The sequence below is a fragment of the Pongo abelii genome, chromosome 4 (assembly GCF_028885655.2).
Source record: "Pongo abelii isolate AG06213 chromosome 4, NHGRI_mPonAbe1-v2.0_pri, whole genome shotgun sequence".
NCBI classification, from domain to species: domain Eukaryota; kingdom Metazoa; phylum Chordata; class Mammalia; order Primates; family Hominidae; genus Pongo; species Pongo abelii.
The window spans coordinates 123,820,177-124,096,945 of record NC_071989.2 but is presented as its reverse complement, the minus strand read 5'-3'; the positions used below and the strand labels follow the sequence as shown (position 1 = coordinate 124,096,945).

The 276,769-nt window shown below is 38.6% G+C and overlaps 3 protein-coding genes, 1 long non-coding RNA gene and 1 other non-coding gene across 8 annotated transcripts; 3 read left to right on the top strand and 2 right to left on the bottom strand.

Moving 5' to 3' along the window:
- Positions 1–33,366: 33,366 nt before the first annotated feature.
- LOC129059503 (uncharacterized) lies at positions 33,367–50,503 on the bottom strand. The gene is made up of 3 exons (XR_008525448.2): positions 47,721–50,503; positions 39,457–39,553; positions 33,367–34,759 (listed from the first exon to the last, which is right to left on the bottom strand). It is a non-coding gene; the product is annotated as an uncharacterized LOC129059503 (long non-coding RNA).
- Positions 50,504–66,235: 15,732 nt separating this feature from the next.
- AP3S1 (adaptor related protein complex 3 subunit sigma 1) lies at positions 66,236–138,658 on the bottom strand. 2 transcript variants are annotated; one of them, XM_054555841.2, is made up of 7 exons: positions 138,435–138,639; positions 113,443–113,534; positions 110,081–110,192; positions 85,111–85,182; positions 77,268–77,375; positions 73,406–73,446; positions 67,048–68,236 (listed from the first exon to the last, which is right to left on the bottom strand). In XM_054555841.2, the coding sequence occupies exons 1-6, from the start codon at positions 138,501–138,503 to the stop codon at positions 73,411–73,413; spliced, it is 489 nt and encodes a 162-aa protein (XP_054411816.1). In that variant the 5' UTR covers positions 138,504–138,639; the 3' UTR covers positions 67,048–68,236; positions 73,406–73,410. The 2 variants fall into 2 exon arrangements, with proteins under 2 accessions (XP_002815844.3, XP_054411816.1); XM_002815798.6 differs by lacking the exons at positions 67,048–68,236; positions 73,406–73,446 and adding an exon at positions 66,236–66,955 and having other exon boundaries at positions 138,435–138,658.
- Positions 138,659–138,706: 48 nt separating this feature from the next.
- Positions 138,707–153,042, top strand: ATG12 (autophagy related 12). Of its 3 annotated transcripts, NM_001132786.1 has the most exon segments (4): positions 138,982–139,151; positions 143,557–143,693; positions 148,611–148,673; positions 149,400–153,042. In NM_001132786.1, coding segments are annotated over 4 exon segments (423 nt in total). In that variant the 5' UTR covers positions 138,982–138,988; the 3' UTR covers positions 149,460–153,042.
- An 11,469-nt stretch (positions 153,043–164,511) lies between these two features.
- CDO1 (cysteine dioxygenase type 1) lies at positions 164,512–176,400 on the top strand. Its single transcript, NM_001133864.1, is given in 5 exon segments — positions 164,512–164,941; positions 167,943–168,020; positions 169,860–170,014; positions 174,611–174,780; positions 175,668–176,400. Coding segments are annotated over 5 exon segments (603 nt in total). The 5' UTR covers positions 164,512–164,771; the 3' UTR covers positions 175,698–176,400.
- A 35,678-nt stretch (positions 176,401–212,078) lies between these two features.
- LOC112133670 (U2 spliceosomal RNA) lies at positions 212,079–212,262 on the top strand. The gene has a single exon (XR_002915294.2). It is a non-coding gene; the product is annotated as a U2 spliceosomal RNA (small nuclear RNA).
- Positions 212,263–276,769: the final 64,507 nt, after the last annotated feature.

The window sequence follows — 276,769 nt, the reverse complement described above, 5'->3', positions numbered from 1 at the left end:
TTGTGCCCTTGCCACTACCAGCACCTCATTTGAGAATGTTTGGAGATATTTTTGGTTGTCACAACACAAGGAAGGAAGTGCTACTGGTATTAAGTGGGTAGAGGTGAGCTGTCCTCTAACAATGCACTGGACAGCCTGCCACAACAAAGAAGTATCCTGCCCAAAATGTCATTAGTGCTGCTGTTCAGAAATCCTAAACTAAAGCAATAATCCCAGTTTTTTACAGACTACCCAGGTAGAACTTCAGCTTTGTATCTTGTGCTGCTATTTATTTTTGTTGTTTATGTTTATACTTTGGCATGTCTATTTTTTTTCCATCTTTATTTCTTGGTACTTATTATGAAACCCTATAATATTTTATTATATCTCTTAGACCACATAACTTGATTTTTCTTTCCTTTTTTGTTTACTCTGAAATTTTAGTTTTTTGAGTGGGTAATATAAGTTTCAAAAATCAAAACAATATGATTTTTTTTACTTTTTAGTTATTATTTTTCCATAAATTATTGGGGGTACAGGTGGTATTTGGTTACATAAGTAGTTCTTTAGTGGTGATTTGTGAGATCCTGGTGCACCTATCACCCAAGCGGTATACACTGCACCATATTTGTTTTATCCCTTGCTCCCTCCCACTCTTTTATCCCTCACTCCCTCCCACTCTTCCCCCCAAGTTCCCAGAGTCCATTACATCGTTCTTATGCCTTTGCATCCTCACAGCCTAGCTCCCACATATCAGTGGGAACATACGATATTTGGTTTTCCATTCCTGAGTTCCTTCACTTAGAATAATAGCCTCCAATCTCATCCAGGTCATTCCAAATGCTGTTAGTTCGTTCCTCTTTATGGCTGAGTAGTATTCCATTGTATATATACACCACAGTTTCTTTCTCCACTCGTTGATTAATTGGCATTTGGGTTGCTTCCATGATTTTGCAACTGTGAATTGTGCTGCTATAAACATGTGTGTGCAAGTGTCTTCAATATGAAAATTTGTATGTTAAGATATCTTGCTTCCATCACTTCCATAGTTAATCATTTTTAATAGTTTTTTTGTGTGTAACCTTCCAGTGTTTCCTCATGCAAATCAAACGAATATGATTATATGCCCTTGTATTTCTCTCTTTCTTACAAGAAAAACAGTATACTATATTGCAGTTCCTCACCTGTATTTTCATTTAACAATATATTCAAGATATCTTTTCATATCAGTCCACAGATACATTTCACATACTTTTCTGCAGCTGTATAGTATTATATTGTATAGATTTCCCCAGTTTGGTTATTTGAATGGATTCACCAGATTCCACAGAGTATTTTCATATAGACATTTATTTAAAGGCAAAGGATATGGTATAGCAAGAGAAAGAGAGTACAGGCAAGCACTGGAGGTCAGAGAGACATCCAATGTGCAAAGAAAGAAGGGCCATTATTTGCACAAATGGCCATGCTCTGTCACCAGCTTGAGCTACCAATGTCTGTGAGAGAAATCTTTTCTAGAAAGATATTATAGTGAAATGGCCCAACGGGTTCTCCTTGCCCGCTGCCCAGATAGAGCTAATGTATCAAGACAGGAGAGTTGACGTAGAGAAAGAATTTAATTCACAGACAGCCAGCTAAATGGGAGACTAGAGTTTTATTACTCAAATCAGTCACCTTGAACATTTGGAGACCAGGGCTTTTAAGGAGAATTTGGTGGGTAGGGATCAGGGAGTAGGGAGTGCTGAATGATTGGATCAAAGATGAAATCATAGGGGCTGAAAGTGGCTTCTTCTTGCTGTCTTCTTTTCCTGGGTGGGACTGCAAAACTGGTTAGGCCAAATTATCAGTGTGAGTGGCACCAGCTGGTATATCAGAACTCAGGGTCCAAAAAACATCTCAAGCACCAATTTTAGGTTTTACAATAGTGATGTTATGCCTAGGAGCCACTGGGGAGGTTCAGAATCTTATGGCCTCTAGCTGCATGACTCCCTAAACCATAATTTCTTATATTATGGCTAATTTATTAGTCTTACAAAGACAGTGTGGTTTCTAGGTAAGAAGGAGGTTTATTTCATGAGGGAGTTATTATTATCCTTGTTTCAAAGTTCACCTATAAACTAAGTTTCTCTCAAAGCTAGTTTGGCCTATGCTCTGGAATAAACAAGGACAGATTGGAGGTTAGAAGCAAGATAGAGTTGGTTAGGTCAGATCTCTTTCACTGTCATAATTTTCCCACTGTTATAATTTTTGCAAAGGCAGTATCAAAAGGTGAAATTACTAGTCCTTTAAATAATCAAGCCAAGTTTTTCAAACCCATAAGTCTAGTTGCAAACCATCAATTTAAAAAAAACAATCTAGGAGGCTCCAGGGAGAATTTCAGAACTTCATCACCACATCAAAAAGTGGCAGCTACTGGCAAGAGCAGAAAGGTGTCTGAGCCCCTTTAAAGCCTCACAGAATTGTCATTATTTGAACTGTTTGGTAATTTCCTGGAAGACTTCATTTACAAAGCTGTCTTTATTTGATATACTCAGAGTTCACGCAGCGTGAACAGCCTTTCCTCAGGGTCATTGGTTGAAAACAAGAGGCAGTTGTTTAGCATTGCGACTACCTGAGAAGGACAACCAATTGGGGCAAATAATAAGCTCATTAAAAAGCTTAAAAAGAAAAGCTCAGGAATGAGATATCTGTACGGGGCTTTGAAAAGCTCCAAAGTAATTCTGAAAATCTGTAAGGCCATATACATATATAGAATTATACGTATGACCAGGACTGCATATGTGCTCAGGAAATACCTGAAAAGTCCCTAAGCTCTCACTTCTAGCTAACCTTGAAGCACTGCTAGAGCTGGATATGAAGGCTAAGGTAGAGTTGTCAATTGCCTGCTAACTGTTGATGGGATGCCTTAGCACACATACAGAGCCCCTTCTCAAAGACTAGGAGATGACTTATTGGTCCTAGGCATTTAAGGAAATCTCTGTTTAATTATTAGTTGACTACTAACCAAACTGAGCAAGGACATCAGTGGCCATCACAAGAAACCCTGGAGAAAGATAATCTGATTTTCAGAGTTGTCACATTATTTAAAATGTCATGTTTCCAACAAAGAAATTATGAGACATGCAAAGAAGCAAGAAGGTCTGCCCATAAACAGGAAAAAAGCAGTCAGTAAATGTCCCTAAGGAAAGTCAGACACTAGAAAAAGACTAGACAAAGGCTTTAAATTAGCTTTTTTTTTTTTTTTTATTATACTTTAAGTTCTAGGGTACATGTGCCCAACGTGCAGGTTTGATACATAGGCATACATGTGCCATGTTGGTTTGCTGCACCCATCAACTCATCATTTACATTAGGTATTCTCCTAAAGCTATCCCTCCCCTAGCCCCCCACCCCCCAACAGAGCCCGGTGTGTGATGTTCCCTGCCCTGTGTCCACGTGTTCTCTTTGTTCAATTCCCACCTATGAGTGAGAACATGTGGTGTTTGGTTTTCTGTCCTTGTAATAGTTTGCTGAGAATGATGGTTTCCAGCTTCATCCATGTCCCTAAAAAGGACATGAACTCATCCTTTTTATGGCTGCATAGTATTCCATAGTATATATGTGCCACATTTTCTTAATCCAGTCTACCATTAATGGACATTTGGTTTGGTTCCAAGTCTTTGCTATAGTGAATAGTGCCGCAATAAACACACATGTGCATGTGTCTTTATAGTAGCATGATTTATAATCCTTTGGGTATATACCCAGTAATGGAATTGCTGGGTCAAATGGTATTTCTAGTTTTAGATCCTTGAGGAATCACCACACTGTCTTCCATAATGGTTGAACTAGTTTACAGTCCCACCAACAGTGTAAAAGTGTTCCTATTTCTCCATATCCTCTCCAGCACCTGTTGTTTCCTGACTTTTTAATGATCGCCATTCTAACTGGCCTGAGATGGTATCTCATTGTGGTTTTGATTTGCATTTCTCTGATGACCAGTGATGATGAGCATTTTTTCATGTGTCTGTTGCCTGCATAAAGGTCTTCTTTTGAAAAATGTCTTTTCATATCCTTTGCCCAATTTCTGATAGGGTTGTTTGATTTTTTCTTGTAAATTTGTTTAAGTTCTTTGTAGATAAATATATAACCAAGTAGATAGGGAGTGGAATAAAGAGTCCTGAACCCCTGGGGACTGTGAGAATGGGTCTAATACAACTTTCTGTCATCTACTGCAGCTTCATGAGGCTGAAATGAAGTCTCTATCTCCTGTCCCCACTACTGCTAACACCACTGTCTGACTCTCTCACACTGAATTGATGGAAAATAAAGAAAACTATAATGCTCAAAGGCTTTGCTGACTCCTGTCTCTGTGGGGATATCACCTTAGATGTATATCACTCCATGGATACCTCTCCTCAGCTTCCTAGGAGTTGTAATTATTTACTGAATGTAGTAAAAGAGGGAAAGAGAAGGCTGAAGGGATAGAGGACTGGGAGGCAATGGCACTATGGCTGCTCCCAAAAGCCACCCTTGTAACGCAGGTGACACCTGTCAGTCTCTAGTTAGAATAGTTCTGTTTCTGATCTATGGAGTGGTTAGTTGGGCTGGAGGGCTTCCTTCTTACTTCCAGGTAGGGAGATCTGCCCTGTTTCTGAGTGCATGGATCCAGCAGCAACTAGAAACTTTTTCAAATCCTATCAATAGTTGATTGTTACTCCTAATTTTTAATAGGGCACTTTTATCCTTTTCTAAGCTGATTAGGTATTTCAGTGACAAGCTGGGAGAGGTTACAATCAGGAGGTCTTGTGAGATGCTGTCTTAAAGACATCTCCACTGGATCACTCATAGTTTTATACAGGCACATGCAAATAGCTTCTCCTCCCTTCCGTACATTAAAGGCATTTGTCATAGAAATCATGGCTTAAGTATTAATGAAGCACTGTGCATACCTCCCTCACAGCATAATAGTTTCAGTAAATGTTTGTGGAATGAATAATAGGATTCAAATGATTAGATTCCCAGGATTTTGTTTCTCCTACTCTGTCATACCACATATAACATTTTAGTCACTCCCACTAAACTAATGTGTTTTAAATAAAGATCAACTGTGTGTAAGTCACCCCTCTTTCCTAAACTTAAAAAAAAAAAACAGTGCCTGACTGGCGATTGACATATGATTGAGAATAAACCATAAAGAGGAGGCGTATAAAATCATGGGTGTTTTCTTCTCTGTAGTATCGAGCACACAATCTGGTGTAGAACCATGAATGTGAAAAACACTCACCAAAAAGGTAAGGGAAAAAATACATGAAATAGCAAGGCATCCTAGATAATAATACTAGAAACACATATTAAAATATGTGTTCTTTTTTTAGCTATCCATTTAGTTATATTAAATCACATTAAAATTTGATTTTCAATAAAATATTTTGTTTGGTCACCTATGTAGACAAGGAATTAAGGATTACTGGAGAACTTCTCTGACAAATTTGCATGAAACAATCAGTTGCAAAATGTTACTGCCAAATGAGTCCTGATGTGTTAGTTAAGGTTTAGGCTAAGCTGCTGTAACAAAAAGACCCCCAAAAGCAGTGGCTCAGGCAAAACAAGAGTTCATTTTTTTCACACTATAGTTCAGAGGTAAGTGAAGGATGCAGGATGAGCAGGTGGCTCTCTTCCACGACATCATTCACCCCTCATGGGGGTGGTCCTTGCCTGGCTCACCAACACCATGTCTGCAAGTTGGCCCCATAACGGGAAAAGAGAGAAAGTGGAAGGCAAGTGTTTTAGAGAAATGATGCCTATGTTGCTGCACATCAGTTTTTTGTTCACATTCCAATGGTAAGGAAAGTATATGGCCATATCTAGCTCTAAGTAAGGCTAGCTATGCCTGTAAATTCTATGGGGAATTTCTGTTACTAAAAGGAGGAAGTGCCATAACAAAGTACTATAGAAAAAAAAATACATAAAAATAAAAATTAAAAGGAGGAAGGAAAGAATGGACATTGGGGAGCAATAAGCATTCTTTGCCATACTTGACAAAAGCAGTTTAATACAGTCATTCTTTACTGAGGAGTTAAAGAATATACTTATAAAGAGGAAGATCCCACAAAGCTAAACCTAAGGGAAAATGTTGTGTAGTGAAAAGCATTATTTTTACCTAAGGATGCTCAGAAAGTACTCTGTGCTGCTATCATTCGTTACACAGTTTATGAGCCATAGACCCCAAAATATGAAGTCAGACCTGCCAACTGCACCTTCAGTTCTCCAGTGTTCATGCTGAAATTACTACTTGACCCCATTTCCCATGCTTTGAAGGGGCAGGAGTTTTACTGGGCACTGCTCTGTGATTGGCATATTACAGAGCTTACTCAGAGGCCAAAGATCCTTAGTGAGCATCAAGTGAAGCTCCAGCATTTGGGTAAGTCAGGGTTACTATACAAAAGCAAAATAGGGAAAGTTCTGGAATTCAGGTAGAGAACTGAAAAGCAAGAGTTGGATAATTTAATTTCCCATCCTGGTTTTATTACATCACTAAGGACCCTTTCCATGTACTGATAGTAGCAAAATAAGATCAAGAATAATAAAAAGGTGTTTTTAAGATGCGCATATGCTGAGTGCCATCAGTGATATACTCAGGTATCAAAAACTAAAATCAATAGAGATTTCATAAAGGTCTGTTTTGCCAACTGCTGCAGCTTTTTGGAAGAGATTGGTATTTTGAAGTCATTATTCTCAGTTCCTCACCGCCGAATCCAATCTTTGCCTTGTTTTCCATTCTGGGAGGTATAGCTCTACTAACTGCATCAACCAGGTTCCTTTGACCTCTGACATCAGTCGGATTTGGCTAATAGGAGGCAGAATTGGGAGATCAAAGGGCAGGAAAAAGAGAAAGGCCAAAGCATTTCTTCTCCCTGGCTTCTTCTGTGCCTTAGCCCTATGATTCTGGCAAGGGATGACCTGGTTTGTGGCCACTGCTCCTGCTGAGTTGTTCTCGTCTACAGTTCCAGCTTTTTTTTGGGGGGGGCGGGGGACGGAGTTTCACTCTTGTCACCCAGGCTAGAGTGCAATGGTGCAATCTCGGCTCACTGCAACTTCCACCTCCCAGGTTCAAGCAATTCTCCTGTCTCAGCCTCCCGAGTATCTGGGATTACAGGCGTCCGCCACCATGCCCAGCTAATTTTTGTGTTTTTTTAATAGAGATGGGATTTCACCATGTTGGCCAGGCTGGTCCTGAACTCCTGACCTCAGGTAATCCGCCTGCCTCAGCCTCCCAAAGTGCTGGGATTACAACAGGTGTGAACCACCGTGCACGGCCACAGTTTCAGCTTTCTTCAGGCTCTAGTAATAACATTTCCTCTCGCCCATTCAGGACTAAGGGTGGTAATGATTTCTCATTGTTGCTAAACCCTGGATGTGTAATAATTCTTTATTCATACCCTTAATTTTGTTTTCTGTTGGGTCCTGACACGATAATTTTATCAGGAATTGTTCCAGAAAATAGAACTCAAAACATGACTATGGGACTGGGCAGCTCACATATTTGAAGGGCACGTGAATATCCTCCTTGCTGAGACAGGGCTTACTCAGATTCTCACCAATGCTGATAGAGGATAGATTACAGTGAGAAAGGAAGGGATTGGGAGATTGAGTAGCTATAGAATTTAGCTATTATGATGACAATGGTGATTGTGAGGATTGTAGATTATTATGGTTTCTTCTGACTGCCCTGGCCAAAAGAAAAAAATAAAAAGAAACTTAATGGCTTTAAACTTCCATCTCACGGTACAAGTGGACAGTCACATCTCTATGGTCACCTTAAAGAAGTGCTTTATCTATCTCATCTAGCTGCAAGACCAGCATAGTTGTGATTAGGCCCACAGTTGTAATGCCAGTTAAATGTGCAACCCACCAGGTCTTTAATGCTAAGGTAAGGGCATGGTTTGGGAAGGGGTAAGATGCTGAGACTTGGGCTGGGGATATTTGGAGAGATACAGACATAGCTGAGAACTTGGAACCATCCATTTCCTCTGAACGGTCCTTACCAATGAAAGCAGCTCTCTTTTCCATTGAGGAAACAGCCCTCCCTTGCAGAAAAATCTTTCTTCCTCATCTGGAGTAGTCACCTCGAAATGGGATATTTATTTTCAGACCTAACCCACACTACTCCTCATTGCCTCCCAGCTCAAAATGAGATCCTAAAATAGCCCAAAGAAGTGTAAGGTTTTCTCCACTTACAGAGCCTACATATCTAGGATGTTACAATTTTGAATCAGGAGAAGTCTGGGGAGCAGATTTGTATATATTTGTTTTATGGCCCAGAATGTGAATTTCTACAAATCAAACACCTGAAGTTGGTGGAATTTTCAAATGCATTTGAAAAGAATGTATATTCTGCTCTTGTTAGATATAGTATCATATAAACGTCAACTTAGTCAATTTAGTTAACAGTGTTTTTCAGTTCATCTATATTCTTATTGATTTTCTTTTTTTTTTCTAACAATTATTCAGAGGAGTATTGAAGTCTCCAAATGACAATGCAAATCTACTTTTTAAAGTTATATCTGGATTTATAAAATGCATTTTGAAGCTCTACTCTTTTGCTGTATACACATTTTGGAGTGTTATGCTCTCTTGATGAAATGATCCCTTTATCACTATATTATATATCTTTTATTCCTTGTAATATTTCTTGTTCTGAAGTCAGCTTTGTCCAGTATTTGTATAGCTACTCCAACATTTGATCAGTGTTTTAGAAATATATCTTTTCCTTTCTTTTACTTTAAACCTATGAAGGTTGAGCATCCCTAACCTGAACATCTGAAATCTGAAATGTTCCCAAATCCAAAACGTTTTAGGACCAATATGATGGTCACAGGAAATGTTCATTGGAGCATTTCAGATTTCAGATTTTTGGATTAGGGATGGTCAACCAGTATGTATTCTGTAAATATTCCAAAATCTGAAAACATCTGAAATCAAAAACATTTTGGTCCCAAGCATTTCAGATAAGGTATACTCACCTGTGTATATATCTTTATATTGAAAATAGTAATATTGATTCTTCCTATCCATGAGCATGGAATGTTTTTCCATTGTACCATCGACAATTTCTTTAATCAGTGTTTTGTAGTTCTCCTTGTAGAGGTCTTTCACCTCCTTGGTTAAATGTATATTCCTAGGTAATTTTTTGTGTGTGGCTATTATAAATGGGAATGAGTTCTTGATTTGGTTCTCAGCTTGAGCATTGTTGGTGTGTAGAATGCAACTGATTTCTGCATGTTAATTTTGTATCCTGAAACTTTACGGAAGTTTTTAATAAAGTCTAGGATTCTTGTGGAGGAATCTTTAGGATTTTCCAGGTATAACATCATGCCATCAGTCAACAGAGATAATGTGCCTTCCTCTTTTCAATGTGGATGCTTTTTATTTCTTTCTCTTGCCTTAATGCTCTGGCTAAGACTTCCAGTACTATGTTGAATACTAGTGATGAAAGTGGACATCCTGCCTTATTCCAGTTCTTAGAGAGAATGCATTCAATTTTTCCCCACTAAGTGTCATATTGACTGTGGATTTGTCATATATGGCTCTTATAATTTTGAGGTATGTTCCTTCAATGCCTAGTTTGTTGAAAATTTTTATCATAAAGAGATGTTGAATTTTATCAAATGCCTTTTCTGTATCTATTGAGATGATGGGTTTTGTTTTTAATTCTGTTTAGGTGGTGAATCACACCTATTGGTTTGCCTTTGTTCAACCATCCTTGCATCCCTGGAATAAAAACTACTTGATTGTTGTGAGTTATCTTTTTGATGTGCTGTTACATTTGATTCGCTAGTATTTTTTTTAAGATTTTTGTGTTTATGTTCATCAAGGCCTATAGTTTTCTTTTTTTGTTGTGTCCTTGCCAGATTTTGGTATCAGAATGATACTAGTCTCATAGAATGAGTTAGAGATGAGTCCCTCCTTGATTTCTTGGAATACTTTCAGTAAGATTGGTTCTTGCTCTTCTTTGTAGATCTGGTAAAGTTTGGCTATGAATCTGTCTGGTCCTGGGCTATTTCAGCTGATAGACTTTTTAAATAGTGATTCAATTTCCTTACTTGTTATTGGTCTGTTCAGGATTTCTATTTCTTCCTGGTTCAATCTTGGGAGCTTGCATTTTTCTAGGAATTTATCCAATTCCTTTAGGTTTTATAGTTTGCATGCACGGAGATATTCATAGTAGTCTCTGATGAGCTTTTATATTTCTGTGGTGTCAGTTGTAATGTCACCTTTATCATTTGTGATTGGGCTTATTTGAATCTTCTCTCTTTTCTCTGATAGTTTAGCTCATGGTCTATCAATTTTATCTTTTCAAAGGACCAGCTTTTCATTCTGTCGATCCTTTGTATGATATTTTGTCTTAATTTCATTTAGTCCTGCTCTGATCTTTTTTCTTTTCTTCTTCCAGCTTTGGGTTTGTTTCATTCTTGTTTTTCTAGTTCTTTAAGGTGCAACATCATTTTGTTAATTTGAGATTCTTTTTGATGTAGCCATTTACTGCTATAAACTTTCCTCTTACCACTGCTTTTGCTGTACCCCACAGGTTTTCCGGTATATTGTGTCTCTATTTTCATTTGTTTTGACATTTTTTGAATTCTTCCTTAATTTTGTTGTTTGTCCAAAAGTCATTAAGGAGCAAATTGTTTAGTTTCCATGTACTTGTGTGGTTTCGAGAGTTGCTTTTGATATTGATTTCTAATTTTATTCCCTTGTGATCTGAGAAGATGCTAAATGTGATTTCTATTACTATTTTTTGAATTTATTGAGACTTCCTCCATGGCCAAGCATATGGTCTACTTTAGAAAATGTTCCAGCTGGGTGCGTTGGCTCACGCCTGTAATCCCAACACTTTGGGAGGCCGAGGTGGATGGATTACCTGAGGTCAGGAGTTCGAGACCAGCCTGACCAACATGGTGAAACCCAGTCTCTACTAAAAATACGAAAATTAGCTGGGTATGGTAGCACACACCTGTAATCCCAACTACTCAGGAGGCTGAGGCAGGAGAATTGCTTGAACCCGGGAGGTGGAGGTTGCAGTGAGCCAAGATTGTGCCACTGCACTCCAGCCTAGGCAACACAGCAAAATTCCATCTCAAAAAAAAAAAAAAAAAAAGAAAAGAAAAAGAAAATATGTTCCATGCACAGATGAGAAAAATGTATATTCTGCAGTTGTTGGGTGGAATGTTCTGCAGATGTCTATTAGATCCATTTGGTCAAGAGTCTAGTTGAAGCCCAGAGTTTTTTTTATTACTTTTCTGTCTTGATGATCTGTCTAGTGCAGTCAGGGGGTGTTGAAGTGTCCCACTATTACAGTATGGCTGTCTAACTCTTTTCTTAGGTCTGATAGCATTTGTTTTATAAATATTGCTTCAGTGTTGGATCTGTATATATTCAGGATAATTAAATCTTCTTGTTAAATTGAATTCTTTATCATAATATAATGCCCTTGCCTTTTTTTTTTTTTTTACTGTTGTTGGTTAAAGTCTGTTTTATCTGATAAAAGAATAACAATTACTGCTCATTTTTGTTTTCCATTTGTGTGATATATCTTTTTCTACTCCTTTACTTTAAATCTGTGGATGTGTTTACACGTTAAGTGGATCTCTGGTAAGCAACAGATGGTTGAGTCTCATTTTTAAATCTAATTTGTCAATTTATATCTTTTAAGCAGCACGTTTATATTCAAGGTTAATATTGATATGTAAGGTTTTGTTCCTGTCATAGTGTTCTTAGGTGCTTTTGAGTCTCAAATGTGTAATTACTTTATAGGATCTGTGAACTTTGTACTTACGTGTGCTTTTACGGTAGCAATTATTATCCTTTTGTTTCCTTGATTAGAACTCCTTTGAGTATTTCTTTTAAAGAAAAATTATTTCATATACTATAAATTTCACTATCTCTGCTGCTTTTCATTTTTAAAGGTAGATCCAAATTATCCTCTAGTATTATTTTCCATTTTCCTATAGAACTTCCTTTAATATATCTTATGGTGCAAATCTGCTCGCAATAAATTCTCTCAGCTTGATCGTGATCATGCCACTGCACTCCAGCCTGGGCGACAGAGTGAGACCCCATCTCGAAAAAAAAAAAAAAAAAAAAAAAAAAAAAAAAAAAAAAAAACAGAAAAGAAAAAAAGAAAAGAAAAGAAGGGCCAGGCGCGGTGGCCCATGCCTGTAATCCCAGCACTTTGGGAGGCTGAGGCGGGTGGATCACGAGGTCAGGAGATCGAGACCATCCTGGCTAATGCGGTGAAACTCCGTCTCTACTGAAAATACAAAAAATTAGCCAGACATGGTGGCGGGCGCCTGTAGTCCCAGCTACTTGGGAGGCTGAGGCAGGAGAATGGCATGAACCCGAGAGGCGGAGCTTGCAGTGAGCTGAGAGTGTGCCACGCACTCCAGCCTGGGCAACAGAGCGAGACTCCGTCTCAAAAAAAAAGAAAGAAAAGAATAAAAGAAAAGAAAAGAAAAAACAAATTCTCTCAGCTCTTGTTCATCTGAGAATGTCTTCAGCTTTCATTTTTTAAAGATATTTTTGTAGACATAGAAGTCTGATTTTTCAGGTATTTTGCAGCACTTTAAGTATGTCATTCTTATTGGACTTTAGCTTGCATGGTTTCTAATGGAAAATCCGCCAAAATTCTTATCTTTGTTCCTCTCTATACGTTTCATAAGAAGTTCTAAGAAACTGAGACACACACAGATATGTCCTTAATATAAGAAGCAAACAAAGTAAAATAGAAAGAGACTAAATTAAGATTAACAAAACCCAGCTGTAAGCATTCCAAGAGTCTAATCCCTTTTAGAATTCCACTTTTCTTCTCTCCCTGTTTTAGGTCTTTTAACACCCATTTTGGGCCCTTCATGCCCAGTGATGTTGAGCATTTTTCATATACCTGTTGCCCATTTGGATGTCTTCTTTTGAGATATGTCTACTCAGATTGTTTTCCCATTTTTTAATCAAATTGTTTGTTTTTTTCACTATGGAATTGTTAGAGCTCCTTATATATTTTTATCATTAATCCTTTGTCAAATGGGTAGTTTGCAAATATTTCCTCCAATTCTGTTAATCATGTCTTCACTTTATTGATTTGTGTCCTTTGCTATATCAGTAGCATTTCTATATGCCAATAGTGAACAATCTGAAAAATAAGCCAAGAAAGTAATCTCATTTATTATAACTACAAATAAAATAATATTTCCAGGAATAAACTTAACCAAAGAAGTGAAGATCTCTACAATGAAACCTAAAAAACACTGATGAAAGAAACTGAAGTGAACACACACACACACACACACACACACACACACACACACACAAAAGGAATAGTCCATATTCATGGATTGGAAGATTTAATATGGTTAAAATGTGCATTCTTCAGATTCAATGCAATCACTATCAAAACACCAGTGACATTCTTCATAGAAATAGAAAAAATAGGCCAGATATGGTGGCTCACACCTGTAATCCCAGCACATTGGGAAGCTGAGGTGGGTGGATTGCTTGAGTCCAGGAGTTTGAGACCAGCCAAGGCAACATGGCAAAACCCCATTTCTACCAAAAAAGTGCAAAAGATCAGCCAGGCATGGTGGTGTGCACCTCTAGTCCCAGCTACTTGGGAGCTGAGGTGGGAGAATCACCTGAGCCTAGGAGGTGGAGGCTACAGCAAGCCAAGATTGCACCACTGCACTCTAGCCAGGAACACTGAAGTCAGACCCTGCCTCAAAAAAAAAAGAAAAAAAAAGAAAAAAAATCTAAAATGTACATGGAACCACAAAAGACCCAAATAGCCAAAGCCATCCTGAGCAGAAAGAATTAAACTGGAGAAATCATATGCCTGACTTCAAATTATACTACAATTCTATATAACAAAAATAGCATGGTATTGGCATAAAAACAAACATAAAGATCAATGAATTAGAACAGAGAACCCAGAAATAAGTCCATGCATTTACAGTCAACTGATTTTCAACAAAGTTGCCAGGAACATACATTGGAGAAAGGACAGTCTGTTCAATAAATGGTGCTGGGAAAACTGGATATCCATATGCAAAAGATTGAAAATAGACCCTTATCTCTCACCGTACACAAAAATAAAATCAAAATAGATTAAAGCCTTAAATCTATCACCTGAAACTATGAAACTACTAGAAGAAAACATTTGGGAAATACCCCAGGACATTTGTCTGGGCAAAGATTTCTTGAATAAGGCCTCAAAAGCACAGGCAACCAAAGCAAGAATTGATAAATATGATCACTTCAAGCTAAAAAGCACCTCATCTTTCTTACTCACTACTATTTTAAGTTAAATAAAAAAAAGTTTTTTTAATACCCATTGGATTCTTTTGGACCTTAGGTCTTCATTCCATTCCTTTGCACATTCTGTTGATAAAAGTCCTAATGCTTTATTTATATATCAGAGAGGCCATATTCCACAGTAGTTAAGAAAGCAGGCTCTGAAATTAGGCAAAAAGGGGTTTCTATCCTCAAATGATGGATTTCTAGCTAAGTGACTGTATTAGTCCTTTTTCTCTCTGCCAATAAGGACATACCCAAGACTATGAAGAAGAAGAGGTTTAACTGGACTTACAGTTCCACATGGCTGGGGAGGCCTCAGAATTATGGTAGGAGGAGAAAGGTACTTCTTACCTGGTGGCAGCAAGAGAAAATGAGGAAGAAGCAAAAGTAGAAACCTCTCGTAAACCCATTAGATCTCGTGAGACTTATTCACTATCATGAGAATAGCATGGGAAAGGCTGGCCCCCATGATTCAATTACCTCCCCACCCCTGGGTCACTTCCACGACACATGGGAATTCTGGGAGATACAATTCAAGTTGAGACTTGGGTGGGGACACAGACAAACCATATCATTCTCACCTATGGCCCCTCCAAATCTCATGTCCTCATATTTCAAAACCAATCATGCCTTCCCAACAGTCCCCCAAAGTCTTAACTCATTTCGGCATTAACCCAAAAGTCCACAGTCCAAAGTCTCATCTGAGACAAGGGAAGACCCTTCCACCTATGAGCCTGTAAAGTCAAAAGCAAGCTAGCTACTTTCTATATATAATGGAGGTACAGGTATTCAGTAAATACACCCATTCTAAATGGGAGAAAGTGGCCAAAACAAAAGGGTTACAGGGCCCATGCAAGTCTGAAATCCAGCAAGGCAGTCACATTTTAAAGCTGCAAAATAATCTTGTTTGACTCCAGGTCTCACATCCAGGTCATGCTGATGCAAGAGGTGGGTTCCTATGGCCTTGGGCAGCTGTGACCCAGTGGCCTTCCAGGGTACAGCCTCCCTCTTGGCTGCTTTCACAGGCTGGCATTGAATATCTGAGGCTTTTTCAGGTGCATGGTGCAAGCTGTCGGTGCATCTACCATTCTGGGGTCTAGAGGACCTTGGCCCTCTTCTCACAGTTCCACTAGGCAGTGCCCCAGTAGGGACTCAGTGCAGGGGCTCTGACCCCATATTTCCCTTCCGCACTATCCTAGCAGAGGTTATCCATGAGGGCCCAACCCCTGCAGCAAACTTCTGCCTTGGCATCCAGGCATTTCCATGTATCCTCTGAAATCTAGGTGGAGGTTCCCAAATCTCAATTCTTGACTTCTGTGCACCCACAGGCTCAACACCATGTGGAAGCTTCCAAGGCTTGGAGCTTCCACCCTCTGAAACCACAGCCCAAACTGTACATTAGCCCATTTCAGCCATGGCTGACTTGGCTGGGACACAGGACACCAAGTCCCTAGGCTACACATAGCATGGGGACCCTGGGCCCAGCCCATGAAACCACTATTTCCTCCTGGGCCTCCAGGCCTGTGATGGGAGGGGCTGCCATGAAGGTCTCTGACATGGCCTGGAGACATTTTCCCCATAGTCTTGGGGATTAACATTAGGCTTCTTGCTACTTATGCAAATTTCTGTAGCCAGCTTGAATTTCTCCCCCAGAAAATGTGTTTTTCTTTTCTATCATATTGTTAGGCTGCAAATTTTCCAAACTTTTATGCTCTGCTTCCCTTATAAAACTGAAAGCCTTTAACAGCACCCAAGTCACCTCTTGAATGCTTGGCTGCTTAGAAATTCTTCCACCAGATACCCTAAATTATCTCTCTCGAGTTCAAAGTTCCACAAATCTCTAGGGAAGGAACAAAACGCTGCCAGTCTCTTTGCTAAAACACAGCAGGAGTCACCTTTGCTCCAGTTCCCAACAAGTTCTTCATCTCCATCTGAGACCACCTCAGCCTGGACCTTATTCTTCATATTCCTATCGGCAATTTGGGCAAAGCCATTCAACAAGTCTCTAGGAGATTTCAAACTTTCCCACATTTTCCTGTCTTCTTCCAAGCCCTCCAAACTGTTCCAACCTCTGCCTGTTACTCAGTTCCAAAGTTGCTTCCACATTTTCAGGTGTCTTGTCAGCCTTGCCCCACTCTACTGGTACCAATTTACTGTATTAGTCCACTTTCATGCTGCTGATAAAGACATACCCGAGACTAGGAAGAAAAAGAGGTTTAATTAGACTTACATTTCCACATGGCTGGAGAGGCCTCAGAATCATGGCAGGAGGTGAAAGGTACTTCTTACATGGCAGTGGTGAGAAAATGGGGAAGAAGCAAAAGTGGAAACCTTTGATAAACCCATCAGATCTCATAAGACTTATTCACTATCACAGGAATAGCACAGGAAAACTAGCCCCCATGATACAATTACCTACCCCTGGGTCCCTCCCACAACATGTGGGAATTCTGGGAGATACAATTCAAGTTGAGATTTGGGCGGGGACACAGCCAAACCACATCAGTGACATTGGGCATGTTACCTCACTTCTTTGCCTCTCAGAGTCTTCACATATAAAATGGGGTTGTTAACAGTACATAGCTCAAAGGGGTTTTAAAGAGGATTAAGATAATCCTGTAAAAGCTTAAAACAGTGGCTAGCTAATAATAGATGTTAGCTATAATTCTCCATTTGCATGAACTCTAGGTATTTAAAGAGTGTGAACGTTCAGAAGTAAAAACAAAATCCTAAGTCCCAGAATTTCTCTAAACAGAGCCCCTTCTGACCAAGAGGACCCCTGAGAAACCTTGAAAACTCAGTTCCTGGCCATAATGGGAAGAGAAGTTGGACATGCCTCAGTATGTCCCTTTCTTATTAACCTTTCACCAGAATTATTTCCTAAGGAGTAAGTAGATGCTAATTCTGAAAAACAAGAAGCAAACAACTTTATCATCTTTAGCCAGTCATCTGAGGCAGCAACCAGATTCCTTCTCCCTCTTTACAGTTTTAACATAACAGCTCACCAGTTTCACAACACACCCCTTCCTAAAAACTGACCACCATCTTTAGACCAGTTTTGGCTAACTCATAGAGAATGCATAGTGAGGGTTTTTTTTTTTTTTTTTGTCCTCTGCTTCACCTTTTGACATCAGAGGGATGAAAATTCTACCCTCATATCACGCTAAGAATGCTATTTTTCGAACATGCAACCCACGAAGAGGCATGAAGCTCAATTGTGCATGTGCATGCTTCTCCTTTCATAAATACTTATGACTCTTCCTATAGCTTATTAAATATGTATAGTTGGCCACCTTGCTCAGCATCAATTCCTATTCCTTCTACACTTCCCTGAAAGTGCTTGCTCTTGGCTTCTGCCAGAGGCTACACTTTCCAGCCTGCAGGATGGCCAGCCTGAAACCCTTTATGAAAAATAAAGCTCTCCTTTCCAAATTTATCAACCTTGTGATTCTTCAGTTTGCAATGCTAAATAAATTCGTTCTTTCCAGAATAAACATAGTAGGAGAAAAGCTGAAGGTTCGACATGGTGGAATTGGTTGATAGGCCAACATAGAGGTATTCACATCAAAGAGAAGTTAACAACTCTTCTGTTTGTTTTGCCTTACCCTCACTTTGTCCCACCTCCATTCCCCCACCCCATAAAATCTCAGGCTGCAAATTTACTGAAAAGAGTGGATAGGAAACAAAGGTTCTTTCTTCCTTTCATACTGTCTTGTCACTTAGGCACATTTGTCTTAAGCAAGAAGGAGACTGAAGGATATTTCTCTGGAGAATCTGAATAGCTGCAGAGAACACATCTCCAGAAACCGACTCTGGGAGACCCTGTCTTCAAAAACGGCAGCTTAGCTCCTCATGTCACTGGACAATGAAAACCGTCTAGCACCAAGCACAGGCTAAGGGCCACCAGACATTTGAGAAAAATCTTTACTATGAAGGAGAGAGATCAATTTTTTACTTCTTGGTATTAAAACAGAGTATACAAACATAATCCTAATAAGCAAGTGTGTCTCACTATCAGATGCTTTCAAAATATAAACAAAAATTTTAAAAACATCCTAAATCCAAATGTTTCTCAACTTATCAATTAACTATAATAAATTAATATAATCCATTTACTCTATGTGGATCAACAATGCTTTTACTTGAATATAAGTTCTTATGATAAGCTTTTCTTCCACTGAGGAAATATTAAAATAAACCTTGCACTTTTTCCTGCAAAATAGAAGTTCATTGTCAGATGAAGTTACAACTGTTCCTTTTGGAAGATTAAATTATTCTAGCAAAACTAGAGATTGTGTTTACTTTGGCAAACTGGGGTAAAACAAGCAATCTTCAAAGGTGCTCAGAATAAATATTTTGTGGACGGAACTGAGAGATGTTTGTATCAATCGATTAGAGAGGTCAAGTACTAGATACTAAGGTGAAAAACAGAAAAGTTACAAGCATCTGCACAGATGTCTTTTCATAATAATTTAATTCATGAAGAACTAAAGTTGAAAAATCAAAAATCGGAAGACACTTTCAATTTTTAGTACTTCATTATTTATGTCCCAAACCACAGGAATATAGCACAGCTTCCTTTTGCTAGAATGGCATATATTTGAAGATTTTATTTCAGGTTATCCACTCTGAACAATGCATTCTCAGAACTTAATATGATAACCACCTCCTTAACAATACCACGTTTCATTTTCGAACTCCAAACCAGAGTTTAGCCTCTCAATGAAAGAGTTTTCTTGGGAATGAGAGAAGTCCTAAAATTGTGGTTTCATGATATGCTGTTCTATGCACAAAGCTGGAGCTGAACTGTAGAATCTCAATGAGCTGTGAGGTATCTTGCAAGTAATTTATCAACAATAATAATTAAAATCTCAATGTGGGATTTAAAAAATCCTTTAAAAAAGAAAAAAGTGAGATGATATAAAAATCCAATAGGCTTTTTAAAAGGAGTTCTCTGGGCCGGGCGCAATGGCTCATGCCTATAATCCCAGCACTTTGGGAGGCCAAGGCAGGTGGATCACAAGGTCAGGAGTTCGAGACCAGCCTGGCCAATATGGTGAAACCCTGTCTCTACTAAAAATACAAAAATTAGTCGGGCATGGTGGCAGACGCCTGTAGTCCCAGCTACTCGGCAGGCTGAGGCAGGAGAATAGCTTGAACCCAGGAGGCAGAGGTTGCAGTGAGCCGAGATGGTGCCACTGCACTCCAGTCTGGGCAACAGAGCGAGACTCCATCTCAAAAATAAATAAATAAATAAATAACAATGATTTAAAAAAAATAAAAGGAGTTTTCTTCCCCTAGTGCAAGAATCCAGTTCAACAATGCAGACCACCCCCACACATTATAACCTCTTGTTCTCCAAACCCAAAACACAGAAAATGAATTTTAAAAGATAATTGCACAAGGATGATTAAAGGCAAGAGTGGATAGGAAATTTCAACAAATTTTTTGAACTCTTCAAAAAGCTCAGGATGTTAAAACTCCACTGAGGAGAAGAACAATGAGAAGCAGGGGCCTCCACTCCAGAGAACCCTGAAAAGGCTTAGGATTTGGACATATCTGTTTCTATGGAAGGCGGCAATATGCTGTGGGAATAGAAACAGGGGGCTTGCCTGAACACAAATGGAGCAGCTTGACTCCCCACACAATCTTTTATTCATTTTTTTATGGCCCAAAGAGTTCACATTACCACCCCACCCACCTCCACACATACACATAAACTAGAGATTTGTTCTTTGGCAGAATTGAACGGAAATGGCTCTGATCTCAAGACACTGCACCCAGCAAAGGGCAAAGATAGGCCATGGGAAGGGAAATAGGAAGACTCAACATACACAAACTGAACTCTGGACTCTCCTCTCATTTTAGCAGATGGCAATTTCTTCCTTCCAGGTGCACAATCCACAAACCTGGGAGTCCTCCTTGACGTCTCTCTTTCTCCTATACTTCGTACCTATTTTATCAGGAAATCTTGATAAAATAAATCCAGAATCTGACTACTTCTCACCACCTCTATTTCGGCCACCCTGGTGCAAGCCACTCTCTGGTTTTCTCCTGGATTACTGGAACAGCCTCCTAACTGGTCTCCCTGATTCTAATGTTGCACCCTAAAGTCTATTCTCAACATGGGTGCCAAGTGATTCTTTGAAGTCTGAGGTCAGAGCCTGTCATGCTTCCACTTCAAAGCATATAATAGCACCATGCTACCTTCAGTAAAAGCCTTCCCGTCACTTACAAGGTCTTCCTTTCACTTCTCCATCCTACTCTCCCTTTTTCCTCCTCAATTACTCTCCAACTATTGTATCAATCTTTTTTTTTTTTGCTGTTCTTCTTACATAACAAATCTGCTTCCACCTCAGGGCCTTTGCACTTGCCATTCCTATTACTCTGACTCAACTGCTCTAACTCTCTTGCTTTCGTCAAGTCTTTTTGTTCAAAAATTAGTTTCTTAATAAGGTCTATCCTGACCACCCTATTTAAAATTGCAACCATGTAACACTCCTAATCTCCCTTATTCTGCACTATTATTTTTCCTTTTCTATAAAATTTATGACCTACTAGGACACTCTTTAATTTGCTTATTTCTTGTATTTACCGCTTATTGTATGTCTCCAGGTTGCTAGACACTAAGCTTCATGAGCACAGGGATCCTTCCCGATTTTGTTTACTGATGGATTCAAAGTGTTTTATTGTAAAATTCAAATCGAGACGTATAAAGATACAAAAATCAGCCATAATATTTCAGGGTGTTTCCTCAGTTGCTTACCATCCTCTGCATACCACCCCACACTCTTCACCTGTGGATGCCTCCTACCACTGGGCAAGGCCACAATGCACCGTGAATCCAACTGCTAGCTGTCTCCACACCTGCCCAGGGCTCCAGGAGAAGGCAGGTTGGTAACGCTATGGATTCATAGTGACCAGTGACCAGCCCCTGCTGTGCCTCCAGTCCTACCACTTTTCTCTAAAGTCTTGCTTTTTCACTATCTGCCACTATTTTCACAGCTTCACCACCTTCCTCACTTATAATTTCCTCCTCCTTTCCCCTTGCCTCCTACTTCACAGAGAACACAGAAGTCAGTAATTGCGAACCACTTCAACTTTCCATACCAGACCTATCTTCATCCACACCCATCTTTTCTTCTCTCTGGACACAACAAATAACATGTGCTTCTTGTCTAAGGTCAGTTCATTCACTTAGGCTCTGAATCTTATTCTCTCACATTTTCTTGGAAATCTTATGCTTTTTTTTTTTTTTTTTTTGAGATGGAGTCTCTCTCTGTCACCCAGGCTGGAGTGCAGTGGCGCGATCTTGGCTCACTACAACCTCTACCTCCTGGGTTCAAGGGATTCTTATTCTGCCTCAGCCACCCAAGTAGCTGAGATTACAGGCATGAGCCACCACACCCGGCTAATTTTTGTATTTTTAGTGCAGATGGGGTTTCACCATGTTGGCCAGGGTTGTCTCGAACTCCTGACCTCATGATACACCCCCATCGGCCTCCCAAAGTGCTGAGATTACAGGCATGAGCCACCTCATCCAGCTATATTTTGCTATGTATTAATCTTACTCTTTCGCACTCTTATTCCAACTTTCTTTCCTCTCCCTCTCTGTCACACTCTCTCTTCTCGTTTAAACATGCTGACGTCTGTAGTTTTTAAAAAGATGCTTCCTTGATCTCCTGTGCCTGTCCATCCATTATTCTATCTCCTGTATAGCAAAACTTCTTTAAAGAGTATGTGCTTTTGTTGTCTCTATTTTCTCATCTGTTACTCTTCAAATTATTCCCAATGAAATTCCAACCCTGTCATCTCTTGAAACTTCTCACTCTAAGGTCACTATAATGTCCACATGGCTAAAGCCAAAGTTCCCACCTTATTTGGCCTCTGCAGCATTCATCACAGCGAGTCACTCCCTTCCATTTGACTTCTGGGACCAACTCCCCTTGGTTGATTCTCTCTCCTCTGGCCCATCTTTTCAGACACCTTTGTTTGCCTTTTCTTCTACACAAACATTAAACATCGGAGTTCTTCAAGGCCTGGTCTTGGGTCATATTTTCTTCTGACTCTGTGCTCTTTCCCTGAGTGATGCCATCCTGTCCCATAGGTTGAGAAACCACACATATGCTGATTAATCCTGCATTTATGTCTGCAACCTCAACCCCTGTATCCACTGGCTCCTTGGCATTGGTGCTGACTGTGTCACAGGCTCCTCGGTCTGAACTGGACTCAATTCTTTCTCTCAACCTCTCACCCCACAATATCTGCTGCTCTTCCAATTCCTCCAGTGTTTTCTGTCTTGGGAAATGGTATCTCCCTTCCCACCCCCAGTTGCTCAAGCCAGAAAGTTGGGAGTTAGCCATGTTTCCTCCCTCTTCTTCATTCCTCACATGGAATCAATTGGCAAGTTGATCAGTTTTATCTCCAAGATATCTCTTTAATATTCTCTCTCCTCAGTGCCTCAACACACTCCCCTGCCAGGCTAACATCACCCCTGACCTCATGCCCTGCAAAAGCCTCTTAACTTTTCTCCTGATATAGGATTGCTAATTTCGAGGCCCATCTTATCCACAGGACTGTTTACTCCATGAAGGCAAAGATAAGAGCTGTCCTATTCCTCACTTTATTTACTGTTCCTGTTACACTGCTTGGCATAGTATATGCCTAATAAATCTTTTATAAAATTTAGGAAAGAATATAAGATTCCCGAATTCCAATTAACTACAATTTCACTTTAAGCAAACACATCTTTTATGTAGCCCCAAATCCAAAAGCAAGAAAAAAATCTTCCCAATAATGAGAGCAGAAGATGTCACAAATTTATGTACTTTGCATTACCGCAGTCCTGTGAAGAACCTTGGAGCACAGGAGGGGTATGGATGGGGAAATCATGTTACTTGCTCCTATCACACAGCTGTTTGGTGGAAGAGTAGTATCTAGAACTCCAGGCTTCCGGCTCCCATTCCAGTCCCTTTTTCCCTCATTGTCACAGATAAGACCTATTAATGCAGCAATATACACAAAATTAATCATACTGTCCTAAGAACTTTATTTAGCTTCCCCTGGAAATCCTGTAATTCTGCCTAGGTTATAACTATCATTCACCAGGAGCAGCAGGCTATAAACAGGTAGAAGTGGAAGTAGAAACTAGCACACTGAGTAGTAATGAGATTACCCTGAGTTGTCCAGGATAAAATCAGCAGAGGTATTTGGTTATATTCTGCCTACCCTGTTTTAGGAGACTGAAAATGTAACATTTTCTCCCAGAAATAGTTAATATAAAAAATTGGAGGGGGGGTAGGGTTCTTGCCTACAAAATTTATTTAGGTAGAGCAGTTCATTTTTCCTAGGAATACCTGATAAACTACTAATTATTGTTTAATGGAAAAAGTTACAAATTCAATGAACAAGTTTTGACAGTCCACTTTCTCCTCTTTGTTCCATCTCTATTTATTACCATGGAAGTTATATCTACTAGCATAGATTCAGCTTCAAGAATGTTATTACTAAGGCCAAGAATCATTTTCAAAAACTAGAGGACTGGAGAAGATAAGATTATTGCATATAATGAAAATGTTTAAATCCAAATTAAATCTATCTTTGAAGATAAAATCAAAAGGTCTATGATTTCCTGTGTTTTTTGGCTATGATTATGTAATCCATTTTCCAATTATCATCCAATGGTTTTATAACTCATAAGACTGATTGTTGATTTATATCATGGGTTATTAAAGCATGTATATTTATATATATACCCATATATACATATATATCTTATATATGTATATATGGCTCATTTTACCCCACTGTTTTTATTTTCAGCACAACAGCATTGCTTCATACATTTTTTTTTTCTCCTTAGGACTGAGGTTAGCTTTTCTAAGTGTTCACACAGGCTTGAATTAGCAAGAATTAAAATTGTTACGACTATATTGAGGTCATAAACTCCCTACAAACTAGGCAGCTCCACTTTACTTGATCTATTTAGTCTACAGTTCTGCTCGAAAGGTGCAATTGCATCAATTGCTACGTAAGAGATGTTTGGACACTTTTATAGTGCCATGAACGTTATAAACTAGAAAAATATGTTTTTAAAAATGTTCTTTGTTACAGAAGCGTTTCTACCTAATCTTTTAACTTTCTTCCTTTCTTTCCATAAGAAATGCTAAATCTATCATGCCCACTTCATTAATCATGGAAAAAGAGGCTGGTGATTAGCTTGACAAATTGTAACCAATGTGCTCATTCTACCGATATATGTAGCAGAAGAGCATATATATTGCTATCTCATGTGGAGCTCTTACCTGCCACTCACTCTAGCAAGCACTTTAATGTATATGCATTTCATTTACTCCTTATAACAGTTCTACAGGCCTTTGTTTTTATCTCCATTGAACACAAATGGAAACTGGGGCTCAATGAGCTTCAGCAATTTGCTCAAAAACACAGAGCTGATAACAGGCAGGGTCAGGATTTAAACCCAGGTCTCTGAGCCCTGCCTGAAGTCCATGCTACTTCCATCACTCAGCATGTGTGATGTTTAGAATCTTTCTGTTTATTCACTAATCTTAACAATATTTCTGTTTATTCACTAATGTTTGAAAATGGCATTTAAGTGAAGCAAAAAGAAACATTTAAAATGTGTAGAATTTTTTTTTTAAATAAAGGAAATTTTTTGATATCTTTAAGTTTCATTATTCTTACTGACCTTCTCTGTCTGACTTCCTTTTTCCTTGAAGTTACCTGATTCCAGGCTCTGCCTCAGCCATTCTCCATTTCCAGTTACACTATCAGTTCCACTTTCCCATAACGGCAGCATTCTAGGTTGGTTTTGTATCACACAGTTAATCTGATGGAGCAGTTTAAAGCATTCTATATTACCAAAGGGGTTATGAAACACAAATGTTGTATCCCATGGCCCTAATAAGAGGGACATAAATCCCTAAACCACGAAAGCCTGGAGAATAAATAGTAGCAGCTGGGGATATGTAAAAGGAAAAGTTAGATTTTGCATGTTTTCCATGGAAGTTTTAAAAAATCACCTCAATTAGACAACTCATGCACTTTGTGGAAACATTACAATGTTATTACTGACATCATCTGTGCTGGCTTGTGCCCCCTCGCTTAATTCCACCTAGGACTAGCCAAGCTGGCATCACTCATTCCAACAGGGCCACTCCCCTTCATTTACTAGTATGTTTACCAATAGTCACTTGGGGAACTGTTTCTCCTTCAATCCCTCCAGGGTTCAGCATTAAAGTTATGAAGACAGAAGCAGCTAGTTCAGCTGAGTCATTATAAAAGTCCAGGAGAAGCAAGATGAAAAGAAAGAAAATTAAATGACAAAACAAAGGAGGGAAACCTCCCAGCAGAGAAATGCTGGTGAAAAGCAGTTTGCAACAATGGTCAATGATATAGCTTGGGGAAAATTTTGCCACGGGTATTTGCTAACTACTGAATTTAATTAAAGTAGCCTTGTTGACCAAAACCACAATCCACTGTTAAATGTTTGTGTGAAAAGCACTGGAAATGAGATCTGTATTTTCTAGTAACCATGACAAGCTTTTAAAAAAAGAAATAATAAATACATTCATGGGAAAAGGGTAGCTGCTGCCATATTTGCCACTGTGAGTTCCCTCTACTTGCTCCAACAAAGCAATTTACTTCAATTATAATTGGAATTTCATTTGGTTTTCTTTAGACACAATTATCTATTCAGAAATATTTGTTATATATATGCCAGATTCTGGGCTAGGGAAGTCGAGACATGTACACAAATAATTATAATACATGATGAAATGCAATTGTGATCAGAAGACTGTGAGCTATATTCAATACCAAGAATATAGCTCTTGGTATTAAATTACAATACCAAGAAGTACAAGGCACTCTCTAGAAAGGAACCTTCACTGGCTGTCAGACAGATGCCAGGGGAGGCCTAACTGCATAATAGCTAAACACACAGACTTGGGAACCGGGCAAACCTGGATTCAACCTGTGTTTGCCATTAATCAGTTGTGTTGTCTGGGACAGGTTTATTGCCTTCTCAAAGATATAATTGCCTCATGCATAAAAGGGAGACAAAATTCTGCTTACTTCACAGGGTGCTTATGAAGATCAAAATAAGCTAGATGGTGCCTTGTCCACAGCAGTGCTAAAGAAATAGTCCTACTGGTATTATTGAGCTTGATGTATCTGTTAGGATTGTCTGGTTTAGTCAGTAGAGACTGACTTTGGCTAATATAAGCAAACAAACAAATAAAAAGGAATTGATTGGTACTGTCAACCAAATAACAGAGAGGGGCTTTCTAATAGAAAAGATATTTATTTGGGAATAGAGCATTGTAATGGGAATATGCATGCCATAAGAAACCACATGCATATTTAGGAAGTTAAAGGAAGACAAAGATATTTAAAGGAAAAAATGAGAAGGATTACACAATTGTTTTACAATAATTATCCTTGTCTACGAAGATCAATAACAAGGGTGATGCCAGTCTGAGGTTGGACAGGCAGTTGCTGGGCAGATGTCCTTGTAGATATATATAAAATTAATGAGGATTCTCTTTGGGAGACCACTGTCACCATTTTTCAATCCTGTATCACTTGTCTCAGATTTACAATCCAGGGAAAAAGTACAAGATTGGCCTATACCTTTAACACATGATTGGCTATACCCACCCCTTGGACATGGAAAGGAAGGGCAAAAAGTCAGAGAAATCTTCTTGAAAGCTGTGGTGTTTTCTGATCAAGTGAAACAGAACAGGGCACATTCATGGTTGAGGAGTCTAATGCTGAAGAGGCAAAAGTAAACAGGCAGCATCACTGCAAAAGTGAACAGGAAAAAGTGAGGAGGGTGAGTGCCATCTGGAAGATTCGTCAGGGAGGAGGATCTGTGCTGAGTAGGATGAGTGGGGGCAAATTTTCCAGGGGTACCTGGAAAGCTAACAAGAGTTGTTCAGTGATGGAGTAATAACAAGTTAGAAGCCACTGAAGAGATCTGAGGAAGACTAAATGGAGATGAAAATGTATTTCTCATATAGAGTTTGGCAGGGCTGCAATGTGACCTGGAAAGGGGAAAAATAAAAAGCAGATTTGACTTCAGAATTCTGTGTGAGATGATGAAGAGCTAGACTGAGGTGACGACAGGAAAGGAGAAAACTATCTAGGTAAGAGAAATGTTGCCTTTTTTCAGAGGAAAATAATTTGATAAAAGGCAACTGCATAGATAGAATCAAAATATCAAACAATAACAAGTGTTAAAGAAGATGTGGAGAAATCGGAACTCTCATACAATGTAAAATGGTGCAGCTGCCTTGGAAAACAGGTAGTTCCTCAAATGATTAAACTTAGAGTTACTATATGACCCAGCAATTCCACCCCTAGAGGTATATGTGCAAGAAAAATAAGAACATATATCCACACACAAATTTGTACACTAGTGTTTATAGCAGCATTATTTATGATAGCCAAAAATTGGAAACAACCCAAATGTCCATCAACTGACACATGAATAAACAGAATATGGTGCATCCATACAATGGAATATTATTTGGCCATAAAAAGAAATGAGTACTGATATGTGCTATAACATGGATGAACCTCAAAAACATTAGGCCAAGTGAAAGAAGCCAGTCACAAAAGACCACACATTGCATAATTATATTCATATGAAAATTCAGAATAGGCAAATTATAGATACAGCATATAGGTTAGTGGTTTCTTAGGGCTGGGATATAGGGGACAGGAGAGCATGGAGCTAAAAATAACGGAGGTTTTTTTTTGAGGTGATGAAAATGTTGTAAAATTAACTATGGTGATGATTGCACCTATCTGTGATTATACTAAAAACTGTTAAATTGTATACCTTAAATGGGTGAGTTGTAGGATATATAAATTATATCTCAATAAAGTTTTTTTTTTTAAGTCAACAGGGCTGGGCGCAGTGGCTCACATCTGTAATCCCAGCACTTTGGGAGGCCGAGGCAGGAGAATCTCTTCAGCCCAGGAGTTTGAGACCAGCATGGGCAACATAATGAGACGCTGTCTCTGCAAAACATTTAAAAATCAGCCGGGCATGGTGGCATGTGCCTGTAATCTCAGCTTCTTGGGAGGCTGAGGTGGGAGGATCTCTTGAGCTGTGATCACTGTGATTACAGTGAGCTGTAATCACACCACTGCATTCCAACATGGATGGGAGCAAGACTCTGTCTCAAAAAAAAAAAGTTAACAAGGTGTGGCAGTTTGGTGCAATGGGAAATGAAGTAAAGGAATGAGTCCAAGATATTTCCAAGGCAACCTATTTGGGCCAGTGGGAGAAGGCAGCTTTAAACGTGTTGTCTCTTTAGTGACAGTGAAGGAGACACATGTTTAGTGAAGTGACCAGAAGACAGTGATGTGAGACTGCTCTTCCCACAGAAGGCCAGATGGGGTCCCTTCTTCTTGGGGACCTGGGCTTGTTTTAGAATGACAGAATACATCAGGGACCAGATTTCAGAGGCTGCTACAACTCCACAGAAATTTAGAAGTAGAAGGAAAGTTTCCACTTTCCTCAGAGGGCTAAATGGCAGTTTATTTATAATATGATGTTTTTGTTGCTGCAGGACTTTCTTGGCTTCTCTCTGTTGAATGCAGGTCCCGGCTGGCTCACCTCAATATCTGCATTCCCATCGAGTTAACTCCCTGTGTTGCACATAAGTTCTGCTCAATAATTCTTGCAGTAATTTCAAATGTAGATTTTCACTTTTACTATTTTACCAAATGTTTGAAATACAAAGATAGTTATACCATCAGCTCATGCCTACCCAGCCCCATCAGCATCGCCCTACAACTCTGCACAGACATTTAGCTTGCTTTTTTGTGACTTTGCACGATCTGTATAATTGTTCTTGTTAATTCTAAGACATTTATATTTGTGGAACAATATCACATATATTGGATGACTTCATCCTGTGTGTCTGTGGCATTTCTGGCCATCTTGTACCTGGTTATCCTTGTTTGTGACAAAATTCCAAGGGAGTCAATAACTAATGGTGCCTAAAGAGAAAGGCGAGAAGCCCCACTTGGTGATCTGAAGATGCTTGTTAAATCAGGTCACTGACCAATCTCCACATATTGTGTAAACTTTGGAAACACACATCTATGTCATATTGGGTCTGACATAAGGAGTGCTATAATGACTTTTCCTACTATAGTTGTGCTCCTCGACCAAAAAAATCACCTCTCTCTCTATTGAGGAATCAAGTAAATCCGCACAGTAATGAATGTTTCAAGGTCTGAACCTGGCACTTGATAAACATTGTCTTACTTAATTCTCAGAGATGAGGAAACAGTCCCAGAAAAGCAAAAGAACTTGTCCAAGGTCACTTAGCCAGGATTTGAAACCAGATCTTTCTGTTTACAAAGACGTGACTAAATCTGAAAAGGCTACATACTGTCATTCCAATTTGATGACATCCTGGAAAGGGCAAAACCATGAGGACAGTAAAAAGATCAGTGGTTTCTAGGGGATGTGGGGAGGGACAGATGAATAGGTGGAGCACAGAAAATTTTTAGGGCAGTGAAACAACTTTGTATGATACTATGTTGGTGGACACACAGCATCATACATTTGTCGAAACCCATGGAACAGACCATACGAAGTGTGAACCCTGATATAAACTATGAACTTTGGATGATCGTGATGTGTCAGTGTTAGGTTCATAATGATAGAAGCTACAAATGTATGCAGGTAGGGGGCATATGAGAAATCGCCATATCTTCCACTCAGTTTTGCTATGAACCTAAAATTGTTCCAAAAAATAAAATCTATTTAAAAAAATATAAAGACTAGCCTGGTAGCTGATCTGTTACAGTGGCTTCAACTGCTTAATACTCCCATTAGTGTTATATCCTACATTTATGAACCACTTATTTACAAGTGTTAAATGCATTTGAGTGATGAGCCATCACTTAATAATTCCCTCGAATGGTGACAGTCTCCAATCCATGCTAGGAGATGGCTGTGCAACAGTTCTCACAGCTGGGGAGTGGCCACAACAGAACCAAATATAGTAGCTCCCTGCCACTCAAGGAGGAAGAATCCTAAAAGTAGGCCTGGTTTTCTGTCTCACTTTTCCAATACTTGAATACTGACCATCTCCAAACTCAATATTGCCAAAGAATTCACTCACTTCCTTCATTTGGAAAATCATGCTCATTTAAGAGGAAATATAATCCATATACTTCTGGTTCCTTTATACTTAGATCATCAGCAATATGTTCTTTTGCAATAGGTGTCCAAATATCTTTTGCAATAGATGTCCAAATGTCTCTGGAGACTTTTTTTTTCCATGAGGGCAGGAAGCTGCATTTGGACAAGGGTAATCACCAAAGTTCACAACTTGAAAATTCAAACCCATAAGGTTTAAATTGCAAACTTGCCCAATCCTTAAACTGAAAAGACTCCAAAAAGCAATAACAAGGAGCTGGCAAGTATTCATACATGACAGCTGGAAAAGGGGGTGGGGTGGAATGAGAGAAGAGGACAATGAGTGATGGATACCATGGGAAGCCAGGCTCTGCAGGGTCCTTTGTCGAATCCAGGAGGCACGGTGTCCTTGGAGTCCTGATGTTCTTGTTGTGGAGTCAGCAGGGGCAGTAGCAGCCAGAAGAACACACCAGGCTCCATGAGGGAATTCATGTTGGAAACAGAGCTAGGACTTAGATCCATATTTTATAAAACACTGAAAATCTGCAGCTGGGCACTGAGGCTCTTATTTGTTCAGATGTCATATATAAAGGTCTCTACTTTTGGTAGCCTGTGACAGAATTTCAATCCAGAATATAGATAAAAGAGTATGAAAAGCTGATTTTTCATAGTCAGTGGATTAAACAGTAACTCTTTTGCTGATACCTATATAATGCAATAATTTACTGTGTTTATTTTTATCCTGATTTAGAAAAGGCTGAGTATTTTTTCAGTTACAATAAACATCATCAAATGGAAATAAAATTTTATTAGCTTGAAAAAAACAAGAGTAAATAAATTGTTCTTAAAATCATTGACATGTAAATATATCCTATCGTCAATTGCAGATAATAAAGAATAAAGACTAAGTATGTATGAAATCCAACCAAGTGGGCATTCTCCTGGAGAAAAGTTAAAATTAGATGAGTCCTAGTTAAAAGAATCATGTTAAAGCATTAGTTGTGGAAGTAATAATAAAAACATGCATGATGGGGTTCTGCTGTGACATCATGAGCCTCACAGAGACACAGGCAACATAGGCAAACATGAAATTATTGTGGCATAGACAAATTCCGCATGGGGCGGTATGCCTCTGAGTCTTACATTACTCACATATATTGTTCTGTAAAGTGCTACTCCTGGCCTCTTTACCAAGGAAAGATGTAATGTCAGGAAGAGGGAGTTGGGGTGCACGAAGAAGAGAAAGCTCAAGGAGGCTCTAGGAACCAAGGAAGGCAGGAAGAGAAAAGATATTTAATGCAGCTTGAATGGTGTTTATCCATTTTGTTGCTTCATCACTTTGAACCCGTGGTCCTCAAGTACATTGGAACAGGAGAAGAGAGATTGTGGAGGAAGCCCACAACTCTTAAGTTCCTCAGCCCAGAGGTTCCATACATGACTTCTACTCATAGTCTATGGGCCAGAACTAGTCACATGTCTCATCTTAACTGCAAAGGAGACTGGGAAATGTAGACAAGTTCATGGACAATTGGTGATCCCTGGCTGGTTCTGCCATAAGCACCTACCTATCTGTGCCTGCACTTTGACTTTCTTTAGGCCTCCTTGGTGTCATTTCCTGCTAATTCATTGAATTAGGTCTGGTATGTCTCAACAGTTCCCAACTCCACAAAATGAGTCAACAATCGACGGAGGTCATGGAAGGACTGCAGTACTAGAAGTCCACCACACAATACACACCACCTCAGGCTTGAGCTGTAATGACATGGAGCAAACAGCTTCCTGTCAGTGTCTCTGCATCATTTACGCTATCTCTGGATCAGGTAACATGGAAATTGAGAAATATGGTTCCAACAGATGTTCAATTCTCAATCACCTTTTCCATTTTCCTTTAAAGAAAGATATGTTCTTTTTACTGGAAGAGAAGCCTGGCAAAGAGATTTCAGGTACAACTTAATGGAAGGAAAAATAAACCCCCTGAGGATGGTATGCAGGAATGTGTGGATGCAAGGGTACATAAGCATGTGCCACATATTCTGTATGCGTCATTGATGCAAGAAGTTGGGCTGCAATGCTGCACAGGGTATACCCCTATGACGCTACCTCACATTGTCCAATGTTGTGAGCAAACAAACAGAATTAGAGATCAGCAAGAAAATTATCCCATCACTGCCTGTCACCTCAGCCTGTACCACGAAAACTCCCTACTGCTACTGTAATGCCAGGTGGGGCCACCCTGAAAGAGCAGAGAGTGGGCCGGAAACAAGGACAATGAGGCTCTGTGCTTTCTATCTGGCCTAACAAACATGGAAGCCAAGAGCAGTGGCAAGTAACCCAGAGTGGAAGTCTGAAGGCTCAGGAATTCTGCTACCACCAAATGTTGACCTTAAAGCTATCTATATGTACTGACCTTTGAATATATCCAGGTTTTGTACATGAATGAGGTCACATGTATGGTAATGCCCCAAAGATACCACTTTGCCCACTTACTAGCAGAAATTCCAGTGTTTTCTGTCCAGGGGTTCTCTGGCCCTAGATATCTTCCCAGTGATGTTGTCAACATGAATTAGAAATTTACTGTCATCAGGCCAGACGTGGTGGCTCACGCCTGTAATCCCAGCACTTTGGGAGGCCAAGGTGGGTGGAACACGAGGTCAGGAGATGGAGACCATCCTGGCTAACATGATGAAACCCCGTCTCTACCAAAAAATACAAAAAATTAGCCAGGCGTGGTGGCGGGTGCCTGTAGTCCCAGCTACTTTGGAGGCTGAGGCAAGAGAATGGCATGAACCCGGGAGGCAGAGCTTGCAGTGAGCTGAGATCGCGCCACTGCACTCCAGCCTGGGCGACAGAGCCAGACTCCCTCTCAAAAAAAAAAAAAGAAAAAAGAAATTTACTGCCATCACTAACACTACTCTTTCTAAAGTGATTCTGGAATAGGCTCCTTGAGGCTAGTGAGGGCCAGGGTTAGGTGCAGAAGTTGTACATTCTGCTAAATGTTGTAGGGTTGGTTCCCCAGAAACAGATGCCGAGATGGAGTTTGGGTTGCAAGATGTTTATTAGGGATCAATACCTATGACAGGAGGGGGTTAAAGCAGGATTAGGTAGAGGGAGAAGTTGACAGCAATGTAGGTCAACCCAGCAGGGAGCTCTAGAGTGGGTATCGTCCTTCAGAGTTGTCCCAAAACAAATATCCAGGGATTTATAATCCTGAAACAAATGGCCAGGCCTTGTTCAGTCACCAGATGCACAGTGCCCAGGATGGGCATGACTTTGGGCAAAGTGAGTCTCTGCAGCTGAGGCAAAACCAGAAGAAGCTAACAGCTGTAGACTGTTTCTGATTGCACTACCCACCGCTTGTCAGCAAATCCTTCCTTGAAGAGGGATCTCAATGCTTCATACCTGTGTCTACCACATTGATGGGTTAGTCCAAACCAAGGAGGGAGGTATGCCGCTTTATTCCTCGTCCTATTCAAGTCTTTTAATCTCATCTCTTGAAAAGGAAGTCAGAATTGCAGACATGAGCACCTTTACAAGTTAGGCAACAAGCCTGAGCTTGCCACTAACATTTATCCATCCATCCAGCAAGTAAGCATTTATGGAGCATCTATCCTGTGCCAGGCACTGTGTTAAGTGCTGGAGATTGAGACATTAATAATTGACCTCAAGTGCTACAGCCAGCTGAGCAGATACCTCATGGATGGGCTTCCCAGTCACATGGAATCCTTTCACTGTGGGAATAGCTTTGATACACAGTGGGACCCTTTCATCAAACCCAATTGATCCAGTGTTGACACTCAACCCAAGCTGATGCAATCCAATTTCCTACTCTGGAATGTGTAAATTGTAGTGGAAACACTTGTGAATGTGGGGTGTCGAAGCAGAGAGGCATTAATGGCAGGGCCCTGGAGAGGAGGTTCATGCACACCACGTATCATCGTTTTAATATCAAAACACTGAAAATAACTCACATACCCATTAATGGAAGATTAAGTAACTGGTCATGCAGCCATATAGTAGAATATATATAGCCACTAAAATTATAATGATAAGCTCTATTTATTCCCATGGTATATATCCATAACATGTTATTTTAAAAAGCAGCATTTAAATATGTTAAAATGGAAAGATTCAATGCATATAAAATATCTGCTTATCGCTGGATTATAGAAATTAAGCCTGTGTTTCACTTTCTTCTTAAAATCTTTTCTCATCCTCTGAATCTTCTGCAACAAACATATGAAGCCAGCACCATCCTCATACCAAAGCCTGACAGAGACACAACAAAAAAAAGAGAATTTTAGACCAATATCCCTGATGAACATTGATACAAAAATCCTCAATAAAATACTGGCAAACTGAATCCAGCAGCACATCAAAAAGCTTATCCATCACGATCAAGGTGGCTTCATCGCTGGGATGCAAGGCTGGTTCAACATACACAAATCAAGAAACGTAATCCATCACATAAAAAGAACCAAAGACAAAAACCACATGATTATCTCAATATATGCAAAAGGCCTTTGACAAAATTCAACAGCGTTTCATGCTAAAAACTCTAAATATACTAGGTATTGATGGAATGTATCTCAAAATAATAAGAGCTATTTATGACAAACCTACAGCCAATATCATACTGAATGGGCAAAAACTGGAAGCATTCCCTTTCAAAACTGGTACAAGACAGGGATGCCCTCCCTCACCACTCCTATTCAACATAGCGTTGGAAGTTCTGGCCAGGGCAATCAGGCAGGAGAAAGAAATAAAGGGTATTCAATTAGGAAAAGAGGAAGTCAAATGGTCCCTGTTTGCAGACGACATGATTGTATATCTAGAAAACCCCATCATCTCAGCCCAAAATCTCCTTAAGCTGATAAGCAACTTCAGCAAAGTCTCAGGATGCAAAATCAATGTGCAAAAATCACAAGCATTCCTATACACCAATAACAGACAAACAGAGATCCAAATCATGAGTGAACACCTATTCACAATTGCTACAAAGAGAATAAAATACCTAGGAATCCAACTTATGAGGGATGTGAAGGACCTCTTCAAGGAGAACTATAAACCACTACTCAATGAAATAAAAGAGGACACAAACAAATGGAAAAACATTCCATGCTCATGGATAGGAAGAATCAATATCGTGAAAATGGTCATACTGTCCAATGTAATTTATAGATTCAATGCCATCCCCATCAAGCTACCAATGACTTTCTTCACAGAATTGGAAAAAACTACTTTAAAGTTCATATGGAACCAAAAAAGAGCCTGCATTGCCAAGACAATCCTAAGCCAAAAGAACAAAGCTGGAGACATCATGCTACCTGACTTCAAACTATACTACAAGGCTGCAGTAACCAAAACAGCATGGTACTGATACCATACAGATATATAGACCAAAGGAACAGAACAGAGGCCTCAGAAATAACACTACACATCTACAAACATCTGATCTTTGACAAACCTGAGAAAAACCAGAAATGGGGAAAGGATTCCCTATTTAATAAATGATGCTGGGAAAGGTGGCTAGCCATATGTAGAAAGCTAAAATTGCATCCGTTCCTTACACCTTATCAAAAATTAAGTCAAGATGGATTAAAGAATTAAATGTCAGACCTAAAACCATAAAAGCCCTAGAAGAAAACCTAGGCAATACCATTCAGGACATAGGCATGGGCGAGGACTTCATGACTAAAACACCAAAAGTAATGGCAACAAAAGCCAAAATTGGCAAATGGTATCTAATTAAACTAAAGAGCTTCTGCACAGCAAAAGAAACTACCATCAGAGTGAACAGGCAACGTACAGAATGGAAGAAAAATTTTGCAATCTACCCATCTGACAACGGGCTAATATCCAGAATCTACAAAGAACTTAAACAAATTTACAAGAAAAAATCAAACAACCCTATCAAAAAGTGGGCAAAGGATATGAACAGACACTTTTCAAAAGAAGACCTTTATGCAGCCAACAGACACGTGAAAAAATGCTCATCATCACTGGTCATCAGAGAAATGCAAATCAAAACCACAATGAGATACCATCTCAGGCCAGTTAGAATAGCAATCATTAAAAAGTCAGGAAACAACAGATGCTGGAGAGGATGTGGAGAAATAGGAACAATTTTACACTGTTGGTGGGACTGTAAACTAGTTCAACCATTATGGAAGATAGTGTGGTGATTCCTCAAGGATCTAGAACTAGAAATACCATTTGACCCAGCCATCCCATTACTGGGTATGTACCCAAAGGATTATAAATCATGCTACTATAAAGACACATGCACAGGTATGTTTATTGCGGCACTATTCACAATAGCAAAGACTTGGAACCAACCCAAATGTCCGTCAGTGATAGACTGGATTATGAAAATGTGGCATATATCCACCATGGAATACTATGCAGCCATAAAAAAGGATGAGTTCATGTCCTTTGTAGGGACATGGATGAAGCTGGAAACCTTAATTCTGAGCAAACTGTCGCAAGGACAGAAAACCAAACACTGCATGTTCTCACTCATAGGTGGAAACTGAACAAAGAGAACACGTGGACACAGGGCAGGGAACATCACACACTGGGGCCTGTCGTGGGGTGGGGGGATGGGGGAGGGATAGCATTAGGAGAAATACCTAACGTAAATGACAAATTAATGGGTGCAGCAAACCAACATGGCACAAGTATACATATGTAACAAACCTGCACCTTGTGCACATGTACCCTAGACTTAAAGCATAATAAAAACAAAAAAAAAGCAATTGAAACTTAAGTACAATATGATTCATATAGGTTGCTATTATTATTATCATTATTATTTTAAGTATGAGCTCAGATGACTCAACTTGAAGTAAAGATTCCTAGCAGCTCATGAGCTCTGCTACGAGAGGAATGTCCATGAAACGCTTGGGCCGACAGATCACATCTTCTCCTTCTGCCCTTCCTCCCACTGCCCCAGTGTGCAAGTTGCTCAGAACACTCAGCTGTGAGCTGACTCTTCCTAAAATAACTAGAACAGTCCCCTATGTTTTCCACATGGGATATCAGTGCTCCTCTCACATTTTTTTAAGCCTCGATCTTTATATTTTAATTCATTTTCCATTTCATTTCTGTAAGACTTTCCTGGTTGTGAAATGTTAGTGTGGTCAGTTCATGTTTCATTAACTTCCCCTCAAGCTTATGGAGATTTCTGGTTTGCTAAGGACATGTGGATATGGCCAGGCCCACAAATGTTGGCTGTGCACTGACTCTTTCTAACAAAATTCAAGGGGAATTCCCAGTGTGGTGAGAAAGGCACATCCTACTGACAGGAAGAGGGAGGGAAAGGGTGAAGCTGAAACATAAGCAACTTCCTAGGAGCGGCAGTGTCTACGGAATGCATTAAGAAAGAGGGACTGCTGGCCGGGCGCAGTGGCTCACGCCTGTAATCCCAGCACTTTGGGAGGCCGAAGCGGGTGGATCACGAGGTCAGGGTTCGAGACCAGCCTGACCAACATGGTGAAACCCCGTCTCTACTAAAAATACAAAAATTAGCTGGGCGTGGTGGTGGGCGCCTGTAATCCCAGCTACTCAGGAGGCTGAGGCAGGAGAATTGCTCAAACCCAGGAGGCGGAAGTTGCAGTGAGCCAAGATCGCGCCACTGTACTCCAGCTTGGGCGACAGAGTGAGACTCCGTCTAAAAAAAAAAAAAGAAAAAGAAAAAAGAAAGAGGGACTGCCAAGAACATGGTGCACTTGTTAGTCCCATAGGAGCAGAGCACAGCCTCAGCATTGTTACCTCTGGATAAGAACATGCATGAATTCAGAGACTAGGAAGTTCCAATCTCTTCAAGGATTAAGTTAGAGAATCCTAAGGGATAAAAGTCTGGCCATACAGTTCCAGGAAGAAGCTCCAACATCTGTTCCATCTGTGTCTGGGCCCAGACTAGGACACCGTGAAGCCAACTGGCAAAATGTATTATTTCCCCTGGCCAGAAGCATAGCATCTTTAGAAATGTAAATTCTCCTTGACTTTCCTCCCTATTCTGTACGTTGTTTTCATTGTTGGGTTTTGTTTTTCTTCTTGTCAGATTTTCTTCCTAACTACTTCAAACCTTGACCTTGGACACACCTCAAAAAGAAAAATGCTGCCACCACAGATTCTGTGAGCCTGGAAGACAGTAGCTTTGGGAGGCAGGGAAGAGAATCAAGAATGATCAGATAAATTCTGATCATTCTACTATTATTTAGAAATGGCTCTAGATGTGTTATATACACTTGAATTTCATCTCATGAAACTCCTATAGGATCTGCCTGTATCTTTCCACTACCATAGAAGTGCCTAAGTGGTTGGGCCGGGTGCAGTGGCTCACGCCTGTAATCCCAGCACTTTGGGAGGTCGAGGCGGGTGGATCATGAGGTCAGGAGATTGAGACCATCCTGGCTAATACGGTGAAACCCTGTCTCTACTAAAAATACAAAAAATTTGCCAGGTATGGTGGCGGGCACCTATAGTCCCAGCTACTCGGGAGGCTGAGGCAGGAGAATTGCTTGAACCAGAAAGGTAGAGGTTGCAGCGAGCAGAGATCACGCCACTCCACTCCAGCCTGGGCGACAGATTGAGATTCCCTCTCAAAAAGAAAAAAAAAGTGCCTTAGTGTTAACAATGGTGTGATGAGTAACACTTTACCTTTATCATTTCTACCCCAATTATTGATCCTTTATGAATAATCACACCTTGACTTACACACAGCTGCTTTGCTTCTGTAAATTAAGAATTAAATTGTGTTTCCTTTTCATCTTTATCCCTAGTCCTAGATTTGATCTATTGGTTTTATAAATGTATAATCATAGATAATTCATTTTATCAAATTTGATTGGATCTATTGGTTTTATAAATTTATAATCATAGAACTTTGACAGTCTATAATTATCTACAGGCAAATAACTTCTAATAAGGTGAAACCTTCAAGAGAGTGCCCTGATACTTACATTGGCTTTCACATTGCCCCTGCTGGTAAAATCTTAAAACACTCCTTTCAGGAAGACCAACAGCAGAATAACATTGAATCCCAGAATGTATGATTTCCTGAAAATTACAAGCCAGTCATCTGAGTTAATTAAAATGTTAAGACACATGCCCACCATGCAATAGAAATCCAAAATGAAGGCCAGTTGAAGAGTAAAGGATTTATTTAATATTTGTGTCCTTTCTAGTTCATTTCTATTTGGGTTGGTTGGTTTTTTTTTTCTTGGAAATTTGCATATGTGACCTCTTACTCAGATGTTTGCAAGCTTTTGGCCTGGTGCACAAGGAAAGCATTGACAGGGAGGGAGATGTGGAGGAGGATGAAGCCACCAGGAAACGGCAGTGAGACTCATACAATGGTTTTGTTGCTTGTCCCTGGACTCTGATGATTTGTGAACACCATTACACCTTGTTTTGAGAGCATTGTCAGTTTATAGGACGAATAAAGTTTTCTTCAAGGTCATATATTACTTCATAGTGGAGCTGGAGTTCTGCAATCCCTGTGGTGCCTAACACAGAGCTTTGTACACAGGAGACATGACAGAAATGTGTATTTGCTAAATGTAGGTGAATTCCTGAAAGTTGTGTGTGAATTCCATTTTTATAAATTGAATAATACTTTTAAAACATATGGGGGGCATGTTTAAAAGAATACTGCATTGGATCATTTTGTAAAATGAATATCTACCTCAATTTATCTATTCTGCCAGCAGAATTAGGTTTATCAGTTTTCCTTGAAACTGAGCTGAAGGATGTGTGCAGTGGCTCACACCTGTAATCCTAGCATTCTGGGAGTCTGCGGTGGATGAATCTCTTGAGGCCAGGAGTTTGAGACCAGCCTGGCCAACATGGTGAAACCACGTCTCTACTAAAAATACAAAAATTAGCCAGGTGTGGTGGTGCACGACTGTAATCCCAGCTATTGAGGTGGCTGAGGCAAAAGAATCCCTTGAACCCGGGAGGCAGAAGTTGCAGTAAGCCGCGATTGCTCCACTGTACTCCGGCCTGGGCGACAGAGGGAGAATGTCTCAAAAAACAGAAACAAAAAGTGAGTATGAAAATCCTTTGTTCCTCATCTGCAACATGAAGGGCTTAGACTCTTGGATTGATCTTGATTATTTCTACCAGCACTAAAATTCCGCAGTTTAAAAATCTAACTCCAATTAACATAAAATTTTGAAAGGTGAGAGATCTGGCCACCTTTGCTGCTTTGAGGTACAGGAGAAGAAAAATAAATTTTTCTTCAACCCTCATAGGTTCTGAGTTAGAACAGCTCCCTGTAACAAAAGGCAGATTAACAAGAGAAAAACAAGCAGATGTTTATTTATATATATATTTCATATATACATGGGAGACACCCAGGGAACGAGTAGTTTTCAAAAAGGTGGCTTTGAATTCCAGCTAAATAGCATCATCAACAAAGAATAGTACATTTTTAAGTAGTGACAAGACAAAGCGAAAGGATTTTAAGCCTCCAGGAGTGGCAATGCCTGGAGGGCAAATGAATGGCAGATAAAGGCCAGTTAGTAAAGCTCGACCATATTCAGGTTCATAAGGTTCTAAAACTGTCTTCAGTGCTTAACCTTTATTCTCTCGGGTAGAGAAGCAGGCAGGATACCTTTTCTCTTTGTGAGTCTATATCCTGCTTTTAGGCAAATAGAGGATGAGCAAAGAGCTTTCCTGAATCTGCTTCTTCATTGCCTTCAGCTCAATCCTTCATATTTTAGGGTAAGATATTCTGGTTTTCCACAAAGGGATAGGGAGAAAAGGCAGTGACTCTTCTCAAGATTTGTGTTCTTTCCATTTATTCATAACAAACTCCTTATTGCAATTATATTATCCTGAAACAACAATTATTTGTATCAAGTCAGAACCACCTCTGACATTAGGCAGAGCTCTACTGTGAAGTCAGTAGCGTATTGTTTGCTTTTAGATATGTTTAATTCTTAACTAGAAACTAACTGAGCTCTCCTGGATAGAAATAGGATCAATTGAGCATTTCTCCCTCCTGTGGGGGCTGACTGTAAAAGATATGATGTATCTTAATGGCAAAATCACACAATTAAGGCACTGAGTGTATGTGTTCCCGCAGGAAAAAAAATCAAGCACATGCTTTCTTGTTTTTGTTTTTTGTTGTTGTTTTTTTTTTAAATCAGCCCTCTCTGATTGTTTTTTGGTTTTGATTATGTAATTAACTGCAATCAAATGTACTGATGGATTATGTTCATTCAGCAAACCTTCTCTTAGACCAAATATCGTGCATACCTTTATAAAATGAAACGGTATGTTGACTCCTATTACAACTAGCATGTTGTCAGGACAAAAAATTCTTGATAATTAACATCTCTCTCTCCAACTTCTTCATTTAAAAAGCACAGTGACTTTCATGCTTTAATAGAAATAGCATGATTTTAAAAAATAAGTCAAACAGTTCAGAAAATGCCTACAAAATCCACTATTTAGGTGCAGTGGCCCTTAACTGTGGTGGACAGTGTTACAGACATTTCTCCATGTTTATACAGAGAGAAAAATGGATGGAAGGAGAGATGGAGGTATGGATGGATAGAAAAAAGAAGGAAGGAAAGAAACTCATGCCATATATGTGCTCTGGGTTGAAAAATTTTGTTTTTAAATATTTTCTAATTTTTAAATAGTTTTACATTTACAGAACAGTCGCAGAGACAATACCTAGGGCATAAGGGAACCCTCAGAGTTTCTCCTATTGTTAATGTCTCACATTAGTATATTAAATACATTAGTCAGTTAAAACTACTGAATAAATATTGATATACTATAATTAACTAAAGTCCACACTTTATTTGAATTTCTTTTCACCTGCTTTTCTTTTTCTGGTCCAGGATTCTATCCAGGATACCACATCATATTAGTCATTGTGTCTCCTTGGACTTCGCTGGACTGTGACAGTTTCTCAGACTTTCCTTGTGTTTGATGACCTTGACAGTTTTGAAGAGTACAAATCAGGGTACTTTGGAGACTGGCCCTCAATTTGTCTATGTTATTCTCCTGATTATATTTGGAGTTACGGATTCGTGGGAGGAAGAGAACAGAGGTAAAGCATCATTCTCATCTTATCATATCAAGGGTGCATGCCATGAACACAACTTATCACCAATGCTGGGCTTGATTCCAGGGCTGAGGCAGTGTTTGTCAGGTTTCTCCACTCTTTGTCCCCCCTTCTGTACTCTACTTATTGGATGGAAGTCACTGTGTGCAGCCTGGACTTAAGGGACAGGATGTTATGCTTTACCTACTTGAGGGGGACAGTGCATACATACATTACTCGGAATTCTTTCGTACAGATTTGCCTATTCTTATTTATGTATTTATTTATTTATTTACTCAATATATTTATTTGTGTCAGTATGGACACAAGGATATGTATTTTATTATTTTGGTTATAATCCAATACTGTTATTATTTTGTTGTTCAAATTGTTTCAGCTTTGGCCATGGGGAGCTCTTTCGGTTGGCTTCTGAGTCTAGGTGACATACATCCGTTGTTTTGTTATTTGAGCATCTCCTTAGTTTCTGGCACCATGGGACGCTGCAGGCTCAGCCCTGCCCCAGCTCTAGTATCAGCTATTTCTCCAGAGAGCCCTGTTTCCCTTTACTATAGAATGGCATTTGGAATACAAGATCTGTGTGCTGGGTGTCCTCATTGCCCTATAGGGTAGCACTTCTTTTTGTTTTGCTTCTTCTAGACCCTCTCAGCTGGCAGAGCAAAGAAACATGTGTGTATACTAACCAGTGTATGTATGTGTATAGGGAAAATTCTCAAACCATGTTCTTCCTCTGTTCTCACATCACCACAACAATCATCAACAGAGAAGATGTCTGTGACCAAATGTGTGCGGGTTTCCCTCACAAACCAAGGAGTGGACCCCAGCTGGGTATCCTCCAATTCAGTTCTGACACTGTCTATACAGAGATAGCATCAGATCCCACAGGTTGAGGGCTCAGTCCCAACACCACCCTAATCCTTCCCTTTGAGGTGCAGGTCTGAGGCTCCTAGAACATCTGACCAACTGGCTTCAAGTTGGGGTTCCCACGACCCCTTCTGGTTTTGACTAATTTGCTAGGCTGGCTCACAGAACTCAGGAAAACACGTATGTTTGCCAGTTTATTACAAAGGATATTTTAAAGGATATAAATAAACAGCTAGACGAAGAGATACAAAAGGCGAGGTCTGGAAGGGCCCTGAATGCAGGAGGTTTTGTCCCTGTGGAGTTGGGGTGCACCACCCTCCCAGCACATGGATGAGTTCTTCACCTATCTATTGGCCTCTAGGTGTTCAGCTCTCTGGAAGCTCCCCAAACCCTATCCTTTGGGATTTTTAATGGAACCTTCATTATAGGCAAAATTGACAGCCATGTAGAAAGGTGATTGGACAAAAAGGGTGTGATCTCATATGTGAGTTCATACACTGACGAGGAAAGCCAGGGAGGCCAGACCTGTTCAGATTCTTCTTGGCCTCTCTGTGCAGCATTCCTTCCTCCAGAGTATGGGGCAGGAGCCTCTCTGGAAGCAGGGCCTTTTGATCCACAATCAGATTAGAGTCCTGCCTTCAGCAGGCAAGAGGAGGACAGGAAAAGGAGAGAGAGAGAGAGAGATTCAGTTTCCTGAGGCCTGAAGTGCCCCAAGATTATAACAAAAGACTGTAACAAGTGTAACAAGGGCTATGGAAGTTATGAGCCAGGAACTTTGGACAAAAGCCTAGTTCATATATGTATGATGATTATATATATACACATACATAATATATATAATATATATTATGATTATACATAACCATAGTATCACAATAAGCATATGTATAAATATTTCTATATATATCCAGCTGTATCTATACTCAGCTAAACATGAGTTCCCACAGATGTCTCCAATTCTAATCCATTACCACATATTTTGTAGATAATACTACTATGGAGAAGTATAAAGAGAACTTGATTTTCCCCTTTTCTACATAACTCACTTTTCCTATCAATTTTCTTATCTTGAAATTTAGCAACTCCAGCAGACCCTATATTGGAGTGAATTTGTGTATATATGGACATATGTATTTTTTTCTTGCATCTCGTGGGCCCTTTCAGCCTGCAGACTCAAGATTTTATTTACATCTACAAAGTTTATTTAAGAAATCATATTCTTAAATATGTTTGGGGTTCTATTTATTCAGTTCTGTACTTTAGAAATACTAATTGTGTGACTGTTGAAGTTCCTTTATCTGTCTTCCATAACTATCACATTATCTAGAATCAATTTTTGTGTCCTTTGTTTTTTTTTCTGTCTCATTGTATGATTTTTCTTAAGCTCGTTTTTTCTTTCTTTCTTCCTAATCTTTCTTTCTTCCATTCCTCCCTTCCTTCCTGCATCTCTTCTAAAGTATAATTATTTTTTCTTTTATTTCTTTTTGAGTTATCCAGGTCTTTTTATTTTCTTCTCTCTTATGTTCTTTAAATTCTCACGTCTGTTCTTCGAGTTCTCTTTTTAGAGAAATCATGCTATCTAACATTTCTTTGAAACTCTACAGGGCTTAATTAATTCCTATGTCTTCAAGCGCATTTTGCTCTTTTCCTCTCTCACTCCTTTTTTTGGTGGTATCTATGTATATGTGCCATGTTATTTATTTAAAATCATTGCTTCTATTGTCAACTGGGGTCAAAAAATAGTGTGAGGAGGGGTAAGAGAGTGAACTAGGGAAGCTGTCTTTGTCTCAGATTATTTCAATAATATCTTATTTCTTTTGGAAGCATGTGTTTTTTTAATTTTTAGATGTTAGCATTGAAGAGGCAATGTGGTGCCCCAAGCTTTAAGACCCAGGCTCTGTGTGCCGGTATCCGAAGAGCAGGTCTTCAAATGTGGATTCATGTGATCTGCCCAGACAAGGAGGCTTGATATGGGTGAGGGTGGCACATCAGCAAAGCTCTCCTTCGGCCCCACAGCCCGGCGTCCTGTGGTTCCTAAACTGTCTCGAGGGATTCCCTGCTTCTCCGCTGGACCATCTACATCCTTAGGCATGACCACACTAAAAGATTTTTTTAGATAAACCTTTCTACAACATAACAATTCCTTGCAAGGAAATGTTTCCAGCTAAAGATCTTAGAAGGTAGGTTTAATTTTCACTTTTCTCCCTCACTTTGCTTTCACAATATTTCAAGTATGCTTTAAGTTTGTGGCCTGGACTTAAGACCATTTCTTTATTTTATTGAAGATAGAGGGTTTTTTGTTTTGTTTTTGTTTTGGTTTGCAGCAGTGGGAAGATCTTTTTGTTTCTGTCCTACTGTTGTTAGATTTTTGAGTAAGTTGTGAGGAGAATGGTGTACTAAGAACGCTTATTCAATTATGTTTAACTGGAACACATAATTATTTCTTAAGTATTTCTTTTCCAAATTGATGAAGCTAGATATTTCAAACACTGGTTGAATGTGCATTTATCAAAAAAAATTGTCAATGTGCTTAAAAGCTTTCAGGGAATAACATCAGAACTCCTCAGCCTAATTTTCAAGGCCTAGTTTGCTTCTCAAACAACACACCCACCCCTCCCTCTCTGCAGCCCTCCACTCCTGAAAGCCTGATCTTTACTTCCTTTAATAAGCCAGTTCATTCCAGCTCCTGTACTCTTGCTTACATAATGCCAGGTGATCTAATATATATGACCAGCCCTGAAATAAGTATGGTGAGTTAGCTTGTTAGTTATTTTTTACATTCACTTGATGAAAGTGGATTAAATGAGGGGAAAAGGCTATTGTAAAGGTTACCACAAAATTGTTTCTATTTGCCTGCAAACTCTGGGATTCCTGCATTGAAAACTTTGATGATCATCAAACCAGAGATAGGTAGGGCAGTATCCTCCCCGCTTTGCAAATGGAAATTGAATCCCTGGATTTTTAATATTCCTGCCGGACTGTTAATGTACAGGGAACTCTCATGGATAGCCTACATTCTTTATAAATTAATAAACCCTCTATTGAGGATACTTTCATCTTTGTAGATGCAGCCCACAGAATACAATAAATCATTTCATTTTTATTTGGTAATGTGATCTTTATTGAGCAATGAATTCTTTGTATATAAGTCAGAAGTTTATTGAGTAAAAAGGAAATGTCTTAATAGTAAGCACTTGTATCATCACTGCATAAATAAGCTTTGAAGTTTCACATTAAGAACTTTGTTCTACTATATTTAGTGGTACTGAAAAGTAATGGAGGGATCTACAAAGCAGACAAGCTTGGTTTTTGCAGAATAATTGAAATTTAATTTTAACAGAAGATGGAATTCTTTGGGATTTTTTACTTGGGGTGAATAAAAGCAAGCATGCAGGTGCTAGGTCAAAAGACATGGCATTTACTGTTGGAGAGTAAGTACTATTGCTTTACAGCCCATTCAAAGATAAGCCTTGTGGCTAAACATTGCATAAACTTGACCTTGGCTCACAGATTTTAGCTTCCATACTTTACTCTTCCCATCTCAAAAGAATAACCAGTCGTGATTACCATGACTGCACCGTTAGGAATGACTAACACCATTTTTCCTGTTTATTTACCCTATTGGGTCATATTATCTTAAGGAACAATGGATAACCGTGTGTGATGCCGGTGACTTCTTGGCCATCAGTGGAACACAGTCAGTCTGAACTTGCATGCATGCCACGTGAATGTTCCAGATCGCCATATGCAGCTGTGACGCCCGCTGGTCAAAGCAGCATATCACGTTTCTAATGAGCCTGTATGTTATTATAATACAGAACATGCAGTCGTAATACAGAACAGGTCACTTACCTTAGTTTGCACCTGCTGCCCTTTGTAGTCAGCTCCTTCCCTTATTCCCAACCTTTGATAACCACTGTTCTTCATCCCTATAGTTTTGTCTTCTCCAGAATGTCATCTAAAAGGACTCATACGGTATGCAGCCTTTGGGGTCTGGTTTATTTCAATTAGCAAAAATGCATTTGAGATTCCTCCATGTTGTTGGATAAAATCACTTAATATTCATATTCATATACCACACTTGCATAGTTTAGATTCTGCTCTGGTGAATCCCTTGAATACAGTTATTAGCTTTTTTATTGCTGTATAACAAATTACCGTAAACTTACAGGCTTAAAACAATTCCCATTATAACCTCAAAGTTTCCATGGGTCTGGAATCCATCCTCTGTCTAAGGTCTCACCAAGTTGCAACCAATGTTGTCCGGGGCTACAATCTCACCTGAGGCTCATGGTCCTCTTCTAAGCTCATTGGCTGTTGGCAGAAGTCCGCTGTAGGACCAAGGTCTCTGTTGTCTTGCTGGCTGTCAGCTGAGCATCTCTCTCAGCTCCTCAGCTATCTCAGGCTGCTGCTTCCTGCCGTGTGGGCCACTCTACAACATAGCTATTTGCTTCTCCGAGGCCAGCAAAAGTATGTCTCTCTTGCTTCAAATCTCTCCCTGCCCCAAATGCTTGGACCCTACCCTCTTTTTTAAAACTTGCCTGATTAGACTGGATCCACCCACGAAAATATTCCTCTTTGTTAATTCAAAGTCAACTGGGTAGGAACCTTAATTACATCTACAAAAATCACTTTACCTTTGCCACATAATGTAATCTAGTCACAGAAGTAAAGTCGTATCATATTCCCACATATTGCCCACACAACGGGGAGGGGATTATTCAGGGTTTGTACACTAGGATGCAGGGATCTGGGGGACTATCTTAAACATTCTACATATCATAATATCCTACTCCTTCCTACCAATTTAAATGCTTCTCAAAATCTCTCTCACATCCCACTTCTTTACAAAGTCTTTCAATGCTCATTTTCGTAGCTAACAAAATTGAGTCTCAGAGAGTATATGACAATGACGCCACTGATTAACAGCAAAGCCAGTACCACAGAGTTATTTCACCTCTGTAGCCCTCACTTTCTGCATAGCAAAGCTAGGAGTTTAATGTGAAAATTTCTCAGGTGTCCCTGGCTCTAACAGCTATAGATGCAGGTGGGATGGCTCCGCGATGAGAAACTGGGCAGGTCACTGTGGGGGAACAGAGCAGTTCAACTTTCATCTTATTCACATATTGTCATACCAAGTAAAATTTTGTGTGAACCAAAATTTCAAGAGCTTCAGAAAAGGAGCTTGAACACCAATGATTTAGCGCCTAGCCTCATCTTATGGATTAGAAACATAAGGACCTTTCTTACTCAACATGTCCAATTCTGGGAAGTGAGATGAAAGCCTTAATTGAGGGGTTGATTTGGATCAGTACAGAGAACAATGGGCTTCTCACAAAAGTAGAGCACAGATCAGGTGTGAAGATGTCCGTGTCTTAATTCTTGGAATTTGTACGTGTTGTTTTATATGCTAAAAGATGCTTGGCAAAAGTGATTCAGTGAAGGGTCTTCAGATGGGGAGATTACCTTGGGTTATCCTGGGGAGTTCTATGTAATCACAGGAGGCCCTAGAAGAGGGAGGTAGAAGATCAGAGAAAAAGAAGACAATATGAAGAGCAGCAGAGAGAGATTTGAAGATGCTATACTCCTGACTTGGAACATGGAGAAAGGGGCCATAAGCCAGGGAATGTAAGGAATGCAGCTCTAGAAACTGGAAAAGACAAGGAAAATATTCTCTCCTGGAGCCTCCAGGAACCAGCCTTTCATTTTGCCTTTAGAGCAGTGAAACTGATTTTAGATTTCTGACCTCCTGCAAGAGAATAAACTTGTCTTGTTTCAAGCTGCTAAACTTGTAATAATCTGTTTCAGCAATAGGACACTGATACGTTAGGCATTAGGAGAGAAGTGTATGTCCAGGGGATATGTCAGAATAGAACAGGGATTCTCAAACTTTTTTGACTGCAACTTTTGATAAGGAATACATTTTACATCAATATCCAATATTGTCAGAGGCGTGTGAACCAGAGCAACTCCATCTTAAACGGGAGCTGGGTAAAATGTGGCTGAAACCTACTGGGCTGCATTCCCAGACGGTGAAGGCATTCTCAGTCACAGGATGAGATAGGAGGTCAGCACAAAATACAGGTCATAAAGACCTTGCTGATAAAACAGGTTGCAGTTGTTAGATATGAGTTCTAAATTTCTTTTCAAAGAATCAATATGTCAGTATGTTCAATTCTTTGCCTTCTACTTTTAACTTAACTTCCTCATAAAGCAATCTTTTTCGATTAGCTGCTTCACCCTGACTAATTCCGATTACCTACTCCACCCTGACTCATTCCGATTACCTGATGCACCCGACTCATTCCGATTACCTGCTCCACCCTGACTCATTCCGATTACCTGATGCACCCTGACTCATTCCGATTACCTGATGCACCCGACTCATTCCGATTACCTGCTCCACCCTGACTCATTCCGATTACCTGATGCACCCTGACTCATTCCGATTACCTGATGCACCCTGACTCATTCCAATTACCTGCTCCACCCTGACTCATTCCGATTACCTGATGCACCCTGACTCATTCCAATTACTTGCTCTGTCATAACCATTTTTCTCGCCAAACCGCTCACCCCTTCACTCTCTTTAAATTAGCCAATCAGAATTAGTTTAGCCTGTGCGGTCTAACCCTGGCCAATAGCAGAACGACACGGCAACAGGGGCCACGTGCGTCAGGGATAAGAACCCCTTCCCCTCCCTTGTCCAAGTGTGCGCTCATCATTGCTCCATCTGTAACGGTGCACCCTTCTATAGAAGTACCTTGCCTTGCTGAGAATTAAAAACAAACATTTATTTTCGAGTACTATTTCTTTTGTGGCACTGAAACTTTATAACACAGTAAAAAAGCCAGCCAAAACCCACCAAAACCAAAATGGCAACGAGAGTGACTTCTGCTCGTCCTCACTGCTACAATCCCACCAGCACCATGACAGTTTACAAATGCCATGGCAACATCAGGAAGTTACCCCATATGGTCTAAAAAGGGGAGGCATGAATAATCCACCCCAAATAACCATAAAAATGTGCAACCAGCAGCTCCCGGGGCTGCTCTGTCTATAGAGTAGCCATTCTTTTATTCCTTTACTTTCTTAATAAACCTGCTTTCACTTTGCACCACGGACTAGCCCTGAATTCATTCTTGCACGAGATCCAAGAACCCTCTCTTGGGGTCTGGATTGGGACTCCTTTCTGGTAACAATATGAATAAACATAGTTGTGAACACACACAGAATAAAAAATCTTGCAAATCAGTATTATTCCACAAAATGTATTGATATTTTCTGTATTATTTTATTCTACTCCATTATTCCATTTTTAAAAAATATTGGTTAGGATCCACTAAATATATTGCATAATCCCTTAATGAGTATCTAACACTGGCATTCAAGGAAGAGAGTAGACTCTGAGAAGTGTAGACTGGGATCCAACTGAAAGGGGCTTTAAATGTCAGCCTCTTGACAGCATATGATAAATGCCTCTTAGTAGCTCATAGTTGGTGCCACTGTCATCAGGGCCCTAACGAAGTACAGACCATATACCAAGTGTTTCTCTAGAATTCTGAATTCTCTCTGTCAGTAGTTCCCAACTGAGGTTGTCTTTGCAACCCAGACTCATTCCAATTACCTGCTGCACCCTGACTCATTCCCGATTACCTGCTCCACCCTGACTCATTCTGATTACCTGATGCACCCTGACTCATTCCGATTCCTGATGCACCCTGACTCATTCCAATTACCTGCTCCACCCTGATTCATTCCGATTATCTGCTCCACCCTCACTCATTCCGATTACCTGATGCACCCTGACTCATAGTTGTCATAACAATGTTGGGCAGTGTCAAGATATTTTTGCTGTTACGACTTGGAGGGGGGGCTGTTGTTGGCATCTAGTGGGTAGAAACCAGGGATGCTGCTGCTAATCATCCTGCAAGGCACAGGACACCCCCCCACAACGATGAATTATCCAGCCCAAAATGTAAGTGCAGAGGTTGAAAGATCCTGCTCTGGCTGGATCTTCTCTCAGTCAGTTGTGTCCAGCAGTAGTTCAATTTCTTTTGAAATCCTTCCCCAGCTCTGTCCTCCCTGTGCTCCAAAACTATGCCTCTCCTACTTGGTGTAAAATATCACAAGCGCTTATGAATTAGGCTTTTGAAAAGTGATGGTTGCATTAAAAAGAGTTTATTATATAGTGAATCTGAAAGTGGTGATTGCGGATATGTGCAAAAGATCATCTTGGCACATGGTGGCCTATTCCAGGTTGCCACTGTCAGTCAATGAAACAAGCAAATTGCAAATTGTTTCAAATCTCCAGAACTACAGGGTAGCTAATTTCTGTCATCTAAACATGCATTTTAGGTTAGTAGATTTTACTGCAATCACATTTAAACTGCATGTAAAGATCATTTGAACAGGGCATAGGTAGTCCTGGTCCAGTGAAAACTGAAAAGATAATGACTTCCACATTATAAAGCTGTTTAGAAGCTCTTTTTGCTCAAAAAATAATTTTACCCGTGTCTCTAATCGTATGTGGTCCATTGTAGGGCACTAGAAAGCAACTTAAATGTAGAAGGAATAGTCAGTAACCAGCGTCTGTTGTTTCTACAAATAACTAGCATGAAATATACCACATGTTTGGAAAATAATATCTAATTAAAGCCAACATGGGACAACTTTCTGGGAGGCCCAGGTCACATTCACAGGGCCAGCTCATTGGAGTGGGGTTGGGGATAGAGTGGTGGTGGCGGTCAGTGTCAAAGGATGGAATATGAAAATAATCTATTTTAGCCTCCATATTGAGGGGAGAGGTCTTTGAAAAACATGTAACATGTATTGCTAATAATTCTAGAATAAAGGTTTTTTAGGTTTGTGTATAGTTATCTCTTCTGGTTTCATTGGAACATGAAAGAACCTATAAAAATAAACTCCAGGAAGTGGAAGATAAACTACAAAGGGAGTTTTAAATGTAATAATTAGAACCTCTGCCCCTTCAAACTAAAATAGCTTCACTGTGGAAAATACTCTGATCTTAATTTCTGTGTTGCAATATGCAGTCTCTCCCCAACCCTAAAAGAGACTGGAGTGGTGGTGAGGAAAGGTCTTAGCACACCAAAATTCGGAAGTTTTAATAGTTAAGAACGATATCAGAGAGAGAAAGTTCCAGATGAGCATGTTCCAAGGAACAAACACTTGAAAGTGAAAAACTATTTACTAACCAGTGACTTGTTCCTTCTGTATTTGTATGGTCTTACTGCTGAAGCAAAGGCATATAAGTTAAAAAAAAAAAATAAAAGCTACAATTTTATGAAATGCTGAACTTCTTTGTGTTTGGCACATGCTAAGCACTCTATATGGCATGTAATCATCACAATAGTTCTATGAGGTAAGTACCACTGGCATTCCCATTTACAGATGAGAAAACAGACTTACAGAGATTATTTGGTTTAATTAAAAGACCAAACTAGGTTTAGAAATCAGGTGTTTTGACTCTAGAAGCCATGTAATTAATCACCCTCGGACATGCAGTACATGGAATTCTTTCAAGCACTGACAACGGTTTATTTTATGATGGGCTCAAAGTAAAGGGAATTGTTAAGGTGTGGATGGTTGAAATGTTGGATATCAGTGAGTTTCTTTTTATTTTCTTTTTCTTTTTTTTTCTTTTTGAGACGGAGTCTTGCAGTGTTGCCAGGCTGGAGTGCAGTGGCGCGATCTGTGCTCACTGCATCCTCCACCTCCTGGGTTCAAGTGATTCCCCTGCCTCAGCCTCCTGAGTAGCTGGGACTACAGGCACCCACCACCACGCCCAGCTAATTTTTTGCATTTTTCAGTAGAGACAGTGTTTCACCATGTTGGCCAGGATGGTCTCGATCTCCTGACCTCATGATCCACCCGCCTCGATCTCCCAAAGTGCTGGGATTACAGGCCTGAGACACCGTACCCAGCCGTCAGTAAGTTCCTTTTTATCTTTTTGCCAATCCTATTGATTTTACTAAGCAATCTATTATAGAAGCTAGTTATAATATAGAAATTATATTTCCCAAATCCTGTGATCTTACACAGGAAAGTTACCTAGTATATAATAAGTTACATATATATATATATATATATATATATATATATATATGCAGTGGGTAACTTGATAAGCTATATATATATATATATATATATATAGTGTGAGGAGGTAGAGTATGTTAAATGTTTTGGTTTTGGCATCTCACTGAGTGAGCTGTATGTCAGTAGTAGCAGAGTGCTAATGAAATCTGTCTCCAAAATGGCTGTGATTTCCACTAGATGAGCCATTATAGCTACTATTTATGGTACTCTGAAAGACACTCTTTTTGTCAGACTTCAATGAGCTGTGGTGTAACGGTGGATGCAAACTCCTTTCTTTGCCTACAGGTCTCCAGATTTGAGGAGCCAGAAGGACTAGAAGGCAGCTGTAGACTAAAAGCTAATCTGACTCTCGTTCTGCTTGAAAGCAGCATTTCCTTTTTGGGAATGAAGACTTCTATACCCATAGATCCTAGACTTGTGAGGACCAGAAGCACAAATTTCCCAAGTGGATCACTGGGAGAAGTGGGGCCACTCCTACTTTTACCTCTTGATGCCTGGACCTATGGAGTCTACCTACTGGAGACACAGCACCATATATTTGTCATGATTTAGGGTATATGTTACATCCTATAGAATATGTCCCTCTTCACAAGGTATCATCTCCAAGCTGGTGTTCAGGTGTCCCTTTAAAAGGCCATTTCATTACTCTATCCATCCAGCAGCTTCTAGGTTTCGGGGCTTGTGACAAGACCAGTCAATCAGTCTCATTGATCTGTATTCACTGCTGTACCTCCTTTGTTGTAAAGTGAATTCCTTGGTCCTTTGTGAGGTTATGTAGGATCCTAGGTAGGTGGATCAAACCCTTTGTAGGTCCTTGGATAGTGTTGTTGGCTGAAGCCATGCAGCCAGGAAGGGAAAGTTCATATCCAGAATATGTATCAATTCCAGTCAGAATTAATTTGCTCCCTTTTCAAGATGGAAGGGATCCAAAGTTGCTTGCCACCAAGTGGCTGGTTTCCTCAAGGGAAGGTGCTGAATCAGGGGCTAAGCCTTGCTCTCTGTTACTGGTAGATGGGATATTTGACACAAGCAGTAGCTCAATCAGCCTTGGTGAGCAGAAGCCCCTGCTATTAGGACCATGTGCAGCCTCCATCCCTGTCACTATGGCTTCTCTACTCAAGTTCCTATTATGCCAACACTGCAGTGGCCAATAACAGAGGCAGAGTGACATTCTAGTGAGTCATTCTGTCTGATTGTGTAAGCACCTCTTTGTGATAGATGCTCTCTGTCAGGTAACATACGATTCAGACTTTTCAGATACCATACAAAAAGAAAGATTGTACTTTCATGCTTATTCCCATAGATTCACCCGCATGCCTTTTACCCAAACCTCTTTGTTCCTGATCTTCTGATCCATTAACTAACCAGCCAAGCCATTAGCTATTGCCTATGCTTCCATATGTACTCTTACCTTGGGCCACTTTTACTTTCATACCCAGTGGATGCCCATGTGCACAACTCAAAAGTTCTGCCCATTGGAAGGGTTTCTCCTCACCATTGTCTTACCCAGGAGCCGAGGGAAAGGCATTGGTCAACAGTGGAAAATGAAACTGGGGCCAGGACTTGTGCAGTTAATGTGTGCACTCTGGCCCCATTCTTTCCCATGTACACTACTTCCATCTTACTAGAGATTGTTGCTGGGTCTGCCTAGCCTTATGATTTTGTAGGCTGGACAGATCTCAGGTTAGTTCTGGAAGCATGATCACTTGTGTCAACCAGGGCGCAGTAGCACCCAAGGAATTGTTTTTCAAATGGTTTATAATTTTCTACTATGGGTGTCATGGCTTGGTTGCAGAATTCTAGGGGGCCTATGTTGTTATTCTCCAACTGGAACATGCCCAGAAACACCACATGACACCTTTTCCCATCACTGACAGCTCTAATATCATTGGGTTTGTTGGGTAGTATGGTCCAAGAGGAAGAATCACTTGCCTTGTAGCCTGGACCTGCTGCAGAGCCCTTTTTTGTTCTGAGAGTCATTCAGAGCTGGATGCTATTTGTGTAAATGGGTTGGAATAGTGTTCTCTGTATGAAATATGCTGCCTCCAGAATCTGAAGGGGCCTACCAATCACTGTGCTTACTTCTGAGTGGGGAAGCTATGAAATACAATATTCCTTTGACAGGGATATCATAGACCATTGGATCCCAGGCCCCTGAATTTTTATAGGGTTTCTCTTTCAACCACTGAGGGCACGTATCTTACCGAGGCCTTTGATATGTTTGTAATTTCTTGTTCGTGCAGTCCAAGTCACACAATTTTATCAATATGTGGACTAATATGATATAATGTCCAGAGGATCCAGATCCTTTGACTATATTATGACGATGGGCAGGTGAGTTAACATTTATAGTTAACTTTTGTGCATCCAAAGTGAATGTGAACTTTCTAGACTTCCCTCCTATAAGGGATGGGAAAGAAGGCATTTCCCAGATCAATGGCCACATACCAACTATCTGAGGGCCTTATTAATCTGCCCTAACAAAGATAATACAACTGCCACAGCAGCTACAATTGGCCAATTTGCAGTGGTCCACTGTCATCCTCCAGGATCCATCTGTAGGGAGCAGACTGGTCCATTAAGTGGGACATGATGGAGACCACCATTCCTGAATCCTTTTAGGTCTTTAAGCATAGCATTAATCTCTGCCCTTGTCCCCAAGTTACAATATTGTCATTTACTTATTATCCTGGCTAAGAGTGGTGTAGGGGCAGTTTCAAAGATTCCACTGAATATTCCTTTCTACTGTATCTCTTATCCCACAGACTAGGGAACCACTGTAACGTTTTACCAAACATTCATACCAGTTAGATATATTCGAGGATAAGGAAAATATAATAACCATGAGGTGGACCTGTGGACCCAGCGGACTCAATATAAACTAGACCTGGGCCAGGACTAAATGTATTACCCAGCCCTCATATGTTCCCAGTGTAATCGGGGAAGGGGAGATGATGACGGTTGGTCCGTGGGAATCAATGGCAACTTGGAAACTGTGCCCAATAATTCCCAAAACATTGGGTTTTTCATTACCCAGTGCACAGTTACCCAAGTAAGTCCCTTTAGGGGAAGCACTGGTAAAATAATTAGCTTATGCATTTGTGGTGGTATTGCAGGGTCCTTCCTCCTGGAGATTCAGCATTTCTGTTTATCAGTGAGTTCTGGATCTGAGAACTGGCTCAGAACCAGACACTAGTAAAGGGTTCATGACATTTTATTCCAGCAGTTGCTCTCAGCTTCCTGATGATCCATTCTTGATTTCTTTTGGTTGTACGGATTAGGCAGTGTCTTTACTGGCTGCCTATCTATCTTACATCTACTGAAGCCATGTTCCATGAAACATCTCTATAGCAAACTGCAGACCATAACACTTGGCTGACACCTTGCAATTCATTAAGATAACTTATCCACTTTTCTCCCGGCAGTGAAGTGCACAACCTAACCTCTGTTATTTCAGGACCCCATCATCCCTATTATTATCAGGGCACCCAGTTCTGTAACATTTCCTACCCTCAGCCCTGGCCTTCAGAGGACAGCCACTTCTGAGCTTCTGGATGATGCTGATGCCCCTTGAAACAGCACATTCTTTATTGCTTTGGTAAACAGTCACCTCTGGGCCTTCCTGCCTTACACAGTACATTCACTCTAGCACACATACTTCTCTGAGCCTTTTGATCCCTTGGCTGCCTTAGTAGTTCTGGTTATACTTCACTTAGCTGGGCCAAAGTAAGTGGCTCAGGCTTTCTCCAAGCTTCCCAAAATTGCCCTAGCCACGGGTTAGCACTGGCTTGCCAGATTATTGTATCTTTTATCATTGGAAAGTGCTTAAATATAAATAACCTCTCATTCAACTTTATGTTCCTTCCCCCTTCACCCAGAACCCTCAGGATCCAGGCCCACCTGTACTCTTTCAGCTCCTCCAGGTTTGTTTTGGCAAAGTTCTGCAGCCAAACTTAAGCCCTGGGGCTGCTCCTCAGCCTTTCCTGTCCTCCAGCTGCAGGAGATGAGAGTTTTCATATGCTGCCAAGGAGGCCCTCTGGCCTTCATAAATAGCCTTACTTGGTGATTAATTACTGTCAGCATTTCTCTATACAGTGATTGCCCAGAAAAGCCATCCAATCCCATGCTCTTTATAATTACTACTTCCCTTGGACTTCTCAAATGCCTGAAACGTTGTTCGTATCAGGGCATTCCCAGTATCCCATCCCAGTTCACCACCAGTGAAAGTTTCCACAATTACATTGTTATAGCATGCAAATGGTTTTACTGCCACCAGTAATAGGGTCCTCCATTGCCAGCCTGCCAATGCTGATCCAGCTCCAAAATGTCATTTTAGAATCTGCTTCTGGCTGGGTGTGGTGGCTCAGGTCTGTAATCCCAGCACTTTGGGAGGCCGAGGTGGGTGAATCACCTGAGGTCGGGAGTTTGAGACTAGCCTGACCAACATGGTGAAACCCTGCCTCTACTAAAAATACAAAATTAGCCAGGCGTGGTGGCACATGCCTGTAATGCCAGCTACTCGGGAATCTGAGGCAGGAGAATCACTTGAACCTGGAGGTGGAGGTTGCAAGTGAGCCAAGATCACGCCATTGTACTCCAGCCTGGGCAACAACAGCAAAACTGTCTCAAAAAAAAAAAAAAAAAAAAAAAAAAGGCTGCTTCTTCAGACCATTCTTGGCAATAACTGCTTTGATGAACTTCCCTGAGAAACACTGAGGTGGATTTATGTGCCCATTTACTATAGTTTGCCACTGGGATCAAAGTCTATGAGAGTCTGAAGGAGGTAGGATAGGGCAGAGGAGGAGGTAAATTGCAGTGCAGTCACAATGAAGGCCTCAGCTGATCCCATGAGTAGCACTGGAGCTGATGGAATGGCCTTTCAGAGCTGTTGTGCCTTAGCTAAAGGGGCTAAGCTTTTAGCACTTGGATGCAGGACGTCCTTGTGAGGAGCCATGGCTTTGGGTGATGCAGCTCTCTCCAGCTGGTGGCAGTTCTCAAAGAGTAACTCAACTGAGTGGTCACTGCCAGCAGCTGAAGAAATGAGTGCCGCAGTCCTGACAGATGCACATAAGAGCATCCACTACAGGTGCCAACATACTTTCTCCTTAGCTTACCCCACAATCCACATACCCAGCCTCGGAAGAAAAAATATCACCAACACTATGATTACTGAAAACAATTTAATTTTCAGGGGTGTGGACAGCAGGTCTTTAGTGGTGTATTGTCAAGTGTCTCAGAGTTATGTGAAATAGTTCCCCTCTGGATCATTATGCCACAACTCATTGCATTGTTCAATACATTTGCTCTGCTTTCAGCTTTTAGAGGGTACATTTTCAAAATTTAAGTGTACTTTACTAAGTATGTAAAATATTTACGTAGTTCCAAAACAAGGTACATTCAGACAAATCTAGATTCTATCCCCATCCTGTCCTGTTTCTTTCCTCTCATACATTTAAAAAAGTATGTACGGTTGGCCAGGCATGGTGGCTCATACCTGTAATCCCAGCACTTTCGGAGGCTGAGGTGGGTAGATTGCTTTGAGCTTAGGAATTCGAGACCAGTCTGGGCAACAAGGCTAAATGCTATCTCTACAAAAAAATACAAAAATTAGCCCGGCATGGGGGCATGTGCCTGAAGTCCCAGCTACTCAGGAGGCTGAGGTGGGAGGATTGCTTGAGCCTGGGAGGTAGAGGCTGCAGTGAGCTGAGATCATGCCACTGCACTCCAGCCTGAGTGACAGAGTGAGAACCTGTCTCCCTCCCTGCCAAAAAAGGATAGTTTATCTTTCCATTTAAAAAATCCACAAAACATACATACTCATTCTCTTTTTCTTAGATAATTGATAGCACACTATGATGTGCTATCAATTTCACGTGTTAACTTAAATGAGCCATGGGGTATCCAGATATTTGGCCAAACATTTTTTCTGGGTGTTTCTGTCGAGGGTGTTTTTGGATGAGATTAAAACTTACATTGGTGGACTGAGTAAAGCTCCCTAGTGATTCCCCTCCCTAGTGTGGGTGAGCCTCACCCAGTCAGCTGAAGGCCTGACTAGAACAAAAGGTCTGACCTTCCTGATCCTTCCCAGAGTAAGAGATAATTCTTTCTTCCTCACTGCTTTTGAAGTGGGGCACTGACATTTTCCTGGCTTTGGACACGAACTGAAATATTGGCTCTTCCTGAGTTTCAAGCATGCTGGCCTTTGACTGGAAATGTATCGTCAGTGATTCTGGGTCTTCAGCTTGCTGACTCAACCTCAGACTTTGGGACTTGTCAACCTACTTAATCATGTGACCCAATTCCTTATATTTATAAATTATATATACTATGTATATGTATAATCTATAAAGAAGTATATATATTTCTATATATATCTCTCTTCTCTGGAGAGCCCTAATATGCATTCCATATGTACTCTCCTTCCTCTTTGCTTTAAGCTAACACTATATTCTAGGAATAACTTTGTAGCAATATAAAGAGATATTTCTCATTCCTTTTGGTAGCTCCCAGGACTCCATAATATGGATGTAATCTAGCTTTTCCATCAGTCTCCTTCTGACAGACATTTAAGTCATTCCAGTTGTTTGCTATTGCAACTAGTGTGGCAGTTACTACAATTTATTCCACTATTTCCGTACTGGTGGGCATTTAATATATCTCCACGTTATTTTTTTAATTTACAAAAAAATTTGATATAATAAATACCTTTCTATACAAATAAACCAAGAAGTGCTATATAAATATAGAGCTCCCAAATGAAGTCATGGGGTATGTGTGACACGTGTATTTTTAATTTTTTTAAATTTCCACAGAACTTGACTTTAAAAAAAAAAGTAGTAGTACATTACATTCCCACTATCAAAATATGAGAGTTCACATTATCCCATTATCTTTTCGAGTACTGGATGTTGTCATCTCTTCTATTTTTGTCAATATGATAGGTGAAAATAAAATCTAATTGTTCATTTGCATTACTTGACTACTAGTGAGGTTAAGTATCTCTACATATTTATTGGCCACTGAGATTTAGTTTTCTACGACTTGTCTATTTCTATCCTTAGCATATTATTAGATTGTCTTTTCCTAATTTGTGAGCTCTTGGTATATCAGAAATAACTTTCCTTTTCAAATTATACTAATTAGTATGCGGGCCCACAAAAAATATCTTAAACCTTGCTATATACTATAGCAAGATAAAGCTCGCTCTTTTTGGGCATTCTACATATGCTTAAAAGAACTTCTAAAAGCTACAATATCTGGTTCATATTTATCCTGAGATTCTATAAGCCTAGCTGTCTTAAAATATAAATTTCTGAAAGGAAGAGACTCCCTCTCACCTCAATGTTATTATCTCAATCATTAAAGTTATTTTCAAGTAAAAAGCTATTTCCACTAATATAAAGTTTGAAATTACAGTTGCCCCTTGAACATGGGTTTGCATTGCACACATGCACTTATACATGGGTTTTCTTCCACCTCTGCCACCTCTGAGACAGCAAGACTCCTCTCCACCTCAGCCTGTTCAATATAAAGACAATAAGGATGGACACCTTTACGATGATCCACTTCCACTTAATGAATAGTAAATATATTAATATACTTTCTCTTTCTTATGATTTTCTTAATGTTTCTTTTTCTCTAGATATTATTGTAAGAACACAGTATATAATACATTTAACATACAAAATATATGTTAATCAATTGTTTATGTTATTGGTAAATCTCTGGTGCAGTAGGCCATTATTTATTTTTGAGGAGACAAAATCATACGCAAATTTTACGCTATGTAGGGGGTCAATGCCCCTAATGCCCATGTTGTTCAAAGGTCGACTATCAATAAACTTACAAAATAATCAAGATAAATAATAATGTAACCCTACATTATATTTCTCAAATTGACTAAAATGTGTTTATTTTGTAAGTTTAATTTTAATTAATTTATTTTTTAAGACGGAGTCTTGCTCAGTCGCCCAGGCTGGAGTACAGTAGCACGATCTTGGCTCACTGCAACCTCCGCCTCCTGGGTTCATGAAATTATCCTGCTTCAGCCTCTCAAGTAGTTGGGATTACAGACGTGCGCCACCACACCTGGCTAATTCTTTGTATTTTTGCTAGAGATGGGGTTTCACCACGTTGCCCAAATTCCTTGTCTCAAATTCCTGACTTCAAATGATCTGCCCACCTTGGCCTCCCAAAGTGCTGAAATTACAAGCGTGAGCCACCACACCTGGCCATGCTCTTTTTTAAAGAGCCACCTTTCCTTGAACTCTTCATTTTCCCGTTTCAATCTAGGCTAATTGTCCATTAGGTGTGCCAGAAAGCTATGGTTCTAAGATTCACCAACATCTTCTGACTTTCCTTCATCTTTCTCCTGTGACGTATCTATTGGTTACTGGATCTCCTGATTTTTAAAAATAATGTATTCCTTTACTTTGGTGGTACCAATCTTTCAGTAGCTTTCTGAGAAAGACAGCATGAGAAATGCATTTTTTGAGACTTTGCATGTATGAAAACATACTTATTATAACTACATATATATGTGAAAATTTGTCTGGCACACAATTTTGGGTTTAAAATGATTTCTCCTCAGAATTTTGAAGTCATTTCTTTCTCCTTGTCTTTTGGCTTCAAATGTTGATTCCTGATCCTCTGTGACTTGCTTTTTCCCTCCCTATCCAGATTTTAGAATCTTTTAGAATCACAGTGATGTCCCTTGGTGCTATGGTCTGAATGTGTGTGCCCCTCAAAATCTGTATGCCGAATCCTAATCTCCAATGTAATAGTACTAAGAAGGGGAACGTTTAGGATGTAATTAGGTCATAAGATGGGAACCCTCATGAATGAGATTACTGCCCTTATAAAAGAGGCCGGAGGGAGCTCATGTGCCCCTTCCCCGGGTGAGAACGCAACAATAAGGTGCCCTCCATGAGAAATGCGCCTCACCAGGCACTGCTGGTGCCTTGGTCTTGAATTTCCACCCTCCAGAACTGTAGAAATAAATTTCTGTTGTTTATAAGCTACCCAGTCTATGGTATTTTGTTATAGCAGCCAAAATGGACTGATAGACACTTGGTATGGTCCTTTTTTTCATTAATTGCTAGTCAGCCTAATGGGCCCTTCAATCTGCAAACTCATGTTCTTATGATCTAAGCCATCTTTAAAACATTTTTTCAGGGGGAAATTCTCTTCCCTGTATTTTGTGTTCTCCGCATCCCTCCCCCTGAATTTCTACTGGTTAGATATGGAATTACCTGAAGTGATCCTTTAATTTTACCTTTTATAGTCCATCCATTTGTCTTTTTATTCTACTTTTTGGAAATCCTCTCAACTTTATCTTTCAATCTTCCCATTAAATATTCAATTTTATAATATTTTATATTATATCCAAAAACTTCAAGTTCCCCGTATGTTCCTTTTTTGCTCTTATTCTTGATCTTTTATTTCCCTGTGTGTCGCTTAGCCTGGGTTTCCTGAAAGCAGAGCCTGTGACAAACACTTATGCACAGAGAATTTTTGGGAAATGTACTCCCAGGAAGGTGTACAAGGTATGAACTAAACAGAGAAGGGGGTGAAATATTTTTAAAAACGACATATTAGGGAGTTGGTTACTGCTCCAGGCAACTAATTTTCAATCCCATGGGACTTACTGAGAAAGACTTTTGAAATACTCTCAACTGTCTGCTAAGGTATAAAACAGAAGTATTTATTGCACTCACAGGAGTCAGAATGGTGTTAAATTTTCCTCATCTCCAAATTGTACATACATAAGTACCAAAAGGGTTCCTACATTTCAGCTGGGGTGAAGAGAAGGTCCAAGGCAGAAAGCAGGAGGTTATAGCTTGGGCCAAAAACAAGGCAATATCCAGTTGTAGTTGAGCAAAGCTGGTCAAGACTATGAAAAATTAGTTACAGCAGTGGCCGAAGTGGTGGGCCAAGAAGGCTCTGAAGAGGTGTCTAATATAGCAGCGGATAAGTGATGATAACCTTTAATTTTAAAATGTTTTTCCTATTAGTTTATGTTGTTTGTTTTGGCCTCTACCTTTCATGTTAAAATCTCTCCTCAAATGTTTGGTGATTTTTGGCTTTCTGCTCATGTGTGAGGCCCCTGAACACCTGACTGGAAGCTCTGCATGCATGGGAAAAGCTTTTCAATGAGGCGCTTTAGTGGAGGATGATACGTATGGTCCACATCAATGGGCAAGCTTAAAACATCATTAACTGTAGGTCTTTTCTCTTGGGCTAATCTCCCTAGGGAAGAATATGCTAGAATCTCCTGCTTGTGGACAGGGTAGAGTAGAGTATAAGCCTGGCTACTAACAGTCTAGGGGCTGAGAGACAAAGTGGGCTGAAGTCCCACTGTTGAGAAGGTATTTACGGTAATCTCCAGGCTCTTAGATCAGGGGTGAATGAGAGACAATTGCTAAGGTTTGTGATATGGTGTAGAGGATCTGATTTATATGACAATTTGATAACTGATCATTCTATTCACAGTTCCATTAGTACCTCTACTTCCTAAAGTCTTTCGGGATTCTGCGGTGCAAATCCACATGCTTTCATGATTATTCCACTGCTAACTTAAATTCTAGCTTTATTCATAAGCTTTCCAGCTTCAAAAATTTTGTAGCTATTATCACCTGTCTGATCCTTTTTGCCCATTTGGGTCTATGTCATTTAACACAAATTCTTTACTGTCAGTTTAGTGTGGTTTGAAAAAGCACAAATGTGAATAAGTGTTTAATAATGTACATTTAACCAGAAGTTTATGCCTTGTTACTTTCCAAAATATCAAAAAGTTTAAAAGCTAATATCCCTTATTGTGAATTGCCCATGAATAAACATTGTGAGAGATGGACAATAGGAACATTAAAGAGCTCAGTCTCCCTCTTGCCCATTTTGCTACTGGATCCTTGCTGTTTCTCAAACGTCCCAAGCACGCCCCTGCCTCTGGGCCCTGCCATCTGCTACTTGCTATGTGGATTTACTCTTGCTCCACAAGTTCCCATGATGCCTTCCTTATCTCCTTCAGGTTTTTGTTCAAATGTTACTTCATCAGAGATGCCTCCTCCTACCTATTCTATAAATCACAGCAACAGCCCAGCTCCTACCCCCCAACCCTACTATTCCCTATCTTTTACCCAGGTTTACTTTTTTCCATAGCACTTATCACCTCCTGACATATCATATATTTATTTTTACCCCACATGAATTTATGTTCCAACAGAATCTAGTTTGTTCCCTGGTCTATCCTAGTACCCAGAACAATGCCTGGCACATAGCTAATGAATGCTAAGTATTTGCTGCAGGAAAGAAAAGAGGGAGGGAGCGGAGATGAGAGAACGGAAGGGGAGGAAGGATGGTTGGTTGTTGGGGCATTGTATTTGATAGAATATAATGGGAGATAAAACACTTTTGACTGTTTCTTGAAGTTAAAGTATGGTCTGGCCCAGAGGTTTCCCTAATTTTGGCATATGCTAACCAAACCAACACTTAACCTTCCCATAATTTGTTTCCCCAAAAACAGAAAAGGAAAAGTGTGGGGTGGTGGTGAGGGGAGGGGGTACTGCTAGGCACTCTGTGTTACTGATATCGCTCCATAAAGACAGGGATGGCCGGGCGCGGTGGCTCACGCCTGTAATCCCAGCACTTTGGGAGGCTGAGGCGGGCGGATCACGAGGTCAGGAGATCGAGACCATCCTGGCTAACACGGTGAAACCCCATCTCTACTAAAAATACAAAAAATTAGCCGGGCATGGTGATGGGCACCTGTAGTCCCAGCTACTCGGGAGGCTGAGGCAGGAGAATGGCGTGAACCCGGGAGGCAGAGCTTGCAGTGAGCCGAGATCGCGCACTGCACTCCAGCCTGGGCGACAGACTGAGACTCCATCTAAAAAAAAAACAAAACAAAAAAAAAAACAGGGACTTGGGGGCGCACAGTAAACACTTAATAAACATTGTCAAATGACTAAAGACCAGGGACGTCCTGAAATGCTCTACTTTGCATAACCTTTCTCTAGGACTTTTTCTTATCTCTGAGCTGATGGAAATCCCAATAATCACAGATTAAATTTCCTGTTACCCTAACACGCTGGAGAGCTTAGAGACAGATTAATTTTATTTAGAAAAAAATAAAGCAACTTTTCTTATATCTTAGGGTTCTTGGAGTAAAATTCACACATGCTGCAAGTCTATGGAAGTGTTTCAAAGAGAACATTTGAGGAAGGAGAACTAGAACTGTAAGGAAAACCTTAGTCTAACTGGAAAAGTAACCTCACTCACAGTTCATGGAAGACCAAATAAAATGTGGGCCAATTATAAGAAACTAGAATATGTGTTAGGACTTAAGAAAACATTAGTTTAACTTTGGTTTAGGATGAAACAGACAAGTAGAGTCCCAAGGGTTTTTGTATTCAAAATCATTTAGGTATTTGCTGAAATTATTTTTTACCATCTGGGCAAGAAGGAACAAGAGGCAAGGCTTAAAGCTATTTACATAAAAAAGATTTTATATTTTCTCAATATACATTTTAGAAACACTGTCACCCCCACTCCAGATCTCATCTTGCGCAATATGCCTAAGATACACTGCTCTTGATTTGTGAAATAACTGAGTTTCCGAATAATTTACTGAGTTTCTGAATATTAAAAACATGAGTATAAAATAAATCGACATTAACAGCTGCTTAATAGTGATAAAATATACTTTTATTTACTTTGTTGAGTCAGAGGGTTGTAAAAAAAATTATTGCTAAAGTAGATATCAGGCAAACAGAAAGGTGCTTTAGAAGTCCAGTTACCTTGGAGTTTATTTAAACTAAGAGAAAAAAGTCATAATGTTTTCATGCAATACATACTTGGTTCTTTAAATAACAATTGTGTGACATATAGCAGAAGGAATTAAGGAATGCTGCACTTGTGATCCATACAAAACACCAACATTTTAGGTTGTACATAATTAGAGAAATGTCTGAAACACTTTTTAAAACACTGTAGTAGCCAATACATAGAGGCATGCCGTAGGTGGGCACAGGAATGCAGTTTAGAAAAGAAAAAAAAAAATCACATAGGAACTACTCAATTTCTTTAAAATCACTGAGCAAGAAAAGCAACATTGAACTTTCATACTGATTTTACACAACTTCTATACAGTACCTTGACTTAAATCCAAGAGCAAAAGTTAAGACTCTCCTCCTCTATTTTTGGTAAACAACTGCATGGTAAACTTAGATGACTCCTCACCCTGGATTTTACCTGGGAGTGGCCTTTTTACATTTTTATTTAAAAGAGGGCAGGTTTGGCACTTTTATACTGATGTCACCAATGTTAATATTTCTTGGGATCTCAGGAAGATTCATATTCTTTACAGCTGATACAGCACGGGCTGGAGCTCCTGCTAAGCCAGCCTGTATACAGAAGCAAATAAAAGAAAAAGAAAATGTACAACTCAGGTGTAGCTCATCATAAAACACTTACAATGGAAGACAATGATAAAAGATTTTCATATAACAAGCTTAGGGACCAGATGGTAGTTTGAATTGGTATGGAATGGTTACTTTGAAATACTAATCTATAAAGAGAAAACAGTGACACATTAAAAAATACAGTGAACACATGCAATGATAACAATGTAAAGATTTAAATACAAATTAATGTGCACTACCACACAATATTCACATGATAAAACCTAAATCTTCACCTATATCTTGATTTAACTGACATATAGCATGAAGCATGATTTACATTAGTTTCCTTATTAAATATCTCTTGCAACGATTGTGATAGATTTTCTTTTGCTTTTAAAATGGCATTTATTATCAATATGTGCTGTGAGATAAAAACTGCAAGTAATAGATCGTGCTTGTTTAATTTCTGTACTTAGGGATAAACCCTTAAAACATTTTAAAACAATAAAATTAGTTTTCTAAATTGTGAGGGCTCTTTTAAACTTTTCTAAGGAAGTTCTAGAACATTAAAAAAATAGGCTTTTAAGTAAAGCCTCAATCCAAAGGATATAGTTCTGCCTAAAGATGAAACTACATGAAGAGGATCATTCCAACCCTTTGATGCATTAGTAAAAATATAATGATTAAAAATGTTTTGTCATATAGCATAGATTCAGCAACATATATTCAGCTTACAGTTTATAAATTTAGAGAAAGAAAAGCATAAATGCAAGAGGTAGTAAATATAAATAAATGAATTCTAAAATTTCCAGTAAGTACCACTAGTGCATAATATTTGGCTTTCCTATTAGTAGGAACATTTGTAATTTGTGAAATAATTTTAAAAGAAAATATGCTTACAAATAAAAGAAAAATGCATATATATCATTTTTCTCACCTACATTAACAGCCTTCATATTTGAGGTTTAATTTATATACCAATTACATTTCATTACTTTTTATTCAGGCTATATAATAAAGCAAAGTCAACAAAGACATCTGAGTTCAGTGGCATCATTCTGTACAAAAATAGACAACAAAAACGAATCTTCCACTTTGATTAGATTATATATAAGGCAATGTCCATAAAATTAGAAACACTAGCTTTAAGGTCCCTTTTCATAATTTTAGTTTTCTTTTCTTATGTAATCCTACCTTTGTTAATTAAAATAAAAATAATAATAAAGCTGTTACCTGAGAAAAATCTTGACTGATACAAAATAGGCCAGTGTAAACTATTTGCTAAATAAAGGATACAAACATTGTTAAGCAATGAAATAAAAGCCATGGATTATCAATTCAGAATTGGAAATAATAGAAAAATTAGTAGAATAGTATTAATAATAAGTATATTCTACACAGGCAATGATAAGGGTGATACAAATGAATAACTCCATACCCAATTAAATATTGAATAGGGCTGGAGAATTTTTGTAATTTAATGGATGTTAGTTATTTTTGATGTACAACTAAAAATGTGATTGACCTCTACACTTATACCTACCTGAAGCAATGAAGTTTCTGTTATCCCCCTTTCCTTCCTGCTCCCCCAAAGATGTTGGAGATACAACTAAATAATAATTAAGGCAGCATGTATAATATTTGAAAGGGTCTTTAATTTGATCATTTCAAGTTAAAGGTCTAGCTACCAAAATTTAGAGTGGGTTGGGATCAAAGAAGAATCCAATTCAAAGAGGTTTACCATCTTTTGGCTTAAAATTGCAGACATCCTGGAGGTAGTATCATTTTTTAGATAGGAGGATTTTGTAATTTTTCTAGTTAAAAGACCAATTTGCCACTATTTTTACTTTGGAATTTCCATAAAGAAGACAAATGATGAACTGACTATAGAAAAGTACTGACAAAATATTTTGAGTATAAATATTTTAAAGGCGTGAATTATTAAGGGATTTTATTATTGTAAGAGAAACTGTGTGTGTGTGTGTGTGTGTGTATCTGTGTAATTTATTGGACACTATGGTTTACACTTATAAATAGTAAACATAATGTCTTCAGTATTAAATGACATGAAGCTCTCTTTTCCATAATATCCTGTACCATGAAGAACTAAACTAAAGCAAAAAATAAAAAAATAAAAAAAATTTAAAAACGCATCCTGTTAAATTTCATTAGATTGAGTTGTATCTTTGTGACCAAAGATGGTGTCGACTGTTGGCTGCTAACGAGAATACATAAAGTCAATATAGCAATTGATTTAAATAGCTTATTTGTGCTTAATATGTAAAACCAAAAGAAGTTGCTAAGTACAACAAACTACAATTCTTCTAAACATAAGCAGCAAGCCATAGACATGCAAAAGATGGGAACTATTCAGAACATGCAAATGAATTAGGAGAATCAAATTATTTCTCAAGCATGTTCAATACTTTTGTGTAGTATGCCGTGAATTTAAATGGTAGGAAAATTTAAAATTGTAATATGTACTTTAAGTTTTAATTAAACTAACGTTTTAAAAAGAAGTCATATTATGCAAAATATAAAATGTGAGAAAATATGATAAGGACAATTGATCAATAGATGTTTAAACCAGCTAGCAATGTTTATATATAAAAATTTAGGGCTAAAAAAAAAGACTTTATGTCACCCAGTCAACACCAGAATGGTTATAAGACAAATTTCATTTTCAGACATTCATGAAAGTGATGTCTGAAACATTTTTATTAAAACATAAAATGTAAAGTAACTTTCCATTAGGGAATCAGTTTGCTGACACAGAGGTATGAAGTAATTTTCATCTTGGTTAATATTTTTTTTTTCCAGTAAGATACATTCAAAGCAACAAAATAACTTTTACTAACACTTAACTTTTCAATGCTAAAACTTACAGAAATTGTTTACCTGACTTGTTAGCAGTACAGTAGTCCCCCCTTACCTGCAATTTCGCTTTCCATGATTTCATTTACCCGTGGTTAACTGTGGTTTGAAAATAGGTGTGTGCAGTACAATATTGTGATAGAGAAAGGCCTCAATCACATAACCTTTTTTTTTTTTTTTTAGAGACAGGGTCTCACTCTGTCACCCAGGGTGGAGTGAGTGATGCAATCATGGCTCACTGCAGCCTCCAACTCCTGGGCTCAAGTGATCTTCCCATCTGTCTCCTGAATAGTTAGAACTACAGGTGTGTCCCATCATGCCTAGCTAATGTAAAAAATATACATTTGTAGAGACGGGGTCTCACTGTGTTGCCTAGACTGGCTCAAACTCCTGGCCTCAAGTGAGTCTTCTGCCTTGGCCCCTCAAAGTGTTGGTATTATAGGCGTGAGCCAGTGCACCTGGCCTCACATGACTTTTATTGCATTATACTGTTATAACTGTTCTCTTTTATTATTAGTTGTTAATCACTTACTTTGCCTATTTTATAAATTAAATTTTATTGTATGTATATATGTATAGGAAAAAACATAGCATATATAAGGTTCAGTAGTATCCACAGTTTCAGGCATCCACTGGGGGTTTTGGATGTACCCAACACAGGTAAGGGGGGATTACTGTAAATACATTTTTAAACGTAAAAGTAAGATATTTCTGACAGTACAACATAGTTCTTAAAAGATTTAAGATTATATAGTTGACACATAGCAGAAATAAAAAGAATGAAATTCTACTGGAGAAATAACTTGTTTCCATCTATGTTATACTTGAGTACCACCATGGCAGGTAAAACTGCAGCGACTACACCAATAAAAACAAATATATGAATCCAAAGCAGTTAAGAATATGAACTGGATGAAAGAATGAAGTACAGTATATAAAAGAATGATCATGTTTTCTCTCCCATGAGATTAAATAAATTAACAGAATTAAGAGAAAGAAAACAAAATGAAGTCTGCAAGTATACCAAAATGAGGCCAAACAGATAAAGACTTATACAGACATACTCTTGGAAATTTCAAGCACTTGAATCACAAAGATAGTAATGGATGGATATGATTTGTTTTTGATTTTGTTTTTAAATTGCCAGACCCAAAAATAAACAAAATATGTGCAAGCAAAACTGAAAAAGCAGCATTACTAAAATATATTTCAAAGACCCTGAAAGCTCCCTTTTCCTCATGCAATAAACAATCAACTTTCTTGAAGGGAAAAGGAAAGTAATATAGTAATCTTGTTATTTATTTCATCTAAGACATAAAATACCATCCTACCATCTTAAAATATCTTTTTTTTTCAAGTTTGAAATACAGCATAATAAGATGGTAGCTGGAACAATTTGTACATATTAAAACCTTTACCCACCCTTCCTGCTGGAACTTGCTATATGCACATTCATAATTTTGACCTAACAGCAAAGTGAAAGAACACCAACATTAATAAACACAATATTAAATGGTTTCAGACTCAAAATCATTAACAAAATAATGGCAGATTTTGAAAGCATGTTTTTGAGCAAAAAAGAAAATGTCAATAGTTTAAAAAATTTCTCAATATGAGGTAGAATAACTTTTAATCTGGGGATATATAATAGGCTTTGTTTTAATGGCAGTGCTTTAATACTGCAATTATAAACATTTAGATAAGCTCATGACAATTCTCTAGTGAGCAATAACTATGGTGTTTTACAGTTTTAACAAAATTAGAATGTTCAAAAATTTAAAAAACCTTCCAAATTATTAGTCATTTTGTACGGATTATCTTCAATTATAGCTTTAATTTCAAACATAGGATTTGCCTGCATGAAAAAAAGAGAGCAGACTAACAACTTTCATGGATTTATTATTATTAGTTTTGACCATTACAAGTGACCTCAAGGGTTCTCACCATAATTTTGTAGGAGTACAACACAAATGTGTATGTCAAGGTAGAAAGGCAGAACCAACTCATGAGCTGACCTTCCAACATCGGTATCTTACAGCCACTTTTCTTATTCTCTCCTCTTTGAAAACAGAAACTTGATTTTTTTTAAAAGGCCAATTAACACTTCGAGTAATGAAAGTTAACAGACCCAAGTGATTAATGATTCTTTGCTGGAAAATAGCAGTAATAAATTACATACTGTAACACAGAAACTGGCAATAATTTTGACCAATGGTGACAATGAGACTACTACGTATTCTCTATATGAGGGACAAAATAACAAGGATAGAGGGACCAAAAACGGTACCCCAGTTTTGTGATATAGCCCACAATCTCAAAATAAGATACTATAAAGCCACCTGTATGTTGCTACTTCTCAAACACATCCAGAGAGTAAGTAAAAATTTAGTGGCTAAAAGGCAATGCTTTGTGGTATCATCACAATCATCAATTCTCAGTGATGTTTTTCTAATTAGTAAGTGCATAATCGAACTTCGTAAGTTTATACATTTTTTCCTCCATAGGACTCAATAAATTACTTTTATTTTGAAATTTTCAATCAGAGACCTTATAAACATTTCTTTTGCTTACATGGTTTTACACAAAAGAGTTAGTTGCTCATCACCACGTACATGGAACTTTTAAAAAAGTAATTCACACAGTTAATTTATGGTGTGAAAAAACGTACAGGAAATATCAGAAGAAAAATTAGTTTTGTAAAACTAGAGGTCTATTAAAAACATTTCCAATATTTGCCAATATGCTTTGCAAAAATATTCAGGGTTTTTTATTCAATACTAAAACATTAATATATTTTTATTGATTCTGATTATGACGTGTTTGGATGTCAGAAGGTTTGCTACAATGAAAACCCATTGTATTTTGGTCAATATATTTAATTCCATTTTTTGAGCATTCAAGTTTGAAATACAGTCAAGTTTTATAAGATTTCTGATCTTATTTTCTGTTGGCCACTGTTAATATGCACCTGCAGGTCAAAACTGTAAAAGCAATTCTGTTAAGACTTTGGAACTGAAAACCATTTGAGGGGAAAAAGTACTATTTAACAGTCACTATTCTAAGCCTTCACTGCTTCCCATTTTGTATGCAAAACTCTGAAGGTTCAGCTTTTGGTTTTTAAATTCACAGCTTCCAAAACCCAGCAGGCAATTTTATGTTAGAATCCTAATTTAGAGATGGAAAAAAACAAATCTGTGAGAGTTAAATTAAGATTGGTTCTGCTATATGATGCTCAAAATAAATTTTACGTTTTTATATACAAAGTAAGTTGTCATTTCTGCAAATGAAATTTGTCAGTTAGATGACAAATGTTTAAAAAAAATTTAAACTTTCCTTTTACAATGCAGGCAGACAAAACAGAACAAACATGACATCAATGATATACTAGTAAAATACACTAAGTCCAATAAAAGATGAAGAAACTACAAGGAGAAACTAGAATGGAAAATAGGCTACAGGGACTATATGGGTTTATTAACACAAAGAATTTTTGAGTCTGGCCTAAATAATTAATTGCCTTTGACATCATTTTGCTTTCCCTTTGTTATAGTACATATTTCTCAAAGTCAGCAATACCTTGTCTACCTGTCCTGTCTGGGAGACTGAAAGATAAAGGTCTGTAAGAGAGAAGAATGGAAAGAGCTAGAAAGATCAGGATGTTCGGAAAAAAAAGAGGACTGACTTTCAAAAAGTAGTGACTAAATTCAGACCCATTTATCCATCTTAAGAATAACATGAAATACATAAAAACTAACAGATCTCCCCAACCCCACCCCTCTACCTCCACCCCCAGGGAGTCCTTTTATTCTTAGGCAGGTTCCTGAGAGCCTCTTATACTTCCCCCGAATCCCATCAACCTCCCAGCTTAAACCCTCCTCTCCCAATATTCCAATGTTATAGTAAACCATTTTTCTATCAAAACAGAATAGATGGAAATACATTCAGAGTATATCTTTGCTTCTCTCTTTCAGGATCTGGGAGAGCTTTGCTTCTACCTGTCTAGGTATTGAGAATTAAACTGGTTCACTTTTTTCTATTACCAGAAATGTACTAACTTTAGACCAACATAATAAAAGCTTTGATTTCTGACAAAGACCCCTAGATAAATGCATGTTATGTTTAAAAAGCTGTGTCTTAATTATACCCAGTCTGATTTTTAAATATAAATGATGTTCCTAAGATATTACTTAAATGATTTTTAAAAATATTGATAACCAGTTCTTTTCATCAATCATGACATTCTCGATTTTAAACAAGTCTTTTTTTGTGTGTTTGTTTTTGAGACCGAGTCTTACTCTGTCACCCAGGCTGGAGTGCAGTGGTGCAACCTTGGTTCACTGCAACCTCCGCCTCCCGGATTCGGGCGATTCTTGCGCCTCAGGCTCCAGAGCAACTAGGATTACAGGCAAGTGCCACCATGCCCGGATAATTTTATTGTATTTTTAGTAGAGACGGGATTTCACCATATTTGCCAGGCTGGTCTCAAACTCCTGACCTCAGGTGAGCAGATCACCTGAGTGATCCCAAAGTGCTGGGATTACAGGCATGAGCCACTGCGCCCAGCCAAACAAGGCTTTAAGTTTGTGCTTATATAATAAATTTTAACTGAAATTTAGTAAGAAGATTAGTAAAAGTTTATACTTTGCTTTCAAGTAATTTTGGATTATTCTGCAGAGTAATATCTCTGGTAAATTTAACCAACTGAAGTAACATGGACATGAAACATATGAAAGCTTTTGACATTTCAATGTGTCTGGAATAAAGCTAGAAGCCTTTCAAACATACTTAAAATATACAAAAGCTATGAAAATTAGTCATCATAATTTTCGGTGCTGTTTTAAAAAGATGATCAGGACTAAATGGCCTCACTTTGACTTGAAATCCGATTTTATAACTAAAATATTAGCAGACGTTACATGTATAGAAAATATATAATTTTGTAGTTTATCCCCAATCAGACTTAAAACATATTTTCTTGTAAAAGACAAAAAAAGAGAAACTAATTTGGTACCAGATAACAATTATGTATGATGCAAGATGATCAGGGAATGAATAATAGAAGTAATCACCAGTATTCTAAACTATTTTAAATAGCATTATTTCTGTGAATAGATTTTAAGTTGTAGTATTCTTATAATTATTTCCATTGAAATGTAAATTACGCATTTTACTGCTCTTTATAGATAAGAAAAATTGCCTCATTAACGAAGTTTTACTCAACAATCAAAAAGCAAATACCCATTATGCAATAATTATAGGTCCTTCATGACTTTTGTCAATATAGCACATTAACCCATTTATGCCGGAGGTTGCAAACTTTTTTTTGTGAAAAATCAGACCTTGGGGATGACCTTGAGCAGTAGGATATAAATAACTCCCACAAGCTTAGCATTCCAATAATGGAACACCAGGCATAAATGTGTTAAGTAGCAGAAGATAAAGAAGGACCACCACCAATGAAAAGGAGTTAACTACCTGGAAAGGTGAAAATTCCAGACAACTGGTCAATATTTTTTACAGATGATTATACAGAATTCACAAATTACTAGATACTCATTCATTATACCAGTTATTAAAGGATTGCATCACTGTTTGTCCCTTCGCATTTAAAATCTATAACCATACAGTTTTGCAAAGCAATGTTTAACAAATGACACACATTTTAAGTTCTTTTAAAACTTTAAAAGCAATAGCTCAGGGTTTATAATAATCTTTTCTTTACTAAATAATATACTGCAAGTCAGTTATACTAAATTAAATTATGAGTCTTTTTCCTTTTCCTAAAACAAAATTTTCTCTATTAACCTAATTTATGTTTTCCACTTTCAAAAGCCAATATTTTAAAAATTGGCTATAGGACAAACAAAACATATAGTTAGTTAAGATAATCTTAGCTCTAAATCACCATTATAAACTTCTCCTTTGGGAAACCAACAGGAATGAGAAATTGAGATAAAGAAAAATGCAAGACTATTTTAAATTTAAAAGAGAACATTGGAAAATGTTTTATAAGCTTCAACTGTTTCTAGATTTGAGGTTTATTCTTCATCCTGTGTTTTCTTCAATTAAAATGGACACATAATTGAGTTAAACTGATCCTTTAAAATGCCAACAAGGTAAAATTTTTAAGAACTCACCTGTTGTAAATTAATGCCAGTGTATTTTTAATACCTTGATGCTTTCATAGTAATATTTACTTTAAATCAACGAAACATCTGAGCTTAACACTAATAATTATAAAAATAAAGTTTGTTTTTTCCAATCTGAGTTATGACTGCAAATACCAAATGTTTAAGAGTATCCTCAAACAAGTTGGGTGGTGAATGAGATATCAAAATTATTGATCTTTCTTTTTTTTTTGAGATGAAGTTTTACTCTGTTGCCCAGGAGTGCAGTGACGTGATCTCAGCTCACCGCAACCTCCACCTCTGGGGTTCAAGTGATTCTTGTGCCTCAGCCTCCCGAGTAGCTGGGATTACACATGCGCTCTACATGCCCAGCTAATTTATTCTTATTTTTATTTTTTTTTTTTAGTAGAGACGGGGTTTCACCATGTTGGCCAGGCTAGTCTTGAACTCTTGACCTCAAATGATAAAACTATTGATCTTTCTAAACCTCTGCTAGGGTAATAAACAACCAAAATAATGTGAACCCGGGTGGCTCAGCTACAGCACCTGCTACTGATACTCAGGCTAGTGCTTGAGGGAAGAGTCACTACAATTCTGAAGTAGGGTTTTATACAATGCTAAAGTGCTGGTCGTTCCTCATTTATCCAATCTAAGGTTGAATCTAACAGCAGAAAGTTAGCTAAGTATAACAAACCGATCTTACAGAATGCAATAAAGACCATGGCTATATATGTACTAATGTCTAAAATATGTGACTTAACTAACTTGTCAGTGAAATCTTAGGGAAAGATCTAGAATTAAAAGATTAAGGTATTGAATTTCTTTTTTGAATGTGAACTCAAACATACTAGGCATTTATTAATAACTTGAAACATTACTTACTTCCTTATAAGAATTCCATTTCCTGTCCTTTCCCTTTCCAGAAGTAGTTTTGTAACACAAAATTTATATATCTTTAAAATATTAGTTCTAAGATTTCCTTGGTAATTACTGACTGAAGTTTTACAAAGCAAATATTAGATTCCATTATTCAGATAATTCTTTTAGGCAATAAGATTTGGAATTGTGCTTATTACCCAAGGCAGCTATGACTGTGGCTAAAAGAAGAATACACAAAGCTGTTTGGTAGATAACAGTCACAGAACCTTTAGCATACTAATATGTGTATATTCCATTTTTTAAAAACTGAATAAGCATAACGGCTGAACCTAAAGGGTGATACTGAAGGACAAACAGTGAAAACTACAAATCATGCGTAATCTGTCATCATGCTTAGAACCTTCCTTAACTACAGCATTTTCCATTCTTACCTCAGATTTTTCCAACTTATTTTGTGCATCAATTTGTGTAACAATCTCATTCATATTTGTCTCCAATACCATTCCCCCCATCACCATTTCTGCAAGAATATTGTGAACCTAAAGGGAATAAAAGAATATATACCCATAAGGAAAATTCACTAAAAAGAAGTTTCATGATTCACTTTTTGTTTCAAATACCACTTTGTCTATGTTAAAAGTATGAGCGGTAAAAACAACTTGGAGTAAGGGCTCATAATCCACTTTCATCACTACTGTGAAGTCTTAGGCAGTTACATAACCTCCTTAAGTCTGAGCTTAATGGGCTATAAAACAAAAACAATAGTACTACCTTCATAGGACTGTTGAAAGGAATAAACAAGGTAATCCAATGCAGTACTCAAAACAAAGTAAATGACTAGTAAATATTAACTACCATTATTATGTGAAGTTTAATACTAAAATATGATTTATAAGGGCTTTTTATGCCAGATTCTTAGCCAACAATAATTAGGTTGTTATTTTACACTCATGGTACTTAATGAAGCAATATAGTACAGTACTTCTAACAGGCTCTAGATTGGAAAAAGGTAGAATTTTTTAAATTGTGGGTACTTTAATAGTGCTTTTACCCCCAAATCCTCTATACATGTAATATTCAGATTTCTTCTAATAAATACATCTTACAATGACTAAAAATGATGTCTTCCATTGGGGAGTAAAAATATAACTTCATGTCTTTTCATAAGGTAATATTGGATCAAAAAATCAACAATTCAGAGCTGAATTACATTCACAGAAGAATCTACTCTGCTATAATTTTTTTAAAATAATGTGGTAAGGTTAGAAATGGAGACTCCAAAATTAGATAAGTATGAATACTGACTCTACCACTTATTACTTGTAGCCCTTGAGCAGTTACTTCAGCTCTCTGAGTCTGTTACCTTATTTACGAAACTAGAGACAGAAATAATATAGGTACCTCATAGGATTACCACAACAATTAAATAAATAATTTATGTAAGTGCTTAGCATAGAACTACTAGGTATTATAAGGTAATTTTTTTTTTCAGTAAACTCTTTTAGAGTTAAATATGTATTACTCAATTTAAATTTCTTTGTAAGATTTCATGCAAATTTATTCATAATTCAAAAAATATCCCTGGAGGCTGGGTATGGTGGCTCACACCTGTAATCCCAACACTTTGGGAGGACGAGGTGGAGAGATCACTGGCAATATGGCAAAACCCTGTCTTTACAAAAAATGCAGAAAATTAACCAGGCATAGTGCCTCACGTCTGTACTTCCAGCTACTCGGGAGGCTGACCCAGGAGGACTGCCTGAGCCCGGGAAGTGGAGGGTGCAGTGAGCTGAAATCACACTACTGCACTCTAGCCTGGGCAACAGAGTAAGACCCTGTCTCAAAAAAAAAAAAAAAAAAAAAGTCCCCATTATTTACTATTTTTCATTTTGGAAACATGGACACCTCATGCACATATTTTGAAGACAAATTTATGTAAATTAATTTTCCTAGCCAACCAAACCAAACCAGACATCACAGTGTTTTGAAAACTACCGTAACTTAAAAAAAAAAAAAAAGAATATAGGCAAATGACTAAAAGTTCATACAGAAACTTAAGTATGAACAATAGTCTCTACCACACTCTGCATCCGTTATTAGGTCCCTTTATCCAAAGCTAATCAGCTAGCTATATCTTAGGTATCCTAGAAAACTTGCTGTGCACATACTTGTTATATGTGTGTATATGCATATCTAATTTACACAAATGAGAACATATTATATACATTAATTTTCGCAGTTCTGCAAGAAAATAAAGAATTGAAAGTTAGAGGCAGGAAAGAATGAGAAATTAAGTTAGGAAAACCATAAAAGAGACTGGTGCCTGATATACATATGACAGTGATAAATGAAACTGTGTTGGTAAGAGCAAGCAAACAAAAATATAAAAATTTAAAACAGTGAATCAACATTAATTATTAGACACATTTTTATAATGAGATCTCTCACTGATCTCTGTCAGAGAAGCAAGTTGCAAATATGGAAAACGAGAAAGCCAGAAGAAATTCTGTAGTATTGTACTGGATTCTGAGGTATTAAGAAGTGGTCAATGATTTTTAATATACATATCAAGATCCAGAAACAGCTGTGCGTGTATACATACATCTATTTCCCAGCTGAGTTCACTAAGAACCAGGAGTCATGTCACCCCAGTAACAATGAGCAAACACAGTGCCCAAATCGTCATTTCTAAACATCATTCTCTACTGAAAGACGCCAGGGTTCCTTGGAGAAATGGCTGACTTGAGGGCTGGAGCAGAAAATATATAAGATGCTCTGTTCATTGAAAAGGCCAAGAAACAATGAACAGCTTCGTAATTATGAGCATCTCTAGACTGTAGTCACTATATACCATCACCAACAAAAAGGAATCAGGGCTCCTAGAAAAGAATGGTTGACAATATGTCTGGAACAGGAAATGAATAAAATGAGTTTGGAACATCTAGCTGGACCACAACACAAGACAGCTACCAAAGCCTATGACAGGAGGTAGGTCAGGACAAATGAACTAGCAAAGATAATCTGAAGGGGTTCCCACTGGCCAAAGATGGGCAACTTGAACATAAAAGAAAATAATATCTGCAACTGACTAAAACAAATCAAATATATTAAAAATTTTATGTCATAGGATACTAAAAAACTTAAATGATCTTTTTTGGTGGATATTAGAAAAGCAACCAGTTATGAAAATTGGTAACTATAAAGAAAAATACTCTAGAATTTATCTGGCCTTTCCTATATAAACTGTGCCTTTTATTTAAACCCATCTTTGTCTTCAGTGAATTATTTCATTCTATGCACTTTTAGTGTATTGAATATTATTTCTACTTTTAATTGTACTTTCTCTTTTCTCCCAATATTTGTAAGTTTGATCTAATTTTATTATGCTATTCTCTTCCTTTTAAATATGAGACTCTACTGCGCTTATACTTCCCATTAATAAATACCTCTCCCTCTTAAATGACTTTATTATTATTTATAAAACAAATATCAAGTCTTTTTAGACCACTGAGAGACCTTGTTTTCCTACTAAAATATTTTAATTATTACTCATTCTTTTTTCTCTCAATTGGATAAGACCCTCCAAGTACTTGTATAATACATGTTAAATGTATCCTTCAAAGTCTCTTATCTTCTTCTTCATGTTTTCTATCTTTCAGTCTTATGCTTTGGGATTATTTCCTACACTTGATCTTCTACCTTTAATTCAAGCCTCAATTGTGACCACCTTCTTTAAAAGTTTTCAGTCTGAAAAACTCTTTTCAAGCCCAAGAAGACTTTTCCAAATCTTAAGTACTTTTAAAATCATTTTAAAATTTCAAGTGAGGCCAGGTGGTGGCTCCCACCTGTAATCCCAACGCTTTGGGAGGCCAAGGCAGGAGGATCACTTGAAGCCAGGAGTTCAAGACCAGCCTGGGCAACACAGCAAGACCCCAGCCATACCAAAATAAATAAATTTTAAAATTATAAAATTTCAAGTGTTACTCTATCTTCTCCAGTAGTTCTTTTCCATGGAGCGTAATTCTGATTGTTCAATCTGTTCATCTCTCTTGTTCAGATGGCAGTGCTTTTTTTCTATTGGCTTACTGTGCTCAGGGCTGGCTTCCAAGATGTTATTAATGGCTAGATCCTTTATTTGGTGAAAGTAAAAGGAGTCTCTCATTCTGTGCCTGTGGTTAAAGACCAGGCTGTCCAAATCCTCAAGAGGGACCAGGTTGGAGGAAACCACTCTGCTCTTAAGTCTTCATACTCTCAGCCTCAAGGGTATGAAAGACACGGGCCTCCAATCAGATCTCTACCCTAATCACTTGTGGAGGCAAGTGGGGGAATGCAGAGAGGAGAACAGAGTGTATTAATAGCTGTCATTATCAAAGTCATACATCCTCCAAACCAAGCCCTGCACAGAATCTTTAGTTCTCTCATTTTGCCCTGGATTTTGATGCTTTGTTCCAATATGGGCAACAACACGGGGCCACCCAATTGGAGCCACACTATACAGGAAATGGGCAGATAACTCAGCAGCTCTCCCAGCAAATCCACAATAAACATATAGTGTAAGTAAGAAACAAACTGAATGATTCATATTTTAGGATTTTAGGGGTAATAACCACAGCATACCTTAGCTGTACGTGATAAAGGGTCTGACTCCATTTTTGATGTTTGTCTGCTCACAGCCTTCAAATTTTACTAGTCCCCATTCCTCTTCTGCCCCATATCTGGGCAAGCTGTTAAGAAGGTCTGGATGCTCCTTCCTTTACACTAGTAGAAAGTTCAGACCACCTAAGACCTGGCCCACATGCAGAAATCCTCACACCCCATCCCCACCACCAAACCACCATAAAACCCAAGCCCCGTGTTGTTCTCTGCTTTCTCCAGAAAGCCTCATTATGTGAGTAATAAATCTTTTCCTATCCTCTTGGGGCACCTGTGACATTGTTAGTCTCTACATCCAAACCAATTCTGAGTAGGGGTGGGTCTGTCCCACTACTTCAGGGTGACTACACTAGCCTATGTGATTGATACAGTTATTAGCATGTAAAGATTTATAAAAAGAAACTGGTAACAACCACAATAAAAGAAAATGTGTGACAGTGGTTTACAGGCTGGGCAGCTGGCCACATAGAAACTGTTATATTGGAGGCTGGAAAGTTACTGATCCATGTTTGTAGTGGCAAAATACTTGGTACAATTATCATCTGTGATACCCTGAAAAGCAGATAAATTTACCCAATGAAAACTTTTTTTCTCTCTGACATAGAAACTAACAATGTTCTGGATAGTGGCAGCTTTGCTACCATGGATCCCAAAATGACAGCATGTGGAATATGATAAACATACTGCGTGAACGGGAAATAACCCTTTTTTGTTTTAAGTGGCTAACATTTTCATGTTCGCTACTGCAGCATCAATTAGCTCATCCTGATTGATAACAAAACGGGTATTCTCTACAACTTTCTCTTTTCATCTACTCAGTTGTGACCCAGAAGCAGTCTGAGGGTTGTGTGCAAACCTCCCTATGTTTTAAGAAAATGTGAGCTGTGGCTGGGCGTGGTGGCTCACACCTGTAATCCCAGCACTTTGGGAGGCCGAGGCAGGTGGATCACGAGGTCGGGAGATCAAGACCATACTGGCTAACATCGTAAAATCCCATCTCTACTAAAAAAATACAAAAAAATTAGCCAGGTGCAGTGGTGGGTGCCTGTAGTCCCAGGCTGACGCGGGGACTGGAGGCTGAGGCAGGAGAATGGAATGAACCTGGGAGGCGGAGCTTGCATTAAGCCGAGATTGCCACTACACTCCAGCCTGGGTGACACAGCGAGACTCCATCTCAAAAAAAAAAAAAAAAAAAAAAAAAAAAAAGAAAAGAAAACGTGAGCTGAGCCAGTCAGAAGATCCCTACTACTGGAAGGTCCACAGCTGCTTAAAAGTTGAAATTTAAAAAAATGTATATACATTTTTAAGTTGAAAATAATTTTCATCAAAGGGCTAAAAGCAAAGTTAGCATTGTCTTGGAGAATAGAAAGGAAATACTTATTTGATCTCTGACTCTTGGTATCCTAAAACTTTTGTCTCCTTGCCTTGAAAAAATGAAACAAGATCTTAGCCCAGAGAAAAGAGAGGCAGCTAATTTTGGCAGGTTCTAAAATAGTGATATAGTGTTGTGTAAAATGAACAGGCTAACACAAAATACATATTGTATGATCCCATCTTTATTGTTTTAAAGATGTATTTGTTTAAAGATTATTTGTTTTAAAGATGTAAAATCAAGAACTATACATATTCTAAAATGTTAACACTAGGCAATCTCTGGGATAGGGATGATTTTCACATATTTTTCTCATCTGTATTTTCTGATTTTTCTAAAATGAATGCATACTAATGAGAAATAGAAGTTTTAAAAACATTTTGTGTCATGTATGGAAGTTGCAGATGAGTACAGCTTAATTTCCTTAAAAACTTTTATTCTCTTTCTCTAGTAAAAAAAAAATGTAAGAACCTTACTCTTACTATCACATTTCACAAGAGAGTCCTCAATTTTCTTAAAAGATGGTAAATGTATTTATATAAGCTAATGATGGCCTCTCAGCAGTCACTTTAAAACACAGCTTTCTAAAAATTTTAATCATGTACGAAAACATAATTTTTTTTCTTTTTTGATACAGGGTCTCACTCTGTCACCCAGCCTGAAATTCAGTGGCACAATCATGGCTCACTACAGCCTCAACCTCCCCAGGCTCAGGTGATCCCCTCTCCTCAGCCTCCCAACCAGCTAGGACTACAGATGCCTAACACCACACCTGGCTAATTTTTATATTTTTTTGTAGAGACCGGGTTTTGCCATGTTGCCCAGGATGGCCTCAAACTCCTGGGCTCAAGCAATCCTCCGGCCTCAGCCTCCCAAAGTGCTGGGATTACAGACATGAGCACCTGCACCTGGTCTTCAAACATAATTTTGAATACAGTGAACCCTAATGACTAAAAATAACAAGAGTCTTTGTAAGGGTGAAAAAGCATTAGACATAGCAATTAGAGAAAACAGTAGAACACTAAAAACAGACTCATAAAAATATCATGCTTAAGTACTCTGTCCAAAATGAATTAATTTATAAAATCAAATCACTTGGTAAATGAGAGATATGATCTAGAATACTGGCCAAAGAGAAAAGCAATTTTTTGACATTCACAAATAATGAAATGCATTCCTTGTACTACTTTGATCGTGATGCTGGTTACATGTACTATACACACTAGTCGAAACTTAAGTTTTGTAAGCTTGAAACTGTTGACTTTTAACACCTGTAAATTATGACTCGATAAAGCCAATTTTTAAAAATCACACTGGACCTTTTTTTGCTAAAATTTTCAGACTCTTACTCAATAGCTGAATCACTCATAAAGAATCTCTTAGATTATACAAACTTAATACAGAAAAAAATCTGCACATAGTGAAAGTGGAATCTCTTCCTCCTAAGTTCCGTATCACAAATATCTACTAATACTGGTAGAAATCTGTCATTCTTTCTCTCATCTTCAGCTTTCAATAAGCCATCAAATCCTATCAATTCTACCTTCTTCCAAACCTAATCTTAGTGTTTTTCCTTCTTTCAAACCTCATCGTAGTGTCTTAGTCATTTCTTTCTGGACTACTGCAATAAACTCTTAATTGATTTCCATGTGTTTAATTTCCCAGTCTATCAATCCAATCTCCATAACACAAGAAAAAATCATTCTATCAAAAAAATATACAAACAAAGCAATAATAATGTCAGTAAAAACTTGCTTAAAAACATTAAATTGCCTCACAATAAAGTTCAAAGTCATGGCATTAATGGTTCTTTTAAATTAGGCCTGTTGATCAGTATCAGTCCCCCCTCACAAAAAGGCCTATATTTTATATCTCTGCCAGTAGGACCATCCTCTCCTTTTCTATGTATGAAATGTCTACTAATCCCTTAAAAATCCAGTTTAAATGTAATTTCCTCCATTCACAGTCTCCTAGGCAGAGGTAAGTGGTTCAGCTGTGTCCCCATTAACATGCTATACATACTATTATTATTTGTTAGTGCCATTGTTTCCACCCTTAGATGTGAACTCCTCTAAGGCAGGATCTGAATCTTCTCCACCAAGCACAAAGCCTGGATCATAGTAAAAACAATTTATGAATTGAATAATAAAAGAATAAAAATAGAATTATTCATTAAAGCCATTTTTGCTATGACAATTATAAGTTAATGTTTTTCTTTAAAAGCTTAGATGTGACAATAGAAATAGTACCTTGTCTACATGGAAAATCAAATCCAGTTCACAGACATTTTCAAAACATTTGTCTAATGTTTCCACAAATACCTATGGAAAAAGAAAAAAGGTTTTGAGAACTGTTTAAATTTATTCAAAACTATTATCTATAAGGAAGGCAATTCTTAATTATGAACTAAAATTTTGTATTATACATTTACCTTTTTCAAACTAAAAACTGTATTAATGCAAAAAAAGTAAAAACAGAATAGAGTGCTACCAAGTTTAACTACAGATAAACTACTTTTCAATACGTAAGTATAGAAAACAAAATAAACTTTTTTTGAAAATGACTAAAACTAGAAAGTCTTAGTACCATTTCTTACAAAAGCACTTAAAAATACTCAACTAAGCCTCCTTATTTTGATGTGAGGGGGAAGAAAGCTCATTAGGAAATATCTATCAAGATAGGTGAGGCACACAGTCCAAGTCCCTACTATATCTAATGTAGCCAGTAATTTTTAATTATCAAATCAGTATAAAGACCACTAAAAACTACTTATGGAAAAAGCACAGACTTTGGAATCAGACTTACCTGGGTTCAAACTCTAAACTGAATAACTTGTATGACCTCATGTGGAAGAGTCACTTCAGTAGGCTTGCATTGTTCAAACTCTGCACATTCCCATAAATGGACCGTTTTCAGGACTAGCCCTTGGCCAGCTCCTGAGAACTAAGCTCCGACCTTTCAGAAAGTTGTCTGATTAGAGTGTTTTTGTGTGCTGGAGGTCTTGAGCCATGCTGTACCAATTTGAGCAGGTACTTCATGTTAATAATGTGATTTATAGTGAATGCCTGCTTTTTCTCCGAGGATCTGAAGCTTAAGTAGCCAAGGTCAGTCATGCAGGCATGACATACCTGTGTGACTGACCCCCAGGGTAAACATCCCTGGTTGGGAATACTCTGTACACATTATCACATATTTTGGGGGAAATTAAGCATGTCCTGTGTAACTCCAGTAGAAAGGAACACCTGACAGCTTGCAACTGGAGTCTTCCAGACTTCATCCCACGTGCCTTTGCTGATTTTACTCTGTATCCTTTCACTATAATAAACCATAGCATGAATATAGCAACTTCTGAGTCCAGTGCATCCTAGTAAATCATTGAGATGATCTTGATGATCCCTGATGCAAACCTTCAAAAATCAATCTCTTAAATTCCACCTTGCATAGTTGTCATTGACTATTCTATTCCCATTTCTATTCTCACCAACCCTTTCAGTGGTAACTTAAGATAAAGGAACCACATCATTTATCATCCTAAATAGGGTAGTATTAAAACTAAAAAGGAACAGCTATTAATAATAAATTATATAATAGTATGCAACATTATTATAATGTAATAACAGCCTGGAACAACAGCTATAAACCAGGACTATCCCTAGTTCATTGAAATGAATAGTCATCCCACTATTCACAGGTGATCCTATGGGGAAAGGGGTAAAATGTAAACAAGAGGCTTCTTGCTATAGTTGCTCCTATGTAGGGCACGTTTCTACACATCCACAATCCAAGGTTCCTTCCTGGCATCAATGTTAGATGGCTAAGTGGACATGTAACTACAGTTCATCCTTGAACAACGTAGGGTTAGGGACTCCAACCTTCCAGGCAGTTGAAAATCCATGCCTAACTTTGACTTCCCCAAATCTACTAATAGTTTATTATTGATGGAAGCCTTACCGATGACATAGTTAATTAACACATATTTCATATTTCGCAAAAAATGTGAAATAACGTTGTCATGCCTGTTGGGGTACGACTTCATGAAATTTCCTAAAAATTTCCTTTTCTTGTTGTACAATGGTCTATATGCTGGATCCACTTATCTTGAAATGGAAAGCAACCACAGCTGCAGATTTCAATCTAAGGTACATATCAAGTGATTCAACTTTTGCTGGTAATTTCATGACACTCTCTGCTTCTTGGGGACACTTCCACCATCACTAGTGGCACTTGGTATGGGAGTTACTGTGGTGTTATTCAAGGTTACAATATTGAATAAACATGATGAAAAATACACAAGAACCAGAAGAGATTACTTTTTGCTCATGGGGAAATTATTAGCAGGACATAGCAATTTAAGCAGATACTCAAAACACTTGACCTCACCACAAGGAGGTGACAACAAAATTATTATAGTTAATATATACAGTTAATTTTGTCTAGTTATAATTTAATTTCTGTGGGTATACAATAGGTATATATATCTGTGGGGTACATGAGATGTTTTGATACAGGCATGCAATGCACAATAATCACTTCAAGGAAAATGGGGTACCATCCCCTCAAGCATTTATCCTTTGTGTTATAAACAATCCAATTATACATTTTTACTTATTTTTGAATGTACAATTCAATGATTATTGACTATAATCACCCTATTGAGCTATCAAATAGTAGGTCTTATTCATTCTATTTTTTGTATCCATTAACCATCTCCACAACCATCTCCACCATTCTCCAACCCCCCACTACCCTTCCAAGTCTCTAGTAACCATCCTTCTACTCTCTATGTCCATGAGTTCTACTGTTTTGATTTTTAGATCCTAAAATTAAGGAGAACATATAATGTTTATCTTTCTGTGTCTGGCTTCTTTCACTTAACATAATGATCTCCAGTTCTATCCATCCATGTTGCTGCAAATGACAATATCATTCTCTTTGCTAGTACTCCATTGTGTATATGTACCACATTTTCTTTATCCATTATTCATCTGCTGATGAACACTTAGGTTGCTTCCAAATCTTGGATATTCTAAGCAGTGCTGCAACAAGTATGGGAGTGCAGATATCTCTTTGATACACTGATTTCTTTTCTTTTGAATATATACCCAGTAGTGAGCTGGATCCTATGGTAGCTCTATTTTTAGTTTTTTGAGGAACCTCCAAACTGCTTCCCATGGTGGTTGTGCTAATTTATGTTCTCACCAAGTGTACAAGGGTTCCCTTTTCTCCACATCCTTGCCAGCATTTATTATTGCCTGACTTTGCATATAAGCCATTTTAACTGGGATGAGATATCTCACTGCAGTTTTGATTTACATTTCTCTGATGATCAATGATGTTGAGCACCTTTTCATATGCCTGTTTGGCATTTGTATGTCTTCTTTTGAGAAATGTCTATTCAAATCTTTTGCCCATTTTTTGGTTGAATTATTAGGGCACATGAAAGTCTGAAATCCAGTAGGGGAGTCAAATCTTAAAGCTCCAAAATTATCTCCTTTGACTCCATGTCTCACATTCAGGTCACGCTGATGCAAGAGGTGGGTTCCCACGGCCTTGGGCAGCTCCAACCCTGTGGCTTTGCAGGGTACAGCCTCCCTGCTGGCTGCTTTCACAGGCTGGTGTTGAGCATCTGTGGCTTTTCCAGGAATACAGTGCAAGCTGTCAGTGGATCTATCATTCTGGGGTCTGGAGGATGATGGCCCTCTTCTCACAGCTCCACGAGGCAGTGCCCCAGTACGGACTCTGTGTGGGGGCTCTGACCCCACATTTCCCTTCCACACTGCCCTAGTAGAGGTTCTCCATGAGGGTCCCACCCATCTGTATCCTTTGTAATATTCTTTATAATAAGTGGGTAAATGTGTTCCCCTGAGTTCTGTAAAGTGCTCTGGGAAATTAATCAAACTGAGGAGGGGGGTCACAAGAATCCCAATTTACCATCACTCAATCAAAAGTACAGGTCACAACCTACTACTTGCAACTGGCATCTGAAGTGGGGGCAGCCTTGTGGGACTGTGTCATGGGATCTGATACTATCCCCACGTAGATACTGTCAGCATTGAATTACAGGACACCCAGCAGGAGAACTGCTTGGTGTGTGGGGGACAAACTCCCACACATCTGGTGTCAGATGTATTGTACTGAGTGACTGTAGAAGTAGAGGCAAAAAAAATCTTGTATTTTCCTTTTACAACACGTCAGCCACAAGTGAGATTTTAGTTTAATTTTTTGGTAGGTAAAAAATTAGTATCATTTAGTATCCACCCAAACTCCCAACTTTATCTATTTCTCCTCAAGGCCCTGGTGACATGGTACCTGAAATGACTTTACTCATTCTATTTCTAACTAATTCAGATACATTTTTCCTCTTTGATACAACAGACTCCTGTTATGTGGACTGAATGCAGTAATGCTGCTTGAACTCAGAGTAAGCAATTAACAAATATTAACTTTTTGGAGCGAGTAATAATAGGAGTGAAAAGAGGAAAATTTTCACTGTTACCAGGGCAGCCCTGATGAAATAGCTGGGAAAGTTCTTTTCCTTACTGTTTTGCTTTAGACCCCTATTAATAGGCACATCTGCTTAAAGAAACTAGACAGCCTGGGATGATATCAGAGCTCTGGAAAACAACTCAAGTTACTGGTGACATTTCCATTGAAAAAGAAGAAAATATTTACTTTGAAAATAGTCTTTAACTTAGAAATCATTTGAATACTTATTTAGAAAATCACAGTTAAAAGTTATGGAAAATAAAGCCATTTAAGTTCCACCCCCACTTAAGTATTTACTTAAGTGTAACATACACATAGAAAAGTGCAAAAATCATAACATATAACATAAATTTTTCTGTATAGTCAACACTCAAATCATGTTTTAACATTACCAGCATTATAGAAGCCTTCTCAGAGTCCATCAGTCACTTATCAACCATCAAAGGTAACCAATACCCTACTTCCTAACACTATGAATACATTTTTATCTATGTCTGAACCATATTAAAATGAGATCATAGGATATATGCTATTTTGTGAGTGGCTTCTTTTATTCATTGTTATTTTTTGTGAGATTTATTCAGGTTATTACATAATACAACAGATAATCATTCTTAGTTGTACAGTATGCCATTGAATTAGAGTATCACAGTGTGTCCATTCTACTGGTGACATAAATTTGTGTTGTTTCCAGTATGGTGCCATTACAATTAGTACTGTTAAGAACATTTCTTACACATCTTTTAATAAACACATATATACGTATACACATATCTACTGATTGTATACTCGGAGTAGAACTGCTAGGTCAAAGAGTCGTGTAGGTTAAGCTTTAGTATACAGTGTCAAATAGACTTTCAAAGCAATTATACACACTTAGACTTTAAATAGCAGTATATGAGAGTTTCTGTAGTTCCATAGCCTTGTCACCACCTTATGTTATCCATCTTTTAACTTTAACCGTACTCAAGGGTGTGTGGTGGTATATGATGGTATTAATTTGTACTTCTCTAAGACTGCGTACCATTTCATCTGTATTACCCATTTAGATATCCATTTTCATAATGCCTGTTCAAGATTTCTGCTCATTTTCTATTGGTCTTTTTATCATTTTTTTTTTTTTATCATTTTTATCGTCATAGTGAAACATGGTTTCACTATGTTGCCCAGGCTGGTCTCAAACTCCTGGGCTCAAGCAATCCTTCCACCTCAGACACCTGAGTAGCTGGGATTACAGGGGTCTGTATTTTCTTATTGATGTATAGGAATTCTTTATACAGTCTAGCTACAGTCTTTTGTCATATGTATTACAAATACCTTTGCCAGTTCTGTGGCTTGCCTTTTCATTCTCCTAACAGTGTCCTTGGAAGAACAGAATTTTTCCATTCCAATAAAATCCAATTTTTCAGTTTTCTTCTTTATAGTTAACATTGTTTTATGTCCACTTTAAGGAATCTTGGCTTACAGCAAGGTCAGGAAAAACATTCACTCAGAAGAAAACAAAAGCTTTATTATTTTACTCTTCATGTTTGGACCAAATTTATCTGAAACTGATTTCTGTTTATGATATGGAGTGGTCTTACTTGATTTTAAATCATTATTAGATTTACTAATCAGAATACAATTTCCAGTATGCCTTTATTTTTTCTTTCTTAATTTTTCTAGTTCCATTGATTACCTATATGTTGCAGTCATACTTTTTTAACCATTAGAAGACCATCTTGGTAAAAGTGCTGTCTAAATAGTTCCCCTTCACTTACATGTATTTATAAAAGATCAGCAGAACCTACTAAATGTGCAGATTATATTGGGCAAAAAAGAAAAAAAAGTTCGTGATAGCATTAAGTGTGCCTCTGGTAAAGTATGGAGTGGTAAAAAATATGGGTTGCCTATAGAGGCACCACAGTACTGTGTTGAGGATACATGCTTTGAAACCAGGAAGACATACATGGCTTCAAATCCCTGCTCTGTGGCCTCAAGTAACGTTTAACTCCTTTAAATCTCAGAACTATAAGGTAGAGATAAAACTACCTACTTTTCTGGATTATTATAAAAATTGAGTTAAACAATTTAGATAGAGTGCCCAGCATAGTTCCCAAGACCCATTTAATAAATGGCAGCCAGAATTATTTATCTGGCTGTTCAAAATACATGATAATTATAAAATTAAAATAGAAATAGAAAATTATAATTCTGCTGATAAATACTGATATAAAAGGAAAATAACTACATGCCACAACTCCCAAGACACTGTAATTTGTTAACTTAGGAAGAAAAAAATGCTGTCCACATTTAATCCAGAACAATATCACATGTAAAAAAAAGTGAATACTATAAAAAAAGCACCCTGCAGCAAAATGTCATTATAACTGCATGTTCTTAATTTATGAAAAAAATTCTTAAAATTTAAAGCACTCAGATACTATGTTCAGTTTTAAAAAATCAAAAAACCTTCCTCAAAAGACTTCCTAATTTTCTTTTGATTTAGCAAAAATTATTTAATATCATCAGAAATCTAGAGCCCTAAGGTCCATTACACACTGATGATCTGTTACATGGACAAGGTCAACAAAAAACAAATAATCGACAATCTGAAGTGAAGAAATTAAGGGGGAAAAATGAGCCTTGATGGTTCTCACCATAACAACAATAAAAAAATTGCTGTTGCATTATTATTTCACAAGGAGAAAGATAAAAGGAGCTAAGACCTAGAAGTGTCATAGTAAATAGCACCCTCTTGTGCTTCAACTTTAAAATGATATAAAGTTTAAAGCCAATTTCAATATAACAGGTATCTAACTACTACTGAGTAGGTGCCAGGGATATAAAACCAAAGACCTAAATTCTGTCCTCAAGGAATTCAAAAGCTGGTGGGAGAAAAATTACTTCTAATTTACAAAAAGAATAATATTTTAAATTGTCCTGCATTTTAATTACCTAGTATTCAAAAAATAAATATAAAAAATAAATAGATTCTGAAAAATGCCTCCTCCAAATATAAAGAGTCCTCCTTTCCAATGCTATTCTAGTTATAAAACATGCTTGTGTTTTCTTTATCTTTACATCCAAGCCACAAAGAGTAACCTATACATCCAGGCCACAAAGAGTAACAGGTATCTATTATGTAACAGCTTTGTAGTTAGTACTCAGGAGCACAAACTTTAGCATGTGTATACTCAAATTCTAGCTTTGCCTCTAACTCTGAGATCCAGGGCAAGTTATTTAACACTAAGCCTCAGCTTCTTATCTGGGCATAATAATGGTAACTATATCATAGAGTTGTTTTAGTGATTAAATGAATAAATATAAAGGGCTTAAAACAACATCTCACAAAAGAAAACACTCAATATACATTAGCTAGTATGATAATATCAAACACACAGAGAAATAAAAATGTACACAAGATAAAATAAAAATGCCACAAATTACCCTTAAACAATACCACTTATTTGGCAGACCCCCTTTTGAGTTTCTAAGTAAAAAAAAAAATGGTTTCTGGGTTTAGAAATTTCTGTTAAAATTCAGGAGAAACAGATCCTGCTGTTTTGAATCTACAATAACAAATGAAATAAAAAAGGGTTACACTGACATGTTATAAGATAGGAAAAGTCTTTAGTGTAAAAAAAGAGGCATAAATTTAAGGATACTAATATGCTGAAGCCAAAACATTTTTTTTTCATCACCAGCAAGATGTTCTAGAGAGAAACATCTTGGTTTAACTCAAACCAATAACTAAAAAATACCATTACAAATATTGAATGTACCAACAGAGCTAGGGAAGACAAACTGAACTTAAAATCAGATCATTTACCTTTGAAGAACAATTATGAATGCAGCCTAGGTACACTCTCCAATATGTACCACTGCATGTACTATTAAGAATCTTTAAAGTATGGTGTTTAAGATATGTAAACAGCACTTGACTCAACATATGACTGCATTCTGGACTGGATTTCTATTAAACCTCACTTGGACACTCACATGCCAGTGATGACAATTTAGCAAAAACAGTCATTTATTGTGCATTTACTATGTACCATGCACTTAACACCTAATGAACTCTTAACATCAATATAGAGAAATTAAGAGCTGAAGAAAGGACCATCTATCTTCTATATCATGTCATAATAATTCTGAAAGAGTTTACATTAGTGATTCTTTCTCTGTGATCTATAGAAAGTTAATGATAATAACAGCTAGCATTTACTTGGTACAGTTGATCTTTGAACAACAGTGGGGTTGGGATGCTGACTCTCCACACAGTTGAAAATCTGCGTACAACTTTTGACTCACTAAAAACTTAACTAATGGCCTGCTGTTGACCAGAAACCTTACCGATAACATAAACAGTCGACTAGTACACATTTTTTGTTATATGTATTATATACTGTAATCTTACAATAAAACGAGCTGGAAAAAAATGTTATTAAGAAAATCATAAGGAAGAGAACATATTTACTATTCATTTAGTGGAAATGGTTCATCATAAAGATCTTTATCTTCATCTTCACATTGAGTAGACTAAGGAAGATGAGGGGTTGGTTTTGCTGTCTCAGGGGTGGCAGAGGTGGAAGAAGTGGAGGAGGTGGAATGGGAGGCACGAGAGGCAGGTACACTCAGTGTAATCTTTATCTTAAAAAATCTGTGTATAAGTTGACCCACACAGTTCAAACCTGTGTTGTTCAAGAGTCAACTCTACATAGTATTGTGGCATTACCACTGTTCCGACTGCTTTAAGTATATTATTTTATTTGAGCCTTTGCAGTAATCCCATAAGGCAACTACTTTTATCATCAACCATTTGCAGAAGAGTAATCTAAAGGAAAAGGTTAACCACTAACACTTAATGGTAGAGTCCTGATTCAAATCTCAAAAATCTAATTCCAGAACCCACAACAACAAAAAATAATATATTATTTCTAATGTAGTAAGAAGTGATCATTTAGAAAATATGGAAAATACAGAAAAGTATAAAGCAAAAATTTGAACTGTCCATACTTACAGCACCCACAAAAATCTACTGTTAACAGTTAAAATCTCATTCGTAACTTCCTTTTAAGTGAAGAAATAGAAAAAGAACTAACTACAAACAGAGGCTTTTCACACCATTCTTTAAAGTATTTCATCTGCCTAAATCAAATGATAAAATTTAAGGAGAACAAAATAAATTAACAAAAGTATTCAACACGGTGATGGTTAATATTAGCTGTTAACTTGAGTGAAGGACGCCTAGATAGCTGGTAAAGTATTGTTTCTGGGCGTGTCTTTGAGGGTGTTGCCAGAGGAGATTGACATTTGAGTCAGTGGACTGGGAGAGGAAAACCCACCCCCAATGTGGGTGGGCACCATCCAACTGGCTGCCAGCGTGGCTAGAACAAAGCAGGCAAAAGAAGGTTAAATAACCTTGCTTGCTGAATCTTCTGGCTTTCATCTTTCTCCCACACTGATTGCTTCCTTTGGTTCCTCCTGCCCTAAAACATCAGACTCCAGGTTCTTCAGCCTTTGGACTCTTGGATTTATACCAGTGGTTTGCCAGGGGACTCTCTGGCCTTTGGCCACAGACTGAAGGCTGCACTGTTGGCTTCCCTGTTTTTGAGGCTTTTGGACTCGGACTGAGCCACTACTGGCTTCTTTCTTCCCCAGCTTGCAGATGGCCTATTGTAGGGCTTTGCCTTGTGATTGTGTGAGCCAATTCTCCCTAATAAACTAACTCCCCTTCATATATACATATATCCTATCAGTTCTGTCTCTCTGGAGAACTCTGACTAACACAAATGGAAAGTCATTAATGTGTCTTTGGAACCAGGAGGAAGATACTGAAATATCTCAAGAAAGCAGAAGAAATGGAAATACAACTAACGTGGTAAATTATGTTGGCCATAATGTTAGTGCAGACTTCTGGAAGCAGAAAGAAGTAATAATAGTTAAGTTCATAATATCAAGTCATATGGCTATGATTTCAACCTAGGAAGAACTCTGAGATCAACCATTTTTCTATGTGATAGAATGTCTGTATCAGTGTTCCTATCAGTGTGTTAGCAAAGAATCAATCTTGGGATCAGGCCAGGGCCTCTCAAGTCAACATATAATAACCTCAGAAACTAGGGAAAAAAAATGGTTGCCTTACTAGTTAAGTGATTTTTTTAACCCAGAAAAATTTAAAGTAACAGAAATTATGATGTGAACCTATACTATTAACATTTTCATGTTGTTTAGAAAGAATCTATATAGTTGATATTTAAATACTTAAGCCTTAAAAAATGTGGTATTGTAAGAATACTTAACAGACGAGGCTTTTATAAATCTATGTAAACCTGAATATCCAATTGGAATGGGATTTTTGTTGTTGTTGTTGGAGACGAAGTCTCACCCTGTCGCCCAGGCTGGAGTACAAAGGTGTGATCTCAGCTCATAGCAACCTCCACTCCCCTCCCTGCCCAGGGTTCAAGTGATTCTCCTGCCTCAGCCTCCCAAGTAGCTGGGATTACAGGCATGCACCACCACGCCTGGCTAATTTTTTGTATCTTTAGTAGAGATGGGGTTTCACCATGTTGGCCAGGCTGGTCTCAAACTCCTGACCTCGTGATCCGCCTGCGTTTTTAAGCTGAAAAGTAAAGGAAAATTTGCCTATACTGATTAATGTATTAGAATACTTCAGATAACTTAAGAGTCACCATAATATATGAACTTCTAAAAATTAAGATATTTAAAAATTTGAGAAAGTTTGCCAAAATATGAGCATAAAAATAAGACATATTAAATATATAAATTCAGTTTAAAATACAGGCACTCCTTGCTTTATATGGTACCACGTTAATAGACCTCAGCAACCACTGAACAATGCAAAGTGATAAACATGGTTCCTATAAACATGAATTATTACCATGGTAATCTGCAAAGTGAGGACTGCTTGTACTATAGGAAATTTAATTATGTTTCAGTCCCTCCATTTAAGTGACTTAATTTGATTTGTATGTTGAATTTAGAATTCTAAGAAAGAACTGGGTTTATGAATTTGTAAGGTTAATAAGTATTATTAAAACGGAACGTAACCTCTGAATAATTTCTTTCTGTGTACAAAACTACTACTGAGAACATTTTTTAAAGCTCATATTGATATAAATTGTCAAAACTATATTTAAACTCCCAAGCAAAAGCTGATTTTTAAAATGGTATTTGGCCTAAAAATACATTCTTCTACCTATAGTTGAATATGGTATGATTGATATTTTGAGCAGTGACTTAAAAAGAGTAAAAATATTACAAAGGAGGTGGCTGGCAAGATGGCCGAATAGGAACAGATCCAGTCTGCAGCTCCCAGCAAGATCAACACAGAAGGCGGGTGATTTCTGCATTTCCAACCGAGGTACCTGGCTCATTTCACTGGGACTGGTGAGACAGTGAGTGTAGCCCACAAAGGGCGAGCAGAAGCAGGGTGGGGCATCACCTCACCTGGGAAGCATAAGGGGTTGGTGAACTCCCTCCTATAGCCAAGGGAAGCTGTGAGGGACTGTGCTGTGAGGGACGGTGCCACCCGGCCCAGACACTACGCTTTTCCCACGGTCTTTGCAACCCGCAGACCAGGAGATTCCCTCGGGTGCCTATACCACCAGGTCCCTGGGTTTCAAGCACAAAACTGGGCGGCCATTTGGGCAGACACTGACCTAGCTGCAGGAGTTTTTTGTCATACCCCAGAGGCACCTGGAACACCAGTGAGACAGAACCGTTCACTCCCCTGGAAAGGGTGTTGAAGCCAGGGAGCCAAGTGGTCTGGTTCGCTCAGTGGATCCCACCCCCAAGGAACCCAGCAAGCTAAGGTCCACTGGCTTGAATATTTGCTGCCAGCACAGCAGTCTGAAGTCAACCTGGGATGCTGGAGCTTAGTCGGGGCAGAGGCATCTGCCATTACTGAGACTTGAGTAGGCGGTTTACCCCTCACAGTGTAAACAAAGCCACCTGGAAGTTCAAACTGGGTGGAGCCCACCACAACATGGCAAAGCCACTGTGGCTAGACTGCCTCTTTAGATTACTCCTCTCTGAGCAGGGCATCTCTGAAAGAAAGGCAACAGCCCCAGTCAGGGGCTTATAGATAAAACTCCCATCTCCCTGGGACAGAGCACCTGGGGAAAGGGGTGGCTGTGGGCGCACCTTCAGCAGACTTAAACGTTCATGCCTGCCAGCTCTGAAGAGAGCAGTGGATCTCCCAGCATAGTGCTCGAGCTCTGATAAGGGACAGACTGCCTCCTCAAGTGGGTCCCTGGCCCCCGTGCCTCCTGACTGGGAGATACTTCCCAGCACGGGTCAACAGACATCTCATACAGGAGAGCTCTGGCTGGCATCTGGCGGGTGCCCCTCTGGGACGAACCTTCCAGAGGAAGGAACAGGAAGCAATCTTTGCTGTTCTGCAGCCTCCTCTGGTGATACCCAGGCAAACAGGGTCTGGAGTGGACCTCCAGCAAGCTCCAGAAGACCTGCAGCAGAGGGGCCTGTTAGAAGGAAAACTAACAATCAGAAAGGAATAGCATCAACAAGGACAATAAGGATGTCCACACAAAAACCCCATCTGAAGGTCACCAACATCAAAGGCCAAAGGTAGATAAATCCACAAAGATGAGGAAAAACCAGTGCAAAAAGTCTGAAAATTCCAAAAACCAGACTGCCTCTTCTCCTCCAAAGGACCACAATTCCTCGACAGCAAGGCAACAAAACTGGAAGGAGAATGAGTTTGATGAATTGACAGAAGTAGGCTTCAGATGGTGGGTAATAACAAACTCCTCTGAGCTAAAGGAGCATGTTCTAACCCAATGCAAGGAAGCTAAGAACCTTGAAAAAAGGTTAGAGGAATTGCTAACTAGAATAGCCAGTTTAGAGAGGAACATAAATGACCTGATGGAGCTGAAAAACAGCACGAGAACTTCATGAAGCACACACAAGCATCAATAGCCGAATCAATCAAGCAGAAGAAAGGATATCAGAGACTGAAGCTCAACTTAATGAAATAAAGCTTGAAGACAAGATTAGAGAAAAAAGAATGAAAAGGAACAAACAACGCCTCCAAGAAATATGACACTACGTGAAAAGACCAAATCTACGTTTGACTGATGTACCTGAAAGTGACAGGGAGAATGGAACCAAGTTGGAAAACACTCTTCAGGATATTATCCAGGAGAAATTCCCCAACCTAGCAAGGCAGGCCAACATTCAAATTCAGGAAATACAGAGAACACAAAGTTACTCCTCGAGAAAAGCAACCCCAAGACACATAATCGTCAGATTCACCAAGGTTGAAATGAAGGAAAAAATGTTAAGGGTAGCCAGAGAGAAAGGGTGGGTTACCCACAAAGGGAAGCCCATCAGACTAACAGCAGATCTCTCTGTAGAAACCCTTCTGGCTTGTAAGCGAGAAAACAGTGGCCAATATTCAACATTCTTAAAGAATTTTCAACCCAGCATTTCATATCCAGCCAAGCTAAGCTTCGTAAGTGAAGGAGAAATAAAACCCTTTATAGACAAGCAAATGCTGAGAGATATTGTCATCAACAGGCCTGCCTTACAAGAGCTCCTGAAGGAAGCACTAAGTATGGAAAGGAAAAAACGGTACCAGCCATTGCAAAAACATACTAAATTGTAAAGACCATCGACACTATGAAGAAACTGCATCAACTAACAGGCAAAATAACCAGCTAGCACCACAATGACAGGATCAAATTCACACAAAACTATATTAACCCTAAATGTAAACAGGCTAAATACCCTAATTAAAAGACACAGATGGGCAAACTGGATAAAAGGTCAAGACCCATCGGTGTGCTGTATTCAGAAGACCCTTTCATGTGCAAAAACACACATAGGCTCAAAATAATGGGATGGAAAAATATTTACTAAGAAAGTGGAAAGCAAAAAAAAAAAAAAAGCAGGGGTTGCAATCCTTGTCTCCGATAAAACAGACTTTAAACCAACAAAGATCAAAAAAGACGAAGAAGGGCATTACATAATGGTAAAGGGATCAACCCAACAAGAAGAGCTAGCTTTCCTAAATATATATGCACCCAATACAGGAGCACCCAGATTCATAAAGCAAGTTCTTAGAAACATACAAAGAGATTTAGACTCCCACATAATAATAGTGGGAGACTTTAACACCCCATTTTCATTATTAGACAGATCAACAAGACAGAAAATTAACAAGGATATTCAGGACTTGAACTCAGCTGTGGACCAAGTGGACCTAATAGACATCTACAGAACTCTCCATCCCAAATCAACAGAATATACATTCTTCTCAGCACCACATCGCACTTATTCTAAAACTGACCACATAATTGGAAGTAAAATACTCCCCAGCAAATGCAAAAGAACAGAAATCATAACGAACAGACTCTCAGACCACAGTGCTATCAAATTAGAACTCAGGATTAAGAAACTCACTCAAAACCATACAACTACATGGAAACTGAACATCCTGCTCCAGAGTGACTACTGGGTAAATAATGAAATTAAGGTAGAAATAAATGAGTTCTTAGAAACCAATGAGAACAAAGATACAATGTACCAGAATCTCTGGGACACAGCTAAAGCAGTGTTTCAGTGGAAATTTATAGCACTAAAATCCCCACAGGAGAAAGCGGGAAAGATCTAAAATCGAAACCCTAACATCACAATTAAAAGAACTAGAGAAGCAAGAGCAAACAAATTCAAAAGCTAGCAGAAGACAAGAAATAACTAAGATCAGAGCAGAACTGAAGGAGACAGAGACATGAAAAACCCTTCAAAAAAATCAATGACTCCAGGAGCTGGTTTTTTGAAAAGACTAACAAAATAGATAGACCACTAGCCAGACTAATAAAGAAGAAAAGAGTAATCAAATAGACACAATAAAAAATTATAAAGGGGATATCACTACTGATTCCACAGAAATACAAACTACCACCAGATAATACGATAAACACCTCTACTCAAATAAACTAGAAAATCTAGAAGAAATGGATAAATTCCTGGACACATACACCCTCCCAAGACTGAAACTAGGAAGAAGTCGAATCTCTGAACCAGACCAATAAGAAGTTATGAAATTGAGGCAGTAATTAATAGCCTACCAACCAAAAAAAGCCCAGGACCAGACAGATTGACAGCCAAATTCTACCAGAGGTACAAAGAGGAGATGATATCATTCCTTCTGAAACTATTCCGATCAATGGAAAAAGAGGGACTCCTCCCTAACTCATTTTTTGAGGCCATCATCATCCTGATATGATACCAGAGCCTGACAGAGACACAAGAAAAAAAGAGAATTTTAGGCCAATATCCCTGATGAACATTGATGCGAAAATCCTCAATAAAGTACTGGCAAACCGAATCCAGCAGCACATCAAAAAGCTTATCCACCATAATCAAGTTGGCTTCATCCCTGGGATGCAAGGCTGGTTTAACATACGCAAATCAATAAACGTAATCCATCACATAAACAGAACCAGTGACAAAAACCACATGATTATTTCAATAGATGCAGAAAAGGCCTTTGATAAAATTCAACACCCTTCATACTAAAAACTCTCAATAAACTACATATAGATGGAACATATCTCAAAATAATAAGAGCTATTTATGACAAAACCACAGCCAATATCATACTGAATGGGCAAAAGCTGGAAGCATTCCCTTTGAAAACTCGCACAAGACAAGGATGCCCTCTCTCACCACTCCTATTCAACACAGTATTGGAAGTTCTGGCCAGGACAATCAGGCAAGAGAAAGAAAGGGTATTCAAACAGGAAGACAGAAAGTCAAACTGTCTCTGTTTGCAGATGACATGATTTTATATTTAGAAAACCCCATAGTCTCTGCCCAAAATCTCCTGAAGCTGATAAGCAACTTCAGCAAAGTCTCAGGATACAAAACCAATGTGCAAAAGTCACAAGCATTCCTATACACCAATAATAGACAGACAGCCAAATCAGGAGTGAACTCCCATTCACAATTGCTACAAAGAGAATAAAATACCTAGGAATACAACTTACAAGGGATGTGAAGGGCCTCTTCAAGGAGAATTACAAGCTACTGCTCAAGGAAATAAGAGAGAACACAAACAAATGGAAAAACATTCCATGCTCATGGATAGGAAGAATCAATATTGTGAAAATGGCTATACTGTCCAACGTAATTTATAGATTCAATGCTATCCCCATCAAGCTACCATTGACTTTCTTCACAGAATTAGAAAAAAGTACTTTAAACTTCATATGGAACCAAAAAAGAGCCTGTATAGCCAAGACAATCCTAAACAAAAAGAATAAAGCTGGAGGCATCACGATACCTGACTTCAAACTATACTATAAGGCTAGAGTAACCCAAACAGCATGGTACTGGTGCCAAAACAGGTATACACACCAATGGAACAGGACAGAGGCCTCAGAAATAATGCCACACATCTACAACCATCTGACCTTTGGCAAATCTGACAAAAACAAGAAATGGGAAAAGATCCCTGTGTAATAAATGGTGTTGGGAAAACTGGCTAGCCATATGCAGAAAACTGAAACTGGACCCCTTCCTTACACCTTATACAAAAATTAACTCAAGATGGATTAAAGAGTTAAACATAAGACCCAAAACCATAAAAACCCTAGAAGAAAACCTAGGCAATACCATTCAGGACATAGGCATGGGCAAAGACTTCATGACTAAAACACCAAAAGAAATGGCAACAAAAGCCAAAATTGACAAATGGGATCTAATTAAACTAAAGAGTTTCTGCACAGCAAAAGAAACTATCATCAGAGTGAACAGGCAACCTACAGAATGGGAGAAAACTTTTGCAATCTATCCATCTGACAAAGGGCTAATATCCAGAATCTACAAGGAACTTAAACAAATTTACAAGGAAAAAGCAAACAATCCCATCAAAAAGTGGGCAAAGGATATAAACAGAAACTTCTCAAAAGAAGACATTTATGTGGCCAACACACATATGAAGAAAACCTCATCATCACTGGTCATTATAGAAATGCAAATCAAAACCACAATGAGATACCATCTCACTCCAGTTAGAATGGCGATCATTAAAAAGTCAGGAAACAACAGATGCTGGCAATTCCTCAAGGATCTAGAACCAGAAATACCATTTGACCTAGCAATCCCATCACTGGGTATATACCCAAAGGATTATAAATCATTCTACTATAAAGACACATGCACACATATGTTTATTGCAGCACTGTTCACAATAGCAAAGACTTGGAACCAACCCAAATGCCCATCAATGATAGAGTGGATAAAGAAAATGTGGCACACATACACCATGGAATACTATGCAGCCATAAAAAGGATGAGTTCGTGTCCTTTGCAGGGACATGGATGAAGCTGGAAACCATCATTCTCAGCAAATGAACACAGGAACAGAAAACCAAACACTGCATGTTCTCATTCATAAGTGGGAGGTGCACAGTGAGAACACATGGACACAGGGAGGGGAACATCACACACTGGGACTCGTCAGAGGGTGAAGGGCTAGGGGAGGGATAGCATTAGAAGATAATGCTATCCTACATCTACCTAATGTAGATGACGGGTTGATGGGTGCAGCAAACCACCATGGCACGTGTATACCTATGTAACAAACCTGCACCTTCTACACATGTATCCCAGAACTTGAAGTATAATAAAAAATACATATATATTACAAAGCTTTTCCTCACAGGAAAATTTCATCTATTAAATATTGAAGGTATGATAGAAAAAAACCTCACCATTTGGTAAACACCACAAATATTAACAATTCTTTTAGGTAAGAATGATCAATAGATATTAAGATGAATTAACGAATACATGATTAGAAAAAGTACATTTACATAGTCTCAAATATTCCCCATAAAATACTAGCACCATGGGAAAATGAAACTTTATGGTGCATAAACCTGTTGGACTCGACCTTAACCAAGTGATCATCACAAATATCACAAGTAGTGGAACAAATGGACATCATATACCTCTTGATATGATGCACTATGGACATAACATCATTTCTGTGGTATTCTTGCCAAAAATGCACAATCTAAATCACTAAGAAGTATCAAACAAACCCAGATTGGGGAATACCAAAATAACTGGCTAGTACTTGTCAAAAGGATCAGTATATGAAAGACAAAGTTAAAGAATTGTTACACAGTAAAGTAGATTAAGAAGACACGACAGCTAAATGGAATGTGTGAATTACATCCAGAATGAGAAAAAGGACATTAATGGGACAAGTGGCAAATTGTAAACAAGGCCTACAGATTATATAGTAGTATATCAATGTTAATTTCTTGTAATAGCTGTACTGTGGCTAATGTTAAATTTGGAGAGTCTCTCCACCATGTCCAATTCCTTCCTGAAAACCAACCATTCTACATTAGGACATGATAAATTTACCTTAAATCAAAGAAAAAGACCAATATAACCTGAGTTTTTCTCTTAAACCTACACTGAAGAGAAGAAAATAAATTTTAAGTCACTTCCAGCTCCAAAATTCTGACTTTAAGCACTTGAGTTCTAACCTACTTCCTTCACTACTGTGAAGTAACTAAGAAAAGCGTGTCTACTATATTCTAGACCATCCGCTGGTTTTTTATATAAATTAGTTCTAATTCTTACAGCAATGCTGGTGAGATAAGTATGAATATCAGCACTTACAAAAAAGAAAACTGGGGACAGATGAGGTTAAGTAATTGCCTAAAGTTATATAACTGTTAGGTGACAGAGCCAAGATTCAAATCCATACTACTTGACTCTAACACCCTGACACTCTAAACTTGACACCATGATGCCTCCTAAAAGAACTGCTATGACATCAATGAAACATGTAAATTAGAAAAGCAGTTATCATCAAATTTGATACTAGGATTTCTCACAAATAAATAGCAATGTAAATAACTGAGAATTATTATATTTGCAATTGCTGGAAATTAGACTTCTCAAGCATGAAAATAACACAGGAAAATAATTTTAGGAATCCTGCGCAACTCTAACAATCTGACCCAAACTATTTAAAAAAAAAACTGGGGGTTGCCCAAAAATACATGAGAAACAAATCTTATTGAAAACAGAAAGTTTTAAATAACCTGGTAATACAGTATAATGTAGGAGGCAGAATTTTCCTAAAATGATCCTGGGCATTCACTTGACTGCCTGGAAAATAAGCTCACTAGGCCAGGGATCCCTCTTGCTCCAGCAGGAGGAACTGCACCAGAAACTCATCTTCCTCTGGGACCAGGAGTTAGTTCATCTCCAACAGGAGAGTTGCAAATTCCCACAATTTCCAAGTGCTGGACAGTTGGTTTTCCGAGGCAATTTTAAAAAAACAGGTGGTACCCAAACCTACATAGCCAAAGGCTTAAACAGTGTATCTGTCACCCCACCACCAAGTGTGCTTTCAGGCCTACCATCATGACAGATGAGAACAATAATTGGGTGGGCCTTCATCGGCACACCACTGTATATTCAGTCGGTCAGCAGTATCTACCTCACCATAACTTGCTAGGTGATGCTGGGAACATCAGAGACCTTCTTCACTTAAGTATTCTTGGCTTATAAATTTCCCCAATGAAGACTATTTATCACATAAATGTGTCATATAAAATTCATTCCAAGCCATCAAACAACATATAGGATAAAAAGATTCACAAATGCTTCTAACAATGAGAAAGTCAGAAAGATTAAAAAAAAAACCACATTTACTTAATTCAGTTTGTGTACTAACAAATAATATTTTATATGCCTTTCTTACAAATACATGCTTTAATGATAATGTTAGCTAAAAACCACTGACATGTTAATCATTTAGTCATGGGTTTCACATGAAATATCTTTTTTTAATGCTTACACCTACTCTGTGAATTGGTGTTATTATTATTATCCTTGTTTTGTGGATGAGGAAGGTTAGGGTCAAAGAGGTTAAATAACTTGCCCAAAATTACATAGCTAGTATATGGCAGAGCTAAATGGTTTTAACCACTACAAGATAATAGATAGCTTTAATTCACAGGTCTTTCTAACAACCTCATGTCTGTAGGCAACATGTTGAAACAAGCATACTTTACAGTTAAAAAAAAATTAAGGTCTATAAAGAATAAATAACTTGCTCAATATCATACTAAATTAGCATTAGCAGCCACGAATAAAATAATTCCTCAAAAGGTAGTTTAACAGTACTGTAATAATAACAAATATTATATATGGAGCTCCAGTTTAAATATACATTCTAACAGCATGGTCAGAACGTATCTTTCTAAACCTAAAGAAAAGTTTAGCTGTTAGTTCTCAATTTTGTTGTTTTTTTATCTAGCTACAACTGAATAAGACTGATGCTCTGATTACTGTTACATGTGGTACAGAAAATCATAACAGAAATTTGGAATTATCCAGTGAATTTATATGCCTCCATTATCAGCTTGGCATAATAAACTAATTAAGGACAATACGACTGCTTATAAATAACTCAACCCAACATCAATATTTAATAAACTTCTATTCTCATCCTGTAAATATTTTAACACTTCCAATAACAATATGCTACAACAGAAAGGACTCCTTAAAAAGCTAGCTATTAACTCTAGCATATATGGCATACACAGCAGTTAATATCACACTAAAATGGTATATATCAATAAAAAAAAGTCCACCCCTTTTTTCCAAACTTACAAGGAATTTTTAAAAAGAAACAAAAGAAAACCAAAACTGATCATTCGTTTGGGTAGCTGGTGTAAATTCTGTGGACTACTGATGTAAATTCAGTACCGGTGGAATAGTGGTGTAAATTCCATAACGAATTTACTAACAATGACTTCTCCCAGATTTTATACAAGATACAAAGTCATATTTGGGACAACATATGCATACCTCAGAGACACTAACTCTCTGCATTAAAATATATGCTTCCAGTTATATGAATGGTATCACTTTAATATTTAAAATATCAAAATTATAAGCCTAGGTTTAATAGTTACATGTTGAGTTTTCTTGATCTGTTCTCTAAAAGAATATGCAAGATCAAGAGGTTTTGATGTAAACTCTCTTGGCTTATAATTTTCCACTTTTACTTTTTACATTAAAATTGCCTTTCTCAAAACTAGAGGATGAACAAATTAAGAAAATCAGTTCTCTCTGAACAGCTATTTGATGAAACAGAAGCAGAAACAATAAGCTACGCACTTCCATCTTTTGTTTATTCAACTGATGTTTTTAAAGTGACTGACTCATGTATGCTCAGTACACTCCCTCTTCAGTATTTAATGAACTGTGGTAATTGAAGGGGAAAGATCACAACCATAGAACTTCCAACATGTTCCTGGTAGTGACAGACATAGCACCTATAAGGTGAATTACAGAAATCTTCTTTTTTGTGACACAATACATCAGCATGTGGTAACTCACGGGTATTGTAAAAACAGCTCTAGCCTACTTTAGTAATCGGAAAATGACAAAGTCCTCCTGAAATCCTTTCTTCTGTATGTTATCTAATATCAAAACAAGTGATCAACGTGTGAAGCATGGATAAAAAATTTTGCAAAACACAAAAGATAGTTTCCATTTTCCATGAGTACATGACAGAATTTACTTTGGATATGATATATTAATAGCATGTTTGTTCTTTGAAAACTCCCCATCTAATCCCCTTTGGAGATAGAACTACTATCTCATAAGAAGATCAACAGCAGCATCAAAATAATAATCAACGGTGATGACTTAATCTCAGGACGCAAGCATAAAATACTTCTGATTTACCTCTAGGAAAAGACACATTTGTTTTGGTCTTTCTTAATAGCAATATTTCTCTTCAATAAGAGACTAAATTTGAAATGGTACACTTTCTCCTGTTTTTCTTCCTATAATTCTAGTGGCTAGGCTCAGGTAAATAAAAACAGTGTTTTGGAACATGGTGTGCATGTCTATCACTCTCTTCAGTCTCTCTTCAGGGTAACAGAGAAATAGAAAGCATGGTTCTATATTAACTTTTTTTCTGTAAAATATAATGCTCTTTTGACATAATGATAAAATGAATTAACTACTCCCCTAGGTGGGATAAACTAAGAAATGTAAGAATAAACAAAGTTACAAGGCAATGCAATATATAGTCCTGATCAACCCTTCAATGTCATCAAAAGTAAGATTTGGCTTCTTTTTCTTTACTAGAAAAGCCTTGAGAAAGCAAAACATAACTTAGCAGTGTTTCTCAAGTAGGCCCCAGGAAGAAAGTGAACATATACCCAAGGGATCCTGGGGCACCTTTACCTCAAGCTCAAAATTTCTTTCAAGTCTCCACTTAGAGCTTTAAATATTATGAACAATTTGTATTCTACCTCATAATATATACATGTTTACGTTCATCTCCTCACTGCCGCCAATCTTCAAAACAAAGAAGAAACATATACCAGGAATATGTGCCATGATTACCTTGTGGTTTCATGTAACTTTGATACCCAGCTCCTCCCAAAAACCCAGTTTAAGAATTATAGATTTAAGAGTAATATGGCATACAAATAGATCAATTTATCATTTATCTCCTTTTTTATTTTATTAACAATGTTTTTATTTCTATTTTTTTGAGACACGGTCTCACTCTGTTACCTGGGCTGGGGCAAGTGGCACAATCTCAGCTCACTACAAGCCATCCTCCCTGGCTCCCGCCTCAGCCTCCCGAGTGATTGGGACTACAGGTGCAGAACAGCATGCCTGGCTAATTTTTGTAGAAATGGGGTTGCCCAGGCTGGTCTCGAACTCCTGGGCTCAAGTGATCTGCTCAGCTCAGCCTTCCAAAGTGCTAGGATTACAGGTGTGAACTACCACACCTGGCCATAATGTTTTTATTTTTAAAGCTTTAGCCACAGTGCTAAGAATTTGTTACCTAAGTTGTCTGCTTGGGTTAATTTCTTGTCTATTCTGTAACACTAACTAGAGCTCAAACCATGCCACCTTCTTGCTAACTTCAAAAGCCAATTTTATCTGTGCACTGGGAAGCAAGGTGCTAGAAGTGCTAGATATTTTAGGAGACAGGAGACTGTATGAGTAGTCATCTAGAGGTATGGGAGAGTAAATGGACCGGGGAAACAGAAAATGATTCTTGGGTAGCATAAAGGACTCACTGAGCTAAGGGATCATTAATTTAAAGTGAGACTGGTAAATATGGTTACTTTTTTTTTTCCTCTAGGTATGTTCAGATGTATGGGTGTGGGCAAGGAGTTCAGTGTACACAAGGCTATATCACTATTATGACTATGAAATTAAAGCTGGATAAGGAAAGTAAGACATCAGTAAAATCAGAGCGAAAAAAATGATAGATTTTTAAAACTGAGGGTTGCAATAGGTCTAAAGACTTCAAAACTGTGAAACTGAGATTATGGAGGGGTTACAGTTTAGACAAAGATAAAATCCAGATATGGGTACATAGTGAGATGGAGTGGAGGGCAAAATTTATTGGAAGAGAGGAGTTTCAGATTTTGAAGACACCAGGATATTGGGAGAATTATACATATGAACAATGGAATCACCAAGAATTACAAAACAAGCAGTACTGGAATGAATGCCAGTGAACCAAGAACCAAAATCTATTAGGAGACAATTTTACATGGATCTTGTGTTTCCACACATACTGTGAGCAGAGGCACTGACTGTCTTTGTTCTGGGCTATCTTTTTAAGCATGCTTGTATATCAAACAGCCCTGGAAAACAGACAGTGTCTTCTTCCACAGCAAAGGACAGGTTTCCTTACACTCTTGGAAGAGACAGTCTCTTCCTTCCAAACAAGGGCAGACATGCTTAGTATCCATTATAAAAGATTCCAGTTCCCTAAGCTTGGCGTTCCTCATCTGTCATTTAATCCACTGTGTGTGCAGGTATCATCTGGACCTCTTCACATCACCCCTTGGGAATCAGAGAATTCGTGCAAGCAAATGCTGTCACTTTAGCTAATGTTTTTGCTATTAGTAATAAGGTCCTCTGTCTCTGGCCCAGAAATCTCCTGCCTTCTGCCAGCATCCATGAAATTATGGCAGGTTAACTTCTTAGCTTGCAAGTAGAGCAAATCTCAGACCCTTCACAATTCTTAACAAAATCTCCAATGAATGAGAGATGGAGATGAGTGATGACTATAACTAAATGGATACAAGGTGGTATAGTCTGATAACATAAGATAAAATTTGGAGGTGTCTGAGAAGAAAGAATGGTCTGGAAAATGCAATGAGAAGCTAAGAGTACACCTCCAGGCTCAAAGGCAGAAAGAAGCAGGAGAGAAAATGGCCACTACTTGAAAGGGTTGCACGTAGTATCATCAGGGAAGCAAGATGTAATTTAGAGCAAAATGTAAAGTAATATTAACAGAAGAGGCTGAAGATAAAAAGAAATTTGCTGATGACTGACCCTGAGTTCCCGGGACATTATGAAAGATTTTCAGGAGACAGGGAGAGGTAGGTTTTAGGGTTAGTTTTGGATACATGTGTTAAGAAATCCATGAGTCTTGAGCTCCTTGCTGTAACTTACATGAGCAAGATAAAACGTCATGATTAAACTAGTTATGATAGTTTTAATCAGATCAAATGTTTGCTTGTTTCTATGTCCTCCGACCTCTTTTACCAACACAATATCTATTATGAAACGCTTTATTTCTTACTAACATCATTTTAGAAAATTTAGAATATATGTTTTTAAAAATTTAAATGTCACACTGTTATTTAAGATAGTAAGAAGCAAGTGTTAACTTACTTGAATTAGATCTAAAATGCCAAGTTCACTTTCTGAAGAATCCACACAGAAGACAAAATATAACGTTGCATAATGTCTATAAATCAGTTTGTTGTCAGATCCTCCAATCAATCTAAATGACAAAAAAATTGTAATGTTATTGGAAACAAAATGCAAATCATTTTCATTAGCTCAAGCAAACTGACAATTTGTTAAAAAACCACTTGTCAAATGAAAGGTGACATTCAATGGCAAAGCATTTAAGTGAACTTATTCAGAGACTAGGTAAATTAAGATGGCTGTTTTCTTCAGAAATATCAAGTAAAAGAAGCCAGTGCTTAATTTCAGTTCATTCATTCATTAAATTATTCTCTGAGTAACTACTATGTGCCAAGCACTGGTAGTGGGGAAGGAGCAACAAACACACACATCAGAACATCATCAGATAGTGGCAAGTGCTACACTGAGAATCAAAATACAATGATGATATATTGATGGGTTCCCTAGTTCAGGCTGAATATTAAGCAAGAGTGGCATTTAAGCTGAGATCTAATGATAAGGAGTTGGCTTGGAAAAAATTTAGAGAAGAGCATTTCAGGCTAAGGTAGTAAGTAATAAAAGGCCATTTCATCAAGAACAAAGTATGTATGTTCAGGGAAGAGAAAAAAGGCCAGTAGATAAGAAAAGATTAGTAAATGATAAAGTCAGAGAAGTAGGTAGAAATTAGATCATGGGGCATTTGTAAGTGCTTACTAGATTTAACTCCATACGTCACAGTAAGTTACACAGCTTAAGACTGATTATCAACTAGAAAAAAAAGAAGAATGACACTTCTTAAGTTTTGGATAGATTTACCAACAAGATCTCTCCCAAAATTACATTGTTTTGAAATATAAATGCAAGAAAACTGAGCTAAGATACTAAACTCTTTCATGAAATACTTTTATTTATAATGACTGGAATTTTAGTATTTTAAAAATAATAATTTAGGAATCATTCTAAACATCTTATATTTTTCTAAGTATAGTTTAGCTATTTCATAGTTAAGTTTACAATAATGAATTCACCTTCTTAAAAGACCACTAAACACTTACATAATTTACAACCAAGGCTATATGTAACCAAAATTAAACTAACATCCATCCCAACAGAGTATAGGAAAATGGCATCTCTCCTTTCCTTTCCTTTCCTTTCCTTCCTTCCTTCCCTCCCTTCTTTCTCTTCTCTCTTTCTGTCTCTCTCTCTCTTTCTTTCTTTCTTTTTGAGAAAGAGTTTCACTCTGTCACCCAGGCTGGAGGGCAGTGGTGCTATCTCAGCTCACTGCAGCCTCTGCCTCCTGGCTTCAAGCAATTCTCCTGCCTCAGCCACCAAAGTAGCTGGGATTACAGGCGCACACCACCACACCTGGATGATTTTTGTACTTTTGGTAGAGATGGGGTTTCACCATGTTGCCCAGGCTGGTCTCGAACTCCTGAGCTCAGGAGATCTGCAGGCCTAGGTCTCCCAAAATGCTAGGATTACAGGCGTGAGCCACCGTGCCTGGCCAGCATCTATTTCTTACACAGTAAAAATAATACTAAACTGATAAGTTCTGTAGAAACAACTTCTCAAGGTATATACTACTTCTGTGTCTTCTAATAGCAAAAGGAGAAATGATCTTTGACAAGAATAAAAATTTCCTACTATGCTAGATACTCTTCTAGAGAAGATGTTTAATTGAAAAATATCTACATGCAATTTAAAGATTCTGAGAGTATATTTATAGACTATGACTGCAATTGTTCCCTGAAAGAGGCAAAAAGAACACAAATAGGAGGCTTTACTTCATTCTGAATCAGCGATTTAGTGATTATCTTAAAACTTTTGCTTTACTTTAAAAGGAGAGCAAACTTCTGAAGAATATAAGTTTCAAAAAGGCTGGTAATGCTATTAAAAGCAAGCAAAATATTAATGTGGCAAGTACATAATTTGCCTTTAAAAATATAATCTTATCTTTAAGCTATAGTGTAATACTGATAAAAATTCCTGTACAGAATGTAATACATCATATAAAACCACAGGATTGAGAAATCCTGTTAGTCCAAATAACTCATTTTATAGAGGAGAAAACTGAGGCCTAAGAATTTAAGTAACCTGTTCAAGGAAATCAGCTGGTTAGTGACAAAACTAGGATTAAACTAGATGCGAGGCCTCATCTCTGTTGCAGGATTTGCTTTCTATTTTTTGTAAGGTTAAAAAAGAACAATCACAATTTCAAGCCACAATTTCTAATTCAAATAGCACCCTATAGTTAGATTAATCAGGTTCTTACATGCAGTGCACTGTGCTGGGTGGTAAGTTTCCTAGGAGATAAAAAATCAAAAGGCTAGGATGAGAGCAAGTGATAGTAACGTCAAAGACAACTAACGTTAAATAAGTACAAGTAAAATTCAAAAACAGAAGCAGGTACACTTGTCTCAATTATTAAATTAGAAGCCTTGAGTTAACAGCAAAATTTGTAAGTATGTATTGGACATTTAAGGACAGCATGATATAATCTTTCAGGAAACCCAAGTTAAGTGTTCCACATGATAAAAAGTAACTTATGACCATGGATTCCCTGTTATCCAGAGTATTTCTCATCCATCATACACAGTAAAATACAGAAAATTCTAAGCTTCTCTGACTGATTTATATTTCAGAACAAACTGTTTTCATGGAAGCTATTAGTTTAAAAGTATTTATTTGTAATATTTGGCAATATTCTTATTCACTTTAAAAACAGAAAAACTGATTAGCTGAATTAGGTATATTTGAAAAACAGACTTCAGTCTTGTAATAGTAAAACAAAGAATGTAATCTAATTTTTATGAACATTCACACAAAGGAATACTCTGTAGTCATTAAAAAGAATAAGCTTGTCTTAGATGTGTTTATATGCAAAGCTTTTGAAAATACTGAGAACCAGCAACATGCAAATGAGCATACAAAGTGTGATCTCAAAAATAAAAATTTTAAGGTTATGTTAGTCAACACATATAACATATTTTATATGTTAGTCAATACAGACAATTTTCTAGAAGGATACACAAGAAATTGGGTAGAAGGACTAAGGTTGAGAGATTCTTATTTTACATTTTATACTTCCCTGTAATGTTGGAATTTTTACGATTTAATATATTACCTTTATATAAAATTCCCTTCCAAATTTTTTAAGAGGAAAAAAGATTGCATATCTTTAAAAAATAATTCTTTAAGTTAGATTTATAGCTAACATAGGTGGCAATAAATTCACCTAATCCAATTAATCAAAATTAGAAAACTTTTACCATAAACTGATTAAATAGTATATATTTTAATCACATACTCAAAACTTAGAAATGTCTATGAAATGCTTTACTTACAATCCTCCTTCTAGGAAATTACAAACATTTTCATCTCTCTTAGATACCAAATGGAAAGTCTCCCTGATGATTTGCTGTTGTGTATCTTCACTCTGAGGAAGAATAATTCATATATATTAGGATGGAGTGTATAGGTTTAATAGCATTTTAAGAATTTTTAAAATCAAAAGTAGTAATATCTGTCTAGGAAATCCATCTAAGAGAGGGGTCCTTGGAGAAGTGACTTAAATTACACCTTACAGAAGCAAAACCCAATATTTTTTGATGAAAAAGAAAAAAACCCAATTATTTATATTTACCACTATAATAAAAGTAATGCATTTCTAAGTTTCAAAAACCAACAACAAAAAATATTAGATGAATTACATACACTGGTAAAAGGGAAACTAGATATTAACTAGTCAAAGCTGATTATCTTACAAATGAGTAAACTCAATCAGAAAGGTAAAGTTATAAATAGTGTAGCTAATCTATATTTGAATGGAGGAAAGAAATAGAACTATGGAGCTTCCAATTAAGTTTAACCTTTACTAAATATAGACTGAGGTAAGAGTCCATCCATCTCACTCATCTTTATATAAGCTAATCTAAAGCCAAGGATTGGGTCAATAAATATTTATTAACCTGGACCAAGCAATTTATATTCCAGTAAGAGTGAGCGTCCTGGCCGGGCACAGCGGCTCATGACTGTAATCCCAGCACTTTCAGAAGCTGAGGTGAGCGGATCACAAGGTCAGAAGATAGAGACCATCCTGGCCAACACGGTGAAACCCCGTCTCTACTAAAAATACAAAAATATCTGGGTGTGGTGGTGCGTGCCTGTAATCCCAGCTACTCGGGAGGCTGAAGCAGGAGAATCACTTGAATCCAGGAGGCAGAGATTACAGTGAGTTGAAATCGCGCCACTGCACTCCAGCCTGGCGACAGAGTGAGATTCCATCTCAAACAAAACAAAACAAGAGTAAGCTTCCTAAACACTGCAATAGAAAACTGACCAAAATCATGAACACCAATTTCACAGGAAAGGATGTGAATGGTCCACAAAGAAATGAAAAGATACTAAACCTCAGTAGTAATTAAGTGAAATACAAATTAAAACAATGAGATAGCTCCACATGTACCATATCAGCAAAAGTATAAAAATATGATAGTATAAAATGTTGACAAAGATGCAGAGCCAAAGAAACTCTCATCTCACCAGTGGGAGGGTAAACATATAATCACTTGGGGAAACAGTTTTATTAACCAGCACTTTCTCTCCTAGATACTATCCTAAACCATATGAAACCAGTTTTTGAAGATCAAAAACAATTGAGCATTGGCAATTACATAGATAGTAGACCCTTGAACAACGTGGCGGTTAGGGATGCTGATGCCCCATGCATTTGGAAATCTATGTATAAGTTTTGACTCCCCAAAAATGTAACTCCACTATGCTTTTTCTCTTAACAATTCTTAAAGTAAGCTAGAGAAAAGAAAATGTTATTAAGAAAATCATAAGAGAAAATATATTTACTATTCAATGAGTGGAAATAGATCATCACAAAGGCTTCCTCTTTGTCTTCATGTTAAGTAGGCTGAAGAAGCGGAGAATGAGGAGAGGTGTTTGTTTTGTTGTCTTAAGCATGGCAAAGGCAGAAAAGGTGGAGGTGGTGGATGGGGAGGCTGGAGAGGCAGGCACACTTGCTGTAACTTTATGGAAATACACAGTAATTTCTGTCTGCCGTTTTGCTTTTTCATTTCTCTAAAAATGTTTCTATACAGTACTAATCCTTGTTCCACTGTCTGCTTTAGTTTTAGCATCCATATTACAGAGGGGTCCATGTCATTAAAAGAAGTCAAAGCAGTCTTGAATAATTGGAACTCTTCTGCCAGATTGTCTTATGTCAATTTCTTTTCTGGTGCTGCTTCTTCTAAGTCTTCTTCCTTATCATCTGGCATTGTTCAGAAGCACTCATCTCCATCAAAATGTGTTCTGCTAATTACTCTGTTGTGCTATGCGCTCTTAGATTTCTCTGAAACCCTTATCTTGAAACCCTTCATTCTCCCACCTTCTTTGCTACATTCACAATCTCTTCCATGATTTCTCTGATTGGTTCTGTCATAAATCCTGTGAAGTCATGCTCAACATATAGACACAGTTTTCTTCAACAGGAATGCACTGTTTCAGGCCTCATGGCTTTCACAGCTTTTTCTATAACAACAATGACATCTTTAATGATGTAATCCTTCCAGACTTGCATGATATTCTACCACGATTCTCTTCCATAGTGTTGAAAATCCTTTCCATAAATACCAAGTGTAATGAGCCCTAAAGGTCCTTATGACCCCGATCTTTAGGCTGAATTACAAACTTTGTGACTGGGGGCAAGTTGACCACTTCAATGCCTTTGGTGTTGAACTCATGGGGTTCTGGGATGCCAGGGGGATTGTCCAATATCAAAAAAACTTTAAAAGGCAGTCACTTACTGGCAAGGAATTTCCTAACTTCAGGAACAAAGTATCTATGGACTCAATCCAGAAAAGGGGTTCTTATCCACTCCTTCTTATAGAACCAAGAGACTAGCAGCTGGTGTTTGTCTTTTCCCTGCAAGGCTCAGGGATTAGCAGCTTTACAGATAAAGACAGTCCTCATCATAAACCTGAATGCATTTGCACAAAACAGTAGAGTTAGCCTATCCCTTCCAACTTCAAATCCTGGTGCTTGCTCCTCTTCCTTACTAAAAAATATCTTTTGTGGTAGATTTTTTTCTTTTTCCAGAATAAGGCACTTTCGTCTGCATTAAAAACCTGTTCAGGCAGACATGTTTTCTCTGCAATGGTTTTCTTAATGGTGCCTGGGAACTCATCTGCTACCTCTTGGTCAGCAACAGCTGGCTTCTCCTGTCATCTTGACATTTTTAAAGTCAAACCTCTTTCTATAAGCATCAAACCATCCTTTGCTGACATTAAATTTTCCAGCTTTAGATCCTTTACCTTCCTTATGCTTTATGTTATCATATAATGACTTCACTTTTTCTCAAATCATATTCTATAAGTATGCCTTTCTTATAGCATTCCTGTGCCCACATAAGAGTTGGATTTTCAATACGACATAAAAAGGGATTTTGCAAAAGGTACAAAGTTTTCTCACACACTGGCATAGCTATAGCTACAGATTCATGAATTTTCTTTTTCTTTTTTTTTGAGATGGAGTCTCCCTCTGTTGTCCAGACTGGAGTGCAGTGGTGCAATCTTGGCTCACTGCAACCCACCTCCAGGGTTCAAGCAATTCTCCTGCCTCAGCCTCCCGAGTAGCTGGGATTACAGGTTCCTGCCACCGTGCCCAGCTAATTTTTTATTTGTATTTTTATTTTTTCGACACAGAGTTTTTGCTCTGTTGCCCAGGCTGGAGTGCAATGGCATGATCTTGCTCACTGCAACCTCTGCCTCTTGGGTTCAAGCAATTCTCCTGCCTCAGCCTCCCAAGTAGCTGGGATTACAGGCACCCACTACCATGCCCAGCTAATTTTTGTATTTTTAGTAGAGACGAGGTTTCACCATGTTGGCCAGGCTGGTCTTGAACTCGACCTCAGATGATCCAACTGCCTCGGTCTCCCAAAGTGCTAGGATTACAGATGTGAGCCACCACGCCCAGCCATAATTTTTGTATTTGTAGTAGAAACGGGGTTTTGCCACATTGGCCAGGCTGGTCTCGAACTCCTGACCTCAAGTGATCCGCCTGCCTTGGCCTCCCAAAGTGCTGGGATTACAGGCATGAGCCACCATGCCTGACCATGAATTTTATTTTCTTTACAATAGTCCTTTTGCTAGATTCATTGAATACCGGGCAATCACAGCCACAGACCTCTATCTAAGGTACATAACAAGCAATTCAACTTTTTCTTGTAGTGTCATGATATTTCTCTGCTGCTTGGGAGCACTTCCAACATCACTAGTAGCACTTCATATGACTCCCATGGTGTTATTCAAGGTTTATGATATTATAACAAACATGATAAATTACACAGGAATTGGGAGAAAGCACTTTTTACTGTGATGTGCAATTTACTAGAGAAACAAATTGCTCACCAGGAGATGATTAGCATCACACAGCATTTTAAGCAGATTCTCAAAACACCCGAATTTACCACAATAGCAACAGAATGTTGGAATTATTACAGTAGTACAGTACAAACTACAGTTAATTTTATATAGTTATAATTTAATACTGCATCTTTACATTTGTTTACAGTTCTCTCCACTGAGAGTAGCACCACGTACTGAGAGTAGCACCATGTCCAGTCTCTGTGTGTGTGCATAAATTTTGATACATTTTAACTTTTTACAATGGATTTGTATATATTTTATGGTAGTAAATGATAAAATAAACTAGTATCTACTGTGTTTTATGCATTGATAATATATCTCCAAAGTTTTTAATTTTTTTTTGTATTTCTAGGCTACACAATTGGCAAGTTTTTTCAATTTGTCAAAAATCTCCAAAAAACTTCCTAATATCCTTACTGAAAAAAAGCCGCGTGTAAGTAGACCCTTCAAGAGTCAACTGTACATAAAAAAAAAATCTCTTAACCTCTGTACCAGGAGACAAACAGAAGAATGTTCATAAAAGTGCTGTTTGTAATAAGAAAAGTTGAAAATGACCCAAATGTCCACCAGTCACAGAAGGATAATTACAGAATGGAATTGTACAATGGAATCCTATAAAAAGTAAGTTAAAGAAAGACCTGAACCACACCCTTAATTATGAATGATTCTGAGTTGGGCACAGTGGCTCACACTTACAATCTCAGCACTTTGGGAGGCTGAGGGGGATCATCACTTGAGCCCAGAAGTTCAAGATCAGCCTGGGCAACATAGCAAGACCCCATCTCAAAAAAAAGAAAAGAAAAGAAAAGAAAATTTTGGCTTGGTTCAGTGACTCACATTTGTAATCCCAACACTTTGGGAGGCTGAGGTGGGATGATCTCTTGAGTCTAGGAGTTTAAGACCAGCCTGGGCAACATGGCAAAACCCTGTCTCTACAAAAAATTACCCAGGCATGGTAGTAGGGCATGTCTGTAGTCCCAGTTACTTGGGAGGCTGAGGTAGGAGGATTGCTTGAGCCTGGGAGGTGGAGGTTACAGTGAGCCAAGATCATGCCACCACAATCCAGTCTGGATGACAGAGCAAGACCCTGCCTCAAAAAAATTTTTTTAATAATAATTTTTAAAAACCCATTCACAATATCATCCCAAACAAGAAATTAAACAAAAAAACTTAGAAATAAATTTAATCAAAGATGTGCAAGCCGTGTTACTTCCTTTATTAAAGATCTCTAGTTTTTATTTGACCTAAATACAAACTCCCTACCATGCCATGAAACGTTCTCCAAAATCTAAGCCAGACTAATCCCTGAAGTTTCATCATCTCTTTCTTCTCCCCTATATAATCTGCTCCAGCCACATTGAGCTTCTTACCATTCACCTTCTTCACATTTTCCCACTTCTGTCTGGGAACAACTTCCGCACTCCATTCTCTAGCAACACCCTTTCTAAGACACAGCTAGAACATTATGACTTCTATGAAGTCTTTCCTGACTCTCAATTAAAATTAGTCCCTTTTTTCTCCATGCTTCCTTGGTATTGTTTCTATTCCTATCATACACTTAGAACAGTGTGCTCAAATTTCCTTTGTAGTAGTGTGAATTCTAACACCGGAATCAGAGCTTTGTATTTGAAATGCTCAGAAAAGTGGCTGATGTACAGTAGCCAATAACAGTGTACTGAATAAACAAATTTGTAATCTAGAAGACAGGATCCACATCCATTTGTATTATCCAAAATCTGGGTTACCTTACACACAAAAAAGGCAACAAAGTTAAGGCAGTATGGTACAGAAGTTAAAAGTGCAAGCTGTGTTCTAATTAAGATGGTAAATTAAACACACATCTGCCTTTGTTGCCTGCCCAAACCCCAGCTAAGACAATATTAAAGGGCTTTTTTGGTAAAGGCATAAACACACAAGGATGAAGAGAATGGGAAAGGAAGACAACAACAACAAAATCTTGAAAGTGTTTAAATAAGTGTTAAAGTATTCTCAGAAAATTGAATCCTAAATTGGTGAGAGGGAAATCATAAAACTAACTCAATTTGTGTCACAAAATAGGCAAAAACTCATGAATTGGTGCTTTTACATACGTCTGGAAGTGAGGATAAAGAGAGTACTGTAAAATAAGGACGAAAAGTTTGTTTAAAAAGCAGAAGGATCACTAAATTCCCACTACCATCCCCAACAAAAGTTCTTAATTTTATTACTAGGAATAGATCAAAGGGAGGGTCTTCGGAGAGCAAGGGGTACTGTGGTAGGCAGAAAAATGGCCCACCAAAAAATGACAACATCCCAATCCCTGGAACCTGTAAATATGTGTGGTTAACATGACAAATGCCTTTGCAGATGTGATTAAGGACTCTGAGATGAAGATATTATCCCAGATTATATAGGTGGGGCTAACTGCATCGCATGGTACTTCAAAATCTGAGAATCTTTCCTAGGCTGTGGTCAGAGGGAGATGTGACTAGAGAAAAAGAATCAGAGATATACTGCTATGTAGCTGGCTATGAACATGGAGAATGGAAGCCATGAGCAAGGAATGAGGGTGGCCTCTAGGAGCTGGAAAAGACAAGAACATAGATTCTCCTCCAGAGCCTCCAGAAAGGGATGCAGCTATACCAATACCTTGATTTTAGTCCAGTAAAACCCACATCTGACTTCTTACCCACAGAACCATACAATGATAAGTTTGTGTTGTTTTAAGCCACTAAGTCTGTGGTAATTTGTTACAGTAACATAAAATAAATATAGGGACCACACTGAAAACGTGGGGATTATGTAAATGTACAGATACCACCAGATCCTGTCTAATCAGTTCTCAGAATACCTAAAGCCAGGCCTTCTTTACTGTCTAGGCAGGAGATTGGAACATAACTGTAAGAACTCTAACTAGATCTAAAGATAATGATAATAGAGATACCAACTATGACAGAAAACTGTTAGCTGTTCACTAAAATCTAGTTCCCTTACTTCCAGGCAACACAATTTCACCCTCCCTTGAATTTAGGTGGAGCCATACAACACAGTTCTGGCCAGTGGAATGTGGCTGGTAGTCACAGTGGTATGCCAGAGCTGGCAAGAAAGCCTATTGGGTGTATCTCTTCCTAATTCTGCATTTGGTGACATCATGTCAGTATCCTGAAATTGGTCATGATGAAGTATTTATACCATAAAGATCAGCAAATGCTATAAATCAGAGCTTTTTTCCTCCCAGATCATCAGGTTGTTAAAAATATACTACCCAAGCCCCACTCATAAAAATTCCTGCAAAATCTTCCATGCTAACTAGATGTAGAAGTTCCTTTGGCCCCTTCTCAAGAATGATAAAAAAAAAAAAAGGCCCACATGAAAGGTTCTAGTTGACCAAGAACACCAACGCTGGGCTTTATGTAAGTGAGAAACAAACTTTTATTATGTTAAGTCATGAAGATTTGGGGAGTTGTAGTCACAATTCCAATTCCTACACTACCTAAACTGCCTAGCTTGATTACCTAAAGTAAAGTAAAGTTGCCTGATTATCACACAGGCAACCTCTAATCATGGATTGAGAGCTTCCCATCAGCTTTCAGTACCCTATTCTTAGAAAGGAGCAGTCAGTCAAGGATTACTGGACAGCTGAAGACAACTCTAATACAGGTGCAGCAAACCACCATGGCATGTGCATACCTATGTAACAAACCTGCCCATTCTGCACATGTATCCCAGAATTTAAAGTATAATAAAAAATAAAAACTAAAAAATAAATTTTTTTAAAAAGTGAAACATAAAATAGGGGAAAAAGCAACTCAGAGGAAACAAACCAAGTAAAAAGAAGAAAATTTAAAAATATATATCATTAATATAAGAGAAGTAAGAAAAGATAATGCAACTATAAAATAACAGTATACTATAAAAAGAGTGAAATTCAGAAATAAAGAAGCTCATGGGAATTTAAAATATAAGGAGAAATTTTAAAAATTCAGTAGCAAACTGGAGAATAAAGGTGAGAAAATAAAGCCAAAGGGCACAAAGATAGAAAATGAAAGAGAAAGAATAAGATATGCAGAAGAGTCCAAAGAAATTCAGAAAAACTGAAAAAAGGAGACTCGAGAACAGAAAATGAAGAAATGTTTCCAGCAGGGGACAAAAGTTTCTACAATCAAAGGACTCATTAAGTACCCAGCACAACTAATGAAAACAGACCGATGGCAAGGGTCTGTGAAACTGTAGAAACTCCGCCCGAAAAACAGGAATCTACAACTTTTTGGAAGGTATAAATGATCACACACAAAAGAGAAGTAATCAGAACTGCTTCAGACTTTTAAATAGCAACACTGGAAACTAAAAGGTGGAGCATATAATCAAAGTTCTGAGAAAAAATTCTAACCTAAAATTTTATATGCAGTCAATGTGCAGTCATAATAAGAATTTTTGGGCATGCATGCCAGATCACAAAAAATCTACTTCCCATGACCTTTTTCTCAAGAAATTACTGGAGAGTATTACTGGCTCCACCATGGCAGGATAACAAACAAAGAAATGAAGCAATAGGAGGTCCAACACAGGAAACAAGCAAAAGGAATCCCCTAAAATAATAAAGATCCCAGCATGACTGCCATACAACTGGTCTGGATTGGTCCTAGTCAAAAGGCTCCAGAAGAGATTTCTTTAAGAACATAAAACTGAGAAAAGATGTGTATGATTTAGACAACTGGCAAAGATGTAAACTAGTGATTAAGTGCATTAAAAACTACATCAAATGAAAAGGTAATTACAACCTTTAAAGAAAATAAAGTGTCAGGAAAGAAAAAACAGTACAGTTTACAACACGGCTCAGCTGAAGATAGTGTTTACATAATAAATTAATGTAAACATCAAACACTGATCTAACCAAAATTATGAAATAACTATGAGGGGACTGGGAATTAGTTGTGGAGGAGAGGACAGCCAAATAATCATTTTTAATAGCAGAATAAATCATGTCTACAAGTAATAAATCAGGCAGTAAAACAAGTACATTATTTAGACACAGCTACATAAACACTGAAATCAGCAGCTAAAAGTAGTTACTTGTGGAAAGGGAGAAATGAAGAAATGTTATTTTTCATAACAAACCTTATGAAAAACTATTAGATTCTTTAACCAATATGTATGTATAACTTGAAGAAACAAACTAAAAGAAGGAAAGGAGGAGAGTAAATAATCTGCAACCAGATATATGGGTTTATTCCTGGATGTACTCTTTGTTAACTCTGTGACTTTGAGCAAGTTACTTACCCTCTCTGTGCCTGAATTTTCCTCATTTGTAGCATGGAGAAAGCAACAGTATCTACCTCATGGTGGTGTTGTGAGAACTGAGTTCATACACTTACTTTATACATACATGTACATACTTGTAGAATGATAGCTGGCATAATAAGCATGCATTAACACCGACTTATTTTTAAGTACTACCTCTGGGCCTTATCTGAAAAGTCAGCTCTAGAATTCTAAGGACAATAAAATCTTATAGGAAGTTTTCTTTTAAGGAATGTTACCTTTCTGCATTATATTACTGCTTATCAAGGAAGAGGTCAACTGTGCTAACCTTTAACTATGTTTCATCACATTGACAGTGAAAGAATTTCTCATAGGAACTTCAACTGCTGCCACTTGGAATCTTCTTAGAATGCTGGCAATACTCAACTAAGAAAATCAGTAGTGGTGGTTACCAGGGGCTGGTGGTGGGAATAAGAGGAGGAATGGGGAGAGCAAAAATGTTGATCAAAGGGTACAAAGTTTCGGTTAGACTGGAGGAATAAGTTTCTGTGATCTACTGAACTGCATGGTGACCACAGTTAATAATAATGTATATTTTAAAACTTCCAAAAGAATGTATTTTTAACATTCTCCCCACAAAGAAATAAGTCGGTGAGATGATAGATAACGTTGCTGGGTGCAGTGGCTCACATCTGTAATCCCAGCACGTTGGGAGGCCGAGGCCAGAGGATTGCTTGAAGCCAGGAATTTCATACCAGCCTGGGCTACAAAGTGAGACCCTATCTAAACAACAACAACAAAAATGTTTTAAAAACTTAGTTGAGCATGCTGCTGGGCACCTGTAGTCCTGGCTACCAAGGAGGCTGAGCCAAAAGGATCCCTTGAGGCCCTTGAGCCCTGGAGGTTGAGGCTGCAGTGAGCTAATGATCACATCACTGCCCATCAGCCTGGGCATCAAGGCATTCCAGCCTGGGAGACAGGGCAAGATGCTATCTCTAGGAAAAAAAAAAAAAAAAAAAAGATGCTGGATATATTAACTGGCTTGATTGAATCCTTTTATAATGTATACATAGATCAAAACATCACACTGTACTCCATAAATATGTACAGTTATTATGTCAATTAAAAATGAAGAAAAAAGAAAACGATATAGGAAAGAATGCCTTAAAATTTTAATCAAACATTCAAAGGCTAAGCTAAAATTAAATAAGTATCTGCTGACATAAAACTATTTTCCTTATTTAACTTAACAGCTTTCATTAAGGAGCCTAGAACTTGCTTCAGGCTGATCAGATTTCCTAACAGATTTCCTAATTTCTGTTTCACAACAGAATTCAAAAGAGCTACATTTCAGTTGGTCACAACTCCTAGATCACATCAGTCTAAAGATAACTACAGTTACAAAAAGGCAAAAACTTCTATTATTTTAATATTTCTTAATGCAGTAATGAAGAACAAAAATAAACTTTAAAGAAACAGAAACCCACTAATGATATTTTCTTTTCCTATGTTTCCCTCCTATCCTTATGCATATATCACACAGGCAACTTTAAAACTTCCCTCTAATCGTAGTCAATGTCATCTCCCATCCTCATCATTCTTTTAAAAATTTAGGAAAGTATTTTCTTAAAATGCACTCATTCACTCTGGTAAATGTTAAAATATAGAAGATTACCAAGATCAAAGACAAATAGATCCTTTTCTCAAACAGCTTATGATGTAATACAAGAAGTAAAATATAGATATCATTATTTTGAATTTATAGTTTTGTATTTTGCCTTTTTTATATTTCAAAAAAAGAAACAAAATTCCTCATAATCAACCGGGTGCAGTGGCTCAAGCCTGTAATCCCAGCACTTTGGGAGGCCAAGGTGGGAGGATCACTTGAGGTCAGGAGTTCCAGACAAGCCTGGGCAACATGGTGAAACCCCATCTCTACAAAAAATACAAAAATTAGCTGGGCATGGTGATGCATGCCTGTAGTCCCAGTTACTCAGGAGGCTGAGGAAGGAGGATCATCTGAGCCCAGGGAGATCAAGGCTGCAGTGAGCCATGATATACCACTGGACTCCAGACTAGGTGGCTGAGCAAGGCCCTGGTTGAATAAAAATATTAAAATAGGACTGGGCGCGGTGGCTCACGCCTGTAATCCCAGCACTCTGGGAGGCCAAGGCAGGCAGATCATTTGAGGTCAGGAGTTCAAGACCAGCCTGATCAACATGGTGAAACCCTGTCTCTACTAAAAATACAAAAAAAGTGGTCAGGCACGGTGGCGTATGCCTGTAGTCCCAGCTACTCAGGAGGCTGAGGCAGCAGAATCGCTTGAACCCAGGAGGTGGAGGTTGCAGTGAGCCGAGATTGCACCACTGCACTCCAGCCTGGGTGACGGAGATATATATATCTATCATATATGTATATATATATCATATATATATATAAGATATATAATAAAGATATATAGAAGATATATATAGATCTATAGATATATATAGAAGATATATATATAGATCTATAGATATATATACAAGATATATAAGATATATGTAAGACATATATGACATATATGTAAGATATATATATATGATATATATATAAAAGATATATGATATATATAAGATATATATAAAAATATACAAAATATATATAATATATAAATATATAATATATATAATATACATATAAATAAAATATATATAAAATATATATATACACACACACATATATTGGCATACATATATAGAAAATAACTATTTATAATAAAAGGTAGAGGGTGATTTCTGACATAAGAGTAGCACAAATAACATACTGTAAGAAGTCAAGAAGAACAATGATTTTGAGCAGCAAGACAGTCATCTTCAAAGAAAAGTGACAAATACTGAGGAAGGGCATTAAAGAATAGGTAGAATTCAAAAATATAGAGAATGGGGAGTATGAAGTTACATGAAGGGCAGAAGTAAAATGTGGACAAAATCACAGAATCAAGAAAATATATGAAGAATAACAATAGTTTATGTTGCATTACAAAAACAAAAAGAGACGTCTGAGGACAAATCCTCAGAGCACTCCAAACATTTAGGAATCATGAAAAACAGAAGACCCTAGCAAAGAAAATTCAGTTAGTGTGTTTTCTGCCAAGGCCTCTCCTAAGAAGTCTGGCTGGAGACTCTGTGTACATGGGCAGGCCTAACTTCAGCCAGAGTGTGCAAAGAACCAGCAATCAGGATAGCAATATCCTTAAATCCCAAACAAGAAGAGACTAGGGCACCTACAATAGTAACTTAATTAGAACTCTCCAAAATATCTCATTAAATTTCTTTAGAGAAGAATTCTCTCCTATTTTCTCTTACAATGTATAAAAAATGCTTAGCATGCACAAAAAAGTACTCAATAAATGGCAGGTATAATTAACGCCCTAAACCACCATCAACCATTCTGCTTTGGTTTGAATGTATCCCCCAAAGTTCATGTGTTGGAAATTTAATCTCCAACGCAACAGTGTTAAAAGGTAAGACCTTTAAAAGGTGATAAGGTCATGAGGGCTCTGCTCTCATGAATGAATGAAAGTCATTATTACAGGAGTGGGTTTGTTATCAAAGCGAGTTTTCTCCCACATTTGCCCACGTGTGCATACCATGTGATGCCTTTCACCATGTTATGACGCAGCAGGAAGGCCCTCATCACATGTGGTTCCTTGACCTTGGACTTCCCAGCCTCCAGAACCATGAACCAAATAAATTTCTGTTCACTATAAATTACCCAGTCTCAAGTATTCTGTTATAGAAGCACAAAATGAACTAAGACATATATTAAAATATTTCCCAATTTCAGTGGCAAACACTCTATTACTGAAATAACAAAAAGCTGAGAAGGTGACAGACTGAGTTTGAAATATTTAGAGTTAACCATGGTGGCAGCTGGAAGCTCTAAGAACTCCAAGAACAAGATAAAATTTGGGAGGAAAACTTGGAGTAAAGTACAAAGGCAATTCAATAGGGAAAGAATAATCAACAAATGGTGCTCAAACAACTAAATAGCCACATGTAAAAGAATAAAACTGGATCCCCACCTCACACCATACACAAAACTAACTTGAAATGGACCACAGACCTAGGTATAAGAATTAAGGCTACCAAACTTTTGAAATGAAACATAGTTACAAGATTTTGACCTTGGAGTAGGCAAAGACTTTTTAGATAGGATACCAAAAGCTCAAGGGAAGAAAAACGAGATAAACTAGATGATATCAAAATTCAAAACCCCTGTGCTACAAGTGATAGCAGCAAGAAAGTAAAAAGACAACCTATGGAATGGGAGGAGATACGTGCACATCATATACCTGATAAAGGATTTGCACTTACAGTATATTAAGAACTCTTACAAGTCAATAATAGAAAGACAACACAACTTAAAAACAGGCAAAGGATTTGAGTATATATTTCTTTCAAAAAGATATGTAAATGGATGATAATCACATGAAGAGATGTTCAACATTATCTGTCATCAGGAAAATGTAAGTGAAAATCACAATGAGATACTACTTGATACCCATCAGGACAGCTAGAATAAAAAAAACCAACAATAACAAGAGTTGGTTAGGATATGAAGAAACTGGAGCCCTCAGACATTGTTGGTGGGAATGTAAAATGGTACAGTCACTTTAGAATATAGTCTGGCATTTCTTCAAATAATTAAACATATTCTTACCATATGATTTGGCAATTTTACTCCCAGTTATATACCCAAGAGAAATGAGAACATATGGTCACAGAAAAATTCATACATGAATGTTCATAGCACCATTATTCATAGTAACCAAAGAGTGGAAACAACCCAAATGTCCATCAACTGATAAATGGACAAACAAGATACAGTGTATATATATCTCTCCATACTAAAATATTACTTAGCTATAAAAAGTAATGAAATATTAATATATGCTACAACATAGGCAAATCCTGAAAGCATCATGTTAAGTAAAAGAAGCCAATCACAAGACTGTAATATTTCATGATTCCATTTATACAGAATGTTCAGAATAGAAAAATCTACGGAAACAAAACAGATTAGTGGTTGCCAGGGACAGTGGGGAGTGGGGATTGGAGAGTGACTGCTAATAGGTACTAAATTTCATTTAGGTTGATAAAAATGTTCTAAACTTAGATTGTGGTGATGGTTGCACAACCATGATATAATTCTAGAAGCCACTGTATTATATACTTTAAATGGGTGAATCTTATAGCATGTGAGAGCTATATTTCAATTGAGATTTTTTTTTAAAGGTTAGCTAATTTCTTAGAGAAAATGAAAGAAGCTGGGGCAACTTTTATAGCCATACTTTCTCCTATAAAAGTCTTCTTACAGAACTTTTCTGTGGAAGAGTGTTTGAGGACTTTCCATTTTATAATAAGCAGCAAGTTCATTCCAAAACAGGGCCCACATACTCTGGTTTCTCTTCAGATCTTATAAACCTTTTGCCTTTTACCAAAACAGGGCCCATATAATTTAAACACTGGGGTTTTTGGAAAAAAATAAAATAAAAGAGATAATTCATTCTGAGAAAATACAAAGAGTATTTGAGAACAATCTCTGGTGTGTTCTATAGTCCTATGACTGACTACATGATCTTCCAATTAGAAGTAGGAAGTAACAAGCAGTAATAAAAGTAATCATTATTATTTACACAACAATTACTAAGTCTTATATGTCAAGTTCCACAACCATTCTCTTATTTAATCTCATCAAAAAACCTTACTTAAAATTGAAGTCCACATTGATTGGTTAAATTATAGTATACTATACAATGAACTATTATATAGTAATTAAAAAAATATTTTCTGGGTAGGATGCCAAAAGCAAGCACCAGCAACAACAACAAAAACGTAAGTTAAATCTCATTAAACAGTTGTGTGTATCAAAGGACACTATCAACAGAGTAAAAAGGCAACCACAGAATCAGAGAAAATATTTGCAAATCATATATACAATAGGAGACTGATATCTAGAATATATTTTTAAAACTCCTACAACTTAACAACAAAAACAAACAACTGAATATTAAAATGGGCAAAAGACTCAAATAGATATTTTTCCAAAGATATACAAGTGGTCAATAAACACATGAAAAGATCCGCAACAGTCACTAAAGAAATGCAAATCAAAACCATAATGGGACACCACTTCATAAACATTAGGATGGCTATTTTCAAAAAACAAAAAATAATGTGGATGTAGAGAAACTAGAACCTTTGTGTATTGCTGGTGGGAATGTAAAATGGTACAGCCACTGTGGAAAATGATGTGCCGCTTCCCCAGAAAAAAACAAAACATAAAATTACCATATAATCTAACAATTCCACTTTTGGGTATGTACCTATAAAAAGTAAAAGCAGGCACTCAAACAGATATCAGTACATCTATATTCACAGCATTATCCATAACAGCCAAAGGATGGAAGCAACCCAAGTTTCCACTGACAAACGGATAAACAAAATATGGCATTGAGAAAGAAACTTTTATCTGAGGAATGCAAGTCCTTTTAAATGATCTGGCCCAGAAAGGCATTAAAATATGACAGCAATCACATCCTACTTCTCTCCTTTGAGCTATGATAAATATTTATCTATTGAAACTGCCTTATACTGCCACAAGTTAACTAGAAAATAACCTAATAATGCTACACCACACACTATAAACAACTCCCTGTATCTCAACAATGTTAGTCAATCATTAACCAAAGTTATTTCTATAAACTAGTGAGAATTCCTGACAGACAACTTAGTATCAGCCCACTCCATGTCCCCTTTATTTAATGCCTTCACAAACCTGCTTTTAACAATGGCCAAAGGGAGCTCTTATCCAAGGATACTTGAGTCTGAGTCTCCCATGCAACTGTTCTCATTTTGGCTCAAGTAAACTCTTTGAATCCTATTTTGTGCTTCAGCCTCTTCCTTTTAGGTCGATGGTAGGTACACACATACAATGAAATATTATTCCGCCTTAACAATTAAGGAAATTTTGATACATGCTACATAACATAAGTGAACTTCGAAGACCTGCTACAAGAAAAGCCAGTTTCAAAAAGACAAAAATTCCATGATTCCTCCTATATGAGGTTCTTAGAGCAGTCCAATTCATAGAGACACAAAGTAGAATAGTGTTTGCCAGGTACTAGGAGAAGAGGAGAATAGGAAGTTAGTGTTTAATGTGTAAGGAGTTTCTGCTGGGAAAGACTAAGTTCTATTGTATTACTACAATAAAATTTATTTTATAACCCTTTCATATCACACTAAGATATATTAATGACAGGAAATAGCAGGATATGTATGCGATAGAATCAACTAGTACTCTTCCTCAGTAAGCACAAGGTAATCAAAACAATTCAGTGGTTCTGGAATATTAAAAGATGGCCCTTTCCTCCTGAGTAACAAAGAGAACTGTGACTGACAGCAAGTGATTCTTGTAATTACACCAGGCTTGCAAGAGTAGAAAAATGTAAATGCTTTTCAGCACAATAGAGGTGGGTCTAGTGGGCTTCACATAAACTCTATTCACATATAATTAAGACAATAAGCTAAGAAAAAAATGGTTTTCTTCTTGAGTTGTGTTACTTCACAGGTGACTTACCAAAGCTTGATCACAGGTCTCATTGGTCTCATTGATAGGCTATACAGAACTGGAGCACTCATGTTTTTTGTTTCCTTTGTTTTTTTTTTTTTGTTTTGTTTTTTTTTTTCAGGAGACAGGGGTCCTGCTATGGTTGCCTAGCATGGACTCAACTCCTGGGCTCAGGCAATCCTCCCACTTTACCCTTCCAGGTAGCTGGGACTATAGGCACACACCATGCCTGGTTTTGATGCACTGACTTTTACCTTCATTCACTGGCCTAGCAACTCCATCTTTCCAGAGCCTAACAATAACTGGGTAGAGAAGAAAGTAACTATACAGAGGAGAGCCTCACTGCCCCTTCTGCAGAGGCACTGTTTAAATGGCAAAATGCAAGTATGATTCACAGAGGTGTATCTCCTCTTGTGGAGAACATGCTGGGCATGATGTCATCAAACTGAATTATGTCAAGAAGGGGCATGGTGTGGCATACAGGCATGATCTGTCCCCATCGTTCTCTTTAGCTTCATCTCCTGCCTCTCTTCCCTGTGATTTCTCAGCTTGCCTTCTTGCTATTCCTGAACACATCAAGTGTGGTCCCATTTGAGGGACACTGCACCTCTTTCTGCCTGAAACATTCTTTTCTTTGCTGTTCTCATATTCTTCCTCTCTTATCTCATTCAGTTTTCCTCTCAAATGTCAGGTCGTCAAAGAGGTATTCCCAATGATCCTATCTAATATAGGCTCTCCTCCATCAAGCTTTATTCCCTTATACTGTTTCATTTGTCTTCAGACTAATTACAATCTTAAATAATTTACTGCCTATCTCCTATCACCAGAATGTAAACCCATAGGGCAAGGGTGACATCTGTCTTACTCATCACTGTATTACTAGTGCTTAGAATAGGGCCATACAAACAACAAATAAATACTTGAAAGAATATGGACAGGAAAAGAGAAAGAGTGTAATGGAGAGACAGATCAGAAAGTATCCAGAAAGCCCACCCCTCTTCCCAGAGGCCTATCTCTAGAAGGCCTAGTCAGAGGCCTAACTCTACAAGGGCTTCCTCCACTTGGAGTCTTAAGAAAACAGTTGTTAGATAGAATTGTCCTTTATTCACCTCAATATCCTTCTAAGAGTTGCCTGATTCTTCAGCAAAGAAAGCTGTTTTAACTATATTGTAGTTCAAAGGATTTGATGAAAGGAAAGCTGAAAAGGCAGATGGGTGAGGAAAGAATGTGTTTAGTTAGCCTAATGTGACAGTTGGAAGGGGACTGGGCCCTCTAGATGGTAACAACTCAGAATCACCTTGAATTATAAACAGCAGTGACAAAATCTATAATCCACAGGTACAAAAAAGACGCTAAGTGCTAAAGGCAAGAATGAACTCTTGACTTTCAAACAAAAATTGGCAAAGATTTCCCTTCAGAACGAAAAAGACAAGGACACTGATAACCTCAGGTTACATAGGTAAGTTTAATTTTATACAAAAGAAAGATATATACACATTTCTTAAAACATGCAAATTATTAATGTGCTATTAACATATATTGTCTTCTTTTAATTTTAACAAGAGAGTGGCTGAATATTAACATATTCAGTTATCTTAAAGCCACAATGTTTAATAAATCCATCATCAGCTTCAAAGCATTTATTTGTGTTATTAATGTCTAAAAGGTATATCCTATTCACTGGGACATTGTGAAAAGAAAAATAAAGACCGGGGGAAATACACTAAGTGTTAATAATTATCTGTGTGTGGTAAAATCAAGAATGACCTTAGTGGCCTTAATACTTAATTTTCTACATAGCCACAAAAAAAGAAACTTACTTAAAATTGAAAACAACTTTGCTAAAGAATATAATACAGGTACGTTATGTAAGGCCTTCTTTTAGAAAAGCCATGAAATGACCTATAACATTGTCCTATTTATAACACTTACCTCATAACCAAAAATCATTTTAACTTTGAAGACTTTATTTCCTCCTTTACAATTAAATACTCAAAAGGTTTAATCTTAATTTTTAAAAAGCAAGTTTTCCAGCATACTCCACATAAAAACTGTGAACGTATCAGCATTTGAGTTTTTCGAGGATACTTTGATATAAGGAAAACCTGAAATTAAGATCTATTGTGACACATGTTCAGTATTGCATATTACAAGGAACTATTCCTGATATTAACAACCTCAGAAGCAATCTAAAATTACAGAAAACTAATATATATTAAAAGCTAATAAAGAGGGAACAGTGGTGATAGATGTGTTAGTTAGCTTGATTTACCCATTTCACAATATAAACATATACGAAAATAACATGTACACTGTAAATATATGTAATTTTTTTGTCATCCATACCTCAATAAAAATACATATTTTTTAAAATTTGTTGAGACAGGGTCTCCTCTGTCACCCAGACTAGAGTGCAATGGCGCAATCTCAGCTCACTGCAGCCTCGATCTCCGGAGCTCAAGTGATCCTCTCACCTCAGCCACCTAAGTAGCTAGGACTGTAGGTGTGTGCTAACATGCCTTGCTAATTTTTGTATTTTTTGCATAGAGACAGGGTTTTGCCACGTTGCCCAGGCTTGTCTTGAACTCCTGGGCTCAAACAATCTTCCCATCTAGGCCTCCCAACGTGCTGGGATTACAGGCATGAGCCACTGTGCCTGGCCATAAAAATAAATATTTTTTTAAAAGTTTAGAAGAAGAAATAGCAGACCCTTGTTTGCCTACCCACCATCCACTCCTTTCTTTCATCTTTCCAACAGAATATCCATTTTATTCCCGTTTTCACTCTCATCTTCAGCTCCAATCCAAAGTTGGATCTTGATTAGGGTAAGCTATTAATATTATTGGTTTTCGGTGGGTCTAACCAGAATGAAGGGAAAGACACAGTCCAGGACTGCAGAAACAGATAGTTGTCTCTTTCTGAATTGAACTGATTACCAAAGGAGAAAAACAGCCTTTGGATAATAGTAATTTTGTGATGTGTAAAGCAGAGAAAGAGAAAGAAATTGGATCTACAATAAAGTCATTGATTTGCTGAATCAAATACTTTTGGAATCGGTCTACTACTCTGCACTTCCTATAATGTACCTAACATAGTTCTTTCTAAGCACTTGAGTCAGGCTACATAAAACCCAATTTATGCAGACAAACGCATTATAACTAATACGGAAGGAAACCGAATCGTACGGAATTTTCTTCACAAAAAGCTGAAATGCCGTGTTAGTATGTATTAACACCCTCATACTCAGGAGTGTTGATAATTCTATCTTGATCACTGACATAAGTTTAATTAACCCATCTGCCACAATGTCTTAATAGTCACTAAAAAAAGACATCAGTGAACATGGATGGATCTTTTTAAGGGGTATTTTTAAAAGAAAAAAGAAGTTATCTAGACTTTCAACACTTTGTATTTTTATGTTAAGATTTTCAAAAAAAAAAAAAGAGAGAGAAGAATCTTAGAGTTCCTCCTAAGGCTTGCATTTGGTTAACAGTTTAATTAAATACAGTTTATTAAAAAAATTGAGGCAACTCATATAGGTTAATTTGAAAATTTTCCTGCTTGCACTTCATATGTGTGTGGTGTGTATGCACACATGCATACATACACACAGTATTTTATATCTGCAGAAACAACTAAGATAATTCACACAAAAGAAAGACATTTCCACTTTATAAAAGTAACTCACAGGCCAGGCATGGTGGCTCAGATCTGTTATCCCGGCACTTTGGGGAGCCAAAGCTGGAGTATTGTTTGAGGCCAGGAGGTTAAGACCAGTCTGAGCAACATAGTGAGACCTTTTCTCTATAAAAAAAGAAAATTTTTTTAAAAGTAATTCACCAGAGGATACACTATGGAATCATAACCCAAGGGATTTTTTTGATAGCTATGTAAAAATATATTTGGTTTATAAAATATGTCTCATTACTTATTTACAGTAATGCACAAATACTGTCAGGCAAGTATTAAAAGACTAAAGGTTACTGTTGCCAAGTCGCTGAAGCTAAACATTAACTTAAAAAGACAAACCAAGCAAAACATTTGAATTTGTGCAGTCATAGACCAAGGATATAGAAGGCAAAAACAAAAAGGGATGCATTCTGAGTCCAGACTTGAATTTTTTTTTTTTTTTTGAGATGGAGTCTCACTCTGTCACCCAGGCTGGAATGCAGTGGCACAATCTCAGCTCACTGCAGTCTCCACCTCCCCAGGTTCAAGCAATTCTCCTATCTCAGCCTCGGAGCAAGTAGCTGCACTTATAGGCGTGCGCTACCATGCCTGGCTAATTTTTGCATTTTTAGTAGAGATGGGGTTTCACCATGTTGGCCACACTGGTCTTGAACTCTTGACCTCAGGTGATCCGCCTGCCTCGGCCTCCCAAAGTGCTGAGATTACAGGCATGAGCCATGGCACCCAGCCCACACTTGAATTCGTAATGTCTGACTCTAGCAGAATGAACCAAAACTTCTGTTTGGCAAAACAGGTGTGTAACTTCATATTTCTCACATATAACAGCTTGGAGCCACAATCGAATCTAACAATCTATTACAGCATGAAATGGAAATGTGCACTGTTAAAGGGCAGAGATGAATATATAAGTTGTTATATCTGAGGGAGATAAATGAGGAATGAAAATGCAGTGCAGTAGGATAAACTTGTTGGCAAATGGTTAAACATTTTTTAAACTGCTCAGTGTTAAACAATTACTGTTGGACTCAAACCTCAGCATCCTGCCAGTATATGGAATCGTTAACTCAGTCACACCTCTAGATATTGTTTAATAAATTAAACTCAATATTTTTATTCATATTGGACATATACTTCTTAGAGACCTCTTAAAACAGAAACAGCTGAGCAACAGATATTCCATCATTACTTTTATGCTAAAGGCAGAGATTCTTAAAACCTCTAGTTAGTGAAGGACTACATTTTAAGAGACAGAAGGAAACTCAGCAAGTTAACTAATCCCAACTCTATCCCAAGCTAGGAGATTCTAAATAAATGCATTCAGCAAAGAGAGAGTTTTCTATGTTCAAGATTCAGTGTTGACTGCTAAGAATGACAAAAATATACCTAAAATCTGATACGTTCCTTCAAGTATTCTATAGGATGGCTGCCACGAGGAATTATAGGCTGTGAATGAGAATACTGTGTCATAACAAAGATAAAAAAATCATAAAAACCATGAGGAGCCTTTGAGCAAGATCAAAGGCTTCACGGAATGTTTAGGTGACGTTTGTGCTGGGCCTAGAACAAGGGGTTGAATTTGTACACGTGGCAATGGAAAGGAAGGACATTCCAGGCAGCAAGAATAGAATGACGCCCTACACAAACAGACACTTCCAACTAATGTTCCCTTACACAGTCTGCTCCTGCTATGTAGAAGTTCCTGGGGTTCTTCAAACAGGCACTCTCCTCAGGGTTTTTGCATTTGCTGCTCCTTCTACCTGGGATGCTCTTCCCCCAGGTATCTGCAAGGCTACCTTTCTTACCTCCTTCAAGTCTTTGCTCAAATGCCACCTTCTCAGTGAGAACTTACCAGACTACCCTATTTTAAACTGTCATCCTCTCACTCTCTAAGACTCTTACCTGCTTTATTTTTTTTTCCACAGCACTTAATACTATCTGGCATGCTATAATATAGCCTACTCCTTAATAGCGCTATGTTTCTCACACAAGAGCAAAAGTTATCTGTTCATCTTCAGATTTTAAAACAGTGCCTGCACATGGTAGGCATAAATTAAATATCCGTTGACAAACTGATGGAATGAATGAATGAAAAACAATAACTGCCCTCAAAAAGGTTATGGTCTAGTGGAGGAAGCAAGTATATAAATAAATAATCTTAAATTATTCCTGAAAGACAAAAAAACACTCGGCAAAACCCAACTTACAGAAACTTAATACACAGAAACAACTTCTCATACTCCACTTATACATGGCCAGTGACCACCAGATTCTTCTTTTTATATCTTCTAGCTCTGTGCCCTCAGTGGCCCTGTCACTCACACAATGGCCAAAAATGCCACCAGAGTTGCCACTCCTGCCAAAACTGCCTCTTCCCACATTAACCGTCACTGCTACCTAGTAAGTGATGGTAAACAATACTTCTGTTCCCACTTTTGGACAAGGGAAAGACAGTTTCCTGAGTTTCTAAATTAAATGCATTTTTCAGTAGATAGTTAAATTATACACTATATGAGTAGTATACACCGATTATATGGATTAGCCAGGAAACCCACTATTTTGAATATTGCTTAAGTTTAGATATGGAAAAATAATTTTCTGAATTGTTTTACTATTGCAACATACCTTTTTTACACTGCAAATGGATGACACTGGCAAAATGGTTATGACAAATACTCCTTCAATAAAGGCTGGTACTATATTTTAACAAACAGGTAAAATTAGTGGCATTTTTTTCCATTCGGGAGGATCAACTAGAATTTAACCTGGATTAAAGAATGATGTAGAATTTTTATTTTTTATTTTATTTTATTTTATTATTATACTTTCAGTTTTAGGGTACATGTGCACAATGTGCAGGTTAGTTACATATGTACACACGTGCCATGCTGGTGTGCTGCACCCATTAACTCGTCATTTAGCATTAGGTATATCTCCTAATGCTATCCCTCCCCCCTCCCCCCACCCCATGATGTAGAATTTTTAAACAGACCATTAGTATTCAAGTTATACTAAATTAAAACCATACACGAGTAGCAGAAAATATTCTTTATAGCTAGCAAAAGCAAAACAACTGAAAAAAATGAAGAATAAACTCAAGATTTCTCACGTCAACTAACACCTCCAGACTGCATTATCATTTTAGGCAAACTGACATTTTCACATTTACTTTGTAATGGCAAGATTGATTTCCATCTGGGACTTATCTGCATAAAAGTGTTAGCCTTGGCACAATTTCAAAATTGAATTGAAAGCTCATTTCTTGCTATAAGCAAAGTGCCACAATACCACACAACAGTTATACCTCACATTAATCCTACCACTGGGAGTCCAATTTTATGTGTTTCAGCTAGCGAATTTTGCCCTCAGATAAGCACATAACTCTATAAAGCCCTTCCTCGATCATCAACAAATCACTTATCTCTACTACCTTAATGCCTCCTGCACTTGTCCATACTAAACAGTATTTACACGTCTAAAAGAGAAGTTCTACAAATGCTACTATTCTTCATAAATAGAAAAAAACTATAAATGAGGGCAAATTCCCATACGTGGAAAAATGCCAAACCAGAAGCTGAAATCGTAACTTTTAGGTATAGAATCACAGCTCCAATCAGTCAACTACAAACGTCGCCGGTTACTTTGAAGGTAAATAATTTGCAGCCAGCTGGTAAAAAGCCTGATAAAAATATTAGGTCCTCACACATCTTCCTTTTCAATAAGGAGACACCTGAAAGTCACACTGGGCAGTCTGTCACGTATCGAAACATACAGAAGAGAGACTGTACAGAACGTGCAGTTATCAAACGCAGGAAGCCAAAGTTCCTCAGCTATGAGAGGATTACAGTGAAAACCGGTAGCCCATCTGTCCAAAGAACAGAAAGAAGTCCACCTGGAAAGGCTGGGAGTCGGGGGAGGGGGGCGAGAAGAACGAGTTCCACGCCGTCTTCCTCCTCCCGGGCTAACTGCAGCCGCGGGCGGCAGGAAGGCAGCCACGCAGGGTGGGCTCCTGGGGCCGGGGCGCAGGGCTCCGGGGCGCGGGTGGGCTGCGGCTGCCCGATCGGCGAGGGCCGGGCACCGGGAAGTCTCCAGGGCCTGGCCCGCGCAGCCGGGGAAGCTCGCAGCCCACCGACGGCGGAGGAACCGCCCGGGCAAAGCCACGTCGGTGGCTGACCGCGCGGCAGGGAGGTGGGCACCCTGTCCACACCCACCGGGAGGCTGACAGCTGGCGAGCGCCAGGCGACCGGGACGCGAGAAGGGCCGCAAGGCGCCGGAGGGGGTCGCTCTGAGAAAGCCGCGCTGGGCGCTGCCCGTCGCCAACGACTCCCTCTCGCCCGGATCGGCGGCAGCTGGATACTCACGTAGGGCTGGTAGAACTTGGAGAGCCGCGGCTTCCCGTGGTTGTTGAAGATTAGGATCGCCTTGATCATGGCTGTGCCGGGCCGACCGGGTGGGCACTGGGGGCCAGGGCGGGGGCGGGCGCGCAAGCCTCGCCTCGTAATCTCGCCTGCGATCCTTCCCCACCCGCCCCCTCCCGCACGCGCCCGCGCGCGCTCCCGAGCCGCCGGGCGGGGCCCAAGGGGCGGGGCCTGGGCGGGGCAGGCACTAAGGAAAGCGGAAACATTTCTAGGTCCGAGCCAGCGGCCTAACGGGAGTGTGCGCATTCGACCCAGCACGGACACGTTGCCCACCGCTCCTCTCCCGAGGTCCGTAGTCGCGGAGAAACACATGTTGCGTTATTAACGTTCAGAGGTTTGCGACAGCTTCGATTTGAATGACTAGCCGGGAACACCAAGTTTCACTGTGGAATTGCGTCCCCCTACTCCGGCGCCTCCTTTGCGACGCTCCCTGGAGAAAAGCACGCCCACTGCACGCGCTCAGTCGCTACTTCCGCTCTCGGGTCTCTCCAAGCAAGATGGCGGAGGAGCCACAGACCGTGTTGCAGCTTCCTCCCTCGAGTGCTGCTGGAGGGGAAGGACTTACGGATGTCTCCCCAGAAACAACCACGCCGGAGCCCCCGTCTTCCGCTGCAGTTTCCCCGGGAACAGAGGAACCTGCTGGCGACACCAAGAAAAAAAGTAACTGAATTTATTTCCGAGCAGAGAGGCGGGAGGTTCAGATTGCATCTGACTAGGGGTGGCGGCCAGTAAAGAAGCAAAATTTAGAGGAGCTCCTGTCGTAGACCTGCATTTTGACCAGTCAGCAGAAGAAAAGAAGTGTACTTTTTGATTTTTAAGGCCTTTAAGTTGAGTGTTAAAATACCATCTTTGTCTATCGGTGTAGGGCCTGATACTTGGCTGCCACACCTATTTTTATACTGTGTTTTTTGAGTTGGCCAGACTGCGAGCTCTTTGAAGGAGGGAGGGAGCTGAGTGGGGAGTCTCGGTAATTCCAGGTACTTTACACAGGAGCTAATTATTTGAGTAATGTTTCAAGTTGGTAGGGATGGTCATTGGCAAAGCCTGGATTAGAATTCACGCCTTCCAACTTAACTCGCTTTTGCTTTTTCCCCCTCCCAGTTGGTTGTGAATTCACTCCTTAAACAAAAACCAAATTCTTACGCAAAATGAAGACTGCTAAGGGAAAGCTAAAGACATAGATGTTACGTTTTTAAGAAACACATTTTGGAACCCTTGTGAGTTATTTCATTGCTTGAGCCAGCTATCCTCAATCCTTTATTGCTTGAGAATGTTTCGTTTTGTAAAAGAGATTGCTAAGGTTACGTGTTCTAAAGCACTCTGTGTAGAGTTAGAGTTGCCTATGAGAAAAGCAGCATATAAGCATCCTCGATTCAGAGAGGCTGATTTCGTCCTTAGACAAGTTTTCGCCGTTCTGTCTTAAGATGACAGTGGTCTCTGGCCGGGCGCGGTGGCTCACGCCTGTAATCCCAGCACTTTGGTAGGCTGAGGCAGGTGGATCACCTGAGGTCAAGAGTTCGAGACCAGCCTGGCTAACATGGTGAGACTCCATTTCTACTAAAAATATAAAAGTTAGCTGGGCGTGGTGGCCCACGCCTGTAATCCCAGCTACTCGGGAGGCTGAGGCAGGAGAATCGCTTGAACCCGCGAGGCGGAGGTGGCAGTGAGCGGAGGTCGCACCATTGCACTCCAGCCTGGACAAGAGTGAAACTCCGCCTCAAAAAAAAAAAAAAAAAAAAAAAAGACATTGGTCCCATTGCTTTTTCTTCAACTTCTGTTGCTGTGGAGGATAATTCTCTCCCAAGACTGCCCCCCCTTCCCCCTTTAAATCACCTTCCCCCTTTAAATCACCATCACTGGCCATCAGAGAAATGCAAATCAAAACCACAATGAGATACGATCTCACACCAGTTAGAATGGCAATCATTAAAAAGTCAGGAAACAACAGGTGCTGGAGAGGATGTGGAGAAATAGGAACACTTTTACACTGTTGGTGGGACTGTAAACTAGTTCAACCCTTGTGGAAGTCAGTGTGGTGATTCCTCAGGGATCTAGAACTAGAAATGCCATTTGACTCAGCCATCCCATTACTGGGTATATACCCAAAGGACTATAAATCATGCTGCTATAAAGACACATGCACACGTATGTTTATTGCGGCACTATACACAATAGCAAAGACTTGGAACCAACCCAAATGTCCAACAATGATAGACTGGATTAAGAAAATGTGGCACATACACACCATGGAATACTGTGCAGCCATAAGAAATGATGAGTTCATGTCCTTTGTAGGGAGATGGATGAAATTGGAAATCATCATTCTAAGTAAACTATCGCAAGAACAAAAAACCAAACACCGCATATTCTCACTCATAGGTGGGAATTGAACAATGAGAACACATGGACACAGGAAGGGGAACATCACACTCTGGGGACTGTTGTGGGTGGGGGGAGGGGGGAGGGATAGCATTAGGAGATATACCTAATGCTAAATGACGAGTTAATGAGTGCAGCACACCAGCATGGCACGTGTATACATATGTAACCTGCACATTGTGCACATGTACCCTAAAACTGAAAGTATAATAATAAATAAAAATAAATCAGACTCCCATTTCCACGTGATGCACTATGAGTATTTCCATGGATAGCCACTAGAATCTTTCTTCAAAAGAATTCCGCAGTTTTTAGTTTTTTGTTGCATTTTTTCTTCCAATTTACTATAGGCAAGAGCGGACTTTCGGAGAGTAGTTTTAAGGTCTAACAGTCCTAGTCAAAACTTGTTACTTGACCCTGATGATAGCTGTGTAAAACAAAAGCTAAAAAAAAATGGTTTATAATCTAAATATTGCCCGAGGGCATATTTTCTTGGTCTGGACAGTATTTTTTTGCAAATTGAACAGTCATTTAAGGATGAGATTTTTATTTTCTGGCTCTTGTTAGCATTTGAGTTTGTCTCTCCAATGTAAAACTTAGTTTCTAACTATTCCTACCTTGAGGTTGTCATCATTTGTTGAGGATAATATGAAAACAGCTCAACTGTTTTGTATCCTAAGCCTTTGTTTTAATCTACAGAAGAAAGATTGTTGAAACAGACCAAGGTTTTGGCACTGGCGGTATGTTAGGTTTCCTGGGGAGTAAGTGTTTCCCTAGTTGATTCTAATGTGTATCCCGGTTCAGAACTACAAGCAAATCACCTTTAAAATTAAAGAGAGGGCAGCTGTAATTAAATTATTTTTATTCTCTAGTTTCTCACTGTCTTAACACTTCTTCCTTGGTAGCATAACTCATGATATTTCCTGCTTCACTTTCTGGAAATGTTTAATTGCATTAATCGATTTATTGATAGCCCCAGGGGATTTGAGGGAGCAATGAAGGGAGGTATGAAAGATAGGCTAACTAAAATCCCACGTTATCTCCAAATTCATTCCTATTCCCAAGATAACTGGACCTAGGATAATCAAGTAGTTCTTTAGTGGGAAGATAAAGTGTGCATGCATCATATGTTCTAGATGCCTTCATTTCAGGGGTAAACTTGAATAAAATGACCTCTGATCTTTCGGCCCCAACATTTAATACCAAAAGAATGGAGCAAGAAGGGTGTAATAGAATAGAGTTAACTTTAGGGGGCAGCAATACACTATTTTGCTTTCAATGTGTCTTGCTTTTTGACTGTAGATTTTTTTTTTTTTTTTTTGAGAGGATGTCTCAGTCTGTCACCCAGGCTGGAGTGCAGTGGCGCAGTCTCGGTTCACTGCAACCTCCACGTCCCGGGTTCAAGCGATTCCCCTGTTTCAGCCTCCCAAGTAGCTGAGATTACGGGCATGCACCACCACGCCTGGCTAAAGTTTTTGTATTTTTAGTAGAGATGGGGTTTCACCATGTTGGCCAGGCTGGTCTAGAACAAGAAGTTGGAAGGGGACTGGGCCCTCTTGAACTCCTGACCTCAAGTGATCCTCCTGCCTTGGCCTCCCAAAGTGCTGAGATTACTGGTGTGAGCTACCGCGCCCGGCCAGATGTATGTTTGTTTTGTTTTGTTTTAGCAAGTAACTTTATGTCTGAGAGACAAATTCATAGGGTTTGGGTTTGCATATCTATGTTTTGGATCGTTGAAACCTTAAGATTTCTCTTTCTGCAACTTCTTTTTGGCCTTTGGTTGTTCTATTATTGTTAATAACTTATTGCTTTCTTTTATTAAAAAGTTTATTACAGAAAATTTGGTCGTTACAAACAGATAAGTAAAACCAAGTAATCATTGCCTACAATGTCACTACTGAGAAATAACATTTTGGTGCATATTCTTCCATATTTATGTGAATGTGTTTGTGATGGTTTTTCATGACTTTAAGATATTATACATGCTATTGGAGAGATTAAATATCCACATATATACCCAGCAAGTGGCAGAGCCAGGATTCGAACCCCAGGCAGTTTAAACTGTATGCTGTTTACTACATTCTGTTTAATCAGTCACCTCCAAATATCCTTTTTGGATATTTAGGTTTACCAGTGTTTCATGTAAAAATAAATGCTTAAATGGAGGTGAAATCTTTTTAAGTGAATTTTTACACATCTCATATTTTCTTACACTAGATTCCTAGAAGTATTATCTAATCAAAGTATACCTTTATTGGGATCTGTATTACCATATTGCATTCCACAAAGGGTATACCATTTTACATTCTCAAAAGTAGTGTCATCTACACTGTTAATTATTCTAATTTTAACTATTTTGGTGGGTGAAAAGGGACATGACATTATTTTACTTTGCTTTTTGTGAACTTAAATATTGTTTGTGTATTGATCATTTGTATTTCCTCTCTTTGGAATTGCCTGTTAAGATAAAATGCATTTTAAAAATTAGTCCTGTTGGGAGAACTTTGTAGGATCAAGAAAAAAATGATGGAAAAGAATCTAACATTTTTATGCCTCTCACATATCTTCAGTATCATAAATACATAAGATGGATGTAGATTAAATATTTGATTTCTAAGTCTTTTATATTCCATTCTCTTTAGATGTTTCAGTGTAATTGTCAGTAAATTTTATTCTTCTTTTACAGTTGACATTTTGCTAAAGGCTGTGGGTGATACTCCTATTATGAAAACAAAGAAGTGGGCAGTAGAGCGAACACGAACCATCCAAGGACTCATTGACTTCATCAAAAAGTTTCTTAAACTTGTGGCCTCAGAACAGTTGGTATGAAACCAATGGTGATGTTTTCCTACAAAAATTTGCAATAGTTCCTAGGCAACAGTGAATTAACTGTTGTTTATAGAAATGCATATGGAGCCACATATGTTGCTTTTGTTATGCCCTTTTATCCCTTTATTTTTATTTATTCATTTTTTTTTTTTTTTGAGATAGTCTCGCTCTGTTGCCCAGGCTGGAGTGCAGTGACTCACTGCAACCTTCTCCTCCTGGTTCAAGCGATTCTCCTGCCTCAGCCACCCTAGTAGCCAGGATTACAGGAGTGCACCACCAAGCCTGGCTAATTTTTGTGTTTTTAGTAGAGACGGGGCCACCTCAGAAGTGCTAGAATTACATGAGTGTGCCACTGTGCCCTGCGTTATCTCTTGTTAGTGGAGTTTATGTACTTTATCAAAGGACTTTCTGGGGAATTCTGAAATGAAATGTTTTAGATTTGTTTTACAATGTGAACCAGCTTATTTATTTATTTTTTGCCTCCTGTATTGTTTTCCTCAGATAGTCACTGAATGCAGAAAAATCTATCATAGAGCATTGCAATATCTGTACATTACTACAGAAGTTTTGGATTTTTTCAGTTTGTTTTGATAGAGTTACTTTTTTCCTATTTTTCTTGAGGTAAGCAATGTATCTTTGCCATATATTGTGAAAGAACTAAAATATTTCATGTTACAGTACACGTTAAGCACTTCACAGTGGCAGTTGTAGTAAAGGTTAATTCTTTAAATGCCACTGCATTTTAATTTGGCATTTGACTATAGAAATTTAAATGTCTACATGTATTTGGCACATTAAGTGTCTTTTATATATACATAATTATATGTATCAGACACCTTTATCTGCAAATAGATCACAATCTTGGATAGTATTAACTCAGATAGCATGTGTGGATAGGTAGTTGAAGAATTGCTAAGTATTTTTTAAATAAAATCAGGAATTTTTGTGTGGGGGCGCTGAGGGAAATATTTGCTTCTGAACACAGGCATGCGCATGGGTAAAACAAGTGAACTATCATTAAAGCAGGACATGTTGGAATTTCTTTTTGTCAGAGAGGAGCAAAAAACTGACTCTGATCTAAGAGTTTGGCTGCAAGTGCTCTCACAAAAGTGAAGCTAAATGAGGACATACACTTGAGAGAAATGAGCAGAGGCTATATCTTTGCTAAAGATGCAACATGAAGATTTGGTAAAATAAGAGTACTGAGTAATTTAATGCATTAGTTTAGAAATACATGGAGATTTAAGAAAAATGAAATTATACTGTGTTCTGTGTTAAGAGTCTTGAAATTTTATATTGCCTATATTCATTCAGTAACCTGAAAGGACTTGATTGATACCAATACATAGTAGGTTGAACCATATAAAATTGCCATCATTCAAACATTTTACCCTATGAAAACAATTTCATAAGGGTTAAATTAAAGCCTCTGTAGTGAATATGATTATCCTTTCCCATTTAAGCAATAGGAAACATAAGAATTATTTTGTCATTTTCCTAGATTAAACTAAAACTGACATCTCCTGAATTTTATCTAGCAAAATGGATGTTAAAGGAAAAAAAGTAATGCTAGGAATTCTGGGAAGATGGTGGTATCAGAAGGTATACATGAATGTCTCTGAATTCTCACAAAACTTAGTCAACTAGATAGCAAAACCAAAAACCCCTGATTAGTATTTGTAACAAAACTAGATGATAAGGTATCCCCATGAGCCCCAAAACACATGTTGGTGGGGACAAACCACCAGCAACCGCAGGACCTGCATGGTATCAGCATCTGTGCTGAAAGAAGCAGTAAGAAACAGGGTTGGCATCTGACAGCACTGAGAAAAGTAGAACCTCAAAAGCGCTAATAGATCCTGACTGGGAAGCAAAGTGAGCCAATTTAAGAATAGAAGCTGACTAAGGAGTTTTGCCCTCTCCCTGTAGCACGTGATGACAATACATTTGCACTAAGGACTTGAAGGGCTCAAGCAATGTCAAAATGGACCCAGGAGGGCTCCAGGACCCCATACTGAGGAGAAATTTCAGGAAGTGAAATGAAGATTGAAAAGGGTAGGGACATGAGAAAGGAAGGAAAGAGAAAGACTAGATCAAAATGGAGGTGAACAGAGCCTGGAAAGCTCAAAGCAGGCCTCCATCGTTTTGAATAGTATACAAAAAACAATAGGGGGAGCTCTGTGAAGTTAGAAAAAGTACCCTAATTCACCTCATTCTAAAAGTTGAGGAAAACTAATTTCACATAAAAACAATAACAGGAATAACAAGGTCAAATCCCGTACAGTGTTACAAGAAAAAAACGATGTGGAAAATAACAACATCCCTAAAGACGATGAAATCAAACCAGGAAAATACACCTATAAGACAAGTCGAAAACTGTAACCCTGTATTTCAAAATGAGCTAAAAACAAGAAGATGGTATAAGACATGAAAGAAAAACAATCAGCATTAGTAAAACTAAGAAATGAAGCTCAGGAAAAGAATTAGAAATAAAAGAAAATTATTTCAGAAATGGAGACTAAAGTAGGAGGAACATAAACAACGGATAATGTGTTAAGAAAAATAGAAGATGAAAAAAATTTAAAAAGTCAGTCAACCTTGGGACAAGAGTCTGTGAAGAAGAAAACCAGAGCAAGGGAACAGAAAAAATACTGTAGAAATGTCATTTAAGATAAGAGATTTGAAACTACATATTGAAAAAACATCCCAAGTACCTGAGAGTATCATTCCAGAATAATGAACATCAGGATGCATTCTATTAAAATTACTGGACTTGAAATCATTTGGAAATGTAGGGGATAGGAAAGAGGGCATGACTTAGAAAATTAGGCTGTCATCAAACTTTGACAGCAAAGATGCTTAAGGAAAAAGTGTGAAATAAGGCTTTCATATCTTGTGTAACTGACTTAATCAGGGCACAAACTATTAGCAGAAAATGCTATTCTAATGAACCATGACGAATCCACTAGACAGAGAGCTTTATAACCAGAATAACTAGAGACATCAATTTAAAGACTGCTGATTTAAAAGCAAAAAGAAAAAAAAGCTGATTTAAAGGCAAAGTAATTAATAAAACTAATTTTGTCTGCCCAAGTTCTTGTAATTTGGAAATAATACTTCATGGAATTTTACTTTCACAAACCTGGAGTAACTACATCTACTTTAAAGTAACAAATTATAAGCCACTTAGCGATTCTACGGTGGAATTGATTATGTTAACCTGTTACTTATATAGAGCTTTATAGTATACAAACAGATTTATGGCTTTCTCTCTTTTAAACTAACTGAATTGCTTTTTTAAAATTTCCAGTTAACACCTGTTACAAAATCACATTGAATTCCTTTGGTTGGTTCTCTGCTCCATCTAGTCTGCTGTTTTCTGTGAACACAACACCATCTTACTCTTTGTCTCCTTTGCCTACGACGTCCTAATTACTGCTTTCTTCACCTGGTTAAATCCTGCTTATTTCTTATTTCCCACAAAGCCATCACTGACCCTTTTGCTAGGCTAGACTAGTGTACATTTCTGTATGCTACATACTTCATTACATATACTTTTCTCACCCGTATTTATTCATGTGTGTCTGCCTCTCCTACAGATTATAAGCTCATTGAGGGAAGAGATCACATTAATCTTCATAGTTCCATGTACAATTCTCAGCACATCATAGACACTGATAAACTAAGCTGTTATTGAGAGCCCTTCCCCTCATTTATAATGTACAAGAGTAAAATCTGGATTTGCTCATCAATTGTCAGGCAGTTAACACAAATTATATCTGTATTACAAAAAATTCACATTATAATGTACATTGTTTTCTGTTACAGTTCTGAAATTTTTGTGCCAGAACTCTACTCAGCCCTAATCACTAATTGATATTTCAACATGAACTATTTAAAGATAATTTAGCAATAATGTCTATTGAGTACATATACCAGGCACTGAAACTTAGTGTATTATCTCATTTTGTCTTTCCTAACAGACCCAAGAGGTATAGGTCCTATTATTTTCCATATCTTACAAATAAAGAGGATGAGAGATTATTTGTATTTAAAGCCAGGATTCAAACCCAGGTGTGTCTCAGAGCCTATACACTTAATCACCACACTATATTGGCTAAGAGAGATGCAAGCAATATTGATGGTTCATGGTTGGTGATCTGTCAGCCAACTATTCTGATACTTTTTTTTTTAAATACTAAGTTTAATCCAGGACATTTTAGTCCCAAATTTGGATATTAAAGGAAAACTAAATATGTTACCTGCAAATAAAGTTTTGTTTTCCAAAAAGAAAATTATTAGAAGGCACTTCAACACTGTGACTTTAAGTACTAGAAATATTTTAGTAAAAACAGACTAAACTGAAACATTGAGCAGTGAATCCTTTAAAGAGCAAGGTTATAAGGTTTTAATTATGTTACTTTTTTTCCTGCTTCATTTGCCTGTAAGTGACTTTATTAAAAAACCTAAGTATATTTGTCATACATTTACCCAAGGAAAGTGCACAAACTACCTTGAATATTAGACATATTGATTTTTGGCTGTGTGCATGTGTAATTATCTTAAGAGAAATTCTTTGTGGGAAGTGGGGACATTTTTACGATAATGTAATTTCTTGAATAGCCAGCTCTTCAAAAGCTATTTGTAAAAAATATTTAAAAGTTTCTTAGTTATAAAAAGTTAGGAACCACTGTTCTAGGAACTGGAATTGTGTTATTTTTATTCCTCTGGAGGAAAAATGAGATCTTCATAAAGATCTCTTTAAATTGACTATTTCGAAAAGTTAGGAGTTCAGAGAAGCTTTCTTCAATTGTGAAAACAATACAAAATAGCTAGCTGATTGGAATGCAGAAAAATGCAGATTAATCAGGATACCATTAAACATCTCTGTTTTTCCTTCCTTCCCTGTAGTTTATTTATGTGAATCAGTCCTTTGCTCCTTCCCCAGACCAAGAAGTTGGAACTCTCTATGAGGTAAAAAAAAAAAAAAAAAAAAAAAAAATTACTGCTTTGTTTTCTTGATGGAGTATGTACATCTGTATAATATGTATATTGTGTAGTATTGTTAATTCACATTTTTATTTCAAGAGATGGCATGCCATTCTTAATTTTCTGGGGTAGAAAAGATGACTTTCTTGTTCTGTTATCTAACATCTTGATCATAGTAAGATATTAATAAATTATACAATGATTGAAGAACCAAGGAATAAATTACATTTCAAAGTCATCTTCATGATTCTCAGAAAGTAAGGCTTTTTCTTTACATTTGATTTCTTCTACATTGTTCTTATAATCTGTTATCCAAATCTGACTACAAGAAATTGAAAAAACAGCATAAGAATGACTTTGTTAAACATCTTACAGTGTCATTGCAATAGTTATTAGAGTACACATACTAGCACCACTACTAGAAAACAGCTGAAATTACATACATTGTGGTTGGACATGTAGAGAAAGGACAAGGTTAAAATACATAAGCTCATTCATGCCTAAGATGCTTAAAGGACAGATTTTATTAAACACTTAGGATTATTAATATGTGTCTGATGGAAACAGGCATCCCTTGAAAGAGATAGCCTGTAACATAGGTAACTTAATATACGTGTGTGGATATTTATGATACATGTGGCATTTATTTTCTTAGTTTCATCTAAGAATAATAAAGATTGAGTTTGATTTATTGCCTTTTTTTTTTTGTAGTGTTTTGGCAGTGATGGTAAACTGGTTTTACATTACTGCAAGTCTCAGGCATGGGGATGAACCACAAAGAAAATCATCTTGCTACATAAAATGGATTTTCACAGAAGAGACAGCTCTGAAAAGTTTTGATGCTTGTGGCAAGAGACTTAACAGACGTGATCTATTCAGTATGTGTCTACTCTATGTTTATGCATAAGAAAACATCCATAGCATGAATGGACTCAGAAAAATGTGATTTGTATTAATATACCAGTCATCATAAAAGATGGTCATTATAGTACACCCATTGCTCCTACTTGTTACTATTATTGCTGCAGATCTGCCTCCAAGGTTGAAAAGGAGACTAAGACTGTATAAACGTCTTCATTGCCAGTTCTCAAAATGACTGAAATTGTTTTCATGGTAAAAGTTAATATACTAAAGGGTTCCTTTTTTTTTAATATTTACATTTATGTCTATGTTTACCTTCTTAGTCACATTGACCTGCTGGCTGAATACCTCAAATAGTCCAGTAGAGGGCAGCCCACCAGGCAGAAAAGGTTAGGCACTTTGGTTTCACATCTTTGCTGGGGAATAATAGGGGAAATGGCTGTTTTTGCTAATTTTTAGCTAATATCTAGCCAGGAGAGCAAGCACATTGGACAGACTGAAAGACTGTAATTTTACACAATACACATGGCTTAATTATTTTATTGGGATACAGAAAAATATAAATTCTGGACAAATAAGTCATATACCTGTTTTCAGTCCTATCATTTAAGGATTCTTGAGTCCCAATCACATAACTGTGGTGTTACTCTGTCATTTATACAGTGTCAAAAGCACTTGATGAGTAAACCCAGTAACATCTTTTTGAGTGTTTCATAACGCATTTTCCAACTTGAAAACACTCAATAATTGAAAAATAGCCTTATTGTGTATTTTATGCCATGACTAAAAGTGCCATTTTTACTGATGCTATTAGACTGATAATTTCTTGAAGTGAGATTTAACCTTCTTTTCTCTTCAATATTATATTTATAATGCCATATTTTTAGAAAGCATTCCAGATCAGGCATGGTGGCTTACACCTGTAATCCCAGCACTTTGAAAGGCCGAGGTGTGGGGATTGCGTGAAGCCACGAGTTTGAGACCAGCCTGGGTAACAAGGCAAGATCCCCAACTCTACAAAAAAATAAAAATTAAAAAAAATTATTAGGCTGCAGAGGCAAGAGGATCCCCTGAGCCTAGAAGTTCAAGGGTATAGTGAGTCATGATTGTACCACTGCATTCCTGCTGGGCAACAGAGTGAGACCCCATCTCAAAAAAAAAAAAAAAAAAGAAGGCATTCTAGTAAATCGAATGTAATGTGAATGGAATTTCAAAACAGGATCTAAGATGGTATGTAGTAGAATTCCAAGTAATACCATTTTGAAGTTAAATAAGTTGGGTATGGAAAAGGTCTGTTCTCTAGTTTTGTCCAGTTCAGTTTACTGAAGGAATATATTATATTCATATATTTAACAAATAAAAATATGTTGAATTTGTGTATTGTTTGCCACTGAGGGTTCAGATGATAGACCTGAAAAATCGAAAATACTGGTTGAATTTGTAGCATCCATTTAATTATTCTTTTTGACCTAAATAACTTAATAGTTTATTAAATCTAAGGTTAGCTAAATATGTAGCTAACCTTATTTGTTTTCTTTCCTAACAACTCTGAAGAATACATAGGACTTTGCACTTTTTTTTTTTTTTTTTTTAAAGAGACGGAGTTTCGGTCTTGTTGCCCAGGCTGGACTGTAATGGCGCAATCTCAGCTCATTGCAACCTCTGCCTCCCGGGTTCAAGTGATTCTCCTGCCTCAGCCTCCTGCCACCACACCCGCCTAATTTTTTGTTATTTTTAGTGGAGACAGGGTTTCACCATTTTGGCTAGGCTGGTCTCGAACTCCTGACTGACCTCAGGTGATCCACCTGCCTTGGCCTCCCAAAGTGCTGGGATTATAGGTGTGAGCCACCGTGCCAGGCCTGGACTTTGTACTTTTTCAAATCATATTTAATTATTTCTTGATCTTTACTCAAAGAATCATTCTGCGCTAAATTTGCAACATTAAACAATAATTAAGCCTGGATCTGATAAGTTATTGGGTGACTAGAACCTACAACGCAATTTATTTTTAATTTAAACTCTGAAGTCTGATTAAATTTGGGGGAAAAACTGAACATTCAGGTGATATTTTAAATTTTCTTTGTGACTAAATAGATGTCAGTAATATCATGCTTCATCTTACTGTGCATAGATGACCCATGGCACACAAAGTATATGTATAATATTACAATATTGTACTTCCATCTTTAAAAGTATGCCAAAGACTTCATAATGAATTCACCATATTTAAGGAATAAGGCAAATTAATGTTTTATCTGAAATCAAAATGAAATTGGATAATTCCTGGAATCTGATTTCTATAAGTTTCAGTCCTAAAGGGACCTTAAATATCTACTAGAAAGAAGTACAGTGTATTTCTCAGATTATATGACATTAGTCAACCAATTTAGTTGTAACACAAAGTGGGAAAGCCTTAGGTGTTGAAGGAGTGTGAAAATAAAAATCTCTTTTCATGCAGTTTCTGCTTCATTTTCCAAGGATTATAATATGCTGAGTAAACTTTTGGCACTAAGGAAGCCAGCTACAGGCCACATAATGAAAACTATTCAGAAAACAGTTCAGCAAATATTACTATTCGAATACAGTTCAAATCGTATTTATATAAATACTGTTTGCCTACATTATTTAACCCAAACTGGATTATTCACTATTCTTTGAAGGTGCCTTGTGTTTTCTGTTTTAGACTTCTGCTCATGCAGTTTACTTACACCTTCACCCTTTCAAATCCTAACTCTTCTTCAAGGCCTGATTCAGATTTTAACTTTTTAAAGGCTATCTGAATCATTCAAGGAGAAGATACCCTTTCTCTCATAAAAACACTTAGAGCAAACTACCACTGTTACAGCACTTATTGCATACTGCCTCAGAGCCATGTGTCCAGTTATTCTGGTTTTTATCTGGTACCCACACACACATAATACTTAGTACATTTCCTTATACGTAAATAATTAGTAATGTAACACATTGAGTGAATGAAATTGTGATTAGCAAAGTATGACAGCTAAAAACAAAGGAAATTTTGTATAGTTTAAGTTTTTGTACAGCAGAAGGTAATGGAAATTATTTGCAACATATGACAGTGTTTTTAATGTTTTAAATATCTGAAGAATTCATTTCAATTGGTAAGAAAAGACCAACTGAAAAATAGGCAAAACATAACAAATTTCGATTCACAAAAAGATACAAATGGCCAATAAAACATGAAACACTTTGAACCCCATTGGTTACAAAAAATACAAATAAAAACAATGCTGATTAACAATAAAAATAATGTACATCTTGCTATTAGCAGAGTTGTGGGGAAATCCTGTCATATTTTGGTGAATAGAATATGAGTTGGTATATCACTTTTAGGGGGCTATTTGGCAATATCAGAAACTTTGAAATGTAAGTGTAAACTTCAATTTGTTCGTATAACCTTTCATTCACATATTGAGTGCCTACTATGTCCTAAATATTGGAATAACAACTAATAAAGCTCATAAGAGACTAATAAAGTCCTTGTTCTTGGAGTCACTTTCATGTTGACTCAAGGGGGTAGGACAGATTTTCAGATTTGAATTTAAGTCTCGAAGTTTTTAAAATTGAATTTTTAGAAATAATGGAAAGTAAAAATATTTGATACCTGATACTAGCTACTATACCCATGTTTTCATATTTAATATTAATGAAAGATAAAACGTGAGTAAAATCTTTACAGGAATCCTTATAAATCAATTCCCATAGTTCCTTCTGTCATAGCTGATACACATGAATCTAGGTTGATTACTTCTAGTGATAGACAAAAAGGATGTCCTGTCCATTTTGAGATGGCTCTATTTGTTTTATAACTGTCTTTCTTACAACATGGCAAAATCTGCCTCCTTGCTTCCTCCAAGTATTTGTTCCCAGTTCTTTTTTCTACATCTACAAAACATACCTTTCCCCCTTTCCTGCCCCACTTTTCCCAAGTCTTGTCTTAAGAATGATAAATCCATCCCTCTAGTTGCTTAGAATCTTGACTCTCTTCCAACCCAGTTTCAATCCATCAGCTTTATTACCCACAGCAATCTACAGATTGAATGCAATTGCTACCAAAATACCAATGACATTCTTCACTGACATAGGGAAAAAAAAATCTAAAATTTGTGTGGAACCACAAAAGACCCAGAACAGCCAAAGCTATCCTGAGCAAAAATAGCAAAGCCAGAGGCATCACATTACTGGGCCTCAGATTATATGCTACAAAGCTATAGTAACCAAAAGAGCATGATAGAAGCATAAAAACAAGACACAGACCAATGGAACAGCATAGAGAACCCAGAAGTAAATCCATGTGTTTACTTACAGTCAACTCTTTCAACAAAGACACTAAGAACATACATTGGGGAAAGGAGAATCTCTTCTATAACAAATGGTGCAGGCAAAACTGAGTATCCAAATGCAGAAGAATGAAATTAGACCCCTCTCTCTCACCATATACAAAAATCAGAATAGATTTAAAGACTTGAATGTAAGACCTGAAATTATGAAGAGAAAATTGATGAAACCAAAAGTTTAAGCTGGGCAAAGATTTCTTGTAAGACTTCAAAAACACAACCAATGTGAAAATGAGCAAATGAGATCACATCAAGCTAAAAAGCTTCTGTACAGCAGAGGAAACGAAGAAATATACTACAGAATGGGCAGAAATATTTACAAACTACTCATCTGACAAGGAATTAAAAACGAATATATAAAGAGCTTAATAGCAATAAAAAAAAGTAGGCAAAAGATCTGAATAGATATTTCTTAAAAGAAGATATCAAAATGGGTGACAGGTATATGACAAAATGCTCAACATCACTAATCACCAGGGAAATGCAAATCAAAACTAAATGAGCTATCACACCCCAGTTTAAATGACTTATCCAAAAGACAGGCAATAGTGGATGCTGGTGAGGATGTGGAGAAAGGAGAATACTTGTACACTGTTGGTGGGAATGTAAATTACTAAAGCCACTAAGGAGAAGAGTATGAAGTTTCCTCAAAAAATGAAGAATAGAACTACTGTGTAATCCAGCATTCTCACTGCTGGTTGTAAACCAAAAGGTAAGGAGATCAGTATATCGAGATACCTGCATTGCAGCAGTATTCACAGTAGCCAAGATATATAATCAACCTGAGAGTCCATGCAAGGATGAATGGATAAAGAAAGTGTAAATGATGGCATCTTGAGCCCTAAAAAAGAATGAAATCCTGTTATTTGCAACATGGAACTGGATGATATTGTGATGTTAAGTGAAAGAAGCCAGGCACAGAAAGACAAATAGCACATACTCTCATATGTGGGAGCCTAAAAAAAAAATGCTTTTAGGATTGGCTGGTAAGATGGCCAAATAGGAACAGCTCCAGTCTGCAGCTCCCAGTGAGACGAACGCAGAAGTGGGTAATTTCTGCATTCCCAACTGAGGTATCCTGTTCATCTCATTGGGACTGGGTAGGCAGTGGGTGCAGCCCACAGAGGGTGGGCAGTGTTGCCTCATGCAGAAAGTGGAAGGAGCAGGGGAGGCTACTTTCCCAGCCAAAGGAGGCTGTGAGGGACTGTGTTATCTGGCCCAGATACCACACTTTTCCTCTGGTTTTAGAAATCCACAGACCAAGAGATTCCCTCATGTGCCTACACCACCAGGGCTCCAGGTTTCAAACACAAAACTGGGCAGCTGTTCAGGCAGACACCGAGCTAGCTGCAGGAGTTCTTTTCACACATCGATAGCTGAATTGATCAGTGGAAGAAAGGATATCAGAGATTGAAGATCAACTTACTGAAATGAGGCGTGAAGAAAAGATTGAGAAAAAAGATTGAAATGGAATGAACAAAGCCTCCAAGAATTATGGGACTATGTGAAAAGACCAAACCTATGATTGACTGCGGTCCCTGAAAGTGATGGGGAGAATGTAACCAAGTTGGAAAACACTCTTCAGGATATTATCCAGGAGAACTTCCCCAATGTAGCAAGACAGGCCAACATTCAAATTCAGGAAATACAGAGACCACCACAAAGATACTCTTTGAGAAGAGCAACCCTAAGACACATAATTGTCAGAGTCTCCAAAGTTGAAATGAAGGAAAAATGTTAAGGGCAACAGAGAGAAAGGTCAGGTAACCTACAAAGGGAAGCCATCAGACTAACAGTGGATCTCTGCAGAAACCCTATAAGCCCGAAGAGAGTGGAAGCCAATATTCAACACCGTTAAAGAATTTTCAACCCAGAGTTTCATATACAGCCAAACTAACTTTCATAAGTGAAGGATAAATAAAATCCCTTACAGACAAGCAAATGCTGAGGGATTTTTGTCACCACCAGGCCTGCCTTACAAGAGCTCCTGAAGGAAGCACAAAATATGGAAAGGAAAACCAGTACCAGCCACTGCAAAAACATACCAAAATATAAAGACCAATGACACTATGAAGAAATTGCATCAACTAATGTGCAAAATAACCAGCTAGCATAGTGATGACAGGATCAAATTCACATGTAACGATATTAACCTTAAATGTAAATGGGCTAAATGCCCCAATTAAAAGACACACACTGGCAAATTGGATAAAGAGTCAAGACCCATCAGTGTGCTGCATTCAGACACACTGAATGCTCTTCCGTGCAAAGACACACATAGGCTCAAAATAATGAGATGGAGGAATATTTACCAGGCAAATGGAAAACAACAACAACAACAAAAAGCAGGGATTGCAATCCTAGTCTCTGATAAAACACTTTAAACCAACAAAGTTCAAAAAAGATAAGGGCATTATATCATGGTGAAGGGATCAATGCAACAAGAAGAGCTAACTATCCTAAATATATATGCACCCAATACAGATGCACCCAGATTCATAAAACAAGTTCTTAGAGACGTACAAAGTGACTTAGACTCTCACACAATAATAATGGGAGATTTTAACACACCACTGTCAATATTAGATCAAAGAGACAGAAAATTAACAAGGATATTCAGGACTGGAACTCAGTGTGCAAAAATCATAAGCATTCCTATACACCAATAAAGACAAGCAGATAGCCAAATCATGAGTGAACTCCCATTCACAATTGCTACAAAGAAAATAAAATATCTGGCTGGGCATGGTGGCTCATGCCTGTAATCCCAACATTTTGGGAGGCTGAAGTGGGCAGATCACAAGGTCAGGAGATCGAAACCATCCTGGCTAACATGGTGAAACCCCACCTCTACTAAAAATTAAAAAAAAAAATTAGCTGGGTATGGTGGCGGGCGCCTGTAATCCCAGCTATTCAGGAGGCTGAGGCAGGAGAATGGCGTGAACCCAGGAGGCAGAGCTTGCAGTGTGAGCCGAGATCGCACCACTGCACTCCAGCCTGGGTGACAGAGCGAGACTCCATCTCAAAAAAAAAGAAAATACCTAGGAATACAACTTACAAGGGACATGAAGAGCCTTCAAGGCCCACTGCTCAAGGAGATAAGAGAGAACACAAACAAATTGAAAAAAATTCCATGCTCATGGATAGGAAGAATCCATATCATGAAAATGGCCATATTGCCCAAAGTAATTTATAGATTCAATGCTGTTCCCATCAAGCTACCATTGACTTTCTTCACATAACTAGAAAAAAACTACTTAAATTTCATATGGACCCAAAAAAGAGCCCGTATAGCCAAGACAATCCTAAGCAAAAAGAACAAAGCTGGAGGCATCACACTACCTGACGTCAAACTATACTACAAAGCTACAGTACCCAAAACAGCATGGTACTGGTACCAAAACAGATATATACACCAGTGGAACAGAACAGAGGCCTCAGAAATAACACCACACATCTACAACCATCTGATCTTCAACAAACCTGACAACAGGAAGCAATGGGGAAAGGACTCCCTGTTTAATAAATGGTAATGGTACTGGGAAAACTGGCTAGCCATATTTAGAAAACAGAAACTGGACCCCTTCCTTACACCTTAGACAAAAATTAACTCAAGGTGGATTAAAGACTAAAATGTAAAACCTAAAACTATAAAAATCCTTAAAAAAACCTAGACAATACCATTCAGGACATAAGCATGGGCAAAGACTTCATGACTAAAACACCAAAAGCAATTGCAACAAAATCCAAAATTGACAAATGGGATCTAATTAAATTAAAGAGCTTCTGCTCAGCAAAAGAAATGATCATCAGAGTCAACAGGCAACCTACAGAATGGGAGAAAATTTTTCCAATCTATCCATTTGAGAAAGGTCCAATATCCAGAATCTACAAGGAACTTTAACAAATTTACAAGCAAAATCAAACAACCCCATCAAAAAGTGGGCAAAGGATATGAACAGACACTTCTCAAAAGAAGATATGTATGCAGCCAGGAAACATGAAAAAGAGCTTATCATCAATGGTCAATTGGAGAAATGCAAATCAAAACCACAATGAGCTAGCATCTCACACCAGTTAGAATGGCGATCATTAAAAAAACCTAGAAACAACAGATGCTGGTGAGGCTGCGGAGAAATAGGAACACGTTTACACTGTTGGTAGGAGTGTAAATTAGTTCAGCCATTGTGAAGACAGTGTGGTGATTCCTCAAGGATCTAGAACCAGAAATACCATTTGACCCAGCAATCCAATTACTGGGTATATACCCAAAGGATTATAAATCATTTTGCTATAAAGACACATGCACACCTATGTTTATTGCAGCACTGTTCACAATACCAAAGACTTGGAACTGACCCAAATTCCCATCAATGATAGACTGAATAAAGAAAATGTGGCACATATACACCATGGAATACTATGCAGCCATAAAAAAGAATAAGTTTATGTCCTTTGCAGGGACATGGATGAAGCTGGAAACCATCATCCTCAGCAAACTAACACTGTAATGGAAAGTCAAACACCTCATGTTCTCACTCATAAGTGGGGGGTGAACAATAACACATGGACACATGGAGGGGAACATCACACACTGGGGCCTGTGGGTGGGTTGGGGGCAAGGAGAGGGAGAGCATTAGGACAAATACCTAATGCATGTGGAGGTTAAAACCTAGATGATGGGTTGATTGGTGTAGCAAACCACTATGGCACATGTATACCTATTTAACAAACCTGCACGTTCAGCACATCTATCACAGAACTTAAAATGAAATTGCTTTGATGGAAATAGAGTGTAGATGATGGTTACCAGAGGCTGGGAAGGGTAGTAGGAAAAGGGGAATAATAAGGGTTGGTTAATGAGTAAAAAAAAATACAGTTAGAAGGAAAAAGATCTAGTGTTGGGTAGCACAATTGGGTGACTATAGTTAATAATGTATATATCAAAAAATAACTAGAAAAGTGGAGCTGGAATGTTCATAACACAAAGGATGAGAAATGCTTGAGGTGATGGATATTTCAGTTACCCTTATTTGATCATTACGTATTGTATGCTTGTATCAGAATTTCACATGTACCCCATATATATGTACATTTATGTATCCATAAAAATTTAAAAGCCTGACTGATTTACCTGCAAAACATGTTCAGAGTCCAGCCATTTCTTATCTGCTACCACTGTGGACAGAGCCACCATCATATTTTTTTTCACTCAAATTGTAACAGCTAACTCATTGGTTCCTCTGTATCTACTCTCTCCTCCCCTAGAATCCCCAGTGGCTTTCTATATTGGTATAAAAGCTGAAGTCTTTACCTTGGCCTATGTGATATGTAGTCATCTCTTCCCCACACTCTGCCACCCAAATGCTGTTACTCAAACACTAAGCTTTCTCCAATCCCAGGGCTGTTGCACTTACTGGTTCTTCCACCTGGAAACTTGCCCTAGACAAATGTCTTGCTAATATCCTTCAGTCCTCACTCAAATACCACCTCAAGGAAATGTTCCCCTGAACTCCCTCTAAAACAGCAACTTGCCACTCTACATACCCAACTTCCCGTTTTATTTTTCTTCATTGTATATTTTATAAAGTATTTGTATGTCCATTTCTCCATGTATGCTGTATACAATATTTGTTGGTGTGCTTCTCCTACCAACCCAACAATTAAAATGTAAGCCTCTGAGGGCAGTGGCTTAGTTTTGTTAGCAGTGCCTGGCATATAGTACATGCTTTTTAAAATATGTTGGATAGTTCCCTTCTCTTTATATCTACCACCATGTCAATGTCTGTTTGAAAATGTGACAGTCATTGATTGCCCTGGGCAATTCAGAGTACAGTAGAGCTACCTCTCTGGATCTAGGTATTCTACTTATGTTAATAGAGTCTATAATGTCGACTTTTTTTAATGACTATAGTTAGGTTACAATATGCAACACTGTTGAGAAGAATTCAGATGTCCTTTGCAAAGAACCTGAAAAAAGTCTTTTCTGGATTTGAAATCACAACCCTAGGATCCTTAAAGAGGAATAAGGAACTAGATGAATTACTCTAGCCAATATGCTTTTACTAACTTCATTTATGCATGCACTTAAGAAATATTTCTATTGGTGCCTAACCTGCACAAAATACTGTGTGCTAGGCACTGATGGTGATATAAAAATAAAACGTAAGAGGAGCCTGTCTTAAAGGTTCTCACTGTCAAAGTGATCCACGTAAGTAATTGCAATACATGCTGAGAAATGGTAAGTGCCTTAAGGAAGATAGTGATTGTTCCGTTGTTCAGGAGGAGAGATGGCTCATTTGACAGGAAAGTAAAAGCTGGATCTTAAAATAAGATTGGGACATGTTGAAATGGCTGGCTAGGATTTAAGCAGAAGGAAAAGCTTAAGCAAAAGAGTGGATTTGGTAAGCACATTCAATGTGGCTGAAAGATATATTCATAAAGAAAAATAATAAAAGGCGAAATATCAAGAAAGGTAGTTTACGGCAAAAATATGAAAAAAAAATTAATGCCAGCCTGATAAGACCTATTGTATAAGAGAGTTAGAGTTATTGGAAGAATGTGACCAGGAAACAACATCATCAGTTCTGTGCTTTAGGCTAATAAATCAAGCGATTGTGAATAAAGGATACATATGGGAGAAAGCTGGAACCAAGGAATCCAGTTCAGAGGCCAGTGCCATAATCCAGCCAAAATCGAATAGAGGTTTGAATAGTGGAATAGCAATAAGATTACAAAGTAGAGAAAATGATAAGGAGATACAAAACTTGGCAATTGGTTGAATGGGGTCTGGATAATGATGCAAGGAAGGAGTAGGCAGCAGTGGATGAGGTTTTTGAGCCTGGGTGCCTCATTGCAGAAATAGAACCTTTAGGAGTTTGGAAGAGCATTCTTGAGAGGAGTTTCACACATACTGCATCTGAGGTGCCAAAAGGTGTTGGAGATTACCATCTGCATGTAAAACTAAGGGAATGTGGGAGGCATCCACATACAGATGATCAATGAAATCCTGAGTGTGGGGGAAGGGAGGAAGTAGAGAGACGAAACAATAAAAATGTGTCAATATCACTATATTAAGAAAGTTCCTTGAGGTGGGTCAAGAGGAGGAGTCAGATGGACATAAAGATGGCAACAATAGACACTGGGGACAACTAGAGAGAGGATGGAGGAGAAAAAGGTCGAAACTGTTGGATACTATGCTCAGTACCTAGGTGACAATAACATTTGTACCAGAAACCTCAGCATCACACAATATACCCAGGTAACCTGCACATGTAACCCCCGAATCTAAAAAGTTGAAAAGAGGGTAGGCACAGTAGCTCATGCCTATAATCTCAACACTTCAGGAGGCTGAGGCAGGAAGATCACTTAAGCCTAGTAGTTCAAGCCCATGTGCAACATAACAAGACCACATCGCTACAAAAAAATTAAAAATCAGCCAAGTGTGGTGGTGCACGCCTGTAGTCCCTGCCACTCAGGAGGCATAGGCAGTAGGCTTGCCTGAGCTCAGGTGTTGAAAGCTGCAGTGAGCCAATGGCTTCACTGCACTCCAGCCTCAGTGACACAGCAAGACCTTTGTCCAAAAAAACAAAAGACAAGTCACAGACTGGGAGAAAATATATAGAAATCACACATCTGACTTGTTTCTAGAATATAAAACTCTTAAAACTCAACAATAAGAAAAGATAATTAAGTTTTTAAAAGGACAAAATACTTGGATATTTCACCAAAAATTATTTACAAATAACTAATCACATAAAAGTATGCTCAACATCATTGGTCATTATGAGAGACAGGACTAGCTGGATTTCCTAGGCCGACTAAGAATTCCTAAGCCTAGCTGGGAAAGGTGACTGCAACTACCTTTAAACACGGGGCTTGTAACTCAGCTCACATCCAACCAATCAGGTAGTAAAGAGGGCTCACTAAAATACAAATTAGGCTAAAGCAGGAGGTAAAGAAATAGTCAAATCATATATCGCCTGAGAGCATGGGGGAGGGACAATGATCGGGATATAAACCCAGGCATTAAAGCAGGGAGTGGCAACCCTCTTTGGGGGCCCTCCCATTGTATGGGAGCTGTGTTTTCACTCTATTAAATCTAGCAACTGCACACTCTTCTGGTCCGTGTCTGTTATGGCTCGAGCTGAGCTTTTGCTCGCTTTTCACCACTGCTGTTTGCCACCGTCACAGACCCGCCACTGACTTCCAGATCCGGCAGGGTGTCCGCTGCTTTTCTGATCCAGCGAGGCGCCCATTGCCGCTCCCGATCGGGCTAAAGGCTCGCCATTGTTCCTGCATGGCTAAGTGCCCAGGTTCGTCCTATTGGAGCTGAACACTAGTAGCTGGGTTCCACGGTTCTCTTCTGTGACCCACGGCTTCTAATAGAGCTATAACACTCATCGCATGGCCCAAGGTTCCATTCCTTGGAATCCGTGAAGCCAAGAACCCCAGTTCAGAGAACAAAAGGCTTGCTGCCATCCTGGGAGCGGTGGCCACCATCTTGGGAGCTCTAAGAACAAAGACCTGCCCATAACAATTAGAGATATAGAAAATGAACAACACAATGCAATATCAGCACACCTCTATTTGGCCAAAATCGGTAAAACTGACAATACCTGGTGAGGATGCGGGGCAACTAAAACTCATATATTGCTGTTGAGAATGCGAAATGGCACAGACCCTTTGCAAATTAGTTTGTCAATTTCTTGCAAATTTAAACATGCACTGACTAAATGGCCCAGCAATCTCACTCCTAGGTATTTACTCAAGTGAAATGAAAATTTGTATTCACCCCAAAAAATATTTGTTGAATAAATTAATGAATGAATAATAAACGAATGGAGCTATCATAATGTAAAATAACTAGATAATATCTAAAATTGCTGAAACAAAAAACAATATAAGCCTATTTTTGGGAAAAGGAAGTAACTAGCACAAGGAATAGTTAGAAGAGTTAAGAGACTGACTCTTTAAGCACAGAACAGATGGTTGGGAATGGTTAAAAGGGCCTGCTGCTTTTCATTGACCTTCCAGTACTATAGATTTTTTTTAAACTATGTGAATATATTACTTTCATAAAAATGTAAAAAGAAAAAGAGGAGTCAGAGAAAGAAAATGAATTGTCAGAAAAATTTAGAAGTTTTATCAACTGAAATGCAGAAAAGATAAATTGTTTGCATTTTATTTTTGTTGTTCATTCCAAATATTTATGGATTAGACTAGCTGAAATGAAGTAATTAAGAGACTCAATAGAAAACACTGCTAAGAATAAAAAATAATTTGAGTAAACAATGAAAAGTTTACAGGTTACTCTGTCACAAAATACTTTGTTAATTCACTACCCCGCAGCAACACACATCACCAAGGCTGGCTTCTGAAATGCTTTCTACTTGTAGCCATTTTTGAACAATAGGTGATTGAGCTTTTAACAACACCGTTGGAATATAATGTAGCGAGTTTTACCAGAGATGTTTAAGACTACCTGGCACAAGTAAATTTCATTGTATACATGTATATACACGAGGGAGGGCGATCATAGTCTAGAAAAAAACAGGTCTTCAGAAGTCTAGAACTTTAATAACCTTAAATCCAAATTATTCCCTGCGTCCATCTATAATGAGAAGGAAGAAATCTACACTTGCATTTCTTCCATCTTTCACATCTTTCTCATTTAAATCCTACTGTACTTGATTTGTGTTGTTCCCAACGTACTAGGTGCTATGCATGACGTAGAAACGTGTTTCCTTATATGTATGTACCAGCAGGCTCCTTCAAGCACATGCCTAAGGTTGAAAGACTCAAATCTAATTAGAGCCTCTTAAATTATTGCGTCAGAGCCCTATCCCCTCAGAAAAAGCCCCCTTTTACACCATCAAATGAAATATCAGGTTCTTTGCACTGGATATTTTTTAAAAGAAAATATTTGATTTTAAAATCAAAGAGTTCTTGGTTTTCCATCATTTCACTAATTGTGTTACTAGAGACCCGAGTCTCCTTTGTCAAAATATATTTCAGTACACATTTAAAAAAATAAGTGTGTGTGTATACTTAAATATATATATATATATAGTCTTGGACCTATTTTCATCTAGCCTGGGGCATATTGTGGATAGTTTCAATCGACAAAACAGGCACTCTCTGGCCTAGGAGTGGAATCCATCCTCAATTTTCGCAGGCTCCTCACAATTCTCTATTTGGAAGAAGTGTCCCTCTCATTCCCTTTTCTTTTCCTCCTTTACTCAGCGTCCGTCCCCGCAGCCATCTCCTCCGACCCTTTTTGTCTACGTCCCAGCGTCGCGAACCACAGCGGCGGAGGTGGAGCGGGGAGAGGCGTTAGGCCGGACGGCTAAAAGGCGCCGTTAAAGTGGGGGAGAGATTGCGCGGAGCCCACGCGAGCCCTGGGACGCCGGAGACAACGGGGCTCTTGGGAAGGCGCGGAGCCCGGGGGAGCCGGGGATGTGCGCGTGGGCCGTGTCCGCAGGGTCTCCCCGCCTCCGCCACCTTTCTTGGGTGGCTCTCCGCCTCGTCCTCCCTCCAAGGGCCGTTGGTACATTCCTAGTGACTCCAAGCGCTTAAAAGGGGCCCGGGAGGATGAACCCCACAGATCTGAACCTGATTTGTGTGCGCGCCGCGTCTCCAACGAGCCCGGATCCACTGCGCTGCCAGGGGCCTGGGGGTGGGTCTCTTGCTGTCTCTGCGACGACATCCTTACGTTTTGGCACTCTAATGCTGGGTTTGTGCGTGTGTGTCTGCTTAGCGGTCTAGCGGGCTGTTAGGCTCCCTCGCCCCCAGCTCCTTGGCTTGCTCAGCTCCTCCACCGCAGCCCAGCAGTGAGACGCGCGCGCCACCAGCTCCGCACGAGATGGAGCAGACCGAAGTGCTGAAGCCACGGACCCTGGCCGATCTGATCCGCATCCTGCACCAGCTCTTCGCCGGCGATGAGGTCAATGTAGAGGAGGTGCAGGCCATCATGGAAGCCTACGAGAGCGACCCCACCGAGTGGGCAATGTACGCCAAGTTCGACCAGTACAGGTGAGCGCGCTGCAGCTTCAATGCCAGGCGGCGCCCACTCGCCCAGTCTGAGGAGGAATGGACGTGGGGGATGCAGCCCATAGTGACTGGCTCGGGAAGCTCGGGCCGCGCTGCGTCCACCGCTCGCCCCCTCGCTGGCGAGCCGCGGGGCTGGCAGGACTCACTTGGGGCTCCGCGGCCACAGCGCAGGCGGAAGGTGGATCCTACTGGCCTTGCTGGCCTCCGGCCGGGGACGGCGGACAGGCGCCGGGAAGGGAGGCCACCGCGCGTCTGCGAGATTTTCTGTTCTCTTTTGTCCCGCAAACCCCTCTGCTTCTAAACCACCAGTCCTCCCGCCCCTGGCCTCGGGAGCAATGCCCACACTCCCAAGCCATCGTTAACCCCGGGCGCGGAGATGCGGAGAGACCGCACTCAGGTTCGGGCCCGCCGGGCACCTTAAGGAACCGTCTGGCCGGACTAGCAGAGGGTGCTCCCAGGGGGGCACTACATCAGCCATCGGGAGAAGTGGGTGATGTTGAAGAAGACAAGTCACCCGCGTCAGTTCTCCATCACTGCGCCTTCGGTCGCCTGCAACCGGGCACCTTATAGCAAGCATTTTTACTCACGTAAAATAGCGTCTTGTGGCCGTCAGCTGCCACTACGCAATTTCTGCTGTTCCCTTTCCCAAACCAATTTAACTAACTTCCCCGACTATGGGTTTATTCAAATCCACTGCCAGGTTTCGCAAATTAAATATTCGACCGTCGTTTTTTTCAGCCCCCAAATGATCTGATTTCTCTTATCCTTGGTTCTGACGATCTGTAATGTAAATTAAAGACCCCAACTTCCCAGATGTACTTGAATGAGGTGCCCTGGTAAGCTGGCGTTTTTGCAGCCCCGGCTTGGTGATTAAGTCGAATCTCTCTACCAATCATCCGGGGCCAGAGGTAAAATTTAATCACCCCGAAGTGTGAGAGGTTCTACTTTTTCTGAGCAGTCAGTGCGTCAGTCTTTATGGTTTTTTGGGTTTAGATTAGGAGAAAGGGGTAAGTGAAAGAAAAGAATAAGGAAAGAAGTAAGTTTGTTTTTCTTGGGAGCAGGTTCTTTTAGTCACTCTTTAACATGTAGGATGTTTCGTAAAGTTTTGTTGGCATGGGCGGTTTCAACTGTATTTTAGGATTTGAAATAGAAAAAGTGAAGACCACTAAGGATCCCGTTTTTCATATACAAGTGACTTGAGGAAATTCCTTTGGTTCCTATCAGCTTAGTTCATGGTAGAACCCTTCTGTAGCCGTGAAAGCTAGCAGAGAGTCTAGCTTTTAAATTTTCTTGCATTTGCTCCAGGTAATTGAAGACTTGTTATGGGACAGGTACTCTTCCAGACACTTGACACGTATGAGGAATGGTAGGCAATGCAGAGGTTGAATGACTTGCACTAGGTCTTCTATCGAGTAGCGAGTAGCGGAGTAGGAGTAGCGGCTCCAGGCTCCGGGGTTAGCATTATTGTTTCCGAGCCTACACTCTAAAGCACTGTTAAACCAGGACAGGTTGTAACAGTTTTTAATCTTTAATCTTTAGAACAAGTGTATTTTCAAGGACCTTGAATTAGTCTTGATTAACAAACTCTAAACCTTTTGAAGTGCAACCAGTTGGGTTGATTGGTCTTTTCACAGATATCTGAGGTACAGCTCATTAACATAATGGATGTAGTTCTGAGGGGGCAGTTGGGGGAAGACAGGAGATGGGAGAGAAGTCAATTCTACAGGATTTTTTGCATTAAATAGGTGCCTAGCGCTGTGAAGGATTCTGTTCTCTGACTTTGGGAGGGCCAGTGCAGAAGAATCAAGACAGAATATGCTCCAATGTGGGCCAGGCTGTGAATTCTTTGAAAGAAGCTGCAGAGAAGCAAGAAAGATTATCCTAAGACTTCTGGAGGAAGAATTAGGATCCTTCTGCAGGAACTCAGTTTACTGTGAATTGAAGGTTGTGTGCACAGCTTCTTGTTAGGTCATAAAGGCTACAAAGTAGGGAAAACTGAGGCTAAAAGGCACTTACTAAATAACTCCCTCTAGGATCATGCTCTTCGGACACCTCGGGGTGGGGAGGAATGGGACAGGATGGAAGGGGCATGCTGGACAAGAGTTAACTGATGACCAAGGGAAAAAAAAACTCCCCAAAAATGGAGTAAAGTCCCCTTTTCTTTAACATGACAGTCTAAACGAATGTCATAATTATGAAACTTTGCTTACTAGATGCTGTCAACAGTACACCTTGGACCAATAGAAACTTTGACGTTGATTTTGCTTTTTTCATGGTCGTTGTCGTGGTTTGCAGTTTGTTGTTGGTGGCAGTGGTGGTGGTTGGTTGTGGTGTGTGTGTCTGTGTGTATGTGTTTGCCAGTTACTGGTTTCTCCTAATTGTAAGAGGTTTAGAGGGTTCTTTACTTCACTAATGTAGTCTTCTTTGTTCTGGTACTTAGATCAGCCCCCACGGTATTTGTGGAAGACTTTTCATTATAAGGGCTTTTGAATGTGGTTTGTGTCTAGGCTTTAGTAAAACTAAGAATTCTAGAACAGCTATTTAATGAAACCTTGTTTCTCAAGTCCTGATTTAGCTACAGGCAGAAAAAAGAAAAGAAGAAAAAAAAAAAAAAACAATAGCAACATTCTTGCCTGAACCAGTAATGCACTTTGGAAATACTTTTCTCTGAGAAACTTACTCCATCAGTTTGAGGCTGTCACATTGAGAAACATGCAATTGCGGGGTTTTTTCCTGTTATTTTTCTTGTGCCATTAATTAAAACTGAGCAGCTACCTCTGTAAATGCAGCGGTTCAAAATGAACTGTGAAAAAGGATTTTTCATTTGTGTTGGATTTCTAATTAGAAAACTGCATTCAAAGTTGCTTAGAGGTGGAAATGTTAACATTTGTGAATAAAATGGTACTTGGTGACACACTTATTTTTTCCAGTGCTTGTTTCAGCAACCAAATTAAAACTTCTGAATATATTGTTTTCTTTTTAGGTATACCCGAAATCTTGTGGATCAAGGAAATGGAAAATTTAATTTGATGATTCTCTGTTGGGGTGAAGGACATGGCAGGTAAAATAACTATTCATTCACAGATATTTATTAAAGCATGTTTTCTAGCATATGAAAAATATAGTACCAGGCTAGCCACAGGTCTTACAAGTAGTAACAAATATCTTTTTTTTTGAGATGGTGGTTCGCCCTTGTTGCCCAGGCTGGAGTGAAATGGCATGATCTCAGCTCACTGCAACCTCCGTCTCCTGGGTTCAAGCGATTCTCCTGCCTTAGCCTCCTGAGTAGCTGGGATTACAGGCATGCGCCACCACGCCTGGCTAATTTTGTATTTTTAGTAGAGATGGGGTTTCACCATGTTGGTTAGGCTGGTCTCGAACTCCTGACCTCGGGTGATCCACTCACCTCGGCATCCCAAAGTGCTGGGATTACAGGTATGAGCCACCACACCCAGCCCTTATTTTCTAATTACTTGTTCACAATGTTCCCTAATCCCAACAAAAATTATCAATGGAATTAGCACAGGGCATTCAGGCATACACCACACATATTAAAACCAGCCCCCAAAATGAATAGTAAATCAAAGGAGGTAAGTAAACCCCTTAAGTTAACCATACTCTGTTTTCTGTGCAGTCAAATTTTATGGGAAATTGTGTTTACACTTGACGTTTGTGGTGTTTGAGGTGTGTAAACAATCGTGGGACCAAAGACCAAAGGATGGAGATTTGAAGCTAGAAAAGCATTGCAAATTCAGAAAATTTCTTTCTACTTCAAGTTAATTCTTTAGTTTCCTTACTGAAAAGGCAACTTGTACTGATTCTTTGAAACTTAGCTCCTTAATTTGTCTTTAGTTTCACGTTTGACAGTCTTATTATCAACTAAGTATTACTATCTTTTGAAACATATCTTTCTCAGTCTTTTGAGAATGGTAAAAGCAATAATTTAGATCCATTTTTAGGAAAGAAAACATGAATTTATAAGTGTTTAGAAAGTTAGGTCTGTAGAGTGCATTTATTTACTCATATGGAATGAAGTGTTTCCCTTCATTCTCTCAATATTTTTGAAAGCACATTATGTCCGGAGTGGGACTAGGCTCTGTGGATTTAGGAAACACATTCTTTTTATGGTACATATATAGATTAATAAAGTTCAATATATGAAATGAATACCCAAAATGTATATAGATACATATGTTTTAATTAACCCTGTAACCACGACTGCTTCATATACTTAAATACTATTTACTCTGAGATTGCATAAATAAATCCTTTGTTTCCTCAAATCCAATTAACTTTTTCCCACCAATGTTGGAAGGTAATCACAGGTAGAGCACTCTAAATTGACACAATGTTAACATTTTGTATACAGTATAACTTTAGGATGGTAATACACATGTAGATACCTTCTCTCCCACAGCTCCCCAAAGGAAGGAGAAAAGACAAAAAGCCTTGGGGAAAAAACATTAAATGTTAAGTGGATCTTCTCAGTGTGGTACAATTACTATGGATGATTGTCTTAATCCTTTCTAAAATTTCTCTAATGTAGTTTCATAATCAAATTCTAGCCCAGTTTAAGTGAGTTATATGTATTTGGGGGAAGATAAAATGTTGCTGGTTTTGTGTTTCTGTTATCAAAGTAGTATAACAAAGTTATGCATCAAAATTGTATGTATCAAAATTGTACCTTTTATATGAATTGATATAGATGACATATTATTACTTTACCCTGAACATTGTTGAACTGTAAATTGATAACATTTTAAAAATTCAGCTGAAATGGATTTTGGCTGGGGAGATGGCTTATTGACAGTGTGCAGGTGTCAGTTCTGGGAAGACTATTACTGCAGGTCTGGATACTAGACCATCTACTGAGTTCGGTTGTCATTTTGTGTACATATAGCAGTATTCATGATCATACCAACTCCCACTGCTTTCTGAAGATGCTACAGGGAAATCTAAAGGAGACATTATTTGCCTGGCCTGACAAAAAATCCAATGAGATGGTCAAGAAGTCTGAAAGAGTCTTGAGGGAAAACCAGTGTGCCTACATCAATGGTAACATCTTATTCTTTTTCTAAGGGCAAGTGGGAAGAACCATGACCTTTTGTCTGAAATATTGGTTACTTACACTTTTTATGCAGTAGAACCTGGATCATGAGTCATGATTTAAAATACTTGGGAAATGACTTAAACATAGCAGGTTTTGTTTTTTAAGCCTTTGCGTCTTGGTTGGAATAACTTATTGAAAACATATGCATGCAGATTAGTATCCACTGAAAAGTCATTTACTTGCCAAGACTTAAGACGGTTAAAATAAAATATGAATTTACTTCAGTGGAGTCTTTCAACAAAAGAGATCAAGTTGGAAACATTGGCCTTGTGTTAGAAAATAGAACAAAATGTTCTGTAACTAATTAAGCATGCTAGCCAGTCTCTGTTTTTCTAAAATACTTATAGCATACCTAAAAAGTATCCTCCAGGGAAATTTTACAAAGCACATTATTGGCCAGTGATTTATACATATCTTACCAAGAATTCATTATCTTTGCTAAATGGGATATGGGATAGCCAAATACTTTTCAAGAGAGGCAGTGATTAATTTCCATATTCCTAAAAGGAATAGCAACTTTCCAAAAAGCTCATTAAAATGTATATGAGACAGATCGTTTTTTATTCCCTTTTACATAGGAGGTTGCCAACACATAGGAAAATTAAACAATTTGTCCAAGGTCACTCAGTTTTTAAATGGCAACCATAATTTGAACCTAAGCAATTTGATTCAAAAACCTATGTTCTTCATCAGCATGTACCCCACCTATGTAAAGTATTATAGAGCTTTGGGGGATTTTTTTGGCAAAGCAAGTTTTTTTCTTCATAAATCTTACTGGCCTCGATATTTGGCCTATATGCAAGTCACTTGCAAAGATCAGATGGTATGGGAAGTTGTCCTTCATTCACATAACACAAGGATGTTAGTTTCCTATGTGGCAGGAAGCTCTGATTCATTTACCCAAATAATGTGAGGGTTGCTGTCTATAAGGCACACCAGATTTCCAAGAAAATTCTGTTGTCTGTACATTCACAGTAAAGCCACACACCTTTCAGAATAATTACTTTCAGCTGGAGTCAGAGTGCTTGTGAAAATAGATCAGATCTTTAAGAATAGGTAAGCTTTTTCAAGGGTCTTCAATGCAAAAGCCTATAGAATCCCAACAGATAAGGAAGTGGTATACATCAGGGATAAAGCTGTGGTGAGGCCTGGTATGAACTGGAGTATACAAGCCTCATATTAAGGTGACAGCAGTGGCCACTCAGCTCCAGTGAGATCAACCTGGTTTCTTTTTCCATAGAAGTTGGAAATTCTGGGTTTTATATGAAATTTTGCCAATTATTAAAATATTTGGTGGGATATGTTAATTATTTCTGTAGACTAACTACCCAAATAACTTAAAAGCCACAAATTTTCAACCTCTGATTCTTACAGATGCAGGAGTAGGGGTGGAGATGGATAGTGATCAGGGGGAAGGATGTTGCAAGTACAAGGAAGAGCCCAAGTGAAGGTACAATTGTTGTAAAAAATGGAAACTATTCAAGCATTGGGGGAAGGAAAGAAAGAAGAATGGGTTTGGTCAGTGGATTAGCAGGAGAGTAAAGTGAGCTCAGGGTATGGACCTGCAAGACCAGCTAAAAATAAGGACTTTCTTTGGTCAGCAGAGTTGTAATTGGGAATATCTTGAATCAATTTGGTAGCAGCATGCAGCATAGGGTGGAGGAGAAGGGAGGACTGGGGCAAGGAGACCAAGCTGCCTATTGTAATGAGCAAAAGGTTGACAGGGCCTGGACCTAACTGTCCTTCATAAATATCCCCAAGAAAAGTCCAGTATTACTGTGACAGAGGGTACACCATGACCATAAAGGAAAAAGAAGCAAAGATCAAAATATAATAATAATGCCTGGATTATTACTAGGAGCTTCTCTAAAGGATGGGTGACTTGTTTTTGCAGGGTCTTTGCTTGCAGGATTGTCAGCATGCATTAGATGATGCATGGACCTGCAGTGTTGAACATTTGTTCAAAACTGTGCTTTAGCCAGTATATTATGAACACAACAAGCTACAGGATCAAAGAATTTGCAGATCTGAGAATTAGGCACCAGTTTTAGAAATAAGGAAAATGAAAGATCCTAGAAGGTGTGACTTGTTCAAAGATAGCTTCGCTAATTACCTGGAAGTAGAACTTAAGTCTTCTGGTTCTATGCTTCGTTCTTCTTTATGATGTGCACTCATGGAGCTAGATCATAAAGAAGAAAGCACAAAGCCACATGGGGTGCCCACATTAGTTATGCTAAATTCATTACTTGATTAATCCCTGAAACTTTCTTGTAACTGTGTAAGTTTATTAACATTTTTTAATTGAGTATTTAATCTTGATTTTTGTTGTGTGTGTGTGTGTGTGTGTTTTTAATCTTCTTGAAGATCTCTCTCCCAGGGCCTCTTGACTGCTTCAGCACAGATCCGTTGATCTCTAGGCCAGGGGTGAGCTGTGATCCTGAGATTCCTTACAATGTAAGGCTTACATTCTCTCAAGCTTTCCCTTTGCTGTTTCCTGTGGCTGGATCCCCTCTTTACTGATCTCATGATTTTTTTTCATTCTTGGTTGATGCCTTTGTTTTGGTGGAGCATATGCTCCAATGGCTCCACAAGAAAGGATTCATGGAAGGTAAATTTTTGAGACCCCATATATTTAAAAATCTCTATATTCAACTCTTACAACTTGATTGATAATTTAGCTATGTTATGGATTATCACCTGATAAACATCTTCCCTCAGAACCATGAGGGTAATTCCTTTGTCTTTTAGTTACTAGTGTTCTTATCAAAAGCGTAGGGCTGGCCGGGTGTCCTGACTCACACCTGTAATCCCAGCACTTTGGGAGGCTAAGATGGAAGAATTGCTTGAGCCCAGGAGTTCAAGAACAGCCTGGACAACATGTTGAAATCCCATCTCTACCAAAAACACAAAAATTAGCTGGGCATGGTGGCAGGTGTCTGTAGTCCCAGATACTTGGGAAGCTGAGTGGGAGGATCACTTGAGCCCGGGAGGTGGAGGCTGCAATGAGCCAAGATCCCACTGCTATACTTCAGGATGGACAGCAGAATGAGACCCTGTTTTGTTTGTTTGTTTGTTTTTTTAAAAAAACCTGGTCCCATTCTGATTTTTGAATCTTTCTATTTTCTTTCTGGAAACTTTTGGGATCTTCTCTTTTGGTGCCTTCTCTCTATCCTCAGTATTCTGAAATTTCGTAGTGATGTATCTTGTTTGATGACTCATTCATTGTGCTGGGTACTCAGTGGGTTTTTAAATCTGGGAATTCGTGTCCTTCAACTCAGGAAAACATTAACAGGTTATTTCTTTGAATTTTTTTTTTAATTCTGTTTCTGAAACTCCTATTTGGATATTAAACCTCTTGAACTGTTCCTCTTTTTTTTCCTCTTTCTTTTCTATTTTCTATCTTTGTCCTTTTGTTCTTTGAGTCTTCCTCAGCATTTCCTGCCAACCCTTTTCTGGTTTCTGTTTCTTCAACCTCTTTTTGTTTTATGGTCCCTTTTATGGTATTTTCTCTTATTTCTGGGAAAACATTAATGATAGGTTTTTGAATACTTCCCCTGAGTAGTCTCTGTTGCAGGTTGCTTTTTTGTTTGCTCTGACCTCTGTCTTTCATACTAGAGGCCTTGCTCAAATGTCTGGTGACCTTGGCAATGTGCTAATATTTAAAAACCAAGAACAAAAAAATTAATTGGTAACCCTGAACATGAGTGGAGCTTGTCAACTGGATTTCACTTTTCGATAGTCTGGCAGAGCCTTTTTCTTCAGGAACTTCCAGCGACAATATCTTTAAAGCTTTTTTCTTGAGCCATCAGATTCTCTGAGTAGCTGCTTCCTATCTTCTGCCTGGAAAGAAAAATCTTGTCTGGCAGCATTCTCGCAGCTAGGTGATGACTAAAGCAGGGATTTTTACCATTCAGTATGGAAGCTTTTGTTTAATTCACCTGTTTTTCACCTGATTTCCATCAGTCCCAAGTTGATCTCTTACACTCTTTCTAGAGACTAGACCTTTATCTGCTGCTGAAAAGAAAGAAGAGAGAGAACTGGTAAAAGGGTTTTGAGACTCTACTTCTTAAACAGGCTTTAAACCAGTTCTTATATCTACAGCCCTATCTTTACCCTCATTTCCAGAAGTTACCTGGTGCTGTCAATTCCTGTGCTATTTGGAGTTTCAAGATATAAATCAGGTTATTTCTTGGTTTTCCCCATGGATGGCTTAGGATTTAGCTTTCTCTGCTCTGTAAAGCTATCCATCTTACTTTCTAAGCTTTCAAATTTTTGTTAGTGTTTTCTCTTTTCCTATTTTGTCTTTGTGTATTGATGTCTTTTTTTTTATTTTTTTACTGCCATTGGAGAGGGTTTTCAGGAAGGAGCAGAGGCTAATGCATGCAAGTCGCTTACTATCTTTAACTGCAAGTTCAATTCTAATTAATATCTATTCCGTTTGCATCACAATTGATTCATGATCTCAGATGACTCACAGAGATTTTACCTACAGCTGTTGTCTAGGCTCCTTTATCTATTTTTCCCTCTTGGATATTGTTTAGATTCCATTGGCTTACATCGAGTAGAGAACATCAGCCATACGGAACCTGCCGTGAGCCTTCACTTGTACAGTCCACCTTTTGATACATGCCATGCCTTTGATCAAAGAACAGGACATAAAAACAAAGTCACAATGACATTCCATAGTAAATTTGGAATCAGAACTCCAAATGTGAGTATAATTTCTTCTAGGTTTAAATGCTCTGTAGGCTGGCACTGTTACACTGTATGTATGCAAAGAATGAGATGAGTCTTAATTCATGGATAAGGCCCAATATATCTTGATTGTTTTATTTAACTTTAGAGACTATCTTTTCAATTTATTTTTAAAAACTTATTATGTTAGATCCAAAGATTATTTGAGAAAATTCAAAATGTATGCTTGGGTTTAAAGAAAATGTTTTCATTTGCTTGGGAAATAAGAGTGAAAACTATTATTTGATATAACTGTTACTGCCATGACTTACTATTCATAGGTCTAATTTGCTGGGCCAACAGGAATAAGTTGCATAGTTAACCTTTGTAAAGGTTATTCTGATGATATAACTAAAAATTGTCTGTTTTGTTTGCCAAGGTTGCTTATTCTTAGAGTTGTTATGCCATTTATACCACAAATAAGAATAGACTACACTACCATGTTCCTCCTTGAGAAACAAGCATTTCCTACTAAAAATAAAAAGGTAACCAACACTAATATAGCAGGGCAGTCTTCTGCCTCTGAAATAAGTTTGTCATTTAGAGGAATAGTCTTTATTTAATTATCAGAATATTCAGAAATAGACAATGTGTGAAAATAGAGACCAAAACAATCCTTATGAGTCTTAATGAAAGCACAGCCTCTGAGGGAAGCCAGGGCAGAATTTTCTCATATCGCCCCACTTCGTCTTTATCTTCCACATTCCAAACCCTAAGAGGTATTCTATTGCAGGAAAAACAGCAAGGCTCCCTTGGCCTTGCTGAGTTTTCATACACTGCTACAAAAGCAGAACTATTTAGAATGAGTTAAAATGTCTTTTGTAAAGATTCTTACACAGCTTTCTTTTTTTCCCTTTTTTACAGGCAATTTCGGGCTCGCTGGAGAACAACTAAGGAGCACCAAACCCTCTGAGGTTTTACTTTAAGGCTCGCTGTATGTTTGCCTTGGACAAAAAGGCTGCCTACCACGTGCTATCCAGTAATAATATACTTAAATAAGCCAATACTTAGATCTACTGTAAGGCAGATGCTAATTATAAGGCATTAAGTAAGCAAATAGTGCCCTCAGCTACTGCAGAAGAAAAGTCCCACTGAGGAAAAGAAAGTCTTGGGATTTTTAAAGGCAAGTTTTCAAGTGCTCTCATAGTTCTATCCTCTAATTCCATTAAATCCATACTAGGAGCGTCAGTGAGGGTTTTCATAGCTTTTGGAAATACTTTGGTTTCTGAACTATAATTAGCAAGATGTAAAAACAGAAACGTCAAACGTCAAATGTTTGCTTTGTTACCTGGAGGACTAAATGTAGATGTCTTTAGTATACTTTGTATGTTCTTAATATTGGAAGATAATTTTGTGAATCTGTAGATTTTATTTTTTCAGTCTTACCTTACAAATTTCTTTTCTATGAATAATAGAGGAACTTACGGCACTCTGCCATTTGGTAATGAAAGGAAGTGCAGAGGATTTAGAAAAGTACATGCTCCCCAGACCACAACAAACCAAAACATAAACTCATGTCTGTGTCCCGTGGTCATAGTCAAAGATTTTATACTGCTAAAATTGCCAAATAATTTTAATAAAGTGGATTTGAACACAATTTGAAGTTGTCTTTCTGATTAACATGATACAAACTTCACATAAATCAGTTTCTTAGATCTAGATATACAAAAGCACTGTGACAAATGGTTTTTTTTTTTGAGACAGAGTCTCGCTCTGTCGCCCAGGCTGGAGTGCAGTGGTGCAATCTCAGCTCACTGTAAGCTCCGCCTCCCGGGTTCACACCATTCTCCTGCCTCTGCCTCCTGAGTAGCTGGGACTACAGGCGCCCGCCACCACACCGGGTTAATTTTTTTTGTTTTGTTTTGTTTTGTTTTTTGAGACGGAGTCTGGCTCTTTCGCCTAGGCCGGAGTGCAGAGGCGCTATCTCGGCTCACTGCAAGCTCTGCCTCCCAGGTTCACGCCATTCTCCTGCCTCAGCCTCCCGAGTAGCTGGGACTACAGGCACCTGCCACCGTGCCCGGCTAATTTTTTGTATTTTCAGTAGAGACGGGGTTTCACTGTGTTAGCCAGGATGGTCTCAATCTCCTGACCTCGTGATTCGCCCACCTCGGCCTCCCAAAGTGCTGGGATTACAGGCGTGAGCCACCGTGCCCGGCCATTTTTTGTATTTTTAGTAGAGACAGGGTTTCACCATTCGATGGTCTCGATCTCCTGACCTCATGATCTGCCCACCTTGGCCTCCCAAAGTGCTGGGATTACAGGCGTGAGCCACCGCGCCCAGCCGACAAATGCTTTTATGATGTAAGAATATGAGAGAGCCAAAAGACGTTCAAAAACAACTTAATCTTTTTGGACTTAATATCTTCACTAACTGGTGAGAGACACCAACCTGAGAGCCTCTGGCTGTAGTGTGGCTCAGACATGGTCAGTTTTGTCTGAAAATTGTGTGTCTATATCTGTATGTGTTTAAATATGGATTGGTTTTCAACATTTAAAAACTGGAGATTTCATAGAAGTTGAGGGATTCTAGCTGCTCAAAATTTGAATTATCTAGAACACTTGGTCTGCACTGCATTTTTATTGGTATTAGTTGGCTAGGCTAGGGTTTGCCTCTTAAATGGGCTGGCCCTCCAATCTGCTGCAGTCCCAAACTCACGTATTTCCATTATTTGTTACCTGCAAAGCCTGCATATGCATTCGAGTTTGCTCTTCCTGCTCTAAGCAACTTTTTAAGGAATATCTGTCATAATCTTAGAGCTTATTAATTGTGGGAATTTAGTTAGCAAAGTCCTTTAAAAATAGTTTCTGTGTAGCTCATTGGTTATATTGTTTATAGATCTCATATTAGTATTTACATGTTAGCTTCCTCTCTCATCCTTTGGAAAGATATTAACACTTATTAAATGCTTACTGTGTATTAGATATTGTTATAAGTTGTTTGAACCTACCAATAATTCTGAAAAGTAACCTTAATGAACTGGTATATTTCTGCTGCTGTATGTAGCACATTATCACAAACTTAGAGGGTTAAAGCAATGCAGATGTATTATTCTGTAGCCCTGCAGGTCAGAAGTCTGTTTCACAGCACTAGAATCAGTATTGTAAGGGCTACACTCCTTTCTGTGGGCTGCGCAGTATCTGTTTTCTTGTTTTGTGGGTTTCGTTTTCCCTCAGCTCCTAAAGACTGTCCAGTATTCCTTGACTTGAACATCCTTCCTCCATCTTCAAAGCCAGCAATGGCAGATGTAGTCCTTCTTCTACATCTCATTTACTTCCCTTTTATACTTTGAGGAACTAGACAATGTCTCCATCTCAAGATTGTATCCTTAATCACATCTGAGAAGTTGTTTTGTTTTTGGCCACACGAAATAACATTTCTAGGTTCTGAGTATTAGATATGAGTGCCTTTGGAAGGCCTTTCTCCTGATCACAGAGTTACATCCCATTACAATATCAACTCAGAAGTCCAAAACCCTTATCCATATACCATTATCTAAATTAGGTATGAGGGAGGCTCTTTTTACCATCCATCCTAGGACACAATTCCTCTCTCTATATACACATATTCAGCACGGTTAAGAAACTCGTCAAAAGATATGTAGCCAAAATATTACAGAGCTAGGATTGAAGCCAGGATTTGATCTCAAGCAATCATCCTCTAAAACTCATTCTGTTTATATTTAGGCCTTTCAAGGTAAAAGAAGCCTGGGCCACTTCTCATTTTTTTTGTATCCCATTATAACAAAAAGCAAAATTATGGTATATTTACATGTTTTATACATATACATAAGTGCTTAATAAATAGCACCTTTAACACACATAAATGATATAATACCCTTGTGTATGATAGTGATGGTCAAATGTAAATGTGAAGAACTTTGTGAATGTGAGGCTCAATCTAGATGGCCTCACCACCCTCCCTGTCTCTGTGATTGGCCTGCTCCCTCCAGCCCATAACAACATTTATGCAGGAGCCAACGTACTGCTTCTCCCAGAGCTTACTGTTTGCTTGGGTCACTGGGATGTTTGCACATAAGCAAGGCAGTGATGGCATCAAGGGCTCAAGAGGACTTTGTAGGAGTGAGAAGGAATATTGAGGGCTGGAATCATACCGTTTGCTAAAGTGTAGGTGGGATGTAAAAGGGAGTGGAGACCTGAGGGTAGAAGAGGAGTAGCCCTAAAGTGAGGAGACAGGTGGCCAATCACCCCGTAGTACTCAGTTTCTCCAATCTTACCTGCAGCTGGAGCTTGGCACTGTGGCTCCCTCTGCCTAGAATGTCCTTTCCCAGCTCTTTACATGGCTGGCTGATTCTTGCCCATCAGGTTTCAGTTCAGATGCCATCTTCCCAGAGAGGAATTTCCCAGTCACACTATCTAACAGTGAAATCTCTAAGCACTCTCTGAAGCACTTACGGTTATCTGAAAGTGTCATTTCTTTTTTCTCTCCTTTATTGTCTAAATCCTAGTAACAGGATGCAAGCCCCTGTAAGAGGAGAGACATTGTATTATTTACTACTTTGTATCTTGAGTGTTTGGACTATACCTGACACAGTAAGTGTTCAATATTTATGAAATGAATGAAAAAATCCTCAACCTCCTTACATGATAATCTTGTACAAACACACATGGATGCTTTGGTGTTTTCTGTGTGCCACCAAATCAAATGTGCCATGTTATTTTTATTAAGGATGTAAATTCTAAGGATCATTTTCTTAAGCCACAGACTTCTTTTGTAAAGCCGATTCAAAGACTTATCTTGGCGTGGATTCATGAATCATGTACTCACACAATCTTTTTGATGAACAAAGCGTTTTTACATCTGTTCCAAGGAAGGGGACAGAATTAATTATCCTATTTAACAATGGTACTTAGCCTTTTTAAAAATTATTATTATGGACCACTTTAAAAATCTCTGAATGCTAAAGAACTTATCTCCCAAAAGGGGACACGCAACAAATTTGCATGCAATTTCAGAAAAGATTCATGGACTCTCTGAAGGCCTTTAGGGCCCCTTTTCAAAAAGCTCTGCCATATATGAGCCAAGGTTTGTGGGAAATGGTGGCTATTTGACTTCATTTTCTGAGATTAAGCTGGGCAACTAGCTAACCTTTTAAAGGTTACAATGAGTTATCTAAGGTTTCTAGGAAACACCAGGCATGAGCTACCTTGTCCAAGGTACGTCAACACATTTCACAAGATCTGTTCTCTTTTTTCTAAAGACATGAAGGACATTTCAAACTTTCACAACTTTATTTATCCAGCTGATAGATGTTTTCTTTAGAAAACAAAAGTATGTGGGAGAATGGCATAAGCCAGACAAAGAACAAATATTGTATGATTCCATTTGTACAAGGTACCTAGAATAGGCAAATTCATCAGAAGTAGAACAGAGGTTACCAAGGGCCTGGAGGGAGGGAGAATGGGGAGTTATTTTTTAATGGCTAAAGAGTTTTTGGTGGGAATACTAAAAATTTGGTGGATATAGATAGTGGTGATGGGTACAGTGCACTCTGAATCTATTTAACACCACTGAATTGCACATTTACAAATGATTAAAATAACTATATTTTCCCACAATAAAAAATTATTTCTGTAAAAAGTATATGTGGGAAAAAAGTGTGTTCATGTGTGTATGTATTGGTATAGGTAAGACACACTGATCATAGCAAATTCTAAAATGCTAAAATGTGAGAAACCATTTTATGAAAAACATAATGTGAGAAGTCTCCTTCCTAACCCCAAGCGCTTCATTTCCCTCCCTAAAGGTAGCCAATATTATCACTTTCTTGTGTTTCCTCATTTATTTTTTCCCATTTTTTTATACACAGGGCAGCATTCTGAAGTCAATATTGGGAACTTATAAGGAGATCTTTCCATATCAGGATACAAACAGTTTCTTTATTCTTCTGTACTGATGGCTGTATGCTATCCCATTGGATGAATGTACCATAGTTCTGTTAACTAGCCCTCTACTGATGGACTTTTCAGTAATTTCCAGACTTTTATAATTACAAGCAATTCTGCAATGAATAACCGTGTGCATAATGTCATTTCACAAATATCAGTTGACATATTTCTTTATTGCAAAACAAGCAAGATAACAGGGCCCAGGAAATGAGGTAACAGCAGAAAGTCATAGCCAGCTGCCCTGCTTGAAGGCGTCCCTTTAGTGCACAGTCTGCCACTCCATGTCTTGGCTCTTCAATTCAGCCATTTCCACTCTGTTCACTGGCCTGCTGTATTCATGTGAAGCTCCAAAGCTATCAGAAGTTTGACACTCAGAGAGAGAGTATATACCACAACCAAGAAAGCTCTAGGGCCCCTGTTAGTAAGAAAAGTCACGATCTTGTTATGGTCAATTTAGGATTCAGCCCCACTATAGGAGAGTTGAGGCATTCCTGATGTTTGTTTTTGTTTTTTAGCATTGAACTTTCTGTGCAGTTGAAGGAGATGTAATAGCTTTCTGGGCTGTTTGAAAATATGCCTCACCTGTTGCTTACTGAGGGGCATTTGGTGAATTTTTTGAATAATTCACACAGAGAAATCAACTGTGAGAGACTGACTCTCCCTCAGTAATCTGAGGGACATTCTTATACGAGCTCAAGGAAGTGGTTATCTACTTAAAGTATCTGTATCTAAATATCCACATACTAGAGTACTATGGGTAATGTTTGCCTAAAAGCATCACCAGACCAGTTCCTTGCTCATGAGGGATAGACATATTACAGAACTAGAAAGCAAATTAATGCAAATAAAGATCGATTAGCCTTCGATGCCAAGATCCCTGCTAGGCATGTCATAGCATAAAGAAAATGTCATTACAACAATAGATGACTGCAAGGCACTTTGCAGAGAAAGCTATATGATTATAATTAGTGAAACAAGTGTTTTGATAAGTGAAGAAACTAAAGCAGAGGAGCTAACCAATGGATCTGAGCAATGTTGTGCTGGTGTAGGCACATTCAGCCCTATTAAAGCTGATATTCGGGAATTTTGCAAGCAAATTGGTAGGTTGAAATTGACTATAATGATAGAATTTCTACTGCGGAAATTAGTCAATGCTACAAATTAGGGTATTTTTATTCCCTCAGAGAAGATTTTGTTAAACATGTGCCAGCACATTGTTATAGCTAAGGTTATTCAACCAATTCAGAGTAAAAACAAGATTTGCTTGAGCAACTTAAATGTACCTTTTTAGGTTGGGCGAGGTGGCTTACATCTGTAATACCAGCTTACTTTGGGAGGCCAAGGTGGGTGGATCACCTGAGGTCAGGAGTTCGAGAGCAGACTAGCCTCGAGATGGCGAAACACCGTCTCTACTAAAAATACAAAAATTAGCCGGGTGTGGTGGCATACGCCTGTAATCTCAGTTACTCAGGAGGCTGAGGCAGGAGAATCACTTGAACCCAGGAAACAAAGGTTGCACTGAGCCCAGATTGTGCCTGACACTGCACTCCAGCCTGGGCAACAGAGTGAGACTCCGTCTCAAAAAAAAAAAAAATTATATATATACTTTTTTATGCTTTCATTTGTATGGACTTCCACATTTTAAAATATCTTTTGCATATATATTTGTTATTGTCACTTCAGAGAAATAGATATTTTAAGGAAAGATCTATTTCTTAAGTAGATATTATTTCTCCCTGCTCCATTTCAGCAATGAGAACACTTAGCCACACATACATGCAATGTTTTGCCCAAGGTCACACAGCTTCATAATGGAAAAAACAAAATAGACATCAATTCTGTCCAGGACATTGGACCTTTGACAAAAAAAGAAAAACTATTAAGCAGGGACAGAAAGTAAACAATGTGGCCAACACAATTGTGATTATGATTTTCCTGTTTGGTATCTGTCGACTGGTTTCTGACTTAATAGTTTACAAAATATATTCATGAGATACTCAGGCCCAATGGAATAGATAGTAGTTTTGTTTTTCCTGAATAGATCCAACTAATGATTGCGTCATAGCAGAGGCTGAGACTGGGCTGTGCTTTATTCCTACTTATTTGACAGGGCATGGGTGATCAACTTTGGGGACCATGTTCATGGCTATATTCCATGGCACCAGACCAGTATTCCAGGTTGTTTCAGTTAGGGCTTGCTCAGTTGCAAGTGACAAAATGTGACCCAAACTGACCTGAACAAAGCAAGCTCATGTTACTGTAAAGTTCAAGGGTAAGTAATCAGGCAAGCATGTGCCAAGGAGTTCAAACAGCTTATTAGGACTCTATCATGCTCTCCATATTTCGTAACCCTAAAGTCTATCTGTGTGTGTTAAGATGACTCCCTAAACCTGCAGGCTTATGACCCAAGCTCTCTATTTCAATTTTGGCAAGATAAGGGGTCATTTATTCACAATCTTTCCATAGGTGTTGAAAGGAATTTAGCTTTATGGGTGCTGAGTGCATCAATGACTGTCCCCGACCCATTCACTATGGCCAACAAGGTGTGATCTCTGGCCTGGCCAGAGTCCAGTGTTGGCCTCTGGAGTCGAAGGTGGAACCAATTCCACCAAATCATATTTGTTGAATGTATGAATAAAAGGATAAAATGAAGAATTATAGCAACAAAATGACCATCACATTTTTACCCTTGATAGCACTAATTTTTTTTTTTTTTTTTTTTTTTTAGACAGGCTCTCACTCTTTCTCACTCTTTTGCCCAGGCTGGAGTGCAGTGACAGGATCACAGCTCACTGAAGCCTCACCCTCCCAGGCTCAAGCAATCCTCCCGCTTCAGCTTCCAGAGTAGCTGGGATCACATGCCACCAGGCCTGGCTAATTTTTTTTTTTTTTTGAAGGTCGTGTCTCACCATGTTGCCCAGGCTTGTTTTGAACTCCTGGGCACAAGCCATCCTCCTGCCTCAGCCTCGCAAAATACTGGGATTATAGGCATGAACCAACGCACCTGGCCATATAACACTACTTTTAAAACTGCAAGACTAGGTTGTTTCTTTCTCTTCTTTTACTGATGAAACTTACAAAAACATTCTCATTACTCCAAAGATAAAGCACTTTACAGATAGACTCATGAGTGAGCTCAAGGGAAAGCTCCAATGTCTCAACATCCTCCATTGATCCCAACCCATGTCAAAAGTCTTCCATCAGAATTACTGCTTTGTGTTACAGGAAACAGGTGGGATTTTTTCAGTGTCCTGAAATCTAGCTAAGGCCTGAGGCCAAACCCAAAAGATATCAAGTACCCTCATATTACAAAGAAAACTGACAAAAGTCACTAAGAGCATGGGATCAGGCATTTTCCCTTGAGGACTTATTAGGTGTTGGTGGAGCCTGCTCTCCCAGCAGCACCCCTATGCCTTCACCATCTTTGCATTGCCACGGTGAGTTAATGAAATACCTCTCTTAATGTTTATTTTTAAGCCTGTATGCATTGAGTCTGTTACAACCATATTCTAGCTTCTGCTGTGATTTCACCCCACATAGCTCTAGTCCTGACCCTCAATCTACTTCCCCCTTCTCCTGCCCAATAGAGCCAGGTTTGCACTTAGATCTTAGCACCCCTCAGTCCCCCACAAACACACACAGCTTCCCCACCCCGTACTCTGGACAAACAGCACTTTGCTACCTCACTGGTTCTGCTCTGCCTCCTCCTTCTGTCTAAAATGCACTCTGCCCCAGTTCCCTGCCCTCTGGGGACATAGCGGCTCCTTTCCAAGGCCCAGCTCAAATATCAATTATTTCAGAAGTTGCCTCAGTGGGAGGCAATCTGTCTACCTTTGGGCTCCCATAGAATTTTATTTTCACTTTCTTATAGCACTTGCCACATTCTGCTCTGTTAAAGGAATTAGTTTGTGTTTGCTCTGGTATGAGTTAATAGGTTCCTGAGATACCAATTCTTGCATTGAGTTGTGGCAAGACAATTTTAAAAATTAATTTCATTTTTTAAAATTAACAAGTAATAATTGTACATACTCTTAAGGCATGTGATAACATTTGCATTGAGTTGTGGCGAGACAATTTTAAAAATTAATTTCATTTTTTAAAATTAACAAGTAATAATTGTACATACTCTTAAGGCATGTGGTAATATTTTGATACATATCATGTATAGTGATAGATCAAGGTAATTAGCATATCCATCCTCTCAAACATCATTTCTTTGTGTTGGGAACATCAATATCCTCCTTCTGGCTATTTGAAACTATATATTATTGTTAACTATAATCATCCTACAGGGTTGTAGAACACTAGAACTTATCCCTCCTACTTTGCTGTTATTTTGTATCCTGCTTTTTGAAAATAATTAATTAATTTATTTTATTTTTGAGACAAGATCTTGCTCAGTCACTCAGGCTGGCATGCAGTGGTGCAATCATAGCTCACTATAGCCTCAAACTCCTGGGCTCAAGCGATCCTCCCACCTTAGCCTCCCAAGTAGCTGGGGCTACAGGTGCGTACCACTGTACCTGGCTATTTTTTCTTTTTAATTTTTTTGTAGTGATGGAGGTCTTGCTATGTTGCCCAGGCTAGTCTTAAACTTCTGGGCTCCAACAATCCTCCTGCCTCAGCTCCCCAGAGTGCTGAGATTACAGGTGTGAGCCATCACACTTGGCCTTACCTAAGGTATTTTTAAAAGTCAAAAACCAAGTAACAGCAGTTACAGCGGATGGTATGCAGCTGACACATTCTGTTAAGTGCTATCTTATCCTATCCTGCTTTGGTGTGAAGGCCGCTGCTGGAGGGGACAGAGCATGCCATTGTCAAGTGTAAGAAACCACTAGGGGAGTTTCTAAAAATGCAGTTTCCTGGACTCACCTCCAGAGAGTCCAAGTCTGTGGGTCTAGGGTGAAGACCAGAAAAACACACTTTTAACAACGGTTCCCAGAAATCTTGGGGATTCTGATGCTGAAGGTCTACAGAGAACACTTGAAGAAATATCATGCTCATTACTATTATTGGGAGTTTCTTCTACTATAATTCATATGCCTAAATTATTTCTTAGTAACTTTTTGGAATTTTAGTCTATTTCTCCTTTGACTTTGTTTCCTAGCCTGCGCCAAACCTATACAAGGAGCAGAAAGAACACTCAGCCAAGAGTCCTGAATTCTAACCTTGCTCTGTCATTAACTTGTACTGGGCTATTGGGCTTCTAGCTTCTTTGGGCCTCAGTTTCCTTATCATTCAATTAAAGGATTAAAAACAAAAACTGAACTCCATAGAACCCTAGGATTCCCTAGATTTGCCCCAGACCCAAACATTTAGTGAGGGGTGAAGGATAGACTAAGTGGTCTTGGATTAGGGCCTCCCAACCCTCCAACTCCTCTAGCAACCAAACCAGCCAGGCTTTGAAATTTTACTGTACATCTTGGGATTTCAATAATGGTTTTGCCTGCCTAATTACTTCTTTTTTTTTAATCCACAGGATTTAAAGAGGTCTTTAAAGAATCCCTTTGATCTCTGCTGTCTCTAATTTCAGAAACTCTGGCACATGTCTTTTTTGTGGGATTTTTCCACTCCACCATTCACTGAATCTGTGGTAGCCAATTTTATTAGTCTGGGGAGGAAAGATTCCCTTCTGGGAAGCATGTTGTATTAAGAGCCAGGAGTGTGAGTGGGTAACATGGGCATTGTGACAATCAATGCTACTGGGGAATCCACTCAAGAATCATTTAAGCCTAGTTGCCAGAGAAGGACAGTGCTCCCTCTATTTTTTCATTTAAGCCTGGTAGCCAGAGAAGGACAGTGCTCCCTCTATTTTTTTCTCAGTCTCCACCACAGTAACCACTTCCCCACCATTTCACCCCCGTTAACAGTGATGTTCCTGATAAATAACTTCATAGTTGTGGTGTGGACAGAGACAACAGACTGTTCAGAGAACAAAGAGAGTATTTAAAAGGTAGATTTCCACTCTGAGAGGCAACACAACATCTTAGGACAAGATAATCCCTCTAAGTTATTTCTCTCTGTTCAAGAACAATGTGTTATCACCCTAGCAGGAAATGCCTTGGGCTGGGCAGCCACAATCAGCAAATAAGGGAGAGAAACATTCTCCCAGATTGGGCAGTGGTGGTTATGTGCAGGCATAGTAGTCACCTCTTAACAGGAAAGTGTGAGGCACCTGCTTCTTGGTGGGAGCAGACAAAGTTCTTCCTTTGGCCAGAGGCTGAGGTGCTGAAAGGATTCATGACTCCCATTAATTTAAGAATCAGGGGACACCCTTTCATGTGTATAAATAAGGAAAGTGCAGTACAAAGAAACATCTGCTATCTCTGGACATATCGGAAGACACAAATGGTACCTGCCCCAGATTGCCAGCATCATCATAGGCTGGGAAGCACTCTGTCCCCCTTGTCAAATTCCTTCTCTACAAAACACAGCCTAGCAACCAAAAACATTTATCTGACCCTGGTCTAACTTGTCCCCACAGCCATGTTAATCACTTCTTGGCCAATAGGACATGTATTATTATCACAGGCAGCCCTTAAGTTGGCTGTCAGATCGTCACCAACAGAAAAATAAATACCTACAGCTCATATATATATATATACATATATATACACATATATATACATGCACACACATATATATAACTTGCTGATATATAATTAGAATGTTTTTATCCATAATACAATAAAATTTGCCTAAACGTCAGAGAAATCTATTAGCAAACTAAGCTTTGGGGTTGAATAACTTGTAGAAAGTCTGCTTTGGGTGAAATCAATTCAATAAATCCAATAATGTATTTATTCCACAGACATCTGTTAGTCTCTCTGAGGTGCTAGACATTGTGCAAGGAGTTGTAGCAAATCTAAATAGAACAAGCCTCCATCCTGAAAAGGAGTATAACACACACACACACACACACACACACACACACACACACGAGAAGTACCAAACCAAAAAGAATAATGATATGTTATGTTATGAAAGAGATATGAACTGAGGACTATGGGACCTGAGAATGGGGAGCTTTTCTGCCTAAAGGATGGGTTGGCTCTTTACATGTAGACCTGAGGGACAGGGTATTGTAGGGAGATGGAAAGTCTTAAGGTGGCCAAGGCTCACATACTTCTGTGTCTCATCCATTTAAGAAGGCTTTACTAGTTTGGAAAGTTGTGAATCCAATTTGACTAGAGGGCATAGTGGGAGTGGAAGGCTGAGTGGAAAAGCAGTGGGCAAAGGCTGAAGACTTTGGGTTTCATTCTGTAAACAATGAAGAGATATCCAGACATAATAGTGATGTGATCAGAGCTGGGCATTAGGAAATTTTACCTGGTTCTTTGTGTAAGTTTGTTGGAAGCAGAGAACTGAAGACATGAAAGTCATTTCAGAGGTCCCTGCAGGAGCTTTGACAGGAAGATCTGGACTAGGAGTTGGCAGTGGAAATGGACAGAAAACAAGGGGACAGAGGAGCCATTGCAGAGGCAGGATTCACAGGACCTGATTGTGGATTGGCTGAAGAGAGAAAGCGATCAAAGATTACTGTGAAATCTTCACCAGGCTCCAAGGAGAAGGGATCTTATACATTTGACCCAGATAAGTCAGGAAGGAACATATCTTGGGAAGATAAAGTGAAGTTTGATTTTGGGCAATGTCATAGGGAAATAGAATTTGTGAACTGGTCTGATTTATACTAATTCTCTTATCAAACTCAATTGTGTTTTTACCCATAGCATATGACCAGAAGGGACATGTGAGTGAGAAGGGGCAAGAAAAATAAATGCAGGCAATGACAGGATCCAAGATGCTTTATAGGGACAGCCTATTCTGTGTGAATGTCTCAGATAACAAAATACAGAATCACTAATGTGCTTGGATAAATAGATTGTTATGAAGCAAATGCAGCAGTCTTCTTAGGAACATTGTGGAGGAATTGTCCATTTTTTTCTTTCAGAAAGAAGAATCCCCATGCAAATCATTAAATGCAGTTTTAATGCTTCATGAAAATCTAGTTCTGCTTATTTTGTTATACTTTATCTTTCTCCAAGATACAAATATACCTGCATGTGTTAATTCAGCTCTTGTTTGCAAGAACATCGAATTCTTTCCATCTACAATATTTTAAGATAGACGCAGTTAATCTGAGCTGTTAACTATGTTTGAGTCTGATGCATCTTTCCGTACCCGTATCAGATAACAGCAGGAAACTGACGTAGTCCCAACTGGAAAAAAATTGTTTTTAATATATAGGTATCAATTTTAGTCTGGGAAAGTTAAACTCAACCTCATTTCTTTTAACTTCAAAATCCAAAATGCTTGGAATCAGAACTCTGTTACTTAACAAAGTAATTTTCACATCTTTCTTTCAGAATAGCCATGAAATTATCTCTTTTTACCTCTTTCACCCTGTCTTCACCCCACAAAATGTAAAGAAATCAATGAACAAATTTATTTAAAGATATTTCAATGATTCAAATAAACAATGGTCCAAATAGCCAGTCTAGGTGGGAGGTGAGATTTTAGAACGATCCTGGTTCATCTCAGCATGAGAGAGTGGCTTTGAAATTGCACAGCAAAGTCATATAGGGAAGAACTAATACAGGGGTCAGGATGCTGAAACAAAAGCCTCTGGCTCACCAGCTGAGCCCGACCTGGTCCTCTGGGCCTCAGAGTATCTGAACAGGCTAGGGTAAGAAATAATAAATAGTAATGAATACATCATTAGAGTAATAATAAAATAAAAATGACTATTGTAGCACAGCTACTTGTGCTAGGCACTGCACTGCATATTCACATATTATTTTACTTGATCTTCTCAACAATCTGTGAGGGAGCTGCTTTTATCCGCATTTTACAGATAAGGACAATCAAAGACTCAGAGCAAGCTGCAAAGTGGCAGATTTCCGATTGGGACCAAGTTCTATCTGATTCCAAAGTTTGTGCTCTCTGCATTCGGCTGCTTTGCCTCTCTAGCAGGTTTTTCCTCGCAAATTTGATCGGAGACCAGTAAAGCATCCTGATTTCAGGCTGTGAAATTCAGATGCTAAGAGCCAGGAAACTGAGCCCTTAGGCATTAAACTTCCAGAGGCTCTTCCCAAATTCCCCTGGCTAGTGACTCTTATTTTAGAAGTTCTCACTTTTCCATCCCACTGGAGGTCATTTTCTAATTTCTTATAGTCCTAATAAATATTTTCTACTATTGAATAAAAACAAGATACCAAAGGGGTCTATTGCCCTCTGCTTATTCTTATCATGTTTTTGCTTCCTCGGTCACTAAATAAGAGCTTTCAAATGCTAAGCTTCCCTTACCTCCCACCTTTCTCCAATTCCTATTTGCTGAGATCCTTTGGTATTTTTAGTTCTACACTACTATTAGATTTTTCTCTCATATGTCTTCAATTTAAGAGTTTATTTGGCATTGACATAAAAAACGGCCTTATCTCTTTAGCACTATTTATTTATATTTAACCAACAATATAATTGTGCGTCACTCTCACATCTTCTTTTGCGCTTCCCTGAGCTTGAGGTCTCCTTTCTTAGCGTTTGCCTCAGCTAAGATATGTGTGGGAATATATTATCTAACTCATAATATATTCACCCATAGGTTGCTTTTTATTCGGAGAGGCTAATGGCATCTTGGCTAACAGTAGGCTTCTTAGACTGTGCTCCTTTCATTCGATATCCTGTAGATAAACTATTCCACCATCCTCTGGCTTCCATCACTGCATTTGAGTAGTCTGATGCCAATCTGAGATTTTGTCTTTTGTCTGGAAGCATGTAAGATTTTCTCTTTACCCTTTCATTCAGAAACTTACTAGGCTATATCTAGATATTGACATATGACTTATTTTTCTAATCCTGCTTGAAATTTAGCAAACCTTTTCAAGGTGGTGACTTCAGTCTTTACATAGATCTCAAGTTTTGTTCTTTGTTTTGAAATATTTCTTCCACTTGATTAGCACACCATTGATTGGATTCTCAACTGCTTCTTTCCTCTCTTTCCATTTTTTACCGGATTATTTAACTTAAAAACAATGCTTCATAGTCACAGAAAGTCCTTTTTTGCTTTAAAAGAATCTTCCTTAGTGTGTGCTTATTTGTTTATTATTTGTTTATTATTATTTGTTTATTATTTGTTTATTATTATTTTAGTTAAAGTTGTCTTTTGTCTCCACAGCAATTACTATAGTAGAAGCTAACCCAATTCTGTCTATTCTTGTTACCACAATGAGACACCACTTTACACCCACTAGGATGGCTAGAATATAAAAGTCAGATAACAAGTGCTGACGAGGTTTTGGAGAAATTGGAACCTTCACACACTGTGGTGGGAATGAAAAACAGTGCAGTCACTTTGGAAAATGTCTGGTAGTTCTTCAATTGATTAAACATAGACTTACCATATGACCCAGTAATTCCGCCCCTAAGTAACAACCCAAATAGCAACAACCCAAATGTCCATCAGCTGTAAATGGATAAACAAAATGTGATACATCCATACAATGGAATATTATTTGGCCATAAAAAAGAATGAAGTACTAACACTTGGCTATACCTGGGCAACACAGCAAGACCTCATAGCTACAAATTTTTTTTTTAATTAGTTGAGTGTGGTGGTGCACACCTGTAGTCCTACTTACTCAGGAAGCTAAGGTAAGAGGATTGTTTGAGCCCAGGAGTTCAAGGCTGCAATGAGCTATGATCACGTCAACTGCACTCCAGCCTGAGCAACCAAGTGAGACCTTGTCTGCAAAAGAAACTTGCTATAGCACAGATTACTTTGAAAACATTATGCTAAATGTGAAAGAATCCAGTCACAGGAGACCACGTTATATGGTTCTAGTTATACAAAATGTCTGGAATCAGCAAATCTATAAATATAGAAAGTACATTAGCAGTGCATAAAGATGGGTGTATTTGTCTATTTACATTGCTATAAAGGAATACCTGAGACTGGGTAATTTATAAAGAAAAGAGGTTTATTTTGGCTTATGATTCTGCAGGCTGTACAGGAAGCATGATGCCAGTATCTGCTTCTGGTGAGGGCCTCAGGAAGTTTTCACTCACGGCAGAAGGCGAAGGTGGAACAGCCATGTCACAAGGCGAGAGAGGGAGCAAGGGGGTGGGGGTACTGCACTCTTAAACAACCAGCTCTCACATTAACTCAGAGTGAAAACTCATTCATTATCATGAGGACAACACTGAGCTGTTCATGAGGGATCCGCCCTCATAACACAAACACCTCCCATTAGGCCCACCTCCAACATTAGAGGTCACATTTCAATATGAGATTTAGAGGCGACAAACATCCCAACCTTATCATTTGACCCACAGGCCCCCAAATCTCATGTTTTTCTCACACTGCAAAATATAATCATCCCTTCCTAATGGTCCCCAAAAGTCTGCACTCCAGCATCACTCAAAAGTGCAAGGTCCAAAGTCTCATTTGAGACTCAAGGCAGGTTTCTTCTACTTATGAGTCTGTAAGATCAAAAACAGTTATTTACATCCAAGATACAACGTGGTACAGGCATTGGGTAAACAATGGGGGTCTGGAGTATAAAGGATGGGGCACAAAACCAAATAGCAAAAGGGCACAGGTTTTTTTTTGAGATGGTGAAAATGTTCTGAAATTGACTGTGGCCATGGTTGCATCTATCTGAATATAGTAAAAACCATTGAGTTGTACACTTCAAGTAAGTGGGTTATATGGTATGTTTATCTCTCAATAAAGCTACTAAAAACTATGTTATTCTGAAAAAAAAGAATAATATTGCTAATGATATTGCTTAAGAACAAAGATTAAAATAGCTCTAAGCTTGTATAACCAATAAAAGGCAAGCAATATTACTAAGTCTTATACAATAGGCAAAATTATATATAAAGTGCCCCAATTTATTATAAACTATATATAGAGAGCTATATATATAAAACACATAAAAATCAATCTCTACTAAAACTTAAATTTGAGATAAATATACAGTTGCAGGTTAGCAAATAATAAAACAGAATGCCCAGTTAAATTTTACTTCTAGTTGCCTATATATATACATTTAGAGAAATGAAAAATATTACATAAGACATACTTTACTATAAAAAGTATTTGTTGTTTACCTGAAATAAATAATAACCATCTAAATTACATATCCATTTTTAAAATTTTATCACTCTAATGGCTCTCCTTAACAGCTCTTTGTTTTCCAGAATTTACTTATAAAACTCCTTGTGGTTATAATCTATACTCCATTTCCATTTTAACACGTCATCTACAGTGGTCCCATCCAACTAGTTTTATTCTTTTGTGCATTTAACATTTACCAATGACAAAACATGCTCATTATGAGCTGGTATTCTAGGCATGTACTGGCCTAAAATTAAGATCCCAGTAAGTGCTCTTGAAATTTAATTTGTTGAAGAACATACTGTCTTTGGTGACATAACTTGCTTTTCTGTTCTTGAGGATTGTATTGCATCTTGATCAATGACTTTTAAAATGTTGTCCAATGTCAAAAAAGAGCATTGCTGTGAATTTTTATTCCCTTCCTCTTCAACAATACATATGATGATTCCTCTTGTTCCCATGTCAAAAGAGTATTTAGTAATATCTCTATAAAAGAATCAAACTCTTCAAGGTATGGTATCAATTTCAAAACATAGTTATAATAAGTGCCATAATAATGAACTAATCCAAGCTGGAATTTCTTTTCTTGTTCAAGTTAATGTTGCCACTTTTAAAAACAAGTTTTGTAGCTATTTAGGAGGCTGAGGCAGGCAGATGGCTTGAGCTCCCAGGAGGCAGAGGTTGCAGTGAGCTGTGATTGCACCACTGCACTGTAGCCTGGGTGACAGAGCAAGGCCATGTCTCAAGAAAAGCAAATAAATAAAAACAAAATAAAATTAAAACAACTTTGATAATTAAAGGAATAATTTTTCAAGTCATTCTCTAATGCATTTAATAATTTCCTTAAATAACTACTTCAAAAATGTTGTTCTTTCAATTTGCATAATCCTCTTGCTAAAGTAATTGCAAATATGAAAAAGAAATAAGTAGCCTTTACTTAATAAACTGTTTAAGTACTCAACAAGAATTTGGGGGGGGTCTTTCCTTCAGAATTAAAGTGTGATTTCATACTGAAGATTCTCCCAAATACATTCGTTAAAGAGAGCCAATAGGTTTTGAATCTGATAGAATGGAAAAACGCTGCTTGTAAGTACAGTAAGTCCTCACTTTAGGTCCTCCATACGTTCTTAGAAACTGTGACTAAGTGAAATTGCATATAATGAAACTAATTCACAATAGGCTGATTGGTATAAACAAGAGTAAAGTTTCTATGGCATGTTTCTGGTCACAAAAACATCGTCAAATTTCTGAATAAAGACCCAAACACTTCTAATACTAAACATTGAAATAAATGTGAGCTATACATACTATTAGGAAAGATTTTTTTTGGATTGTTGCAAGTGTTTAATGCATAGGGTAATGAAAAAAATTGATTCTGACGATTTCTGTCAGTATTTCCCTTGCTTTTACCATGGAGAAGTTCTTTGCGAAGGTCCTTACTCCACCATTTGCATTGATGTGATTTTTTAAAAAAATTTTATTATTATTATACTTTAAGTTTTAGGGTACATGTGCACAATGTGCAGGTTAGTTACATATGTATACCTATGCCATGCTGGTGTGCTACACCCATTAACTCGTCATTTAGCATTAGGTATATCTCCTAAAGCTAGCTCTCCCCCTCCCACCACCCCACAACAGTCCCCAGAGTGTGATGTTTCCCTTCCTGTGTCCATGTGTTCTCATTGTTCAATTCCCACCTATGAGTGAGAATATGCGGTGTTTGGTTTTTTGTTCTTGCGATAGTTTACTGAGAATGATGATTTCCAATTTCATCCATGTCCCTACAAAGGTCGTGAACTCATCATTTTTTATGGCTGCATAGTATTCCATGGTGTATATGTGCCACATTTTCTTAATCCAGTCTATCATTGTTGGACATTTGGGTTGGTTCCAAGTCTTTGCTATTGTGAATAGTGCTGCAATAAACATACGTGTGCATGTGTCTTTATAGCAGCATGATTTATAGTCCTTTGGGTATATACCCAGTAATGGGATGGCTGGGTCAAATGGTATTTCTAGTTCTAGATCCCTGAGGAATCGCCACACTGACTTCCACAAGGGTTGAACTAGTTTGCCGTCCCACCAACAGTGTAAAAGTGTTCCTATTTCTCCACATCCTCTCCAGCACCTGTTGTTTCCTGACTTTTTAATGATTGCCATTCTAACTGGTGTGAGATGGTATCTCATTGTGGTTTTGATTTGCATTTCTCTGATGGCCAGTGATGATGAGCATTTTTTCATGTGTTTTTTGGCTGCATAAATGTCTTCTTTTGAGAAGTGTCTGTTCATGTCCTTCACCCACTTTTTGATGGAGTTGTTTGTTTTTTTCTTGTAAATTTGTTGGAGTTCATTGTAGATTCTGGATATTAGCCCTTTGTCAGATGAGTAGGTTGCGAAAATTTTCTCCCATTCTGTAGGTTGCCTGTTCACTCTGATGGTAGTTTCTTTTGCTGTGCAGAAGCTCTTTAGTTTAATTGGATCCCATTTGTCAATTTTGGCTTTTGTTGCCATTGCTTTTGGTGTTTTAGACATGAAGTCCTTGCACATGCCTATGTCCTGAATGGTAATGCCTAGATTTTCTTCTAGGGTTTTCATGGTTTTAGGTCTAACGTTTAAGTCTTTAATCCATCTTGAATTAATTTTTGTGTAAGGTGTAAGGAAGGGATCCAGTTTCAGCTTTCTCCATATGGCTAGCCAGTTTTCCCAGCACCATTTATTAAATAGCGAAACCCTTCCCCATTGCTTGTTTTTCCCAGGTTTGTCAAAGATCAGATAGTTGTAGGTATGCGGTGTTATTTCTGAGGGCTCTGTTCTGTTCCATTGATCTATATCTCTGTTTTGGTACCAGTACCATGCTGTTTTGGTTACTGTAGCCTTGTAGTAGAGTTTGAAGTCAGGTAGCGTGATGCCTCCACCTTTGTTCTTTTGGCTTAGGATTGACTTGGCGATGCGGGCTCTTTTTTGGTTCCATATGAACTTTAAAGTAGTTTTTTCCAATTCTGTGAAGAAAGTCATTGGTAGCTTGATGGGGATGGCATTGAATCTATATATTACCTTGGGCAGTATGGCCATTTTCACGATATTGATTCTTCCTACCCATGAGCATGGAATGTTCTTCCATTTGTTTGTATCCTCTTTTATTTCATTGAGCAGTGGTTTGTAGTTCTCCTTGAAGAAGTCCTTCACGTCCCTTGTAAGTTGGATTCCTAGGTATTTTATTCTCTTTGAAGCAATTGTGAATGGGAGTTCATTCATGATTTGGCTCTCTGTTTGTCTGTTATTGGTGTATAAGAATGCTTGTGATTTTTGTACATTGATTTTGTATCCTGAGACTTTGCTGAAGTTGCTTATCAGCTTAAGGAGATTTTGGGCTGAGACAATGGGGTTTTCTAGATATACAATCATGATGTCTGCAAACAGGGACAATTTGACTTCCTCTTTTCCTAATTGAATACCCTTTATTTCCTTCTCCTGCCTAATTGCCCTGGCCAGAACTTCCAACACTATGTTGAATAGGAGTGGTGAGAGAGGGCATCCCTGTCTTGTGCCAGTTTTCAAAGGGAATGCTCCCAGTTTGTGCCCATTCAGTATGATATTGGCTGTGGGTTTGTCATAGATAGCTCTTATTATTTTGAGATATGTCCCATCAATACCTAATTTATTGAGAGTTTTTAGCATGAAGGGTTGTTGAATTTTGTCAAAGGCCTTTTCTGCATCTATTGAGATAATCATGTGGTTTTTGTCTTTGGTTCTGTTTATATGCTGGATTACATTTATTGATTTGCATATATTGAACCAGCCTTGCATCCCAGGGATGAAGCCCGCTTGATCATGGTGGATAAGCTTTTCGATGTGCTGCTGGATTCTGTTTGCCAGTATTTTATTGAGGATTTTTGCATCAATGTTCATCAAGGATATTGGTCTAAAATTCTCTTTTTTCGTTGTGTCTCTGCCCGGCTTTGGTATCAGGATGATGCTGGCCTCATAAAATGAGTTAGGGAGGATTCCCTCTTTTTCTATTGATTGGAATAGTTTCAGAAGGAATGGTACCAGTTCCTCCTTGTAGCTCTGGTAGAATTCGGCTGTGAATCCATCTGGTCCTGGACTCTTTTTGGTTGGTAAGCTATTGATTATTGCCACAATTTCAGAGCCTGTTATTGGTCTATTCAGAGATTCAACTTCTTCCTGGTTTAGTCTTGGGAGGGTGTATGTGTCCAGGAATTTATCCATTTCTTCTAGATTTTCTAGTTTGTTTGCATAGAGGTGTTTGTAGTATTCTCTGATGGTAGTTTGTATTTCTGTGGGATTGGTGGTGATATCCCCTTTATCATTTTTTATTGCATCTATTTGATTCTTCTCTCTTCTTTATTAGTCTTGCTAGCGGTCTATCAATTTTTGTTGATCCTTTCAAAAAACCAGCTCCTGGATTCATTAATTTTTTGAAGGGTTTTTTGTGTCTCTATTTCCTTCAGTTCTGCTCTGATTTTAGTTAATTTTTGCCTCTGCTAGCTTTTGAATGTGTTTGCTCTTGCTTTTCTAGTTCTTTTAATTGTGATGTTAGGGTGTCAATTTTAGATCTTTCCTGCTTTCTCTTGTGGGCATTTAGTGCTATAAATTTCCCTCTACACACTGCTTTAAATGTGTCCCAGAGATTCTGGTATGTTGTGTCTTTGTTCTCGTTGGTTTCAAAGAACATCTTCATTTCTGCCTTCATTTTGTTATGTACCCAGTAGTCATTCAGGAGCACGTTGTTCAGTTTCCATGTAGTTGAGCGGTTTTGAGTGAGTTTCTTAATCCTGAGTTCTAGTTTGATTGCACTGTGGTCTGAGAGACAGTTTGTTATAATTTCTGATCTTTTACATTTGCTGAGGAGAGCTTTACTTCAAACTTTGTGGTCAATTTTGGAATAGGTGTGGTGTGGCGCTGAAAAAAATTTATAGTCTGTTGATTTGGGGTGGAGAGTTCTGTAGATGTCTATTAGGTCCACTTGGTGCAGAGCTGAGTTCAATTCCTGGGTATCCTTGTTAACTTTCTGTCTCGTTGATCTGTCTAATGTTGACAGTGGGGTGTTGAAGTCTCCCATTATTATTGTGTGGGAGTCACAGTCTCTTTGTAGGTCGCTCAGGACTTGCTTTGTGAATCTGGGTGCTCCTGTATTGGGAGCATATATATTTAGGATAGTTAGCTCTTCTTGTTGAATTGATCCCTTTACCATTACATAATGGCCTTCTTTGTCTGTTTTGATCTTTGTTGGTTTAAAGTCTGTTTTATCAGAGACTAGGATTGCAACCCCTGCCTTTTTTTGTTTTCCATTTGCTTGGTAGATCTTCCTCCATCCTTTTATTTTGAGCCTATGTGTGTCTCTGCACGTGAGATGGGTTTCCTGAATACAGCACACTGATGGGTCTTGACTCTTTATCCAATTTGCCAGTCTGTGTCTTTTAATTGGAGTATTTAGTCCATTTACATTTAAAGTTAATATTGTTATGTGTGAATTTGATCCTGTCATCATGATGTTAGCTGGTTATTTTGCTCATTAGTTGATGCAGTTTCTTCCTAGCCTCGATGGTCTTTACAATTTGGCATGATTTTGCAGTGGCTGGTACCGGTTGTTCCTTTCCATGTTTAGTGCTTCCTTCAGGAGCTCTTTTAGGGCAGATCTGTTGGTGACAAAATCTCTCAGCATTTGCTTGTCTGTAAAGTATTTTATTTCTCCTTCACTTATGAAACTTAGTTTGGCTGGATATGAAATTCTGGGTTGAAAATTGTTTTCTTTAAGAATGTTGAATATTGGCCCCCACTCTCTTCTGGCTTGTAGAGGTTCTGCCTAGAGATCCGCTGTTAGTCTGATGGGTTTCCCTTTGTGAGTAACCCAACCTTTCTCTCTGGCTACCCTTAACATTTTTTCCTTCATTTCAACTTTGGTGAATCTGACAATCATGTGTCTTGGAGTTGCTCTTCTCGAGGAGTATCTTTTTGGCGTTCTCTGTATTTCCTGAATCTGAATGTTGGCCTGCCTTGCTAGATTGGGGAAGTTCTCCTGGATAATATCCTGCAGAGTGTTTTCCAACTTGGTTCCATTCTCCCCGTCACTTTCAGGTACACCAATCAGACGTAGATTTGGTCTTTTCACATAGTCCCATATTTCTTGGAGGATTTGTTCGTTTCTTTTTATTCTTTTTTCTCTAAACTTCCCTTCTCACTTCATTTCATTCATTTCATCTTCCATCACTGATACCCTTTCTTCCAATTGTTTGCATCGGCTCCTGAGGCTTCTGCATTCTTCACGTAGTTCTCAAGCCTTGGTTTTCAGCTCCATCAGCTCCTTTAAGCACTTCTCTGTATTGGTTATTCTAGTTATACATTCTTCTAAATTTTTTTCAAAGTTTTCAACTTCTTTGGCTTTGGTTTGAATATCCTCCCGCAGCTCGGAGTAATTTGATCGTCTGAAGCCTTCTTCTCTCAGCTCGTCAAAGTCATTCTCTGTCCAGCTTTGTTCTGTTGCTGGTGAGGAACTGCGTTCCTTTGGAGGAGGAGAGGTGCTCTGCTTTTTAGAGTTTCCAGTTTTTCTGCTCTGTTTTTTCCCCATCTTTGTGGTTTAATCTACTTTTGGTCTTTGATGATGGTGATGTACAGATGGGTTTTTGGTGTGGATGTCTTTTCTGTTTGTTAGTTTTCCCTCTAACAGACAGGACCCTCAGCTGCAGGTCTGTTGGAGTTTGCTAGAGGTCCACTCCAGACCCTGTTTGCCTGGGTACCAGCAGCGGTGGCTGCAGAACAGCGGATTTTCGACTAACACAAACAAGATAATTATTTACCCAATTGTTCCAGTTTAGAGTCAAGGGTGGCCGGAGCCTATCCCGGCAGCTCAGGGCATAAAGTGGGAACCCACGCTGGCCAGGATGCCAACTCACTGCAGGGTGCTCTCACACACACTCCTGCTGTGACAATTTAGACAACTTTTTTCATCAATGTTACAAGGGAATGATGTTGAACAAAACGATGTTATTTGAGGACCTGCTGCATAAATGCTGAAGTAAGAGAAGAATTTCATAACAATTTCGTGACAATATCAGTAGAAGGAACATCATGTGCTATTTGAACAGCATTATGCAGAATACAGGCAGGACAGCCAACATCTTCTATAGAATCATTCATGCTTTGCTTCAACTTTGACTACACATTTTCTGTACCTGTATGCACACATTTACATGGTCCCCACCAAAAGCTATACAATTTATTTCATGAATTCCTAGCTCACTAATAAAGTCCACTAAAATTTTCCAATGTGCCTGAAGTCTCCTCTGGAAGATTTTACTCACAATAGTCTTATAAACAATCCTTTTTCACAGGAAAAATACTGCACAAGAAATAAGAAATTTTTTTCTGATCGTGATTATTTTATTCACACTTGGCTATGCCACAAAAGGTGAGGCATTAGATCTTTGATAATCTGTAGAGTAAATGCAGCTATTATATTTTTTATTATTGCTGTAGATTTTGTCCTGGCACTTAAATATTTGCTTGCAGTTTTGGAATTGAAAAATGCTCTGGTAGCAGTACCTTCAAATAGTCATTTGAGCTTTAAGATTGATGATGACATACACTAGGGAAAGCCATTACAGTTTCTGTTGCCTAGGCTGGTCTCAAATTCCTAGTTCAAGCGTTCCTACTGCTTTTGCCTCCCAAAATGCTGGGATTACAGGCATGAGCCACATCTGGCCTATAGCTGACTTTTTTTTGTGCTGAATGAACAACTTCATTACACAAAGAGCTTGAAGATAAGTTATAAGACACAGTAAGAACTGTGCTTGTAAGATAGTTTGCTGGAGCAAAGCCAAAGTTGATCTTACATAGGTTTTCAGAATCCTGACATTTAGGGACTGCTGGGCTTTCAGAAGTGAAGTGCCTAGAGACTGAAGGATTTTCAGCTACCTTACTGTGGTCACTGGAGGAAGGCTGCTGTTGACTGGCTGACTCCAGAGCAAGGGTACTGGAGGGAGGCCCTTGCTGATTGGCTGTTATCTGTGAGTGTGGGGCATCTCACATTACTGAGACTGATTGGCTCTCAGATGCTTTGGGCTCTTATGGATTTGCTCCATTTCAGAAGCTTGTAGGGAGGCTGTTTTCTGACTGATGATGAGAAGCATGGCCATAGGAGTGAAGCAATGGCTGTTTGGCTGATTTTCAGAGCCTGTGTGTCGATACAAAGTCGTCTGGGAATGAACAATGCTTACTCACTTACAACTTGGAAATGTGGTCAAAAAAATAGTCTTTTACTTTCTTAAATATGAAAAATAAGTACTTTTAATTCTCAGTTTCCTCTTTTGGTCTTCTCTTAGCCAAATCTGAAGGAGAGACAATGAGGAATTGTCCAGATGTTTGTTTCCAAAAGAATGATTTTTAGCTGGTGTTGCTATTTAAATAATTTAAGTACTAATTATGGGTGCAGAAAAATAGCTCTACTGCTGAATTTTTCTAATTTATTGGGGGAAAAAGCCAAATACAGGGCATTTAATGTGTTCTGACAAAGTCAATACAGGACACTGGATATGCCCTGTATGCAAAGAATGCCTGGTAATCCTACCCAAACACAATATTCTAGTTGTCACAAACATTAAACGTTTTATGTAACAGTAATAAGATTTTCTTTGTAAAGTTTTTTAAAAAATATCATTTGAATGACCTTGGTTTCTCTAAAAACATCAAATTAAATTGAGCTTATTCCGTTTTTTCTGTCTCTCATTTATTCTCCTCAAATTACATAGAAATCTTGAAGATCTATTCTGTTAAGGGGCACTTAGTTTTTCTTTTACTCATTGTGTTGCTGATGATGGTAATAATTTCCCACTAAAAAGTCTTAAAATAAGGTCTGACTTAGCATATAACCCTTTTGCATTTGCTTACTTGTTTTGCTTTATTCAAAGGTATAATTCCACCTTCCCTCTGTGAGATCAATTAACATTACTGAGAATGTAGTTAAGGGCTAGTTTTGCCTTTTTAAAACAACAAATTGAAAATTTCATATTTCTTTAGACGTGGCTTAATACAATTTGCAAATCATAAAGCAAAAGTATTTTTAAGGGAGCTTTAAGAAATCTCTCACAGGTCTCCTAATAGAGATCAAATATAGTTATAATACTGATAAACGTTCTGGACAAATCAGCCCATCCCCTTTCTGTTGGGTGCACAAAGCAGTGGGCAGCAGCTGTTTGACACTCTAGATGGGGCCTGGGGATAAAATGACAAAGCAGTGTTACCACATGGCTGTCAGCTTCCAAGGTGGGTAGGAAAACCTCTCACCCAGAAGGCAATGGTTGGAACACCTCTTCTTGGCCACAAGTCCCATCCCACCCCACATAGGAAGTTATATATCTTTTGTCTGTTTATGTCCCTGGAGGCAAGCTGTAGTCAACTGCAGTGGAATCCACAGACCTCTATATACAGAAGCACAGATACAAAGATAAGAACACAACTACCAATCAGCAAACATTTGAGGAACACTGTGAAAGTGAGGCACCAAGCTCAACAAACAAGCAAACTCAAACCGGGTAAATAGAACAAACAGAAAAGACTCCAAAACAGCTGTAATTAATACCCTCAGTGTCATAGAAGAGGGACATTGCATATTCATAGGCAACAAGATAGGCAATTAGAAAAAATATTATATAATTTTGGGCTTTTTTGGTCTTTATTTTTTGATCACAGAAACCGCAAAACTCAGTAAATAACCCTAATATAAGAATGGACAGATGTAAACATTAATTAGAAGATCTAGATGAAGAATTTTCTCATAATCTAGCACAATCCAGAAATTCTGATGTCCACCTCAGAGGAGGAGGGGAAGGCAGGGAGAAGAAAGGCAGGGAAGGAACGAGGGAGTGAGAGAGATCAGAGGTAATGGAAAGAAGAAAAGAAAGAAAGAAAAAGAGAGACAGGAAGGAAGGAAAATAAGGGAGGGAGAAAGGAAGAGAGGCAGGAAGGAAGGAAGAAAAAGGAAGACAGATTTCCCACATCTAAAGAAAGACAAGAGTCTTCGAATGAAGGGCCCTAATGGTTAGGATTTTTGAAAAGCACCCATTAGACACATGCAAATTGTATTTCACTATCCATGGATAAAGAGAAAATCCTAAAAGCATCCAGTAAGAAAAAAATCATGATACCTCCAGAGAAACAAAAATCAGATTAACTTTGGATTTCTCATCATTAGCTCTGAATGTGAGAAGATAATGGAGTAATATCTTTGAAATCCTGGAAGACAATTTTGAGACTAAAATTTTTTGAAAAGCTAGATTAGCACAAATTCAATTATTTAAGTACAATTAAAACATCTTTAGTCATGCAGGTATTCAAAGCTTTGCCACCCACAGATTTTTTCTTTCTGAAAGTATTACTCAAGAATATAATCCAGTAAGACAGAAAGTGAATCTAAGAGAGAAAATATTTAGCTTACAGAAGCAATAATAAGCTAAGAAATTGCTAAAGCATATAGTTATGTCTAAATAATCACTCATGCATAATGTAAAAAAAACTAATATCAATCTGGAAATAAAATCAAAGACCCTTTCAACTAGATGATAAATATGAAGGATTCTGAAGTAAGTGAAAATATGCTAAAATGTTTGTTTTGTGTAGCTTGACAAAAAAATACAGATTATATCTGGACACAGATAGGTAAACAGAATTATTTAGGTGAATTGTAACTTTTAGGGTAACCAAAAAAAATGGATGTACAACTTGTAACTTTCAAATAAATAAGAAAAGAGTGGGCAAAAAAAAAATAATGCAACAAAAGAAAAGAGAGGAAAAAACAAGAAAATGATAAAAATAAAACAGTAAAAATGAGGCAACAATAAGAAAAGCCATATCAGATTGACAATTATATAAATTGGTTATATTTCGCCATTAAAAGACAGAGATGCTGAGTAGGAAAAAAGGAAAAATCCAGCTACCTGCTCTTTTGTAAGAGATATAAAGAAAAAAAAAAGAGGAAAAAAGTACAAGAAAATACTAAACATATGAACAAACCATTAGTATTAATTATTAATGGACAGAATCATTCAATGGGACAAAAGAAATATTTCATATTGGTGAAAGATATAATCCACCAAAATTATAAAACAATGTAGCTTCATAATAGATAAAGGAAAAATGGATAGAAAACAGAGGATTTGACAAATCCACAGTGGTAACATATTTTAATGCTCTTTTCTTGGATCAGAGAGAGAAAAATTAGTAAAGCTATAAAAGATTTGAATAACCCAGTTGTAAGCTTGACCACAGGTAATTTGCATTCTTTTCAAATACATGTGGGATATTTATAAAAATTTAACATGCATTAAGCCTCAAAGGGAAATCTCATTTTCTAACCACAATGTAATAGGAACAGAAATTAACAAAAAACGATAGTCAAAAATAAAAACAAATAAACAGTAAACTTGAAAGTTAAAAAATTTAAAAAAACTTTTCTAAGTAATCTTGGGTTAAAGTAGAAATAAAAACAAATATTTGCAACTGGTTAAAAATCAATGCTAATGTAAGCACATGTTATCAAACTTGTGAGATTAGACTACTGAGAAAAAATTATGAAGACTGGGCCAGAAATAGTGTGATGAGACAGCAATCTCTGATTCTCTTCAATCTGCCTTTTCCTCATTATTGTGGAGAGTCTTTTTTGAAAAATATTGCACGGTAATGATACTATGAAGTTGTGAAAGATGGATTATATAAATGAGAGAGAGGGGCATGTTTACCTTTTAGGCATGAAGAATGTGTGGGTCTCAAGCAGGGGTGTCCCATCTTCTGGCTTCCCTGGTCCACACTGGAAGAAGAATTGTCTTGAGCCACACAGGAAGTACACTAACACTAAAGATAGCTGATAAGCTTAAAAAAAATCGCAAAAAAAAAATCTCGTAATATGTTAAGAAAGCTTACAAATTTGTGTTGGGCCACATTCAAAGCCCTCCTGGGCTACATGTGGGCTGTGGGCCTTGGGTTGAACAAGCTTGGTCTAGAGCAAAGAGGTTTTACCAGCCTTGGCCTTGAGGGGCTAATAGGAGTTGCTGAGCTTGGGCAAGTGCCAAGTGCTTTGGTTCCTTGTAGAATGTCCTGCAAGCTTTCAGGATATGAAGTCTTAGAGATGGAAGGATTAAGGGAGATCAAGAGAAGTGGAGACTCATGGGCAGGATTTTGTATGGACTGAAAAGCAACTCAATGAGGAGAAATATTTTCCAGAATGTCCTCCTCTGCATTCCAAGCTGTTTATGATCAGCTGTGAGTAAGATTACATTCTTTCTGCTTATGTCCTCTACCCGTAAATTTTTCCAGATATTGCAGGGCATGAAGGGAAGGATATAGAAGAGAGACTGAAAATAACAAACTAAGCATATCTCTCAGGTGATGCTAAAAATAACAAACCGAAAGCAGGCTGGGCGTGAAGGCTCATGCCTGTAATCACTTTGGGAGGCCAAGGCGGGGAGATCCCTTGAGCCCAGGAGTTCAAGATCAGCCTGGGAAACATGGGAAAAACTGCAAAACCTGGTCTCTACAAAAAAGACAAAAATTAGCCGGGTGTGGTGGCATGCGCTTGTAGTCCCAGCTACTTGGGAGGCTGAGGAGGGAGGATCTCTTGAGCCTAGGAGTTCGAGGCTGCAGTGAGCCAAGGTCACGTCACTGCACTCCAGCCTGGGTGACAGACTGAGACTGTGTCTCAAAAAAGGAAAAAAAAAAAAAAAAGAATTAAAAGGAAAAAAAAGATACTTTTGTAGTTGGTGCAATAAATCTCTCTTTCTCTCCATACGTGTGTGTGTGTGTGTGTGTGTGTGTGTGTGTGTGTGTTTACATATATGCATAAAATCTCCTGCTAGCTTTGTTCTCTGGTAGAATCCTAACCAAAACATCTGTTCACTATGTGATGGGCACTAAATATTCAATGATAAACACAAGAAAGGTAGAATTTACAGTTTAATATTGAGAGAACAATAAGTAGACAAGTACTTTGCAAATTGTGGTATGGGCTAAGAAGGAAAATAAACAGGTGTTATTGAGAGGAAATTATAGGAAGGGACTTAATTTGGATTGGGTGGCGAGGGACCTCTAGGTAGATGACACGTAGGCTAAGGTGTGGGAAGGCACCAACTTCTAAAAAAATGTAAGGATAAGGGAGTCCCATGTAGAGGGAATAATATATGCAAATGAGTGCTTGACATTTTCTTGGAACTTCCAGAATACTAAAATATGTCCTGATCGCTCCCTTGAACACCCAACTCTATACCTAATTATCTACTTGACATATCCACATTTCTTTGTATAATTCATTTTTTGTCTGTCTCCCGTCCACCAAAATGGAAGTTCCATTAAGCAGGGATTTTGCCTGTTTTGTTTCTCTGCTCTGTCTTTAGAGTGTTGAAAAGTTCCTGGTACTTGGTAGGTTCTCATCAATATTGAATGAATGAATGAATGAAGGAATGAATGAATGAACAGTTAGGAACAATTGCAGGAGTCCAGGCATAAGACGATAGTGGCTTGACTAAAGTGAAGGTGGTAGAGATAGAAACAGGTCAACAAGTTTGAGGTATATTTTGGAGTTCAGCACTACTATGTAGATGAGAAATGGAGCGTATAAAGAAAAGGAAGATATTAAGAGTGACTCATGGGTTTCCAGCTTGAACAGCTAGGTGGATGGTTGTGCCTTTAACAGAAATGGGACAGCCTATAGGGTAAACATATTGATATTTCCAGGACCTAGCCTACAAGCTTTGTGGCTATTTGATAAATGAATGAATGAAATGGTGAATTTAATCACCGTCATTGTGTTTAGGCAAAGAACAACTACCTTAATGTGTTTTTCTTTTATACGTTTTAATGATATCTTTAGCTACTTGAAGTTTTTTTTTTTTTTTTTTTTAATGCCAGAAAGTAAATATATTAGTAGTAGAATGAATAACTGTGTTTGGATGACTGAACGGACTTTTGGCTATAGTGAAATCTGGAGGACAGGAAAATTCCTTATGCTAGCAATAACACACGTTCTTGGTGCAATAACCATAGAGCGGACCTGTGTGCATCACAAGAAACGGGTTTCTCTTTTCTTGATATCTTTCTCTGTTTTAAGTCAGATACTTTTACTTCAAAATTTAAAATTTCATCTTACTGAAATGCTTTAGTTTTGTAAACTATCCAAGATATTTTTTACTTTGGAATGGTTTTTCTCAAATAATGCGGCATGGATTATTATTATCTGGGGGATAGAGCCCTGGAGTGAGAACATGTTAAAAAGTGCATGCTCCTAGGTCCTAGCCCAAACTTAAGGAATCAGCAACTTTGGGGGTAGATGCGAAATCAGCATTTTAACTATGCCTCCTAAATGATTCTTAAGCACACTAAAAGTTGAGAACCACTGCTATAGGAGTATAAAAATAGATACACGTTTAGAATAAAAATCTGAAACATAGTTTAATTTTATTTTATTTTTGTTTTTTTAATAAAAGTTTATGACTCTCAAAACAAGCACTTCTGAAAGTATGGACAAGGGGATGCTTAGGGACCCCCCCCCCCAAAGTCCTTTTTATGGAGTCTACAAGATCAAAACTGCTTTTGTAATAATACTGAAATGTTATTTGACTTTTTCTATTTATTCTGTCATGAATGTGCAGTGGAATTTTCCAGAGGCTGAATGACAAATGCTATCATAACAAACCAAATGCAGAAGCAGATAGGAGGATCCACCTTCCTTCTATTAAGCATACATTGAAGAGATTCTCAGAAGTGTAAAAACACGACTCCTCTCATTACGTTTTTCGTTCTAGAAAATATAGCTGTTTTTCATTAAAAGATGTTAACATTTAATGACTCTGTTATTATTTTAAAATACATAAATATTTTTAGAAATTACATAATTTTAGTTTCCATTACAGTGAATATCAATAGATATAATCCACATAAACAAAAGCTCTTTGGGATGTTCCATAATTTTTAAGAGGATAAAGTTGTCCTGAGTCCAAAAGTTTGAGAATTTTTATCCTAGATTTGTTTTTCTTCTCTAAAGAATCCTAACGGATCCTAGTGGGAACTCTTTTCTGGTTCCTGATCAGCTGCACATTCTGAATCCTTGTGGTTTATGACGAAACAACTGGTTGACAAAGTGAGCAAATACACTGTTGAGACTTTGGTGAAGTCCTTTATCTATTCTAAACAGTGATGGTTTCCATGAAGATTAAGTAAAAAACTAGAAAAACAAGCTCTTTAGAATTTCATTCAAGTAGCCAAGTTTAGACAACACCAGAAAAGGAGCAGATAGGGTATTATTAAAACAAAGATGTTTTAGGCATGTGTAATATGACACAGTAAAAACAGCATTGTCCTTGAAGTAAGCTTTCCTGAGTAAATCAACCTTCTCTGGGCCTCAGCTTTTTTCATATAGGGTTTATATTGGAATCTAACATTTATTTATTTATTCATTCATACATACATTTATTTATTTTATTCAACAAATATTTATTAAATATATTCTTAGCTCCAGACACATTGTTAAGCACTGGAGAAATAGAGGTAAATGAACTAATGTCTGATCCTGAGGTGTTCATAGTCTATAGGAAGTTAAATCTATTTAAAATTTATTTAAATTTACTCTAAAATAAGTCTGCAGTTCTACAACATTTTCTCTATTTCCCCAGTTTAATATTCCTTCACAGCACTCATCATGACCTGACATCTTATGTATGTATGTATTTCCTTTGGACAGAGGGTACTAATTGTCTCAGTAAACTATATATTCCAGGAGGACAGTGCTTTTTTCTTGCTAGTTTTTTCCTGGCACATGGTTGACACTTCGTAGGAATTTTTTGAGTAGACAGAAGAAAATAGGGGGAAAAAGGAGGGCTAAATACATATACAGGGGAAAGAGAGAGGAAAAAAGGAAAGAAAAGGAAAAAGAGAAAGAAAATGCTTACGAAAACAAATCAATATATTTATTGAGTAAAGAAGGATGAGTTGAAGTTAGGTGAAGTATTAGAGAGCTGTAAAGAAAGAGCATTCTGTGCAGAATGAGGTGCATGTACAAAGACTAAAAATGTAGAATAACATGGGACTGTAAGTTGTTCAATATAGAGAGTTGCAATGTGTGATCAGTAGGGCAGGGAGAGGGATAGAAGAGATGGGCAGCTGTAACGTTCTATGAATCTCTGAAGGAAAGGATGTGAAGGAGTGAGCGGCTTTGTGCATGCCTCCACTTCATGGCCTAAGCAATGTGGACTTCTCTGTGGACTGGTCAGATAGATACATGGTTTTAGTGTGGGAAAGCTTTTAGTTATTATCCAACAGTATTGATGGTAGAACTATTGTGATTATGGTTAATGTATACTGAGTCCCTGGTAAGTGAAAAGAATTAACATGTATTTTCTCATTCTCAAACAACCTAATGAGGTAGAGACTATTATTAATTCCTATTTCATAGATGAGGACCTTGGTGTTCAGAGGGGTTATGGGACTTGCCCAAAGTCAGTGGCAAAGCGGTAGCCAGTCTCCAAGAAGGCCATCAATGATCTTTACCTCCTGATATTCCTGCCCATGTGCAGCATACTCCCATAATGAAAGCAGAGCTGGTCTGCATGTGCTGTGAAATATGGTGGAAGTGATGGCGTGTGACTTCAGAGGTCAGATAACATTTCAGTTTCAACCTTGACCTTTGACTTGCTCGCTCTGAGGGAATCCCAGGGGCTGGCCTAAGGTGGCTTCTCTTTTTCCAGGCAGGGTAATTTGTCTGGGGTCAGGAATTAAAGGTAGAGTAAGGAATGGAAAGACACTTTTGGAGTTTGTGATAAGAATTCTGGAGCAGAGGCAGTAGCAGTAGGCTTCTATTTTTCTAGAGAAGCAGCAGAATTCACTTTAGGGGCCCAACAGCGCTATATAAGCTTTGGGGAATGTTGGAGAAGGAGCTGTGTTCACAGTGTGGCATAAAGTGAACTGAACAGAAAACCACTTGGAAAATGGGACTTTCCTCCTAGGAACTTTAGGCTTTGGACTTCCAGAGTCATATGAGATGAGACTATTCATTATTTATTTATTATGTATTTGAGATGAGACTGTTAATTAATAGGACATTGGAGGATTTGGGAAGGACTGGGATTGCCTTTGCAAAGTCACCTAACGTGTGTCTGGCTTACAGTAGATATCTACATAAGCTTGTTGGATGTCAATCTGTTCATTTGGTCTGTATCTGAGATATCAGTTCAAACAAAAACTTATCTAGGATATAAGTCAAAACAACAGTCCTGTCAAACCAAATTGTTCAATTCTCTCTTTTTAAAATCTCTCAATTTTTACACTAAATATTCAGTTGAATTAAAGAGTCAGAAGGAATAAGCATGTGTAGACCATCTGGTTTGTGTGAAGCACTGTGCTAGGTACTTTTACGTGCACTGTCACCTGCTCCTCCTTGCTTCAATCCTCTCCATATGGGTTTGCTTTGCTCATTTAGCCCAAATAGAAGCCCCACGCGGCTTCTGCCTAGTCTTCCTGTGCTGGTCAGTTGGGGAAGTTCTGCCACTGCGGAGGAGCCAACCAGCTGGCTCTGAGCCTGTATTTCATAGCCTCACTGTCACAAGGCTGCTAGGTAAGAACCACTGTTTTTCTGATCTGTAGTGATTTGCACTTCTCCTCAGTAACTATATTTATGCTTAAAACAATTAATGCCCTCCATTTAGCCTGTATCTTTCCTCTTACGGAGCTGTAGTGCACATTAATCTCACCTGACTTTACATCTCATTTGAGGGAGAGGCTGGGAGAAAGTTTTGTAGTTGAGAAACTGAAATAAAGAGGGACTAATACCAAATTATAATTATGTCTTACAGTTTTCAATTTTTAAAAATGTCCCAGACCAATGTTTCTTAAATCTGGGAGCTATATTAACCTTGTAAAGGGAAAAAAATTTCATGAAGTCTCAAAACTATGTCTGCTTACTTCAGCGGGAAAAATACTACTTTATGGAACAAAAGTCTTATTCTACAAGCAAAGTTTTTCAAATATGAATTGTCACTGCAAATAATCTTTATAACAGGTGAAGTTATTTTTGTACTATCTTTAAAATGAAAAATTAACATTTAAAATTCCTCACAAAATTCCCAAGTCCCTGAGAATGCACCCAAGCCTGCCCCACCTAGTTTGAGAAAATCTATACCAGCCACAAGTTTATTTCTATATTATATATTCCCAATTATATATGAGGTCTTTGGAGGCCCTGGCAGTGTGAGGCACCACACCTCTCTTTCTCTCTTTCTTTTTTGAGATGGAGTCTCACTCCATCACCCAGGCTGGAGTGCAGTGGCGTGATCTTGGCTCACTGCAACCTCAGCCTCCCAGGTTCAAGTGATCCTACTGCCTCAGCCTCTTGATTAGCTGGGACAACAGGTGTGCACCAACACACCCAGTTAATTTTTCAGTCTGGTCTCGAACTCCTGACCTCATGTGAGCTGCCCACCTTGGCCTCCCAAAGTGCTGGGATTATAAGCATGAGCCACCGCACCCTGCACACCTATTTCCTTCAGTACGGATTTAAAAGGAAAAAAAATCACAGCATATTTCTTTTAATTTGTTCATGCAATATGTAGTTATCTGCATTCCATTTGTGTGGGTTTGCTGTCTGTGAATAGTTGATGTCATTAGTACCGACAAAGTCTTTGACTTTGTTTTGCACATGCTTTAAGCCCCACTTGTATTCTCAAGTGTCAGACTCTCTCTGGGGTGGGCTGATCACCATTTTTCCACCTGGAGATGCGCATTTCATCCAGCTACTGGCAGCTGCAAGGGTTTCAAGGCCTAGGAAAAGCTTAGTCCTCTGAGACTGCTGCTTGCCCAGAAATACAAGTCATACTTTTGTGATATCTGGTTGCTTGCCATATGGTGTCTCAAGGGGTCTGGGATCATCTACTGCAAGAATTCAGTGGGATCATGTGACAGTGCTCAGGGTCTAAGACAGACACACAAGAAACACACTACTACTGCATGGACTTCTTTAGCAGCATGTGGAAATTTTGCAAACCATGGGAAGGCTTGGATTAACCCCATAAAGGGACAAAGCAAGGAAAGAACTGGCTGGGATTCCTAACAATCTTGGAGTTCAAAGGACCCACTGTAGGGCTGTTCTGAAGTGTTGGATGGGATGATAATTATTAATAGTTCCATTTGGTTCCTATAAAAACAATCACTTCAAAAACATTGATTATTGAAAGTCTCATAGAATATTTATTTTTACCACTTCTCAGCCTGGCTAAGATAAAGTGTAGTATCTATTTATATCAGTTTAATATCTGATACATCCTCTATCAGAGGATAATATATTGAATGGATTTTTGGAGCTAGGAGATGGACCAGTAACTTGCCCCACTCCACCCGTTGACCTGGTATTACAGTACCTCCAGGAATGGTGCATCCCCTTTGGGGTATAGAATGGTTACAACAAAAAGTAGATCAAGGCTGGGTGTGGTGGTTGATGCCTGTAATCTCAACACTTTGGGAAGCCAAAGTGGGAGGATCGCTTGAGCTCAGGAGTTTGAGACCAGCCTGGGCAACATGGTGAAACCCCGTCTTTACAAAAAAAATATAAAATATTAGCTGGGTGTGGTGCAATGTGTTTGTAGTCCCAGCTACTCAGGAGGCAGAGCCACTTGAACCCAGGAGGTAGAGATTGCAGTGAGCTGAGATCGCGCCGTTGCACTCCAGCTTGGGCAACAAGAGGGAAACTCTATCTCAAAAAATAAAAAAATAAAAAATAAAAAATAAAAATAATAAAGATTATTTTAATTACTGGGAGGAACAGTGTCAAAGTTTTAATGTTGTCTTTCAGTGATAAGATGACAAATGGCTTTTCCTCCTGCTTCTCTCTATATTTCTATACTTTCCAAATGAGCTACAAGAATATAAGTGTAGACATTCATACTCAGACTGACTGGCTCCACTATCTAATACCCAGGTGGCCCTGGACTAATTTCTAATCTCACTCTACTTCCATTTTTTTCTGTAAATGGGGATTCTATTAGTAATGCCTGCTTTCATAAAGCTGTTGTGAGAATTAAATGAGGCAATACAAGTAAAGGTTTAAACAGAGCCTGGCATATAGTAACTACATCCACATTTTGGCTATTGTTACTATTACTGCTATTCATAATTGATTCTAAGATTCACATTTTCCTCTTTCATTTTTAACTGCTTTCTAATTGGGATATATCTCATAGCTGATGATATGACATACTTAATGGACATCCCTTTTTATTGTCTTGGTGACTTTGGTGGTTTGATGCAGTCAGTCTGAACAGCTGTGCAGTTAGCTTTGCACTGTTGCAGCCTAGGTCAGAGGCTCTATCCCTTGGGCTATGTGGTATTTTGAACTTGCTGATTACTGCTGTTTATGAAGGCCTTATCCACAGGCCAATAGCTATCTTTATGAAGGCAGACCTGACAAATGCATGGGGTCCACAGTTGCCTTCAGAAGATAGCCATGAGGGGGCTGGTGAGCAAGCAGACACTGGCCTTCCTGTCCTCAACAAAGCTACTGTCCCTCAGTGGGGGCTTTGCTGAGCTGACTGCTGCCTGTCCTTGGATTACACAGGCATAAATGCTCTGGCCTCTTGGGCTTCTGGACAGATTCTAGTGGGCCTCAAAGGGCTTAATACTGAAAAAGCTAAGGCAGTAGTCCATTTGTAAGGGGGTAGGGAAAAGTCTTTGGACATACTTTAAAAGCAGCACACTTTTGGTGCTTTTAAAATGCAATGCAGCTGAAGGGTGTGTGTGTGTGTGTGTGTGTGTGTGTGTGTGTGTGTGTGTGTGCATGCATGTGTGTATGTTGCAGGAAGTTTCAGTTAAGAGTGCCAGACCCTGGGAGGGAGCACTAGATGAGCTGCTCCAATTTCATTCTGCATCCAGGACCAAAGAGTGAGCTGTGAAGGAGCTAAGCTTAAATTCATAGGATTTGTACACAGATTCAAGGATCACTCATTGTGTGATCTCAAGATGTCCCAGATTAGAATGCAGAGTTCTTAGGACTACTGACCTGGCAGTAAGAGGTAGTAGAAACAGCCTCTATGAGCAAAGACAGAAAAAGCCAGATCAGAAAAGAGTATGAATGCTGTGTAACTTGGCGGTGCCTATGTTCAGTTCAATATTGGGGTGCTAGTGAAGGAAGATGTGTGCTCCAATGGAAAACTATGAAACTATGTCACATCTAGACTAGCACAATACACCCTTCATGGTTATCTAATTTCTATTCTATGGGAGCTATTTTCTAACTCTGTAAGTAGGAAAATAACTGATACCAATCAAAATAATTACTTTCTTTGTATTTTGAAATTTTTTTGAAGTGAAATTTTTTCTGGTGGAGGAACAATACTCCCTCATCCTCTCACCACCCCATGCCCATACAGAAGCCAGTTTTGCATCCAAATGAGCATTCACATCAACATTTCTTATTCCATAAAAATTTGTACTTCTATGACTTTTCCTTTGAACCAGTTGCCTTGTTTCTCCACGTAATTAATGGGTTACATAACATCTTTAACATGTGCTCATTTCCTGTCTATATGAGAGTCATGATTTTGCTTCTTTTAAAAATATCTTTGAACACTAGAAACATGGGATTCAAAGGACAAAGAACAATTTAGGAAGTTTTGAATATACTGGATGGGAAAGAAAGGCACCTCAAATAAGACTGGGAATGCCCCTAGGTCAGCTCTCTGGACTTTGCTCAAAGTGGCAGTATCTTAAATGCTCTTCTCTGAGAGGTGACAATATGCGTAGGAGTATTTCTCTCCCCATCTTGAAAATTCATGGTTCCAAAAATAAACTCTTGCCAAGAGCCATTTCCTAGTTATTGTTAAGCTCCCAGATCATGGCCTATGGACAACTGTTAAGCTCCCAGATAATGGCCTATGGATAATGGCCTCTGGCATACTGGTACATCTCAAACCAAGAAAGTATCTTCTTCCACTCAATGCTGCCGAATCTCTGCTGCGGTCTTTGCCAACTCTCTTTGGTTTAGACTAAGTACTGAGTTGGGAGAATATAATTTTGTTCTGGGATAACTGCCCTAGGGACTGGGGATGGAGCAATTTTCTAAATTTGGTAAATGTGGGACCAGTGCTATTAAGTACTACTAATTAACTCTGAACTTTTTCCAAGGGTGGTTCATGAAAGATTTAGCATGAAGTAATACTACGTCTTGAGAACTACACTAATTCTGGTATGGAACAGCTTAAGCTGTAACTGCTGAAAGAATCACATTATCCAAGATGGAGAATCTCTCTCTGAAAACTGAACAAGATAAGAGATTGAGAGGGGTAAATTTTGAATTGGTATGTCTTTGGACATTAACACTGAATGGCAAGGGAAACTGATTCTGGACTTTTAATTCCACTGGACAATAATGTTTTTAGAGTCAACTTGTAAGCAGCCTTAGTTGCTCTTGTGAACTCTTTATTTTTCTTGAGACAGAGTATTGCTCTGTTGCCAAGCTGGGGTGCAGTGGTATGATCATTGCTCACTATGATTTCAAACTTCTGGGCTCAAGCTCAAGCAGTCCTACAGGTATGCACTACCACACCTGGTAATTTTTTTCCAGAAAAAAAATTAACAGGTTTATTTATAATTATTACAAAGTAGAACTGCTGAAACTTGTTCACTGAAACATTTTGACTTGCATTAACGCTTTACGTCCCTGCATTTATATTAAAAATTCACAAGAACTACCAATAACAGCAAGAAGATAATTTTTTTTTTTTTTGAGAATGAAATGTTTCCCATCATAGCAGATTCTTGGGCACATTCTCCACATATGCAATGTGCTAGCTGGATGTCTTTTGGCATAATTGTTACACGTTTGGCATGGATAGTGCACAGGTTGGTGTCTTCAAAAAGGCCAACCAGATAGGCCTCACTTGCCTCCTGCAAAGCACCAATAGCTGCGCTCTGGAGCCCAAATCTGTTTTAAAGTCCTGAGCAATTTCTCCACCAGATGCTGGAAGGGAAGTTTGCGAATTGGAAGTTCAGTGGACTTCTGATAATGTGTCATTTCTCGGAGCGCCACAGAACCGGCCTGTAACAATGAGGCTTCTTCACCCTTCCAGTAGAGGGTGCACTCTTGCAGGTGGCTTTTGTAGCCACTTGCTTTCTGGGTGCTTCACTACCAGTGGATTTGCAGGAAGTCTGCTTTGTAACAGCCATGGTATGGAGAACTCCTTACTTACCCCCCTTCTCCTTAGGCTGGAGCTCAGCGAGCGACAGGTGGTGCTGGTGTTGGAGAGCAATGGCCCACACCTGGTAATTTTTAAAAATTGTTTGTAGAGATGGGGTCTTGCTGTATTTCCCAGTCTGGTCTCAGACTCCTGGCCTCAAACAATTTTTGTGAACTCTTAATGGAAGAGAGTTTATATTCATATTTCTATGCTTGATGATCATTTTTTGTTGGACTATCTTAATGTTGAACCTCTAATAGACTATGCTGGCACAGGAGGCTGCTCAGGACTTGTGATGAGAAACAGAATAGGCAGTCAACTTTTGGAATTGGATAGAAAGTGGCTTTGGACTTAATTTACCTACTGTACTGTTCCGATGCATTTAAGACTCTTCTGGGGGCAAAATCAAAACTGCTCACTGGTGGTTCCAGGATGATATTCAAAGGGGAAGTTGTTGGTGTTGCAGAAGCACCCATAAGGTGGGAGCATGGACCTATACAGAGAACCTGCTGATATTTTCCCCCAAAGGAGCAGCTGCACCTAAGGGTTAATGGTTAATAAAAAACACAACTAGACAACATGTTTAGGAAACTCTCCTGACGTTTCTTTCCATGTGAAGGACATTGATTATATAATACTGTCTTCACTCCTTTACTTATAAACCCATGAGTTTGGAGGAGAAAATGGGCATACAAAGTATAAACTCTTCACTTTTCTTTCCTTCTGACAGTGAGCTGCCCTACAAAGGATATGTGTCTTCCTCCTCTACCTTGAGATGGTGGCCTTGACTAGCACTGCTGGGAGCGGAATCTGTACTTCTGGTTCCAGTATCAGGCAGCTTGCTTGTGTACAGATATAAGCTTCCTTCTCCAGTATCAGTTTTATCAACAATTAAGGTAATATTTCAATTTTACATCTGTTTCTTTTCTTTTTCTTTTTCTTTTTTTTCTCACTCTGTCACCCAGGCTGGAGTGCAGCAGTGTGATCATGGCTAACTGCAGCCTTGACTTCCTGGGCCCAAACAATCCTTCCACCTTAGCCTCCCAAGTAACTGGGAGCACAGGCATGCTTTACTACCCCAGCTAATTTTTAAATTTTTTGTAGAGAAGAACCAACCCACGCTCGTTCCAAACTCCTGGGCTTAAGCCATTTTGCCATCTTTCTACCTTGGCCTCTCAAAGTTTTGGGATTTTAGGCATGAGCCACCTTGCCCAGCCATGTTCTTTTCATCTTGTTTTAAAACTCAACGAGAAGAGAGGTGGCATTCTGGGGCTTCTCTCATGTATCAACATTGTGCATTACTATTTTTCACAGTAAAATAAATGTATGTTATTTTAAATTGTCAGCTGAGTGTAGTGGCTCATGCCTGTAATCCCAGCTCTTTGGGAGGCAGAGGCAGGAGGATCACTTGAGGCCAGGAGTTCAAGACCAGCCTAGTCATCATAGCCAAGCCCCGTATCTATCAAAAAACCTTTAAAAAAAAATTAGCACATACTGGTAGTCCCAGCTACTTGGGAGGCTGAGATTGCAGGATCATTTGAACTCAGCAGTTCAAGGCTGCAGTGAGCTACAATGGTGCCACTCCATTTCGGCGTGTGTGACAGAAATTCTGTCTTTTAAAAGAATAAATAAAATAAAAATAAGCAAAATGACCTCTTAATAGTTCAATATAAATTAATCACATTCCATGTCAATTTTATATGCCTTAAACTAATCCCAGAGCCAGTGTGTATACATACACACAAAATAGTTTTCAGTATTTGAATGAGAGCTAATTTACATAGGGAGATATTTTAATAATTTATTCAAGAAAGGTAACAGTTTGTGAAAAAAGTAAACCTTGTATAAGGTCCCCAGGAAAGGAATTTAAGCTAAATTGATCTAAATTATAATAGTTCTATTAGAGTCTCTGTCTCCAAAGACATCATTCACCAAATAACTTCCCCCATAGCAGGATACAAAAAATTTCAAATACATACACACAGTCACACAGGTGCATGTATAAAAAAATTTTAGTTACATATTCAAAATGCTAAGAAGTTTCTCAGATTTTTGTTTCTTTCAGCTGTTTGATCTACCTTTATTCTCCCACATTCCTGAAGGGAACATATATTCTATATATCTGTATAGCTATAAATATATGTATGTGTGTGTATATGTATAGATATAAATGTATGCATATTAATATATATTGATATTTATAATACATATATAACCTATATTTATATATTCCCTCTTGTCTTCACAGTTAATACTTGGATATTACCTTTACATTGGTAGTTATAGTTATATTCTTTTTATAATCAGAAAAAAATTTGTGTGTAAAATCTTCAAGTGTTATCCATGTAGATAATAAGGGAAGTAGGATCGCTCAACAATGCACAGCAAAAATCTTAGCTATCCAGATCTTCAAATAAGTCTCAGATCTGGGGTCTCAGGCCCCATCAGCCTGGGGCCACCGTGAAAGTAGTACAGGATTTACTGGCTGTCATCTGTCTTCTCTATTGTGGGATTTTGAGACCTTTCCAAGTCCCTGGGCTGTCTCATGTGTGGCTCACACACAGTATTTTCAGCTATTATCAAATGTACATATGTTGGGGGCTACCCTCTCCAAGCCTCTTGCACAGATGGCAGATGGAGGTGATGTAGAAGAGTCCAGGAGGAGAGGGAGGAAATGGACCAGGTAGCAGTAAGAACCGTAATTTCTCAGAAATGCCCTTCTCTCATTCAGTGGCTACTCTCCTATCACCTTGTATTAGTCTGTTCTCATGCTGCTATAAAGAACTGACCAAGCATGGGTAATTTATAAAGAACAGAGGTTTAATTGACTCAAAGTTCTGCATGGCTAGGGAGGCCTCAGGAAACTTACAATCATGACGGAAGGGGAAGCAAACACATCCTTCACATGGTGGCAGGAGAGAGAAGTGCTGAGCAAAGTGGGAAAGCCCCTTATAAAACCATCAGATATCTGGGAACTCACTCACTGTCACGAGAACAGCATGGGGGAACTGCCCCCATGATATAATCACCTCACACGAGGCATCTTCCCCAACATATGAGGATTACAATTCAGATTACAATTAAACATTAGGTTTGGGTGGGGACACAGAGCTAGACCGTATCACAGTAAATCTTTCCTTTTCTTTAGAGGAGGTCCTTCTCAAGGAGCCCTGAAGTCCCTCTCCATGGGCTTTCTTGTTGTGATTACATAGAGTGAATCTTAGGCCAGGCCTAGCTTGGGTTCAAGCTGAGCCCACCATTAGGTTTTCTGATTGGCTGAGTTTCAAATACTGAGACATTTATCCTTTGAAAAACAAAACAAAATTTTAAAAAACAGTTTGGATAGAAATGGTGTTCACTCTTCATTAGGGCTTTAAATGATACCTGAACGTGAATCACACTTTCTCTAATGATCCAGGGTCAACCTTATGAACATGATAGTTGGCACTGTTCTATGACACAGCTATTTCCTGCTATTGAGCTTTGTAACTGTTTGCTACAACTCCTAAAATGCTATACTTTTGGGGATCCTCTGTCTTCTATCCATGGTTATAGTGTCTTGTTATAGTCAATGTCCTTGTGAATTACAAACTAGAAAAGCAATATTGATAAATTTGGTGTAAATAAGAGTAAATTGGCTCTTCTGAGAGTTACTGGAGTTTTCCCATGAATATAACGTATATCCTCAAGAGAATTTGGGAATCTTTATTTTTGCTGCTCTGATGCCTTTGTGATTCGGCTTTTAGGTTACAGCTGATTTCTCATCTATGACTCTGCATCCTGATTTTTCCAAGGCAGTCATAATGTCCTGGAGTAATATAGTGATAGTTTCTGCTTTCATTCTCAAAGGTGTTGCAAACTGGATAATAGATTAACTGGTCACTCTACAGATGAGTGATAGTATCAGCAGGTTTAAAAACTGTAATAGTTTCTTCTCTAAGTGATCTATATATCAGGATTGTACTCAGGTTCACCAAAAATGAAAAAGAAAACATGAAAATGTACAGTAGAGCTTTATTCTAAAGATTTCCAGGTTTGCTTGCCTAATAGAAATCTGAGATGGAGGGAGGAAATCTAATATTAAGTACCTACTGTTTACCTTGACCTATGCCAAACACATTTGCATTTATCAAATTTATTTAATCTTCAAAATAGATATAATTCTCCTCTATGTAAAAGGGAGTCAAGTCTCCAAGAATTAGCTTACAAACCTCGAGGTTGACATAAGGAGAAAAGAGAGATGCTTTTAAACCACAGATAGACTTATTTCAAATTCTTTTATTCCATTCCTAACTACAATGTTTATTATTATCATACAATATTCTGGAGAACCTCTTCTTGGTAACATTATAACATTGTCTTCACAGTTGGTTAAAAGGAAGAGGTAGGATAGGAAAAAGAACTTAATTTAATTTGGAAATGTTTGGAAAGCCTTGGTTTGGACAAGTTGCTGAATATAATGTCATAGCTTTAGTTTAATTGTAAAGGGTACCTGGCTGATTACTGCTGTAGTTTCTGAGGTCTGTGGCTTTGAACATTTATCAGCATGTAATGAGTCAAAGGAATGGAAAATCATGGGGGAAAATGTAACTTTAACCATTCTGGGTATGTCTGGGAATGCAGCCTTTCATTTTAAAAAGTGAAGGCTTACAGCACAAAATAGTAGATTCTGAGAAATGTGTGACAGCACCCACCTCATCCATAATCATTTAAAAAAACTGTCTATATATTAGGGCCCAAGTCTGCCATTTTGATTTATGTATATTCTTTTTTCTTATGTTTTTAATTTTTCTTTTCTTTCCCTGATTTCCTGTAGGTTACAAGAACATTTTTTGAAAGTCCATATTTATTTATCTGGGATTTTTGAGTCTATTTCTCTTTATAGTCTTTTTTAAAGGTTGTTCAAGTTATTATATTATACCTACATAAATTATCACAGTGTATTGGTGTTAAGATTAACCAGCTCAAGTAAAGTATAGAACACTTAACCCCACTTAAGTCTCCTTTACCCACTTCCATTTATAATATAATTGTCTTAAATACCTCCTTTATGTACATTGAGAAACATATTGTAAAATTAAAGTTGGCCTATAGCTGTCTCCTTATGTTTTAAGTACTGCCTAAAGCCTTCTTAGTGCATAATAAACTGTAACCCAACTTGATGTGTAAATAGACTGTAAACTACTTTAACAAATAGCTGAGGCTCAGCCAATCACAGCAGCTTAACTTCAGCCAATCATAGAAAGCCAGCTGTTCAAACCAGTTTCAAATAAGGTAAATGCCCACCTTTAACCAATCCAGCTGTTTCTGTACTTCCCTTCTGTTTTCTGTATATCATCTTTTTCCTGTTTATAAATGTTATCTCACTGTGTGGCAACCCTGGAGTCTCTCTGAACAGTTTTTGTCTTTGATTTTTAGAAGTTTGATTATGATGTGTCTTGGTGGGCTTTCATTTACGTTTATCCTATTCTGAATCTTGCAGTTTCTTGACTTTGTAGGTTTATACTTCTTGCCAAATCGGGAAATTTTGCAGCTATTATTTTTTGAGTGCTTTTTTATTCTCATGATTTCTCCTCTCCTTCTAGGACTCCAATGACATGGTGTTAGATCTTTTGGTATGGGTCCATTGGAACTTTAGGCTCTGTTGATTTTTGTTCAGCCTATATTCTATCTGTAGTTCACATTAGATAATTTCTGTTGCTCTATCTTCAAGTTCATGGATTCTTTCCTCTTTCTTCTTCATCGTGCCATTGATCCCATCCATTAAAATTTTAATTTATATTATTGCATTTTTCAGTTTTAAAATTTCCATTTGGTTCTTTTTTTGCTGAGATTTGCTATTTTTTTCATTTTTTTCAAGTGTATTTGTAAATTTTACTGAAGCCGGTTTATACTAGCTGTTTTAAAACTCTTGTCAAATGATTCAAACAATATTCATGTCATCTTTTTGTTGGCATCTGCTAGGGTTTGAATTTGTCCCCTAAAGTTTATGTGTTGGGAACTAGATTCCTCAATGTGGCAATGTTGTGAAGTTATATGATTTGGTTCTGTGTCCCAACCCAAATCTCATCTTGAATTGTAATTCCCACGTGTTAAGGGAGGGACCTGATGGAGGTCATTGAATCATGGGGGCGGTTTTTCCCATGCTGTTCTCATGATAGTGAGTGACTTCTCACAAGACCTGATGGCTTAAAAGTGTGTGGTGGTTCCTCTCTGTCTCTCTTTTGCTGCCATGTAAGATGTGCCTAGCTTTCCCTTTGCCTTCTGCCATGATTGTAAGTTTCCTGAGTCCTCTCCAGCCAAGCAGAACTGTGAGTCAATTAAAACTCTTTTCTTTATAAATTAACCAGTCTCAGGTAGTTTTTTTTTTTTTTTTGAGATAAAGTCCCACTGTGTCACCCAGGCTAGAGTGCAGTGGCATGATCTCAGCTCACTGCAACTTCTGCCTCCTAGCTAAAAGTGATCCTCCCACCTCAGCCTCCCAAGTAGCTGGGACTACAGGCATGTGCCACCATGCCCAGCTAATTTTTTGTATTTTTTAGTAGAGAAAGGGTTTCACTATGTTGGCCAGGCTGGTCTTGAACTCCTGACCTCAAGTGATCTGCCCACCTCAGCCTTCCAAAGTGCTGAGATTACAGGCATGAACCACCATCCCCAGCCGCAGGTAGTTCTTTATAGCAGTGTAAAAATAGACTAATACAGAAAATTGGTATTTGGAATGGGGTACTGCTATAAAGAGAACTGAAAATGTGGAAATGACTTTGGAATTTGCAACTGGGTAATGGGCAGAGGTTGGAATAGTTTGGAGGGCTCAGAAGAAGACAGGAGGATGTAGGAAAGTTTGGAACTTTGTAGAGACTTGTTGAATGGTTTTGACCAAAATGGTTTTAGTGATATGGGCAGTGAAATCCAGGCTGAGGTGGTCTTAGATGGAGATGAGGAACTTATGGGGAACTGGAGTAAAGGTTACTCTTGCTGTGCTTTAGCAAAGAGACTGGCAACATTTTGCCCCTGCCCTAGAGATCTGTGAGACTTTGAACTTGAGAGAGATGATTTAGGGTATCTGACAGAAGAGGTTTCTCAGCAGCAAAGCATTCAAGGTGTGATCTGGCTGTTTCTAAAAGCATATAGTCATATGCATTCACAAGGAGATAATCAGAAATTGGAACTTATGTTTAAAAGGGAAGCAGAGCACAAAAGTTTGGGAAATTTGCAGCCTGATCATGCGGTAGAACAGAAAAACCCATTTTCTGGGGAGAACTGTAAACTTTTGGCTGCAGAAATTTGCGTAACTAAAATGAAACTGAATGTTAATAGCCAAGACAATGGGGAAAAAGTCTCAGGGCATTTCAGAGATCTTCACAGCAACCCCTCCTATCAAAGACCTGGAGGCCTAGGAGAGAAAAATGGTTTTGTGGGCCATGCTCAGGGTCCTGCTGCTCTGTGCAGCCCTGGGACATGGTGCCCTATGTTCCAGCCACTCCAGCTCCAGCCATGGCTAAAAGGGGCCAAGATACAGCTTGGGCCATGACTGTAGAGGGTGCAAGCCCCAACCCTTGGTGACTTCCATGTGGTGTTGTACCTGAGGGTGCACAGAAGCCCAGAGTTGAGGTTTGGAAACCTCTACCTAGATTTCAGAGGATGTATGGAGATGCCTGGATGTCCAGGCAGAAGTCTGCTGCAGGAGTTGAGCTCTCATGGAGAACCTCTACTAAGGCAATGCTGAGGGGAAATGTTGGGTTGGAGCCCCCATATAGAGTCCACACTGGGGCACTGACTAGTGAAGCTGTGAGAAAAGGTTCACCATCCTCCAGCCCCACAATGGTAGATCCATTGACAGCTTGCACCATGAGCCTGGAAAAGCTTCAGGCACTCAACACCAGCCTGTGAAAGCAGCTGTGGGGGCTTTACTCTGCAGAGCCACAGGGGTGGATCTGCCTAAGGCCTTGGGAGCTCACCCCTTGCCTAAGCATGCCCTGTATGTAAGGCATGGAGTCACAGGAGATTATTTCAGACCTTTAAGATTTAATGGCTGTCCTGGTGGGTTTCAGATTTGCATGAGGACTGTAGTCCCTTCATGTTGGCAAATTTCTCCCATTTAGAACGGGAACATTTACCCAATGCCTGTATCTCCATTGTGTCTTGGAAGTAACTAACTTGCTTTTGATTTTACAGGCTCCTAGGTGGAAGAGACTTGCCTTATCTCAGATGAGACTTTGGACTTTTGGGTTAATCCTGGAATGAATTAAGAATTTGGGGGACTGTTGGGAAGGCATGATTGTGTTTTGAAATGTGAGAAGGACATGAAATTTGGGAGGAGGCAGGGGCAGAATGATATGGTTTGGCTCTGTGTCTCCACCCAAATCTCATCTTGAATTGTGATGCCCAGGGAGGGCCCTGGTGGAAGGTGACTGGATCATGGGGGTGGGTTTCCCCATGTTGTTCTTGTGACAGTGAAGGATTTCTCTTAAGATCTGATTGTTTAAAAGTGTGTGGCAGTTCCTCTCTCTTTCTCTCTCCTGATGCCATGTAAGACATGCCTTGTTTCCCTTTTGCCTTCTGCTACTATAAAGACACATGCACACGTATGTTTATTGCGGCACTATTCACAATAGCAAAGACTTGGAACCAAGCCAGATGTCCAACAACAATAGACTGGATTAAGAAAATGTGGCACATATACACCATGGAACACTATGCAGCCATAAAAAATGATGAGTTCATGTCCTTTGTAGGGACATGGATGAAATTGGAAATCATCATTCTCAGTAAACTATCCCAAGAACAAAAAACCAAACACTGCATATTCAGACTCATAGGTGGGAAATTGAACAATGAGAACACATGGACACAGGAAGGGGAACATCACACTCTGGGGACTGTTGTGGGGTGGGGGGAGGGGGGAGGGATAGCTTTAGGAGATATACCTAATGCTAAATGGCGAGTTAATGGGTGCAGCACACCAGCATGGCACATGTATACATATGTAACTAACCCGCACATTGTGCACATGTACCCTAAAACTTAAAGTATAATAATAATTAAAAAAAAAAGCTGGCCACAATTCTCCAAAGAATTAAAAACTACAGGCCTAGATTTATAATTCTGGAACCTAAAACTGCTGCTGTACACCTTGTAGCATATTCCACTATAGAGTTTTATATAATGTTGATTATTTACTATATGCCAAGTATTCTACTGAGAATTTTACATAGATTAACTAATTTAATCTTCTAATAATGTTGAGGTAGATATTCTTATTATGTATATTTTAGAGATGAGAAAATTAAAGCATAATAAAGTAATATTTCCCAATAAAAAAAAATAAAGTTTCCTGAGGCCTCCCCAGCCATATGGAACTGTGAGTCAATTAAACCTCTTTTTTAAAATAAATTTCCCAATCTCAGGTAGTTCTTCATAGCGGTGTGAAAATAGACTAACACAGGAGGTAATTTTTTTTTTTTTTTTTTTTTTTTTTTGAGACAGAGTCTCACTCTGTTGCCCAGGACAGAGTGCAGTAGTGCAATCTTGGCTCACTGCAAGCTCTGCCTCCTGGGTTCACGCCATTCTCCTGCCTCAGCCTCCCGAGTAGCTGGGACTACAGGTGCCCACCACCATGCCTTGCTAATTTTTTTGTATTTTTAGTAGAGAGGGTTTCATCTGTGTTAGCCAAGATGGTCTCGATCTCCTGACCTCGTGATCCACCCGCCTCAGCCTCCCCAAATGCTGGGATTATAGGCACAAGCCACCACACCTGGCCCAGGAGGTGAAATCTTCTAAGAGGTGATTAGGCCATGAGGGCTCTGCCCTCATAAATGGATTAATGCTGTCATCACTGGACTGGGTTCATTATTATAGGAGTGGGTTTGTTTTTTTAATTAAACAAGTTCAGCCCTCTCTTTCTGCCCCTCTCCTTTCTTACTCTCCCTCTCTTATTCTCTCTTTGCTCTTCCACCATGGGATGACATAACAAGAAAGCCCTCGCCAGATGCTGGCCTCTTGATCTTGGATTTTCCTGCCTCTGGAATCATAAGCCAATAAATTTCTGTTTATTATAAATTACCCAGTCTGTGGTCAGCTGTAGCAGCACAAAATAGACTAAGACAGCATCTGATTATTGTCTTTTCTCATTCACATTGAATTTTTTTGGGTTTTGGTATGATGAGTAAATTTTAATATTCTGGACATTTGAGGCATTAAATCAGAAGACTGGATCTTATTTAAATCTTCTGTTTCAGCAAGTCTCATCTGAAACCACATCAGCATGGAAAGGAAAGTACTGCCCCATAACTGCCACATGGGGGTAGAGGTTTAGGTTCCCAGTGCAGCTTTCATTGGTACTCTCAGGAGGAAAGAGCGCACCTCATTACATCTGGGTAAAGGTGGAAGTATAGCCTTCCCACTTGGCCTTTGCTGATGGGATCAGGGCAGGGCTACAGTTTTCCTCCTAATGTTCGGCTGGAGTTGCGTGGTTATTGTCAAAAATTTTATTTCTGCACTTTGGAGATTTCTCAAGGAACTTAGAACTACCACTTGACCCAGCAATCTCATTACTGGCTATATATTGAAAAGAAAATAAGTTATTCTACCAAAAAGACACATGTACTTGTTTGTACATTGCAGCAGTATTCATAATAGCAAAGACATAGAATCAACCTAGGTGCCCGTCAATGGTGGACTGCATAAAGAAAGTGTGGTATATATGTACCGTAGGATACTATGTAGCCATAGAAAGGAAGAAAATCATGTCCTTTGTAGCAAAATGGATGCAGCTGAAGGCCATTATCCTAAGCTGTATTAGTCCATTCTCATGCTGCTATGAAGAAATACCTGAGACTGGGTAATTTATAAAGGAAAGAGATTTAACTAACTCACAGTTCCATATTGCTGGGGAGGCCTCAGGAAACTTACAATCATGGCAGAAGGCAAAGGAAAAGCATGCACCTTCTTCACAGGGTGGCAGGATGGAGTGAGTACCAAGTGAAGAGGGGAAGCCCCTTATAAAACCATTGGATCTCGTGAAAACTCACTCATTATCATAAGAACAGCATAGGGGAAACTGCCCCTATGATTCAATTATCTCCACCTGTTCCACCATCAACATATGGGGATTATGGGGATTACAATTCAAGATGAGATTTGGGTGGGGACACAGAGCCTAACCATATCATAAGCTAATTAATACAGAAACAGAAAAACAAATACCACATCTTTTCACTTAAAAGTGGGAGCTAAACAGTGGATACTCATGGACATAAAGATGGAAACAATAGACACTGGAGACCGCTAAAGGGACAAGGGAAGGGGGAGGGCAAAGGTTGAAAAGCTATTAGGTACTATGATAAGTGTCTGGATGAGAGGGTCAGTCATACCCCAAACCTCAGCATCATACAATATACCCAGGTAACAAGCCTACACATTTATGCCTTGAATCTAAAATAAAAGTTGAAATTATTTTTTAAAAATTGAATTAATTAGATGATTTTTTCTTTTTCACTAGGCTGACCCTTTGACCCTTTCTTGGTTTTCTTGGGGCTTTTTTTTCTTTTATCAGTGTATGTTGGTATTTTGAGTTACAGGCTTCTCTAGCATCCAGTATAAAATTTTATAAGGCATGAGGAAATCTAGAGACTTCAGTGCCATGCTGTTTTTTAAGGTTTTAAAGTCCCTAACTGACCTGTTTTTTTGTCTCCACCTTTCCGAGTATTCTTTTGTTTGTTTTATGTATGATGTCCAGAGATTTTAGCTATATCTAGAGAAAGGAATAGAGAAACACATCTACTTTATCTTTTAGCCATAATCTTTTAGCCCTTTTGATGCACCCTCAGTGTCCAAATATTTTGAAATAGCCATGATCTCCAGAAGGTTCTATAATCAAGATTGATACATGGCTCTCTGTGTCAGCTGGTTTCATCAACTTCTTCTATAAGTTTAAGTTGTTATTTGTGACTAGGGATATTAATTTAGACACAAATGTACATGGATTGACTTACCTTGGTTTAATTTGCCTTTGTTGAAATTGCATTCTGTCAGATTATTTTGGCCAAATTTCCTTCTTTAGCCCTGTCATTAGGTTAGTTCTTAGTCCCTAACCTCCTGAGCATAATTTTTTTTCTTAATTGTTTGCTTTGGGCTTATAAATGAAACTTTTTCCTCTAATCTCAAAATTCATTTCATGTATGGGGCTGTTCTGCAGTGAACATATATATGCAAGTCTCCGCCTCAAAGGCCAAGGAAGCTGGGAAGCCAGAGAAAAGAGGCTGACAAATCCAGTTTCTCAGAAAGAAACATTTGATAGGAACCTATGAACAGAAGCAATGCCTTGGGCAGCTGAGAGACCATAGATTCCCACACCTACCCTCCTGAAATATTCTTTCTATAGCGGGCTTCTTTTTTTGGTAAAACATGTAGCTACATTGGACACAATCAGAGAAGTGAAAAGGCACATGTCCTTTTCTATCAGGTTGGTGCATTTCCTCCTCTAGCCATTTGCTTTTCATTTCTATTGCTAGCTAAACCTGTGTTCACAAACAAATGGCCCACAGAAGCAGCCAACCCACTGCAGTGGCTATCCACTGCCCTTCCTTACCACACTGCACCATATGCCTTTCAGTTAATAACCACTCTAGGCCAACCAGCATGTTCAGTGTGTCTCCATACTCACACAGAAGTCCAAATGCATCTAACAGATGTGCCACACCATCCCACATGGACGTGGCTGGCCTGGGATTTCCCCTACAGATGCTTCATTCCCCTTTCCCGTCTCTTGGCCTCCTAGCTCCTGACTGACTCACCAAATGTTCTGGGTGAGTAGGTATATGCAGATCTACCCCCAAAAGCCAAGAGAGCTGACAGGCCAAAGAAAGAGGCTGACAAATTCAGTTTCCCAGAAAGAAACATTTATTAGGGACTTCACAAACAGAAGCCATGCTTTGGGTAGCCACAAGATGATAGATCCCCACACTCGGCACTCCAGAAAATATCCTTTCTGTAGCAAGCGGTTTTTTTTTTTTTTTTTGGTAAGACATGCACTGCTGGTCATGTCTCAGACCCTCTTATGATACTCATGACCACTGGGGAAGTTAGAGAAGCATCTTTATGAGAAGTTATCTATGATATAGGCATTGTTTCTTGACCTTGCTGTGGGAGTGCCTGGATATGCTGGAATTAATGATGGTTTCACTTCAAGATGGCATTTTTCTTGCCATGCAACAGGCTGCTTTCCTACAGGAGCCCACTTACAGAGTTCGCCTGTGAGGGGTGTGATTTCTTTTCTTTTTTCTTTTTTCTTTTTTTGAGATGGAGTCTTGCTCTGTCGCCTGGTCTGGAGTGCAGTGGCGCGATCTCGGCTCACTGCAAGGTCCGCCTCCCGGGTTCACGCCATTCTCCTGCCTCAGCCTCCTGAGTAGCTGGGACTACAGGCACCCGCCACCACACCTGGCTAATTTTTTGTATTCTTAGTAGAGACGGGGTTTCACCGTGTTAGCCAGGATGGTCTCAATCTCCTGTGAGGTGTGATTTCCGAGTAATTTGAGAGTGTTACAAGTTCCTTTGCAAGGGATCGTATATCTTGTTATCAGTAGTGTAGACCTGGAGATAAATTAGTTCCAGGCAGAGGACTTAGAATGCATTTTTAGATGGGAGCCCCCAAAGTGGTGGGGAAGACCTCAGGTCATGATAGGGCCAGGGGATGCCAAGGAAAGGGAGAGAAGCATGTGCTATAAGGGGTGAGAGAGTGAAGTGGTGTGGTTGATTCCCCATATTCAACCTAGAGAAAACAGAGAGAAAGGAGGCTACCAAACGTGGCATATTTCTGAAAGTTAGCCAGCATGACTGACTGCCTATCAGTACAGAACCAGTCAGATATTTTGTTCTCTATCATGATATTTAGATAAAATATGACAGATATTACAAACTCAGATGTCTACAGGGGCCAGGTTAATGACCTGGTTACAAAAATAAGTTTTCCTTTCTTTTGAACTCTACTATAAGAAAAGTAATAACCCTAGCATGATTACAATTAACAGCACCCTCCAAAGGCTTCCTGTTTCATCCAGTAAATGACAAACTCCCTTCAATAATGTATAAGACTCCACACCATCTCTACCCTGTTATTTCTCTGATCTCATCTCTTATTACTCTGTGCCAAGCTAGATTAGCCTCCTTGCTGTTGGTTGAAGACCCTGGGCTACCTCCCTTGCCTAGAATCTTCTCATGGACTGTCATGTCTGTCTAGAATGCTCTTCCCTGGGTTATATGCATAGCTCACTTCCTCACCTTCTACAGGTTTCCTCCCAAAGTCACCTTTCAGTGAGGACTTCCTGGGATCCATGGCTAACATTTTAGCTCTGGAACTGTCTATACTTCTTCCTGGCTGTATGTTTTTTTCTTATACTTCTTTCCACCTAATATACTATTTATCCAACTTATTAACTCTAAATGTCTTTCTCCAATCTCACTAAAATATAAACTTCATGGTACCCCGTGACAATTAGGCAAATGGAACCCATGACAGTTAGGTGTGTTTACATGTTAGTTTCCAGTACCTAGAATGAGGCCATACATGTATTAGGTTCACAATAAGTAACTTAAATAAATGACAATAAGCATGTAATGAATGCTGGGTAAACAGCAGGAAGTATGAAGGCCTGTGGCAAACTTGAAAGGGTATGCCCCTTCTAAAGGACAGCTACTGTCTATCTCCTGTATTTTTGGCAGATAAATATGTAGACCAAATGATGCCAGACATTTTGATTTTCAATATAGATATCTCAATTTGTATATAAATATTACCAATTTTTAATTTTTCTGCTTTATTGAGGTATACTTGATATAAAATAAATGCATATATTTAACTTGATGAGATTTGATGAACATGTACATCCATGAAACCATCATCACAGTTAAAATACAGAACATTTTCATTGTCCAGAAAGTTTTTTATGCCTCTCTGTCATCCCTCCCTCCCTCTACCCCATCTTTATAAGCCACCACCTTGTTTTCTGTAAGTATAGCTGGTTTTCATTTTCTAGAATATTATAGAAATGGAATCAAACAGTGTATACTTTTATTTTCTGGCCTCTTTCACTCAACATAATGACCTTGAGATTCAATTATATTATGTGCCTGATTTGTTTATTTTTATTGCTGAATATTGTTTTATTGGATGAATATACCACAATTTGTTTATCATTCATCAGTTGATGGATATTTGGGTTGTTTCTAGTTTTGGGCAATTATAAACAATGCTGCTGTGAATATTTATGCACAAGTATTTGTGGGGAAGCACATTTTCATTTCCCTTTAATTCTCCCAATGTTTAAATATTGCTAACTAATATAAAACATTTTTATCCCAAGTAGGCAAATAGTTAATGGCCTATACAAAACACTACTGCACACCAGATCCAGCCTGTGGCTGGCCAGTTTGCCATGGATATGGAGGTTCTCTGGTTTTCTCTTAGAAACACAAATATTGAGCTATGCTCATTGGCTACCCTGACCCTTTAAGACTTCGCCCCAGATTTCATTCACCATCCAGAGGTTAAGTTATGTGGAGGCCACGATAAGAAGCCATAATTTATGGCCTCCATTGTGCTTCTCTGTCTGGGGATCCTTGACAGGGCCAATGGTAAGGGTTTGACCTTTCCATAGCAAGGTTGGGCTCTAGGGGTAGTGAGAAGGTATGTTGGCACATCTTCTCCAATGGACTAGAGCTGGCAGAATAGTTGTCATAAGTCTACTTGGGGTGCTTCTGTCTAGGCCCCCATTACACCATCAAGCAAGCAGATTGGAAGTCAGGCAGACTTCTGTCATTTCTTCCTGGGTGGTCTAGCTGTTCCTTTAGCTGCTCCAGGAAACCTCCTGATAAGGCCTTGCAGTGAGATTTCCAGGAAGGCATGAATACAGGGACCCTTTATTCTCTTTGTCCTGAAAAGGAGGAAAAACTACATAAATGATTTGGGAAATTAAGCCCTATTTATTTCTTATCCTTCCTTTCTATCAAAGGCAGAGAAAGGGGAAAACAGTTGGCTCTGGAAGGTAGCAGAATTCTCTGGGATAGCTGCACAAGAGAAATAATAGAAGAAGGTCAGTTTGGACCCAGGTAGGGGATGGTAGCCTTGTAAGAACTCCAGTCCCTTGTCTGAGATGCTGGTAGGCACTCACCAGCAGGAATGAGGAGCACTCCTCACTTGCATGGCCATGTGAAGACAGCTGCCCCTTGGGGCACTGGCAGGGGGCATCACTGTAGGAGAGGATGGAAATGGAAGACCAGGGCAGTAGACAAAAGAGCTGGTTTCATACACATGGGACACCCCCAACAGATTTCAAAAACAATTTTGGGTGAATTGGAAGGGGCTGGGCTTCTGCAGAACAAGTGTGGATAGATCCAGAAATATACAGCATTATCATCAGTACTTTGCTTCTGTGTTTATTGATTGATTGATTGAGACAGAATCCTTCTCTCACCCAGGCTGGAGTGCAGTGATGTGATCATAACTCACTGCAGCCTCGACCTCCTGGGCTCAAGTGATCCTCCCACCTCAGCATCTTGAGTAGCTGGGACCATAGGCATTTGCCACCACACTTGGCTAATTTTTTTTTCTTAGAGATGGGGTCTCCCTATGTTTCCCAGTCTTGTTTCAAAAAATTGAGCTTTATTTTTTCTCTTATAATAGTAGTACATGCTCGTAAAAATTCCAGAAAATTCAGAAAAGTATGAATAAGAATATAAAAGTTACCTGAGCTTTTACTGTATGGAGGTAACCACTGTTAACTTTTGAATAATAGCTTCCTGAATTTTTAAATATCCAGGGGAAATAGCACACACACACACACACACACACGCACACACACTCTCTCTCTCTATATATATGTATATATACACAATCACATATGAGCATACATAGCTATACATACACAAATCTAATGATAAAGATAAAATCTTATTCTGTTTATTCTGTTTACACTCCTCTCAGGGCCAGGCATTGGCTAGCACCAAAGCTTTCAAAAATCAGGCAGGAGAAAGGCTGAACAGCTATTGGGATGGTGGAAGCCCAAATGATCCTCAAGCCCTCGGAGAAGTCAGCAAAAACTCACAAAGGGCTTGCTGGGAATGAATTTATTGTGAAAGGACTGAGTTTTTACATCTGGGTTTTATAAGGTAAAACAAGATCAGCACACAAGTACACAGAAGTCTAGAGGCACATAGAAACATGAAGAAGAAAACCTCAGGGGAGGGTATGAATCTAATCCAGTGGTCTCCAATCTTTTTGGCATCAGAGACCAGTTTTGTGGAAGACAATTTTTCCACAGACTAGGGTGGAGGGATGGCTTCAGGGTGATCGACCTCAGATAATCAGGCATTAGTTAGATTCTCATAAGAAGTGCCTAGATCCCTGGCACTTCACAATAGGGTTTGTGCTTCTGTGAGAATCTAATGCCGGCCGCTGATCTAACAGGAGGTGGAACTCAAGTGGTAATGCTCACCTGCCGCTCACCTCTTGCTGTGTGACCCAGTTCCTTACAGGCCATGGACTGGTACGAGTCCATGACCTGGGGAATGGGGACCCCTGATCTAATCCACATTTCTTCAACAATAAAGCCATTTCATGCTCATGGATAGGAAGAATCGATATTGTTAAAATGGCGATACGGTCCAAAGCAATTTATAGATTCAATTCTACTCCCTTCAAATTACCAATGGCATTCTTCACATAATTTTAAAAAATTATTTTAATATTTATATGGAATAAAAGAAAAGCCTGAATAGCCAAGGCAATCCTAACCAAAAAGAACAAATCTTGAGCCATCACATTGCTACAAACTGTACTTCAAAGTATACTTCAAACTATTCTACAGAGCTACAGTAACCAAAACAGCATGGTACTGGTATGAAAACAGACACATAGACCAATGGAATGGAACAGAGAGCCCAGAAATAATGCCACACACCTACGACCATCTGATCTTCCACATTGCTTGATAAAAACAAGCAATGGAGAAAGAACTCCTCATTCAATAAATGGTTCTGGGACAACTGGCTAGCCATACACAGAAGATTGAAACTGGACCCCTACCTTATATGACATACAAAAATCAATTCAAGATGGATTAAAGACTTAAATGTGAAACCTAAAACTATAAAAACCCTGGAAGATAACCTAGGAAATACCATTCTGGACACAGGAAGGAGTTCACAAATGTTTCATGACAAAGACACCAAAAGCAATTGCAACAAAAGCCAAAATTGACAAATGGGATCTAATTAAACTAAAGATTCTGCACAGCAAAAGAAACTATCAACAGAGTAAACAACCTACATAATGGGAGAAGATATTTGCAAACCAAGCATCCAAAAAAGGTCTAATATCCAGACTCTATAGGGAACTTAAACAAATTTACAAGCAAAAAACAAACAACCCTTTAAAAAGTGGGCAAAGGACATTAACAGGTACTTCTCAAAAGAAGACATACATGTAGCCAAGAAGCATATGAAAAAATACTCAACATCACTAATTATTAGATAAATACAAATCAAAACCACTATGAGATACCATCCTGCACTAGTTAGAATTGGTATTATAAACAGTCAAAAAACAACAGATGCTGGCAAAGTTGCAGAAAAAAGGGAACACTTATACACTGTTGATGGGAGTGTAAATTAGTTAAACCATTGTGAAAAGCAGTGTGGCAATCCCTCAAAGAACTTAAAACAGAATTACCATTTGGCCTAGCAATTCCAGTATTGGCTACATACCCAAAGGAATATGAATAGTTCTATCATAAAGACACATGAATGTGTATGTTCACAGCAGCACTATTCACAATAGCAAAGACATGGAATCAGCCTAAATGCTCATCAATGATAGACTGGATAAAGAAAATGTGGTGTGTGTATACACACACACACACACACACACACACACACTATGGAATACTATGTAGGCATAAAAAGAATGAGATCATGTACTTTGCAGCAATATGGATGGAGCTAGAGGCGATTATCCTAAGCAAACTAACACAGGAACAGAAAATCAAATACTGCATGTTCTCACTTATAAGTGGGAGCTACACAACGAGAACACATGGATACCAGGAGGGAAACAACAGACATCAAAGGCCTACTTGAGAGTGGAGGGTGGGAGGAGGGAGAGGATCAGAAAAAAATACCTATTGGGTACTATGCTTATCACATGGGTAATGAAATTATCTGTACACCAAACCCCTGTGACATGCAGTTTACCTATATAACAAACCTGCACATGTACCCCGAACCTAAAATAAAAGTTAAAAAAATAAAATAAAAGCTGTTGGAATTTTAAATTATTTTAGGCCTTAATGGAATGCCATTATGGGATTTGAGTCATGTAACAGACGTATATAACCTAGGCAGCTGTAACCTCTGTTTCTTTGGGTATACATTAGCCTTTTCCTTTACCTATATTATTTTGTAAAATGTTTTTAAAGACTAAAGCGTTCCACAAATGACTCATTTACGCTTAACTATTGATCTTCATTATAGATTAATTTCCCTCTTTCTTTTCTTATGCAAAGATGTCATGATTATCACATTGTCTAAGATGGAATGTTAAATATACTCTTTAAAATGGTGGGGGTGGGGAGGGAACAAGCTCTAACAAATCAAATTGCTGTAACTCATAAACCAGACTTGTATGGAAATATAATCCTGTTAAATTTCCTTGTTTTCTGCTGATATAAGTAAAACCTTGCCTTCTCAATTTCTGAGCACTGATCCCATTTCTTTGGAGTCTGTATTTTCCAAATGGCCATCCTCAGTTTTGCACTTGAATAAACTCATTTAAACTAGATTCTTATCCTTTCCGTTATTTCAGATTGACATATTGGTGACCCAGATGGGACCCATAGTGAGCTTCCTACATTGACTCTTTCTACTTTCTTTACAGACCAGCATGCTGGTACCAGCACGAACTGTTTCCATCCAACTGACTTTTGCTGGAGTTTGTGGGAGCCCTTGGTAAGGCTCCTCTCAGGTTTCAAATCTCCCTGGCTTAGGTGAAATGCAGACTGTATTCAAGCAACCTGATTCCATACTGGATGGAGCTGGAATTGAAGCTTAACTTTAAAGCTTTAAGGTAGTAGTTTCATTTTTTATCTCTCTAGAGATTCTGTTGTTTGCAAGTTTATGGTTTTAATCATCTTTGAGGTTAAGATTTTGTTCGTCTTACTTGCTAAAGTTTGCAACCTTTTCTCTAGTTCAAAATCTGGTTTCTCTTTAATAGGAGAAAGTAAATGTCTATGGATTAAGCAAAATTGTGATTTAAACAGGTGAGGTTTTGAAGTTTGCTTCAATTTGGCAAATTAGAATTCTTCTTTTGAGTGACCAATAATTAACAGAAGACCTTTATTAGGATGTGGTAAGTCCTGAAGAAAAGGGACACTGTTCCTCCCAGCCAAAGGCACCTTAGGCAACCAAGCACTTGTGCAAGTTTCAGAGCTTATCACTCGAGACAAGAAATCATCCCACAGGGAATTCCCAAAGAAGAAAATACAGGGAAATTTGCTTAAACTTGTGGGCACATTTAAGGGACTGATCTCCCAGTGCCTTAAGCCCACTGAATTCCCGGTTTTCACTGAGACACATAAAAGGAAAGAACCAACCCAAGGGTGATACCTTGGGGAGCTAGTCCCTTAAGCAGTACACTCAGCCCAAAACACCTTTCCCTTTTAGCTTTTAGTCCTTAAGAGAAAAATGCAAATAATGGACAATCAGCCATCTAAAACCAAGTCTTCCTTGAGGAAAAATCCACCTTTAGAGACTCTAGATAGATTCATGTACAATACTTATGGCACCACACCTTGTCATTATTTTTTAAAATGGTCCCATATAACTTGTGAAGAACCAAAACTTAAATGGCTGAAATGGGATACCTTTGAAAAACTTCAACTAATTTACTTGCATGTTCAAATTAAAAAAAGCTGACTAGAATAAACAGAGTAATTGGGAATGTCATTTTCAATGGTATTTGAATGCATCCAAAAGAGGTTCTGATAAAGTTATTTCTTTGCAGGAAAAAAACCCAAAAGATTGTCTAAAACAATTTCTGAATTTAAAAAGGTTGCTGAAGCTTCTCCTCCCTCAGAAGCTTTCCCTTCTCCTCCCTCGGGTCCTTTTTCTCTTTATCCTTTACTGTCTAAATTACCTTGCCCTGCTATGGAATTTAAGTATTTGAGCTTATGACCCTGGTATTTCTGATTTATATCAACTAGTTTACATGTTAGCTTCAAAAACAAGGCTGAAAACAAGGCTTGGATAGATAAAGCCCATTGGCAAAACCCCTAGAGGATTTCCATAAATGTTCAAAAGAAGACTACAGGAATGCCCGTGACACTGAAAGGCTCTACTTGCAACCATTTCTTTAGTCTTCTAAAAGGGAGTTGATTGGAATAAAATACAGCGATGTCAACAACATCTAGGTGAGTCAGTGGTGTTATATTTCTAAAGATTTGAAAAGACTTTTAGACAATATTCAGGTTTATCTGAGGTGAGTTCTGCTAATCATCAAAATGAGACTCTCCTGAACTCCCAGTTTATAAATGGGCTACACAAAAAATTAGCTCTAATAGTAAAGAGACATTGCCCTAGCTGGGCTACTTCTCACACTCACAATTTGATGAATCTTGCTGAAAAGTTGTCTTGTACTTTAATTAAAAATGAAAAAGGGTAAGAGACTAGACCAAAAAAATAAAGCTAAGAAGCTTATGAATCTGCAGCTAAAATAATTATTCACCCAGTCTGGACTGCCAAAATATACCCAATAAACCTCTGAACAGATCTAACCCTCCAAGTTGCAATTATTGAAAAAAAATGGCCACTTTAAAAAAAGATTGCTGAAAATTAACACAGAAGGAAAAACAACAGCCAAAGGAGGAAAAGATAAAATAGGAGTGCTCCGAGGAACTTAGAGAGATCTTTACTTATCTCCTTACTAATACTCTGGGAGAAATATAAATCTCATCTCATTACAAGGTCTCATTCCTCAGAGTAAACACTTGGTCCAAATGATAGGTGTCACAAATACTCCTATCAACAAACAAGTCTCAACTGGTAGCTTTTCAACCAGGTCCCTTGCAAGTGACTCATATTTTCCTTTTGGTTCCATGAGCCATCATCCCTGTAATAGAAAGATATTTCCTGGAACTGTATAAATACTCATATTTATTTTTCCTTAAAGGAGAAACTGTATTGAGAATTAGATGGTGTGGTACGCACGAGAGACTACATTATTTGTCTACTCTAGTCTTGTAAAAATGAATTCACTTTCTGTCTTTTCCAAGCCATAAAGAAGTTTCCTCTTTTGAACCAACTTATGAAAGATAATAAGCTACGTCATGTTTTAATGACACTATTTTGGCTTTTGCGAGCCAGCAGTGAAGAATTGTTTCTCAGGACTTTGAATCTGTTGTCAGTCTCAGAACTATACAGGTATCTTCATTAACCTGAGCCTCTGGATCTGACTTGTGATAGAGAGTGTCCTCTTTGTTTAAATTTTAAGTTTCTTGTTCATAAAGGCAACCACAAGGCTCCAGGGGAAAGGACAACCTTCTATCTGGAGACTGTTTACTAACTTGTTTTATTCTGTTACGCATTAAAATTATTTACCCGGAAGCTAGATACTGAACAAATCATTTTGGAGATTGTGGACCCATAATTATATCCTAACTTATATTATAGTTATTTGTGTAGTTAACTCCCTTACTAAATTATATAGTCCTGGAGGGCAGAACCTTTGTCTTTTACATATGTGTCTTCTCCTTTAGCACCTAGTATAGAGGTGGGGACACAGAAAACCAATGTCCTTATTATAGGTTTGGACTTTAACCAGATGGGGAGTAGAAATCTGACTCCATCACTAATTGGCTGTATGACTGTTGTCTTAGTTGCCTATCTGCAAAGTGGGGAGCAAATTCTCCTCTTCCCTTCTCCCCTCCCTCCTATCTTTTTTTCCTTTAACAAACACTTACTGAACACCTAGTAAGTGCTTGGCACCATGGGATACAAGATAAAATAATGAATAACACGGAAATGGTTGTTGTATTGGACCCCTATTGACTCCAGTAGGGATGACACTATGTCTGAGAGGATGAAGAAGAGACAGTGAACAAGACATAGGGTTTACTGGGGGGATTTACATACAGGTATGGTCTTTGGTGGCAGGCTGGTCAGGCAAACCGCACCGTTTGTAAAAAGCAGACAGTTTATATAGCATTTTCACTTAGCACCCTCCACCTAGCTACCTCAGTCTAACCCAAAACAAACGGCTTTGATCCCCTGTGTGGCCTGCATTGCAAGGGATAAGCCAGGGCTCAGATGTCCTTCATAGATAAGGAGTGAATCTGGATTGGCCACTCCTAGATTCCTTAGATTGGGACACTGAGCAAATTCTTCTTAGACCACAGGGTCATTTTCAGGATGTGCTGAAGTTACTTCTATCGGGCCTGTCTGCCATACAATGGTCTTTGTTCCTTTGGAATTGTTTTAAGATTAAGAAAGATGATGGAAATGAGTACCAATGAAGTACGATGTGAGATAGATAGAGAGATAGAGAAGTAGATAGGATTGAATAGGTATTGTCCAATAAATTAATGTTGATGGGGAGAGACAAAGGGAATATAATACTTTTAAAAATATATGATTGATTACCAATAAAAGAGAAAGAGAAAACAAAGAAAGAAAGAGCTAGGAAAGGAATTCAAAGAAAACTGGAGATATGGATGCAAAAGAAAATTAAATGAGAAGAAAGGGGATATGAAGAACAGGCAGAAATTTAACCTAGTAGGTTGGCTGTGGTGTATCTAGAATATCATCAGGACATAAAAATGTCACTAAATTGTAACCAAAAATATCTTGCAGTACTCTCCTCTTACTCACTGCTGGATCGTGAGAACTGCCTTTGGCTTACAGTTTAGTGCTCAGGTGTTAAGGGAGAGGAGAAAACAAGGATAACTTGGAGACTGTGAGCTTGTGTAGCTAGAAATGATGACACCATTCATATAAATAAAGTGAGGCATATAAATTAGTTAGGTCTTGAGTTTGGTTTAAAACTGATGAAGTTTCAGGTCTAAATGGTTTATCTATGTAGATATGACCAATGGCTACTGGAGGTTGGAATGCAAATTGGGGAAATAATCCCTTTGTAAAAACACACCTAAACAATGCACAGTGAAGCCACAAAATGGATAACTCTTAAGGGAAATGACAGAGACAAAGCCAAAGAGAACACACTGAATCTTGAGAGTCTTTTCCTGGATGATAAGCTTCAGGAAATAAGAGAAGGAAATGCTTCAATCAAAGAAAATTAGAGTTGGAGCAAGGTGGAGCAAGGTGGTGAAATAGAAACCTCCACAGATTGCAACCCCGTGCAAAGACACCAAGTTAACAACTATCTACACAGAAAAAAAAAAACATCCTCATAAGAACCAAAAATCAGATGAGCACTCACAGTACCTGGTTTTAACTTCATATTGCTGAAAGAGGCACTGAAGAGATAGAAAAAACAGTCCCAAATTGCTGTCACCATCCCTCACTGCTCCCTCTGGCAGCAACGGTGTGGTGTGGAGATCATCTCCAGCTAGGGAGGGAGAACACAGCAATTGTGAGGCATTGAACTCAGTGCCGTGTTTGAACAGAAAGGAAAACCAAACCAAACTCAGCTGGAGCCCACCCATGGAGGGAATATTTAAACCAGCCCCAGCCAGAGGGGAATCGTTAATCCCAGTGCTTGCAAACCTCGCCACCAAGGGCTACAGCATTCTGTGTATACAAGAAAACTTGAAAGGCAGTCTAGGCCATAAGGACTGAAATTCTTAAGTGAGTCCTAGTGCTGAAGTAGGCCAAGAGATAGTGTACTGGGGAGGGCACATGGCATACTGAGACATCAGCTGGAATAAACAAGGAAGTGCTGGCATCACCCATTCCCTAACCCCAGGCTGCACAGCTCATGGCTCCAAAAAAGACTTCTTCCTTATGCTTGAGGATAGGAGAGGGAAGAGTGGGGAGGACCTTGTCTTGCATCTTGAATATCAGCCCAGCCACAGCAGGATAGAGTACCAATCAGAGTTGTCAAGTCCTTGTTCCAGGCCCTAGCTCCCAGATGACATTTCTAGACACACCCTGAGCCAGAAGGGAACCCACTGCCTTGAAGGAAAGGACCCAGTCCTGCAGCATTAATCACCTGCTAATTGAAGAACTCTTGGGCTCTGAATAACCAACAGTGATACCCAGGTACTACATAGAGTTCTTTGGGTGAGCCTCTGAGACTTGGTGGCTTCAGGTGAGACTCAGCACATTACCAGCTGTGGTGGCTATGGGAGGAAACTCCCTCTAAAGTAAAGGGGTCTTTGTCTGATACCTTAGGTACCACAGCATGGCCACAGAGTGGTAGAGCTCGACTTAACTCTTACCATTTCAGAACCTGCCCAGGGCCAGAGGGGAGCCCACTTCCCTGAAAGGTGAGTCCCAGGCCAGGCAGCATTCATGACAAATTGACTTAAGAGAACTTGGGCCTTAAGGGAACATCAGTAGTAGTCTTATAGTACTCCTCAAGGCCTGGGGTGGTGATGGCTATGGGGTGAGTCTCCTGCTTTTGGAAAAAACAGGGAAGAGTGGGAAGAACTGCACTGTGTGGTTTGAGCACCAGAACAGCCACAATATAATAGAACACCAGGTAGATTTCTAAGGTTTTTGACTATAGTCCCTAACTCCTGGATGGCACCTCGGGACCCACCTGGGGCCTGGGATAGTTTACTTCCCTGAAGGGAAGGACACAGGCCTGGCTGGCCTTGACATCTGTTAATTGTAGAGCCTGGGGGCCTTCAATGAACATAGAGAGTAGCCAGGGAATGGTTACGGCAGATCCAGCACTGTGCCGCCTTCAGTTCTGAGCCAGTGCAGGCATAGTGATGGTGGCCACAGGGGTCCTTGTGTTATTCCACCACAAGCTTTAGATAGCTCAGAACAGAGAGAAACCCTGTATGTTTGGGAGAAAGTAAGGGACGAGAACAAGAGTCTCTGCCTGGTAATCCAGAGAATTCTCCCAGATCTTGTCCAAGACCATCAAGGTGGTACCTCCACAAATCTGCAAGAATCACAGCATTACTGGATTTGCAGTACTCCCTAAAGCAGATAGAGCCTAGATCACAACACCCAAGTCCTTTCAAATATCTAGAAAGCCTTCCCAAGAAGAACTTCTACAAATAAACCAAGACAGTGAAGACTGCAATAAACTTCAATGCCCAGACACTGAAGAACATCTACTAGCATCAACACCACCAAAGAAAACATGACCATACCAAAGGAACTGCATAACTCATCAGGGACCAATCCTGGAGAAAGAGAGACATGTGACCTTTCAGACAGGAATTCAAAATAGCTGTTTAGAGGAAACTCAGAGAAATTAAAAATAAGACAGAGAATAAATTCAGAATTCTATCAGGTAAATTTAACAAAGAGATTTAAATAATTAAAAAGAATCAAGCAGAAATTCTGAAGCTGAAAAATGCAATTGGCATATTTAAGAATGCATTAGAGACCTTTAATAGCAGAAATAATCAAACAGAACAAAGAATTAGTGAGCTTGAAGACAGGTTATTTGAAAATACACAGTCAGAGGAGACAAAACAAAAAAGAATAAAAAACAATGAAGCATGCCTACAGAATATATTATAGAAAATAATCTCAAAAGGGCAAATTTAAGAGTTATTGGTCTTAAAGAGGAGGTAGGGAAAGAGATAGGGGTAGAAAGTTTAATGCAAAGGGATAATAACAGAGAACTTTTCAAACACAGAAAAAGATATCAATATCCAAATACAGGAAGGTTGTAGAACACCCAGAAGTTTTCAACCAAAGAAGATAAACTCAAGGCATTTAATAATCCAAATCCCAATGGTCAAAGACAAGGAAAGGATCCTAAACACAGCAAGAGAAAGGATCCTAACATACAATGGAGCTCCAATACATCTGGCAACAGACTTTCCAGTGGAAACCTTACAGGCCAGGAGAGAGGTGGCATTACATATTTAAAGTGTTGAAGGAAAAAAACCTGTTACCCAGAATAGTATAACTGGTGAAAATATTCTTTAAACATGAAGGAGAAATAAAGACGTTCCCAGATAAGCAAAAGCTGAGGGATTTCATCAATACCAGACCTGTCTTACAAGAAATGCTAAAGGAAGTACTTCAATCAGAAAGAAAAGGATTAATGAGCAATAAATAATCACCCAAAAATACAAAACTTACTGGTAAGTACATAGAAAAACACAGAGTATTATAACACCGTAACTGTGGTGTGTAAACTACTCTTATCCTAAGTAGAAAGACTGAACAATGAACCAATAAAAATAATAACTACTACAACTTTTAAAGACATAGTCTGAACAAAAATTTATAAGTAAATAGAAAAAAACAAAAAGTTAAAAAGTCAGGGGATGAAGTTAAGGTTAGAGTTTTTATTAGTTTTCTTTTTCTTGTTTATTTATGCAAATAGTGTTAAGTTGTTAGCAGGTTAAAATGATGAGTTATAAGATAGTATTTGCAGACCTCATGATAACCTCAAACAAACAAACAAAAAACATACAATGGATACACAAAAAATAAAAAGCAAGAAACTAAATCATATCACCAGAGAAAATTACCTTCACTAGAAGAATATAGGAAGGAAAGAAAGAAGGAAGAGAAGACCATAAAACAACCAGAAAGCAGATAACAAAATGGCAGGAGTAAGTCCTTACTTATCAATTATAACATTGAATGTAAAAGGACTAAACTCTCCAATCAAAATACATAGACTGGTTGAATGGATGAAAAAAACAAGACCCAATGATCTGTTGCCTACAAGAAATACACTTCATCTGTAAAGACACACATAGACTGAATATAAAAAGATGGAAAAAATCTATGCCAGTGTGAACCAAAAAGGAGCAGGTGTCACTACACTTATGTGAGACAAAATAGGTTTGAAGACAGAAAACTATTAAAAGAAACAAAGAAGTTCACTGTATAATGATAAAGGGGTCAATTCAGCAAGAGGATATAGCAATTTTAAATATATGTATGTGCCTAACACAGGAGCACACGGATATATAAAGCAAATATTATTAGAGCTACAGAGAGAGATAGACCCCAATACAATAACAGCTGAGGACTTCAACACCCCTCATTCAGCACTGGACAGATATTCCAGATAGAAAATCAACAAAGAAACATCATACTTAATCTGCACTATAGACCAAATGGATCTAATAGATATTGACAGAACAATTCCTTCAATGGCTGCAGAATACACATTCTTTTCCTCAGCACATGGGTAATTCTCAAGGATGGACCACATATTAGGTCACAAAATAAAACATTCAAAAAAAATTGAAGTAATATCAGGCATTTTCTCTGACCACAATGGAGCAAAATTAGAAATCAATAACAAGAGGAATTTTGGAACTTATACAAATACATAGAAATTTAACAATGTGCTCCTGAATGACCAGTGGGTCAATGAAAGAATCAGGAAGGAAATTGAAACATTTCTTGAAACAAGCAATGGAACCACACATACCAAAACCTGTGGGATACAGCAAAAGCAGTTCTGAGGGAATTTTTTAGCTATAAGTGCCATAATGTCAAATAAACAATCTAAAATAAACATCTTAAAGAACTAGAAAAGCAAGAGCAAACTAAACCCAAAGTTAGTGGAAGAAAAGAAATAATAAAAATCAGAGCAGAAATAAAGGAAATTGAAATGAAGAAAACAATACAAAACATCAGTGAAACAAAAGTTTGTTATTTGAAAAGTTAAACAAAATTGACAAATCTTTCACCAGACAAAAAAGAAAAGAGAGAGAGATGATCCAATTAAATAAAATCAGAAACAAAAAAGGAGACATTACAAGTGATACTGCAGCAAGTCAAAGGATTACTAGTGGCTACTAGGAGCAACTATATGCCAATAAATTGGAAAATCTAAAAGAAATGGACCTATCACAAGGACAAAAAACCAAACACCGCATGTTCTCACTCATAGGTGGGAATTGAACAATGAGAACACATGGACACAGGAAGGGGAACATCACAAACCAGGGACAGTTGTGGGGTGGGGAGAGGGGGGAGGGATAGCATTAGGAGATATGCCTAATGCTAAATGATGAGTTAATGGGTGCAGCACACCAACATGCAGGTATGTAACAAACCTGCATGTTGTGCACATGTACCCTAAAACTTAAAGTATAATAATAATAAAATTTAAAAAAAGAAATTGTCAAATTCCTAGATACATACAACATACTAAGATTAAAACAGGAAGAAATCCAAAATCTGAACATATCAATAACAAGTAATGAGATTGAAGCCATAACAAAAACTCTCCCTGCAAATTAAAGCTCACAACCCAATGACTTCACTGCTGAATTCTACCAAACATTTAAATAAGAACTATTACCAATCTTACTCAAACTATTCCAAAAAATAGAGGAGAGGTAATACTTCCAAACTCATTCTATGAGGCCAGTATTACCCTGATACCAAAACCAAAAGCACATTGAAACAAAATAAAACAAAAAACTACAGACTAATAGCTTTGATGAATATTGATGCCCAAAATCCTCAACAGAATACTGCTAAACAAAATCCAACAATACATTAGATTTATCCCAGTCATGCAAGGATGGTTCAACATAAAAAAATAAATCCACATAATACATCATATCAACAGAATGAAGGATAAAAATGATCAATTGATCTTTTCAATTGATGTTGAAAAAGCATTTGGTAAAATTCAACACTCCTTCATAATAAAATCCTCAAAAAATGGAGATAGAAGGAACATAATAAAAGCCATATATGACAGACCCACAGATATTAAATAGTATCATACTGTATGGGGAAAAACTGAAAGCCTTTCCTCTGTGATTGGGAACATAACACAGATGCCCACTGTCACCACTGTTATTCATCATAGTACTGGAAGCCCTAGTTAGAGTAATCAGACAAGATTGAAAAAAGGGCATCTGAATTGAAAAGGAAGAAGCCAAATTGTCCTTTTTTGCAGATGATATAATCTTGTATTTAAAAAAACTAAACCTAAAGATTTCACAAGAAGGCCACTAGAACTGATAAACAAATTCAGTAAAGTTGCAGGATACAAAATCAACACACAAAAATCAGAGCATTTCTATATGCCAAGAGTGAACAATGTAAAAAATAAACATTAAAAAGTAATTCCATCAAAAATAGCCGCAGATAAAAGCAAATATCTAGGAATTAAGTTAACCAAAGAAGTGAAGGATCTCTATAATGAAAACAATAAAACGCTCATGAAAGAAATCGAAAAGAACACCAAAAAATGGAAAGATATTTCGTCATCATGGATTGGAAGAATCAATATTGTTACAATGTACATGCTACCCAAAGCAATCTACAGATTCAATGCAATCTCTGTCAAAATGCCAATGACGTTCTTTACAGAAATAGAAAGAACAATCCTAAAATTTATATGGAACTCCTTTTGTGGACCCAGAATAGCTAAAGCTATTCTTAGCAAAAAGAACAAAGCTAGAAGAATCACATTACCTCACTTCAAATTATACTACAGAGATATAGTAACCAAAACAGCATGGTACTGGTATAAAAACAGACATATAGCTCAATGTAAGAGAATAGAAGACCCAGAAAGAAATCCACACACCTACAGTGAACTCATTTTTGAGAAAGGTGCCAAGAACATATATTGGGGAAAAGACAGTCTCTTCAATAAGTGGTGCTGGAAAACTGGATATCCATATGTAGAAGAATGAAACTAGACCCTATCTCTTGTCATATACTAAAATCAAATCAAATAAAAATGGATTAAAGACTTAAATCTAGGACTTCAAACTATGAAACTACTACAAGAAAACACTAGGGATACACTCCAGGACATTGGTCTGGGCAAAGATTTGTTGAACAATACCCCACAAGCACAGACAACCAAAGCAAAAATGGACAAACGGGGTCACATCAATTTAAAAAGCTTTTGCACAGTAAATGATACAATAAACAAAGTGAAAAGAAAATACACAGAATGGGAGAAAATATTTGCAAACTACCAATCTGACAAGAGATTAATAAGCAGAATATACCAGCAGTTCAAACAAATCTGTAGTTAAAAAATGCAATAATCTGATCAAAAAATGGGCAAAATATTTGAATAGACATTTCTCAAAAGAAGACATACAAATTGTAAACAGTTATATGAAAAGTTACTCAACATCGTTGATCATCAGAGAAATGCAAATCAAAAGTATAATGAGATATGTCACCCCAGTTAAAATGGCTTACATCCAAAGACAGACAATAACAAATGCTGGCGAGGGTGTGGAGAAAAGAGAACCCTCGTTTACTGATGGTGGGAATGTAAATTAGTTCAACTTCTATGGAGAACAATTTGGAGGTTCCTCAAGAAACTAAAAATAGAGACCATAAGGTTCATAATCTCACAACTCAGACAGGCCCTCCACACTCTTGGAACTGTACACCCATTAGAAACCTTAAAGTAAAGCTAATCAGGGAAGTTTCTCCCCAGAAGCATTGGCATCCGTGATGTGGAAAGCTTTCTTCCAAACTCACAGATTGAGAGTTCTCTGCTATCATGAGACTTGTATCTTTCAATGTGTTTCCTTGCTTATGCCTCTGTGAACAATGGAAGTGAAAAGGGGGTCTGTTGTGTATATTCATGGGGTATACTCCTATTTATGAAAGATTTTGCAGCCAGCCTTATACACGGTCAAGCTCATGTTGTGATAGATGCAAAATGAAGGATCAATGTAGGTAAGAAATTTTAATGGTATATTTGTTGCCTAATAATCAGTCAGAAATGAAACTTTGGTCCACTCCTCTTAAACTACATCATGGGTTAAAGAGAACATTGCCAGGCCAGGTGTGGTGTCTCACACCTGTAATCCCAGCACTTTGGGAGGCTGAAGTGAGCAGATTGCTTGAGCTCAGGAGTTTTAGACCAGCCTGGGCAACATGGTGAAATCCAGTCTCTAACAAAAAAATTAGCTGGGCATGGTAGCATGCACCTGTTGTCCCAGCTACTCAGGAGGCTGAGGTGGGAGGATTGCTTGAGCCTGGGAGGCAGAGGTGGCAGTGAGCCGAGATTGTGCTACTGCACTCCAGCCTGGGTGACAGAGCAAGACCTTGTCTCAAAAAAAAAAAAAGAGAGAGAACATTGCCAGGACGTCTTCATTCTTCTGGATGAGTGTCATTTTTAGGTCTTCTTTTTCATGATTTAGAGTAAATTAGGTAATGATTAAAAATTAATCTCTCATGATAGCATCTCTAGCAGATTCTACTGTAAAGGCTATGGTTACACAACAGACTTTAAATTCTCTTGTGAAAGTTATGCTAAATATTAAAATTGCTCTAGATTACTTACTGGCTAAATGGAGAAGTATCCGTGTGGTTGCTGGCATGTCTTGTTGCCCATGGAGAAATAAATTGTATACTATGGGGATTCAGTTGTAGGGGATTAATGAACAGACTGCTTGGTTAAAGTAAATACACTCTTTACACAGCTCATTCTTTGATCTGTTTAATTTTAGTTGCTTTGGTTAATGGGTATCCTGGCTAAAGAGCATACTCCAAACCCTTGGTATTATTCTCCTGATAGTCATAGTAGTCTCCCTGGTGTGTTGTATTCTCTTAAAAGCCTTAAATGTTTGCACGCAGCCATCTCTAGAATGTCAAATGGTCTCTTTTCAACTGGAATGACAAGAGCTGAAAGAAATGTGTGACCATGAGGGCACTGGAACCTATGAATGATATGCTGACACTGAAAACCCAAAATGACAGTAAGAGTGGCACTAAGGCCCTAAGTTTTGGTCATACTCTCAACTAAATGAGAACTTGACCAGAAGGGAAGAAATTTTTAAACAAAATTATGGGAGGCCATTGTTTTGGATTGAGCTCATGCAGTAGGCCCCAACAGATCAGACCAAACCAAAATAGTCACTCATGCTAAATGTGATATAATCAAACTAAGGCTTTAAAGAAATAGATTCTAGAAGAGACCAGGTCTTGTTTTTCTCCTGTAAACAGGACATTCCAGCATAAGAAAATACCCTCTACTCTAACCCTTGCAAAAAAATAACCTGAAGTTCTTGTTCCCACCTTACAAATCCCATTGTTCTGCTATTTCTTAGTGGATTTCGTGACCAAATACTCACATTTACAATGGTGATAGTGACATCAATGACTAAAGTTTTGGTCAATCTCCCAAAATTGAGAGATGATGAACAAAAGGGGATAATTTTTAAATCAGGTTTAGTCTAAAGCTACCTCCTCACATATTTTAAGTTCAGCCTAAAGGTTTCTCTGTACATAGTGAACTATAACCTAAATGGAGATGTAAATAGGCTGTAACCTACTTTTGTGCCAATCACTGAGTTTTGGCCAATAAAAGGGGGTCAATTGTTTAAACTATGTTCAGATAAGGCAAATGCTGAGCTGTAACCAATCTGGCTACTTCTGTACCTCACTTCTCTTTTCTGTAAGTCACTTTCCATAAGTCACTTTCCATTTTCTGTCCATAAATCTTTTTCTATCATGTGGCTGTGCTGGGATCTCTCTGAGCCTATTCTGGTTCAAGAGGCTTCCTGATTCATGAATTGTTCTTTGTCTAATTAAACTCTGTTAATTTAATTTGGCTAAGGATTTTCTGTTAACAGGGTGATTGGTAGGGAAAGAAAGTTGATGGAGTAGTAACTTGAGGTGACAATACATTGTAAAGAAGGGTTTTTCAGAATAGGGGTGATGTGCATAGGCTTTTAGTTAGAAAGAAAGGGACAGGAGGAGAGAAAGACCTTCAAAAGGAGAAAAGAAAGTTGATGAAGAAAGGAAGTGGATGGAATTAGGGGTCAAGGCAGGAGGGAGATGTGGGGATAAGGATTATTCAGACCAGGAAAAGAGAAGCTTCTTCTTCTGCCAGAAGGAAGGAGGAGGCAGGGAATGAAAATGAAGTCAGAGGAATTCTGAGGCAGAGGAGGTTGGTCACAGAAAGTGAAGGAAAGATGGTTGTTTTCTTACTGCATAACCTTGAGGACAGGGGCTGGCCTAGTGTCCTATTTTTGGACCACCCAAAACCATTGCTATACCTCAATTCATGGAAGGAAAGCAGGTGAATGGGGTCAGCCTCAGCAAATGCAGCATAATCCATTGCCTGTGGTCATAGTTTCTGGGGCACTGGAAAGAGACTTTACCCAAAATAATTTCTTCAAGCCTTTAAAAAATGTTCATGTTAAATGGCTTTATTGAATCTTAAGTCATATTTTTGGATAATCTCTCTCTCACCTGTGGCTTCTTTAGCATGGAAGTCCATACCAAAATGAAGTTTTTCTGCAAATAATATTAATTTAGCATTCAAGCTATGTGTATGGGCAAATAGTCATTTGCAAACTTGTTTTACAGGTAAACAAAAAAGAATGAAAGGGGTACAAGGTAAAAAGAACTCTGAAGAGTTGTTTTATGGAAAATAAAAATACAATTTATTTAGTTTTTCCTTTTGTAAGGTCAGGTCTACTACATAATTAGAGCTTGTGTGTATTCAGGATATCACAAGAATACAGAATTGCAAAGCATCTCTACTGTTGCGATGGGTGTGACAAAAAGGTACAAAAATTTTAGAACAATCTGTAGGCCAGATGCTGCTGCTTAACGTTTGATTTGCAAAAGAACATCACAAAGAGCTTTCATTAAAAAATGATTGGCATCCTTTGAAAACTTTGCTTAAAAGGAGAAACATCATAAGAATATGTGAAGGTGACACAGCCATTCTTCCCTTCACACTTTTTTCTTTGTGTTCTTAAAAGCAGAAACAATCTTTTAACCAGAGCTTTTTAAAGAACATAACATTCCTATGTCTACCCGTAAACCCATATTTAAATATGTGTGGGTAAGAGCATAATTACTGGAAACTGTGTGTTGGCAGTATATAGGAGAACCTGCTAGAGGTGAAGGAAAAGTACAGAAAAGAATAATCTTGTACACCAAAGAGAAATGTCTCTTGTTTCAAAATTTTCTTAGGATTACCGTAAAATAAAATTCCCTTCAATTGATGTAAATTTTAGTATTAAGTCAAATGAATGACCCGATTGCTATTTGAAAAGTCATTTTTAAAATCATCGTAACTTTTAAACCATGGTTTTCATTTTTACTAACATGAAAGTTTAATTTTCCATTACTCACTTGGAGTTAAGCTTGAAAGCATACTTCTTTTTCCCTTTATTTTTCTTATAACTGATTGTGCAATAAAACTGAGACATAAAGTACTCTGTAGAGTAGACAGGGTTTGAGAAATTTCTTTAATCCAGTGCAAATGTAGGCAGTTGATTGAAATATCAGAATCTCACACTGTTTGTCAAACACACACTCACCCCATGTCTTCTTGGAAGTCACAGTGCTCCCACCTATTTTCATTTTACGACAAAACTGGTTTGATGCAATTTCACAGTTGAGATTTTTTACATAAGTTGAAGTTGAGAAATCTTAACTCATTCTCACCTACTTGGCTTCAGTTTAAAATATTGTTATAATTTAGGCAAATAGTTGCAGAAAAAAATACACCATGGAAAGGCTAAGCAATAGTAGCTATGGCAACCTGCCTTTGACTCTCTCCGCCTTGTAGGGAATGGTGCTTCTGTCTACACTTCACAGCAGTCTCTTTGCCAGTACTCCCTGCCACCACAGATCTCTTCCTCAGGGGAGTTTCAGTGAACAGTACAGGCAGTTCACTCAAGTGGAAAATTCGTGTCCTCCACATGTGCCAGCAGGTCGGTGGGGTTTCAAATGCCTGTGACAGTTTGTTGTCTTGAAATTTTGCTGAGACAGAAAATTATGCGTTGAGCATCCCAGAATTGATATTTTTCTTTTGCTGCTCTGGTTGAAAGATAGAACATGTGTGGACTAGGACAGCAGGGTTTTTACAATGTTCAGGTATTCTCAATCACTGTGCAAGAAAACAGCTCTATAGTATCTGTCTCCCCTCAGCTTCAAGCGGCTAAATAAAGATCACTCATCTCTGGAGTCTGGAATCAAGGCCTTTCTTGCCTTGTAATAGAGTGACTTCACTGTGGTGTGGTAAGCAGACCATCTCTTTGCAATAGCACCATGACCATGAGTGGCTGCTTGAAGGGAGAATGGCAGCGTTTGAGGTCGCTCTTCTCTGAAGAGTCTCTCTGCTCTAGCCAGAGTGTGCAAGCTCAAAGGTCTACAGGGAATAAACAAGTGATGAAATTGAGTGAGGCAGGGACAGGGAGGAGAACCCTTGCCCGATATAAAGGCCCTGGCTTGGTTTAAAGTAGAGAGCCTCCCTCAGCTCCATCTAGCTGTTGTCATACAGAAATGTGGCTCTGTCTTGCCAGGTCTTTGGATTTGTCAAGAGAAGTCAGATAGTTACCTGAAATTTATTTATTACAAATTACTGGTAGCAAATTCATTAATGTTTTGTGAACACTTCGTCAAGTTTTCAAAAACGTTTCACCTCTTTCAGTTCTTTACCCAAATGTTGACTTCTCAGTGAGGATTTCCCTGAACACTCTGTTTTGGTTGACAATCCCGACCCCACCCTGGCGCTTCCTTTTTCTCCTTCTTTGCTTTCTCTTTCTCCATAGCACAACACTTAATTGTTATTCAATACTGACAGCAGGAATTTGTAACTGATTGCTCCTCTTCTGGACATCCAGCACCAAGAACAGTGTTTGGTCCACAGAAGGTACTCAAGAGTATTATTGGATGAATGCAAAGCAATGCAGGTCTGATGCACAGGCATAGGACTAAGGTGAGATGAGTGAGGCACCAAGGGTGCAAAATTGAAGGGGTACTTAGCTTGTATGACCATGGGATTGAGTGCCTCCTTAAATTTTGTGTCCTGGATACCTTACTCCCTCACTCTAGTCTTTGCCATGCCGGTGTAGTTGCCATAAGAATGTCTGATATGATCCTGAGGGTGGAATGAGAGACAGAAAAAAGGACTAGGATGTTTAACAATTAACATGCTACTGTTATGAAAAACGTGTGACTCCAGTGAATCTGTATTGTGTCCATCAACAACATGAATGGTATCGACTAAAAATGGTACAGGGTAATCTTCAGTTAGAATGCATACCTTCTGGGAATTAGAAATTTTAATTCACGTTCTCTTTTTCATTTTTACACAGAAAAACATAAATCATGATGAAAATTTTCATCAGCTGGGGGGGAATATTGATTCCAATTTTAGGCATGGGGTGACCAGAGCTGAGAATGCCTGTTTATTGAAAACCGTCAAAATGTACAACAAATTGAAAAAAGAATTACTACCTGTGGAAGAGGTAGTATACCTCATTTTCAAATTGAAGTTAAGATTAAATTTTGAATGAAAACTAATTATAAGAAAAGTTTTCAGTACTGTAACAAAGGCCAGCTAACGTTTTCCATTTACAGTTTTACTGGCTGAAAAGGAATATTGTCCACACTCATATCCACCAAACAGACAGCGATCCATAATATACAGGATGAACACAGTGGCAAATGTTAAATGGGCAATCTTGACTGAGGCTCTGAGATAGGATAACTATTAAAAGGAGTTAGTGAGGCAGATCAAAACGCAAACTGTTCAACTGTTAGAGAACTGGTTTCTCAAGCAGAGTTGCAGTAGGAGGAACCTATCAAGGGAACTGCCAAAGAACCCACAGTAGTCTCCATGGGGGAATCAGTTTTAAATATCTTCCATGTCTGATCGTGCAAAACTTTTTAGAATGACACCAGTGAAGAAAGAACTTTCTGTACTCCTTTCCTTTCTGCCCTCCAACCCCAGGGGCCTGAGAGTCGTGCTTAGCAGGTTTGAGAGGAGACACTGAGAGAAAGGGGTGGGGGGGAGAGAGAGAGAGAAAGAGAGAAAACCACCACTCTCCCCTAAATCCTGGCCTTGCTAGGAGATGAAAAAAAAATTAACAATCAAAGAAAGAGTTTTGTATGTTACATTGGAGTGGGCATTCTCATTATTGGATGGAGACTGTTTTGTGACATAAAGTGCCCTAGGACTATTTCAGAAGAGTGAGCAGAAAAGTCACGGAACATGGTGGATTTCATTCAGAGGATGTAAATTTTAAAGGGAGAGTGGGAGACAAAGCTTGAGTTTCCTGTCAGTGATATCTCATGAGTGTGATTGTTAAATGTGCTGATTACCCATGGCGGTGGCAGACTACAGCCAGTCTCTGCGATTATTGTTAAATTTTTCCAGAAGATTTGCTCTTATGAAAACTACCTATTTGCTTAATAAGACTGAAAAGGAAAGAAAAAGATAATCAGGTATAGTCATAGGTGATTTGTATGGCTATGTAGTAACTGGAAGGTAAAGGAGGAAAGGAGCTCAGAGCAAATGTACTAGAGGGAAGAATGGTGCCAAGAAGTCCAGGGGAGCTGGGAGGTGGTGTCCATCCCGTCCTTAAAGATCTACCCCTTACTAATACAAAAGATGGGATTCTGCCTTGCAAAATAGAGAGCTCATACCTCTCACTCCAGATATTTCAAAATGAGACACTGAAGCACAGTTAACGAACTATAAAAATTAAGATAACTAGTAATACATCCCTGAATGAGGTGAGGAAGTGGAAGGAACATAGTCTTGGAAGACAGAAGTCAGATCTGCCACTTATCTTTCCGTGCATCTCAGTTTCCTCATTTGTAAAAAAAAAATAGATATTAACACAGCTTTTAGGATTGTTTGGAGGACTAAATAAGATTGTATATGTAAATAAAGTGTCTTATACAACTTGAAGTACAACTGTCATTCAATAAATGAGAGATATTAAAGTAAATGCTAGAAGGCTCACCATCTATATTGGAAAAAAACATGTGTATCATTATATTATTCCTCCCCATTGTCATCATTATTATGCAATGACAGGCTTACAAATATTTTTGCAGAAAACTTATATTCGAAAAGTAATATAATGGTGTAATTTGCTTGCCTAACAATAATACAAGAAAGCACATGACAGAAGACAGAGAAGACCCCATATATAGCCTCCAAGAATAGTACCTCTTTTCAATTTTATTTTACACCCTAAAAATATATTTGGAGGGTTTTGATACCTTGAGAATATTAGGAAAACTATTATAAAGTGAGTTACATTTTTTGTAGTCTGTCTTTAAAAAGAAAAAGGCTAGTTTATTTTAGGGTGGTAGAGTCTTAGGCTTATGCAGCTGAAGTAACAACTCCCAATGCAAATTATTTTGTAACTTTCTTTTATCTAATGCCATCTTGGTAAATATTTATAGGACCTGGCAAATCATCCTATTGGGCTGATTTCCCAGAGTCCCTGAGGGTAATAGGAGCCTTTTTTTTTTTTTTTTTTTTTTTTAGAATGTCTGTAGTTTTCAGGAGTTTCAACAAGATATAGCTTAAGTTGTGGCAATATGAAATAGATATTATCAATTCATGTGTTGAGATGGTTAGCAGCATCATATGCCATCAGTCAATAAGAATGGATGATCAAATTCCAGCCCTCCCTCAGCCAGTAAAAAGTTGCAATTTGATTATGGTTATATACATGATTACCTAGGTAGATATTTGAAGACTGACCTTATACTGTTCAGGTATGTATCATATCTATGTCTAAGTCCTTGAATTTCAATATGCCATCACTTTTGACACCTGGACTGGTTTGTGGACTATTCGCCCTTGCTGGAACTCAGGGTCTGGGTCCCTCAGTGAAGGACCAGTGCACTTGCAAGCTGGAAGTGGGTATACATTAAGGATAGGAGAGACAACAGGAGGTACAAATTCCAAATTTTACTTTCTGCTACTCAAATCATATCTTGATTGTAGTGGTGGTTACATGTATATATACATTTGTCAAAGCTCATTGAGCTTTACACTTCAAATGGGTATTTACTTTTATATGTAATTTATCTCAATAAAACTGATTAGAAAATACTTTGCTCCAGCTTACTAAAAAGTAATTATTAATATTTAAACACTGTGATGATTAGTACTGTTTCAACTTGATTGGATTGAAGGATACAAAGTATTGATCCTGGATGTGTCTGTGAGAGTGTTGTCAAGGAGATTAATATTTGAGTCAGTGGGCTTGGAAAGGCAAACCCACCCCTCTGGGTGAGCACCATCTAATCAGCTGCCAGTGTGGCTAGAATAAAAAGCAGGCAGAAAAATGTGAAAAGAGAGAGACTGGTCTAGGCCTCCAACCTACATCTTTCTCCAGTGCTGGATGCTTCCTGCCCTCAAACTTCAGATTCTAAGTTCTTCAGTTTTGGAACTTGAACTGGCTCTCCTTGCTCCTTAGCCTGCAGATGGCCTGTTGTAAGACCTTGTGATCATGTGAGTTAATACTTAATAAACTCCCCTTTACATATATATATACACACATATATATAAGTTTATATATATTTATATATTTACATATATATTTAAGTTTATATATATTTAAGTTTATTAAGTAATATATATGTGCTATATATATTACATATATATGGTATTATTATATATATACACTATATATATACACACCATATATATAATATATGGTATATATTATATATATGGTATTATTATATATACGTATATATATATATGGTATTATTTCTCTCTCTCTAGAGAACCCTAACTAATACAGATTTTGGTACCAGGAGTGGTTCTAGAGGAAGAGAATATTAAAGATGCAGTTCTTTTGTTGGTTTTGGGGTTTCTGGAGTTGGCTGCTTAATATGATTAGACCTCAAAATGCTAAGGACTCTACTTTTAATAGTATGGAGAACACGGATAATCCTTGGCATGAACTGTTTAGAGAAGTATGCAAAATAAATACATTTGACACTTCTGATTCATTGCTCATGAGAGGCAAGGAGTTTAGTGACTCTATACATAATGTCTTTGCCCATATGTGGAGAACCAAGGAACATAATGAAGCTGGTTGGTTGCTCCTAAATTCAGTAGACAAAGTGATGAAAGAAAATGATGAACTTAGGGATTCTGTCTCCCGGCTTCAGAAGCAGATACTGAGCCTCAAATCTACTAAGATTGCTCTGAGTGAGAGTCTTATCGGCTGTAGAGAAAGAGTTGAAATTGTGGAAAAACAGACACAAGCTGTTATCATGCGAGTGGCTGACCTGCAACAAAAGGTGCATGCACAGCCTCACCAGGTGTCTACTATTAAAGTGAGGGCATTGATTGGGAAAGAATGGGACCATGTAACCTGGAATGGGGATGTGGGAGGACTCTGATGAAGCTGGACACTGAGTTTGTACACGCTGATGAAACTCTTCTGTCAGAAAGAACAGCTTCCCCATCCCCAGTAGTGGCAACATTCTCTCCCCGACCCATGCTGCCATCAGCCTTTCCACTTTTGTCTGAGAAGATAAACCCTGTGCTACCTGAGCCTACAGTGATGGCCTCTCCTGAGGCAGTTGCCAGGCAAGATAATGTTGATTCTCCTCAGGAGCCACCCCTAACACCCCATTTGCTTCTAGACTTATAACTAAAGTCCTGGCAGGCCCGTATTGGTGAGGTTGAGAGTGTGACCCATGAAGAGGTACACTACACTCAAAAAGAACTGCTTGAGTTTTCTAACTTATATAACAGAAACCTGGATAACAGGCATGGGAATATATATTAACGATGTGGGATAATTGCAAAAGGAACACAGAGTTGGATCAGACTGAATTTATTGATTTGGGCCCACTAAGTAGGGACTCTGCATTTAATGTTGCAGCTTGAGGAGTTAAAAAAAGGTCCTAATTGTTTGGTTAGCTGAAATATGGATTAAAAGATGGCCCACTGTGAGTGAGCTGGAAATGCCTGATCTCCCTTGGTTTAATATAGAGGAAGGGATCCAAAGGCTTAGGGAGATTGGGGTGATGGAGTGGATTAGTCACTTTAGACCTACTCATCCCAGCTTGGGGTAGAGGTGGGGTGTCCAGAAGATATACCCTTGACCAATGCCTTGTGAAATTGATTTATGAGGGCATCACCTGAATCTTTGAAGAGCCCTGTAATTGCTCTTCTCTGTGTGTCAGATATAACAGTGGGAACTGCAGTCACTCAACTACAAAATTTAAATACAATGGGAATAATTGGATCCCAAAGTGGCAGGGGCCAAGTGGCAGCACTCAACTGTCAAAGGCAAGGTGGGAGTAGCTACCATAATGGACAGCAGAGGCAAAGCGGTGATCAGAATAGTCTGACTTGTATAGAGCTCTGGCATTGGCTAATTAATCACAGTGTTCCCAAAAGTGATATCAATAGGAAGCCTACTGCATTCCTAATTAAATTATACAAGTAGAAACCTTCTAGGTCGAATGGACAAAAGGCTAATTTGAATTATACAAACAGAGAATCACAGCCTCTCAATCAATTTCCAGACTTGAGCCAGTTTATAGACACAGAACCCCTTGAATAAAGGGGAGACTGGGTCCCCTTGAGAAAGGACCCCACTACACTACCAACAATTTATGCAGTGAATCTTTCTCCCATCCCTCCCCAAGGAGACCTCCTGCCTTTTACCAGGGTAACTGTGCACTGGGGAAAGGAAAATGATCAGACATTTTGGGGACTACTAGACACTGGCTCTGAGCTGACATTGACTCCAGGGGACACAAAACATCATTGTGGTCCCCCAGTTAAAGTAGGGGTTTATGGAAATCAGGTAATTAATGTAGTTTTAGCTCAGGTCTGACTTACAATGGATCTAGTGTGTCCCCAGACTCATCCTGTGGTCATTTCTCCAGTGCCAAAATGCATAATTGGCATAGACATACTTAGCAGCTGGCAGAACACCCATGTTAGCTCCCTGACTGGTAGAGTGAGGGCTATTATGGTGGGAAAGGCCAAATGGAAGCCATTAGTGCTGCCTCTACCTAGAAAAATAGTAAATCAAAAACAATATCACATCCCTGGAGGGATTATGGAGATTAGTGCCACCATCAAGGACTTGAAAGATGCAGGGGTGGGGATTCCCACCACATCCCTATTCCACTCTCCCAATTGGCCTGTGCAGAAGACAGATAGATCTTGGAGAATGACAGTGGATTATCATAAGCTTAACAAGGTGGGGACTCCACTTGCAGCTACTGTACCAGTTGTGGTTTCATTGCTTGAGCAAATTAGCACATCTCCTTGTACCTGGTGTGCAGCCATTGACTTGGCAAATGCCTTTTTCTCCATTCCTGTCCACAAGGCCCACCAGAAGCAATTTGCCTTCAGCTGGCAAGTATACGTTTAATGTCCTACCTTAGGGGTATATCAGCTCTCCAGCTTTGTGTCATAATCTTATTCGGAGAGACCTTGATTGGTTTTCTCTTCTGCAGGATATCACACTGTTCATTACATTGGTGACATTATACTGATTGGATCCAGTGAACAAGAAGTAGCAAACACACTGGACTTATTGGTGAGATGTTTGCATGCCAGAGTATGTGAAATAAATCTGAATAAGATTCAGGGAACTTCTACCTAAGTAAAATTTCTAGGGGTCCAGTGGTGTGGGACCTGTCAAGATATTCCTTCTAAGGTGAAGAATAAGTTGCTGCATTTGGGCCCTCCTACAACCAAGAAAGGCACAACACCCAGTGAGGCTATTTGGATTTTAGAGGCAACACATTCCTCATCTGAGTGTGTTACTCTAGCCCATTTATCGAGTAATGTGAAAGGCTGCCAGTTTTAAGTGGGTTCCATAACAGGAGAAGGCTCTGCAACAGGTCCAGGCTGCTGTGCAAGCTGCTCTGCCACTTGGGCCGTATGACCCAGCAGATCCAATGGTACTTGAGGTGTCAGTGGCAGATAGGGATGCTGTTTGGAACCTTTGGCAGGCCCCCTTAGGTGACTCATAGCAGAGGCCTTTAGGATTTTGGAGCCAATGCCCTGCCATCTTCTGCAGATTACTACTCTCTTCTTGAGAGACAGCTCTTGGCCTGATGCTGGGCTTTGGTGGAAATTGAACGTCAACATGTGACCTGAACTGCCTATCATGAACTGGGTGCTTTCTGACCCATGTAGCCATAAAGTGGGTAGTGCACAGCAGCATTCCATCATCAAATGGAAGTGGTATATACATGATTGGGCTTGAGCAGGTTCTGAAGGCACAAGTAAGTTACATGAGGAAGTGGCTCAAATGCCTATGGTCTTCACTCCTGCAACCCTGCCTTCTCTCCCCCAGCCTGCACTGCTGGCTTCATGGGGAGTTCCCTATGATCAGTTGACAGAGGAATAGAAGACTAGGGCCTGGTTCACAGATGGTTCTGCATGATATGCAGGCACCCCCCGAAAGTGTTCAGTTGCAGCACTACAGCCTCTTTCTAGGACATCCCTGAAGGACAGTGGTGAAGGGAAATCTTCCCAGTGGGCAGAACTTTGAGCAGTGCACCTGGTTGTGGGCTTTGCATGGAAGAATAAATGGCCAGATGTGTGATTATATACTGATTCATGGGCTGTAGCCACTGGTTTGACTGGATGGTCAGGGACTTGGAAGAAGCATGATTGGAAAATTGGTGACAAAGAAATTTGGGGATGAGGTATGTAGATGGACCTCTCTGAGTGGTCAAAAACCATGAAGATATTTGTATCCCATGTGAGTGCTCACCAATGGATGACCTCAGCAGAGGAGGATTTTAATCAAGCGGATAGGGTGACCCGTTCTGTGGACATCACTCAGCCTCTTTCCCCAGGCACACCTGTCATTGCCCAATGGGCCCATGAACAAAGTGGCCATGGTGGCAGGGATGGAGGTTATGCATGGGCTCAGCAACTTGGACTTCCACTCACCAAGGCTGACCTGGCTACAGCCACTGCTGAGTGCCCAGTTTGCCAGTAGCAGAGGCCAACACTGAGCCCTCAATGTGGCACCATTCTTCGTACTGCTACCTGGTAGCAGGTTGATTATATTGGACCTTCTCCATCATGGAAAGGGCAGAGGTTTGTCCTCACTGGAATAGACACTCTGGATATGGGTTTGCCTATCCTGCACTCAATGCTTGTGCCAAGACTACCATCCATGGACTCATGGAATGCCTTATCCACCATCATGGTATTCCACACAGCATTGCCTCTGGCCAAGGCACTTACTTTACAGTTAAAGAAGTGCAGCAGCGGGCTCATGCTGCTGGAATTCACTGGTCTTACCATGTTCCCCATCAACCTGAAGCAGCTGGATTGATAGAACGGTGGAACGGCCTTTTGAAGTCACAATTACAATACCCACTGGGTGACAGTACTTTGCAGGGCTGAGGCAAAGTTCTCCAGAAGGTTGTGTATGCTTTGAATTCACATCCAATATATGGTACTGTTTCTCCCATAGCCAAGATTCACGGGTCCAGGAATCAAGGGGTGGAAGTGGAAGTGGCACCACTCACCATCACCTCTAGTGATCCACTAGGAAAATTTTTACTTCCTGTTCCCGTGATATTACATTCTGCTGGCCTAGAGGTCTTAGTTCCAGAGGGAGGAACACTGCCACCAGGAGACACAACAACGATTCCATTAAACTGGGAGTTAAGATTGCCACCTGGACACTTTGGGCTCCTCCTACCTTTAAGTCAACAGGCTAAGAGGGGAGTTACAGTGTTGGCTGGGACAATTGATCTGGACTATCAAGATGAAATCAGTCTACTACTTCATAATGGAGGTAAGGAAGAATATGCATGGACTACAAGAGGTCCATTAGGGTGTCTCTTAGTATTACCATGCCCTGTGATTAAGGTCAATGGGAAACTACAACAGCCCAAACCAGGCAGGACTACAAATGACCCAGATCCTTCAGGAATGAAGACTTGAGTCACTCCACCAGGAAAAAAAAACCATGACCTTCTGTGGTGCTTGCTGAAGACAAAGGGGATACAGAATGGGTAGTAGAAGGTAGTCATCAATATCAGCTATGATCACGTGATCACCTGCAGAAATGAGGATTATAATTGTTATGAATATTTTCCCCTTCTTTTGTTAAAAACGTTTTTTCATGTATATGCTTGTACTCAGAAAATATCTTCATTTTATTTCCTTTCTCCTTTATCATCTAACATAAGATTTATTGACTTCACATCAGCATTTAAGTATTGTTAATTTAATGTAATAGTATTTGGGGCCGGGCACGGTGGCTCACGCCTGTAATCCCAGCACTTTGGGAGGCTGAGGCAGGCGGATCACGAGGTCAGGAGATCAAGACCATCCTGGCTAACATGGTGAAACCCGGTCTCTAATAAAAATACAAAAAAATTAGCCGGGCGTGGTGGCGGGCGCCTGTAGTCCCAGCTACCTGGGAGGCTGAGGCAGGAGAATGGCGTGAACCTGGGAGGCAGAGCTTGCAATGAGCTCGACTGTGCCACTGCACTCCAGCCTGGGCAAGAGAGAGAGACTCTGTCTAAAAAAAAAATAGTATTTGGGTTGCGGACTGGTGCATTTCCAGTTGTACAAAGGATATTTGTATTATGTTAGGCATAATTATGACCTTATTATTGTCTTTATTTGAAGATTACATATGATTTCAGGAGATGTATATGGGTTCAAGTTGACAAGGGGTGGGCTTGTGATGGTTAATACTGAATGTCAATTTGATTGGATTGAAGGAAACAAAGTATTGATCCTGGGTGTGTCTGTGAGGGTGTTGCCAAAGGAGGTTAATAATTGAGTCAGTGGGCTGGGAAAGGCAGACCCATGCTTAATCTGAGTGAGCACAATCTAACCAAATGCCAACATGGCTAGAATAAAAAGCAGGCAGAAAAATGTGAAAAGAGAGAGACTGGCCTAGCCTCCCAGCCTACATCTTTCTCCCATGCTGGATGCTTCCTACCCTCGAACACTGGACACTGAGTTCTTCAGTTTGGGAACTTGGAGTGGCTCTCCTTTCTCCTCAGCCTGCAGATGTCCTATTGTGGGACCTTGTGATCATGTGAGTTAATACTTAATAAACTCCCCTTTATATGTATATATATCTATTCCATTAGTTGTGTCCCTCTAGAGAACCCTGACTAATACAATCACCTTCCCCAAAACAAAGAAAAAAACCCTTCAGTGAAGATATTTAAAGCTCTCTTTGTGATCCCAAGCTACCTTCAGCAGAGTTTTTCATCTATTTTGGGTCATGGATACTTCTGGTGGTCTGGTGAAAACTATGGATCTCTTTTCAGAGTTATGTTTTAAAATAAAACACATTGGTGTACAAAGGAAATCATTTATATGCAAATTATATCAAAATACTTTTTAAAAATTTGTGATATAGTAATATATATGCTTCTTTATTCAGTCATTAAATAACAAGATCTAGGCTGGGCACAATTTCTCGCCATCACTTTGGAAAGCGGAGGCAGGTGAATTGCTCGAGCCCAGGAGTTTGAGACCACCCTGGGCAACACGGTTAAATCCCATCTCTAAAAAAACGTAAAAATTAGCTGGGCATGGTGGAGCACACCTGTAGTCCCAGCTACTTGGGAGGCTGAGGTGGGAGGATGGCTTTAGCCCGGGAGGTGGAGGTTGCAGTGAACCGAGATCATGCCACCGCACTCCAGCCTGGGTGATAGAGCCAAAAACAAAAACAAAAAATACAAACCCCTCCCCCACACAAACAAACAACAAAAACAACAACAAAAACAAGAGCGGGCATAAGTCTGATAAGCATAATTTCAAAGTATCATGAGCATAAATGGTAGTTTAAGAAATCTACAACTGCAACATGGAATGAAATAATCTGTGATTTTTATTGGCAATGAAGGTCTATTTTTTCCCATCCAGTTTGAACCCTTTCCCTCTATGCCATCTCCCCAGCTTTCCCCTGTCTGAATTCTAGGTTAAGAACTGATTATTTCTTAGTAATTTCTTCCCCCTAGCTTAAGCCCCAGTAGGCTCCAAGACACTCTGCTTTAGTGCAGAGATCACCCATCCTAAAACCTGTGAAGATAGCAAGAAACATGAATGTGTGGATCGGTGGGTATGTCAGACAGTGGAGAATGATAAGTGATACAGAGCCCTTGTCCTCCCTTGGGGCATTCACATACAACATTTGGTTTTTTTTGAAAAACACAATAATGTACTATCCAAATAAAGATTAGCCAGGAGTTGGCCAGTGTGTATCCACTGTTTAATCAACCAGAATGAACTGCCAGTTCTCCCCCATTCTCCCACCACTGCATCTCCATAGTTTCCTTTTTGTAGAAAGTCCTTCTAATCTCTTTTAATCAAAATACAGCCAGTTCAGGGGTTGGCATTTCCTGCTTCCAGTAGCTGGAAGTCATTCGGCCCCTTTCTGTGATCCCAGGAATCTTGGTTTAAATCTTTCTGTGCTTTATTTATTTATTTACTTTTAACACAGGTCACATTTTGCCTTGTATTATGTTCACTGATGTACACATTTCACCTTCTGTATTGATCGTGAGCTCCTTGCAGGCAGGACGCCTCCTACATTTCTCTTTGCTTCTCCCGTGGTGCCTGTGTTCTGATGTACTCAGTGCTGTCGGAACCTAGCAGGGTCAGATGGACTCTGTGGACTGCCCTCTGCCTCCTGCCTGTCTCTGCGTGGCATCTTTCTCTAACTGATGAGTTTTAATTCTTCCATCCCATGAGAAATGAAGCTCTGACCTAATTTTCTTTCCACTGAATAGCTCATACTGTATTCACAAACCTCTTAGGCAGAAAAGTAATTGATGTCATATAAAGTCTTTATCAAGGAATAGACATTCATTCATTTAATCCTTCATTCACACAATCCCTTATTCTCTTAAAAACCAGGTGAGAGCCTGGTATAAAATAAATCAGATTAGAAATGGTGGTATATACAAACTATAATGTGTATTTGTGAAACTATTTCTAGTAGCCTAGAGACAAGGAGATTAATGCTTCCTTATGAAGGGCACTCATTCTTTTTTAATTTTTGAGACCGCATCTCACTCTATCGCCCAGACTGGAGTGCAGGGGTGTGATCTCGGCTCACTGCAACCTCCACTTCCCAGGTTCAAGCGATTCTTGTACCTCAGCCTCCTGAGTAGCTGGGATTCCAGGCACATGCCTCCATGCCTGGCTAATTTTTTATTTTAGTAGAGACGGGGTTTCACCATGTTGGTCAGGCTGGTCTTAAATTCCTGACCTAAAGTGATCCACCCACCTTGGCCTCCTGAAGTGCTGGGATTACAGGTGTGAACCACCACACTCGGTCTGAAGAAGGGCCCTCATTCTTCATTGCATGTTCAGGAGTTGCCCAAGTAGCATTCTAAAATATGATCAGTCAGCAGTGCCCCACTGAATAACCATGGCTGTGGACTCCCTATCTGCCATGTGGTTACATTTGAAAACATTAAGGAAATGTTTAATTACTTTTTATCCTGGCTTTTAAAATTCCTTGCAATGTGGCATTGAGTAAATTACTGAAGATTTCTGAGTCTCAGTTTTGTCATCTGTAAAACATCATCTATCTCCTAGAGTTGTTTGATTGTTGAATAAGTTAATACATGTACAGCACTTAGAACAGTGTCTGGCACATGGTAAGTGTCCCATGAATGTAACAAACGTGTTCACTAAAGCAAAACATCTCCCAAATATCTATTTCATGTTAAGCACCTGCTTTGTGCCAAACACTGGGTTAGGCATGAGTGATAAAAGGCTGAACAAAACATAGCCTCTTCCTCAAGGAACTCATAACATAATGTGACATTTTCCAATCTGTGGACCAGAGATTCTCTGGGAAGACTTCTTTCAAGAATCTATTTCTTCATTATACTGAATACATAATCTGACTCAAAAATATATGCTTTATTAAAAAATATATGTAGAATTAATCAATGTCAAAATCATTTAAAAGAATTTTTTGGGTCACTTTTTTTGTCATTACTTATAATCTCAGCTCCTATTGAGGCACCAAACGTGATCATGTGGTGGCCACCAACATTTTCGGAGAGATATTAAAAATAGCTTCTTATGGTAAAATGGGCTGGATCTACTTGTTGAGTGGATAGCAGAGTCTGACAGAAACCCAAACAATCATTTCTCTTCAGGCAGAGAAGAAATGCTGCCCCTGGAGAGTAGCAGTCAGTACCAAGATACCGCAGAGTAAAAACTGATTCTCAAGAAATATTTGATCAAAGAGCTTCCAGGTGCTCCCCTAAAGGTTGGGAACCCTTCACCAAGAAGGATGAGATAGAAAGAAACTTCTAGATTGATATAAGAGAAAGGGCTCCATTAAGAAGCAAACTCTACTATTGTCCCTTTGATCCAGCTAAAGTGGAAGGGTATCTCCAAAATTCCAAGAACAGAGAAGGCAACCTGTGGTTGTTAATGCAGTCTAGATTTCTGTGGATGCCTGGCAGGTGTCAGTACTGATGGATGTCCCACCAAAAAGACAGGTTGCAGAGAATCATTTGATTCCCTTCTGCTTGCTGCTGTTCTGATATGACAGAAATTGTGGAATTGTTCATACTCATATGCTTAGTTGCCAACCACTAGGTATAAGTTCTTAGATCGCCTCCTCTTATAATAGATGGCAGTACATATTGGGAAAGCATGGGTGGGTTGAAATCTGGCCTCTGTTGCAGCTTGAATGCTTTGTCTTGGCATCTGTCTTAGGCAGTTTTGAAAAGACTCTAATAACTTTTCTGGAAAATTACTGGGAATTATTGTCAAATCACTAAGAAACTCATAGCAGTAGAGATTGAATATGAGAGAAACTCCTACCATTTTCTAAAAGTCCCATGCCTTTAAATCATTATGGTGCTATGTTCTTTTATAAAAGAGATCATTAGAATTTACTTTCTGGTCCAGAGCAGAGAGTCAGTATACTTTGCTGCAGAAAGTCTTGGTAATCTTTTGGTAGGTATCTCATTCTCAAGCAACTTGGTGATCTCCATGGAAAAAGAAATCTGCCTGTTTTGTGTTTTGTTTGATTTTGTTTTTTCTTATCTAGGAATTTGTCTTTGGTTACTCCTCCAAAAAATAATAATTGAGTACCAGGCCAAGTTTATTATCTGGCAGATATCAGATACTCAGTTCAAGTTTATTGAGTGACTAAAAAAAATGACTATTCACATAGCAGTCAAACCCCAATCTGTGTGTGTTCTCCTCAGTCACAGTCCCCTACCTCAGTTGTTTTCTTTTAATGGTTTATCTTATTTTACTCAAAAAGCTGCTGTGGGCCTGATGAATAAATGATTTCTCTTATCATAATTTCAAAGCAATGATGAGCATAAATGGTATTTTAAGATATTTGCAACAACCGTAACCTGCAGTGAAATAATCTGTGATTTTTATTGGTGACAAAGCCACCCAAGGTCACTCACAGATTGGTATGTTTGAGAGAGCAAGGATTATCTGATTTTATACATATATTTCTCATTTACTGTCTTCTCAATCCAGCCATCTAAAGTTAAGAAAAAAAAGCCTATAAAATAGTTGGTTATTCTCTCAACTTAGAAGGCAATTTTTAATGAAGTTTAATATAATCTTGATAAGAGTTGATTATCTCAAATGTTAAAACAGAGTTCGATTTCACAGCCTACTCAAGTCACAGATACATGTATTTTCCCTCTTTGACATTTTTCTCAATTTTACTCTTTAAACACAAAATAGCATTTCAACTTTGTTGAGTGCTGTGTTGGAGGTGACAGTTTTCCACTTAGAATCGTCATGTTCCTTCTCCTTTCCCACTTTTTTCTCTTCCTCCTTTTTATCATCATGTTGGCTAAAGACCCTGGCCTAAGGTCTGCCCTCTTTATTCAGAGAGAGGACATTGACATCCTCTTCCCTGCCTGTGCATTTCTGGGCATCCTTGGCATTCCTGCACTGTACTAAACTGTCAGTTAATGTTTAAGCCTATTAAGTTCATTATATATTCCTTCTGCTGATGGTGTACCCAAAGAATGAAGTACAGCCAAAATCTCACAGGCTTTCCTACCTAGAGCTAAGAGGAAACTCTCCTTTGGACTGCATACCCTTGTGGCTAGCTCCAAGAATATGAACTGCCCCAATTTAGTTTGTATGTTTGCCATTGTATATTCTGTTTTTTATAAAAGCTCTCCTAGCCTTATGAGTTTAAAATTAAAATATGTCTTTTAAAAATATATGACTTATAATCACAAACATTGGCCAGATAAGCCCATGCTTGAGGAGGCTCTGAGTGCCTCTTGGCTTTCCATTTGGTTAGCTGGGACAAGAAGATGGTTTGAGTATTTTATAGAAGGAGTACAAGTGTTTTGGGGCCTTTCCTCTGAAAAGTTCATCCAGAAGTAATGGGTAAGTGTTAGAAAAAATAACATGTTTCATTATCAAACATGAGGCAGATACAGCAGGAAAAAGAACAAGAATGCCTCAGATCTCCAGATAAAAGGCTGGTCACTCGGTCCCCAAAATCACTGGTAAAGTGTGATCTGCCAGTGACACAGAAGATGCAAATTGCATGTTAGAAACTCCTAGTACAAACAGCAGCTCAGAATCATGGGTGGAAAGGCAAACCCTGATTACTCTGTTTTTCTGGTTTTTTGTGGCCACTGTTCCTTCATAGGAATAAATTTCTCCGTCTTAGTATTTTTCCTGGCTGGATTTCAGGACCTACCCTTTGGTTACACTATTATGTTCCGATTCATAAATTTTTGTAAAGCCTTGGCCTGTAAATAGATCCTTGTTCCATTTGAAAGTTTCTGTGCAGTTGGAGTTTTGAAAACCTGCTGAAGGACTGAAGGAGAGGCCAAAGGCAATCTCTGAGTTCTGATCCCTGTACTTCTCCTCCCATACCTTGGATTTCTGTCCAGGAAATTGGAATTTTTCTTTTTCCTCTTAAAGATCTCCTATTCCCTTCCTTTTTTTTTGTTTATTTTGTTATGCTTTGTTTTTTGAGACCGAGTCTCACACTGTCACCCAGGTTGGAATTCAGTAGTGCGATTTCAGCTCACTGCGACCTCTGCCTCCCAGGTTCAAGTGATTCTTGTGCCTTGGCCTCCTGAGTAGCTGAGATTACAGGTGTGTGCCACCATGTCCAGATAAGTTTTTGTATTTTTTTTTTTTTTTTTTTTTTAGTAGAAACAGAGTTTCACCCTGTTGGTCAGGCTGGTCTCAAACTCCTGACCTCAAATGATCCTCCCGCCTTGGCCACCCAAAGTGCTGGGATTACAGGTGTGAGCCACCATGCCCAGCCCACCCCTCCTTATTAACAACAGAATTTACAGAAAGTGAGGCTGGACATGCCCTCTCTTCTGTATCTAACCTCTGTACACACGCACTTGCACATGGACACACAACCAACATTTTAAACATCACACTTGTCTAGTGTGTGGCCATTTTCCAGCCAAACTCTATCCTGCTTCTCTACATGATTTAAATTAATGGCAAAGCTCACATCTTGAGAGCCTACTGAGTACTCATCCTTGTGTCCCTGTTCTTATGTGTTTCTATTCCTACAGCCTTACCCCTTAGGTCAAAGTTGGTACAACGTGGTGGTCCCAGTCAGGAAATGCTCCAGGAAGAATAGTCAAATCTCAGTGACACCAAGCAACATCTGACTCTGCTACTTGCATCACTCTTGGAGGTCACTTTAATACTAAAATTTCCCCTTCTTGTTTCAGTCCTTCTGTCTTTCCATTTGCTTTTTCTTTGTGTCCAGTGTGGCTACTTGGAGATTTAGACTCAATGAAAGTTATACCAGAGGGGACATTGCTAACTGTAAAGTACTAGAAAAAAGAAAGGCACTCATACTCTTGTTAACATCTTTGCAGAGCTTCCAAAATTTCTCTATGAAAAGCAGAGCCAACCAGAACCACCTGGAAGTGGGGTGCCAAGCCCTCCTGAGAGAAGACTTGGTCCACTAGAAAAAGTGCCCTCACAGAAAGTCTTCTTCCTTCTCCCTTATCGCCTGGACCAATTTTCTAAACAAATTCTTTGCCAGCGACATTATGTTGCAGAAAATGGACGAGCTAGCTTGGAGTAAGTCGTGCAAAGGGCCATCTTTTACACATCAAGTGTAAGTGTAAGTGGTAGGTGTACTTTCTAGCCTCATTCCTGCCTGTCAATTTCCTTTCTTTACAACAGACATAATATGAGGAGTCATTCATTTATTCATTCATGGGCAGACCTTTTTCAGTAGAAGGGACTGTTCTGGACATGGGATACTTCCATGAATAAGTCAGACAGGGTGCCTGATGTCATCTGTTCACATGCAGTGTGAAGGCAGTGCACATAACTCTTCGCTTAACCTCATGGAGCTTTCTTCAAGAGGGTCCTGAGAGACTGTGGCAGATGATCTCTAACATAACCCCTGACAATCTCATCTTCTCATTCTCATGCCCTCCACTTAAGTGTGGACAGGACTTGCGACTTACCTCTAGCATGGAATGTGGCAGAGGTGATAGAATGTTACTTCAGTGTGATTATATCATGATATATGAGCCCTCTTGCTGGCAGGCTTATTCTAGGAACTCTGTGGCAGACCTTAAAGAAGTAAGTGGCCGTACTGGGAGGGCCATATGGCAAGAAGATGAGGGCAGCTGCCAGCCAACAACCAGCAAGAGGCTGAGAAGTCCAGTCCTACAGCTGCAAGGCAATGGATTCTGCTAACAACCTAATGGGCTTGGAAGTGGATCCCTTCCCGGCCCAGCCTCTAGATGACAATGCAGCTAGCTGACACTTTGATTGCAACCTTGTGATATTCAGATAAGCCATTCCTAAATGGTTGGCCCACAAAAACTGTGAGATAATAAACTGGTATTGTTTTAACAAATTAACAAGCAAAACAAGAAAAACAACTCCATTAAAAAGTGGGCAAAGGACATGAGCAGGCAATTCTCAAAAGATGACATACAGCCAACAAGTATATGAAAAAATGCTCAACATCACTAATCATTAGAGAAATGCAAATCAAAACCACAGTGACATACTATCTCACACAGCCAGAATGTCTATTATTAAAAAGTCAACCAATAATGGATGCTGGAGAGGCTGGGGAGAAAAGAGTATGCTTATATACTCCTGGTGGGAATGGAAATTATTTCAGCTACTGTGGAAAGCAGCCTGGCAATCTCTCAAAGAACGTAAAACAACTACCATTTGACCTAGCAACTCCATTACTGGGTATATACCCAAAGGAAAATAAATCATTCCACCAAAAAGACGCATGCACTTGTATGTTCATCATGGCACTATTCACAATACAAAGACGTGGAATCAACCTAAATGCCCATCAATGGTGGACTGAATAAAGAAAATGTGGTGTATATACACCATGGAATACTATGCACCTATAAGAAAGAACTAGATTGTGTCCTTCACAGGAACACAAATGGAGCTGGTGGCCATTATCCTGTGAACTAACACAGGAACAGAAAACCAAATACCGCATGTTCTTACTTATAAGTGGGAGCTAAACTTGGAGTACCCACAGACACAAACAGGGGAACAATAGGTACCGGGGCCTACTTGAGGGGGAGGGTAGGACGAGGGTGAGGATTGAAAACTACCTATTGGGTACTGTGCTTATCACCTGAGCAATGAAATAGCCTATACACAAAACCCCTGTGACATTCAGTTTACTTATATAACAAACCCGTACATGTAACCCTGAATCTAAAAGTCAAAAATAACTAAATCAATTGGTATTGTTTTAAGCTGCTAAGTTTGTGGTTATTTATTATGTAGCACAGGAAATGAATACAGAAGCTCCATGACCAAGAGTAACCAGGGCCAGCACTGTCCCACAAGCTTCTGTAGCTGGTTAGACTGGATTTCTCTATTCATCTCTAATATATCCCTTAGGGCTTGGATTGCAGAGTTCTAACTCCCCCTCCCCTAATCTGGGCAAGCATATTTATAACCTCCCTAACTCCTGGACTCCTTTAAATCAGATGAAGCCAAGTTGTCTGAAGCAAGACCATAGACAAAGAGAGATCCCTGAAATACTGTGTAAGTTGGGTGCTGTATCACTGGAGGGATTTCAAAGACATATCCTCTCCCACTATAGCCCCACACACCCGCAAGTATCTTTCCTCTCAGCCCACAGGCCACAAATTCCCACTGTTAGGGTCACTCTTTTGAAGTGAGGAATTGTCTCCAGGAAGTCTTTATTATTATATGAGGTAACCTTCCATTACTTCACTCATTAACTCAACAAACATTTAATTTCCATATCTATAAAATGAGTATAATAGTACTTATCTTATAAATTTGTCATGAGATGAAATGAGTCAGTGTATATAAATTGTATAAATAATTGCTTGGCATGTTGTAAATGCTACAGAAGTGTCCACCATTATTAATATAGTTTGTAGTACTGTGATTTATTATAGCACAGACAATAACCTAGACATTAGGAATACAAATACGTAAAAGAGATAGCCCCTGCCCTGTAGCTTATTCCTCATCTGTCTGTCTGAGAACTAAGTTCCAAATGGAAAGGTCAACAGGACAAAGTTTTATGGAGTGAGGGCTTGAAATCAGTCATACAGATTCCAGAGCCACATAGTGCATGCTGGAAAAGCACATTCTAGTTGGTGAAGTTTGGTGGTAGAGGATATAAAAGATGGATCCAATAGCAGCCTATGTTCCCTTGGTATCTCAGGAGTCTATCAGTGCTGAAAGAGAAGAGATGTGTGAAGACAAATTCCAGCTACATCATAATTTTTAAAGCACCAGACTTGCTAATGCAGAAATTAAACTATGAATAGTCATCATAGCCATAGAAATATTATTTATGGAAAAATATATATAGTAAACAGAGGTTACAGTAATATTTATTTATGGCATCAAAAAATATAATTCACAGGAAAACTAGATTTGATTGCTCTTTCAGGAAAGCTGGTGGGAGCTCTAAGGGTAAAACAGTCTTCTAGGATGGGCAGGAGCTGAGTGCTGAGACCACAGTCTGGTCCTTGCTCCCCTGGAAAACAGTTCCTCTTTGCAAATGGAACATGATAGAGCAAAGGAGAAGTAGGCTGCTCTGCACTACATGTTTAAAATGAATTTCTTAGGAACAAGCCTTGGCCTCCAACCAAACAAGTCATTCAGAATTAAATCTATATTTCCTTGGGGTTTCTTGATTAAGGTATCATCCAGGATAAGGGTAAAAATGAGATTAGGTCACAGCTTATGTCATATTATAATTTGGCTGCTGCTGAGTGTATCTCAGTCTGTGGTTGAACTTTGTATTCCTTCTTTTCCACCTCTGAACCTAGCATGGTGTCAGCAAATAGCAAAATATACAGTATGTGTTTACTAAATAATGAGGCACTAAATACTGATTAATAAAACCAGACAATCAATGGTTAAATAGTCAAAAGGGGTGAAATAACTCATAAGTCAATAGTTATTGTTCTTATTTATAAATTCCCATACTGAGGGAACATTTTTACCAATTTGGATAAAATTCTTGTAGAAATAGAAGTGAGAGATTTTTTTCAAATACAGTGTCTATAGCAATGACAAATATCATGGGATCTTCCTTAGACCTTCTTCCTTACTACTCCATGGAACTGGTGCTTTTTCTGGCACAGTAAAGATTTAAAAAAAGAATTCTCCAGTGCTCTTCTAAACTCCTACTCTGTCAAGCTTTATAAATGTTTGTGTGCCAAGGGAAGCTAGATAGTTTGATTTCCTCTCCTGGCCTACCATGAGATGCCTTGATTTTCACCAATGGGGTTATTCTTTAAGACTTGAGATCTTGTTACAAAAGACACTTTTGTGTATCAGTTAGTGAACATATGAGTCTAAGTTTGGTCTGCGGCTTAGGAGTGGAGGAAATGTGAAAATGGGGCATCACAAGGAGACGGGGTGTGTAATGATGAACAAGAGGGGCTTATGGCGGAATCCGAGCTCTGTTATTGACTATCATAAACAGGTTACTTAAACATGATAAGTCTCCTCTTCCTCTAAAATGACAAGTACTTAATTGAGGTAATATGATAATTTAATGAGATGGTTTGTATGAAAGTAATAAGCATATAGTAAAGTGATCAATAATTAGCTGTTCCTATTATGTTTTGACTGAGAGCCACACAAAGAAAAGAGGAAGAAGGTTTAAGAGCTTGGGTGCTGTCCAGCATTGTATGAAGAGGGAGGGTGCACAGGAAGGAGAATTTTAAAAGTGGTGATAATAGAAGGCTATAAACAAACTTTTCTAAACTCATCATCTCTCAAAGGGCTAATTCAAGGGGTTGATATCTTGTGCTAATCATTCTACAAGAACATCATACCTGGTTGGGTTTGGTGGCCACACTTGTAATCTTAGCACTTTGGGAGGCTGAGACAGGCAGATCACTTGAGCCCAGGAGTTCGAGACCAGCCTGGGCAACATGGTAAAATCCCGTCTCTACAAAAAAGACAAAAATTAGCTGGGTGTGGTGGCATATGCTTGTAGTCCCAGTCACTTGTGGGGCTGAGGTGGGAGGTTTGCTTGAGCCAGAGAAGTTGAGGCTACAGTGAGCCGTGATTACACCACTGAACTCCAGCCTGGGTACTGATATGGTTTGGCTGTGTCCTCACCCAAATCTCATCTTAAATTGCAGCTCCCCAAATTCCCACGTATTGTGGGAGGGGAGCCGGTGGGAGACAGTTAAATCATGGAGGCAGTTCCCCTATACTGTTCTCGTGGTAGTGAATAAGTATCACAAGATCTGATGGTTTTATAAGGGGTTTCCCCTTTTTGCTTGGCTGTCATTCTTTCTTGCCTGCTGCCATGTAACACATGCCTTTTGCATTCCACCATGATTGCGAGGCCTTCCCAGCCACATGGAACTGTGAGTCTATTAAACCTCTTTTTCTCTATAAATTACCCAGTCTCAGGTATGTCTTTATCAGCAGCATGAAAATGGACTAATACAGTAAATTGGTACTGGTAGAGTGGGGTGCTGCAGAAAAGATACCCCAAAATACTGAAATGACTTTGGAATTTGGTGACAGGCAGAGGTTGGAACAGTTTGGAGGGCTCAGAAAAAGACAGGAAAATGTGGGAAAGTTTGGGACTTCCTAGAGATTTGTTGAATGGCTTTGACCAAAATGCTGATAATGATATTGTCAATGAAATCCAGGCTGAGGTGGTCTCAGATGGAGATGAGGAACTTGTTGGGAACTGGAGTAAAGTTGACTCTTGTTATGTTTTAGCAAAGAGACTGGCGGCATTTTGCCCCTGCCCTAGAGATTTGTGAAACTTTGAACTTGAGGGAGATAATTTAGAGAATCTGGTGGAAGAAATTTCTAAGCAGCAAAGCATTCAAGAGGTGACTTGGATGCTGTTAAAAGCATTCCGTTTTAAAAGGTAAACAAAGCATAAAAGTTCATAAATTTGCAACCTGATGATGTGATAGAAAATAAAAACCCATTTTCTGAGGAGAAATTCAAGCCAGCTGCAGAAATTTACATAAGTAACAAGGAGTCAAATGTTAATTGTCAAGATAATGGGGAAAATGTCTCCAGGGCATGTCAGAGACCTTTGCAATAGCCTCTCCCATCATGCCTGGAGGCTTAGGAGGAAAAAGTGGTTTTGTGGGCTAGACCCATGGCCTCCCTGCTGTGTACGGCCTAGGGACTTGGTGTCCTGTGTCCCAGCTGCTCCAGCCATGGCTAAAAGGGGCCAAGGTACAGCTCAGGTTGTGGCTTCAGAGGGTGCAGGTCCCAACCCTTGGCAGTTTCCACATGGTGTTGAGCCTGCAGTTGCACAGAAGTCAAGAACTGAGGTTTGGAAACCTCCACCTAGATTTCAGAGGATGTATGGAAACATTTGTATGTTCAGGCAGATGTTTGCTGTGGGGGTGGTACCCTCATGGAGAACCTCTGCCAGGGCAGTGTGGAAGGGAAATGTGGGGTTGAAGCCCCCACACAGAGTCCTCACTGGAGCACTGCCTAGTGAATCTGTGAGAAGAGGGTCACTGTCTTCCAGACCCTAGATTGGTAGATCCACCGACATCTTGCACTGTGCACTTTGAAAAGCCACAGATACTCAATGCCAGACTATGGAAGCATCAGGGAGGGAGGCTATAGCCTGCAAAGCCAGAGGGTCAGAGATGCCCAAGACCATGGGAACCTACCCCTTGCATCACCATGACCTGGATGTGAGACATGGAGTCAAAGGAGATCATTTTGGAGCTTTAAGATTTGATTGCCTCGCTGGACTTTGGACTTGCATGGGGCCTTTAGCCCCTTCATTTTGGCCAATTTCTCCCATTTGTAATGGATGTATTTATCCAATGCCTGTACCCCCATTGTATCTAGGAAGTAGCTGGCTTGGGTTTGATATTACAGGCTCATAGGCAGGAGGAGCTTGCCTTGCCTCAGATGAGACTTTCGACTATGGACTTCTGAGTTAATGCTGAAATGAGTTAAGAAATTGGTGGACTCTTGGGAAGGCATGATCAGTTTCAAAATGTAAGGACATGAGATTTGGGCAGGGCCAGGGGCAGAATGATATGGTTTGGCTGTGTCCCCACCCAAATCTCATCTTGAATTATTATAGCTCCCATAATTCCCACATGTTGTGGGAGGGACCTGGTGTGAGATAATTGAATCGTGGGGGCAGTTTCCCCTATATTATTCTCATGGTAGTGAATAAGTCTCATGAGATCTGATAGTTTTATAAGAGGAAACCCCTTTCCCTTGGCTCTCATTCTTTCTTGCCTGCTGCCATGTACAACGTGCCTTTCTCCTTCTGCCATGATTGTGAGGCCTCCCCAGCCATGGAACTGTGAGTCTATTAAACCTCTTTTTCTTTATAAAT

Excerpts from the sequence above, each read along its gene's own strand:
- ATG12 (XM_024246681.3), top strand. The coding sequence starts at position 138,848 with ATGACTAGCCGGGAACACCAAGTTTCACTGTGGAATTGCGTCCCCCTA. Across the intron at positions 139,152-143,556 it reads TGGCGACACCAAGAAAAAAA|TTGACATTTTGCTAAAGGCT; the intron begins GTAACTGAATTT and ends CTTCTTTTACAG. Across the intron at positions 143,694-144,200 it reads TTGTGGCCTCAGAACAGTTG|ATAGTCACTGAATGCAGAAA; the intron begins GTATGAAACCAA and ends TGTTTTCCTCAG.
- AP3S1 (XM_002815798.6), bottom strand. The coding sequence starts at position 138,503 with ATGATCAAGGCGATCCTAATCTTCAACAACCACGGGAAGCCGCGGCTC. Across the intron at positions 113,535-138,434 it reads CCAAGTTCTACCAGCCCTAC|AGTGAAGATACACAACAGCA; the intron begins GTGAGTATCCAG and ends ATTCTTCCTCAG. Across the intron at positions 85,183-110,080 it reads GCATTTTAGATCTAATTCAA|GTATTTGTGGAAACATTAGA; the intron begins GTAAGTTAACAC and ends CTTTTTCCATAG.